Below are 288,358 nucleotides of genomic sequence, written 5' to 3'. Positions count from 1 at the left end.
ACAGCTGCCAGACTGATATTTGGTAAAACACGCTTCGAACGTGCTAAACCCCTCCAAGAAAAGCTGCACTGGCTCCCAATTAAAGAACGGATCATCTTCAAAATCTGCACCTTGGTTCACAAAATCATCTACGGCTTAGGCCCAGGATACACGACAGACCTCATAGATCTACCAACCAGAAACAGAATCGGATCATCACGAGCATACCTAAACTTACATTACCCAAATTGCAAAGGACTCAAATACAAAACAACTTACGCATCCAGCTTTTCCTACATAAGCGCACAACTATGGAATGGGCTCCCAAAAACTGTGAAAATAATCCACGACCACTTGAACTTCAGGAAATCACTAAAAACCAACCTTTTCAAAAAGGCCTACCCCAACGACCCCACGTAACCCTCTTCACCTACCAAAACACAGCATAACCATTGATCGTACTGGACAATACACAATCTTCACTCCCTCCGACCTTCATGGTACCTGATACACAACTACCTCATTCGACCACAACATAACCTTTATTTGTTATCAACCGACTGGTGAACGCCTTTACGGTATTATGTAAGCCACATTGAGCCTGCAAATAGGTGGGAAAATGTGGGGTACAAATGTAACAAATAAAATAAATAATAAATAAAATAATAATTTTCCTGTTGCAGTGATTTTTGTTTCTTTTGCTTAAAGACCGTCTTTTAAGTAAACCTTTTGGCTCAGAATCCTACTTCTGGCCGGGACTGAGTTACTGAGTGCTAATGGAGAATATGGATGTTTTTTGCCAATGACCCCCCCCCCCCCCCCCAGTCATTACTTCTCGCTGGTCTCCCACACAGCCATCTATCTCCTCTTCAATCTGTCCAAAACACTGCTGCGCGTCTTATATTCCGCCAGCGTCGCTATACTCACGTTAGCCCTCTCCTCAAGTCACTTCACTGGCTCCCTATCCACTTCCGCATATGGTTCAAACTTCTCCTTTTGACCTACAAGTGCATCCACTCCGCAGCTCCTCAGTACCTTTCCGCTCTCATCTCTCCCTACACTCCTCCCCGTGAACTCCGTTCACTGGGTACATGTCTCCTGTCATCCCCCTTCTCCCCCACTGCTAACTCCCGGCTCCGTTCCTTCTATCTCGCTGCTCCCTTTGCCTGGAATAGACTCCCTGAGCCAGTACGTCAGGCTCAGTCTCTGGCTGTCTTCAAGTCTAGGCTTAAAGCCCACCTCTTTGCTACTGCTTTCGACTCCTAACCATGACTCTCTTACTCAACACCCTCACTTATCACCCCTACCACTGCAATTTCCCCACCCCTAGCTGTCTGTTCGTCTGTCCAATTTAGATTGTAAGCTCTGTTGAGCAGGGACTGTCTTTTCATGTTAATTTGTACAGCGCTGCGTAAGTCTAGTAGCGCTATAGAAATGTTTAATAGTAGTAGTAGAGTTACTGAGTGCTAATGGAGAATATGGATGTTTTTTTGCCAATGACCCCCCCCCCCCCCCCCAGTCATTACTGGTCCTGACCTGGACCCACCAACAAAAATAAATATATTTTATGGACGTACCCCACCTCAGCCTGATCAGAGCAGGAAAGGGGTTACATATGGAGAATACCCATATATTCTAGGCCTACCAAATACATGTTACCCACCTGCTTTTCTGGTTGTGTAAACTGTGCTACTGTAACTGGCACCACTGGGAAGACTTTATACATCAGAATCTTAACAGCCCTGCGGGGAAAAGCCAGAAACCAACAATTTAAATTCTCAGTAGATAAATCAGTTTTTCAGTGGTGTCTTTTCCCAGGACGAGCAGCCCAGGAACTGGAAATAATGCTTCTGGAGTGCTTTAACCTAACAGTATGACTCCCACTGGGAGAAACTGAAGGACAATAATGGTGCCAGATAAGTACTGTGTGGGTTTTTGGATGCCAGGAACTGGCTGGAAATATGCCAAAAGGGAGACAATCTCCATGCCTGAACAGAATGCTTTTAAAACATTTTACAGTTCAGACTACTTGGGGCAGAAGCCAAATTGTTATGGCCGACCTAACCCGTTATCTTGGTTGCATTTTGGTCTAGTGCTGGTTTTCTCATTCTTAACCTAATGCACTCTGTTTCTTGTCATCCTATTTTAGGAGTATTTTGTAGACTGTATTGTCATAGGAGTAATGAATAAAGATGTGAAAATAAAGGGATCTCTAAAGAGCTGCTCAAGAGAGAATTCTGAGCTATGAGTCAGGAGAAATTCTGGAATATAATTTCCAGACCCCATTTTCCGTGTGGTCTTGAGAAAGCCCTATTAGCTTTATGCATCTTTCACTGGACCAGCAGCGGATTTATACCACCAAGTAACCTTAGACATATGGACAGCCAGCCGGACCTCTCATCCCCACAAGATGGCACAGCACCACAGCTGATAATGCAAAACAAGTGTCTCACACAGCAGGGCAGCTGCTTCACTGGAGCAGATGCCCTTAAGCACTTGTTTACTCTCCTATTGGAAAATCCAGCTGATACAAAAACAGCAGCTTTGCTTCTTTCCCCCCTCTACAGCTTTAATGCAATTGGCTAAGGCTTCCAGAAATGTGCTGCCAAGCCATCTCCCCTACAAGCAACTGCTTAATGCCTCCAGCAGGATGGACTGTGAAATGTACAAAGCTTAAACTAAAAAGAAGGACAGTCTAACTCCAAATGATAACTATGACATAATCCTGCTTTGTAAGAGCACTGCTGTATACAGTAATGAAATTTATAGCAGTCAAATCTTACTAGCAGGGGTTGCCAATACAGCATACCTTGACACCCAATGCTTATTTGCTATTTAAAATTCTGATCATATGATTCATAAGCTATTTTACAGTTAGGTCATCTCTTAAAGAATGCTTAAATATTCATATAAATTTTGTGAAGCTTCAGCTGGTGACTTGTTTCACATGAGGAACACAGCCTTGTGGCTCACCAATATCGTCACTGGCTTTCCCACAACTTAACTTGCGTTTACTTCATTTATTAATAAGCCTTGGGTTCTTTTAAGCCATCCCAGCTGCAAAGGACTAAAATACAAATCAACATATGCTTCCAGCTTCTCCTACATAAGCACGCAGTTATGGAATGCATTTCCACTCGCCGTGAAAAAAATGCATGACCTAACCAACTTTCGGAGATCACTGAAGACCAGCCTGTTCAACAAGGCATACCACACTGATCCATCCTAATCACCAGATAATGAAACTCAACCCTGAACTGGATAAAACCTACTCTCTGCACATGACTACCAAAGTCTACTCAACCACGAAAGATCTATAACGCAATACTACTTTATCTCTTATTCCGAATATGAACTCTTTATACTTGACTGCTTAATCTACCATGTCAATCATGATCTTAATGTAATAACACCTGTATCTCTCACTCCGGAAGTGGCGATCACCATGACGGAACAATGTAAGCCACACTGAGCCTGCAAGTAGGTGGGAAAATGTGGGATACAAATGCAACAAATAAATAAACTTATATAAGTACATAAGTATTGCCACACTGGGACAGACCAAAGGTCCATCAAGCCCAGCATCCTGTTTCCAACAGTGGTCAATTCAGGTCACAAATACCTGGCAAGGTCCCAGAAAACTCAATACATTTTATGTTGCTTATCCCAGAAATAAGTTATCTTTAATCATTTCAATGAAGATATTAATAAATGAAGTAAACAAGTTAAGTTGTGGGGAGGCCAGTGGTGATAATGGTAAGACACGAGGCTGTGTTCCTCGTGTGAAACAAGTCACCAGCTGAGGCTTCACAATATGAATGTGAATGTTTAAGCATTTGTTAAGAGATGACCTGTGACATTCAGCTTATGAATCATATGACAAGAATTTTAAATAGCAAATAAGCATTGGGTATCAAGGTATGTTATACTGTAATGAAAGCAATTACAGGGTAAATTTTCAGTAGAGTGGCTAAGCTCAGTGGTACAGTCACAAAAAGAGGGAATACAGCATACAAAAGCAACCAAACAAACAAAGCAAACACTGGGCCTTCAGGATTGAGAAAAATGTAGTTCTTTATTTATAATGGAGACCCAACACGGTCCGTGTTTCGGCGTACAAACGCCTGCATCAGGGGTCAAGGGACTCCTATAGGTCAGCAAGATAATTAGTTGACAAAGATGTGGAATAAACAATCAGGTTATATTACCTGAATGGCTTCAGCTTTTTGACGTCATGTCGTCTGTTCTCAATCAAACCGTCAAAAAGCTGAAGCCATTCAGGTAATATAACCTGATTGTTTATTCCACATCTTTGTAAACTAATTATCTTGCTGATCTACAGGAGTCCCTTGACCCCTGATGCGGGCGTTTGTACGCCGAAACACGGACCATGTCGGGTCTCCATTATAAATAAAGAACTACATTTTTCTCAATCCTGAAGGCCCAGTGTTTGCTTTGTTTGTTTGTTTGTAAGCTCAGTGGTACCCACATACTTACAAGACCGCACACAACGAGGAGATGTTCTAACATAAAGTACTGGCATGCATTGAGACAAGGCTGGTGCAAGGGTAGTTAGGCTCACTAGTCCTCCTCTTAGATTTTGTAAACTCAACAACTATGTTACCTCAACATCAGCCCTTCCAGAACGATCCTGCAAAAATACATCATTGAACATTGTACTTGGGAATGATAAATGTCCCCCCTGATATTCAGCCACTGCAGCCAGCATTTGGTTTTATTGCCGGTTGCTGCGTATATATTTAGACCCCAGAATATCTGGATATAACCTGGCCACCAGCAGTTATGCATGTATCTGTGATATTCAAACCAAAACCCAATAATTAACCAGATAAAGCTTGGACAGCTCACCTAATTTTATTTGGTGAGTTACCTAGCTAGTGGACTGAATATTGCCACTAACTGGGCAACTAGAAACTTTGCCTGGGCTCTGCTCCCAGACTGCTCAAGCACTACTTATGTATTGTGCTTATCTATTTTGAAACCAACCTTGAGTGAACGACATATGTGAATTCTCCCCTGAGACAGCTTTATGAAACAGAAACTCCCTGTTGGGTGATTTGAAGCAAACATCACATGCTGTTTGAGTACTTACTGCTAAGACGTGCAATTTTGTCAATTTAATTTAATAAATGTGCTGGTTGTGATGTCTAGTGAATTACAATGTGACTATAAATGTTGACTTAAAATTAGAGAATTTCCCTTTTTCCTTCTACCTTTGAATGGACTTTCTTTCTGACCTATGATTGAATACTTTTAATCTTGAAGCATTGTTGCTGTGGTTAAAAGTTTTATACTGAGGTCCTTTTTCTTCACCTTTTCTTTGTAAATTTTGGGAAAAGGGTTTTCCTGAGTAGCCTTTTGTATGATTTTCAGATTTTTTATTCAGTCTTTCACTCTATGTGGTCTATTTTCCCAAAGCTGACATATCTCTATATAATAATTGGTCATTCTGCTTCCCTGGATGGCTGGCTGGCTGGGTTCGTAACAGCATGCAAATGAGCTGACGTCAGCTCGCCTCCAGCATTCCCTTCCCTCTCAGTGTCAAGACGAAATGATGTCAGAGGAGGGTGGGACACTGAGAGGGAAGGCTGGAGGCGACGCAAGCCGAGCCTGCTGCCGCTGCGACCTGAGGTAAGATGAACGACTTAAAGGCAGGGCGGCAGGAAGGACAGAGTCACTGGCCATGGATGGGATGGGAGGAGAGGGGAGAATCGCACGACATGGATGGGAGGGTAGGGCAGAGGAGAATCATTGGACATGGATGGGAGGGGAGGGGAGGGGAGGGGAGGGGAGGGAAGAATCGCTGGACATGGAGGAGAGGGCAGGGGAGAGAGGAGAAATCGCTTAGATGAGAGCCTTCCTAGGGCCTGTTTCATTTTTCACGAAACAGGCTTTGTTGCTTGTTACAAATAACAAATTCAGAATAAAATTATTTTTGTCTGGGCATTATATTTTCCCATTTGCTTAGTCCCACTCTCTTTTTTCTGCTTTCCTCTGTTTTTTTTCCTATCTCTTTCCAGGGTCTACTGTCCATTTACCATTTCTCCTTTCTCCCTGTCTTCTTCCATTCCTCCTCCACATTTGTCTCTGAAGTTGATCTTTCCCTTTTAGCATTTCTTTATTTTCTGCCTCTGTCAACTCAAAATTCACTCCAATCCTCAGTATCTCTTTTACTTATCACCTGGCTATCAACATTCTATCCCCTTCTCTCACCTCTCTTGCAGACCGTCTTCCCAATCTTATCTTTCCCTAGCCCTCCCATTTCCTCTCACTCCTTCATCAGCCACTTATGTTCTTCTGCCTTTCAACCAGTCTCCATTACCATATTTGAAATCTCTTTACTCACCCTCATCCCATCTGTCATCTACAGTCTGGATTTATCTACTGAAAGCCAATGCAACTTAATAAAGATTTCTTAAGAGAAAAGATTAACCAGGCTGCCACATTCTGTACTGTCTGCATTTTCCTCAGCAGCCATTTTGGCAGACCCAAATATACAATATTACAGTAATCTAATTTACTAAGAAACAAAAATTGCACCATTAATTTAAATAGTTCTTCAGGTAAGTATTTCCGTATGCTTCTTAACTTCCTCATTATACAAAAAGATGTTCTAACCAATGAGTTAACTTGAGATTCCATTGATAATTTGCCATCTAATATAACTTCCAAAATCTTAATAGAGCACACTAAATTATAGGCTAATTTATCAAAGTAAACTTTATCTCCTTTGTTTGGTTCTGTGGTGCCCCGAACAGAATACATTTTTTTCTTTATTTAGTTTAAGAAATTACATCCAGTCAGTAAGAATGGAGAAACAATGAGATATGGTATGATATGTATCCTTTAAATCCTCAACATTATATTATCTGCGTATATGTAGACTTCATATCCTTCATTCTCCAAACGTCTACCTAAAGATTACAAGAATACATTGAACAGCACTGGGGATAGGGGAGATCCCTGGGGCACACCTGATGGTACTAGCCATATGTCAGAGAATACTCCTTGCATCTTGACCTGATAAGATCTACTGTACTATGTCAAAATAAACACTGAATCAGAACCAATTATCTGGAAGTAGCCCTTCTGAAATCCTAGATTTCAGAAGGGCTAGCATTAAGACAATGTTTTATTGTGTTAAGGAAGCCTTATCAAGAGTAGAGGATCTAAGAGATACAGAAAACTATGGATGGCAATAAAGAGGAGAATTTGACATGACAACAAATCATTGTATTAGGCTTATTAATTGAGGGCAATAGGAGAGTGATATCCACAGAGAGTTCTACCACTGTACAAGTACCAATTGAGTTGCCACCATGGATCAAGGTTCAAAAAGGCGGTAAATAAATCCTAATAAATAAAGGTTCTGCTTTTCCCTAATAGCTGCATTCCCCTGACACAGCTCCCCAGGGCTGTCCAACCTGCTGCTCTACAGACTCTTTGTTGAAACTTCCTGTTTTGCTATGATCAGCAGTCCTGTCCAACAGTTTGCTGACATGCTTCCGCATTCAGTTTAAACTTCTCGTACTGACCTTTAAATGCATCCACTCTGCAGCTCCCCATTACCTCTCCGCTCTCATCTCTTCCTACATTCCTCCCTGTGAACTCCGCTCGCTTGACAAATCTCTCTTGTCGTCCTCCTCCTCCTCCACTGCTAACTCCAGGCTTCGCTCCTTTTCTTTCGCAGCACCTTATGCTTGGAATAGACTTCCTGGACCTATACGTCTAGCTCCATCTCTACCTGTTTTCAAATCCATGCTGAAAACCCACCTTTTCACTGCTGCTTTTAGCTCCTAGCCACAATTGCCCTCCCCTTGTCCCTTCCTCCCTTCTCACCCATTACTTCCCTCACCCGTAACTGTCTTGTTTGTCTGTATTACTTAGATTGTAAGCTCTTTTGAGCAGGGACTGTCTCTTTGTGTCAGGTGTTCAGCGCTGCGTGTGTCTGGTAGCGCTATACAAATGCTAATAATAATGCACTCGCCTGGTCAACCGGCTTTTCAATTGGTTGGCTCATGCGTCAGAAGCAGCGAGATGATCTCTCACCCAGACTTGGAGTGCACTCCGCTCCATGGATAAATCCTTCTTATCTGTTCCCTTCTCCACTACTGCCGTCTCCAGACTTTGCGCCTTCTGTCTCGCTGCACCCTACGCCTGGAATAAACTTCCTGAGCCCCTACGTCTTGCCCCATCCTTGGCCACCTTTAAATCTAGACTGAAAGCCCACCTCTTTAACATTGCTTTTGACTCGTAACCACTCGCCTCCACCTACCCTCCTCTCTTCCTTCCCGTTCACATTAATTGATTTGATTTGCTTACTTTATTTATTTTTTGTCTATTAGATTGTAAGCTCTTTGAGCAGGGACTGTCTTTCTTCTATGTTTGTGCAGCGCTGCGTATGCCTTGTAGCGCTATAGAAATGCTAAATAGTAGTAGTAGTAGTAGTATTAGCAAGGGGGGGAAATGAACAGACCACCATGGACCAACAAAGCAGTAGGAGAATAAATAATAGCAAATGGGCTAGCTAGGAAATACTGGGATACACAAAGGGAGGAGAACAGGCAAAATTATTAATATAAAATGGGACAGGAAAGACAATGTATCTGTTTAGCAGAGTTTTGAAGAAGAAAACACTGTTAGATTTACAATATATTCACTTTCTAAAAAAAATGTATATTTTCCAGGGGAGATGAAATGTTTCAGTCTATTAATATACTAAAATTATTCCTGTATAGAAATTTATTTTTGGGATGTTGGATTTAGCTCACACTGTTTTCAGTAGTAGCTCAAGGTGAGTTATATTTAAATTCACTGGGTATTTCCCTATCCCTGAAGGGCTCACAATCTAATTTTGCACCTGAGGCAATGGAGGGTTAAGTGTCTTGCCCATGATCACAAGGAGCAGCAATGGGGTTTGAACCAGGCACCTCTGGTCTAGATGTCAAGACTGGTGCTCTAATCACTAGGCTACTCCTCCACTTGTGAAGCATTTTGGAGGCACACTATGGGCAGTATAAAGGTATACATGTGTAGAACTGGTTTCACAAAGCATGCCAACATACAGGGTGGAAAATTTAAACATCAGTATTTACAGCTGCTATAAAGCACATACAAATGCCAACTTTGTCCTTTGGAACTGCTTGCATTGGTGGTAACTGATGGAGATCTGTGAGCTGGCCTGATTATCATCTGTATCCACATAGGTGTGTCTGTGGCTACCCATTTATTCCCTTGCACTACAGTTTATTCCTCTCATTTACCTGTCTATTAGCCCCCTGCAAACCTTCTATCCATATCATTCCATAAGCTCCTCCACACCACCTGTGCTCCCCTCACTGTCCATCTGTGTGCCATCCCTGCCTCAGTTTGCATCTGTCTGGATGTGCCCAGCTGCTTGATAGTCCATACGTCTGTATATTTGTCTGCTTTCCTTGTTCTGTGGCTCAGTGTGTGTGCATGTGCGCTGTTGGAGTGCAGGAGGTGGGTCTCATTGGGCGATGGAGAGAGCCAGGAGTCATGAGTGACTCAACGAATGGGCTGTGCAGGCCATACTGAAAGAGGCACACAGGGAAGAAAGGAAGGAAGGAAGGAAGGCCAAAAGGACACATCCCCATCACAGGACCCATTTCCTAGACCTCACAGATGAACAGTGCTTCACCAGGTTCCACTTCCATAAGAGCCTGTCCTCTGCTCTAACACACAGAGGGAGCAGTCCAACAGAGCCCAAGACTTTTTTTTTTTTTTTTTTTTTTTGCAATTGGCAATTTCCATTCTGTAGCTGCTGTCAGAGGGCCTCAGCCAATCTGCCACCTCACAAAGGCCTTTCTCTCCTACCCCTCTGAGTATTTAGCCTTCCCTCACAGTGTGCAGTACAGGGCGTGAACAATGACTCAGTTTTATGCAATGGCCCATTTCCCATCTGACCTGGTGGGGGGGGGGGGGGGGGGGGGGGCATAGACTGCACACGTGTCCTTCAGGCTACCATGAGAGAGGGAGGAAACTTACCACAACAGAAAGGCCTTTCACTCTCTTAACATATAGGTGGTATATAACACTCAGGGTAAAATAAATATTGTCCCCAGATTCTCTGGAATCTATAAAAAGTTTGAGAGTGTTCAGATCACCGCTGGTTGGTTGCAAGGTAAGCCCTGTACTATCCCATACTCACACCTCTGCATGTACAAGTGATAAAATCCTTGTACCCTCTCAAAGATTCTACCACATTTCCTGAGGCATCCTTACAGTTCCTACTCACCACAAATCACAGCATTTTTCTCACTTTATAAATGCTGTCTGGTTGTTTCCATTCCGCACATGCGATAGAGACTACCCTCAGAGGTGGCTCATGACTTCCATGGATATCGCCCCACACAGATTCACATCAGTAAAATAGCTGCCACCCCAAACCAGGGTCATCATTGAGAAAACCTTTGGCCTGCTGAAAAGGTACTTCTGGTGTTTGGACTGATCTGAGAGAGAACTTCTGTATAGACCAGCCAAAAAATTCACATATTCATGGCATACTCCATAATTTGGCACGACGACACAGACAACCCCTTCCTAAGGGAGCAGAGGTGGAAGAGCTGGACATAGAAGAGCCATCCCATCTCCTTCAGCTGAACAAGAAATGAGCTTATACACAGGCATTTTCTATGAGGTATGCAAATGTACTTCAGGTAATAGTTAGTATTTCTTAATCCCCTTTCTTATCTCCCCTATTGTGATAACAGTGCTCTATATTTCCCCCTTCCCATCTCCCCATATGTGAATTAACTGACTTCCTTTTTTCCCCTTCTCTATCCTCTACCCTTCTTAACATTTATACCCTCCACTTTCTGCAAACCCTGGTTGGTATGACATTCTGGAATGCTGGATGTGGTGCCATGTCTCTCAGAGGAGCTTGGTGAGCCATCATCCAGTAGTCCTGCGCATCATGAAGCCCTATAGGAGTCAGAGAATACCATGGGCCCTGTGGTTTGCCAGCAAATGGTGGCAGTGGCTGTGATACATAAGTACATAAGTAATGCCACACTGGGAAAAGACCAAGGGTCCATGAAGCCCAGCATCCTGTCCCCAACAGCGGCCAATCCAGGCCACGGGCACCTGGCAAGCTTCCCAAATGTACAAACATTCTATACATGTTATTCCTGGAATAGTAGATTTTTCCCAAGTCCATTTAGTAGTGGTTTATGGACTTGTCCTTTAGGAAACCGTCTAACCCCTTTTTAAACTCTGCCAAGCTAACCGCCTTCACCACGTTCTCTGGCAACGAATTTCAGAGTTTAATTATGCGTTGGGTGAAGAAAACTTTTCTCTGTTTTGTTTTAAATTTACTACACTGTAGTTTCATCGCATGCCCCCTAGTCCTAGTATTTTTGGAAAGCGTGAACAGACGCTTCACATCCACCTGTTCCACTCCACTCATTATTTTATATACCTCTATCATGTCTCCCCTCAGCCGTCTCTTCTCCAAGCTGAAAAGCCCTAGCCTCCTTAGTCTTTCTTCATAGGGAAGTCGTCCCATCCCCGCTATCATTTTAGTCGCCCTTCACTGCACCTTTTCCAATTCTACTACATGGTAGAGAGCTCTCACTGGTGGCAATAGGCAAAGGGGGAAAAGAGCCTGAAGAGTGACTTGGAGGCTTGTTTTCTCACAGGTGTGCAGACACAGGTTTTCTTTGTGGCATTATGGCAAGAGAGAGCAAGATGGTAGAGTTGGGGGTTTATTGTCTTAGCTAGTCCCCAAACAGATTTTTCATTTCCTCACACAGCGCTAGGGTTACCATATGGCTTCAGAAAAAGGAGGACAGATTGAGCCAGTCTGAGTTTTACTTCCATTGCAGTCAATGGAAGCAAAACCCAAACTGGATCAATGTGTCCTCCTTTTTCTGGAGCCATATGGTAACCCTACACAGGGCCAGAACCTCATGGGTGAGGGACTGTATCCCACTCACCATCATGTCACTCAGTTCCACCTGTTTGTGTTGCAAGCCAACTTGTCACTGAGAGTGCCAGCATTTACTCCTGGAGCTATAGCTTCCTTTCCCACTAGGTGAGCAGTTGTTGGTTTTGCTCCAGAAAGCATGCTACACAGCTAACCAGTTGACGATCCTTTTTTTCAGCACCTATGACAGTTTTGGCTGGCTGAGTTTGCCCATTCAAGGGGGAAGGGTGGTATAGGCATGTCTGCCTCCTTTTCTGCAAACTCCAAGTCAGCTATCCCAGCAGCAGAAACTCCAGCCTCATCTTCCTGGTGTTCCTCTGGAGGGATGTGATGGACCTTGTTGGTCCTCTGCTAGTGTCCTTGGATGGCTGGCCTCCATCTCAAAAAGGTACAGAGAAGGGCAACCAAAATGATTAAGGGGATGGAAGGACTTGCATATAAGGAAAGACTAAAGAGGTTAGGGCTCTTCAGCTTGGAGAAGAAACATCTGAGACAAGATTTGGTAGAGGTCTATGAAATACTAAATGGAGTGAAATCGGTAAACATGAATCAATTGTCTACTCTCAAAAAGTATAAAACCTAGGGGACACTACATTAAATTACATAGTAGCACATTTAAAACAGAAAAAATATTTTTTCATTCAATGAACAGTTAAGGTCTGAAACTCATTGCCTCAGTATTATGTCTCATTGTTCCCCTGGGAAGTGGAAGCAAGCCCTTGAGTGACTACCCAAAGGGTGGTCTAGTTGACAAGCTTTGGGTTCTTCACCTGGACCGATCGCTTGGGTTCAGCCCTTAGGTGCAGGCAGCCAGCAGGACTTGCAAAGTCTCATTCGAAGGTCAGTATCCAGGCAGAGGTCAGGTCAGGCAGCAAGCAGGAGAGGCATTGGTGTGCTATACAAATGATTTATAGTAGTAGTAGTAGTAGTAGTATTCAGGCAGAGGTCAGGACAGGCAAAAGCAACACTCACAACACAGAGGCAGAACCACAGCAGAAGACCAATACTGAGGCTCTGAGTGAGGCGAGAGGTAGAAAATAAAAAGGGAAGGCGTCTGACATTAGAGCTCCACCCCCAACCGTCAAGACCTCTCCAAAAACACCCAGCTGAGAATCCCAGCCAAAAGTGCACTCCAGAAGTGCTGGGACCACCAAACGGCCCTGGAAAGGACCCAAAAACAGACCACCAGAACCAGCCCGCTGCCAGAACAGCCATGTCCGAATGTACCGGAAGTCAGCAGAGTGGGCAGCCTCCAAGCGTGGCAGGGTCAGCGGTGCATGTTGGAATGCGTCGGGAGTCAGCAGAAGCAGGGCAGGAGTCAGCAGTGTGCAGTGGAGCCTGTATGTGACAATGGACGTTTCCTCCAGGAACTTGTCCAAACCTTTTAAAACCCAGATACGCTAACCGCTGTTACAACATCTTCTGGCAAACAGTTCCAGAGCTTAACTATTTGTTGAGTGAAAAAATATTTCCTCCTATTTGTTTCAAAAGTATTTCCACGAGTGTCCCCTAGTATTTGTACTTTTGGAACAAACAAAAAAAATCGATTTACATCTATTCGTTCTACATCACTCAGGATTTTGTATCCTCAATCATATCTCCCCTCATCTGTCTCTTTTCCAAGCTGAAGAGCCCTAACCTCTTTAGCTTTTCCTTATATGAGAGGAGTTCCATCGCCTTTATCATTTTGGTTGCTCTTCTGTATAGTATTTGATGTGTCTGAATGAATGTATCTGCAGTACTGGATGTCTTCAACATTCTATGAAAGCTATGTCAGCTATGGCCTTATATGCCTTTGCTGACCTAGGTGAGATAATGCATTGGTTGAGGGTTATGAGGGCACTATTTATACCTATATCATGTCAAATTGCCCATTTCACTTGGTCCCCAAATAAACTCAGGATATACCAATAGCTAGAAATGGTGTGTCTGGTGTCAAAATAGCTATATGGCATTGTTGTATATAACAAGATGAATGGGGATAAGTGTCAAATATGTGTAATATAAAATTGTGACATGGGGGCTGAATGTGTGGGCCTGTGCGCCAGACACAATGATCAGCAGACCATGTGACAAATATGCAGCTATATTATAAAATGTCCAGCACTATACAACATTAAGTTAGGGACACCCATAACTGGATGAGATGCATCCTTTTTCACTCTTCTAAATTGGGAGGGGCAAATTTGTTTTTTTTTTTTTTTTTTGGGGGGGGGGGGGGGGGGGGGGGTCCCAGATGACGGATCTGGTTTAGTGTCTTAAGTCCGTGGAGGCTTTTTTGTCTCTCACAGCAATTCCTTCAGCAATGGGGAAAGTGAAAGAAGGGCAGCAGGCTAAGAGTTCTATAGCCCCTGTCAGACCCCCAAATGGATCTATTGATTCCTTTGTGCACAGGAGTGGTGTGCAGAGAACAGGGCAGGAATAGTGTCTGTAGGGACCTGGTGGATATGGAGGAACATTGGAGCAGTACCATGGGCTGGAGATCTCATTGAGCCCAGACCCGAAGTCTCTGCCCCTGCAGCCTCGGGTCTCGAGTTCTCCTTTCCGAGGAGTAAGTATCTCGCTGGTGGAAGGCCAGCGAAACCCCCCTTGGATTCAGTTGAGGAAGGGGGATTTTTTCCCCTGCGTTACCGAAGCAATTGGCAGCACAACAGCAGCAGGAGGATCTGGCACCTTGTTGAGGGTAAGCACCCTGGAGAACCCCGATTTGGAAACAGTAAGCTCGGGAGCGGTAGGCTCAGATTTCATATAATCTATTTCTAATCTTTTAGGGATATTCACCGCCTGACCAGCTGAGGCTTCTCTAGATCAAGGCTACTCAAGGTCCACAGGCAGGCCAGGTTTCAGGATATCCACAATGAATATGCATGAAAGAGATTTGTATACCAAGGAGGCAGTGTATGCAAATCTGTCTCATGCATATTCATTGTGGATGTCCTGAAAACCTGGCCTGCCTGTGAACCTTGAGGACCGGATTTGAGTAGGCCTTTTCTAGATACTATTTGGCTTGCTATTGCTGACTGTCTTAAGGAAGACTCTGCTACCAGTAGTAAATAATCTAAAATTTAAAATTATTGTCCTGAAAATGACAGTTAAAAAACATGAAGATCTGGCTACTATTAAAGCTTCTCTTGGTAATGTTGAAAACGTTGCAAAATCTTTAACGCAAATGCAAAATTTACAGGCTACATTGGCAAAAGATTTCTCAGCAATACATTTTAAAGTGGAGAATCTGGATAATACTTTGAGAAGCATGAATCTTAGGGGCCCGTTTACAAAGCTGCGCTAAAAAGTGGCCTGTGCTATTTTTAGCGCATGGGTTTAATGCGCGCTGAGGCCACTTTTAATGTGGCAGTAAAATGGTCGCAATTTTTTGTTTTCACATTAATGGCCATGCGCTAATTCCCAATTAGCACATGGCCATTACCGCATGAGCCCTTATCGTCACGTGCCACCTATTTTATAGGTCGTAAGGGCTCACACATTAACCCTGCACTAATCAGCAGTGATTTGCACATCCTAACCAATTAGCGCAGGGCACACCTACTGTCTGCCCCCAGACAAGCTCCCCCACGCTAAAAAAATATTTTAGATTTTTAGTGCGGGATTGGTGCATGCTGAGCCTAGAATTACCACAGAATGCCTAAGCACATCCCGCGGTAGTGCCTTTTAGCATGCGGTAAGCACATATTAGTGCAAAAGGGCTCCTTAGACTTTTGAACTTTTTAAAGCAGCCTGGAATATCACCTAAAGAAATGTTTAAGAGCTATTTAATAGAGACTTTAAAACTATCTGAGGATTTATTTCCATTTATTCTAAAAGTGTATTATCTTCCAAACAAGAAATGGACTGCTACTGTAGCGAGGGGAGAAATTAGCAAAACCTCCAAAATTGGACTTGCATGTTTTATCGAAAATGCCCATCCACATGTCTGGCGCAGGAGCCAGAATGTTCTGTCTGAAACTGCAAAGACTTAACATTTTGACAGCATGCTAGGCGTGGGTATGTATCCTGTCTCTGTCTAGTGAGGTGGGATTGGAGAGGCTGCATCCTGCAGTCCTGGTTCCAGTTCTCATCGTAGAGAAGGAAAAAGGAGCTAGGGAAGGAAGCTAAAGCTGTACTTCAAAAGATTTCTATGACTAATAGACTAAGGAGCCCTTTTACTAAACCTATGTGCATCCTACATGCGTCAGTTTTGAATTACCACCTGGCTACCGCATGGCCTGAGTGATAATTTCACTTTTTCCACGCATCCACTAAGTGTGCTGGAAAGAATAGGGGGCCTCAAAACTCACCATGGAGAGCCACAAACCAGATTGGTTTTCAGGATTTCTAAAAGGACTATTGTGACATGCTGGGAAGAATGTCCCAAGTTATACAGCAGTTCACAACCAGAAGAAACCCAAGAGAACATATGAAAAATCTGAAAAAAGGTAACACTGGGAGATATAATCCAGGATAATCCTAAACTGGCAGGAATTAAGCTCATAATACAGAAAGGTAGTGAAGAAGCAGTTGGAACAGATTGGAAAATTTGCTGGAATGAGACAAATGTCAAATGGTATGAGAAGCAAGAGGAGGATATCCAGCAGGATTATCAGGAAGAAGACACAGAGAGGTGAATGCAAATAGGTTTAGTTTTCAGACCTTGAAGCTTAATGGAAAAAATGCTGGTACAGATTCTATTAAGTAAGTAAGGAACTTTCAGTATAAGCAATGTAGTGAATTTTTCTTCTATTAGTATAAAATAACTGAGTAGGGAATATGCTGGCGAAATATAGACAATCTGAGACTAGTTACATCATTGCCATTGCATTAGAAATATACCATGGATTAAAGTTGTGCTCTAGAGCTCTATAGTATGTTAGCTGGGAAATATCCTCTTTATAAATAACATGTAATTAAACTTTAGAATTCGTTGCCAGAGACTGTAGTAAAAGCAGTTAGCTTAGCGGGGTTTAAAAAAAGGTTTGGATTGCTTCCTAAAAGAAAAGTCCATAAGCCATTATTAAAATGGACTTGGGAAAATCCACTGCTTATTTCTAGGATAAGCAGCATAAAATGTATTGTACTGTTTGGGGATCTTGCCAGGTATTTGTGACCTGGATTGGCCATTGTTGGAAACAGGATACTGGGCTTGATGGACCTTCAGTCTGTCCCAGTATGATGTACTTATATACTTAACTATATATATATATGGCAGCTGAATATTGCCACTAAATGATTTTATTTAGGACTGCTTTTCACAAGTCTAAATGAATCTGGTTAGGTATATGGATAGTGGCTAAACATACACATAGTACCACTGAAAATCTGCCTAACCTTTGTGGAGAAATCTAAACACTTCCACAGAAAATACACAGATAGAGGACTTAAATGTTTAGCTCTGGCTTCTAAATGTGCTAAGTCCATTTGAATATTCACTTGAATATTTTTATCATTTTAATTTAAATCTAACCGTCAAATTATTTCTAGCTGGCATTTAATTTCAATAAAATAAAATTACTGGTGTCAAAATCTCAAGCACTTCCATTTTAACAGTTCTCTAGGAAAATAATTAAACTAATTTCTACTCAATTTTAACTTTTTTTTACATCTACTGTAAGTGCATTTTACATTGACATCTAGACCTGCTTATTATTAATAAATGAGTTCCACAATTTAAAATACATGCTGAATGAAATATTTACAAAATTAATTGACATTCTTCCTGAGCCCTACTGAAATGAATGAAACCCTGACAACCCTGTAAAATAATGTGAATCTAAAGCATCTTATAAATCAAATATTAAATTCTATTTTTCAGCTCTTTCCTTTTAACACAGGAGACTTTAAAATGAAAAGAACTTTTAAATAACTAAAATTATTCCAAACTAAAACCTAGTCCAGAATTTTACAGGGGTGAAAAGAATGGCAGGAAGGAAGGGCTTAGAGGCTGGTAGTAGGGGGGATGGTGGGAGGAAAGGGCTTGGAGGACTGTTGAGAGAAGAATGGTGGGAAGGATGAGCTTGACTGGTAAGAGGGGGATGGTAGGTGGGAAAGGCTTAGAGGACTGGTAAAGAGGATTATGGAAGAGAAGGGCTTGGAGGACTGGTGAGAGAAGGATGATGGGAGGAATGGGCTTGGAGGTGTAGCAAGAGGAGGATGGTGGGAGTGAAGGTCTTGGAGAACTGCTGAGAGGGGGGGGGGGATGATGGGAGAGAAGGGCTTGTAGTTCTGGTGAAAAGGAATAACAGAAAAGAAGGGCTTCAAGGGTTTCAGAGTAGGGGCAGCAGACTGGAATGAGCACGGACAGTAACTGGAGTAGCATTAGTCAAAATCTGTTACTGTGGTGGGATGGGGTGGATTGGAGGAGTGGAAAGAGGGTTGGAGAATTTGTGTTGGGTTGGGTATGGGAATTTGCATGCTTGTCTTCACAAACTGGAAGAATTACTACTAATACTACTACTACTTATTTCCAACTGATAATAGGATAGACGTGGAGGAGGATCCACCAGAGCATATACTAAAAGTGCGATGGAAGAGATACGAAGAAAACCAGGAAAGAACAGAGCCCTGAAATCCAAGCAAGGACAGTGTATCAAGAAGTAGATGGTGATCAACAGTGTCAAAAGCAGCAGATAGAATGAGAAGGATGAGACTAGAATAAAGACCTTTGGATCTGTCCAGGAACTGGTCACTGGAGACTTTAGCAAGGGTTGTTTCAGTTGAATGAAGAGGACGAAAGCCAGATGGAAGTGGATGAAGAATGGCTTGAGATAAAAGAAAAAATGGTGGTGAATAGCACGTTCAAGTAGCTTGGATAGGAAAGGGAGGAGGGAGGAGAGAGATGGGGTAATAGTTGGAAGGACAGGTAGGGTCCAATGAAGGTTTTTTGAGGAATGGTGTAATTATGGCATGTTTGAAAGCATCAGGAATATTTGCAGTGGAAAGTAAAAGACTGAGGATATGACAAATAGAAGGGATGACAGTAGGAGAGATAGTGCTGAGCAGATGAGTGGGAATAGGATCAGAGAAAGAGGTAGTCAGTTTGGAGGAGGAAAGAAAATGTGCAGTTTCCTCTTCAGTGATTTCAGAAAAGAAAGAAAAGGAGGCAGGGTTTGAAGGAGGGTTGACAGAATGGACTGGGGGAAGGAGAGGTGGAGGTGACTCGGTTGAGAACTCAAGGTTAATCTTCTGAACCTTACCACGAAAGTAGTCAGTCAGAATCTGGGGAGAAAGTGAAGGGGTTGGAGGTGAATGCACTTTGAGGAGAATGTTCAGTGTGGCAAAGAGATGTTGAGAGTTTGTCAAGTGGATGTAATAGTCCTTTGGCAAGTGAAAGAGCAGACTGGAAGAAGGTCAGCAAGAATTTGAAATGTATGAAGTCAGCATGGGCATGGGATTTAAGCCAAAGTCATTCAGCAGATCGGGCATAGGAACATAGGTAGCGGATTCTAGAGGTTAGCCAAGGCTGGGGTTTGGTACACCTTACAGAACGGGGAATTGGAGGAGTGAGAGTATCCAGAGCAGAGGAGAGAATAGTATTATTATAGGAAGAGACAGCCTCATTGACAGACTTGGATAACATAGTGGTTGAGAAGAGGATTGAAACACTGGTGGAGATAGTGCAAGAGTCAATAGCCTGAAGATTCCTAAATGTATTTGTGGAGATTGGACAGGACTGGGGGGGAGGGTGTTTAAGTGTGAAAGTTACCAGATGAGGCCATGGGTGGACTGGGTTGGACCTGGAAGTCACCCTGGAGAAGGCTCTGAGGATATGCAGATGGGCTGCAAGTCCTCCACAGCACCTAGAAGGCAGCTAGTGGGAGTGCTGGGCATCTGGAGCGGAGGCCCTGAGTGGATTGGGGTGGATCTGGGAATCACCCCGGAGAAGGCTGTGAGGATATGCAGTAGTAGTAGTAGTAGTATAAGTTCATAAAAGGTACTACTGCTGGAAAGGCTTTTCTAACCACCCTTTCAAAGACATCTCAAACTCTGAGATATGACTGCTATTGCTTTTGGTAGCCGTCTAAGGAGTATAAAAATGGCTGGCCCAATGATCAAACTTGCAGGGATAAATCAGCCCATGCAGATGACCCAGCTGCTCCAAAATCAGACTAGCCCTGGGACACTCCTGCATCTTTGTTTCTACAACTAGAGAGAAAGTGGCCCAGTGGATAGAGTGATAGGCTATGAACTAGGAAACCCAGGGTTTATATCCTGTTTTAGCCACTACGAGTGCTATTGACCTTGAGCAAGTCATTATCTTACGATTTTGAGTTCTTTGTAACAGAGACATTCTGTACATCCAGTAGTGCAAGAAAATGATTCAGTATAAGTATAATCTTCTGCCACTAGTGTCTACGAGAGCTTCCCAAAGAAGATCCCTCCACCAGAGCGTTCCCTGCCACTAAGGACAATGAACATTGCTGCTGCTACCAGTTCAACCCTACTCTAGCGTTGCTGGCTCCCCTGGCATTGCATCCCCATGGATAACCCGTGCTGCTGCTCTGAAACTACTACTCGATACTGATACCAGTGCAGCCAGTCGCTGGCCACTCATATAAGCAGAAGCTGAAGATTTTGTAGTCCTTGTCAGGTACTACCCATGTTCTCTTCTTATAGGACAGAAGTCATGGTTTCCAGATGGCTGTGGCCTGATTTGCTGCAACAAAACCTGAACGGTCCTACATTACTGCTGTTGAGCCACTATGTTTGGCAAAAATCTGCAGCCTGATTCTGAGATAGGCTGTATTCACAAAAGTAAGAAATAAAAATGAGGAAAGATTAATTCTGGGAGTCACTGGTTCACACCATCAAATAGTAGTATCATGTTGTAAATACACAGCAGATCGAATCAAAGAAGTTGTATTCTTCAAAATAAATGCTGCCAGGGTTGTCCTATGCAGTGGTAGTGAGAGAATGACACTTTGTATTTTATGGTTTGTGTTATTAGGCTAAATGGTGTGGGTTCCCCCAGAAGAAGCATAGCGAAACAGGCACTGTCGGGGCTTCTACACACGCCAGTCTGAATGATGGAGTTTATATGCTCCTTAAGCTAAGTGTCTTTTGTATACATTTATACATATTTGCACATTTTGGTGTGGCAATATAAGTTATGTTTTGCAATTACAACATTAGGGTGGAGGTGGTTCCAGTCGATGATTAAACCTATGCATGTCGATAGAGTCACCAGGGGAGTGATATGACTATCCGTGCAAAAAGATATGAGACTCCACCTTGTTGTTAACTGCAAATATTCTTAGTGATTTTCTCCTCAACTTATATATTTTAGTAGCCTACATTACAATAGGAGTAAGTCAAGCCATATAGTTTTTTGTTTTTGTTAGGGTTGTCCTATCAGCATTTATTTTGAAGAATAAAACTCTGGTCTTCTGAGTGGCTTCCTCCACTTCTTTGGTTCAATTGCTTGACTGTGTGTAACTCACTACAGTGGCTTGTTTTTGTTAATACACACAGCAGGACAAACTGACTTTAAAAAAATGACCGTAGGATAGAAATGTGAAACATATTTTAAAAGAAGCAATACTTGCTAACTGGAAAAATACATGGTGGGCTTATTAGTTGATGGTAAACTAGAAGTGGGTGTGCAAAGCCAATCAACATCAGCCAAAGCAGCTTGCATTCTGGCATGCAATAAAAAAGGGGATGGGGAGCGTGAAAAGGTAGAAGAAAATAATGGGATCTTATCCCGTCACCGTATGAGCTGTTTCTTTTACTCCATTGTATCTCTCAATACAATCTCAAATGCCTCCAGCTTCTATAGAACAAGAACATAGCAGCAAGACTGTTGCAGAGATGCCAAGTTACCCAGTTCCAGACTGGAGATTTTGGAACAGTCCTGGATTTCTGCGCACCCAATCCAGGTGTATTATGGAACTTGCAGCACTTATTTCAATGGGCAGGATCAAGCACTATAAATCCCACGCTGCTTTGGGGTGTAAGTTCAAAACCAGGGGTGTCCCAAAATCTCCAGCCTGGAGCTGGGTTTGGTATCTCTCCTGTTGGCAGGGACCCTCTATAAAGTCAATTTTGAAAAAGCTGTACTGGCTTCCTGTTAAGAAAAGGATAAAGTTCAAAACACTACACTTTGTCTTTAGATCCTGTATTTCCAGTGCATTTTTTCTAGCAAAAAAGGTGCTGGTACTCAAATGGTACGCCACCCTTCAGGGGTGGGGTGATCACTGAAGGACCCACCCCCACAGTAGCCAGGACCCTGAAACCAGTCACATAATCTATGACAAGGCAGAATTGGTGTGTAGAACCTGAGCTCTTTCATTAAAACTTGGGGTCCATGGGTCAATTTTAGCAGATAATAGAAAAGGTGCCGGTACTCAGAACCCCCAAGTACCCCCTCAAAAAAAGCCCTGTGTATTTCCCAACTGCTGCTCACTTAACACTCCCACATGAGAACTTAGGTCTTTCCAGAAGGCTGCTCTGTCATGCTCACCACTTGCATCGGCAAGTCTAACATGCAGAAGTTGTTCTACATTTAGCTGGTTTGCACCTAGAATATGAAATACCCATAGAACTAGGCATGGAAACTTGTTAACTTTACTTTCAGAAAAATCAAAACCTGGCTTTTAGCCAGGCCTTCTCCTAGACTCTTTGTAAAATGAACTACTTTATAACTTATCAAAATGTATTAATTTCTTATTACTCCATAAAACAATTTTAACATTTTCACATCTCTATCCACTGTATATATATATATATGTATCATAAAACATAAAAATCCATAGTCTGTAGAGCAAATAATTCAATGAGTCCAATAAGGATTTTTCTCCCAACTGCTGAATTAAATACAAAATCTTCTTTTCGAATGTCCATCAACACCAGAGGAAACTCCACCATGAACTATATAAATTCACACAGAGGGGCATTTTTGTTATGAAGTCTAAGTCCGACTTTGGACATTTTGCACAAAACGTCCAATATCCAAACAGGAAAGAAAGTAATTTTCAAAAAAGAAAAACATCTATCTTTTTTTTTTCTCAAAATACTGTTTCAAACAAGGTTTTGTGCTTTGGACGTTTTGTTTTTTGGTCCATTAAAAAAAAAAAAAAAAAAAAAAAAGTGGAAAACGTAGAGAATCAAGCCATTGGGATGTAGGAGCCAGCAATTTTAGCAGACTGGTCCCCCAGACATCTCAGGAGAGCAATGGGGCACCCTAGGGGGCACTTCCGTGCACTTCATAAAAATGCTCCCAGGTACACATCTCACCTTCACTCCCTTATCTTGTCCCCCGAGCCCTCCAAAACCCACTCAAAACCTACTGCCCCCCACTGTGATAGCCCTTATGGGTGAAGGGGACACTTATATGTGAGTACAGTTGGGTTTTGGTGACTTGGGAGGGGTCACAGTTTCAAACCACAAGTGTGACAGGTAGAGGAAATAGGGACCAGAGTCCCCCACTCCATAGTGCACTGAACTGACCACTACACTACTTCAGGGGCCTGCATGCTGCTCTAATAGATCTGGCTATTACAACTGAGGCTGTCATACAGGATGGTAAGTCATATTTTTATTCACTTTTTTTTGGGGGGGGGAGGGGGTCAGTGACCACTGGGGGGTATTGGGGAGTCATCCCTGATTCCCTCCACTGGTCATCTGGTCATTTAGGGCACCTTTTTGTGCCTTATTTGTTAAATGACTTAGTTTTTGTTTTGTTCTATTATGGCTTAAAAATGTCTAAGTGTTAGACGTTTTTCAGCTATATTGTTCTTAAGTGTTAAGAACGCCTAAATCTCGCCCTTAACATGGCCCCGACAGGCCCCCTTGAGATTTGGACGCACTGCAGACAAACAGTGTAGAAAAACATCTGAAAAATAGGTTTTGAAAATACGGATTTCGACGTTTTTCTCTTTCGAAAATGAGCCCCACTCTGAAGTCCATATAGTTCCACTGGAATTACTCCCTCCTGGCAATAAAATGCAGAGATATTTATCTTAAAGCTATTGTTCACTTACAAGTTTACTTCCATGTCTGTTTGCCCAGTCTTCCAGTTTCCTAAGGTCTTCCTGCAGTTTTTCACAGTCTGCATGCATTTTAACAACCTTGAATAGTTTTGTGTCATCTGCAAATGTAATCACCTCACCAATTTCTAGATCATTTATAAAGATGTTAAGACAGTAGTACCGGTCCCAGTACTGATCCCTGCGGCACTCCACTATTCACCCTCCTCCATTGAGAGAAATGAACATTTAACCATACCCTCTGTTTTCTGTCCAATAATCAAGTCCTAATCCACACCAGAACATTGCCTCCTATCCCATGACTCTTTCATTTTCTCAGCTGTCTCTCATGAGGAACTTTGTCAAAAGCTTTCTGAAAATCTAGATACACTGCATCAACCTTTATCCACATGTTTATTCACGCCTTCAAAGAAATGAAGCAAATTGGTGAGGCAAGACTTCCTTTGGCTGAACCCATGCTGATTCTGTCCAATTAAACCATGTTTATTTATGTGTTCTGCAATTTTATTCTTTATAATAGTTTCCACTATTTTCCCTGGCACTGAAGTCAGGCTTACCAGTCTGTAATTTCCCGGATCACCCCTGGAACCCTTTTTAAAAATCCGGTTGGCCCAAGAAATAACTCAGCCAGACAAGGTACATCTACATCTAATAAAGGTTTTATTAACTAACATCTGGGCCTGTTGCTCCGACAGTTTATTGTAAGAAGCTAAGCTCGCTTGCTTTGATTGCAACAGTATTTGCGCCCTGTCTACTACTTTAAACCTCAGCAGGACTGCGATCCTGTGCTCTGTTTTAGAGTTTATTGTTAGACCCCTGATGTAGACGCTTGCGTACATCGAAACACGGCCCGTGTCGGGTCCTCCTTTTTAGCATAATAAAGACTATTGGATTTACATCTCCGGTGGTGATTCGTCCTTCGTCAGCCTCTACTTTTGCCTACCCTGTTGCTCCACAGGCAAGGAAAGTCTCTCATCTTCAAAGGGGAAACAGTCTTAGTATGGGCCTGTGCCCAACAGGGCCCAAAGCACAGTCCGTGGCCTGTGACTGCCACACCCCAAACACAGTTTATAATTTCTCTCTCTCTCTCTCTCTTTAGGATTCCATTTCTGGCTCTAGCCAGACCTCAGGATAAGGCTCACACACATCAAATAAAAGATTGGCTTACCTCAGCCAAGTCAAAGCAACTAGAAACATTCAACAGAGGCATATGCTGGGGCTTTCAGTCTACCTTCCTAAGATCTCTGTATCAGGGCCTCTGTCTACTCTGACCTGCAGGAGGGCTTTTATCTTTTGCTCCCTGTCAAACCCCGCCCTCCTGACCAGCCCAGTCTCTGACATAGCAGGTTTAGCACCCTCTGCCATGAAACAGCTGAACTGCACTCTCATTGAGTGAGGGTTTCTGGGGATACCTAGCCCTATGTCCCTCACTCTCTCCCGTTGGATTCTATCTGAGTAGCTTATAATAGTTAAATACAAGAAATAAGTGAAAGGAACTCCATTTGTATAGGATAGCCATAGGGAGAGTTAGAGAGGTGCATTTGAAGTAGTAGCATAGCCAGAAAGTGGATTTTGGGCGGACCTAGGGGAGAAATGGGTGGGTACCAGATGGCCTCTCCACCCACCACCCCCCTCGAGGCACTCTCCCAAACTCAACTGTTAAAAATAAATTATAAATACCTGAGCTGGAGGGGATCCTTGAACCCATGCCCCAAAACACCCATGCTCAGTTCAGCTGTCAGCAGCTCCTTCCTAAACTGCTGATGCTGGAACCCAGCAAGGAGCTATTGACATTTCTGGGCACATTCAGGGAGATCTTCAGCTGGCAGAGCTTGGGGAATACCTTGAGCTACCGCGGCAGTATGCAAACGTTGGGTGGGCCTGTGCTTCCAAGCTCCTCATCTGCACCAGCAGCCAAGCTCTGGGCATTGAAAGGATTATAGAAATGTATCTTCAAATAGGAAGGTTTTTATATTGGATTTAAATTGGATTCTTGAAGCTTTACATAGTTGAGAAGAGCATTTCATAGCATTCTATCCTCTGCTCCTTTTTCAAATATGTGCCCTAGAATAGTGATTCCCAAACCCGATCCTGGAGGCACCCAGCCAGTCATGTTTTCAGGATATCCACAATGAATATTCATGAGATTTGCATGAGGTGGAGGCACTGCATGCAAATTTCTCTTATGAATATTCATTGTGGATATCCTGAAAACATGACTAGCTGGGGTGTTTCCAGGACCAGGTTTGGGAACCACTGCCCTAGAACCAATACTGCAATCTTCTGTTGGGAGGGGACAGGAAAAAATCCATGGGTGCTCCTGCCCTGCATCTTTGATTTTGAGAACTTCAGCCACTTTGCAGTAGTGTCATGATACTACTGTTAAAGTGCCAGGCTGCTACATAAGGTGAAATCCCTTTTATTTTTAAAGGAAACTTGACACTATAAAGAATGAAGGCACAAAACAAATTGTTGTGCTTATTCTCAGAAGTCTGATTATGCAACGCTGTTGTTGAAGAAATTACATTGGTTGCAAGTCATAGCCAGTACACAATTTAAGATCGGTTGTATGATTATTATTATTATTTGTTGCATTTGCACCCTACATTTCCCCACCTATTTGCAGGCTCAATGTGGCTTACATAGTACCGTCAAAGGCGCTTGCCCAGTCCGTTGATAACAAATACAAGGTTGTATAGTGATCGAATGAGGTATATGTGGAGGATCGGAAGGGATGAAGATTGCGTGATGTCCAGTACGATCATTAGTAATGTTATGTTCCTGGGTGAAGAGGTTTACTTTGGGTCGTTGGGGTAGGCCTTTTTGAAGAGGTTGGCTTTTAGTGATTTCCTGAAGTTCAGGTGATCATGGATTGTTTTCACCGCTTTTGGAAGGCCATTCCATAGTTGTGTGCTTATGTAGGAGACGCCGGATGCGTGAGTTGTTTTGTATTTCAGTCCTTTGCAATTTGGGTAGTGAAGGTCATATGATCTTTAAAATAATATAGTAGAGCTAGAACAGAATAAAATCTTGCACAGCTGGGCACCATTTATATACGTGTCATCTGATTCTAGCTGCAACAGCATCTAGTTTACTACAAGCAAATGAGCAGCAGTTGTTATATTTTCCTAATGTAAAAGGTTTGCATTATAAATTATCAATAGAAATCAAACATTTGCTTATTTCCGATCTGAGGAAGAAGGGCAACCTTCGAAAGCTAATCAAGAAATGTATTAAGTTATGTCCAATAAAAAAGGTATCATCTTATTTTCTTTTCCATGTTTTATTTTGTTTGATTTCTATTGATAACCTTAAGAGTGGACTAACACGGCTACCACACTCCTCTACATTATAAATTACAATTTGTGGCAACCTTCACATATCAGGCAGCTTTAATATGGAATAAGTTACCTTTGAAAGTAAAGAATCCAATCTGATTATGTGTTCTTTCGTCGTATGTTGAAAAACTTATTTCTTCTGACAATATCTTAACATTGTTTAAATATTGATTGTTATGATGTGACATCCTGGCTATTACCAGTCTCCTTTCTTTTGTGATCCAGACTGGACTTGTAAACGTGGAATACAAATAGTAGAGTTATTTTTAGTATTACTGTAGTACTGTATTACTCAAGCCTTGTTCATTGCTTTCCAGTAGGCAAATATGCATAAGACAATTGGCACAGCTATAGCAAAAGTTATTTTCAGTTTTCTTGATGCTATTATATATGTTTTTAATAGTTGCATTTAATATCAACAAAAAACTAGATTGTTTAATTGATGGTGATAGTTACTTAATTCCTTCCCTCCCTCCTTCCCACCCTATTCCTCATCCACTCACCCCAATGGCTGTTTTACTTATGTCAGCTACTGGACAATAGCCTTCCTATCTCAGCATAATCCCTATACTCGGCACTCATTGACTCATTTCATTGCACCAACCTCCACGGGTTGAAGAATATGTCCTGTGGTAGTTTCTCTAGCAGGAGTTCTTATCCCAGGCCTTGAGACACACTACACCAGTCTGATTTCCAAGATATCTACAATGGGTATGTATGAGACCATGCACTGCCTTCACCGTATACAAATCTATCTCTTGTATGTTAATTGTGAGTATTCTGAAAGCCAGATTGACTAGTTGTGTCCTGAGGACTTGGTTGAGAACTCCTGCTCTGCAATAATGGTAACAGTCATTGCCTCCTTTCTGGTTCCAGCTGCATTTCAAGCCTGTAGGTGAGTCATATGACGTCATTATCACCATATTGGGCAGGCACAAGAAGAGAAACAATACTATTTGACATCCAGAATGAAGCTTGAAACTCATTTCAAACCTCATTTATTTATTTATTACATTTGTACCCCACGCTTTCCCACATGTTGCAGGCTCAATGCGGCTTACATAGTAAATACATACAATTACAAAGTCTGGAGAAGAATAATACAATTGTAGTAAACGAGTTAAAGATGGGATAATGAAAGGAAAAGAGATAGGGAAGGAATGGAAAGGAAAGATAGATGTCCAATGGGAAAGGTTGTAACAGTTGACGTCACGCTGATACTAGTCTGCTTGTGCTGCTGTTCTGACATGTAGACAGGCCCAGCCAATGCAGTGTAGCACTACAGCAGCAAGATGAGAGCAAGCACGTGGACCCCTCTTCAGCCTTTTGGGAAGCTAGGGCTACTTTTGGGCTACTCGAGTGCAGGTTGGGCTGGAATTTTTTTTTTCCCATCTGGCAGCAGTTTGCCTTCCATAATTGCAGATGTTTTTGCACTATTTCCTTTATAGATTACACTGCAACCTAACTACTACTGAGTGAAAGTGATGAAGAAAAGAGAGAAAATGCTGGTCTAGCATTCTGACTGTGGGGGTCTTTTACTAAAGCTTAGCTCGAGTTATCTGCAGCAGGGCCCATAGGAATAAAATGGGCTCTGCTGCAGATAACTTAAGCTAAGCTTTAGTAAACAACCCCCTATATATTTCAGGATCTGCATTTTCCTCCTTACTCGTCATCTGTCTTCATTCTTGATCTGTCCTTGGTTTTAATCTGTTGACTGGATTGTAAACTGGGGTGGTAGGAACTAATTCTTAACATGCTAAAATATTGACAGTAAATGACAGTGCAATTTGTGTGCATATTTATGGGATCAAGATTAGCACTGATTATTCAAAGGTGTTTTATAGTTCCTTCTTGGACAGAAAGGATCAATTCAACTTTGATGAGTTTGCCTTGCCCGATAGCCCTTTTTCGAGTATAATTTTTAATTAATTTGATCATTGCTTGTGCTTTTATTTTTTTGGACACATTCTTTATTATTTTTGTAGCTGTTAAATATCCCCTGAAGGAGCTGTTTATAGTGATAAAACACAGATCCTTGTTGGGGTTTTCTTTTGGATGGACACCCTTATATCTCTCACTCAACCAAGGACTAAACCACAATATTGTGTAGAAGTATTACTTAACATGCAAAAAGTGGTTTGCAAATAATGTAGTAATAGTCGTTTATGTGTAATGGAGGAAAAAGCCTCTGTATCTCCGGTCAAACATGTATAATTTAATTATATGACTCACGGGGTGAATTTTCTTTGTTAATAAGTTTTCAATATTACATTCATATACATAAATGCAATGAAATATCAGAAACATGACAAAAAGTAAATACCTTTTTTTAAAAAACCCTTAACCAAGGTATGAAAAATTGCCCTCTACTTAGTCCACAATAATTAGACAAGAAAAAGATTTTAAAAAAGGAAACTTATATATCAAATCCATTACAGCAGAGAGATGCCGACACTCGCAGCCAATTTATCCAGCATATTTTTTTTAACCTGTGGGAGCATTCAGGGAAGTACCTCTTTCGGACGACTAAGATAAGTGCTTTATGCTCTATGCTTCTATATAATAATGATACATGAATGAAGTACCGATTGTATAATCTACAAATCTAAATTGCAAACAAAGGAACTGGGTTTTTTTTTAGCCGATGAAGAATTCACCCCGTGAGTCATATAATTATACATTTTTGACCGGGGGTACAGAGGCTTTTTCCTCCATTACACATAAATAACTATTACCACATTATTTGCAAACTGCCCTTATATCTCACCATTTGGACTGCAACTTTGGTCTTACAAAAAGATAAGTACTTTTGTTTGATATATTGGACCAAGTGCAGTATATATTATATTCCTGTGTGATGATTGAGATAAGGTTGCCTGGATGTGATTTCAAAATTACTTTGTGGAACTGATTTATTTCTGAGCACATATTCACTGTTTATGGGGTTCTTTATATAAGTTTTTTTTAAAAGTTGTTCCTGGATATTTTGTATATGTTTGAGATAGTAGTAATATCCAGGTTTAGGGCCCTGTTTACTAAGCAGCATTATACGTGGAGGGGCATAATCGAACGGAAACGCCTATCTCCATGGGCGTTTATCTCCGAGAACGGGTCCGTGAAGGGGCGGGCCGAACCGTATTTTCGAAAAAATGGACGTTTTTGAGCTGGGCGTTTGTTTTTTTTTAGCGATAATGGAAACTAAAAACGCCAGCTCAAAAACGTCCTAATCCGAGCCATTTGGTCGTGGGAGGGGCCATGATTCGTAGTACACTCGCCCCCCTGATATGCCAGGACACCAACTGGGCACCCTAGGTCAGTGCGGTGGACTTCAGAAAAAGCTCCCACACTTACCAAGGGTGCTGAACACCCAACCCCCCTCCCCCCAAACCCACAAATGTACAACTCTACCAGAGCTCTTAGGGGTGAAGGGGGCACCTACATGTGGGTACAGTGGGTTTTGGAGGTCTCCCATTTACCAGCACAAGTGTTACAGGTGGGGGGGGGGGGATGGGCCTGGGGCCACCTGACTGAAGTGCACTGCGGTACCCACTAAAAGTGCTCCAGGGACCTGCATACATGCAGACCTCTAGGACTGGTTGCTGCTATATAACATTGGCACACCAGTTGACACCTGAAGACTAATCTCTACGAAAACGTCCTTTATTGGAATAACCGCCTTTACTCACAGTTAACTGCAGATCAGAGGTTGTGCCCCACTGGCAACAAGTCTCCCTGGTACTGAGATGAGCAGTAGGTCAGAGCTGGCAGAATGCTGTACAATGCCCTCATTCAGCCACATACAAGGGAAGAACTAAGTTGTCTAACGTGGCTAACACAGGAAAGGGAACTAAAACTGGCTTACAAAAATGGCCACTACCGCATGGACTACAACAGGAAACACAACAGGGCACACTCTGACCTAGTAGGCAGGGGGAAAAGCACCATGGGAGAAGAGCCTACCAACTACCAACATTGTGAGACTGTAACACAAGCTAATGAAATCACGGAGCCCAATATCCTACACCCACCACAATGCAATGCTGATGTGACCCTGTACTGCACCCGAGAGCCACATCTGACCCAGGGAAAGGCTGTGACTGGATCAAACACATTCTGCTGTCATGGAGGTGGGTACGGCATTTGAGGCTGGCATACAGGCTGGGAAAAAAGTTTTTGAAGTGGGTTTTTTTTTGGTGGGAGGGAGTTAGTGACCACTGGGGGAGCCCGGGGAAGTCATCCCCGATTCCCTCCAGTGGTCATCTGGGCAGTTGGGGCACTTTTTTGGGACTTGTTTGTGAAAAAAGGGTCCAAAAAAAGTGACCCAAAATCACGGTAAAAACGCCTTTTTTTTTTTCGATTATCAGCTACAGACGCCCATCTCTCCTCGGCTGATAACCACGCCCCAGTTCCGCCTCCACCACGCCTCCGACACCCCCCCATCAACTTTATTCGTTTCCGCGACGGAGTGCAGTTGGAAACGCCCAAAATCGGCTTTCGATTATACTGATTTGGGCGCCTTTGCGAGACAAACATCTATCTCCCGATTTAGGTCACACTATATGCGTTTTTCTCTTTCGAAAATAAGCTGGATAGTAACATAGTAGATGATGGCAGAAAAAGACCTGCACGGTCCATCCAGTCTGCCCAACAAGATAAACTCATATGTGCCACTTTTTGTGTATACCTTACCTTGATTTGTACCTGTCTTTTTCAGGGCACAGACCGTATAAGTCTGCCCAGCACTATCCCCGCCTCCCAACCACCAGCCCTGCCTCCCACCACCGGCTCTGGCACAGACCGTATAAGTCTGCCCAGCACTATCCATTAGTGCAAGTTGGTGCTTGCATCTACTGAGTGGTAAAACCCATGCTAGCTGCTTAACACCGCTTAATAAAAGGGCCCCAAAGTATCTAGATCCCATAAAGCGGGAAGAAAAGATATATAAGTAAATAAAATATTAAGGAAAATTAAGAAGATAATCCCCCCATAACTTGGCACCTTAACTATCCACCCACATCCCACCTACTACCAATTTAAGTCAAATAATATTACTTACGACAATTTTGTTTCACCTTTGATATGAAACATTTTCAAGATGAGAAGCAGCATTATAGGCGAGTTAATGTTTTTAACGCATGCTAACCATGTACACGCGTTAACCATGTACGTGCCTACAATATCCCTATAGGCACCTACAAGGTTAGTGCGAACGCGAAGTGTAGGCGCGCTAAAAACACTGACACACCTTAGTAAACAGGTATTGGTATTATAGTAGTTTTTCTCCTATATTTGAATTTTTTAATTGTAAGCACCAGTGTGTAGAGGCTGTCTCTTCTATGCGTTCATAAAGCACTGCATATGCCTTGTAGTGCTACATAAATGTTTAGTAGTAGTAATAGATTTCCATGTATTGCCTCTATTGTGTGCAGATCTCTCTCACACATATTCTGTGCAGATATCCTGAAAACCCGACCGGCTAGGTGTATGCCAAGGACCGTGTTGAGAGCAACTGCGTCACGTATTAAAGGTATGTGCCAGTTGGCAGATGATCCATATATCCACTGTTTAGTTCTAAAAGTAATGTTTTGTGAAAACACAATCTAAAACAGACAGATTGGTGTGTTTATAGTATTCTTTCTTTCTACTCTTAAAGATAAAAATTGATTCCAGCTGTGGGGTAGAAACTAATTCTTAACATGCTAAAATATTGACAGTAAATCAGAATGCAATTTGTGTGCATATTTATGGGAACAAGATTAGCACTGATTATTCAAAGGTGTTTTATAGTTCATTCTTGGATGGGAAGGCTCAGTTCAACTTTGATGATTTATTATTTAGCATAAAATTGGATCATGAATCTGGTTTGCTTCACAATCGAGATAAAAGTTGTTTGACAGAAAGAGAGAGAGAGAGAATGAATCATAGCTCTTATCCATGTCTTAATCTGTATATATAGTATACCGCTAGGACTAGGCTATTCTTTAATTCATAATGAAGTCACCAAGTATTATGAATATTTGTATAATAGAATGCTGCAGGCTTCATTCATCCCATAAGACTTAAGGCTTTTATCATTCATTAGAGAAAGTTTCCTGTTTTGTGAGCTCTTGAGTCAATTCAGAGATGATAAACCAGCTTAGAAATTGGTCATGTAATAGGCAACAGACCATCATGATTTAATGGTAAATGGAGTCCATGCTGAGACTAACAGATTTGTCAGTGGAGTTTCTAAGGGATTAATCCTTGGTTCAGCTCTGATCGATATTTTCAAGTATGATATTACAGAGGGGCTAACAGAAAAGTTTTGTTTTCTTGCAGATCATGCTAACTTCTATAACAGGGTGGAATCTTCAAAGTGTCTGTTTATCTTTTGTTTGTACATTAGTTTGGGTTAATGAAGATATGAGCAATACTCTTAAGTTTTAGGACTCATCAAGATTTTGGCAACTAAGATTTAATGCAAAAAACAGAGCAAAGAAATTTAAGAGCAGAATGTAGCCTGAGGGGGCCCTTTGACTAAGCTGTGTAGGTGCCTATTGGCCTTATTTTCAAAAGTGATGGGCGCCCGTATTTCGACCCAAATCGGGAGATGGGCACCCATCTCGCAAAGGCGCCCAAATCGGTATAATCGAAAGCCGATTTTGGGTGTCTTCAACTGCAATCTGTTGCGTGAACGAACAAAGTTGATGGGGGCGTGTCGGAGGCAGGATTGGGGCGTGTTTATCAGCCGAGGAGAGATGAGCACCCTCGGCCGATAATCAAAAAAAAGAAAGGTGTTTTTACCTCGAATTTGGGTCACTTTTTTGGACCCTTTTTTTTCATGAACAAGTCCCAAAAAAAGTGCCCTAAATGACCAGATGATCACCTGAGGGAATCGGGGATCACCACCCCTGACTCCCCCAGTGGTCACTAACCCCCTCCCACCCAAAAAAAAACAACTTTAACAACTTTTTTTCCAGCCTGTATGCCAGCCTCAAATGCCATACCCAGCTCCATCACAGCAGTATGTAGGTCCCTGGAGCAGTTGTTAGTGGGTGCAGTGGACTTCACCCCGGTGGACCCAGGCCCATCCCCCCCTACCTGTTACACTTGTGGTGGTAAATGGGAGCGATCTAAACTGCCCTCAAAACCCACTGTACCCACATCTAGGTGCCCCCCTTCAGCCATAAGTGCTATGGTAATGGTGTAGAGTTGTGGGCAGTGGGTTTTGGGGGGGGGATTTTGGGGGCTCAGCACCCAAGGGAAGGGAACTATGGACTTGGGAGGTATGTAACTTTTTTTTTTTACTTTTTACAAGTGCCCCCTAGGGTGCCCGGTTGGTGTCCTGGCATGTGAGGGGGACCAGTACACTACGAATCCTGGCCCCTCCCATGACCAAATGCCTTGGATTTGTTCGTTTTTGAGCTGGGCGCCTTCGTTTTCTATTATCACTAAAAAAACAAAACCGCCCAGCTCAAATCCGCACAAATCTGATGCATTTGCCTGGCACAAACCGTATTATCGAAAAAAAGGATGGACGCCCATTTTTTTCGAAAATACGGTCTGTCCCGCCCCTTCACATACCCGTTCTCGGAGATAGACGCCCATGGAGATGGGCGTTCGCGTTCGATTATGCCCCTCCACGCGCGCCCAACGCACGCAAAATTGGAGTTACCGCCCGGTTACCGTGTGGCCCTTGTGGTAATTTCAATTTTGACGCACGTCCACTACGCGTCTGAAAAATATTTTTTATTTTCTGATGTGCGGCAGCTACGCACGTCAAGTGGAATTTGACGCACGTAGACCATTACTGCCCAGTTACCATGTGAGATCTTATCGCTAGGTCAATGGCTTGCAGTAAGATCTCAGACCCAAAATGGACGCGCGGCAATTTTCATTTTGCTGCATGTCCATTTTCAGCAAAAATTTTAAAAAGGCATGTTTTTGTATTTGCGCGAAAACATAATTTTGTGCGCACCCAAAACACATACCTACACTACTGCAGGCCATTTTTTAGCGCACCTTAGTAAAACGACCCCTGAGTGAGGTACTAATGTGCACCAAACAAGAAAAGTGTCCCAGGATCATTGTTATGATGACATGCTAGTGATGTACAGCTTGTTTGATAATGATGATTCAGAGGAACTGAAGGAAATCACTATGACAAATTGACAAACTAAAGAGTAGCAAATCACTAGGATCTGTTGGTAGTCATTCTAGAGTTCTGAAAGAATTCAAATATGAAACTGCAGACCTGCTGTTACTCTGCAACCTAACATTAAAATTGTTCACAATGCATGCAGACTGAATGGGCTCCAGGAATGCTCATGGAAACTATAGACTAGTGAGGCTGACATTGGTGCTAGGCAAAATGGTAGAGTTATTCCGAAAAACAGAATTGCTGGACATATGGATAGATATGACTTAATAGGGCGCATCTTAGATTTGGATTTTAGATTTCTCAGCTTTCCAAATCCAAGCTTAAGGCAAGTTATGTAATCTGGTACATGAGTACCTTGCCCTAACTGACTAACAAACTAATTGTACCTGAGTTAGTGGAGGGTGAAGTGAGTTGCCCAAGGTCACAAACAGTGTCAGTGGGAGAACAGATATTTGATCCCTGTTTTCCCATTTTTGCAACCTGCATCTGTATGTTGTTATGTCTGAACTAGGCATGTTGAAAGAGTGTCAGGTTTAAAAGAAGTGAAAAATCCCTAGATACAGATCTAATCTCCTCCATCCCCATCCATACCTGCAGGCGTTGACACCATTATTTACTCGCTTGAAGCCCTCTGTTTCCTCTGTATTCCAGCTGTCTCTCTGGGCATTCCAAGCCTCATTCTGGTGCAGGGCCGGTGCTAAGATCTCTGGCAGCCCCTGCAAACTATCAGTGGCACACCCCTGCAAACTATCAGTCCCCCATGCCCCACCCCCCACCCCAGTCCAGCCCAGCCCAGCATCTCCTTTCTCTGTTCTCCCTCCCCCCTTCTCCCACCCACCCCCTTTTTTTTAGCACTGGACACTGGGGAACATAACTTTGAGGAATTGTGGACCTAAAGACTTCAGAAAAATTTACTCTGGCAAATCTTTTGCTGTGATAAATTAAATTGCAACCTAAGCTTTTTATATTGATTGGAAATTAGTTGTCTGTTGGTCTGTTGCTTCTTGTTCATTAACTACCCTGGACTAAGTCTAGAAAAAGATAATTATTTTCTAGCTTTCCTAAATTTTGAGTGTTTTATGTCAGTAGACCAAGCTAGAAGAATGCACATTATCATAACGGAATAATGCACTGTCTACAAGGGGAAGGATATGTTCAATAGGATATGTTCAGTACTTCTAATATGCTTATTTTATGAAACATTCAATGTTGCAAATCATGACACTATTCAATTTGTTGGTTTCCTCCTGCTCATTTAAACTTCCAGTTCAACTAGAACCAGGGCTGGGATCAGGCATCCAATCACTGCTGTGACAGTTCACAGCTGTGGGCCATGAGCTGCCAGTCAAACCCAGATTCTTTGACACGGCAGTAGCAGCATTGGCTACTGAGCCACCAAGCGGAGTCCCAAGTTTCTGTGTTTTGTATTTTAAGATAGGATAGTCAATTTGATAAGGAAAAGTTCTATTTTGAATTAAGATGATATTTAAAGGTCATTCCTTCATCTGATCCTGATTATTGTTAGATGTAGTTGATGGTCCTGTGATTTGAAGATGTAGTTTATACTATGCTTTCTTTGTTTTGAATTTTATGTGAAATTGTGTGTTTGATCTTTGATCTGTGTTTATTATAATACTGATTTACTACTAATTTGACAGTAAGCCTGGAGTATCTATTGTAAACAAGCTGCTCATTTTACATGGCTCAGTATTATGTGAAGAAAATGTACACTGAATACAGCTGTAGGAGTCTAGTATATTAACTCAAAAAACCCATCTAGGGCACCACTGTACAACAAGCTGGTCAAAAGACAGAGGTTTGAGTAAAGTTCTTCTCCTGAACTATATTAACATGCTTTGGATACTCAAGAAATAAATTATGTCCTAAATAACAAGGTCTTCAGTATATTTTTGTTCTCACATTTTTAGTTTTGATGTAAACCAAATAACTACAGTAGATGAAAATTAAAAAGCATCAGAAGGTCTGGTCTGGTGGTTCAGAGTTGGGCATTGCCACTGCTGAAAAGGGAAACAGGTGAAAGAAGGGGCTAGAGCTGCAATTGGGTCTGAAAAGGGAAGCAGATGGGAGAAGGAGACTGGGGCTGAAAAAAGGGAGCAGTTAGGAGAAGGAGACAGAGGTGGGGGCTGGAGGTTGGAAGAGGGGTAGGTGGGAGAAAAGAGCTGAGGCTGGAAAAGGGGACAAGTGGGAGAATGGAGATGGGCTGGTCGAGCTGGGGGCTGGTAAAGGGGGGCAGGTGGGAGAAGGTGGCTGGGACTTTGAAATGGCCCTAATTTATGGGCTTTGTAAGGTGTCTGGGAATAGCAAAAGGGAGCTGATTCTGACAGATGTGACAGAAATGGTCTGATGCTGGGGGCAAATGCAAGAAGGGGCTGATGCTAGGGCTGGAGCAGAGATAAAGGGGGGGCTCAGAACTAGCAGACTTGAGTTGGGGATGGGGTGAGTGAGAGGATCTAATGCTAGGTATCAGAGATGGGGGTGAGGACTGACAAGAGGCAGAAGGGATATAAGGGTTGGAAGCTGTTGTAGAGGATGGGAGAAAGAAGAAGACGGATACTATATGAGGGAGGAGTACAATTAAGGGCATATGTAGGGGAAGATGAAGATGAAGGGGCAGAGGAATGGGTACTGGGGTTAAGGTGGAGGAAAGATACACTAAATAAATACTGGGGAAGGAGGTAGGTGAATGGATGCTAGAGAAATGGAGAAGGAAGTATGGGAGAAGAAGTAGAAGCAAAGAAAAAAGTAGAAGAGAGGGAGGGTTGTGAAGAGGGTGAGGTACAAAGGAAGGGGATAAGTCTTTGAAGGAGGCGATAAAGGGTGGAAATAGGGAAAGCAAGAGGATTTAGTTTCTCCTGTGGAGAGATCACCTTCTGTAGGTGTTGGCTTCGTTGGAGTTTGTGGTCATTTCAGGCACGTAAGAAAAACACGTCCAAGAAGGACGCTGGTCAGGGACGATTTGGTAGAGTGGGTGGTGCAGGGGCTCTGGGGAGGCTTTAAATGCTTTTGCCTTGGATTTTGTAGGGAGCTCCCTACTGTGACTGCAGAAAAATGCCTGGGGCGAAGGGGTCAGAGCTGTTCTGCTACAAGGAAATCAGCACAGGAAAAGAAAACCAGACAGCAGTTTAGTGCTGAAACAAAACTTAACTTCTTTTTTTGTGAAGGATGTCCAAGTGTTAGGCACTCGAAAAAAAAAAAAAGGGATGTCCCTGACGAGCACTTGGATGTTTTTTCAGCTTTTGTGATGGGCGTCCTCTGCATGAATCCCGCTCAGCAGCCCCAACGAGAGGTGCAGACCTCCCGTTAGGTTTTCCATGGTGCATGGAGTCGGAAAACGGCTGTGCATCAGCTAATTACCTCATTATAATAACCTGTAGACCATTTGCATTCCGTTTTCGTTAGCTGCTACCATGACAGGAAAATGGCTCGGGGAACCCGTTTGTGCATGTCCCAGTTTACTACGTGCACGCTAAACTGGCTAGAACCAGTTTAAAACCCACGTTGCTGGCTCGTTAAGTTTAGTGCATCTAGCCCTTAGTGCATTTACTCAAAGCATCAGATGTGTGGTGACATAGAAAGTAATGCTGTATGTTGTGTAAAGTGTATGTTGTTTTCAGATGATGCATGCTTAATTAGCTCTATTCAGTTCAGTACAGAGGCAAGAAAGCACTCTGAGGAAGTTTATCAAGGCTACAAATTATATTGTCTTAAGGCATTTAATGTGTGAATAACTGAAAATTATAAAGCCTGTAAATTCACAAACAGGGAAATTGTATCTCTTATCTGCTGCTCCAGACTTTTAGGAAAGCAAACACAGCGGGGGTGACGCAAGAGATGATGCAGGAAAAAAACGTCCAATGGACTACAAGAGTTCACATCAGAAGCTTTATTCACATTAAAATGGACTTGACACGAATCGTGTTTCGGCCACAAGGCCTGCCTCAGGAGTCCCTGTGAGTTGTGAGATTACGTCTACACAACTCTCTATTGTTGTGTTGATAAAACCTAGAGGTCTACACATAGTAATGCTGTTAAATCTAGTCGCGGCTTTCAGGAGCCAGTTTCCTGTACACACAGAGCTCAAACCTACATACATAATTAATTAAGAAGGTGCTGTGTACTTGTAGAGGAAGGAGCTAATGTACATCCCCTGTCTTCCTCTAGCAAAAAAGTAACAATTCTGACAGAGAGCCAAAGTCCACAGCCACTGTAGGGTGTTCTAAGAAAGCAAAGAAAGAAAATCAAAGATGAAAAAGGGGTTTATTTTTACCAGTTCAAAGCAATGGCAGATTCTACAGACTTAACAAATGTTCAAGCCAAGCTAGATGATGCTGGGAACATAGATGAGAATGGACAGTCTTCAAGTTTAAAAAGAACACACAAGCATACAGAAAAGACCAGATAAAATTATGAAACAGAAGTGGACAAATACCTCTTTCTTTTGGACAACCTCTGGTTTAAAATGAGAACGATATGTTTAAGAGTTCAAAAAAAGGTAAAGCTGATAGCCTCCATATAAAGCAATTACAGTCAATCTATACTAGAAAATGACACGGGGACAAAGTTTGTCCTCATCCCCACCCCGTCCCCATAAACTCTGTCCTCATCCCCACCCCATCCCCATAAACTCTGTCCCCATCCCCACCCCGTTCCCATGAACTCTGTCCCCATCCCACCCCATCCCCACGAGCTCTGTCAGATCCCATCTGCACAAGCCTCAAACAGATATGATATACAAAGAAACAATATTATGTACAACTGTCTTTTTATAAATCACAAACAATACAGAACAAGGATCAACAAAATCCCTGTCTCCCCTCACAAATATCCCCTCCACTATCAGGAAAACTGAGCAAGCCAAGTTATTACAGAATGCCACATAGCAAATTCATGCTAACAGAATACCTTAGTCACACGCACACAGAACACAAATGCTAAATATATAATAGCTGATCAAAACTAATAAACATATATTGACCTAAAACCACAAGAAACCATACCACAGAAATAGAAAGATATGCATTTCCTCCTATACCATGCAAAATATAAAGATTATACATGCCAGAGATGGTGTTAGGGAGGAGTTCCTCCAAAGGTAGCCTCTTTGGAGGAAGTCCTCAGCTGACAGAGCTTGGGGATCCTCATCAGCTAATGTATTTATATTTCGAGTTGGGAGGTGCTTGGGGAGAAGGACAGAGAGAAAATTTTGTGCCTACCCACTTTGGGCTCAGGCTGTCTGTCTACTCCAGTGCTGCCCTGCATTTAAAAATTGTTTACCTTGATTCTCGGTCAATGACTGAAGCAAGTTGTTTCAGGTCTTCCCTCAGCCGGGCCCGCCCTTATGGAAATGGGAAATTACATCAGAGGAGGGCGGACCTGGCTGAGGGAAGACCTGAGGCAGCCTGCTTCAGTCAGCGAATACTGCCTGAGAGTCAAGGTAAACAATGGCTCCTAGCTAGTTAAATTGCTTCTGCAGGGCTATACGCTGAATATAAGCACTAACTGCCAACCGCAAAATCAGATATTCTGTGGGCAATCTGGGGGAGGAGTCAGTACTTATGTGTCTGATATTCCAAGCTATTTAACTGGCCAGGAATGGCTCCTGGACGGTTAAATAGCATTTAAGCGTCAAACAACAGATATTGGGTTTCTGTCATGTACTTGTAACCTGGATTGGCCACTGCTGGAAACAGGATACTGGGCTAGATGGACCATTGGTCTGACCCAGTATGGCTATTCTTATGTTCTTATTCAGTGGGAGATAATCGGTTATCTCCCGCTGAGTATCCCGGTCAGCAGCTAGCCACTAACCGGCTATATTGTGCAACATAGGCAGTTAGGCACAGATATTCAGTGCTAAATTGGCTATATTGAGCAGTCAAAATAGGCCATTTAAATAGCAGGTCTATCTTCGACAACTAAAATGCTAACCAGTTAGTGCTGAATATTGGCATAGCCGGTTAACTTTGTATTGGCCAAAATAAACCTGGATATTCTATGCCGGTCACCATATGCGGCCCAGAATGGAATATCCGGGTTTAACACCGGCGGCAGACAACAAATGTGCTACCCACCGCCACCTGATTGTCAGGCCCAGTGATATTTAGGACATGGAAAAAAATCTTATGTATGAAAACATAATATGCAGCAAACTGGTAAGTGCCTCTGTGATCTTAGACGGCAGCTCAGCTTTATCCAAATGGCTGTCTTGAGGTAGCCACAAACATTTTTGTTTCAACCCATTGTCTGTTTCTGTGGACTTAGTTGTATCATGAAGTTTCTCCTTTTTTCATCCACGTACTGTTAACTCATTAACTGCTAGGTCTCTAGCCACTTGGATTGGCTGGATTCCAGATTTGATTCTTTTGTGGAGCAATTTTTTCTTCCAAACTATGCTTTTTACATTTGTTTGTGGTTTTAGACATTTCTTTGACCCAAGGAGGACTGCTTGAGGTATGAGAGGTGTGCACTGTTCCGAGTGGTATTTTGTTTGTCCAATTAAGAATGCAATAGTTGTGCTAATTCTTAAGCACAGTTTATATCCTAAATTCATCCACCGTCCTCTTCCATTTCATCTGCTGAACTGTCTCCGCGAGCTTCTGGAATGTATTTCTCAACTGAACTATGGACGTCTTTCACCTATGTTTATTGCACATCACAAAAGCGGTACATGGGGGTGGGGAGGAGGGGACTGGAGGCTGCAGCTGGGGCTCAAACTAACAGCTAAAATAGGGGCTAGGACTGGAACTCTGGGGGTTGAATAGGGGGGACACAGATGGGAGAAGGGGGCTGAGATGGGGAGAATGGGGCTGGAACTGGTGGGGGGGGAGAATGGGGCAATGGCTGGGGCAAGGGCAGGTGGGAGAATGGAGCTGGGGCTGAAAAGGTGAGCTGTAATGCAGGGCAGGTGGATGAAGTGGACTGGAACTGGGGGCTGAAAAGGAGGCGGGGCTGAAATTTGGGACTGGTGGGAAAAAAAGCTGGGACTGAAACTAGGAGCTGAAACTGGGGACTGTTGGGATAATCGGGCTGAAAAGAGGGGGCAAAGAGAGAGATCCTGGATGGAAGGGAGAGAGAGGGAGATTCTGGGATAAGCAGCATAAATGTTTTGTACTTTTTTGGGATCTTGCCAGGTACTTGTGACCTGGATTGGCCACTGTTGGAGACAGGATGCTGGGCTTGATGGACCTTTGGTCTGTCCCAGTGTGGCAATACTTATGTACGGCTTCGGCGTTGTGATGTTACGCCATTTCCTGTTCATCAAATCGGGAGCCACGCTTGCATTGCATTATAAGCGGATGTGCATTATAATGGATTGTGTTATAACGGGGTTGAGCTGTATTTGTTTTTTTTTTTTTTACTATTGTTATGCTTTAAATTTTATGTTAAATTGTACCTGCTATACACTACCTTGGGTGAATCTCTTCATAAAGGCAATTAATAAATCTCAATAAGTAAGTAAATAAAGGATCCACAATCCCACGTCTAATATATACAACTGTAAAGGGTAACTCTTTTTTTTTTTTAGGAAACATGAACCTCTTTCTCAGACAGCAATTTGGAAACAGAAAAATGCTTGTGGAGTTTGTGAAAAATATTTCATAGTTCCTTATGATCAAGTATTCTCTGAAGTGTAAGAGCTATTAGCACTTGACATTTTACATCTCTTTCCTAGAAGATGTAGGACTTGTCGTACCAGATGACCTACAGCTTATTGGAATAAAAGTAGAGTGAAAATGCCATTGCCTACAAGCTCCTGCTGAATAAAAAAAAATGTCATCTCTTAACTTGTGTTGAAGAGGCAAGAACGGGGGGAAAATAAAGATCAAAGATTAATTCTTGACTTTGCCTTCATTCCTTTGTTTTGTCAGCATGAAGGGTCAGATTTACAATCCGGGCAATTTAATTAAAATATTTTAATATAATACAAGATTTTATATCTTGCTTCTTTCAAGTGGGTTACAAGAATTTGCAAAAAGGTCTGCAGACAAGCTTAAAAACATTGGGGATAATATTCAGAGTTTGGCAGTAAGTGGCTTGTAAGCCGCTTCAATCCAGATATTTAATTCCAGGGCATACACAACTTCTGACGTTGAATATCCAGGTATATGCACTGATTCAACAGCTAACTGGGCACTTGGCAATATAAATACCAGTGCCCAGTTAACACGACGCATAAAGTTATGATAGTCTTTTTTCTTTTCTTACTTTGGGCTCATTTTACAAACCCGCACGGCAAATGCAATGAAGCCCATAGGAATTGAATGGGCTTTGTAGCATTTGCTGCACCAGAATCGCAAGCATGGTTTGTAAAAGGAAACCTTTATGCAGTTGCATAGCCAGTTAGCAGACCAACAGGCTTATTTTCGAAAGAGAAGGGTGCCCATCTTTCGACACAAATCGAGAGATGGGCGTCCTTCTCCCAGGGTCGCCCAAATCGGCATAATTGAAAGCCAATTTTGGGCGCCCTCAACTGCTTTTCGTCGTGGGTACGACCAAAGTTCATGGGGGGGTGTCAGAAGCATAGGGAAGGCGGGACTGGAGTGTGCTTAACACATGGGAGTCCTCAGCCGATAATGGAAAAAAGAAGGGCGTCCCTGACGATCACTTGGATGACTTTACTTGGTCTTCTTTTTTTATGACCAAGCCACAAAAATGTGCCCTAAATGACCAGATGACCACCGGAGGGAATCGGGGATGACCTCCCCTTACTCCCCCAGTGGTCACTAACCCCCCCACCCTAAAAAAAAATTACAATATTTTTCCAGCCTCTATGCCAGCCTCAAATATCATACTCAGCTCCGTGACAGCAGTATGCAGGTCCCTGGAGCAGTTTTAGTGGGTACTGTAGTGCACTTCAGGCAGGTAGACCCAGGCCCATCCCCCCACCTGTTAAACTTGTGGTGGTAAATGTGAGCCCTCCAAAACCCACCATAAACCCACTGTACCCACATCTAGGTGCCCCCCTTCATCCCTAAGGGCTATGGTAGTGGTGTACAGTTGTGGGGAGTGGGTTTTTTTTTGGGGGGGGGGGGGTTGGGGGAGCTCAGCACACAAGGTAAGGGAGCTATGCACCTGGGAGCTTTTTCTGAAGTCCATTGCAGTGCCCCCTAGGGTGCCCGGTTGGTGTCCTGGCACATCAGGGGGACCAGTGCACTACGAATGCTGGCTCCTCCCATGACCAAAGGGCTTGGATTTGGTCGTTTCTGAGATGGGCGTCGTTGGTTTCCATTATCGACGAAAACCAGGGACGACCATCTCAAAGGTCGACCTAAATGTTGAGATTTGGGCGTTCACGATTGTATTATCGAAACGAAAGATGGCCGCCCATCTTTTTTTGATAATACGGGTTTCCCCGCCCCTTCGTGGGACGTCCTGCGAGGACACCCTCAGGACAACTTGGGTGTCTCGTTCGATTATGCCCTTCCAAATATCACTGCTAACCAGCTAAGAGCCCTTTTACTAAGCTGCGTAGGTGCCTATGCACACCCAACGCGTGTCAATTTGGAGTTACCACCCAGCTACCGCGTGGCCTGTGTGGTAATTTCATTATTGACACGCGAGAATCGGGCAGTAACTCCGCTAAGTCAATGGCTGGCAGTAAGGTCTCAGACCCAAAATGGACACATACCAATTTTATTTTGCCGCACGTCCATTTTCGGCAAAATTTTTTTAAAAAGGCCTTTTTTACAGGCACGCTGAAAAATGGATCTGTGTGCATCCAAAACATGCGCCTACACTAGCGTGGCTCATTCTTCAGCACATTTTAGTAAAAGGACCCCATGATGCACTGCCAAAGCTCAACCTACAGACCGCCCCTAATCTATCCGGCCAGTTAGCAGTGCCTGTAATCTATCCTACCTAGTTAAGTGCCGCTGAATATTGACAGGCCAGCCAGCTCAGTGAGCTATAACCAGGCAGGAGCTTCTCCTGCCTAGTTAAACCCTTTTGAATATCGACCCTTTAATAGTCAACAAGGTAGGAGTGACTTTCTTCTGGTTAACTCACGCTGACTGGGTCCATCATAAATATTCAGCAGCACTTAACTGGAGAGTGCCATTGAATATCTGCATAGACCAAGGAGATCTGGGGTCAGAGGTATCCAGGCCTCATTTGAGCAGCATAAAATAGCAGTACTAACCAGGACCAACACTGAATATCAGCAGTATCTGGCTAACCTCTGATGGCTGCCAAATTATGACCTGGATATTCAATACAGCTGGATATGGCCAGGTGCTGAATATCTGGGTCTATCCTGACAGAAACCCAATATCTGTGGTTTGACGCTTAAATGCTATTTAACCGTCCAGGAGCCATTCCTGGCCAGTTAAATAGTTTTGAATATGGGGGGAATTGACATTAAAGACTGAACATTTCACATTTTGTCTTACCATCAGGTTTTTCTCATAACATTTCAGGACTGGTGGTAAAATAGGCCAGCTTAATTCTCTCCAGTGAATGAAGGAGGTCAATATTCCATCCTCATTCTTCTTGATCTTTCCGCTGCTTTTGATACTGTCGATCACAGCATACTTCTCGATACCCTGTCCTCACTTGGATTCCAGGGCTCTGTCCTTTCCTGGTTCTCTTCCTACCTCTCCCTCCGCACCTTTAGTGTTCACTCTGGTGGATCCTCTTCTACTTCTATCCCTCTGCCTGTCGGCGTACCTCAGGGTTCTGTTCTTGGTCCCCTCCTCTTTTCTATCTACACTTCTTCCCTTGGTTCATTAATCTCATCCCATGGCTTTTCCTACCATCTCTATGCTGATGACTCCCAAATCTACCTTTCTACCCCTGATATCTCACCTTGCATCCAAACCAAAGTTTCAGCGTGCTTGTCTGACCTTGGGGTCATCTTTGACTCTTCTCTCTCTTTCTGCTCATATCCAGCAGATTTCCAAGACCTGTCGTTTCTTTCTTTACAACATCCGTAAAATCCGCCCCTTTCTTTCCGAGCACTCTACCAAAACCCTCATCCACACCCTTGTCACCTCTCGTTTAGACTACTGCAATCTGCTTCTTGCTGGCCTCCCACTTAGTCACCTCTCCCCTCTCCAGTCGGTTCAAAACTCTGCTGCCCGTCTCGTCTTCCGCCAGGGTCGCTTTACTCATACTACCCCTCTCCTCAAGACCCTTCACTGGCTCCCTATCCGTTTTCACATCCTGTTCAAACTTCTTCTACTAACCTATAAATGTACTCACTCTGCTGCTCCCCAGTATCTCTCCACACTCGTCCTTCCCTACACCCCTTCCCGTGCACTCCGCTCCATGGATAAATCCTTCTTATCTGTTCCCTTCTCCACTACTGCCAACTCCAGACTTCGCGCCTTCTGTCTCGCTGCACCCTACGCCTGGAATAAACTTCCTGAGCCCCTACGTCTTGCCCCATTCTTGGCCACCTTTAAATCTAGACTGAAAGCCCACCTCTTTTGACTCGTAACTACTTGTAACCACTCGCCTCCACCTACCCTCCTCTCTTCCTTCCCGTTCACATTAATTGATTTGATTTGCTTACTTTATTTATTTTTTGTCTATTAGATTGTAAGCTCTTTGAGCAGGGACTGTCTTTCTTCTATGTTTGTGCAGCGCTGCATACGCCTTGTAGCGCTATAGAAATGCTAAATAGTAGTAGTAGTAGTAGTAGGACAAAATCAGCTCATATCTTGTTTTTGTGACATTTTTCTTGAACTAGGATGAGTTTTATTGTATTCACTAACATTTGACTCTAATATTTTTGTACTTCATGTTAGAGAATGACATGGGGACGGGGGCCCACAGTAACCGCGGGGATGGGGACGGGGACAGAGCTTGCAGGGATGGGGTGGGGACAGATCCCATGGGGATGGGGTGGGGATGGGGACACAGTCCACTGGGACGGGGCAGGGATGGGGACAGAGCTCACGGGGGACGGGGAACAAACTTTGTCCCCATGTCATTTTCTGCTTTGAAGCCTGTTAATGAACTGGACTGTTATTTATGTTTGAGTGATGCAGACAACGATATTTTGATTTTTTGGGAAAAACAAGCAAACATGCTGGCCACATCTAGCAAAATTTGCATGGGGGATCCTGTATATCCTGCTACCCACACATCTTCTAAGAAGACATTTTCTATAGCAGGAAGGACTGTGGAAGACAGGAGAGCTAGGCTGAATCCTGAGATTGTTGATGACTTATTCATTCACAGATTTAAAAAAATCATAACAGCGCTTCACAGGGCATATTTCTCTCCTCTAGGGCATACAGAATAGGTTGTATTTTGTACCCCTGGACATTTTAACAGGCTGTGGATTAGGATTTCTTAGAGTAGTAGAAATCAGCTATTTTTGGGTTTGGAAGGGTAGAGGGTGTTGGTGAGGAGGGTTATTGCAGCTGCTCACTGTTATTATTGTTTTCTATTTGTAATTTATACACAATAGTTGCACAGCATATTGCTCCTGTTTATACTTTAATAAAAAGATTTAAATATAAAATCATATTTGTTAGAAGCTTCTGCAAATAAGGACAGAGCCCATGGGGACGGGGACAGGACCTACGGGGACGGGGATAGGCACAGAACCTACGGGGATGGGGTGGGGACGGAGACAGAACCCATGGGGACAGGACAGGGACGGGGAGAAACTGTGTCCCCATGTCATTCTCTACTTCATATCAGATATATTTGTTTCCTTTTGCTAAGAGCAATTAGATCTTATGATAGTCCCAATAAAAAGTTGATAAAATAAAAAGAAAAGAAGAATGGAAAGTCATTTGGGAACTAGAGTGGAAAAGGCACAGCCATAAATACACTTTCATATTGTAACCCCAGTGTTAGAATCTTTGGATAGGCAGCTGCCTAATACTTGACGTATGGAGTGGGAACCGGGTTCACAACCATATTTATTGATTTTGGGACCAAGGCTGGTACTAGATGAACATCTAGGAGGCCAACTAAGCAGTTCAGACTTTTAAAACTCTCCATACAATAACTCAGGTGCAGATGATCAGAAGCCCTGTGTTGTTCCAAACAGCGCTCTAAAATTAGCACCAGGACAGCACAGGACATTAATGCTCCTATGATCAGAGCTAATGTCCCAAGATCAATAAATTTGGTTGTGAACCCGGTTCTCACTCCATACGGCAAGTATTAGGCAGCTGCCTATCCAAAGACTCTTAACACTGGGGTTACAATAAGGCTGCGGTAAAAAGGGCCCTGTGGTAGCAGTGGAGGCTGTTTTTGCTTTGCTTCAGGGCCCTTTTTACCACAGTGGGTAAAAAGCCCCTAAAAAAGACATGGCCATGTGGTAACATTATTTTTATCACGTGGCCATATGGGGGTAGGAGCATTTACCACCACCCATTGAGGTGGTGGTAAGGGCTTTCTGGGTAACCTGGCAGTAACCAGGCAGCACCGATTACCGCCAGGTTAGCACCGTGCTAGAAATTATGGAATTATTTTCCATAGTGCCAGAAATAGCATGCGCCTAAGGCAGAACTACCACCGGCGGCCGCATTGGGCCGGTGGTAGTTCTGGGTTGCCATGCAACAAGCCCGTTGCCATGTGGCAACCCTTTAGTAAAAGGGCCCCTGAGAGTGCAGTGTGTGTGGACTAACTGCCTGCAGCCTCCCAGTTTCGGCTGTTCCCAGTCATGGTTCCAATCAAATACATTCTTTATGTGAAGGGGTCCACCATAGAGTCTCCAGGCATTCACAGGGATGTATATTTTGGTTGTTGTACTGTGATAAGCAGACTATAAATGTTTTAAGTAAATATTTGTGAGTGACTATGCTATTTTTCTTGTGTCTTTCCCTGGGGTACAGTTTGAGAGTTAATGTATTTGGGGGGATTTTTGGAATGGAGACCAGGTACAGAGCTGGAAGTGACTTCACCTTGAGTATTGCGTTCAGTTCTGGTCACCATATCTCAAAACAGATATAGCAGAAGAGTGATCAAAATGATAAAGGGGATGAAAGTCCTCTCTTATGAGGAAAGGCTAAACAGGTTAGGGCTCTTCAGCTTGGAAAAGAGACAGATGAGGGGAGATATGATTGAGGTCTACAAAATCTTGAGAGGTGTAGAAGTAAATCAATTTTTTACTCATTCCAAAAGTACAAAGACTAGGGGACACTCAAGGAAGTTACATGGAAATGCTTTTAAAACTAATAGGAGGAAATATGTTTTCACTCAACGAATAGTTAAGCTCTGGAATTCTTTGCCAGAGGATGTGGTAACAGTGGCAGTGGCGTAGCAAGGGCGGGGCAGTGGGGGCGGTCCGCCCCGGGTGTCCGCGGGTGGGGGTGCTCCGTCGCGTCTCTCTCCTGCCACCACCTGCCTTTTTTTTTTTTTTAAATCCGTGCAGCCACGCAGGCAGCGCTTCGCGTCTGCCCTGTGTGTGCTGCTGTGAAAGAAGTAAATCGTCAGCACTGGCTTCGGGGCTTCCCTCGATGTCCCGCCCTCGAGGAAATAGGAAGTTACCTCACAAGAGGGCGGGACATCGAGGGAAGGCCCGAAGCCAGCACTGACGATTTACTTCTTTCACAGCAGCACACACAGGGCAGACGCGAAGCGCTACCTGCGTGGCTGCACGGATTAAAAAAAAAAAAAAGAAAAAGGCAGGCGGTGGCAGGAGAAGAGGGCTCTGTGGCTTCAATGGAGGGGGGACGGGACTAGGTCGGGGGGAGCTCAGAGGGGAGAAGGGGATTGGAGAGGGAGTGGGGGAGTTCAGAGGGGAGAAGGGGATTGGAGAAGGTGGGGGTGCTCAGAGGGGAGAATGGGGATTGGGGAGGGGTGGGGGAGCTCAGAAGGGTACTCAGAGGTGAGAAGGGGATTGGGGAGGGTGGGGGAATTCAGAGGAGGGATGCTCAGAGGTGAGAAGGGGATTGGGGAGGGTGGGGGTGCTCAGAGGGGAGAATGGGGATTGGGGAGGGGTGGGGGTGCTCAGAGGGGATAAGGGGACTGGGGAGGGAAGTGCTCATGGGAGAAGGGGTCTGAAACTGGAACTGGGGGCTGAAAAGGGGCAGGGGCTGAAACTGTGGGACTGGGGGCTTTAAAGGGGACAGGGAGAAGTGGCTGGGGCTGAAGCTCGGGACTGGTGAGAGAAAAGGGCTGGGGTTGAAACTAGGGGCTGAAAAGGGGACAGGGGGAAGCTTCAGGACTGATGGGAGAAAAGGGCTGGGGACTGGTGGGATAGTGGGGCTGAAAAGGGTGGCAGGTGGGAGATGTGGGCTGGAACTGGAACTAGGTGCAGGTGGAAAGAGGGGGCTGAAAAGAGGGGGCAGAGAGAGGGGACAGACCCTGGATGGAAGGGGGGGAGCGTGAGGGAGGGCAGACCCTGGATGGATGGGAGAGGGAGGGCAGACGGATCGAAGGGGCAAAGAGAAAGGGCAGATGGTGGGTGGAAAGGGGAGAGAGAAAGAGGGCAGATGGTGGATGGAAGGGGTAGAGAGAGAAGGCAGACACTGGATGGAAGGGACATTAGAGAGGGCAGACACTGGATTTCAGAGAAAGAGCGAAGACAGATGCTGGATGGAAGGAAGACAGTGAAAAGAAGATGAGGAAAGCAGAAACCAGAGACAACAAACTGTAAATAAAATATATATTTTTTATTTTTTTTGCTTTAGGGTATAGTATTGTATCTGTGTTTATGTGTTAATAAATGTTTATAAATAGAACATATAAATAAGGTAATCATTTTATTGGACTAATTTTTAATACACTTTGACTTAACTTTCAGAGAACAAAACCCCCTTCCTCAGGTCAGGATAGGATACTAAAACAGCACTATACTGTATTGACCTGAGGAAGGAGGTTTTGGCCTCTGAAAGCTAAATGTATTAGTCCAATAAAATGGTATTTTATTTTCTATATTTGTTTTATTTCTATTTGTTAATTTGTAAAGTGGTGATCGGATTTGTTAGTTTTTTCAAATTTTATATTTTGCACAGTACTAGGGGACATTTTCTGTTTCTGTGTTGTTGCATTGTATGCAGAGTCTAGCATCGGGGGTTCAGTTTAATTTTTGTCTAAATAGAAAGTTTATGATTACTTATTCTATAGTGGATTAGGGTGTATCTGTGTTTGTGAAAAAGACATGGCTTTCGGTTGGCATTGACTGTGCAGGATCGACGATCTGTACTAATCTGTCTGTTTTCGTTTTACAATAGGTGAATTGATGTTCTAGTGCTCACTGTAGCGTTTAAGATGCTTGTGTGACTTGTAGAAATGACTGCTTATGGTATGGTAGAATTGTGCTTCAGGTCCTGAGTGTTTTGTATTCTCGGTATGCCTAGTACTGGATTTGGGGGGGTGTTAAAAAATGACCGGCCCCGGGTGTCAACTACCCTAGCTATACCACTGAACAGCGGTTAGCGCATCTGGGTTTTAAAAATGTTTGGACAAGTTCCTGGAGGAAAAGTCCTTAGTCTGCTATTGAGACAGACATGGGGAAGCAACTGCTTGCCCTGGGATTGGTTGCATGGAATGTTGCTCCTAATTGGGTTTCTGTCAGGTACTTGTGACCTGGCTTGGCCACTGTTTGATAAACAGGATACAGTACTGACCCAGTATGGCTACTCTTAAGTTCTTATGTAAGAAAATTATTGAAATTATTTGTGACAAAATAATTGTTTTTTTGCTAAACTTGTTTTACATGGTTGAGAACAAGCTGGGGAAGTAGACATGCAGGAACATTTCCTCATGGAAAGAGCGCTTCCCAGTGGAAGTAGTAGAGTCAGAAATAGAAGAAGAATTCAAGAAAGAAGAGGCAAATACATATGATCCCCTAGTGGTGGGGAAATGAAGATATGATTATAGATCAAGAAAACTAGGCAGTTTTCAGTATTTATCATCATATTCTATATTTTTATGTAAAAACTTTATACCCACAAAATATTTGGAACATGTTACAAACATTGTTAATACTATGGTATTGTTTGTTATTCTTCTGAGAAGGTAGGGTAGAACTCCATAACTGCAGAATTCTTTCTGCACAATTTCCTTTCGAAGTGCTCTGTGCTATAATCTTTGTTGGCACACATTATAGAAATGATTAAAAACAGTGACACATGAAGCTAATCACACTAACATCCATTTAAAAGGCATGTTTTCTTCTGCGATATGGCAATGAGGTAAAGTAGTCGTAGCATTTCTAAAATAAATTCAGCTCCTTCCAGGCATTAAATAAGGAATAATATATGACCTAATTTGAAAAGGCAAGTTGCCTTGGGTATGTTACTTTTTGGCCTACCTCTCTATAACCCATATCTTCTTTAATAATGTTCAACATGCATCTGACTAAACTGTCAGCAGGTCTGTTTTTAGGTGCAGCAAAGAAAGGTTGTTCGTACTGGCCGTAGAGGGTCAACGTTCCAGACATGATACTCCTTACCTGGATTCATAGGCCTTATACAAGTGCGTGGAGGGGATCTTTCCAGAAGGACCTACATAAGAGGATGCTTAGGGGATTCTACCTGGTGGGGGGAGGCCTCACCCTTTGCCCTTCCATATATATGGCTTAATATCACCTGCTGTGACAGCCTTGGGTCTAGTCTGAAGAGGGCTTAATGAATACAAAAAGAGACATGACTTCTTCTTAGCAAACAACATAACAAATTTTTATTTATGATATGTCAAAAGTGGGGGAGGTTGGGGTGAGGGAAAGAAAGCTCTAGGCCAGGGATTTTCAACCCAGTCCTTGGGGCATACCCAGCCTGTCGGGGTTATCAGGATAGCCAAAAACCCTGACTGGCTGGGTGTTCCCCAAGGACCGGCTTGAAAACCTCTGCTCAGACTGCTCTAGGCCATAGAATATAGGGAATTAAAACAAGGGCGAACACAAAGGACCCTAGGGAGAAGATGAGGAGATGTTCAAGGAGGTAGAAGTGGGATTAAGAGGACTAGGCTATGAAAGTGTTGAGGAGGGCTTGTGCTGCAGAATGAGTACAATTAGAGAAATCAGATCTAGTGTCTGCTGCTGAGCCTGGAGCATCTGCTCCATGGTTACCTCCCACCCACCTACCCTGGTCCAGTGCAAAAACCACTCCACATTCCCTTGTGGATGTAGGAAAAAAGCCATGACTCCTCCCTGAGCCCTAGCAGGACATAGTAAAGTTGCTGCTTCTGGGACAATTAACTGGTAGATGGATAGAGAGTGCCTCTAAATAGAGGGCTGCCTCCTGACCCTTATCGTCATCTCCAAAGAGCAAAATAGGAGAATCTATGGGAAGAAGCACAGACGAAAGGATAGAACAAATGTAGGGCCACTAGTGGAGGACTGGCAGCTGTGGACTGAGCTGCTGGTGGAAGACTGCTTCTGTAAATGCCTCTGCTGCTGATGCTGATGCAGGGGGTGCTAGGATGGGTCTGATGTTTATAAGGAAAGAACATAAAAACATAAGCATTGCCATATTGAACCTGAACTTGTTTGGGCTATTGCGGGGTACAAATGCTATAATTAAATTGTCCACCAGGACAGAATGAACAGACAGATGATGAACAAATGTTTACAGAAATTTGGAAAGCTGGCAAATTGGGCAACATTATAACAATGGGTGATTTCAATTACCCAATATTGACTGGATAAATGCTACGTCAGGGAGCGCTAGGAAGGTAAAATTCTTAGATGTAATAAATGGCTGCTTCCTGGTGCAAAAAAGAAGGCTAAAAGAGAATATGAAGAAAAACTTTCTGTGGAGACAAAATCTCATAGTTACACCTTTTGCAGGTACATCAGAAGCAGAAAACCTGTGAGGGAATCTGTGGGACCATTAGATCATGAAGGAGCAAAAGGGGCACTCAGGAAGGGCAAGGCCATAGCAGAGAGATTAAATGAATTCTTTGCTTCGGTCTATACAGAAGAAGATGTAAGAGATCTACCTGTACTGGAAATAGTTTTCATGGGTGACGATAAGGAGGAACTGAAAGAAAGCTTGGTGAACCTGGAAGATGTACTGAGCCTAATTGACAAGTTAAAGAGTGATAAATCACCTGGACCGGATGGAATAGGTTACTGAAAGAACTCAAACATGAAATTGCTGATCTCTTGTTGGTGATCTGTAACCTGTCGTTAAAATCATCCATAGTACCTGATGATTGGAGGGTGGCTAATGTAACGCTGATTTTTTAAAAGGGTTCAAGGGGTGATCTGGGAAATTACAGACTAGTAAGCCTGATTTCAGTGCCAGGAAAATAGTGGAAACTATTAAAAAGAATAAAATTATGAAACACTTAAAGACAAACATGGTTTAATTGGAAAGAGTCAGCATGGGTTCAGCCAATGGAAGTCTTGCCTCACCAATTTACTTCATTTCTTTGAAGGCATAAATAAACATGTAGATAAAGGTGAGCTGGTTGATGTAGTGTATCTGGATTTTCAGAAATCTTTTGACAAAGTTCCTCATGATGTTAAAATTTGGTATTGAACATGGGCAATGTACTTTACTAAGATGGACATGGGCTTAAGGGTTTCACATGTTTTGACACTTCCTACACTATAGGTGTTTGCTGTGAGGTTTTTGAAGTCCAGGGATGTTAAAGTGTCATGTCGTGACAGTGTTTTTGAGGCTACAAGAGGGCTGACATACACTTGGCCCCTTTTGCGTATTGACCAGGCACTGGTTTTGATTGCTAATCACATTGTCACTGAGAACTTCTTTTCTTTCTACACAAATATATACTTATAAAAAATTTTTTAATGTATGTGTAAAAGATTTTATGACATATATTGTATTTTTGTTGTAAGGTGGTGGATATATTTTGGAAGCTTGAAGAGATTTTGTACAAGTTGTGGATTATCAGCTTCACTTCTACCAGATTCTGAGTCGTGGATAAATTTCATTCAGCATAGCAATTTTGGTACTGTATCTTTCTCAGAAACCAGACTACTTTGGATGTAATACATTTGTATGTTCCAAAAATGTAGCGAACAGAGAACTTTCCCAGTGTTAAAACTGTCATTAACCAAGTCATAAGGGCTCAATTCCAACAGCTAATTGTTTTATCAACTTTCGCACAGGAGCTATAGAGTTCCCCATGGAGCAAATCAGCTCCTGGATTGCCAAACTAGACATAATATTCAAAATAATTTAACCAGGTAGGAGAGGTTCAGTTAAATCATCGTCAACTGGCTATCTGCTGATATTCAGTAGCACGTAACTGGCAAGTGCTGTTAAACGTTGGCTCTGATCACCCCAGTATAATCCGGACAGAGTTGGAGCAGTCCAGGGGTAGAATTGGGGAGGACCCGGAAGTTATGTGGGCACCAGCCATATTTAGGGCTGGGCCCACATAGCTAACTGGGCAAACAGATCTGCTTAAATAGCAGTCCTAACTTTGACCATTTAACTATGCAAGTACAGCACTGAATATCGGCCATACCCATATGACCCAGATATTCATGGTCATTGACAAACTCCTTATAAGATTGTAAGTGCTTCCTGTAAGCTTCTTTAGAGTCATTCTAATGAGATTTCCTCCTATGTGTTTTCCACTTTCACAGCTCTCTTCATGACTACTATCTCTGGGGTACACCTAGTAATCAGGGGGCTAACTACCACTCAGTGAGCTTAGTAAAATGCCTCAGCCTGCCCACTGATAGGGGCTGCTTGCTATTGTATTGAAGTGCCCTGCTTTCCTCCTCTACAGTCCGACATTTCTCTTTCCCTTCCCCTCCCCTCCCTCTCATGCTCCTGGCATCTATCCTTCTCCTCCCCGCTCCATGAGTCTGGCACCCCCCTCCTCCTTGCAGTCCTCCAGACTTGTGGTGGGGGGAGGTCAGCCAACAGTGGCACTAATGATTACAGGCTGCCTCTGGTCTGTCCCAGGACCTTCTCTCTGCTGAGTCCCACCCACAGGAAGGTGCATTAAAGGATGCAGGATGAGGCAAAGGTAAGGCCCCACTGCCAGACAGAGGCAGCTTGACTTCATCACTGCTGCTGTTGGCTGACTCACCACAAATTTGGAGGACCATGAGGGACAGAGACCTGTGAGGGAGGAGGGAAGGGAAAAGGAGAAGGAGAGATGCTTAACCTGTGGGGGGGGGGGGGGTAGAGAGACAAAGATGGAGATGGAGAAATGCCATACCCATGGGGAAGGGGGGGATAGACTAGACCAGGGGCAGGGAGAAGAGAGGGGGAGAGATGTTGGATGCTGAGAGGGAGCAGAGAGAAGAGAGAGAAAGAGACTAGAGACCAGACCTGAGTGGGGGGGCAGAGAGATACTTAATCAATGAAGTGAGAGAGAGAGAGAGAGAGATGCTGGACTGCTGCAGAACCAGTGGTGAGGGGGAGGGGGTGCATGAGAAAGGGAAGAAAAGGGGAGAAGCTGGACAGAGAGAGAGAGAGACAGGAAAACAGAGAAGAGATGCTGGGCAATGCTGGACATGGGGGAGAGATAAAGGCACAAAGTGGAGATGCTGGACACAGAGGGAGGAATAGGGACACTGAGGGGAGATAATGAACAGAGCAAGATAGGCAAAGAGATGAGATACTGAATATGAGGAGAGGACAGGGACACTGAATACATAATAAGTACATAAGTATTGCCATACTGGGACAGACCGAAGGTCCATCAAGCCCAGCATCCTGTTTCTATCAGCGGCCAATCCAGGTTACAAGTACCTGGCAAGATCCCAGAACAGTACAATACATTTTATGCTGCTTATCCTAGAAATGAGCAATGGATTTTTTCCCAAGTCCATTTTAATAATGGCTTATGAACTTTTCCTTTAGGATGCATGCTACCCAAACTTTTTAAAAACCCCGCTAAGCTAACTGCTTTTACTACATTCGCTGGCAATGAATTCCAGAGTTTAATTATATGTTGAGTGAAGAAATATTTTCTCCAATTCATTTTAAATTTACCACTTTCTAGCTTCATTGCATGCCCCCTAGTATTTTTGGATAGAGTAAACAAGTGATTCACGTCTACCCATTCCACCCTACTCATTATTTTATAGACCTCTATCACATCTCCTCTCAACTGTCTTTTCTCCAAGCTGAAGAGCCCTAGATGCTTTATCTTTTCCTCATAGGGAAGTCATCCCATCCCTTTATCATTTTCGTTGCTGTTTTCTGTACCTTTTCTAATTCCACTATATCTTGAGTTGCAGTAGCCAGAATTTCACACAATATTCAAGGTGCAGTTGCTCCATGGAACGATACAAAGGCATTATAACATCCTCATTTTTGTTTTCCATTCCTTTCCTAATAATACCTAACATTCTATTTGCTTTCTTTGCCACCACCTCATACTGATTAGAGAGTTTCAACATATCAACAATGACTCCTAGATCCCTTTCCTGGTCAGTAACTCTTAACATGGAATTTTGCATTACATAGCTATAATTCGGGTTCCTCTTTCCCACATGCATCACTTTGCACTTGTTCACATTAAATGTCATCTGCCATTTAGATTCCTAGTCTCATAAGGTCCTCTTGTAATTTTTCACAATCCTCTTGCAATTTAACAACTTTGAATAACTTTGTGTCGTCAGCAAATTTAATTACCTCACTAGTTATTCCCATCTCTAGATCATTTATAAATTTGTTAAAAGGCAACGGTCCAAGCACAGACCCCTGGGGAACCCTACTATCTACCCTTCTCCATTGAGAATACTGACCATTTAACCCTACTGTCTGTTTTCTATCTTTTAACCAGTTTTTAATCCACAATAGAACACTACCTCCTATCCCATGACTCTAATTTTCTCTGGAGTCCTTCATGAGGTACTTTGTCAAATGCCATTTGAAAATCCAGATACACAATATTGACTGGCTCAACTTTATCCACATGTTTGTTCATCTCTTCAAAAGAAATGTAATAGATTGATGAGGCAAGATTTCCCTTCACTAAATCCATGTTGGCTTTGTCTCATTAATCCATGCTTTTGAATATGCTCTGTAATTTTGTTCTTTATAATTTTGACCGGCAATGACGTTAGGCTCACAACGTCAGGCTCACCGGTCTATAATTTCATGGATCACCTCTGGAACCTTTTTTAAAAATCGGCATTACATTGGCCATCCTCCAATCTTCTGGTACCATGCTTGATTTTAAAGATAAATTACATATAACTAACAATAGTTCTGCAAGTTCATTTTTCAATTCTACCAGTACTCTGGGGTGAATACAATTCGGTCCAGGCGATTTGCTGCTCTTCAATTTGTCAAATTGCACCACTACATCCTCCAGGTTTATAGAGATTTTATTCAGTTTCTCTGACTCATCAGCTTGGAATACCATTTCTGGCACAGGTATCTCTCCCAAATCTTCCTCAGTGAAGACCAAAGCAAAGAATTCATTTAATTTCTCCGCTATGGTTTTGTTTTCCCTGATTGCCCCTTTTACCCCTTGGTCATCTGAGAGGGCAGAAGCTGAAGATGGGGGGAGGGTAGATAAAGGGGCATAGAGGGGAGAGGCTGGATGGGATGGGTAGAGATGCAGAGAGAAGATGGATGATGGACATGGAGAGAGAATAAATGTTAAATGGACAGGGGACCCTGGAAAAAGAAAGGGGGAAAAAAACAGATACAAGCAGAAAAGACACATTGGGAACACAGAGAATGGGAAAAAAATGCTCAGACCACAAATATAAAATAAAGCATTTTATTTTGAATTTATTAATTGGAATATGTGAGCTTTGAGAAATGCTCATCTGTTACTTTTTCTCTAGTTTTGGGGTATTGCAGATTTTTTTTTGAGGCTTCCAGTTCTCTTTTTTGCCTTCATTACTGCTCTGTGATCTCTCTGTTTTGCACATGTGAACAAGGTGCGGTATTTTGCTAGCAGGTAGTTTCTGTGCAGAGATCTTAGCAGGTCCATTTGTTCTGTTTTTTTCACTAGGTGGTATATTGGTATTTTAGGCCCTGGTGTAATATTTACAGTGCTGCCTTTTCATAGATAGAGTTATTGCTCATTGAGTCCTAGGGTTTAGTGCTGTCGTGGAATGGGAAGGTTCTGAATACGTTTTTGTACATCATAATGTTTTGCGGTGGAAGAAGTATGTGTTGGTCTTACTAAGGTAAGCAAGGTGGCAGTGGTGACCCTCAGATGAAGAGATGAGACAGCACAAGAAGTTCCAATCAGTGTGATCCAAAGTTTACTCAAATGAATGCACATAAAAGACCCCTCACGGCCGTTTTGGCTTGTGTCACCTGCGTGAGGGATCTGTAATATTCAGTGAAGGTATTAAAAAAGCATTAGATAGATAGATATTTTTTGAAGCTGGTATTATTTTGCTTTTACAAAATAAATTGCTATGAAAATTGCTTCTCTAAGTTATGGGAGTCACATGCTTCGCTGTGTATCTGAATGGTGATGTCCCTTAGCCTTCTCGCATATTAGGATGGTGCAGAGGTTTGTGCGATTGACCTGCAGGTAGGAGTAAAAGATGAAGGAAGTGGGGAAGTATAGCGGCACAGATTGTAGGATGTTCTAACATAGTTTTTCAGTTCTTCCAGTTCCAGATTCATGTCTGGCTTACACTATGTGGAAATATGTTTTTTATTTCCCCTTGATTGATAGGTCAATCACACACAAGTTGCCAACATATATGTCTTCTTGTCAAACATTTAATGTATCCTGGAGCCTCTACAGAATATAACAACTTAGTTTCTGACAGCATTATTGCAACAGTTATCACCTTTGATTTCAGGGTCATTTTACGGTTGGTTTACATGACACATGGAATCAGAAAGTGAACATAATGTGAATTAAAAAAAACATTCCTCTACTGTTAACGTTCTTGTATAATGGCACAATAATGTATACAGCTCCCTAGAAACTAACTCAAACCAAGTAGCTACAAACTTATGTCTCTGTTTACTAACACATGGAACAATAGCGCATTTGTGCACTGTTTTACTGCAGGATTCATAACCCATGAATGGATCGCACAGTAAATGTTTTTTGCTTTCATGTAGCTGTATCGTGCAATCTCGTATGCATTAGTGAAAAGACAGCATGTCCCACTGATTTGGCAACATCACTTCTAGTGGTGGTGTTAACTGAACTCCTGCCCCCACCAAACCCGCACTAGACCACCATGAATGCCTGGTAGGTGTTCAGGGATAGGAACAGGCAATGGAGGGTCAGGGGTGGAGCTTAAATAAGGAGCCATTTTACTAAAGGGCATTAAGCCCTTAACACACGATTAACGCACGCCAAAAGGATTCCACAGAAATGTGTTAAAATGTTTTGCAGTATTTTGTTATGTGTTACTGATATTTTAGAAATATTTTTTGGAAAAAGCCCTAAAAAAAAAATGCTGTGTGAAATTGGGGCTTAGCGCATGGAAAAGTCCCATATTAAAACACATTAAGCCCAGATTTTTCTGCACTTTAGTAAAAGAGCCCTGTGGAAACGTGAGCAAGGGTGGGCCCGGAGTCCAGGTAAGACAGACTACACAGCAGTTGCAGGTAAAGGCATTTAATATTTATTAAAGGTATTGGGAAAGGGGTCCTGTTCAATTCACTGGAAGGAAGAAGGCAGCCAGACCAAAGTCCTTTGAATGTAACAATGTCATTGGGTGACCTGCACTTCCAGGGCCAAAGCATACAAGAATGTCAGCTCAGCAGCACTCTGACTGGTCTCTGGCCTGGTCCCTGGGTCCAGAGTTACCAGCACAGTCAATAGATGGTACACAAGGCTGGACTGCAGCGGTCTGGTCAAAATATAAACTCTCCAAGGTTCCAAGTTGAACTTGGCCTACCTGGACATAGTGGTTGCAGTCTCTCGGCTTTGGGGTGGAGGCTTCTGCATTGAGGTGTTGCTGTTTCCCTCTGAGCCTCTGGCTCGGCCTTTTATACTTCTTGGATCATGCCCTCCTGGTTCCACCCAGGGGAGTAGCCAGACCTCTGCGGAAGGGGGGGGCCAGAGCCCGAGGTGCGGGGGCACTGTTTAGCCGCCTCCCCCTGCTGCCGACCCCCCCCTGCCGCTGCAACCGCAACCCCCCCCCCCCGCCGCCACTGCCGCCTGCCCCGCTGCCTCATCAGGTACCTTGTTTGCTGGCAGGGGTCCCCAACCCCCGCCAGCTGAAGAGTCTTCTTCAGCGCCAGTCGAATCTGGCACCTTCGCTGTGTGATGATCTGTTTCAAACTCCTGATGTCTTGCACCGTGCATGTCCTGTATGTAGCCCCGTGCAGAACATAAGGCGTCAGAAAACGAAGGCGCTGGAGTCGACCCCTACCAGCAAACAAGGTACCTGATGCGGCGGCAGCGGGGGTCATATGTAGAGGGGGCCAGGGCTTAATCTGTGGGGCCCATGCCCCATGTAGCTATGCCCCTGGTTCCACCCCTGCCGTGTCACGTCCCCCTTGGACAGGACTGGGGTTTTAAGATGGCCTTCTTAAGGGGGAGTGGCAGCATCCTATAGACTCCCTCATAACCCCCTAAATTAACAAAGGAATTGGAGGATTGGAAGTGGGTGTGAATGTATTGTGCTTAATTTTAAAAAGGGATCAGGGGATTGGGAGACAAGCTATTTTTTACATTCTCCATTCCTTTTAAGTTGCTCCAAGAGGAGAGTTAACAGCTCTAGAGGTACTGTTAACTTTCCATGAATAACACACTTTGCAAAGTATAACACAAGCTGTGTTATTTTTTTGTGTGAAAGATGAGCTGCTTTGCATGAATTTGCATGTAAAGCAGCACATTATTTTTAGCTTGCATTGAGAAGAAACATTTTGTGTAACGCTGCATTATTGCCAATTAATATGCATTAATTGGCCAATACTATGTGTTATTGCCTTACCACAGCTTAATAAACAGGGACCTTAGATTGTAAACCCTGAAGGGGACAGTGAAATACCTACTTACATGTAACTTGCCTTGAGCTGCCAAGGAGAATAAGTGAAAAATAATAATAACTTGCAGGCCTAGAACCAGTGGAAGGTTCTGGACTCCAAAAATCTTGCCAGCCCTCCATTCAACCAAAGGAGTGTTGGTATGACAGGGTCATAGTAAAAAAAAAAAAGCCACAGGGTACTTCTCTGTCTCTTTTATGGTCCCCTGGAACATTTGCAAAATCAGCGCCTGATTAGAGAAGTAGGACTGAGAGAGCCTACAGGTACAGCAGAACCTGCTGCTACAGACCTTTTGAGGGACCATGAAAGAAACAGAGGTCAAGGCAGGCTGGCAACAACTCAAAATCATGGGAAAAGGAGTTTTCCTCCTGTGGTAGTTCCATCATCATAGTACCCTAAGTTGAGGCGGCTGGATAGAGAGAAATAGAAGGAAGGAAAAGAAGGAGACAGAGAAGCAGAGGAGGAGTTTTTGGCAGGACAGAGGGAAGAGATAGTCCTTTTAAATACATCTGGGTGGCTTGCACAAATAGCAAGAATAATGTGAAATGTCCGGCTTAGACTTTTAAATTATATGTGGATATTTAGCAGTACTACCTAAATGGATAGCATATGTTAGCTTTACAAGTATGGTACTTGTATAACTTCTGGAACCACCCTGATTCTGCCCCTGAACCATCCCTGAACTAGCCGGTTATGACAGGGCTGGTTAAGTACACAAGAATGTAAGTGTTGCCATGCTGGGACAGACTGAAGGTCCATCAAGCCCAGCATCCTGCTTCCAACAGTGGCCCATCCAGGTCACAAGTACCTGGCAAGATCCTAAAACAGTTCAATACATTTTTTGCTGCTTATCCTAGAAATAGGCAATGGATTTTCCCCTAGTCCATCTTAATAATGGCTTATGGACTTTTCTTTAAGGAAGCTATCCAAACCTTTTTAAAACCCTGCAAAGCTATATTTAAGTGCTGGCTATTGGTATCAGTTGTTCTCTGGATAGTGCCACTTAAATATCAAGGTTTAAAATTCAGCTGTGGTAGCTGGCATTTAAAAACTGTTGATTCTCCTGGCTGAATATTGACCCAAGTGTGTTAAGCTGTAACGCCCCTATTCTATGGAATGCTTTGACTTCCCATGTTTGCAGCTTCTCCATCAACTCTGGTTCCTTATGCAACAGAATGCATGGTTTGCTCAAGCTTTCCCTGATTAAGATTGGGACATAACTTCACCTGAAGTTGAATGGTAATGATGCTGTGCATCGGGGTTAATGTAAGAAGTTTCTAGTGTTATTTTGTTGTTTTTACTTACTGATATATTTTATAATGCTATTATTGTTTTATACACTACTTTGTGCCTTTTATGTGATCTTAGGCAAGTCACTGAGGTGCCCTTTTACTAAGGCACACCTAAAAGTGGCCTGTGCTAGTGTTGTGTTTTGGATGCGTGCAGGTCAATTTTTCAGCACGCCTGGAAAAAAGGTGCTTTTTTTGTGACCAAAAATGGACGTGCGGCAAAATTAAAACCCGCACGCATCCATTTTTGGCCTGAGACCTTACCGCCGCCCATTGACTTGGCGGAAAGGTCTCATGCACTAACCGGGTGGTAAGCAGCCAGTGCGTGTAAACTGCCGAATATCGCTGGGTAACCGCCACACGGTAGAAAATAGAAAATTTCTACCGTGTGTTTTGGGCGCGCAGCAAAAATGGAATTACTGCCCGGAATACACATTAGCCGGGCGGTAGTTCCAATTTCGCGCACATTGGACGCGCATAGGTGCCCATGCAACTTAGTAAAACGGCCCCTGAACCCTCTATTGTTTAAGGTACAAACTTATCCCTGTGTTTATTAAGTCACACGCTAATGCAGACACAGCCCACTCACTTTGAATGGGCTGTGTCAGTATTGCTGCGCAGCAGGTTTTGGCATGGCTTAGTAAACCGGGGGGGGGGGGGGGGGGGGGAGGGGCTAGATTGCAAGCCCTCCGGGGACAAGGAAATACCTATTGTAACTGAATGTAACTCACCTTGAGCTACTGTAAAACTGAAAAAGGTGTAAGTGAAATCCCTTTCCATCTCTTTCCCTCTCTAATGTAAGGCAGTAAGGGACCCTTTTACAAAGGTGCGTTAGGCTCTACGCACATGCAGCACGTGCCAAAATGAGACTACCACCAGGCTACAGCGTCCCCTGTCGGTAATTTCAGATTTGCCGTGTGCCCATACCTGGATGATTTATCTATTTCCTCCCACATTTTATTTTATCTATTTATTTATTTGTTACATTTGTATCCCACATTTTCCCACCTATTTGCAGGCTCAATGTGGCTTACATAGTACCGTAAAGGGTGTTCGCCAATTCCGGTATGAACAAATACAGTAATGTTGTGGTAGAATAAGGTTCGTATGTATAGGCACATTAGGGAATCGTAGAGAGGTAGAGTTATTTTATGTCCATTACGAGCTTTGGTTTCGTTGTGTTGCAGGGTACAGGCATTTAAGTTGGGTCAGTACAGTATGCCTTTTTGAACAGGTTAGTTTTTAATGATTTCCGGAAGTTTAGGTGATCATAAATTGTTTTCACAGCTTTTGGTAATGCGTTCCATAGTTGTGTGCTTATGTAGGAAAAGCTGGATGCACAGGTTGATTGAGTCAGTGCAGTTTTTCTCGGATGGATTTGGCGCTTTCGAATCGCGTTTTTCCAAATATAAGCTTGGCTGCCGTGTTTTGAGTGGTCTGAAGTTTCTTTATAATTTGTTCTTTGCATCCCGCATAAATTCCGTTGCAGTAGTCTACATGGCTTAATACCATTGATTGTATCAAGTTGCAAAATGTTTCCCTTGGAAAGAATAATTTCACGTGTTTGAGTTTCCACATTGAGTGGAACATTTTCTTTGTTGTAGATTTCACTTGGTTCTCTAGTGTGAGGTTACGGTTGATTGTAACACCAAGAATTTTCAGGCTGTCTGAGATAGGGGAGGGTATAATCTGGGGTGTTTATGTTTGTGGGTTTGTTCGTATTGTATTGGAATGAGAGGATGAGACAGTGTGTTTTTTCTGTGTTGAGTTTTAGTTGAAATGTGTTTGCCCATGAGTCCATGATATTCAAGCTGAGCTTGATTTCATTGGTGATTTCTGTCAGATCACGTTTGTAAGGAATGTATATTGTGACATCGTCTGCATAGATGAAAGGGTTAAGGCCTTTCCGGCAGTAATCAGCAGTTGGCACAATCCGACCGGTCACTGCATGTGTAGTGCATGAGCCCTTACCGCTAGATCAATGGGTGGTGTTAATGGCTCAGGCCAGTTTTAGGCACATGCTGGTTTCAGTTTTACCGCATGCCCTTTTCCCGTCCCATTAAAAAAGCCCTTTTTTGCAGACGCAGTAAAAACTGGCCCAGTGCGCACCCACAGCTTAGTAAAAGGGCCCCTAAATCAAGTTTGAAAAATAAATAAAGACTGTGCAGAGAAAGTTAGACATCTTTCTTCTTTATGTGACATATGTATTATCAGTGCAACAAAGAGAAAATGCAAAATGTTGAAGATCCTTTGCAGTAAAAACTTTGTTTTTAAACAATGTATAAAGACTGTTTGTGACATTACAAATCTCATGCTTTGAGCTTTGAAGGTAAATGGGCTCATTTTTGAAAGAGAAGGATGTCCATCTTTCGACATAAATTGGAAGATGGACGTCCTTCTCCCAGGGACGTCCAAATCGGTATAATCGAAGCTCGATTTAGGACAACTTGAACTGCACTCTGTCGCAAGGACGGCCAAAGTTCAAGGGGACATGTCGGAGGAGTAGCGAAGGCTGGACTTGGGCATGCCTAACACTTGGACGTCCTTGACCCATAATCGAAAAAAACAAGGACGTCCCTGACGAGCACTTGGACCTTTTCATCCGGACCTGTTTTTCTTACGACTAAGGCACAAAAAGGTGCCCAAAATGACCAGATGACCCCCAAAGGGAATCGGATATGACCACCCCTTACTCCCCCAGTGGTCACCAACCCCCTCTCACCCTCAAAAAAACATCTTTAAAAATCTTTTGTGCCAGCCTCTATGCCAGCCTCAGATGTCATACTCAGGTCTGTGACAGCAGCATGCATGTCCCTGGAGCAGTTTTAGTGGGTGCAGTGCACTTCAGACAGGCGGACCCAGCCCCATCCCCCCCTACCTATTAACAGCGAGCCCTCCAAAACCCACCACAAACCCACTGTACCCACATCTAGGTGCTCCCCTTCACCCGTAAGGGCTATGGTAGTGGTGTACAGTTGGGGGTAGTGGGTTTTGGGGGGGCTCAGCATGCAAGGTAAGGGAGCTATGTTCCTGGAAGCAATTTATGAAGTCCACTGCAGTGCCCCATAGGGTGCCTGGTTGGTGTCCTGGCATGTCAGGGAGACCAGTGCACTACAAATGCTGGCTCCTCCCATGACCAAATGGCTTGCATTTCGTCGTTTTTGACATGGACATCTTTGGTTTCGAAAATCGCCAAAAATCAGAAATGTCCATGTCTAGGGACGTCCAAATCTAGGGATGGCGAAATTTAAGGATTTGGACGACCCTGACGGTATTTTCGAAACGAAAGATGTCCATCTTGTTTCAAAAATACGGGTTTCCCCACTCCTGGATTTGGACGTTTCGAAAATGCCCCTCCACATCTACCTCCCTCCTCCCCACTGGAGAATCCTGCTGTGATTGGAAGAAGTGGGTCAGATCTCAGTATGCTATGAGCTGGGCTTCTTTTGAGGATATGAACTGTACCTTCTTACAAAGTGTACAGTGTTAATGAACTGATGAATTATAGATCTAACCTTCACAAGACTTCACACTTTCTGATGTCTTTACAGCCACATAACTATTAGATTCTCTTGGCTTTGTTATAGTTGAATGCAGTATATTTGCATTTTAATGGCTATCATTTCAGTTAATATCACCAGGGACGGATTTATTTTAGTCCCAGTAAAAGATGAAATATAATGCTTATTGGTGTCTAAGAAAATTACCAGAAATAAGGTTTCACTTAAATATTCTGATATGTCATCTTATGCTCATACTGTTCCGGTGTGAGGAAGGAGGCTTTTGGAAGTTAATCAAAAAATGAATGAAGTTAGTCCAATTAAAAGGTATCTTCTTTTTTCCCCCACATTTTTTGCTTTTATTTTTATTTATCAACCTTTAAAGTGGACTATCATGGCTACCACATTTCTTTATTCAAAAATAACATTAATGTCCTCTTTCCTGAGATGTATGTGGATGTCTCCTACATTCATATCATACAGAACTAGGTATAAAACATCCCTTTTTCATATGCCCGTACTTTTGCCATCCTGATTTTTCTCTCTTTCAGCTTTACCATTTTTTTCTGTTTTTCTCTTTTTGTAATTCTCTGTACTCTGTGAATGCTATTTTTCACCTTTATATTTTTTATAACTTCCTTGGTGAACTACATCTGTTACTTTTTTGCTTGCTTTTCTTTACTTATATCTCCCTTCATTTTAGCCCACATTCATCCCTTTCCCTTACCTCTTCCCACTCTGCCAAGTACTTCCCCATTTTACTAATGGCGAGTCTGGACTCTCTCTTAGCTTTTACAGCAAATAATACCATGTCATAATAACTGGTACCCAGATTGGCATTCCTGAACATTTGACACACTACCACTGTTTGTATAGCTGTAGGTCAAGCATTACCTCTTTCCTTGTGGATCTGATCACCATTTGTTTAAGCAGAGCTCATTATGGGCATCCATGATCTGTCTACTTCATACCAATTTCATTGATAGGCTATTCCAATACCCATCTGGCAGGTTTAAATCTCACAGTAACACTTCCCCCTTCATTCCCAGCGTTTGAATATCTATGGCCACATCTCTAATAGTCTCCAAATGTTTTTACTTTGGACTCAAAGAGCCACTTGGAAATCCATTTGGGCAGACCCCCAAAATACAATCCATGCTTCATAGGCTTACAGAGCCCTTAAGGATGTAGAAGCAACACCAAAGTTCTTCCATTTTTGAGTCTAGGCCACCTTGGCCTTCAGGACCCTGTTCTTTAAGTCCAGGTACTTCAACCTTAAGCCCTTCCCAGGAAGGTTTTCAGAGAAATTCTTTTCAATAGGCACCTTCTTCATACATCAGGACTTCCGGCCCAAGGACCATATTCCTAAGGAGTCCAGTAGTTATGACCTTGAGCCTTGCACAGCTTAGCAAAGGGATCTGGGTGTCGTCGTCGATAATACACTGAAACCTTCTGCTCAGTGTGCTGCTGCGACTAGGAAAGCAAATAGAATGTTGGGTATTATTAGGAAAGGTATGGAAAACAGGTGTGAGGATGTTATAATGCTGTTGTATCGCTCCATGGTGCGACCGCACCTTGAGTATTGTGTTCAATTCTGGTCGCCGCATCTCAAGAAAGATATAGTGGAATTGGAAAAGGTGCAGCGAAGGGCGAATAAAATGATAGCGGGGATGGGACGACTTCCCTATGAAGAAAGATTAAGGAGGCTAGGGCTATTCAGCTTGGAGAAGAGACGGCTGAGGGGAGACATGATAGAGGTATATAAAATAATGAGTGGAGTGGAACAGGTGGATGTGAAGCGTCTGTTCACGCTTTCCAAAAATACTAGGACTAGGGGGCATGTGATGAAACTACAGTGTAGTAAATTTAAAACAAATCGGAGAAACTTTTTCTTCACCCAACGTATAATTAAACTCTGGAATTCGTTGCTGGAGAACATTGTGAAGGCAGTTAGCTTAGCAGAGTTTAAAAAGGGGTTAGACAGTTTCCTAAAGGACAAGTCCATAAATCACTACTAAATGGACTTGGGAAAAATCCACAATTCCAGGAATAACATATAGAATGTTTGTACGTTTGGGAAGCTGGCCTGGATTGGCCGCTGTCATGGACAGGATGCTGGGCTCGATGGACCCTTGGTCTTTCCCAGTGTGGCATTACTTATGTACTTATGTACAAAACAGTACTAATGTCCCCATACTTTGATACAGTACAGTTCCTCAGTTTCCACATGCCCACTGGCTTGTCCCAGCTTTACAGCATTCACATGACCTCATGGCTTACCCCAGTCACCTAGCATACCTTCTACTCACTCTTATAGTAATTCTCAGCCAGATCACCACAGCTTACAATACAGGTCACACTCTGAGCTCCTGCTCATCCTCCTCTGGGTCTCTGTATCAGGACCTTCCTCCTCGTGAGGCTTCTCTTGCCAATGTCTCTGTATCAGGACCTTGCTGTCTCTCCTTCCGGGGCCTCTCTCTTCTTGCCCTGTTCTAATGCTTTTAACCTCTTGCATTCTGAAACCGCTCCCTCCTGGGCAGACAGCCTTACTTCCCCATAATGACCTGGATCCCACCATAATAATTCTGCAGTTCAGCCAGGGACACAGCAGATTCAACGCCCCCTGCTGCTGGATGCTGAACTGGCACTCCCTGCAGGGAGAAGCACCAGGGACACCTGCATCAAGTCCCTCACTGCCTCATAATAATCTTAGCATCAAATTGTCACTTCCTAATATATAAATACTATTAATATACCAAACCAGTTCTTACAAATCTTTCTAAAAATAATGAAAAAATAAATTGAAAGCAAAATAAATCTACCTAAAAACTTAAACTAACATTCCTCTATTTATCTACTGTAAACGCTCCTGCTCAAGAGCAAGTCTTGCAACTCTTCCTAAATAATAAGTAATCAATCATGGCTTATTTCTTTGACAAAAAAAGTTCCAAAGCATAGGGCAATCATAACAAAAGTCCTCTTTTGGAGAATATATGTATAGTATTTCTTAGGGTTGTGAATCATTAGCATGCATTCAATTCAATTTTTGCAATCATGAATTGCCAATCCCAGAGACAATGTCCAAGTTTTTAACTTCAATACTATTTAATGTATTTTTTTCTTACGTTATACTGTACTTTTGTATTTGTTAGTTTTTATATATTTATTTTAATAGACTCCTGATGCAGGCCCACCCGGCCAAAACACGGCTGTGTCATCTTTGCTGTTTCACCGCATCTTCCTTCTACGCCACCTGGAGAAATTACTATCAAGAACGGATATAACCGTATCATGTTATTTGATTCAATTATGCAGATTTACAGGGGAAGCCTCTGGTAAAATTGTGGATTTGGAGAAAGAGATGAGTGAACATCAGAAGCAGATAATTGAACATGAGAAAATATTGAGAACTTTGGAAGGGATTATGATGCTTAGTGCTAAATCAGAGAAATTGGATAGTGAACAAAGAGCTTATAGTTTACACTTTCTACATTTTCCTTATTGTACAATGACATTGAGCCTACAAAAGTTGGGAAAATGTGGGGTACAAATGTAACAAATAAATAAATAAATAAATATCTGCTGAGGAAATGTTGAAACAATACTTTAATGAGGTTTTACACTGGAATCCTGAAACTCTGCCTGGGTTAGAAAGGGCTTTTTATATATCTGGTTCAATTAAGCATATTTTCTTGGACCTTTCTTCCTATCCAGAGAGAGGGGAACTGACTGAACTATTAGAAACCTCTAATGAGGAAGCCTCTAACTGAGCTGCGGTGGTGGCTACCTTTGTTAAATTATTTGATAGAGATTTTACTTCAAAATTGCTTTTTTAGGGAGAATTTAGCTCTTTTTCATTCACAACAAATCCATGTTTTCCAGTATGTTTCACCTCAGCCATGTCAATTTCTATGGCTATACCAGAGGGCATTGGCAATAGGAATGTCTTTTTTGTTAAAATATCCTAGAAAATATCAGGTTAAGTTTGGAGGTAATGATTAAGTATTCTTAGAACCAAGTCATTTGGAAGATCTGATTAAACAGTATGAATCCGTTCATTAGTATTTTAGACCAGTGTTTCCCAAGTCCAGTCCTGGAATACCAATGGCGTAGCTACAGGGGAGGGGCCACGTGGGCCTGCGCCCCTCCCAATTGGATCTGGGGCCCCTGGTTTGTTTGGCAGGGGTCTCCAACTCCTGCCAGCTGAAGCATTTGTCCCATGCTGGTCTCGCCGCATTGCCTACCCTGCTCTTCTCAGTTGCACAGTGCACGCTCGTTTTAGTGAAACTGAGTTTGTGCGACACTTTGCACATGCTCAGTTCAATTAAAATGAGTGTGCACGGCATGACTGAGAACAGAGTAGGGCAGGCAATGGGAGACCAGTGCGGGACAAATGCTTCAGCAACCCCCGCCAGCCAAGGTACCATCATGCGACAATGGCATGGGAGGGGCAGCGGCAGACAGGCTGGCCAAAATGTGCTCCTCCACTTTGGGCTCTGGCTCCCCCTCCCCGTCAAAGTCTGGCTATGCCCCTGTGGAGTACCCCTTGCCAGTCAGGTTTTCAGGATATCCACAATGAATATGCATGAACTTGATTTGCATATACTTCCTCCATTGGAATCCAGGCAGTAGTTCTGAAGTTGGCATGCACAGTTTCCAGCAGTAGAAAATAATTCTATTTTCTACCGCAGGGAATGTTCCCGGTGGTAATCAGTAATGTGGCCATATTGCCGCATGCTGACTGATTACATCATGAGTAACACATGAGCCCTTACCGCCTTCTAAATAGGTGAGCAGTAAGGGCTCAGGCAGTAAATAGCGGTGTGCTAATTCTAATATTAGTGCACAGCCATTTAATGCCCCATTTTTAAAAAAAGGCCTCTTCCCCACCGCGGTAAAAAGTGGCCCAGCGCACGCCAATTTCACATATGAAAACTAGTGCAGGCCATTTTTTACCGTAGCCTAGTAAATGGTCCCCTAAGTAATTTGTGTCAATGGAAAGTAGTACCAGTTACTTGTATTTCCTTGGAACCCTGTTTACTAAGCCAGACACTAGGCGCACTAGCGTTTTTAGCACACGCTAAAAATTAGCACATGCTAATGCTAGAGACACCCATAGGAATATACGGGTGTCTCAAGCGTTAGCACACGCTAAATTTTAGCGCATGCTAAAAATGCTAACATGCCTTAGTAAACAGGGCCCTTAGTAATTTCCTTTTTAAAAAATTTCTCCTGGAGCTGCCTGCCTTTTTCCCTTTCAGGGGCGTAGCCAGACAGCCAATTTTGGGTGGCCCTGAGTCCAAGATGGGTGGGCACGGAATTCATGCCCTCCCCCCCGTCCCTAGCCCCCCCCCCCCCCCCGGCTCTGCTTTGCTCCGCTCTTCATCCCTCCCTCCACCTGCAAGCCCACAATATTAAATACCTGAGCAGGAGGGGATCTACAAACCCCGCCAGCTGAAGATTTTCTCCTGCTCACGCAGTCAGCGCTCTTCCAAACAGCAGCCAGCAGCACTTTCCTTGAGCTGTGCATGCATGAACTAAGCATGTGCAGAGGGGCTGGTGTTGGTGTCAGCTCAAGGCAAGTTCTACCAGCTGCCATTTGAAAGAGCGCCGGCTGCCTGAGGAGGAGGAAATCTTCAGCTGGAGGGGTTTGAGGATCTCTGCCAGCAATAGCAAGAGTGACACAATTTTGGGTGGGCCTGAGTCTAAATAGGGTGAGCCCAGGCCCACCCATGGCTACGCCACTGCTCCCTTTTTCTTAATTAAAGCTGATTATTATGATATTTCTGTATATCTTCTAGGAAATTGGTTTGATAATCTGCTTGTTTTTCTTTTTGTAATTTTGGTGTTAGACTAACACGATTACCTTTGTAAAGCTCTATTAAAATTTCAAATGAACAAAAAAAAATATATATATAAATAACTTAGGGGTCCTTTTACTAAGGTGCGCTAAAAAAGGAGCTGCGCTAGTGTAGGCGCATGTTTTGGGCGTGCGCAGATCCATTTTTCCAGCACACCTGTAAAAAAGGGCTTTTTAAATTTTTGCCGAAAATGGATGTGTGGCAAAATAAAATTTAGTGCGCATCCATTTTGGGTCTGAGACCTTACTGCCACCAACTGACTTAGCGGTAAGGTCTCACGCAGTAACCGTGTGGTAATCGTCTATGCACGCAGAATGATTACCACCTGGTTTTGCAGCACGCCAGAAAATAAAAATGATTTTCCGCCATGCGTAGTGGACACAAGTAAAAAATAAAATTACCGCCCAGGCCATGTGGTAGCTGGGCAGTAACTCTGAATTGGTGCGCATAGGCGCCTACATGGCTTAGTAAAAGGGCCTCTTAGTTAAAATTTTACAGTTTAAAAAATGGTACTCAGCTGAACCTTTTTTCAAGTATTGCATCAACTTAAACCTGAAGCATTGCATTAACTTAAGCCTACTTTTGCAGATAAAGTGCATGCTGTTTCTTTTAACTTTAAACCAGAAATGTGTATGCAAAGCAGCCTAAATAAACAAGAAGCCTCACTAATAGGATATCAGGTAAGCATCAGTGCTGAAGTCTCTTAGGGCTCCTTTTACAAAGCCAGGTTACTGATTAGTGTGTACTGAATGCAAAGAAGCCCATGGGAATTGAAAGGGCTTCTTCACTTTGAGTGTGCTGCTAATCAGTAGTAAAAGGAGCCCTTAATCACACCACTCTACCACACTGTGAGTTTAGACTATGATTTAAAGAACTGATCCTTTGTGAATAAATCATACCTTTCAGGTACCAAGGATCCAAAGAATAACACTTATTAGGTAAGTACTGTTTCTACAGTATGGCGCTCAATTTCAAAAGAGCAAAACATCTCAAAAGCGGCACAAAGTGGCAGATGGATATTTTTCACATGAAAACATCCAAGTTGCAATTTTCCAAAACTCAGATTTGAAACAGTTTTCCCTGCAGTTCATCGAAATCACAAGGGGATGTGTTTTGGGTGGGATTTGGGCATTTTTTCAGGGATAATGTTTAACACGTCTAAGGCAAAAATTGGGATGTCTTTATCTGCACCTGTTTCAATCACAACTTTCACAAAAAGTTACACTAACTGACCACTGGATGGATTAAGGCATGATCCCCCCCCCCTTAATCCCCCAAAGATGTGATAGTGACAGTACATACCAGGCCCTGTGATAGCTTCAAATACTATAGCCATTCCTATTAGATCAGCAATCTGGTCCCAGATGTAGTGTCAGTGTGGTGGACTGTAGAGAAAGGGACCCAGGTCCATATCCCACTCTAATGAGTCTAATTGTGGTGGAAATTATGAGTCTTCCAAAACCCACAAAATACCAAAAATAGACCTGAGGGCTTTTGTAGTGGTGTGCAGTTAGGTACTGTAGGTTTTTAGATGTTCCTGGAGGGCTCACAATACAAAATAAGGGTGTTAAGGTAGGATTTGTAACTGGGTCCCTTTATGTGAAGTCCACTGCACTGACCACTAGGCTGCCTCTCTGCTCTGCTGGGATGTCTGTGTGAAAAAAAAAAACGAGAAGGAAAACCCCTATGAGCAAACTACAAGAAAAAAATAAAAAAGAATAGGAGAGGACCAATCCAGTTCCAGCAGAAGGGTAAAGTAAATGGTTTTATTGTTCAGACTCCACGCAGATCTGCATTTCGGTTTAGAGGCACCTGCTTCAGGAGTCGACAAATCAGTATGGATGAGTATGAAATGAAGTGTTCATAATTTCATGTACATAAAGTTCAAAGTACATAAAACACTTGTTTCAATAGTAGGGGTCCAGGTAGGGAGAACGTCCCATGCAAGGAGTATCAGAAGCAGCAACAGACATCCAGGACCAAGAATGGTAAATATTGCAGTGTGCCCAGAACATAAATACACCTATTTGGAAAAATTGAGCAATAGGTGTATTGATGTTCTGGGATGTCTGTGTAGCCAGGCTAGTAGGAATGATGCCATACAGCCATTCGTGTGGGTTGTTTTTGTGCGTTTTTTCTCTAGAATGTACACTTTTTTTTTAATGGTACCTAAAGAAATACATACTGAGCACAAAAATGTCTGGGAAATATGATTTTTGAAAGAAAAAATAGACATTTTTCCAGTTCAAAAACTGCTATGTTCATGATAAGAATTTTAGATATTTTCAGCAAAACTTTAGGCAAGGTTTATAGAATAGTGCTACATGCAGTTTCTTTCATCTATGATTTTTTTTGAAGCCATATATAGAATCCAGTCCTAAGTCATCCATATTAATTAGCATAAAATTCCTATTAATCCATACTATGAGAACAGTTCTTCTCGCAGGTTTCCTTTAACTCAATTTCCAGCCAGCCATACAGTGGGAGGAGTGGCCTAGTGGTTAGGGTGGTGGACTTTGGTCCTGAGGAACTGAGTTTAATTCCCACTTCAGGCACAGGCAGCTCCTTGTGACTCTGGGCAAGTCACTTAACCCTACATTGCCCCAGGTACAAATAAGTACCTGTATACAATATGTAAGCCGCATTGAGCCTGCCATGAGTGGGAAAGTGTACAAATGTAATAAAAAAATAAAATAACATGAATTTAATAAAATCCCACTTTTCTAGACCTAAAACACCTCCACATAGCTTTCTATAACTTAACCAATCTCCATATGCCTTTTTAAAAATATTTTTTCCTGCTTTCTATTCTATTTTATTCTATCAGAGTTTTTTATACCCTGTCCTTAGGCCAAACCCAGCCATCCATCCCAGACAGGCACTGTGTCTTTCACCACCTTGTGGACAGGGCACAATAAGCACAGCAGTCATTGGGCCCCATCACACCAATGGCCTTGCAGTATCAGGACTCGGCCATCCATTATCAACTATGGAGCCGTGTACTCAGGCACTTGTCTCGGGGGACAGTCACTTTCCGAAGTGGTGTCTGTCCTTCTCTCTACAGCACTGCCATCATCTCTCTGGGTACTTCACTCCATGAATCAGCAGACTGAACTGTTGCCTCCACCTCTGGGGTATCAGGCCGACCATCTTCTTCAGTCAGGTTACACCCTTCCTGACCTGATACTCCAAGTCTACACATCATCTTTGGCTCTCAGGGTTCCAACCCCCAGCACTCTTGAGGCAGCATGAACTCTAGGCTTGCAATCTGTACTCCTTCCAATTGCCTTTCCTTCCTCTTTCTTCTTGCCTCTCTCAGTCAGTCCTCAAGTGTCTGCTTATACTGCACTAACATAGCCTTTGCTCAAAACTCCTTTTTCAGTTGAGCCCTCAAACTCTCTACCTCTTGTACTCATGGGGTTCCCACTCTCTGAGAACTGCACCGTAATGTTCCTCCAGTGGCTTCCTCATAGGCCTGCAGCAGCTCACTTAGGGCACCTGCATTCATGGTAACTGTTCTCCAGAGCTCAGGGACACTCTCTTTCATATGTACCCCTTCTGGTCTCTGTTGCCCACTCAGCACACTCTTGGTTCACCACTGAACCACTTTGGTGACCGCTCAGACTAGCACCCCCTGGCGTTCACTTCTTGCTTCCAGCGCACTTTGTGCATGAGCCCTCTCATGCTGCCAGCTGGTCATCTGCAAGGCATCCTCCATGCCCTTTGTATTGTCTGACTCTTTGGTCAACTGTCTCCTTGGAGAGTCATCTACCTGGGTTGAGCCAGGACATGTACACTTTGAATCAGCTGCCTCTTGGTCATTCTTCTTTTGACTTCCTTGAGTTGGTTCTCCAACTGAACGCTTATCTGAGCAGTTTCCTTGATCTAGGTATCCATATACCCCAACTTCCTCAAGGTCTCCTCCCTGGAGACTTTCATCTTGGCCAGCTGAGTTTGTCTCCGGGCCTGCTGCCCTTGCTGTGTCTGCAGTCTTTTATTCAACACTATAAGTAGTATAGTATGCATTTCTTTGAACTGGTCTGCTGGGACACTCCTCTCCAACTGTCCTTGTAGTTCCTGCAAGCTACTTTTTCCTTTAAGCTTGCATAATTGGCATTCTCCTCCGCCAGCATGTGACATTCTCTTTTGAGCTAGGCTTTCTTGCAGCACAGCCCTTCCACCTGAAGTTCCAGCTGCCAGCACCGCTCCCTTGACTGGCTAACTCCAGCCAAGGCCTTTCCCCATTGCTCCTCTGCAACCTGGGTGAGTTTCTTTGCCTTCTTCACTTCTGCCTGCTTCTGCAGTGTTTCAGTGGAGGATTTCAAACAGGTTAACTGCTCTTGCAATTGGGTACCCTTCTCTGTCTTCTGCTTCAGACAGTTCCTCGACTCTGTGACGTCCTGCTCTCTGTCCCAGTTTAGAGACAGGACTTCCTGGGTCTTAGCCTTCAATTGGACTCTCAGCCATACATTCTGGCTCTTTGACTGCTCTCTCTTATTCTCCAGCTGTTCCTCTCTGTAGCTTAAGGAGATTTCCAAGGCTTGGAGCTCCTCCATCCATGCTTGCATTCCTGCCTCTGCAGGGTCCCTTCCTCAGGACTTGGAGGGACTTCTTTTCCTACTGTAGTTGACCAGCATACACAGCAGCTGCAGTTCCTCATCCAATATTTTAATATAGTGGTCAGCCTCCTGCAACTCGTCAGCTAGATCCCAAGGTGGGTCCTGACCTCTACCGAGTAATCCTCAAGGGGTTCTGTCTCTTCCCCTGGTTGAGACACCATGGCAGACAACCTGTCCAGCTCTTCAGTCACCTCTACTCTGTAGAAGAAGTTTGATTTTTGTCAGTGATCTTCAGTCACCTGTAGACTACAGAGGTTGTCTTTCTTCTACCTCTTGGGCTGCACATGAGACAGGCACTTAATCTCTACCTGCTGTCCATGACAGGTCCCCTTTTCCTACTTGGGGCTTCTGGGCTTGGGTTGCAACTCATTCCTTTGCCCAGGCACTGCTTTCACTTGCTGCCCAGCCACTTGTCTGCCTCCTGGCTTCCTGTTTTTTGGTCAGTGCACTTAACCTTGTAAGTATATAAGTACATACGTATTGTCATACTGGGAAAAACTGAACGTCCATCAAGCCCAGAATCCTGTTTCCAACAGTGGCCAATCCAGGTCACAAATAAAACAGTACAAAACATTTTATGCTGCTTATCCTAGAAATAAGCAGTGGATTTTCCCTAAGTCTATTTTAATAATGGTCTATGGACTTTTCCTTTTGAAAGTCATTCAAACCTTTTTTCAACCCTGCTAAGCTACCTGCTTTTACTACATTCTCTGGTAATGAATTCCAGAGTTTAATTAAACATTGAGTAAAGAAACACTTTCTCCGATTCGTTTTACATTTACTACTTTCTAGCTTAATTTCATGCCCCCTAGTCCTAGTATTTTTGGAAAGAGTAAACAAGGGATTCACGTCTACCTGTTCCACTCTACTCAATATTTATAGACCTCTATCATATCTCCCGTCAGCCGTATTTTCTCCAAGCTGAAGAGTCCAAACCTTTTCAGCCTTTCATCATAGGGAAGTCGTCCCATCCCCTTTATCATTTTCGTTGCCCTTTTTTGTACTTTTTCTAATTCTACTAAACCTTTTCTGAGATGCAGTGACCAGTATTCAAGGTGTGGTTGCACCATGGAGCGATACAAAGGCATTATAACACCTCACTTTTGTTTTCCATTCCTTGCCTAATAATACCTAACATTCTATTTGCTTTTTTTGCTGCCGCCACACACTGAGCAACGGGTTTCAAAGTATCGTCAACGCACTGGCGTTCCTAGGGGGGGGGCGGTGGGTGCGGTCCACCCCGGGTGCACGCCGCTGGGGGGGTGCTGCGCGCACCTGTCCTTCGTTCGTTCCATGCTCCCTCTGCCCCGGACAGGCGTGCACGGCACCCCCCCAGCGGCGTGCACCCGGGGGGTTCTTTCGTGGGGGGTCCTTTCGCCGGGGGGGGGGGGGGGGTCGCGCTGCATCCGGGGGGGGCGCTGCACCCAGGGGGCGGGGCACATCGGCGATCCGCCCCGGTGTCAGCCCCCCTAGGAAGGCCACTGTGTCAACGATGACTCCTAGATCCTTTTCCTGCTCAGTGACTCCTAACGCGGAACCTTGCATCAAATAGCTATAGTTCAGGTTCCTCTTTCCCACAGGCATCACTTTGCACTTGCTCACATTAAATATCATTGTCATTTGGATGCCCAGTCTCCCAGTCTCGTAAGGTCGTCTTGCAATTTTTCACAATCCTCTTGTGATTTAACAACTTTGAATAACTTTGTGTCGTCGGCAAATTTAATTACTTCATTATTTATTCCCATATGTAGATAATTTATAAATATTAAAAAACAGTGGTCCCAGCACAGACCCCTGGGGAACCACATTATCTACCCTTCTCCAGTGAGAATACTGACCATTCAACCCTACTCGCTGTTTTCTATCTTTTAACCAGTTTTTAATCCATGATAGGACACTACCTCCTATCCCATGACTCTCCAATTTTTTCTGGAGTCTTTCATGAGGTACTTTGTCAAACGCCTTTTGAAAATCCAGATACATAATATCAACCAACTCACTTTTAACCGCGTTTGTTCACCCCTTCAAAGAAATGTAATACATTGGTGAGGCAAGATTTCCCATCACTAAATCCATGTTGGCTTTGACTCATTAATCCATGCTTTTGAAAATGCTCTGTAATTTTTTTTCTTTATAACAGTCTACCATTTTGCCCGGCACAGACATCAGGCTCACGGGTCTATAATTTCCTGGATCCCCTCTGGAACCTTTTTTAAATATTGGTGTTACATTGGCCACCCTCCAATCTTCCGGTACCACACTCGATTTTAAAGATAAATTACATATTACTAACGTCATGTCATGTACTGAGCCCGAAGAACCGGACCCCAAATATGGTGTCTTTGACATCCTTGATTCCAGGAGGGCCTATGGTCTCGAGGACAGCCCGTGGAAGTCAGCTGGCTGTTGTTTTACTCCAGCCCTGTTTCCTATCTCCAGTCTTGTTTACAAGATCCAGTCCTGTCTACCAGCTCCAGCCTTGTCTTCAAACTCCAGTCCTGTGGTCCGCATTCATGCTCAAAAGCTCATCAGCCATTTTCACTGTAGATACCCTTGAACGCCTAGACCTCCTGTGGGGTTTATGGGAGCCTTGAGGAACAGGCACTAACATGGTCATGGCCATGCTGCCACTTTCAACTCAGCTTTCCTTCCAGTGTTAAGGCTCCATGGGTTCTCTGCACTATGTTCCTCCTGCACTGATGACTCGGTGCCTGTTTCCTGTTCTCCAATCCTCATTCCAGAGACTATCCAAGCCTCAGTCTGATTTCCCAGTATTTTAGCCTCGCTCTGGTGCCCTGTTGTGTTCCTCAGTGTGTTCCAAGCCTCATTCCAGAGCACCAGAGGTTGTGACATCATTAGTGACAGCCTTTAGAATGAACCTTGGGACTTTCATACATTGCTTTTGCAACAAGTTCGCCTTGTTCCTGAAAGCCTTGGATCCTGAAAGCTTTGGTTCCTGAAGTTTTTTCTTGAAAACCTTGCTCCTGCAGCGCTATAGAAATGATTTATAGTAGTAGTAGTCCTGCAAGCCTTGTTCCTGAACCCTGCTCCTGGTTCCTGTTCCAGCCAAACTCTGCTTCTGGTTCCTGCTCCACCTATGCCCTGTTTCTGGATTCTGCTCCAACCTAGCCCTGTTCCTGGTTCCTGCTACAGTCAAGCCCTGTTCCTGGTTCCTGCCCCAGACAAGCACTGCTCCTGGTTCCTGTTCCAGCCAAGCTCAATTCCTGGTTCCTGCTCCAGCCAAGCCCTGCTTCTGGTTCCTGCTCCACCCATGCCCTGTTCCTGGATTCTGCTCCAACCTAGCCCTGTTCCTGGTTCCTGCTACAGTCAAGCCCTGTTCCTGGTTCCTGCCACAGACAAGCACTGCTCCTGGTTCCTGTTCCAGCCAAGCTCAGTTCCTGGTTCCTTCTCCAGCCAAGCTCTGCTCCTCATTCTTTCTCCAGCCAAGTTCTATATGTGGTTTCTGCTCCAGCTAAGCTCTGCACCTGGTACCTGCTCCAGCCAAGCTCTGTTCCTGGTTCCTGCCAGTCTTGTTCTTGGTTCCTGCTTAGCTTAGTACTCTTCCTAGTGCTGCACCTAGTCCGAGTGGCTAGCCTGCCACAGCTGGTTTTCAGGCTGCGGTTCAAGGGCTCAACGTCCTTGCATTTGTGACAGACACACTTCATTCCTTTCTAGTTCCTTTGGAATTTTCAAGATACACAGGGACACACTCACTGCTTCATTGTGGAAACATATGTAAATAATAAAGAATTTATCCAGAAATTATATTTTATGAGAGCTGACCTAGTGGAACAGATGGCACATGCTTCATGTTACCTTGCAGAAGGTGCCTGGTTTCTAATGTTATAGTGGGTGATCACCTGGTTTAATATAGGTGTGGAGAGGGTTCATTCAAAAGTGAAGATTCTAGACTTAAAAAAACAAACAAACTAACTTTGCTCAGATTGGGGATTACCTCAAGGAATTGTCTAGATGGAAACATCTGAAAAAAGTGGGAAAGCACTGGGCAAAACTGAAAGGAGATATTGCAAAGGCAACAAACTTTTTTGTAAGGAAAGTAAATAAAAGTAAGAGGAAAAGAAGGGGTTACCAAAGTAGTAGCAAAAAAGGTATGGAAAAGAGGTTAGTCTTCATAAACTACAAGAGATCGCAGACAGAGGAAGACAGATGATGGTATCTGGAAAAGCTAATGAAAGCAAAGATGCAAATGGAAGAAAAAATAGCTAATATGGTAAAATGGGGGGTGGGAGGGTGGAAAACTCTTTTTAGATATTATAGTGCTAGGAGGAAGTTCAAAAGTGGCATTGTGAGAGTCAAAGATGAAGGGGAGAAATATGTACAAACTGATAAATATAAGGCGGAATTGCTTAACAAATATTTCTGTTCTGTGTTCACAGCTGAAAGTCTGGGAACAAGTTCAGGTTCAGGTTTATTTAATTTCATTAACCACTTAAGTGTAGCCATCAAAGCAGAGTACAAAAAGTAATGAAAATCTAACAGGACCACAGAAGAGAAACACAAACAGAAATGGAGGTGAGGTAGTCGAATGATTTTCAGAGGACTATGTTCAAGACGAGTCAACTAAACTAAAGGTGAACAAAGTGACGGGACTGGATGGCATATATCCTATCGTACTGAAGGAAATTAAAGAAATTCTGGCAGCTCCGCTGGCTGACCATTTTAGTCTTCCAATTTCCTAAGGTCTTCCTGCAATATTTCACAGTCCACACTTGTTTTAACAACCTTGAATAGTTTTGTATCATCTGCAAAGTTGATCACACCTCACTCGTCGTTCCGATTTCTATATCATTTATAAATAAGTTAAACAGTACTGGTCCCAGTACAGATCCCTGTGGCACTCCATTGTTCACCCTCCTCCATTGAGAGAAATAACCATTTAACCCTACCCTCTGTTTTCTGTCCAATAACGAATTCCTAATCCACACCAGAACCTTGCCTCCTACCCCATGACTCTTTAATTTTCTCAGGAGTCTCTCATGAGGAACTTTATAAAAAACGTTCTGAAAATATAGATACACTACATCAACCGGCTCACCTTTATCCACATGTTTATTCAAGCCTTCAAGGAAATGAAGCAAACTGGTGAGGCAAAACTTCCCTTGGCTGAATCCATGCAGACTCTGTCCCATTACACCATGTTTGTCTACATGTTCTATAATTTTATTTTTTATAATAGTTTCCACTATTTTGCCTGGCACCAAAGTCAGGCTTACTGGTCTATAATTTCCCGGATCACCCCTAGAACCCTTTTTAAAAATCAGCGTCACATTGGCCACCCTCCAGTCCTCAGGTACTACGGTCTGGTATGGTCATGTACTACGACTGGTCTAGGAAAATGGTACCATAAGCCATATGAGATGACATGTAAATACCAACATTTGTATACCATAGAGGAGAGGAGGAAGGAGAGGCATGAGAGATATCGAGTCACTTCCATGGTATAAATAGTACATAAGAACCAAACCTTTTACAGCAGAAAGAACATTCTAGAACAGGAGATGACAGTATGAAGCTCCAGGTGGATAGACTCAGTAGCAACTTCAGTAAGGTCTGTGGATGCACGGAGATGGTGGAGATAAAAACAGTAATAGAATTCAAGAAAGCATGGACTCTCGAGTTGTAAAAACATGAGGGGAAAGCCAGAGATTAAGGGAAAGGGATAGGATGATGTGGTTACAATCAAAACAGTTTACATATTATATACAGGTACTTATTTTGCACCTGGGGTTAAGTGACTTTCCCAGAGTCACAAGGAACTGCAGTGGGAATTGAACCTAGTTCTCCTGGTTTTCAAGTCACTGCACTAACCATTAGGCTACTCCTCCACTAACTGTATAGCAATGCTTCCCAAGCCTGTCCTGGTGACCCCAGAGCCAGCCAGATTTTCAAGATATCCATAATTAGTATGCATGATATACATTATCCATTCTCATGCATATTAATTATGGCTATCCTGCAAACCCAACTGGGGTCACCAGGGAAGACTTGGTCTATGGCACTGCACTGGGACTGAAGCAGACTAGAATAGATTAATTTTAAATTCTTAGGGTTCTATAGCTGGTGTCATGATCATTGTGGATGTCCAGGTTATGCCATGTCCGGGTATGTGAAATGATAATTGAATCTGCCATCAGAGTCAATGCTCCCTGTCTACATCATTTTCATTCTCTTCCTGTAGTCACAGGCCAGCCTGCTTTCCAACCCTTTATCTACAACCTGGTCGGTCTCTTCACCTCCTTACTCTCCATGCATACAGTCCAGCCCAGTTGTCTTCATTGTAAGGCCTGGGAGACAGTGTGGTTCCCTAACTTTCATCACCTCAGGCATCACCTTCTGTAGACATTTTCTGGTGCTACCTCTAGAAAAGCTGTTTTGTTTTCTCTCTACATTGCAGGGTCTCAGTGAACTTGAAGCATATAATAACCCAATTCCTATACTGTTATTGCCAATGAGAATATTACCAGAATTCAGCCACCACGCAGCTCACTCAAAGATACTTTGTACCATAAGAATATAGAACAGCTGTTGGGGTGGGGGAGGTAGCAGCAAGTCTCCATAGAAGGTAAGGGGGGGCAACAAACTACTGGGAGGACAGCAGGAATAGCCTGTGGGGGTGCAGAAAGATGCAGGGCCATATGCAGAGTCTCATTTCATAAGTCAGTAGAGGTTGAAAAAGAGGGCTAAAAAATGCAGTTGCTTGGTAGGGCTGATCTTGGGGGAGAGTCGGGCTGGATGAGATGGTATTGGAGGCTGATTTGTGGGAGAGGTGGCTGAGATGGGAACAGGGGTAGAGAGTAGAGGAAGGGGGAGTCATATGAGAGAAATGGGCTGGAAATAAGTGACTTTGTGTTGAGGGTGAAACACTTTGGTTCAGTTATCCCAGTCACTGTGAGCATCTTGCTTCTCTTTTTTTACCGACCTCTCCTACACAGTAGTCACTCCTTCCTCCAAGGCTTCCTCGTGGGGTCCTCCAGGGCTCTGTCCTCTCGCTTTTTCTCTTCAATCTATTCCTCAGACCCTTGCCACCCTGATCCAGTCCACTGATGTTTCATTTCATTTCTATGCGGATGATATCCTATTACCCTTTCCGACCAATCTGTTTAATCCTTCCCTCGGTCCACTTCATGACTGTTTGAAATTTACCTCAGATTGGCAGATTGAGAACAAGCTAGTTCTTAACAAATAAAAAAACAATAGGTACTGGTCTATTTCTAGTGGGCATTTCTCCACTATCCATCCCCCTGAATCTCTTCAGTTCCTCTATCCATCCTGTAGACTCATTCCAGTACTTGGGTGTTATCCTTGATAAACACCTCACAGTCATTCCCCAAATTTGAAATGTGTGTAAAAGTGGATTCTTCATTCTCTGCCAGCTCCGTTCGATTTGACATTATTTCAACTCTGACATCTTTTATTCTTTGAGTCTGTCACTACTAACAACTAGACTAGACTATTGTATTGGGCTGTACTCAATCCAATATTAAGAAACTTAAATCTTTGCAAAACATGGCCAGTCTTCTGCTGTGTGACGCCCAGTGCTATGGCCATGCCTCCCTATTGTTACAATATCATTGGCTTCCCATTCAACAACATTTAATCTTCAAATTACTGACACATTTAAAGCCCATAGGATTGGCCACCCTCAATACTTATCCTCTCTTACCACTCCATACTTGCCAGCTTGCCTCCTCTGTTCTATCAATGTTCACCACCTGGTTTTGCTCGGCCCCAAACTTGTTCAACTAGAATCAACCAGGCACTGTGCCTTCTTTTTTGCTGCACCTTCCTCTTGTAATTTGCTTCCCTTTCAATATTCGTGCAGAACTTTCTTTCAAGGAATTCAAATCTGTGTTGAAGGCTTGGCTTTTTACTCAAGCCTTCATCCCATCATCGGCTACTCCTTGTGGGACTGGCCACTGTTGCCCTGCTGATCCCCATTCCCTCCTACCTCACTCCTTTGGCTTCTCTCCTTGCTTCCTCTTTGTCCGCCTTTTTGGCCCACCCCTTGCCCCAACTATATAGAATAGTCTTTGTCTATTTGCTGAAGTTCTTTTCCTCTTTCCCTTTAATTATTGTTAACGGTGGAGGCCTGCCAGTTAGCCTAGGCGGTATAGTAAATCTTTAATAAACTATATTGCAGCCTAGCATCATCTCCATAGGAGGCACGTTATTGGAGAGGGTCCAGCCACCTTCTACTGTGAGGACCATTACCCTGGCTCTCAGGCTGATGATTGGCCAAAGTGGTCCCCGTTTGATATAATAGTGCATAGGAGCCAACTTTTACAAAATGATTGGGGGTGCTAAACCCAATAGAAATTATTTCTCCGTGGACACAAAGAGTTTGCTCAATATCGGGGGTGCTCAAGGCAAGCACCCACAGAGCTGGCTCTTATGAAACAGTGAGCACTGTAGTTCGAGCCTAACCACCATCTATCTCAGTAGGCTCCAACTAGTTTCTCCATATCCTTCCTGTAATACCTGGTGAGTTATTCTATTTTGAGCGCGCGCCGCACACGTAGGCCCCTAGTTCGGAGGCTCCGCCCCTTTCGGGAGGGTAGTACAGCCTGGTCTGTGGATGAGGAGAGCCGCGCCCGCAGGGCAGGGCGGGGCGGAAGGGGCTTCCCGAGCAACGCGTAGAGCCTGAGGAGGGTTGAGGTGGGCAGTCAGCGGTTATACTGTAATGGAACTGTAAGTCCAGGAGACAGGATTGGCGGGGGTTCGGGTACTGCATGCATATGCATGCTACAGTTCACCCGCTCACACTTGATCTCGTTACTATCCCTCAATGTTTGCCTATTAACTAAGAAATCATAAAGTGATCCGAGCGAAAACACAAAAACACGAGCACATCCCTGCCATGCTCTTGGGCATCCTTTCTGTGGCACATGAACTTCTGTACAGTCTTATTATTTCATCCTATGTGCTTCTGTTCAAAGAAGGGCACTCCTGCTGAGTTGCACAACATAGTTCACTTTTCCCATGCCCAACTTTTTGACTTTTTCAATTGAGGATGATGAATAGAAACCTGAGGAGTTAAATGTGGGGCTACATGGACAGTGCAGATTGGCATCTTATTACGTTCCTGCTTGCTGCTTGCTTGCACCTGTCTGGCTGTATGCCACAGGGGGTGTGGAGTGCCTGTATGTGTCACAGAGACAGGCTGTCCCATCCTCCTGCACAGGGAAGTGGCTTCGACCTGCAGCAGTAGACAGCCAAGCTGTGGTCACCACTGCTTTTCCCTGCAGTGCAGGCTCATGGCATCTCCTGCTGTGTCTTCTCACTCCTGTTGGGAACTCTGTGCACACTGATGTCTTCTTCCCTAGGGATATAATTGTACCAGCTCTGCGGATAACTGGCAGCATCAGGGGCAGAAATGGTTTTGCTGCTGGACAATGAGACATACATTGCCACCTCTGGCGTCTGGAAACCCGAGGATAAGGTAAGCAAGCTCTTGGTTTTGATTTAAGTTTGTTCTCAAGGGTAAGAGAGAGAAAGCAGCCCTGTCAGAAGGGCGTTCCACCTGGATGTCTGTGTGCACACTGTACTGCACACACCTTTGTTTACTGAGCTGTAATTATGAGAATGGTAACCAGATCCACATCTACAGTTGCCGGGTACATTCATTGCTGCTTATGAGATGTTTTCAGAATTGTCATTTCCTCACCTCCAGTCTTGTGGCCCACACTGGCATTTAAGACTCTGTAGTAAGGTTATCAGCTTTTTAGTGGGTGCATCTACCAGCCTTGCTACTACAGGGCTTGATTCTGTGGTGAGTGAGCAGTTTTTAGGTGGGCCAGGGAAAGGTATGGCCTGTGAAAATGTTTAGCTGCCCAGTGTCAAAATATATAATTTTTTTGTTACCACAGTTTTGTTGGGACTCTGTCATACCTTCAGCAGATTGGAAGAGCATAAATCTTGAAGGTGCAGAAAAGTAAACACTAGGGACATTATATAAAAATTGTTGAAAAAAACCCCGACATGCAGTCTTTTTCTTTTTTCATTTTCTTTTGCTGTTTCACCCCAGAATTAAGCCTGACTACTACTATTTTGGAGTAATAATTGAGAGCTTCAGTGCTTGTAAATGGGTGACTCAGGGTGTAAAGTTCAGAAATCCTAAAAAATAGTTAAAATATTCACTTCCAGAATTCTGTTGGTGATGGGTATAAATGAGTTTGTATGAAATACTTTATGTGTATGTATGTATAACTGAGTTTGATTTGTCCCTGCCTTTCTCAGGGCATAGACCGTAGAAGTCTGCCCTGCACCGGTTTTATTCTCCAAATACTGGCATCGCCACCCAATGTCCGCTAAGATTCCATAGATCCTTTCCTTCTAAACAGGATTCCTTTGTGTTTATCCCACGCATGTTTGAATTCCATTACCGTTTTCATCTCCACCACCTCCCACGGGAGGGCATTCCATGAATCCACCACCCTCTCCGTGAAAAAATACTTCCTGACATTAATCCTGAGTCTGCCCCCCTGCAACCTCAATTCATATCCTCTAGTTCTACTGCCTTCCGTTCTCCGGAAAAGGTTCGTATGTGGATTCAAACCTTTCAAATATTTGAACGTCTGTATCACGTCACCCCTGTTTCTCCATTCCTCCAAGGTATACATGTTCAGGTCGGCAAGTCTCTCCTAGTACGGTTTGAAAAGCAAATTCCATACTATTTTCGTAGCTTTTCTTTGCACTGCTTCCAGTCTTTCTACATCTTTAGCCAGATACGGCCTCCAAAACTGAACACAACACTCCAAGTGGGGCCTCACCAACGACTTGTAGAGGGGCATCAACACCTCCTTTCTTCTGCTGGTTATATCCCTCTCTATGCAGACTAGCATCCTTCTAGCCATGGCCGTTGCCTTGTCACATTGTTTCTTCACCTTCACATCGTCCGACACCATCACCCCAAGGTCTCTCGCCAGAGTCGAGCTTGCTAATCTCTCCCCTCCTATTCGGTATCTCTCTTTTGGGTTTCTACACCCCAAATGCATCACTCTGCACTTCTTGGCATTAAATTTTAACTAATGTAACAAACCCTAAAGAAATCTTTTTCTTTTTTTTATATAATGCTCCTACAGTGAAACCACCTCTACAGTATGTGTAAACCACATACTACTACATGCCAAATCTATAGTGCTCACTGACACCACAGCACTCCGGCGTGGGATGCCCCCAGCCAGTGGCGTTCCTAGGGAGGGGCAGTGGGTGTGGTCTGCCCTGGGTGCATGCTGCTGGGGGTGTGCCGCGCGCGCCTGTCCTCGTTGTTCCATGCTTCTTCTCTGCCCCGGAAAAGGTTACTTCCTGTTCCGGGGCAGAGAAGAAGCATGGAACAACGGAGGACAGGCGCACGTGGCACCCCCCCCAGCGGCGTGCACCCGGCTGGGGGGGGGGGTCCTTCGCGGGGGTGTCCTTTCGCCGGGGGGGGGGGGTCCGTGCTGCATCGGCGGGGTGCTGCACCCGGGGGGCGGGGCGCATCGGCGATCCGCCCCGGGTGCCAGCCCCCCCAGGTACGCCACTGCCCCCAGCAATAAAACAATAACCCCATTTTCTTACTGTAGTACAGAAGCTCATTTCTGGCAGCATACCTTTTCAGCACCACAACTACCACTGAGTTGCATATTAAAAGTAAAGTAAGAATACTGAAAAGAAAAAATACACATTTAAATGCTCAGTCAACAGAGAGGATTTTCTTTTTAAAAGCAACGTGCCATGCTATAAGGATCATCAGACTCTGAGATCATAAGAACAAAAATGTTGCCATACCGAAGGTCCATCAAGCCCAGCATCCTGTTTCCAACAGTGGCCAATCCAGGTTACAAATACCTGGCAAGATCCCAAAACATTACAATACTTTTCATGCTGTTTATCCTAGAAATAAGCAGTGGATTTTCCCCAAGTCCATTTTAATAATGGCTTATGGATTTTTTTTAGGAAGTTATCCAACCTTTTGTAAACCCCGCTAAGCTAACTGCTTTCACTAAATTCTCTGGCAACGAATTCCAGAGTTTAATTACATATTGAGTGAAGAAATATTTTGTACGGTTTGTTTTAAATTTACTACTTAGTTGCTTCATTGTGTGCCCCCTAGTGCTAGTATTTTTGGAAAGAGTAAACAAACGATTCACGTCTACCAGTTCCACTCAGTATTTTATAGACCGTCCTTTTACTGAAGTGCAATAAGTTTGCACTTGCTGTGTGTTGACAGCCACAATTAACACACAATAAGTGCAAAGGCTGTGAGGTCCCTTTCGGGGCAGGTCCATTATCCCTCCTGCAGTTACTGTGTTATCGATTGCGATTACTGCGGATGCACCTCTCATCTCAGGTGGCGTTAAGTGCGCCATGCAGTAACTGCATATGTGGTAGCTCATGCTACTTACTGGTACTTACCGCAATGTGCAGTCCACATCCAGGACCCCCATCAAGCGCTAAGTAGTTACACCTTAATTCTATATATAGCGCTCAAAATTGCACATTCAAATTTGTGCATGAACAATTTAATTGACAAACGAACCAATAGGCATTGATCATTGGGCACTAATGATCATTATTGGCACTAATTGGCATTAAAGTTTACGCAATGCATCTTTAGGAAGCGGGATCCGCACATAAATTGTACACACAGATCAGAAAAGGGGGCGTGGCCATGGGAGGGGCATGGGCACATCAGGGGCGTTCCTGAAATTTCTGCGCAGTGTTACAGATTACATCTATAAATGGCTGCCAACTGTGATCGCCGTTTATAGACTAGTGCTGATTTTTATCAGCGCCTACATTTGGGTAACAGAATTTAGTCCTTAGCATGGAATTTTTACCACACTGGCTGTTCTAGTGTGTTAGTGTGGTCCTGCAGCAATGGTTAACACAATAGTTCCCAAGCTTTTTCAGTTCATGGCACCCTTCGTGCCCGAGCAATTTTTCGCGGCACCTTCCTCGGCCACACCGATCTTTGCCCCCCTGGTCTCTACCCCCCAGCCACACAGGTCTACACCCCTCCCCCTGGCCACACAGGTCTCCATCTTTTTCTCTGCACAAATATAACAGTGCTAGGGTATCCCTATAACCAGCCCCTCCAAATAACACACTGATTACGATTTATAGCAAATTACTACTCTACCTACGAAACGTTATTCTGTTATTATACTTCCTCTTTGTACATTTGTATGTTGTACAAGCTTCAACTTTTTGACTTCATCCTGTCTCCTGTTTTTATCCAACCTCCTTGGCTGTCGCCTCTGCGAGTCCCGAAGGCCGTCTGCTCCCTGTCCCCAGTAGCTGTGACAAAAAAAAAAAAGCTTGCTTTTTAAAAATGTTGTTTTTCTGCCACTGCTGTCTGCAGTAGCCGTTCGGGCAGGAGGCAGGTTGGGATTTGCTGCTACACCCTAGAGAGTTCTCTGCGGCACACCTGGGTGCTGCGGCGCACAGTTTGGGAAATGCTGGGTTAACAGGTGCTAAAACCCACCCTGGCCACCAGATTTTGTATAAGGCACCTAGATCTGTGTGCCCAAGTTTGTCAGTGCACCCAAGATGCGCTCACAAATTAATTGATTAACGAGCCCCTTTATCAATAATTGGGTGCTGACAACTGATTATTGAAGTGAAGTGGCACTCGTTAAAATTTGCGCATGGAGCTGGCTGTGAGCTGTTCTGTAAGGCATGATGCCTAACCCTATTAGTGTATAACTGAAAAGGGTGCATGGCCACAGGCATGTTAGATCTGAAAAAGTTGCACACATAGTTATAGAATATGGCCTCAGTATGCATTTATGTCAGGTTTCAGCAGGCGTAAGTCTGGCACCTAAATTTAGGCACAGGAATCAGCGCAAAGCATGATTCTGTAAAGAGCAGAATTGCGCTTAGTTTGGGATTCTCTCCTAACTGCTTAGTGCCCTTTTGCACCAGGGGCGTAGCCAGACTTCGGCGGGAGGGGGGTCCAGAGCCCAAGGTGAGGGGGCACATTTAACCCCCCTGGCGTCGCAGACCCCCCCGCCATTGCCAAGCACCCCGGCCACCACCACCAACAACAACAACTTTGACCCCCCCCCCGCCGCTGACCCTCTCGACCCCCCCCCCTGCCGCCAACCTGCCGTCGCCTACCTTTGCTAGTGGGGGACCCCAGCCCCCACCAGTCAAGGTCCTCTTCTTCTGGCACAAGGCTTGATTCTGTTTCTGAGTCTGGCGTCAGACTCAGAAACAGAACGAAGCCTTGCGCCGGAAGAAGAGGACCTCGGCTGGTGGGGGGCTGGGGTCCTCCACCAGCAATGGTTGGCGACGGTGACCCCAGGTTGACGGCGGGAGGGGGGTCGAGAGGATCATCGGCAGGGGGGTCCAGGGCCAAATCTATGGGGGCCCAGGCACCCATGGCCCCCGCATAGCTACGCCACTGATTTGCACAAGGGTTGTTTGTCAGAGCACAGATCCTTCTGGCTTAACATCCTGTCTCCAGCAGTGTCTCCAGCTGTGATGGAGAGGAGTGAGTGAGTTCTTAAATGGAGTGGAGGAGTGGCCTAGTGGTTAGGGTGGTGGACTTTGGTCCTGGGGAACTGAGGAACTGAGTTAGATTCCCACTTCAGGCACAGGCAGCTCCTGGTGACTCTGGCCAAGTCACTTAACCCTCCATTGCCCCATGTAAGCCGCATTGAGCCTGCCATGAATGGGAAAGCGCGGGGTACAAATGTAACAAAAATAAAAATGTGTAGAGGAAACTTGTTTCCCCAGTCTTCCATGTAGAAAACAGTAGAGGAAAATAAACACTTTGGACACCATCTGCGAGAGAGTTTTTTTTCCTCTACTGTTTTTTATGTAGTAGACTTTATCCGTGGAGGTAGTTTCTTCTGTTTTGTGACTATCCCCAGTCTTCCACCCTTAGAAGGAAGGTTTGGATTATTAACTTGGAGTGTGGGAACCGGATTTGTTCTCCTGGCTGCAAATGTCACATATACCCAGGCATAATGTGTGATCTGTTCTGCTGCCTTGTTTCCGTTCTTAAGACTTGTTTTGCCCTTGGCATAGTTGGAGGTGAGAAGTTTAAGAAAAAACGGTATCTACAAGGAGGTTATAATTTAAAGCTAGATTAACACATTGACCCTCATTTTTTTTTAAATACCCTAGTTTTTGACATATCAAAATCTGATTTCAAGTTTTGGCCACTTTGGAGGGGATGCAGAGGGTTCTGCCTCCGTCCTTAAACTAGAAGTTAATTTTTCTTAAACCTTTTTCTTTTAACTTCAGTACTTGGATTATTTGAGTTCAGTTTGCAGTTCACTACGGTGTTTCCCATTCCTTAGCTATGGAAAGGGACTGTGATGAATCAGAGCTTTGGTGTGCTGAGATTCAGCTACCTACCTGATCTAGAAGTGTGTCAGTGTCTATCTGTCCTTAAATTTTAATCCCATTGCAGACAACTTCAAACTATGCTAAAGAAAGGCAAAAATCAGTTATAGAAATGGAAGCAAAGTAGAATAACAGGTCATATGTTACTATATATATATATATATATATATATATATATATATATATATATATATATATATATGAATAGTTCTAAACTTGCTAGGAGTGTGCAAAACAGCTTCAGAAACCCATTTTGTAGAGGAAGTAAAGAATTTTAAAGCATAGCATGCAGGGATCCACAACCTTGACACACTTCCCCCAGCTGCTCAGTGCCAAAGATCATGACCTTAAGAGAATTATGGAGAATGAAGATGTTGTGATCACCTGGGACATCCCCATTCCAACACATAAAAATTTGAGTTCCATTGTGGTGAAAGAGAAAAAACATCAGAATGTCCTTAATTTTAGAGGTGTCAGACCCAAGTGATTACTCAGAGAATCATGTAGAGAGAGAAAAAAAGACAAGAAATGCAGTCTGAGACCAAGAAAATGTGGCAGAATGATATAGAAATATCCCCCACCATTTTGGTTTCCAGAGGCCTGATTTAAAAAGAATTTCCAAGCACACTGGATACATTGCCTAACTCAAGAAGGAAGCCCTCTTTGGCACAATGCAAGTACTAAGGAGACTAGGTATTCAAATGGCAGATGACGTTTAATGTGAGGGAGTGCAAAGTGATGCATGTGGGAAAGAGGAACCCGAATTATAGCTACATAATGTAAGGTTCCACATTAGGAGTCACTGACCAAGAATGGGATCTAGGCGTCATCATTGATGATACGTTGAAACCCTCTGCTCAGTGTGCTGTGGCAGCTAAGAAAGCAAATAGAATGTTAGGTATTATTAGGAAAGGAATGGAAAACAAAAATGAGGACGTTATAATACCTTTGTATCGCTCCATGGTGCGACCTTCACACCTCGAATATTGTGTGCAATTCTGGTCACCACATCTCAAAAAAGATATAGTAGAATTAGAAGAGGAACAGAGAAGAGCGATGAAATTGATAAAGGGGATGGGACCCTTCCCTATGAGGAAAGGCTAAAGTGGCTAGGGCTCTTCAACTTGGAGAAAAGATGGCTGAGGGGAGATATGGTAGAGGTCTATAAAATAATAAGAGGAGTGGTACGGGTAGATGTGAATCGCGTGTTTACTCTTTTCAAAAATACTAGGACTAGGGAGCATGCAGTGAAGCTACTAAGTAGTAAATTTAAAATGAATTGTAGAAAATATTTCTTCACTCAACATGTAATTAAACTCTGGAATTCATTGCCAGAGAATGTAGTAAAAGCAGTTAGCTTAGCAGGATTTAAAAAAAGTTTGGGTAGCATGCATCCTAAAGGAAAAGTTCATAAGCCATTATTAAAATGGACTTGGGGAAAATCCACTGCTTATTTCTAGGATAAGCAGCATAAAATGTATTGTACTGTTTTGGGATCTTGCCAGGTACTTGTAACTTAATTGACTTAACAAGCCAATCAGCGTTTTTATCAGCACTTAACAAGCAATAATGAGCACTAATTGGCAATAATTTGAATTTATTCGCACAACTTGCTAAGCATATTCTGTAATGCATAGCACCTAAAAAATTCTAATGCATGGAGCCAAAAGGGAGCATGGTTATGGGCAGGGAAAATTGGTGTTTCATGCCGTTGTAAAATTTACATGCACTGTTATAGAATATGGCTCTCTGTGTCTAAATCTATGTGCTTTTATTTATGGTACATTTCCCTTGGTGTAAATTGATGTGTGTAGTCTGGGCACTAGGATATCAACTAAGTGTATTCTATGTAACGTGCCTAAATCTAGGTGCCGTTTATAGAATATGCTTAGGCGGAAATTTTTTCTGCTCAGATTTTTTCAGGCGCCATATATAGAATCTATTCCTTAACCCTCCATTGCCTCAGGTATGAACTTAGGGGCCAATGCAGTAAACAGGACTTGTGCACTAACTCCGAATTCTATAAAAGTCACTAAAAATTGCATGGGCAAATTTAATTGAATAATGATCCAATTAGCACTGGTAATTGAGATTTTAACAATTACTGGTGCTAATTGGATTTAATTAAAATTTATGTGCCTAAATGCAGGCGTGGGATCCACACATAATTGTTATGCTTGTGTCCAAAAAGAGAACAAGGCCACAGGAGGGACATGGGCGAATCGGGGGTGTTCCTTTAATTTATGCGTGTTGTTATAGAATAAAGGGGATCAGTTCCTAATTTAGGCCCAGGGATTTACATCAAGGTTTTGTTGGCACAAATGGTCACTCCTAAGTGCTATTTTTTTCGGTACTGATTTTTTATGTGCCATTTATAGAATTAAGTCCTAACTGGGGGAAGCAAACTGTGAGCTAAATCTAAAAATTCTGGTTGTTTTGAGTCCAGCTTATAGAGATAATTGGAAAGATGAAACTATAACAATATTTATTTGATAATACCCAAGAACAACCAATTTATATAGTGTGAGAATGGGAAGGCAATAATCAGAACCCTTATAAACCAATATTTTGTGCAGTTATGGTATATTTTATGTAACTATGGCTACTGTGTAACCTTGTAAGCAGCTTTGAGCTTGAGAATTGTGAATTATAAATACTTAAAGTAATAAAAGATGAAAAGTGAATTTAAAGCTGATCTTATGAGGTCCCTGTCGTTGTAAATTAATTATAACATTTCCTGAATAATAACATGCAATTATTAATTCAGTCTTCAACAGTAATGACATTGTAAAAAGTTTTTTTTTCTCCCTGAAAGTTCGATGGAATGAACTGTTGTTGAACGTCACAGATCCCAGATAGACAGGGCTGAACAAAAGAATAGTAGTTATAAGGTAATTTCTTCTGGTTTGGGACCTTATTAGCTGCTTTTTTTTCTGCTGTGGTAACTGCAAAACTTCTGCATTAACTGTTAGGGGCATTTCCAGCAATTTTGAGAGGGCTACCATTAGATAATGTATGATGCCATTGCCATTAGCTACAGCTCTTGATGTGGTGGTAACTGCTCTGTGTTATAACAGTTAACACACACAGTAATGACTTCATTGTAAACTGTAAGATACAGTCACTACCCCAAAATAGCATTTTCCACATGGGGGGAGTTGTAAACATGGGCTACCGTTAAGACCTGTTATTTTACTGTTAACTACATAGCACAAGCAAGTAGTAAAATAACACGCCTTAATTGTAGTCCAGGTTGATAACTTCCCCCCCCCCCCCCTCTAAATTGATGGAATTGCCATTAAATATTTAATGCAGCTTTTTAAAAAGGCTCCATTGTGTAGAGAAGTATTTTCTGGTAGTTGTTTTAAGCCTGCCATCTGGTAGTTTCATCGGGCACCGCCTAGCACTTTATATTTTGGCATATGGTGAATAATTGTTTATTTTTTTTCTCACCTATCAGGAGTTTTGTGTACTTCTGTCTTATCTCTCCTCTTCTGAATGAGCCAGTTAGCACCTCTGTAAGAAAAATATATTGTCAGTGCTTTCTTTTAAATAAAGAAATATGCTAAAAAGAAATTGGCGATTTCTTTTTTTTTTAAATAAATTAAAGCTTAATAATATATATAATAGTAACTATCTATACAAATATAGAACCCCCCCCCCCATAAAGTATACAAATTAAGAAAACTATGTCATAGCTCTCTCCCTGCTGACCCCTCCAGCTTCCTACATTTTCAGAATCCTAGAAAGAATTGTTCTTGATATATTCACCGTCTTTCTGGATAAATCACTCACTTTTCAGCACCAAATCTCATCTTACAGATGTAGATAATGAAATCAGATCCATCCTCAAGTTTTCTTGGATTTTTCACCTGCCTTTGATCTAGTAGACCACCTTCTCCTCCACTGCCTGTATGACTCGGGCGTTTGGGGGACGTTTCTAAAACTGACAAATTAAAGAGTAGTAAATCACCTGGATCGGATGACATACATCCAAGGATACTCAAAAAACTCAAGCATGAAATTGCTGATCTGCTGTTAGTAATATGTAACTTGTCGTTAAAATCATCTGTACCACCTGAAGATTGGAGGGTGGCCAATGTGACACCAATTTTTAAAAAGGGTTCTAGGGGTGATCCGTGAAATTACAGACTGATAAGCCTGACACTAGTGCCGAGCAAAATAGTAGAAACTACTATAAAGAATAAAATTACAGAACACATAGACAAACATGGTTTAATGAGACAGAGTCAGCATGGATTCAGCCAAGGGAAGTCTTGCTTCACCAATTTGCTTCATTTCTTTGAAGGCATGGATAAACATGTGGATAAAGGTGAGCTGGTTAATGTAGTGTATTTAGATTTTCAGAAAGCTTTTAATAAAGTTCCTCATGAGAGACTTCTGCGAAAATTAAAGAGTCATGGGATAGAAGGCAAGGTTCTGGTGTGGATTAGAAATTGGTTATTGGACAGAAAACAGAGGGTAGGGTTAAATGGTCATTTTTCTCAATGGAGGAGGGTGAACAGTGGAGTACCACAAGGATCTGTATTGGGACCAGTGCTATTTAACATATTTATAAATGATATGGAAATCGGAACGATGAGTGAGGATAAATTAAAGTATTCATTAAAATATGTGTGGGCTGCAAAATATTGCAGGAAGACCTTAGGAAATTGAAAGACTGGGAATCCAAATGGCAGAGGAAATTTAATGTGGACAAATGCAAGGTGATGCACATTGGAAAGAATATTCCAAATCATAGTTACCTGATGCTAGGGTCCACCTTGGGGGTCAGTGCTCAAGAAAAAGATCTGGATGTCATTGTAGATAATATGTTGAAATCTTCTGCTCAGTATGGGGCGACGGCCAAGAAAGCAAACAGGATGCTAGGAATTATTAGGAAAGGGATGATGAATAAGACTGAAAATGCTATAATGCCTCTGTATCGATCCATGGTGCTACCGCACCTTGAGTATTGCGTTCAGTTTTGGTCGCTGTATCTCAGAAAAGATATAGCTAAATTAGAAAAAGTTCAAAGAAGAGTGACCAAAATGATAAAGGGGATGGAACTCCTCTTGTATGAGGAAAGGCTAAAGAGGTTAGGGCTCTTCAGCTTGGAAAAGAGACGGGTGAGGGGAGATATGATTGAGGACTACAAAATCCTGAGTGGTGTAGAACGAGTAGAAGTAAATTAATTTTTTACTCTTTCCAAAAGTACAAAGACTAGGGGGACACTCAAGGAAGTTACATGGAAATACTTTTCAAACAAATAGGAGAAAATATTTTTTCACTCAATGAATAGTTAGCTCTGGAACTCTTTGCCAGAGGATGTGGTAACAGCGGTTAGCGTATCTGGGTTTAAAAAAGGTTTGGACAAGTTCATGGAGGAAAAGTCCATAGTTTGCTATTGAGACAGACATGGAGGGGCATAATTGAATGAAAACGCCTATCTCCATGGGCGTTTATCTCCGAGAACGGGTCCGTGAAGGGGTGGACCGAACCGTATTTTGGGAAAAAATAGACGCCCATGTTTTATTCAACAATGTGTGAGCTGGGCGTTTTTGTTTTTCAGCGATAATGGAAAATGAAAGCGCCCAGCTCAAAAACGAATAAATCCAAGACATTTATTCGTGGGAGGGGCCAGGATTTGTAGTGCACTGGTCCCCCTCACATGCCAGGACATCAACCGGGCACCCTAGGGGGCACTTTTACAAAACCAAAAAAACAGGTAAAAGAGCTCCCAGGTGCATAGCACCCTTCCCTTGTGTGTTGAGCCCCCCCAAATCCCCCTCAAAACCCACTGCCCACAAGTCTACACCATTACTATAGCCCTAAGGGGTGAAGGGGGCACCTACATGTGGGTACAGTGGGTTTGGGGGGGTTGGACGACTAATAAGCATTAAGCAGCACAATTGTAACAGGTAGGGGGGGTGGGCCTGGGTCCACCTGCCTGAAGTCCACTGCACCCCCTAACAACTCCTCCAGTGACCTGCATACTGCTGCCAGGGAGCTGGGTATGACATTTGAGGGTGAAAATAAAAAGTTGTGAAACATCATTTTTTTGTGGTGGGAGGAGGTTAGTGACCACTGGGGGAGTCAGGGGAGGTCATCCCCGATTCCCTCCAGTGGTCATCTGGTCATTTAGGGCACTTTTTGGGGCTTTATTCGTGAAAAAACAGGGTCCAGGAAAAGTGTCCTAAATTCTAGCTAAAAACGCATATTTTTTTTCCATTATCGGTGAAATGCGCCCATCTTTGTTCGGCAGATAACCACGCCCCAGTTCCGCCTTCGCCACACCTCTGACACGCCCCCATCAACTTTGTCCGCATCCGCGATGGAGTGCAGTTGAAAACGTCCAAAATCGGCTTTCGATTATACCGCTTTATTCGTTTTTGTGAGATAAACGTCCATCTCCCGATTTAGGTCGGAACTTGGGCGTTTTTCTCATTCGATTATAAGCAGGATCGGGTAGCAACTGCTTGCCCCAGTATTGATAGCATGGAATGTTGCTAGTAATTGGGTTTCTGCCAGGTACTTGTGACCTGGTTTGGCCACTGTTTGGAATTGGAAACAGGATACTGGGCTAGATGGACCATTGGTCTGACCCAATATGGCTACTCTTATGTTCTTATTCACGTCCTACCTGGATGACTGGTCCTACTAGGTTTACAATGGTTCTTCTGTCTGCATCCTATCCTGGTCCTTGTGGTGCCCTACAGGTCTCCCTTCTGGCTTTACCCTCTGCAGTATTTTTCTCCCCCTCTGCCTCTACTTATTCAGCCTCTTGGCTACAGTCCCTACTGTTATGATGATGACATTCAGATTCGCTTCACTGTCAATTACTTGACCAGTGATATCACCCTTCTCCAAACTTGTCTACAGGCTGTGGTTACTTGGTTGTTTGACAACCATTTTTTTCTGAACTCCTTAAAATGTGAGGCAATCCATTTTACATGTCCACACTCTATGACTTCTTCTGTTCCAGTGGTGTCGGGTTCCACTTTAACTTTTCAGGGGTGTCCTGGGAGTCACCTTGGACTCTAAGCTCGCCGTTGAACCTCAGATCTCAGTTATCTGTTCATACTTTGCTTTACACCAGATCCAAAGACTCAGCCTTAAGATATAAAAGTAACCTATCTTTAATATGGGCCACACCAGCTGCTCGATGTAGATCACAGTTCAAATTCATTTAATTTTCCGGAAAATCATGACAATGAAAATAAAATAGCACAAAAAGAAAATAGGGAAAAGGAATTGAAAGGGAAAGGGTGGTCTAGGTTACAGAGAGGTGTATTTTCAAAGCACTTAGACTTACAAATTCTATGGAACTTTGTAAGTTTAAGTGCTTTGAAAATGAGCCCCAAAGTCAATTATATAAAATCGAGATTGTATTCAAAAATATTGGAAAGATATCTGGTCATTAATGGTAGATGTTTTCCACCTCCCGGGTTCAATAACTTATAAATATGTGATACTTAAAGACCAATGCTTTCAGAATAACCTAAAATCTAGTGAATGTACAATTGTTAACACTATGCTCTCATTGACTTTGAAGGTAATTTTTTTGCATTGGAAATCCTTGGACCAGGTCACCTACCAAGAATGGTGGAATTTATTGTTTCAGACTTATAAATATGAAACATATCTTGCAAAAAATCATTTCAATTTGCTCTGCATGAGGAGAAATGGTTCCCACTTTTATCTTACTTTAAAGATCCCTAGTGTGACATGTTGTGCTAAATACCACTAACTGCTGCTCTTTGGGTTTCTATGGCTTTTGCATGAAATGTACTTTTGCTGTGTATCCTCCTTTTTTTTTCTTTCTCCTCTCCTCCCTTTGATTTTTTACCAGTTTTGTACAATTGTTCATTGTTACATAGTTGTTGCTTCTTGATTTACCTTTGTATCGAAAACCAATAAAAAATACTAACACTTTAAAATCTAGATAATATAAAATCAGTTTAAAAGGCAATCAAATATAACATTCATATAATAATTAACTGTATAATACTAACTATAGCTAAGATACATAAGGAATGGAGGTAGTGAAAAAGAAGACATAACAAGAACAAAACATTATTATAGGCTGAGTTGATGTGAAAGGATACACAAACGGGTAATCAAATCAAAGGCCTGCTCAAATAAATGAGCAATTGATATAATTGCAGTTGGGTCTCCATCTCAGAGGCAAGAGCCTCTACTTGCCCAATCCTAACCTCATGGTCATTCAAACTATTCACTGTTTCCTTGCAGAAAGAAGAAACATTATTCATGAAACCTTGAAATAAGGTATTGGTGCAGGATTCCACCATCCTGTGGAAGTTTGATATTCAGATGTGGAAGACACCAAGCCCATAGGAGGGGGAGGATGTGTTCTTGGCAAGGGGCTTAAAGATGCCCAAGAGAGGCTTCACTTGCTCCAGTAGAGACTAACACGTGGTCTGCAAATGTTTATCTATAGGGTCACTTATAGGCCTAGAAGAAGCCATCTTAGTCTTAATCTTCTGCTTACCCATCTTACCTGGACCTGATTCAAAATAAGCTACACAGAAAGCTCCAAACTCTCTAGGCACCTAGAAGCCCCTTTGGCCATGCTCCTTTGCTGTGTGCCACAGCCACACACTGTAATGCTGACCCAGGTGATTGACATCAACTGGGGGGGGGGGGGGGGGTTGTGGTACCATGTCTAGAAGGCCTGGTCCCACTCAAAATCCTCAACCGTACACCCTCCAGACAGCTCCAGCTGGTCAGGCAGATGATCCACCAATGCCTCTAACCTCTCTGTTAATGGTAGTTATTACTCTCATACTCTCACAAGCACTGCAGGAAGATCTTGATTGCATAGAAGGCCACTATTCCAGATGGATGATGTTGAGGGAGGGGAGAGGGAGGATTTCAATCCTGGAAGGCCTGGTTCCATCCAGCTCATCCACTGTTGACTCTTCAGACCATCCCAGTGGAACAGGCAGATGATCTACCAGTACCACTAAACCTCTCTGTTAATTCCTTACTCTTACACTGTCTGAAATCAGCAGTTTCTAATTTAGGAGAAAGTGGTAATTTGATAATAGATGAACTGCATGGCTTTACTTTCTCTATATTTTTCTCTAATTATCTTGAATTTATATGATTACATTTATCATGGAATATTTGGGATATTATACACTGCTTTGAACAGCTTTTGAGTTTGTATTAGCAGTATATAATATTATTTAAATTAAATTACATTCCTTGTACTTGTTTAAGTAGAGGAGTAGTCTAGTGCCTAGAGCACCAGGCTGACACCAGAGAAGCCCAGTTTGAATTGTGCTGCCAAGAAAACAATTTTATTAATGCAACCAGAAGCTTTAGCTCTCGGCACTCATTTCTTCTTTCAATTTCCTTGTAAATATTTAATTCAGTTAGAAATTAACTGGAAAAGTCTGTTGGCTTACAGGTCATCCATTCCATCTAATAGATACTTTAACACTTTTAGGGGTCCATTTACTAAGCTGAGGTAAAAGTGGGCTTGTACTAGCGTCAGCACGTGTTTTTGACACACACACGCTGATGCTCTTTTTTACTGCAGCAGGTAAAAGGCTGACCATTTTTGGGGAAAAGAAATGGCCGTGCGGTAAGTGAATCACTTACCGCACGGCCATTTTGGCCGGGAGCCCGTTTACTGCCGGTTAAGTTCCAGCACTACAAAGATCCAAAAAATTACTGTAGCAGCGGAAATGGGGTGCGCTGGGGGTGGGAACTACTTCCGGGTTCCTACGGTAGCCCGGACGCCGTTCTGGATTGGTGCGCGGCAAGCTCGTAGCCACACACCAACCCTTTAGTAAAAGGGCCCCATAGGAGCTAATTTTCCGTTAGTGGACTCTTTTCATTACCTGTGGGTGTCATACTTGATTACCAATTATTATTTGCATTGCATGCTGCAACTGTTATGAAAATAGGCTTTTTTGGCTTTGAGACAGCGACGTTCTATCAGATGTTTACTCGATAAAAACATATATAAGCATATATAAGAAAATATATATATAAAAGAAGTATATATAATGCAACAATTGTATGACATTGCATATATACATATATATAAAAGCATAATGTTGCATTATATATACTTCTTTTATACATATATTTTCTTATATATGCTCTTTTATGTACATGTATACTGTATATATATATTATTTATATTGGACAGTGCGTATCGATACGTTTATTCATGTAATTATTCTAGTATACTCTCTATGTATACCTAGTAATATTCCACATTTTATTAATTGTTTTTTGTCACTTTATATATTTGATATATTATGTTCGTATGTGTGTTATATTTTATTTATTATGATCTATGATAATTATTATATATTTGTTCATTGTAGCCCCTGACGCAGCCCTAGGTGGGCAAAACACGGCCTGTGTCGGGCGATTTGTTCATACACGGTATCTTCAATAAAATCTTTTTGTTGTGACATTGATCTGCTGGCTTTCTTTCCCATATTGGATTTTGCAGATCGTTTGCCTTGTTGTTTTTTGGGACACATACATTGATATATGCATTGCTTGTTTCATGGTTAGATTATATTATTTATGTGGGAACAACACAAAACAATTTGAAAAGGATCTTCAAAATACATCAGTTTATCTTTTATGTAATGCTAAAAAATTTGACCATGTAATATACCACTGTTAAAAGCATTGGTTAACTTCTTTTTTTTTCTTTTTTTGAGTGGAGGAGTAGCCTAGTGGTTAGTGCAGCAGAATTTGATACTGGGGAATTTGATACTGCAGCTCCTTGTGACTTGGTGCAAGGTACAGTATACCATCCCCTTTCCCCTTCCCTCCATATTTATCAACATTGACAATTTGTTAATATTCTTTAAGGTCAATTAATGATGATAGAATGATTCTTCCAAGTCCTGCATATGCTAAGCTAGAATCTACCCACCATTCATCCATTTATTTTGTAGCTCCATGAAATAAGCCCTCTCATTTTATTAGAACCGAATTATCTTTTTCTCATTTTAAAACACTTTTGAAGACATTTTTATTTGAAAGGGTGTCCAGGCAGGCTGGTTTGTGATCTGCCAAGAGGGTTGATGATTTTGGATGGTTGGTTTGTTGTTTTCTGTTCTATTTTAAACAGAATTCCTTTCTTAAATGTTCTTAATAGTCTGTGCACTGCTGTGACCTATTTTTATTTATTCAGATACAGTGGTATAGAAAAATTTCATAAACTATAAACTATTGTTCTATAATCCCAAACGGCTTAGATCTTTTCTTAATAATCGGCATTCAGAGCTGCTCTCCACTAGTCAGTGAAGTTGATTGTATAGTATAATTTTGTAAGATGGAAGCTTGGTAGCAAAAGAGAGGGTCCAAAAGTACACAAACAACAAGAAAAGAAGCATAAATGGGCCTCCAAGGCTGGAACAATAGAGAGTCCTGTAATTCAAAAGACCCTACACAGGTCATGTTTCGGCGCAAACTGTGTCTGCCTCAGAGGTCAAACAAAAACAAGTACTCTCAACAAAGGAAAACAACAAGGTCCTTCAAACAGCATTGCTAAAGAGGATGAACCGAACTCTAAAAGCACCCCAGCGTAAATGCTCTGTGTGCGTTCTGTTTCTTCTGCTGCCATCTTTTACGTCTAGATTAATTTTCAGGGTTTGCCCTGCGGCACTTTTAGAGTATTTTCATCCTCAGAGCTGTTTGAAGGAGCTTGTTGGATTTTGTTTGCCTTTGCTGAGAATACGTATTTCTCTTTGACTCCTCAGACAGGCGTAGTTTGCGCCAAAACACGACCTGTGTCGGGTCTATTGAAGTATAGAACTCTCTGTTGTTCCAGTCTTGAAGACACATTTGTGGTTTTTTTTAAGATGGAAGCTTAAAATCTGTCTAGGTCTCCTTTTTTCTTTTCCTTATTTTTGAATTTGTAATAAGAGCATCAGCCTTAAATTGCTTATGGGAGCCATTAATATTATGTTCCTTTTTAAACTTATGATTGTTCCTTTTTTTGCTTTATGCACTTGACTTCGTTCCTCATGCATGTTTATACTTGTTCATTATAAATGCTAATAAATCTAATAAAAAAATTATTCTGCTGACCCTGTGACCTTGGGCAACCCATTTAACTCTCTATTACCTCACGTATAAATTTAGTGGCCTTTTTACTAAAGCTTAGCATATGCTAATGGACATTAGCATGCGTTATGTTCCATGTGGCCCATAGGTATAAAATAGGATGCCCAGCCTTTAGCCTTTAGGGCCTCTTAGATTGTGAGCCCTCTAGGGACAGGGAAATATATACTGTACCTGAATGTAACTCACCTTGAGCTACTGCTAAAAAGGTGTGAGGTGAATCCAAATAAATAAATAACCACATTGACCCGAATACATTACTATAAGAGATTTCTGCTGGGTATTTTTTTATTCCATTGTATTGGATTGATCTGTATATGAAGTAATCCAGAAAAATTTTTAAAGAATAGCATTTTAAATATTTGTGTTCTCTTAGCTGAAGAGCCTTGTAAATTACGGGTGAGAACTCCTTATGTTGTCAAGAAGGAGGTTAATGCTCCATAGCTTTCAGGAACAGCTGCACACAGCACTTCTAAAAGTAATTTCAGTAAAATTAAAGTGCTTGTCTTGCTAGTCCACTTGCAGGCTTATTTTCGAAAGAGAAGGGCACCCATCTTTCGACACAAATCTGAAGATGGGCGTCCTTCTCCCAGGGTCGCCCAAATCAGCATAATCAAAAGCTGATTTTGGGTGTCCTCAACTGCTTTCCGTCGCGAGGACGACCAGAGTTCATGGGGGGTGTGTCAGAATCATAGCGAAGGCGGGACAGGTGCGTGCTTAACACATGAGCGTCCTTGGCCAATAATGGAAAAAAGAAGGGCATCCCTGACGAACACTTGGACGACTTTACTTGGTCCTTTTTTTTTTTACGACCAAGCCACAAAAATGTGCCCTAAATGACCAGATGTCCACCGGAGGGAATAGGGGATGACCTCCCCTTACTCCCCCAGTGGTCACTAACCCCCTCCCACCCTAAAAAAATTTAAATATTTTTTCCAGCCTCTATGCCAGCCTCAAATATCATACCCAGCTCCATGACAGCAGTATGCAGGTCCCTGGAGCAGTTTTAGTGGGTACTGCAGTGCACTTCCGGCAGGCAGACCCAGGCCCATCCCCCCTACCTGTTACACTTGTGGTGGTAAATGTGAGCCCTCCAAAACCCACCGCATACCCACTGTACCCACATCTAGGTGCCCCCTTCATCCCTAAGGGCTATGGTAGTGGTGTACAGTTGTGGGTAGTGGGTTTTGGGGGGGGCTTGGGGGGCTCAGCACACAAGGTAAGGGAGCTTTGCACCTGGGAGCTTTTTCTGAAGTCCACTGCAGTGCCCCCTAGGGTGCCCAGTTGGTGTCCTGGCATGTGAGGGGGACCAGTGCACTACGAATGCTGGCTCCTCCCACGACCAAAGGGCCTGGATTTGGTTGTTTCTGAGATGTTCGTCCTCGGTTTCCATTATTGCCGAAAATTGGGGACGTCCATCTCTAAGGTCGACCTAAATTTCGCGATTTGGATGTCCCCGACCATATTATCGAAACGAAAAATGGATGCCCATCTTGTTTTGATAATATGGGTTTCCCCGCCCCTTCGCGGGGACGTCCTGCAAGGATGTCCTCAGGAAAACTTGGGTGCCCCGTTCGATTATGCCCCTCTTGGTGACGCAGATATAAAAGTCAACAAACAAATCTTTTTATTGGACTAAATTAATACATTTGCGACTAGCTTTCACGAGCGCTTCCTTCAGCAGGCCACTGCAGAACACACCAAATGGTGCACAGCAAAGGAACTCCAAAACTGAGTTATATAGCCATATCTATTCTGGAGAACAAAAGGAGTGAATGCTAAACAAACAGCCTAATAAGAATGTATTTGAACACAGTTTATAGAACTGATAGAAAAATACATGTTAAAAATAATAATGGCCAAGTTTCAACAGAAATATCTGCATCGGGGTAAAAAAATTCATACTTTGAAACAGGCATAGGCAATAGGCACCTCCAGTTCCCATGGACACCACTTTACTTAGGTTTTCAGGATTTTCCTTAACTGGAATGCAGGGCAAGTGCTAAAGGTACTGGAGCCTAGAACAGAAATTTGGAGCCCACTCTCAGCTTCAGCTTCAAACAGGCTTGGCGCCTCCTTTAGCATGTTTGCACTCCCTACCTCCAAAGCCAACTCTGTGAGTATGCGTGAATTAGATTTGCATGCACACAGCTTTGAAACCGCAAATGTCTCTGGAACTCATTGCTGGAGGATGTAACAGCGGTTAGTGTATCTGGGTTTTAAAAGGTTTGGACAAGTTCCTGGAGGAAAAGACTGTGGTCTGCTATTGAGACAGACAAGGGAGAAGCCACTGCTTGCCCTTGGATTGGAATGTTGCTACTATATAGTACTTCAGTATACTAGGCCAGATGGACCATTGGTTTGACCCAGTATGGCTATTCTTATGTTCTTATATCTGTCCTTTTTTTTTTTCCTTGCAGGTATGTTTTTCACAGAAAATAATAGGCTAGATTCTATATGTCAAGCCTACAAAATGTGCAAAAAAAATACACATCCCTAGCAAATACTACTTTACTGAGAGAGTGAGAGACATAGAGGCGTATTTTCAAAGCACTTAGGGCCCTGTTTACTAAGGTGCGCTAACGTTTTTAGAGCGTGCACAAAATTAGCGCACGCTGTGTAGGCATCCATAAGAATATTGTGATCGCCATCCTTGCCCCATCCTTGACCATCTTTAAATCTAGATTGAAAGCCCACCTCTTTAACCTTGCTTTTGACTCGTAACCACTTGTATCCACTCGCCTCCTCCTACCCTCTTCTCCTCTTTCCTCTACACATTAATTGATTTGTTTGCTTTATTTTTTGTCTACTAGAGTGTAAGCTCTTTGAGCAGGGACGGTCTTTCTTCTATGTTTGTACAGTGCTGCGTACGCTTTGTAGCGCTATAGAAATGCTAAATAGTAGTAGTAGTAGTCGCCTACACAGTTAGCGTGTTCTAATGGTTAGCGCTCTAAAAGCATTAATGCGCCTCTAGCACGGCTTAGTAAACGGGGCCCTTAGAATTACAAAGTTCCATAGTAACCTATGGAACTTTGTAAGTCTAAGTACTTTGAAAATGAGCCCCTTAGGGGCCTTTTTACTAAAGGGTGTTAAACCCTTTATGCATGGTTAGCATGCACTGACAGGCTACTGCAGAATGTGGTGAAGCATTTTGCGATAATTTGCCTGTTTGCGTACACGTAGCACGTTATCTATTTTTAGAAAATGTTTTTGGAGGGGGGCATTGAGACGTTGAGTGGGTGTTATCCAGCTAGGGATTAGGAGGCAGTAAGTGTTCCCATGTTAACTGTATGCAGTTGCCTTGCCCTAATGACACCATTAGCACATGACCTGTATTTAAATATTTTTTAACCCCCCCCCCCCCCCCATAAGCATCTCCATGTCACAGCACTTTAGTAAAAGAGACCTTTAGTATATTCCAGTTGATCCTTATAAAGGCAATTTTCAGAGCCATTCACTAGCATAACTTGGCCTGTCTGAAAATTGGCTTGGGGATTTACTGTTCTGACTGATTGCCTTGCATACTTCCCAATTTCAGGCAACATCTATATAATTAATAAGTGTTATTCAGCCTGGAAAACAAATGAATAGTGTACCAGTATTTATTCTCCAGTATACAATGAAACTTCTGTTAAAGTTCACTGCACATAAACCATTTAACAAAGCATTTGTATTAATAATGTTACAAGACAATGCAGAGCAAATACGTCCTTAGACTTGCAGAAAGCAGTACAAGAACGGCTGCAAGATGAATTCGTTCAGTCCAGTATCTGCTTTTTCACTGTTATCCCAACAAGTGAGAAAAGCATATGGAGCAACCCTTCTTTGTATGTGTGTGTGTGCGTGTTTGTATCTGCATTGCCTTTCTGTGAGCATGTGTTTGTATCTGTGTTGCCTGTGAGTGACTGCAGCCTGGAGGAGAGAAGGGAGAGGCAGCAGTACCAGTGGTGTGCTGGTAAATGTTTAACAACAGGCTCTCTCTCCCCTGTCCACCTCTGCGTCCCCCCCCCCCCCATATTGCAGAGCTGGCTATAGCCGGGGAGTGATCCTGTGGGGGGAGGGCAATGCATTACTCCAGGAAAAAAAAATAAGATGATACCTTTTTTATTGGACATAACTTAATACATTTCTTGATTAGCTTTCGAAGGTTGCCCTTCTTCGTCAGATCGGAAATAAGCAAATGTGCTAGCTGACAGTGTATATAAGTGAAAACATTCAAGCAGTACTATGACAGTCTGACAGGGTGGGAGGAGGGGGGTGGGTAGGAAGTATGCATGGGGACATCAAAGCATATCATTGATATTCTAACAGGATGGGTGTGGATAGGTGAGGAATGGGGTGATCAACAGAGACATACAGCTTTATGGTTTATAATGGGCTAGGAACCCCAGATCCTTGTTAAGTCCTTTCTGTTGGGTGTTAAAATATTCAATCATTCTGACTTCAAAGGTCTTACGTTCTTGTATGGTTTTAAAGTTACCTTCGAAAGCTAATCAAGAAATGTATTAAGATGTCCAATAAAAAAGGTATCATCTTATTTTCTTTTCCATGTTTTATTTTGTTTAATTTCTATTGATAACCTTAAGAGTGGACTAACATGGCTACCACACTCCTCTATCCAGGAAAAAAAAATTAAAATGATCCCAGGTTCCAATCTAATTCATTTTTAAAATGGGATAAAATGCCATAAATAAGTAAATAAATATAAACTTTTAATGTTGAGCACCTGATTCTCAAAGTGGACATATTCCAAACACTATAATGAAAATAAAATAATTTTTTTCTACCTTTGTTGTCTGGTGACTTTGTTATTTTGATCATGCTGGCCCAGTAACCGATTCTGCTGCTATCTGTCCTCTTAACTCCGTTTCCAGGGCTTCCTTTCCATTTATTTCTTTACTTTCTGCCTTTCTTCTTCATTTCTTGCCCTACATCCATAAGTAAAAGCTGGGTCCTCCGCAGACTTGACTGTCCAGTGGACCCAGCTTCTGCCTATTTTCTTCATCCATGTGCAGTTTTTCTCCTCTCTTCCTTTTCCCTCATCTCATCTCATTCCTCACTCTTCCCTCCCCTCCATCCATGTCCAGCATTTCTTCTCTCTCCATTCCCTCTCCTCCATCCATGTCCAGCAACCCTCCTCTCCCCCTGCCCTCCACTCCATCCACCCACCCATGTTCAGCAACCCTCCTCTTCCCCCTGCCCTCCCCTCCATCCAAGCATGTCCAGCAACCCTCCTCTCCTCTCCCCTCCATCTACCCGTCCAGCAAACCTCCTCTCCCCTCCATCCACCCATGTCCAGCAACCCTCCTCTCCCCCCTGCCCTCCCCTCCATCCACCCATGCCCAGCAGCTCTCCTTTCCCCTGCCCACCCCTCCATCCACCCATGTCCAGCAACCCTCTTCTCCCCCCTGCCCTCCCCTCCCCTCCATCCACCCATGTTAACCATCTCCTTCCAGCCTCCCCCCGCAGCCCATGTCAACCATCTCCCTTCTAGCCACTTCCCTACTCAACGCCAGACATTTCCTGCCTTCCAGCCCCCCCACCCGATTCCCGCTCCCCAGGTCCATCATCTCATGTCTGCCCTCAGCTCCCCGATAGCCCTCGTTTCCTTCCTGCTGCCACCCTGCCTTTAAATATTGTATTTTTCCTCGAGTCGCAGCACCGGCATTGAAAGCAGCAGGCTCGGCTCGAGCCTTCCCTCACATGGTTCCACCCTCGCGGAAACAGGAAATACATCAGAAGAGGGTGGAACCATGCGAGGGAAGGCTCGAGCTGAGCCTGCTGCTTTCAATGCTGGCACCACGACTCGAGGAAAAATACAATATTTTAAAGGCAGGGCGGCGGCAGAAAGGAAACGAGGGCTATCAGGGAGCTGAGGGCAGACAGGAGATGATGGATGACCTGCAGAGTGGGGGAGCCTGCAGCTCGTGGGGTGGGGGGAGGAGAGGCAAGCAAGCCGGCTCGCACTCGGTGAACAACCATCTCGGAAGATGCCAATAAATTTAACAACCGGCTCTTGCGAGCCGGTGTGAGCCGGCTCCAGCACACCACTGAGCAGTACCCAAACATCCAATTGGTTTGAAAGAATAATAAAGTGAAAGCAAGCATGATAATATATCCAGCTATTAGATGTCAGTCAGGTTTCAGACCGGGTTGGATTTTGTTCCTCCCTGGCTTTGCCGGACTACGAGTTCCCCTGAAGGCTTAGCCTAGAATGGGTGGCAGAGCTGGTGGTTGGGAGGCGGGGCTAGTGCTGGGCAGACTTATACGGTCTGTGCTGGGACTGGTGGTTGGGCGGCGGGGATAGTGCTGGGCAGACTTATACGGTCTGTGCCAGAGCCGGTGGTGGGAGACGAGGATAGTGCTGGGCAGACTTATACAGTCTGTGCCAGAGCTGGTGGTGGGAGGCGGGGTTGGTGGTTGGAAGGCGGGGATAGGGCTGGCCAGACTTATATGGTCTGTGCCCTGAAGAGGACAGTACAAATAAAAAAGTAGCACATATGAATTTATCTTCTTGGGCAGACTGGATGGACCGTGCAGGTCTTTTTCTGCCGTCATCTACTATGTTACTATCCAACTTATAATCAAAAGTGATCGCCGGCCATCTTCCGACACAAATCGGGAGATGGCCAGCGATTTCTTAAATACGGCGAAATCGGTATAATCGAAAGCGGCATTTTAGACAGCATCGCTGCTTTCCCGTTGCTTCGCCGGCGAAAGTTCAAGGGGGGCGTGCTGGTAGATTAGCGAAGGCGGGACATGGGCGGGCATGGGCGTGGCTACCAGATGGCCGGCTTTCACCGATAATGAAAAAAAAAAAAGCGGCGTTAAGCAGTATTTCGCCGGGTTTACTTGGTCCTTTTATTTTCACGACCAAGCCTCAAAAGGTTGCCCCAACTGATCAGATGACCACTGGAGGGAATGGGGGATGACCTCCCCATACTCCCCCAGTGGTCACCAACCCCCTTCCATACTAAAAAAATAAAACTAAAAACCTTTTTTCCCAGCCTGTATGCCAGCCTCAAATGCCGTACCCACCTCCATGACAGCAGAATGTGTTGTATCCTCCGACAGCCTTTCCCTGGTTGCGATGTGGCTCTCGGGTGAGTGTGACACCTTTTCTGTTAGGTGCCCTGCAGAGTCACATTAGCAATGCATTGTGGTGGGTGTAGGGTACTGGGCTCTACTCCCATGGTGCTTTTCCCCCCTGCTAACTGGGTCAGAGTGTGCCCTGTTTTGTTTCCTGTTGTAGTCCATGCGGTAGTGGCCATTTTTGTAAGCCAGTTTTAGTTCCCTTTCCTGTGTTACCCACGTTAGAGAACGTAGTTCTTACCTTGAATGGTGCTGAAAGAGGGCATTGTACACCATTGTGCCAGCTCTGACCTACTGCTAATCTTAGTACCAGGGGACTCTTTGCCAGTGGGGCACAACCTCTGATCTGCAGTTAACTGTGAGTAAACGTGGTTATTTCAAGAAAGGACTTTTTCAGAGAGATTAGTCTTCAGGTGTGAACTGGTGTGCCAAAGTTATACAGCAGCAATAAGTCCTAGAGGCTGTATGCAGGTCCCTGTAGCAATTTTAGTGGGTGCAGTACATTTGTGGGTAGTGGGTTTGGGGGGGGGGGTTGGGGGGCTCAGCTCTCAAAGTAAGGGAGCTATGCACGTGGGAGCTTTTCTGAAGTCCACCGCAGTGACCCCTAGGGTGGCTGGTTGGTGTCCTGACATGTCAGGGGGGCCAGTGCACTAAAAATGCTGGCTCCTCCCACGGCCAAATGCCTTGAATTTGCCCGGGGTTTGAGATGGCCGACATAACTTTCCATTATCGCTGAAAAACAAACCATGTCATCTCAAACCCAGCAAACTCCAAGGCATTTGGCCGGGCTAAACCGTATTATCGAAAAAAAAAGATGGCCGGCCATCTTTTTCGATAATACGGTTCCGGCCAGCTGTAGCGCTGCCGCAACATAGATCGCCGGCGATCTATTTGGCTGGCGACGTTCGATTATGCCCCTCTATGTTACTATATAGGCGAAACATGGTCCATGTAGGGAACTTTTAATATTGGTGTTTGAACAAAGCTTTGGATTAGACATGCACTGACTCTGAATTGAAAAAAGTATTGCATTGACCAAGAACCTTCATCAGCATCTGCACGCCAAGAAGATTGATAGAACATTATACCGTCCATGCTAAGTAGCTGATAAATATTTTTTCTAAAAAGAACTTTCTTTGAAAAATGTGTTCATGTGGTGCTACAATTAGGTTGGAGGCAGGGCGTGCAATGATGTTAGCAAGGTGTTTACATACATCTCCAGCCTTTGAGTCATTGTAAATACAGAAATAAAAACTGAGCACAAAACTTTTATTATATAGATGATTCTTTTTTCATTTTTTTCTTCTTTTCTTTTTTCAGTAGTATATAAATTTTTACTTTGGTTTCTGATAGAGTTAAAATTTAATGCCAAGAAGTTTAGAGTGATGCACTTGGGGTGCGGAAACCAAAAGAGAGATACCGGATAGGAGGGGAGAGATTAGTAAGCTCGACTCAGGAGAGAGACCTTGGGGTGTTGGTGTCAGAGGACCTGAAGGTGAAGAAACAATGCGACAAGGCGACGGCCATGGCCAGAAGGATGCTAGGCTGCATAGAGAGAGGCATAACCAGCAGAAGAAAGGAGGTGTTGATGCCCCTCTACAAGTCTTTGGGGAGGCCCCACTTGGAGTATTGTGTTCAGTTTTGGAGGCCGTATCTTGCTAAAGGTGGAAAAAGACTAGAAGCAGTGCAAAGAAAAGCTACGAAAATGGTATGGGATTTGCGTTGCAAACTGTATGAGGAGAGACTGGTATTAATCCGTGAATGAACCTTTTCTGGAGACGGGAAGGTTGTAGAACTAGAGGACATGAATTGAGGTTGAAGGGAGGCAGACTCGGACTAATGTCAGGAAGTATTTTTTCATGGAGAGGGTGGTGGATATGTGGAATGCCCTCTCACGGGAGGTGATGGAGATGTAAACGGTAATGGAATTCAAACATGTGTGGGATAAACACAAAGGAATCCTGTTTAGAAGGAATGGTTCCGTGGAATCTTAGTGGAGATTGGGTGGCGACGCCGGTAATTGAAAACAAAACGGGAACTGAGCAGACTTCTACGGTCTACACCCTGATCGTGACTGAATAGATAGGGATGGGCTGGAGTGTAAATTTTAAGGGGCTTCGATGTTAGCTTCAGAACTTAATACAAGAACAGTACTTGGCAGATTTCTACGGTCTGTGCCCTGAGAAAGGCAAGGGTCGTCAAGTCGCAGGAGAAGTGTTCATGGTCGTCAAGTTGCAGGAGGAGTGTGAAAGATTACAGGAGGACCTCGTGAGATTGTGGGATTGGGTGTCCAAGTGGCAGATGAAGTTCAATGTTGACAAGTGCAAAGTGATGCATGTGGGTAAGAGGAACCCGAATTACAGCTATGTCATGCAAGGTTCCACGTTAGGAGTCACAGACCTAGAAAGGGATCTGGGAGTCATCGTTGACAAGACATTGAAAACTTCTGCTCAGTGTGCTGCGGCGGCCAAGAAAGCGCACAGAATGTTGAGTATAATTAGGAAAGGGATGGAAAACAAACACGAGGATGTTATAATGCCGTTGTATCGCTCCATGGTGTGACCGCACCTCGAATATTGTGTCCAAGTCTGGTCGCCGCATCTCAAAAAAGATATAAAGGAAGTGGAGAAGGTGCAGAGAAGGGCGACGAAAATGATAAAAGGGATGGAACGACTTCCCTATGAGGAAAGGCTAAGAAGGTTAGGGCTCTTCAGCTTGTAGAAAAGGCGGCTGAGGGGTGATATGATAGAAGTCTACAAAACAATGAGCAGAGTAGAGCGGACAGATGTGAAGCATTTGTTTACACTTTCAAACAATAATAGAACCAGGGGACACAAGATGAAGCTAGAATATGGTAGATTTAAAACAAATAGGAGAAAGTTTTTCTTTACTTAGCGTGTAGTTGGTCTCTGGAACTCGTTGCCGGAGAATGTGGTCGCAGCGGCTGGCCTTACAGAGTTTAAGGGGGGTTTGGACAGATTCCTGAAGGAAAAGTCCATTGAACATTTTTTTTTTTGGGGGGGGGGGGGGTTGCCAGGTTCTTGAAGCCTGGATTGGCCGCTGTCAGAGACAGGATGCTGGGCTTGATGGACCCTTGGTCTTTTCCCAGTATGGCGGGGCTTATGTGCTTATGTGCTAAATCAAATTCGGGTATACATATAAAGTATCACATACCATGTAAAATGAGTTTATCTTGTTGGGCAGACTGGAGAATTCCTTTATTAAATGAAAGCGGAAAATCAAATTTCAATACATTACACTGTGCAGTTATAAAGCCAGCCCCTCTATACTTTTATACAAAAATGCAAATTTTACACAAAAAAACCGTCCCCCCCCACCCCCCCCCCCCAAACATTCAACTCAACTTCAAGCGTACATGCTTCCACCAAACCCCAAAGGTCTTTACCCCCACCTCCACCCGTTCCCATCGGGCCACTTCCTGGACAGCTCGGACAACGTCCCAGGAGACCTGCTCAGCAGACCTGCACTCCTGGCCCAGGGACACCCCGCAGCGAGCCATCCATAGGCAGTATCTGATGATAACTGAGATTAGAAAGGCGGTACCTGGCTCTAGCCGCCCCGTCTCCCCCTGCCTCCCATACACCCAGTCCGCATAGGTGTAGGACGTGAAGCTGGGGATGGCCAGCAAGGCAGCCACTCTCCGGCAAACCGCTATGGAGAATGGACACTCCTTCAGGAAGTGGTCCATGGTCTCCAGCCGGCCAGCACACTCCCCCCTCGGGCAGTCTCGGTCCTGCTGGTTCCTACACCGAAGGTTTGCCCTAACATACAACCTGCCATGTAGGGACAGCCAAGCAATGTCCCTGTACTTGTGTGGGATGCGTTTGGATGAAATAAACCGCAGGCCCTGCCTCAGCACGGGCTCCGGAGCATCCCTAAGAGCCAGGGGAGAGGAGAAGCGTTGGGAGCGAACCCGCTCCACCCAGATCTCCCTCTGTCCTGCCCTAACTTCCTCCCATGTAATGTCCCACAGCCGAACCAGCTTTACCAAAGATTTATAGTAGCCTACCCCCTCCGGGAACCCTTTCCGCAACCGTCCCACCCTACCTCCCCCCAACCAAGGACCCCAAAATCCCTCCCACCACTGGACAACACTGTGTACCCATCCTGGGGCATTCAGACCCCCCGCCCGCCCCAGGTTAAACTGGATGAAGAGGGAGGAGAATAGCAAGACTGGGTTTACCATTCCCACCCCCCCTTCCTCCCGCGACCGGTAAGTGAAATTACGTCGAACTGGGTTCATCCTGTTCCCCCACAGGAGTTGAAAGAACACGCTGTAAATTGCCGTGAAACAGCGTTCCGGCAGGAGACAGATGTAGCTCAGGAACAGGAACATGGGGACCACCTGGCTCTTCAGCAACCGGACCCGGTCCTCCATGGGCATCCGCCACCCCTTCCAGCGGTCCACCTTCTCCCTCGCCTCCGCTATCCTTTGTTCCCAATTTTCCCGCCCGTAATCCCCTCCCCCAAAATACACTCCCAAAACCCTCATTTTCTCTATCCCATCCGGGAACCCTCCACCTAAATTAAACCGCCGTCCCTCTGGCCCCACCCACAAGCTGGTGCTCTTGCCCAGGTTTACCCGAGACCCCGAAGCCTGGGAGTATGCTGCAAGGGTCTCCTGCAGCCTCCTCCCCTCCCTGCGATCCGCCACCCAGACGGTGATATCGTCCGCATAGGCGATGACTCGCAACACATTCCCTTTGCCTACTTCCACTCCTCTGAGCCCGTCCTCCCCCCCCCCTTCCAGCCTCCTCACCAGGGGATCAATGGCGAAAGCGTACAGCAGGGGGCTCAACGGGCACCCCTGCCGCACCCCCGCCGAGATCCCCACCTCCGCCCCCCTCCATCCATTCACCAGGGGAAAGAATCGCGCCCCCGCATACAATAACTGAAGTTGCGCGATCCATTCCCCCGGGAATCCATAGTGGTCTAGGACCTTCCATAAAAAACCCCACTGCACTCGGTCGAAAGCCTTGTCCTGGTCCAAGGCCACGACCAGCCTGCCCTCTCCCACCCGACTACGTTCCAGGCCCTCCCTCACCCAGGCCACTGCCTCTAGCACCCCCCTTCCCGGGACCCCACACCCCTGCGGGGCTGCCAGCACTTCCCCGGAGATCTTCCTCATGCGGGCAAGGAGCATGTGAGCGAAGATCTTCCGGTCGGTGTTCAGAAGTGCAATCGGCCGCCAATTTGCCACATCCTGGGGGTCCTTGCCTTTGCTAAGAAGGACCAAAGCTGATGCCCCCATCGACTCAGGCAAGGATCCCCCTGTTCGTGCCGCCTCCCAGATTGCCAACAAGACTGGCGCCAACTGATCCCTAAACTGCTGGTAGAACTCTGCCGGGAGTCCGTCTGGCCCCGGCGCTGTCCTGCGCCGCAAGGCCCCAATGGCCTCCTGTACCTCCCGCAGCGTCCACGGCCGCAGCAAGGCCTGAAGATGAGGCCCCCCCTTACCCACCCCTGGGGTTTCCTCAATGTACCTCGCCATGGCCTCCTCCCCCAACCGTTGGTCCAAAAAGGCCCGCCCAAAGTGGGTCCCCACCACCTGCAAGATACCTTCCCTAGACTGCTGGAGCGTCCCCCCCTCATCCCTTAACCCCTCTACCACCCTCCTCTCCCTTCTTTCCTTACAGCAGTCATAAGGGTTCGGGCTGAGCAGCTTCCCAAAGTCCCGCTCATAGACGAGGGAAGAGTACCGATTGTATTGTACCCGTTCCACCTCCTGCTGCAAGGCCTCAATGTCCTCCCTCTTCCCTCCCCTGGAAATCAAATTGTCCCTTCGCTTCCTCAGAGCAGTTCCTAGCCGGGTGACCTCCCTCCCCTGCCTCCTCGCCTGACGGAGAAAGAACCCCCTGGTGCGGTGTTTCAAAACTTCCCACCAGTCCCCTAGGGAAGGGAAGACACCCTGAATGGATACCTGGTCTGCCAGAAACTCCAGATACTCCTGGTACAACACCCCCTCCCTCAACCATTTCTGATTTAAACGCCACAATCCTTTCCCCAATCCGTGAATCCCCCCTCCCCCCAGCTCGACCAGCACCATCTTGTGGTCTGAGAAATCAACCTCTACCACCCTTGGTGCCTTCCCACACGCCCCTCCCCGAACTAAAAACCGGTCGATTCTACTTCTACAAGTGCCCCGGGCAAAAGTGAAACCCTGCGTCCCACCACCAAACTCTATGTGCGCGTCCACCAATCCCGCTCCCTTCATGATCCCTGCTAGCCGTACCCCATCGTAACCTACTTGCGCCGCCCTCCTCCCCCTATCCTCCTTCCTCAGGACTGTGTTAAAATCCCCCCCCCCAAACTAGCTGCCGTGAGGTGTAAAGGTACGGCCGAATTTTCCCAAACAGTGCTGCCCTTCCCCGTTTGCTTTGCGGCCCGTAGATGTTAATCACCCGCAAAGCCACCCCCCGCAATCTCACATCTAACACCAGACACCTCCCAATTCCCAGCTCCACCACCCTCTGGATCTCTACTTTAAATGTTTTGAAGAGGATGCCTATCCCCCCATACCGTTCCCCTGCCAGACCCCAAATAGAGGGCCCCCATCTCCAGGCCTGCTTTGCCCGCCGAACCTCCTCCAGCGTTCGCAGCCTGGTCTCCTGCAGAAGAAAACAGTCCACCGCCACGGCAGAGAGGCCATCGAACGCCAAGCATCTCGCCCTCTGGGAGGCGACACTAGCCACATTAAGTGTGGCGAATGTTAACAGCAGTCCAGCCATCATTGTGCCGTTCCATACCCCCCGCCCTCCTGGCTACCTTCCCTCTGCTCCATACTACCTCCAGGGATCCCTTCCCCTTCACCCTCCCCTTCCTCGTCCGCCCAGTCCCGGACCCCTAGCTCAAAAAGCCCCCCCCCTTTCCTTACTTTCTTCCTCCCCTTCTTCCTCTTTTCTTCGCCCACCTCCCTCCCTTCTTGGGAGTCGTCCACTGACCCTCCCCCCCCTGCCTCCTCTCCCGCCCCTTCTGCCCCTTCTTCGACCCCCTCCATCAATCCTGCCTCCAGCCCATCCTCCCTCTCCTCTCTTGCCTTCATCCCTGCCTCCTGTCCTACCCTCCTTTTCTCCCCCACCCTCCCTTCAGCCCCCCCCAATCTGCCCCCCACCTCCCCGACCTCCTCCACTACCATTTCCTCCTCTTCGTCCCTCAAAACCTTCTCCCTCTTCTTCTTCTTCCTTTTACCCGCTGTTCCCTTTCCAGCGTCTGCCATGCTTTCCAACCCATCCTGCCGGCTCATCCCATCCTCTCCTTCCTCTCCTGCCAGTTCGTCACCCCCTCCCTCATCTTCCAATCCCCTAAATCTGTTCTCTACTTCTATCCCCATTCCTGCCTCCCCTCCCCCTTCCTCCCGTACCCCCGTCACCTTCCGTTGTTTTTTTGACACCCGCGTCCAACCCTCATCTGCCCCGTCCTGCCGCTTCCGCCCTTCCCCCAACCCTTCCCCACCTCCCACTCCCTGTCCCTCCGCAGCTCCTTTCCCCCCCACCCCGGGAACCTGATCTCGCCCTACATTCACTCCCCCCCTCTCCCTCTGAACTGGACCGCCCCCTCCCATGTCCTCCTCTCCCCCGTTATGGGAGGCCCAAGGGCAAGCTCTGAATGCATGCCCCAGACCCCCACACAAATTACACCGGATAGATGCACAAGACTCCGTAGGATGCTCCTTAGACCCGCACTTCCCACACTGCCGTACTGGGCACGACATACTAAAATGTCTGAATGACCCGCACTTGTGACATTGCCGCGGCTGCCCCTTGTAAAAGCAGAGGATCCGATCCCTGCCAATGAACGCCGCGGAGGGAATGTGCTGGGTCACGTGTCCTGCCTGCTTCAGCCTAACCTGCGCACACCATCCTCCCGCCCACACCCTACTGGGGTCAGGGAGTTTGGACAAGGGGGTACGCAATTCTGCGTACCGCTGTAGCCAGAAGGCCAGGTCCGCCCCTGAAATGGATTCATTTCGGACCAGCAGGGTTACCTGCACCAGGTCAGGTCTGCTGATCGGTACGGCCCTAAAGTTTCTCCAATCCCCTTTCCCCCTTACCCCCTCGTATTTCTCCCAGAAGACCTCCATGCCTCGCTGGGTCAGAAAACTAACATCATACTCTGGGATATTCACCGGGTGGATACAGGCATAGAGGTCCTCTGGGAGAAATCCTAAACCCAAGACCAACTTCAGGGCCTCATCCCTACTTGGCATCCCCCCCTCCCCCACCCACCTTAACTGAATCACATTCCTCCTTTTGGGAACCTGGCCCCCCCACCCTCCCCCCCCATCCTTCCCCAATGCTTCCTGCCCCCCCATTCCCCCTGCGCCCGCCCCTCCCACCTACTACCGCCGCAAAGGATGGAGCACCCCCCCACCGTCCCCCTCCTCCATCTCCTGCACTGAGCCCCCCCTGCTCCTGCTGCGCCGTACCCCCCCTCTCTCTCTTGCCTCCCCTCTCAGCCTCCCTCCCTTCTCTCCCTTCTGTCAGCAGACTTTGCACATCCCCTGCCTTCACAGTGTGCTTCTGTACCATTTCCCCTGCAGCAAAAAACCTGCCATTGTCCCCTTCAAAACGTTCGCTAGAGACAGTGAGAGCAGGTTCCCCTAAATACTTGTTCCCCTCCCAATGCCCCTGACCCCCTCCCCCGCCCACCGAGCCAACCCTCCCCTCCCGGCCCGAACACTCCCCCCTGGCTCGCACCCCTGCAGCCTGGCCAACTGCAAAGTCAAAGGTACCAGTCAAGTTTCCTTCTGGCGCACACTGCAAGGCAAACACCTCCCGCTCCTCCCCCCCTCCTTCCCCCCCGGAACCTGCTCTCTGTGCTGGGTCCCTCCTTGCAACGTGCTGCTCCAGCTTTCCCTGTGCGGGCCCGCTGTTTTCCTGGGAACTGGTCTCCCCTCTGGCGTCCTGCTTCGTTGGGACTTCCTGCTCTGCCGTTTTGCAAAGTAAGAGTGGCTTCCCGCACTCCAGCACCACTCGCTCTCCCAAACATGGGGAATCCTCCTGCGCTGTAGCATTCTCCTCTGCGGCCATCCCTGCTCCTCCAGCCCGATTGGCTGGCGCCTCCTGCTCCAATGTGCTGGGCGGGCATGGCATCCCGCCACCCGGCAGCGCAGTTCCTTGCCATTCTGAACCTTTATGTGGGGAACACTGTGTGGCCTCCTGTGCTTTCTCTATGGAAAACCACTCCTTGTCTTCACCTGCCTTTCTTCCTGCATTCTCCTTTAAGAGGCAGCTCCCTGCAGGAACATCTCCACTTTCAGTCCTTAGCCCTGCTGCAGGCTGATTGGCTGGAACATCCTGCTCCTCAGAGCTTTGTGGGTGAGGCCTCCCAGGCATTTTTTCCTTGCCGTCTGCTTTTACTACAGGCAATGGGAACAGGACAACCTCCTCTTCTCCAGGTAAGTTCTCTGTTTCAACTTCCACCACCACTTCTGTGGAAAAAGGTTTCTCTCCTGAAATTCCAGCCTCTGTTTCAACAATGTGAAAAGTCTTAGTGTTAAAGTTTTTTTCCTGTTCTGTTCTCCCACACTCAGGTGTTCTCAATGAGGCTTCCACAGCCCCACCTTCAGTCCTGCTTACTCCAGAAGCTGCCTGCAGAGGCCCTGACTGACTAGCAAGGTATTGCATGAATTTCAATGTATTTTGGGTGCTAGTTCCTGGCAGCTCCCCTGATGCTTCAATGTTCTGGGGTCCAAAGCCTGGGCTGATTCCTTCCTGCTCTGTTTGTTGCTTCCACTGTACCGAGGCTGACGGGGCCTGTCCCCCCGAGGCCATCCTGTCTCTGTTGATATAGAGTTCTCTCAGAGGATTTCCAGGGCCTTTCCTCAGGGCCCTCAGCAGCTGTTCTTTTTTCTGGAGAAGCCTAAGCAGCCTGGTTTCCTCTTTCATATAGGTTTTGCGATGCTCTGCTGGGGCCAGCTTGCTCAGGGCTTTTGCCATTTTGACTCGCTTCCCCAGGTCCACCACCTCCTTCTCCGTACTTTTAATTCTCTTCACCACTTTAATTATGCCACTGGCCGGGTCCTCTGGATCCTGGCAGTAATCCACAAGCTCTTCCTCCTCTAGATCGTCACTATCCTCACTGCTTTCCTCCTCCACCTCCGGCAGGGCCTCTTGACAGATCTCCATTACCACTCTTTCCTTCTCAGACCAGCTCTTCTCTAGGGTCTCCGCCAGCTCTCTCTCCCCCTCACCTGCTGGACGTCGTGCGGCCACGAGGGGGGTACCAGTCCGGCTTCCTCCCTTGGAGTCTGGCCCTCTTCTATCCACAGGGCTCCTTTCCCTCCTCCCTGCGGCACTGCAAGGGAGGAGACCGCTTTTCCTGACCCTCTGGTCCCTGAGCCCAAGAGGCCCCATGGCCTGGGCCTGTCCTGGGGAACGCTCCCCAGAGGCCCTCCACATCCTTGGGGAGGGAGTTAGGCCTCACTCTCCTCCCACTGGAAGTCTGCAGAGCTCTCTGAAACACCTCCTTCCACCTCAGCAGACTGGATGGACCGTACAGGTCTTTATCTGCCGTCATTTACTATGTTACTATGTTACCTCTCCCCTTCATCTTCCAGTGGTTACTGACCCCTCCCACCCCCCCCTAAGAAGTGAAAGTGACTGTGGAAACTAGGTTGTATGACAGCTTCAGGTCATTCCTAATAGAGCAGCAAGTGTAAGGAGTAGCCTAGTGGTCAGTGCAGTGGACTATGAACAATGGGATCCAGGTGCAACTCACACTTTAACTCTTTTACTTCTGTACAAGTATGTAAATCCTTGGCCTAGTGGTTAGGGTGGTGGACTTTGGTCCTGGGGAACTGAGGAACTGAGTTCAATTCCCACTTCGGGCACAGGCAGCTCCTTGTGACTCTGGGCAAGTCACTTAACCCTCCATTGCCCCATGTAAAACTGGTTGAAGGATAGGAAACAGAGAGTGGGGTTAAATGGGCAGTATTCACAATGGAGAAGGGTAGTTAGTGGGGTTCCTCAGGGGTCCGTGCTAGGACCCCTGCTTTTTAATATATTTATAAATGATTTAGAGATGGGAGTAACTAGCGAGGTAATTAAATTTGCTGATGACACAAAGTTATTCAAAGTCGTTAAATCGCGACAGGATTGTGAAAAATTACAAGAGGAGCTTACGAGACTGGGAGACTGGGCGGCTAAATGGCAGATGATGTTTAATGTGAGCAAGTGCAAGGTGATGCATGTGGAAAAAAAGAACCCGAATTATAGCTACGTCATGCAAGGTTCCACGTTAGGAGTTACGGACCAAGAAAGGGATCTGGGTGTCGTCGTCGATAACACACTGAAACCTTCTGCTCAGTGTGCTGCTGCGGCTAAGAAAGCAAATAGAATGTTGGGTATTATTAGGAAAGGTATGGAAAACAGGTGAGAGGCTGTTATAATGCCGTTGTATCGCTCCATGGTGCGACCGCACCTTGAGTATTGTGTTCAATTCTGGTAGCCGCATCTCAAGAAAGATATAGTAGAATTGGAAAAGGTGCAGCGAAGGGCGACTAAAATGATAGCGGGGATGGGACGACTTCCCTATGAAGAAAGACTAAGGAGGCTAGGGCTATACAGCTTGGAGAAGAGACGGCTGAGGGGAGACATGATAGAGGTATATAAAATAATGAGTGGAGTGGAACAGGTGGATGTGAAGCGTCTGTTCACGCTTTCCAAAAATACTAGGACTAGGGGGCATGCGATGAAACTACAGTGTAGTAAATTTAAAACAAATCGGAGAAATTTTTCTTCACCCAACGTGTAATTAAACTCTGGAATTCGTTGCCGGAGAAAGTGGTGAAGGCGGTTAGCTTAGCAGAGTTTAAAAAGGGGTTGGACGGTTTCCTAAAGGACAAGTCCATAAACCGCTACTAAACGGACTTGGAAAAATCCAAAATTCCAGGAATAACATGTATAGAATGTTTGTACGTTTGGGAAGCTTGCCAGGTGCCCTTGGCCTGGATTGGCCGCTGTCGTGGACAGGATGCTGGGCTCGATGGACCCTTGGTCTTTTCCCAGTATGGCATTACTTATGTACTTATGTAAGCCGCATTGAGCCTGCCATGAGTGGGAAAGCGTGGGGTACAAATGTAACAAAAAAAAAAAATACCTACTGTACTTAAATTTATAAGACACTTTCAAGAGTGATGGCAATTGTAGTGGTGTACCTTTAGGTACGGTAGGTTTTTATCTGTTCCTGGAGGACTCACAATGATGGAATTAAGGTGGGATTTGTACCTGGATCCTGTTTAAAGTCCACTGCACTGACCACTAGGCTGCCCCTCTGCTCTGCAGGGATGTCTGTGTGGCCATTTTTGTAAAAATGATGCCAGACAGATGTTTTTGTGCCTGCTTTTTTGGCATTCATATTTTGGGCGTTTCATTTTGGAAAATAGCCGTTCATTTTGTATGTTTTCAGCGTAAGAATGTCCTCAGGTTTTTGAACAGGAAATCCTGATATTTTTTTTCTGTTTGAAAATGGGTGTGAGATAGACATTTCTTTTGGACATTATGAGCAGTAAGTCTCAATTCAGACTTTGACATTCTTTCAAAAAAGCCCCACTATGTGTCTTTATAAAATGGAGAGTAAATAGGCACCCACTGCCCTTTTAAATCAGGCTCCCTGTTATAAAATTACCCTCTATGGTCACATGTGCAAATACTGGATAAATTACTATGAATTAGAAATGGAAATGTGCAGACAAAAAGTGAACTCTGCTTGCAGTTCAGTACTGGAGAAAAGGAAACAGATATGCTTTATTGTGTAACAGGGGGCATTGTCAGACACCCAATTTTGGGCAAGACTGAGCCCAAAGTGGGTAGACAGGCATGACAACCCCCCCTCCCACCACCCAGCATCTCTCCCTCCCTCCCTGGGCAGTCGGGGAGGCGGGTGTCACAATTTCACTCTCCTGACACCCCCCCCCCCCCCCTTGGTACCTTTAAATTCTTTAGGTCTTCACTGGCAGTGAGCTTGCCCCGGCTCCAGGCTTTCCCTGTGATGGAACTTATTGTTGTCTTAATCCTCTGGTCTCTCTTTTTTTTTTTTTTTTTTTTGTATGTAAGGGTCTATAAATTAATGCTCAGATTCTCTGTGTTACCCTGTAAGATTTTGTCCGTGGACCTCTGTCCCTTGATTTCTTTTCTTGTGCTAAATGGAAGAAGGAAGGTGATGGGGGCTTTGGGGTCTTTTTACTAAAAGGTGTTAGAATCTGAGCACTTACCCCCCTCTTATTTAGGAGGCACTTACGGCCCCTTTTACTAAAGCTGCAGTAAAAGGTGCCCTGCTCTAGCGGCAGTGTTAGCTTTGGGTGCGTACAGAGTGCCCTCTTTCCACAGTGGGTAAAAAGGTGGAAAAAAGGATTGACCGTGCGGTAAGTTCTCACCTACTCATTTACTGCTACCCATTGGCTTTGGGCCGGCGGTAGTTCCGGGTTGCCGCTGACAACCCTTTAGTAAAAAGGTCCCTAAGTGCTCCCGCATTAACTTGGCGTTACCCAGTTAATGCACACTAATGTGAACACGCTAGCTGGTTAAAGCTTCCACACCATTTCTCTGCCCGTGACATGTCCCCTGTTAAAAATAGTTAATAAATAATACGCATCTAGCATTCGGAAAAGGGGATATTACCGCAAAACACTTTAAAGTGTTTTGCAGTAAGCATTTTGTCACACATTAGGGCTTAAAACCAGAGTGCAGGAGTAGATTAGTGGTTAGTGCAGTGGACTTTGATCCTGGGGAACTGGGTTTGATTCCTACTGTCTGTGACTCTGAGCAAGTCATTTAACCCCTCATTGCCCCAGGTACAAATAAGTACCTGTATATACTATGTAAATCACTTTCAATGTAGTTGCAAAAAAAAAAAAAAAACACAGAAAGGCAGTATATCAAGTCCCTTTCCCTTAAAAAAAAAAAAAGGGCTCATTTGTTTCAGTCCTATTTCAATAGTTTTTTAAATTATTTTCTGCAAGTGTAAGATGGCATGTACACAAAAATTATTCACAGCATAAGCCATAAAATACAGTTGTGGGGTTTAGCCCCAATTTAAATTGAGGTATTTAGATAGCTTTCTCATGACTGTACCCAACTTGAAGCACACCTTAGTTTATGACTCATGCGGAAAGATTATACAGGTTTGACTCTTTCTTTGGCTCAGCTTTATTTCTGTAGCAGGTGATGACAGGGAGTGCATTGCTGAACAAAATACCTGATTTACCTGCAGAGACGCCCAAGGCAGCAAAGAACGTAATCCCACTCAGCATTAGGTCAGAAACATACCTTGCAAACTTCAGAAAACTACTGAAAACTTACTTTGTGAACAGTCTTCCAGAGTTAAGATACAGGCTCAGCCCCCCTCCAGTCTGTGATTTTGCAAGTACTGCTGCAATTCATGCTTTGTATTTTATATTGCATAACCTAAGCTGGGTTTCAAACTGTAACATACACTGTAGTTCAAATTGTAACATGCTCTAAGGGTGCAATTTAACAAGGGTGTTAAATTCTAGTCGCCCAAGCTAGTATTTTAAAACAGAAAATTTGCGCATCTATGCCCAGATTCTTTATATGGCGACTAAAGTTGCGCACACAAATTTGGCAGTGCGGTCAAACTGCACACACACAACTTAATTGCTTAACAAGCCAGTCAGCGCTGATAATTGGTCAATAACAAGCAGTTATCAGCACTAATTCCCAATAATTAGAATTTATGCACGCAACTTTCTACATGTATTCTGTAAAGTGGTGAACATAAATACTAATTGCGGGCCTCGAAAGGGGGTGTGGCCAGGGGCAGGTCATGGGCATTTCTAGAAATTACACGCAGTATTATGGAATACGCCCGATCCGTGCCTAAGTTACGCGCAGGCAATTACACCAGGTTTTAGTTGGCATAAACGATTACACCTAAATTTAGTTGCAGGTCTGGGTGCTATGCGTGTTCTATAAACCATGCCTAATGGTTTCTATATAGTGCACCTATATATATACAGTGGGGGAAATAAGTATTTGATCCCTTGCTGATTTTGTAAGTTTGCCCACTGACAAAGACATGAGCAGCCCATAATTGAAGGGTAGGTTATTGGTAACAGTGAGAGATAGCACATCACAAATTAAATCCGGAAAATCACATTGTGGAAAGTATATGAATTTATTTGCATTCTGCAGAGGGAAATAAGTATTTAATCCCTCTGGCAAACAAGACCTAATACTTGGTGGCAAAACCCTTGTTGGCAAGCACAGCGGTCAGACGTCTTCTGTAGTTGATGATGAGGTTTGCACACATGTCAGGAGGAATTTTGGTCCACTCCTCTTTGCAGATCATCTCTAAATCATTAAGAGTTCTGGGCTGTCGCTTGGCAACTCGCAGCTTCAGCTCCCTCCATAAGTTTTCAATGGGATTAAGGTCTGGTGACTGGCTAGGCCACTCCATGACCCTAATGTGCTTCTTCCTGAGCCACTCCTTTGTTGCCTTGGCTGTATGTTTTGGGTCATTGTCGTGCTGGAAGACCCAGCCACGACCCATTTTTAAGGCCCTGGCGGAGGGAAGGAGGTTGTCACTCAGAATTGTACGGTACATGGCCCCATCCATTCTCCCATTGATGCGGTGAAGTAGTCCTGTGCCCTTAGCAGAGAAACACCCCCAAAACATAACATTTCCACCTCCATGCTTGACAGTGGGGACGGTGTTCTTTGGGTCATAGGCAGCATTTCTCTTCCTCCAAACACGGCGAGTTGAGTTCATGCCAAAGAGCTCAATTTTTGTCTCATCTGACCACAGCACCTTCTCCCAATCACTCTCGGCATCATCCAGGTGTTCACTGGCAAACTTCAGACGGGCCGTCACATGTGCCTTCCGGAGCAGGGGGACCTTGCGGGCACTGCAGGATTGCAATCCGTTATGTCGTAATGTGTTACCAATGGTTTTCGTGGTGACAGTGGTCCCAGCTGCCTTGAGATCATTGACAAGTTCCCCCCTTGTAGTTGTAGGCTGATTTCTAACCTTCCTCATGATCAAGGATACCCCACGAGGTGAGATTTTGCGTGGAGCCCCAGATCTTTGTCGATTGACAGTCATTTTGTACTTCTTCCATTTTCTTACTATGGCACCAACAGTTGTCTCCTTCTCGCCCAGCGTCTTACTGATGGTTTTGTAGCCCATTCCAGCCTTGTGCAGGTGTATGATCTTGTCCCTGACATCCTTAGACAGCTCCTTGCTCTTGGCCATTTTGTAGAGGTTAGAGTCTGACTGATTCACTGAGTCTGTGGACAGGTGTCTTTCATACAGGTGACCATTGCCGACAGCTGTCTGTCATGCAGGTAACGAGTTGATTTGGAGCATCTACCTGGTCTGTAGGGGCCAGATCTCTTACTGGTTGGTGGGGGATCAAATACTTATTTCCCTCTGCAGAATGCAAATAAATTCATATACTTTCCACAATGTGATTTTCCGGATTTAATTTGTGATGTGCTATCTCTCACTGTTACCAATAACCTACCCTTCAATTATGGGCTGCTCATGTCTTTGTCAGTGGGCAAACTTACAAAATCAGCAAGGGATCAAATACTTATTTCCCCCACTGTATATATAATGGATTCTATATAGTGCACCTAGAGATTGGTGCTGAAATTGGCACGGAGTCTATAACAGTGTGCATAATTTAACAAGCTTAGCAAGCTAATGAGCACTGATAACAGCACTTAACAATAATAAGCACTAATTGGCAATTTTTTATTTGTTGCATTTGCAGGCTCAATGTGGCTTACATAGTACCATAAAGGCGTTTGCCCAGTCGGTGTATAGTGATCGTATAGGTATAAGTGGAGGGTCGGAATGGATGAAGATTGTGTGATGTCCTGTCCAATCATAGTCACAATTTATGCTCGGAAATAGCTAAGCATATGCTTTAAAGACCTTCGCCTAAATTGAAAAGTACACAGTTCAAATTAAATTTGTGTAGTATAAAAGGGGCATGTTTATGGGCATTTCTTGGGCGTGCCAAAAATTTCCACGCATAATTACAGAATACGAGTCAGTGCTCCTAAATATGAGTGCATGGATTTACACCAGATTTTTATTGGCATAAATGGGCGTTCATAGATTTAGCCACAACAGTATCAACTAAGCATATTCTATAAACTGCGTCTAAATCTTATAGAATACGCTTAAATGCACATGGATTTTTTAGGCGCAATATATATAGAATCTGGCCCTAAGTGCATTTTTTCAGTGCCATATATAGAATCTGGTCCCTGATTCATTGTAGAATAGTAGCATAACTCAGCAATTAGGCACCAAAACCAAAATTAGGATCATCCTGGCACCTAGCTTTGGGCACCCTTTATTGAATTTACTCTATTGTGTTCTATTCTGAGTCTTGTATACAGACCGTTATTCCAAAAAGGATTCACAGTGGTTCATAAAAGAGAAATTCCTAACAATAAGGAAGAAATTACAAAGCAGTATTTAGTAATACAGGTCCAGATTATTTTTCATAAAGATAGGTCTTTAACATCTTTCTAAACAACATATACAATGATTGCATTCTCATAGTCAAATTAACGCATTCCAGTGGTGTGCCCCATGGAAAGGAAAAAAATCTTTCAATAATAGATTTAAAGCAAGCATTTTTTGTTGTAAGATAACCTAATGTCAAAGTTCAGAAGTAACAAAGATCTCTCCCAAAAGAAGGGTTCGCTAACAGATCCACCAAACCTTCCGCATTTGCCCCAAAAAGTGATTTAAAAATGAAGGGGCCCTTTTACAAAGCAGCGGTAAGCCCAACACAGTAATCGGGCAGTTCCGCTCGCTGCACGGTTACCACCGGGTTAGCGTGGGAGCCCTTACTGCTACTCCTTGAGGTCCCCTTGAAATGGCATTGCGGGAAATGCTTCACTTGCCACACGGCTATTGCCTAAAGAAAAGAAAGACCTATCTTTTACCCGCTGCGGTTCAAGAGGGCTTTGGCGCGCATCAAAAAATACGTGCTGACGCCAGCGCAGGCCCCTTTTGCCACAGCTTGGTAAAAGGGGCCCTAAACATATTATCTTGAATCTAGCACGCTGTTCAATAAGTAGATAAGTGTTGCCATACTGGGACAGACCAAAGGTCCATCAAGCCCAGCATCCTGTTTCCAACAGTGGCCAATGCAGGTCACAAATACCTGGCAAGATCCCAAAAAAGTACAAAACATTTTATACTGCTTATCCCAGAAATAGTGGATTTTTCCCAAGTCCATTTAATAATGGTCTAAGGACTTTTCCTTTAGGAAGCCGGTTAAACCTTTTTTAAACTCTACTAAGCTAACCGCCTTTATCACATTCTCTGGCAACGAATTCCAGAGTTTAATTAATTACCAATGCAACTCCCTTACTCCATTATGTATTTAGCCTAGACTACTTCAGGAAGGAAAGTTAGCTTCTCACAGCATGAATGGTGGCTTAATAGTGAGAATTTCACTGCCTGGAGTTTCATTTTGAGACTGAGGGGGCCTCTGTCTGTTGTGGTGTTTTTTTTTTTAATAGGGGGAGAGGAAGGGGGCGAGGAGTGATTGCAATGGTCCATTGTTCTTCCAAGGAAGCCACAATGGCCTGTATTTGAGTCTGGGGTATCAGCACAAGGAACCCAGTATATAAAGGGTAGCAGGTTTATCTTTGGCATGACAGTGCTGTTGCCTATCAGTTTTCTGCATTAGACCTTATTTGACTTGATTTATTTATTTACCAGCTCATGATATACTGTGCATTGTGCCGCTGGATGGTTCACAAAACTAAATAAATTAAGGGGGAAAAAAAGGAAAGCAAGAGGAGAAAAAAAAAAGAAGAATTTGTAACACAGGGAGGTTAGGACTGTGGGGGGAGGGGGAATAAGACTGGGTGGAGCCATTTGCTGTTTGGAACAGCTAGGTCTTGAACTTCACTTTGTGTTTTGATAAAGATGATTCAGTTCTAATATTTAATGGGAGTTTGTTCCATAAAATAGGACCTAAACATAAAAAATACTCTCTCTGTGTATGCCTTTTTTTTTTTTTGTAAGACTGATATCAGAGAGATATAATAATGATATGAAAATGTATATACAATTTTTTAATAGTTGAATCCTCGTTGTAAAAATTCAAACTGAGATAAAGAGACAGCACTCAGATTACACAACCGTGTGAGACAGTGTTCACTATCATAGCTGCAGCTTCACACCATCATCGGACGCAACTGTGTGCGAAATGAAAGTGCACCAAAAATAAAAGTCTTAGCTCAGTGAAATCTGGAATAAACAAAGGAAAGGAATATACAGAGAGAGTAGTTTTTTGGTATTGAGCAATACTTATTTACTTTCACTGGGGTTTTTTCTATGTTGTTGAATTTTTCAACCATAAAAAAGGACCAACGTAAGAAAAAGCAGAGTGAGAGGTGACATCAAGGCATAAATGTTTATGAGAGAGAAGATGCGGCAAGGCTTGTTGGGAAGAACGAAGAGAGTGGCTAACAAGAATATGCATCAGAAGTCTCGAAAGGTAATCCAGTGTCGAGGGAAGCAGATCTTTGGAAACATGAATTAGACTCTTGAACTTGATCCTGGCTGACAGAGGTAACCACTGCTCAGTGCGGAGAAGAGGGAAAGGGAATAGGACTTACCGCCTTTCTATGGTTTTTTGCAACTACATTCAAAGCAATTTACATAGTATATTCAGGTACTGATTTATACCTGGGGCAATGGAGGGTTAAGCGACTTGCCCAGAGTCACTAGGAGCTGAAGTGGGAATCGAACCCAGTTTCCCAGGATCAAAGTCCACTACACTTACTAACCACTGTGTGGAGTGTTGTGAAGGAGTTTAACTGCTGCTGACTGAACAAGTTGTAGGCATTTAATGGAGGAAAGGGGAAGACCAGCATAGAGGGAATTACACTAATCTATGCAAGAAATTAGAAAAGTATACAGACCCCCTTAATTGGGGGCCCTTTTACTAAGCCGCGTAGGCGCATATGCGTGTCAAACGAGCGCCAAATTGGAATTAATGCCCGGTTACCGCATGGCCCTTGCGGTAATTTCAATTTGGTGCGCATCTACTACGCGCATCTGAAAAATATTTATTTTCTGGCTCGCGTAGCAGACACACGCCAAGTGGTATTTGACACGCGTAGGTCATTACCACTCAGATTCTTTACCGCTCGGTCGATGAGTGACAGTAAGGTCTCAGACCCAAAATGGATGTGCGGCAATTTTGATTTTGCCGCACGTCTATTTTTGGTAAAACAAAAAAAGAAGCCTTTTTTTACATGCGCGCTAAAAAATGGATCGGCGCATGCCCACAGCCTGTGCCTACACTACCACAAACCATTTTTCAGCACGCCTTTCTAGAAGGGCCCCCGGGTTATGTTGTCTATTAATTTTATTTATTTATTTATTCATGAGATTTGTATCCCACATTAGCCCGAAATACACTCAAGTTCAATGTGGCTTACAAACAAACAATAAAGTGAATAAAACATAATAAGGTACAGAATATAACACAAACTACAATAAGTTCAAGAAGCAAATTAATACATGTGTATTAAGTAAGCAGGGATTTAGACTATCTCAAGGACAAACTTTACTTTGTTATTTTCTGCACCTTATCTACCTAAACTCTTGTTACTCTGTTATACTTCCCTATATGTTCTGCCTCCGCTTGTCCCTCTGTTAAGATGTTTTAATGTATATTGTGTTGACATTGTTAAGTAGCATACTATAGTGTAATGTATAGTTAACACTTAACAATTTAATGGAATTTTTACTGTTGATAATAGTTTATTGCCTATGTCCGGATTATATTTGCTGTACACCGGCTTGGGTGAATTTCTTCAAAAAGTCAGTAAATAAATCCTAATAAAAGATACATCAGTGCCACAAGGAAAAGACTGCTTCTGATTATTTTACTGTGGGAAACGTTCTCTGACAGGCATGAAACATTGGTGGAGCTCGTGTCAGAACACATACTGTTAAAGTAACTTCTGTGCCTGCTTCACTCATGTGGTTGTAATTGAGAAGACAAATATTGACCTAGTTCCCACTGTGCTGAAGGTCATTTACTTTGCTCCCTTCCTGTTGAACATACAGGAGAAGGAAGCAGCAGTACTTACCTCTCTAATGTTTGAAACAATATTTTGCTCCTGCTTAGTGCTAATTGAATACATTCTTGATTTCCATGCTAATAAAGATTTGGTTAGGGGTGGGAAGTTGCTATCTGTGTAGGCTCCCACCTGGATAACTCCTACTCACAGGGTCCAACTTGGATATTTAGTGGCACTTACCCAAATAGTGCCACGGTGGTCTGGGTGCCGAGTCAGGGTAGAGCCAAACTTGATCTGGGTACCACTGGTTTTCATTGGCACTGATGGCCACCTGGTTAACTTAGGACAGATGAAAAGGTTGTCCTAAATTAACCAGGTAGATATCCAGGTGCCACTTCTGAATATCACCTGTACCCAGGTGACTCACGGTAGCCAAATAGGAGGAGATTCTATATATGGCACCTAAAAAATTGGCGATGAAATTGATGCCGACTAAGTATATTCTATAATCGGTGCCTAGATTTAGGGCATGTAAATTTATGCGCACTGGGCCGTATGCTATAACTACACGTGTAAATTTCGGAACGCCCACAAAACCATTTCCCCGCCTATAACCACACCATTTTTTTGCCTGCGTGCATTATATGTTCAGCGCACTTTGTTACAGAATACACTTAGCGAGTTGCGCACGTAAATTCTAATCAGTGCCAATTAGTGCTCATTAACGCTTGCTGAGAGCTGTTATCAACGCTGATTAACTTGTTAAGCCAATTAAGTTACGCGCGTTGTTATAGAATCCACATAGATTTCGGTGCTGATCTCTAGGTGTGCTATATAGAATCCAGGGGATAGGGCCTGGCACTGACTAGCTAGGTCTCATTTAGCTGGTTTGTAGCCAGTGTTGATAAACACGCTGACCACCATCTGATATCACCCCCAATACTTTTATCTGTGGAGCAGGGGTGTAGCTACGTGGGGCTACGGGGGCCTGGGCTCCCATAGATTTGGCCCTGGACCCCCCTGCCGACGACCCTCTCGACAACCCCTCCCGCCGCCAACCCGCTGTCAACCCGCCGTCGCTGTCTGCTACCTTTGCTTGTGGGGGACCCCAACCCCCGCCAGCTGAGGTCCTCTTCTTTCTTCGTTCTATTTCTGAGTCTGACGTCCAGCAAAGGAAGGCGACGGCAGGGGAGGGTTGACCGCAGGGGAGGGGTCGAGAGGGTCATCGGCGGGGGGGGGGGGGGGTCAAAATTGTTGGTAGTAGTTTAAAGTTGTTGGTGGTGGCGGCGCCGGGGGGGGGGGGGGTCGGTGGTGCCTGGGGGGGGGCTAAAATATGCCCCCTCACCTCGGGCTCTGGACCCCCCTCCCGCCGAATTCTGGCTACGCCCCTGCTGTGGAGTACAAGCATTCTCTTTGAAGGATGCCTAAATGCTTTTGTGGCATTTTTACACAGTAGGCTGAATGTTTGGTAAATCTAGAGCTGAACTATGCTATTGCACACTCCTTGGGATGTATATACTAAGAGTGTGCTAAGAAATGTTCTTATTTAGAAAAAAACAATGTAGTAATGATACGTGGAGGGGCATAATCGAACGGGGACAACCATCTCTAAGGACATTCTGGGGAAGGGGCGGGGAAACCCATATTATCGAAACAAGATGGATGTCCATCTTCCGTTTCGATAATACGGTCGGGGACGCCCAAATCTCAACATTTAGGTCGACCTTAGAGATGGTCGTCCCCAGTTTTCGGCCATAATGGAAACCGAGGATGCCCATCTCAAAAACGACCAAATCCAAGGCATTTGGTCGTGGGAGGAGCCAGAATTCGTAGTGCACTGCACATGCCAGGACACCAACCGGGCACCGTAGGGGGCACTGCAGTGGACTTCACAAATTGCTCCCAGGTGCATAGCTCCCTTACCTTGGGTGCTGAGCCCCCCACCCCCCCCCTAAAACCCACTCCCCATAAGTGTACACCACTACCATAGCCCTTAGGGATGAAGGGGGGCACCTACATGTGGGTACAGTGGGTTTGTGGTGGGTTTTGGAGGGCTCACATTTACCACCACAAGTGTAACAGGTGGGGGGGGGGGGCCTGGGTCCACCTGCCTGAAGTGTCCTGCACCCACTAAAAACTGCTCCAGGGACCTGCATACTGCTGTGATGGAGCTGGATATGACATTTGAGGCTGGCATAGAGGCTGGAAAAAATGTTTTTTAATTTTTAGGGTGGGAGGGGGTTGGTGACCACTGGGGGAGTGTTAAAGCCAATTTTTGATATTTATCACCAATTAAGCCTATTAGTTTATGCGCATAACTGACCCTATTCTATAACTGAGCGCCTAGTTGCATGCCTGACTTCAGGTGCCACTTTTAGAACTGGGGGGGGGGGGGGGGGGATTGTGGATATGCACTGTGAAATGTGTGCACTTGACAAGTACTCATGAAATCTCAGAACTTAATAATAAACTCATTACAATTGCTGACCGGATAAAATCCCATGAGCTCAAACTCAATTGTGACATAACTAAAGAATTACTCTTTTCCTAACAACCTGAATTCCAACTTGCAGCCCCATTGACACGTACTGAATTATAAAAACTGAAACATTAAGAGGTCCTTGTACTAAACTATGCTAAAATGTGACCTTAGCACATCCTTACATGGGTCTCTCCTGCACACTAAGGCTATCTTTAGCGCAGCTGGAAAAAGGCTGATTTTCCATTTTCCAAATTAATGGCCATGCACTAATGGCAACATTAGCGTCTGGCCATTAACAAATATTAACGCGCGAGCCCTTACTGTCACCTATTTTGTAGGCAGTAAGGGCTCTTGCGCTAATCAGTTAGCACGAAGTAATGCAGACACAATAAGCGGCCCTTTTACTACGCTGCGTAAGCTTCTGCGTGGCCCAACACGTGCCAAAATGGAGTTACCCCCTAACTACCGCATGGCTCTTGCGGTAATTTCATTTTTGGCATGCGTCCAATACGCGCATCTGAAAAATATTTTTTATTTTCAGACGCATGTAATGGACGCGCGCCAACTGGCATATAGCACATGTAAGGTCATTACCGCCCGGTTAGCGTGAGAGTCTTTACTGCTAGGTCATCCATTTTTGCCGCACATCCATTTTCGGCAAAAATATTTTTAAAAAGGCCTTTTTTACAAGAGCGCTAAAAAAATGGATTGGCGTGCACGCAAAATTCACACCTACACTACTGCAAGCCATTTTCAGCGCACCTTTGTAAATGGACCCCTATTTAATTAGCGCAGAAACACCCACTCTTTGCCTCCCGACATGCCCCCTCTGCGAAAAAAAATATATTTTTAGCACACAATTTCTGCACGCAAAATGCACTCTTAGTGCTCACTGCAACTTAATAAAAGCACACCTAAGTATACTAGGAATAGTTCTTCATAACAAATTATCCTTTCAATGTGTATTCTTGCTGAGACAAAAATTATTCTTTAAACCCCATTTTTAGCCTGCCCATGTCTCACCCAAAACCTTACCCCTTTTGAGCTAGATTCTATATATGGCGCCTGAAAAATCTACGTGGAAAAAAATATGCCTAGGCGTATTCTCTAAATTCTCTTAAATTGGAAATTTAAGCTTACATTTTATACAATAGGCTTAAATTTCCACACAGTATTTAGAATACGCCTCTCCACGCAACCAAATTTGGTCGCATCCATTTAGGCCATGTTTTGCTTGGCGTAAATCCTGATGCCTGTATTAGGCGCAGAGCCAGTGTATCAAACATATAAAAGGCGAGTGTCGTACTCACTCGCAAATGCGCAGTAGAGACTTCCCTCTCTGCCCCGCCCCTGCATCAATACGTGATGAGGGGGGCGGGACAGAGCGGGAAGTCTCTACTGCGCATGCCGCAGACGTACTCGCAACCGCTCTGCCCTCCCCCTCCCCCCCCGAGGTCACTGCTACCGCTCCCCCCACCCGGAGTCACCGCCATCGCGGCCCCTCCACCCGGCCCGAGCACTGTCTTTCTTATTGAACTTACATCGCACCACGCAGACGCAGCAGGCACATCAGCAAAGCTGCCGTCGGGACGGGCTTCCTTCTCTGCCTGTGTCCCGCCCTCGCCGCGTTACGTCACACGAGGGCGGGCCGTCGGGATGGGCTTCCTTCTCTGCCTGTGTCCCGCCCTCGCCGCGTTACGTCACACGAAGGCGGGACACAGGCAGAGAAGGAAGCCCGTCCCGATGCCAGCTTTGCTGATGTGCCTGCTGCGTCTGCGTGGTGCGATGTAAGTTCAATAACAGACAGTGCTCGGGCCGGGGGGGCCTCAGAACCCCCCCATTCCAAAACTAGCCCGTTTACACGCGCTCAACGGCTAGTTCTATAATAATGCGCATAGATTTTAGAAACGCCTATCCTATGCCCACAACAACGCCCCCTTTTCTACTGTGCAACTTGGAAGTTACTCGCACCACGTTACAGAATACGCTTTGCAAGTTGTGTGCGTAAATAATAATTAATGCCAATTAGAGCTGATAATTGCTTAACATCCAGTTGACAGAGCTGATTATCTAGTTAATCAATTAAGTTACGCACAATGTTATAGAATATGCTTCAATTTCCGCATGTAAATTAAGGCACGATATATAGAATTTGGGGGCATATGGATCATATTGTAACATTTAGCCAGACATGTGACCTGATATACTTTGAATAAGTTTTGAATACAAAAGGATAACTTGTTTTGAATATCGGCCTGCTAATCACTGAGACGCAAAACGTTTGGTTATTTAATGCTAAACTGAGACATTTACAACTTGCTGTTATATGGTGTTTATATTTTCTACTTATGCAATATTGTAACATTTTCTGCTGTCTTTCTATATTAATTCTTACTTTTTTGGCAGAATAACCTCTTGGGCGTTCTGTTGGCAATCCTAGGAAACTTTCTGATTAGTATCTCTCTGAATTTACAGGTAATCACTATTTTTCCATTTCTGATTATTGAGTGTAATATTGTATATGTGATGCAGTAGAGATAAAGTGATACAATATAATTTGTTTTTGTTTTTTGGTTGGTTATTTTTGCTAGTGCACACTAATCTTTGTATTATGAATTATAGACTGGTTGAACTTATTAATGGGGGACATTATCACACCCTAATTTACTGAGGGAGTCACCAATTAGTGGAAGCTAAGTACCACAGGTCACTGACTCCTGTAGTATATGAATAATACTGCTTGTGAGCAGCCTTGGTTCAGGTTGGCCTGCTCCGCCTCCCAAAAGTGGATTTGTTTCGTTTTAAGTATTTGCTCATAAATTCAGTATTCCTGAAAGGTCCTGTCTTTGTACCATTCTAAGTTGTAGGATTGGTTTGTTTGTTTGTTTTTTTAAAATTCAATATTTGCCCCACAGCTGGGCTAAGTCCGAGCACCAGTATTGAATATATGGGTTTATGGGGCCGACTATCTCTTATGCAGTTAAATGTGATATTCAGCAAAGCAAAAACTGCATAAAGACAGGACTGACTTTTATATGGTTCCATTTGACCGCTCAACGTAGGTGGTTAAGAGGCCCTTTTACAAAGGTGCACCAAAAACTGGCCTGCAGCAGTGTGGGTGTGTGTGTTTTTGGCGCGCGCCGGACCTTTATTATACTGTGTGTGGAAAAAAGAGATTATTTTAATGGGCCAGTAAACGGACGTGCGGCAAAATGAAAATCAGTGTGTGTCCTTTTTCGGCCTGAGACCTTACCGCCACCCATTGACTTAGCGGTAAGGTCTCGCGCGCTACCCGTATGGTAAGCATCCAGTGCGCACCAACTGCCGTTTACCACCGGGTAGGAACCCTGCGGTAGAAAATAGAAAATATTTTCTACCGCGTGTTTTCAGCGCGCGCGCCAAATTCAGAATTACAGCTTGGGGCACACGGTAGCCGGACAGTAATGCCAATTTGGTACACGCTGGCTGCGAGTAGGCCCTTACACACCTTTGTAAAAGGGCTGCTAAGTGCTGAATATTGGCCCCTTAACCCCATAAGTGCCGACTCCTCCCCTGGACCTCCCCAAAATATCCGACTTCATGCTTAGTGGTCCGTGGTGATCTTCAGCAGCACTAACCAGTTGAGTGCCTCTGAATATCAGCAGATAGCCCAGCACAAGTGATTTAACTAGACAGGAGCTGTTTCTGGCTGGTTAAAATCGCATTGAGTATTGACCCCAAAGTTGGCAGAGTCCCCTGATTTAAATACACTTCACTGCACGTATTAATAAAATGTAAGTCTGTCGTTTATGTTCATAATTACATTCTAGAAATATGCTCATCTTCGCCTTGCCTACCGAGCGGATCAAAGGACCTACATCAAAAGCAAGTTGTGGTGGTGTGGAATTCTCTTGATGGGGATTGGTGAGCTGGGGAACTTTGCAGCCTATGGATTTGCACCAGTTATACTCATTGCTCCGTTAGGATGTACGTCTGTCATAGGTGAGACATATTTTAATTTCATCAAATTTTTATTGACGACTTTATGCATAACCAATACAACTGTTTCATGACATAAAATATTTGAACTACCCAAACTAATACAAAGAAAAAAAAGGCCACTAGAGTGGGTCTTCACCAAGTTATTGCTCGTTTAACCCCCTTCTCCTCTATCCCACCCCCCCTATGATGTAATACCATTACAATCTAGCAATGAGTCTAGAGCATAGTATCAACCTCCTCCGCCCCCCCCCCCCCCAAGATCCCCAGGCCCACTTTACCCCCCCCCCCCCCACCTGTTCCCAGATACAAAACAAATCCCCCTTTTCCAGTTCCCACGAGGTCTGGATTCTTATGACCCCACGAGACCACTGGTGCAGGGAAACTAGTGACATCATACTACCTTACTCTCTACCCACCCAGGTACCTTCACAATTAAATGTTCTACTTACATGGAGTCCGAATTCAAGGAGTAAACTAATCGGTCAGACAATACAATCACAATACATTAAGTACCAAACTTCTGCCTCTAGGAGACAGAGAGGACAAATAAGGCTCCCAGAGCGTCAGAAAATGAATTTTACGTTTATAGGAACCATTCACCTCTCTCGCCTCCCAAGTTAACAATTGATGTATCTGATTGCACCAGTGCCAATATACTGGTGAGGCATCTGACACCCAGGTCTGCAAAATGCATTTAGGTGCCAGCAGACAGGCTTTCCGAAGCAACATCGTCGTTTCTGCCATGGCTCCCCTCACTGACCTGACATTTTTTAAATATTTTATCAGAGACCAATGTACAAACTTGTAAATCAATTTTGCAAATGGAGCGTCATGTGAAAAAATATGCAAAATACCCTAAAAATGCTAAAACTTTACAATTTGGGAATTTTTGGTGCATTTTTGCATGGAAATCCTCTGCAAGAACAGTCTCAAGTTTACCATTTGACAACATTAAAATTGTGCAGTCTACACATATACCCTCAGATTCTATACAGCTCGCATAGCATTCTGCACTGAAATCCAAGTGTGTTCTGTAACAATGTGTGTAATTTAATTGGCTTAACAAGCCAATCAGTGTTATTAACAGCACTTAACAAGCAATAATGAGCAATAAAGCGAATGCTACATACCTGTAGAAGGTATTCTCCGAGGACAGCAGGCTGATTGTTCTCACTGATGGGTGACGTCCACGGCAGCCCCTCCAATCGGAAACTTCACTAGCAAAGGCCTTTGCTAGTCCTCGCGCGCTCATGTGCACCGCGCATGCGCGGCCGTCTTCCCGCCCGAACCAGCTCGTGTTCGTCAGTCCCATATGTAGCAAAACAAAGCAAGGGAAGACACAACTCCAAAGGGGAGGTGGGTGGGTTTGTGAGAACAATCAGCCTGCTGTCCTCGGAGAATACCTTCTACAGGTATGTAGCATTCGCTTTCTCCGAGGACAAGCAGGCTGCTTGTTCTCACTGATGGGGTATCCCTAGCCCCCAGGCTCACTCAAAACAACAACCATGGTCAATTGGGCCTCGCAACGGCGAGGACATAACTGAGATTGACCTAAAAAATTTACCAACTAACTGAGAGTGCAGCCTGGAACAGAACAAACAGGGCCCTCGGGGGGTGGAGTTGGATCCTAAAGCCCAAACAGGTTCTGAAGAACTGACTGCCCGAACCGACTGTCGCGTCGGGTATCCTGCTGCAGGCAGTAATGGGATGTGAATGTGTGGACAGATGACCACGTCGCAGCTTTGCAAATTTCTTCAATAGAGGCTGACTTCAAGTGGGCTACCGACGCAGCCATGGCTCTAACATTATGAGCCGTGACATGACCCTCAAGAGCCAGCCCCGCCTGGGCGTAAGTGAAGGAAATGCAATCTGCTAGCCAATTGGATATGGTGCGTTTCCCCACAGCCACTCCCTTCCTATTGGGATCAAAAGAAACAAACAATTGGGCGGACTGTCTGTTGGGCTGTGTCCGCTCCAAATAGAAGGCCAATGCTCTCTTGCAGTCCAATGTGTGCAGCTGACGTTCAGCAGGGCAGGAATGAGGATGGGGAAAGAATGTTGGCAAGACAATTGACTGGTTCAGATGGAACTCCGACACGACCTTTGGCAAGAACTTAGGGTGAGTGCGGAGGACTACTCTGTTATGATGAAATTTGGTGTAAGGGGCCTGGGCTACCAGGGCCTGAAGCTCACTGACTCTACGAGCTGAAGTAACTGCCACCAAGAAAATGACCTTCCAGGTCAAGTACTTCAGATGGCAGGAATTCAGTGGCTCAAAAGGAGGTTTCATCAGCTGGGTGAGAACGACATTGAGATCCCATGACACTGTAGGAGGCTTGACAGGGGGCTTTGACAACAGCAAACCTCTCATGAAGCGAACAACTAAAGGCTGTCCCGAGATCGGCTTACCTTCCACACAGTAATGGTATGCACTGATTGCACTAAGGTGAACCCTTACAGAGTTGGTCTTGAGACCAGACTCAGACAAGTGCAGAAGGTATTCAAGCAGGGTCTGTGTAGGACAAGAGCGAGGATCTAGGGCCTTGCTGTCACACCAGACGGCAAACCTCCTCCATAGAAAGAAGTAACTCCTCTTAGTGGAATCTTTCCTGGAAGCAAGCAAGATGCGGGAGACACCCTCTGACAGACCCAAAGAGGCAAAGTCTACGCTCTCAACATCCAGGCCGTGAGAGCCAGGGACCGGAGGCTGGGATGCAGAAGCGCCCCTTCATCCTGTGTGATGAGGGTCGGAAAACACTCCAATCTCCACGGTTCTTCGGAGGACAACTCCAGAAGAAGGGGGAACCAGATCTGACGCGGCCAAAAAGGAGCAATCAGAATCATGGTGCCTCGATCTTGCTTGAGTTTCAACAAAGTCTTCCCCACCAGAGGTATGGGAGGATAAGCATACAGCAGACCCTCCCCCCAGTCCAGGAGGAAGGCATCCGATGCCAATCTGCCGTGGGCCTGAAGCCTGGAACAGAACTGAGGGACTTTGTGGTTGGCTCGAGATGCGAAGAGGTCTACCAAGGGGGTGCCCCACACCTGGAAGATCTGTCGCACTACACGGGAATTGAGCGACCACTCATGAGGTTGCATAATCCTGCTCAACCTGTCGGCCAGACTGTTGTTTACGCCTGCCAGATATGTGGCTTGGAGCACCATGCCGTGACGGCGAGCCCAGAGCCACATGCTGACGGCTTCCTGACACAGGGGGCGAGATCCGGTGCCCCCCTGCTTGTTGACGTAGTACATGGCAACCTGGTTGTCTGTCTGAATTTGGATAATTTGGTGGGACTGCCGATCTCTGAAAGCCTTCAGAGCGTTCCAGATCGCTCGCAACTCCAGAAGATTGATCTGCATATCACGTTCCTGGAGGGACCAGCTTCCTTGGGTGTGAAGCCCATCGACATGAGCTCCCCACCCCAGGAGAGACGCATCCGTGGTCAGCACTTTTTGAGGCTGAGGAATTTGGAAGGGACGTCCCAGAGTCAGATTGGACCAAATCGTCCACCAATACAGGGATTCGAGAAAACTCGTGGACAGGTGGATTACGTCTTCTAGATCCCCAGCAGCCTGGAACCACTGGGAAGCTAGGGTCCATTGAGCAGATCTCATGTGAAGGCGGGCCATGGGAGTCACATGGACTGTGGAGGCCATGTGGCCTAGCAATCTCAACATCTGCCGAGCTGTGATCTGCTGGGACGCTCGCACCCGCGAGACGAGGGACAACAAGTTGTTGGCTCTCGTCTCTGGGAGATAGGCGCGAGCCGTCCGAGAATCCAGCAGAGCTCCTATGAATTCGAGTCTCTGCACTGGGAGAAGATGGGACTTTGGATAATTTATCACAAACCCCAGTAGCTCCAGGAGGCGAATAGTCATCTGCATGGACTGCAGGGCTCCTGCCTCGGATGTGTTCTTCACCAGCCAATCATCGAGATATGGGAACACGTGCACCCCCAGCCTGCGAAGTGCCGCTGCTACTACAGCCAAGCACTTTGTGAACACCCTGGGCGCAGAGGCGAGCCCAAAGGGTAGCACACAGTACTGGAAGTGACGTGTGCCCAGCTGAAATCGCAGATACTGTCTGTGAGCTGGCAGTATCGGGATGTGCGTGTAGGCATCCTTCAAGTCCAGAGAGCATAGCCAATCGTTTTCCTGAATCATGGGAAGGAGGGTACCCAGGGAAAGCATCCTGAACTTTTCTTTGACCAGATATTTGTTCAGGGCCCTTAGGTCTAGGATGGGACGCATCCCCCCTGTTTTCTTTTCCACAAGGAAGTACCTGGAATAGAATCCCAGCCCTTCTTGCCCGGATGGCACGGGCTCGACCGCATTGGCGCTGAGAAGGGCGGAGAGTTCCTCTGCAAGTACCTGCTTGTGCTGGAAGCTGTAAGACTGAGCTCCCGGTGGACAATTTGGAGGTTTGGAGGCCAAATTGAGGGTGTATCTTTGCCGGACTATTTGGAGAACCCACTGATCGGAGGTTATGAGAGGCCACCTTTGGTGAAAAGCTTTCAACCTCCCTCCGACTGGCAGGTCGCCCGGCACTGACACTTGGATGTCGGCTATGCTCTGCTGGAGCCAGTCAAAAGCTCGCCCCTTGCTTTTGCTGGGGAGCCGAGGGGCCTTGCTGAGGCGCACGCTGCTGACGAGAGCGAGCGCGCTGGGGCTTAGCCTGGGCCGCAGGCTGTCGAGAAGGAGGATTGTACCTACGCTTGCCAGAAGAGTAGGGAACAGTCTTCCTTCCCCCCAAAAATCTTCTACCTGTAGAGGTAGAGGCTGAAGGCTGCCGGCGGGAGAACTTGTCGAATGCGGTGTCCCGCTGGTGGAGCTGCTCTACCACCTGTTCGACTTTCTCTCCAAAAATGTTATCCGCAGGGCAAGGCGAGTCCGCAATCCGCTGCTGGATTCTATTCTCCAGGTCGGAGGCACGCAGCCATGAGAGCCTGCGCATCACCACACCTTGAGCAGCTGCCCCGGACGCAACATCAAAGGTGTCATACACCCCTCTGGCCAGGAATTTTCTGCACGCCTTCAGCTGCCTGACCACCTCCTGAAAAGGCTTGGCTTGCTCAGGGGGGAGCGCATCAACCAAGCCCGCCAACTGCCGCACATTGTTCCGCATGTGTATGCTCGTGTAGAGCTGGTAGGACTGAATTTTGGCCACGAGCATAGAGGAACGGTAGGCCTTCCTCCCAAAGGAGTCTAAGGTTCTAGAGTCTTTGCCCGGGGGCACCGAAGCATGCTCCCTAGAACTCTTAGCCTTCTTTAGGGCCAGATCCACAACTCCAGAATCATGAGGCAACTGAGTGCGCATCAGATCTGGGTCCCCATGGATCCGGTACTGGGACTCGATCTTCTTGGGGATGTGGGGATTAGTTAAAGGCTTGGTCCAGTTCGCCAGCAATGTCTTTTTTAGGACATGGTGCATGGGTACAGTGGACGCTTCCTTAGGTGGAGAAGGATAGTCCAGGAGCTCAAACATTTCAGCCCTGGGCTCGTCCTCCACAACCACCGGGAAGGGGATGGCCGTAGACATCTCCCAGACAAAGGAAGCAAAAGACAGACTCTCGGGAGGAGAAAGCTGTCTCTCAGGAGAGGGAGTAGGATCGGAAGGAAGACCCTCAGACTCCTCGTCCGAGAAATATCTGGGGTCTTCTTCCTCTTCCCACGAGGCCTCACCCTAGGTGTCAGACACAAGTTCACGGACCTGTGTCTGCAACTGTGCCCGACTCGACTCTGTGGAGCCACGTCCACGATGGGGGCGTCGAGAGGTAGACTCCCTCGCCCGCATCGGCAAAGCTCCCTCCGCCGACGTAGTCGGGGAGCATTCCTGGGAGGCGACGGCAGCCGGTACCGCACGCGGCACCGACGCCGGAGACCTCACCTTGGGCGATGGGCCAGCCGGCGCCATGCTCGACGGTACCGGTGGCGCAAGCACCGCCGGTACCGGAGGGGTAGGGCGCAACAGCTCTCCCAGAATCTCTGGGAGAACGGCCCGGAGGCTCTCGTTCAGAGCGGCTGCAGAGAAAGGCATGGAGGTCGATGCAGGCGTCGACGTCAGAACCTGTTCCGGGCGTGGAGGCTGTTCCGGGCTGTCCAAAGTGGAGCGCATCGACACCTCCTGAACAGAGGGTGAGCGGTCCTCTCGGTGCCGATGCCTGGTGGGTGCCGACTCCCTCGGTGACCCAGAGCTCTCGGTGCCGACTCGGGAAGGAGACCGATGACGATGCTTCTTCGATTTCTTGGAACGAAGCATGTCACCGGAGCTTCCCGGCACCGACGAGGAGGACGTAGAATCCAGTCGTCGCTTCCTCGGGGCCGAGGCCGAAGGAGGTCGGTCTCGGGGGGGCTGTACCGCAGGAGCCCTCAGGGTAGGGGGAGACCCACCCGAAGGCTCACCGCCACCAGCAGGGGAATGGACAGCCCTCACCTGCACTCCAGACGAAGCACCACCGTCCGACGACATCAGCAGACGAGGTTCCGGTACCACCGACGTCGATGCAGCTATCCGATGTCTCGGCGCCGATGCAGAGGGCTGATGCCTCGATGCACTCGCGGCCGAGGATGAAGCTCTGGACGCTGAAGACGTCGATGCACTCGATACCCCCGGTGCCGATGCCGACGAAGAGCCCGAGAAAAAACGTTCCACTGGGCCAATCTCGCTACCTGAGTCCGCTTTTGCAAAAGGGAACACAGACTACAGGCCTGCGGGCGGTGCCCAGCCCCCAAGCACTGAAGACACGACGCGTGCCTGTCAGTGAGCGAGATGACCCGGGCGCACTGGGTGCACTTCTTGAAGCCGCTGGTAGACTTCGATGTCATGGGCGGAAAAATCACGCCGGCGAGATCAAAAGTCGAAATGGCGGAAAAGGCACCGAAAAAACAAGGGGAAGAAAACTTCGACCCGAGGCCTAAAAGCGGCCTACCCCAACGACGAAAGAAAACTTACCGGGGCAAAAGCTGAAAATAGCGGGGGAAGAAAAGACCAAGAGTCTTTTCCCACACAGAATGGATTATAATTTTTCTCTTCGAAAACACACGACGAACGCGCGAGGTCAACTTTGCGGGGCCCGACACGGCGAAAACACGACCGTACCGAGCGCGGACAAAAGAAGACTGACGAACACGAGCCGGTTCGGGTGGGAAGACGGCCGCGCATGCGCGGTGCGCATGAGCGCGCGAGGACTAGCAAAGGCCTTTGCTAGTGAAGTTTCCGATTGGAGGGGCTGCCGTGGACATCACCCATCAGTGAGAACAAGCAGCCTGCTTGTCCTCGGAGAATTAGAATTTACACACACAACTCCCTAAGCATATTCTGTAATGCATGCTGTGTGCCTAAATTTTAATGCATGCAGGCAAAAAGGGGGTGGTTATGGGCGGGGAAATGGGCATTCCAAAATGTATGCGTGTATTTATAGAATATGGCCCTCTGCATCTAAATCTACGTGCCAGGATTTACGCCACGTTTTCGTTGGTGTAAATGGATGCATGTAGTTTTAGGTATTAGGGGATATCAACTAAGCATATTCTATATACCGTGCATAAACCTAGGCACCGCGTATAGAATATACTTACGCCATATATAGAATCCGGTCCATAGGGGCCCTTTTACCAAGCTGCGGTAAAAGGTGGACTCAGTGCACGCTTAGGCAAGTCTTTCCCACGCACTAAGGCCATTATTATCGCAGCAGTAAAATGGCCGAAAATACTATTTTCTGTATTAATGGCCACATACCAATTATAGCAAAAGAATTATTGTGACCAATACCAAAATCAAGCTGAAAGTTTTATAATTATATCTGGCAGCAAAATAGTCAAACGATTAAAAATATAAATAAGGAAGAAAAAGACCTGAAAAGTCTGCCGTGACACCTTATTCATACCATTGTGTCAGCATTAACTTGACTCCATTTCTATCATTAGTCATAAAATAACCTCCTTAATATTTTTAATAATCAACATGCACCAAAAAACATATTTCAAACCATCATCTTATTTTCATGTTAGCATATACAAAAAAGCAAGCACTTAGCTTGAGTATAAAGGTCCCGACAGGGATCTCCGTTTCACTTATATCAAGCTTCTCCAGAGGAACTAAATGCAATGCCCATAAAAAAGACTGTATATATGTTAAATCTTGGCATTTTTCCTGCTTTAAGATGGCATCTTTCCATTAGCACGTGAGCCCCTACTGCCACCTATTGTGTAGGCGGTAAGGGCTCACACGCTAACCCCACGCTAATCAGTTAGTGCATGGCAACAGGGGCATAGCCAGACTTCGGCGGGAGGGGGCTCCAGAGCCCGAAGTGAAGGGGCACATTTTAGCCCCCCCTCGGATCAGCCGACCGCCCCCCCCATCATTACCGCCCCCCCCCCCCCCACTGCTGTCGCCTACCTTTGCTGGCGGGGGACCCCAATCCCCGCCAGGCGAGGTCATCTTCTTCCCGTGCAAGGCTTCGTTCTGTTTCTGATGGAAAGTGCAGGATGTCAGACTCACAGAAACAGAACGAAGCCTGGCTGATCTGCAAGGCTTTGTTCTGTTTCTGTGAGTCTGACGTCCTGCACATACAACTTGCAGGACATCAGAAACAGATCGAAGCCTTGCGCGGGAAGAAGAGGACCTCGGCTGGCAGGGATTGGGGTCCCCTGCCAGCCAAGGTAGCCCGGGGCGACGGCGTCGGCAGGGGAGGGTTGTCGGCGGGAGGGGGGGTCGAGAGGGTCGTCGGCAGGGGGGTCCAGGGCCAAATCTACGGGGGCCTAGGCACCTGTGGCCCCACGTAGCTATGCCACTGCATGGCAATGTAGCTGCATTAACCGGTTAGCACAGAACATGCCTACTCTCTGCTGCTGGACCCACCCCAGCGCTAAAAATTTAAGTTTATTTATTAGTGAGCAGGAAGTGCGTGCAGAGTGCAAAATTACCACAGGGTGCCTGAGCATGTCCCTAGGTAAGCACATTTTTAATGGGCATGTTAGTGCTTACTGCAGCTTAGTAAAGGGCCCCTTTTAAATTCAAATTTAAGTGTCATTTATCAACATGGGCCACCATTAAAACGGGTTATTTTACCTACAGGTCGTGCTGTTTTACACAGGGGCCCACTTTATGCAATGAGACCCTGTGCTAAAATAGCACAGTATGTGCTGCAATATAATATCATGCAAAGCCAATCATTAATTCTAAATTATGAAAACTAATGCATGAAAATGGTTTTGCAGAGCAGTTTTCTGCCAGGCCCCAAAACTTTGCTAGGAAACCCATTTGCTTGGTTAGAAAGCTTTTGTATGAAAAAAAAAAAAAGAGACCAAAAACAGGCATAAAGGGGTGAATTCGATATATGGTGCCAAAACAATTGGTGCCGAAAAAACTGCTATTCTATAAACCGTGCTTAAAGTTAGACGCAGTTTCTAGAATCCAGTGCTTATGCCCGAGAATCGTGCATAACTTTGGGCATTGCCATTTGACATCAACTGAAACATGGTGCAAATGTACGCGCCTAAATTAGGCGCATATCTCCCTTATTCTATAACAACGCGGGTAAATGCTAGGAACACCCCTAAATTAGGCGCATATCCCCCTTTTTCTATAACAACGCGGGTAAATGCTAGGCACACCCCTGTTCTGCCCATGATCCTCCCATTTCCACGCCCCCTTTTTTTTTAATCACAGGTGAAAATTAGGTGTGGATCCCGCACTGCTCCTGGCTGGTTAAATAGTTTTGAATGTCGGCCAGTGTAATCCTGTATTAACTGATAGATTACAAGCGCTGATGATATTCTTAACTACCACTAGCTTCAAGTCCAGAAAGTGCAAATGAGCTCTGAGTGGCTTAAAATCTAAAATAGGGTAAGAAAATAGGAAAAAGGGTTTAAAGCAAGCAGGAAAAAAGAAATACAATGTTTATAGGAAAGCCGGGAGGGGGAACATATAGGAAGCAAATATTGTAGTCCAGTCTCACGTCCAGCATAGTCCACTGCTAGAAATCAACTGTAGGCGTCGGCAAAGAGAAAAGTTTTTCAACCTATTTTAAATTGCTGTAATTTATAATATGGGAGCTTGTTCCACAACTCAGGACCTTCAACAGAGAAAATTGCAGGATGGGTGGTCTCATTTCACAGGAGGGGACATCCAGATGGTTTTGTTGTGAGGATCGTAGTGTTCTGGTTGGGCGGTAGGGGTTCAGGAGTGGTGAAAGAAATAGCGGTTCACTGGAGCTGTGGATCTGATGGACAAGTAGTAAAATCTTTTTATGTGATGCAATGGGAAAGTGGCAGCCAGTGGACCAGTTTGACAGGGGGTGTGATCTGATCATATTTCGTATATCCGATAATGTTTGATGGGTACTATCTGGGCGGCATACATTGTAACCTTACCTGATTGTCAACTGTAAGCCACATTGAACCGAAACTTTGCTTTGCATAATTGTGGGATACAAGAATGAATGAACGAACGAATAAATAAATAAATAAATAAGGGAAGACGAACTATTGTACTAAACATACGATACGTAAGGAGGGAGAACTACAATCATTGATAGCGCAGAGGAGGGAGGGCGAGATAAACAAAATATCTGTGCTTTTATTCACCAAATTATATATGGTTCTGCTTTATCATATATGAACAATCTCATTGAATTACCCCCCACGTAAAGCCGTATCATCATCCAAAGAATATCTCATTCTGCATTTCCCTATTTGTAGGAATGTAATCTATGGAACAATTCATGATTCCAGTTTCTCATATCAAGGTACTAAAATTTGGAATTCTCTACCAAAAACTATTAAATGCACAGATGATTACCTGTCCTTCAGAAACCTACTTGAAAACTAATTTTTTTTCAATTTAGCCTTTCAGAAAACAAAGAATTCTATTTGAACATTATCCATTCATACAATTAATTTCAGTGTGTTGCTGTGGCTCGGAAAGCGAATAGAAGGTTGGGTATTATTAGGAAAGGTATGGAAAACAGGTGCGACCGCACCTTGAGTATTGTGTTCAATTCTGGTCACTGCATCTCAAGAAAGATATAGTGGAATTGGAAAAGGTGCAGCGAAGGGCGACTAAAATGATAGCAGGGATGGGATGAGACTACAGGTACATTATATAAGATTGTTTACAAGGCATAACTATCCTTCCAAAGAGCCAAAGGATAAATTCTAAAATAGATAAGTCCGACACAGCTATAAAGGAAAAAGAACAAAAGATTTTACAAATGACTTTGAGCATCAAATGAGCTTAGATTTGCTGCAAAGAATATTATGGGCCTAGCTTTTGTATTTGAAAGATAATCCACATCCACAAAATGAGAAAAGAGCCGGATTGTATCAACTCCTGAGCAGCTCAATAGAAACAGAAGAAATCTAAGACACTGGAAGTGGCTGATCTAGAAGTAAGATCAAAGTGTGCATTTTTACCAGCGGAACAAACCCATATTAAGAAAAGGCATGAAAATGTTTTTTGCTTCAGACCTTACAGCCATTTCTTAGCTCATCTCTCAGAGAAATTGACACAAAGACAGCTCCTCCTGGGCCCCTCTTTGCATCCGCTTTCTCCTCCCATGCCAACCTGTCTTGATGCATTTTAGATTTTGGCTTTATCCAAAGCAAAGGTCAGTAGATGTATAATTCAGTAAGAGCTGCACTGTATTCTGTCTTCAGCATGGCACACATTGTCTTACCACTTGGATGCACAAATCAACTTCCTGTCAAAAATGTTCATAGAAGGGAAATGGTTGACTGGATTCTGAAAGAAAGACAATGTGCCAGTGTTTGAGGAAAGGGGAAAAGAAAGATACTATTCAGTAAAAATGTCATCCTATAGTCCTGGAGATAATTTTTAAAATCTCCACATTGGGACAGGGACCATGTGAGCTTTCTACTCACACCAGTTCTTAAAGTGAAAGGCCACATGTATTTTGGCTTGAACCTTGCTGCAGGTCAGAAGTAGGTGCAGTCACTTCTCCCTGCTTTTTCTGCAGAAAATACTTGCACAGAAGTGAAGACATAGTCTATGAGAGGCATGTTCAAGTTCAGTCTTTGAGGGCTGCAAACTGGCCAGGTTGTCAAGATATCCCTAATGAATATGCATATACTAATCCTCAAAATGAGTTCCCCTTACTTCACTCTAGTTACAAATCTGAATTATACCCCCATTAAGTAATTACAATTTATTTACTGTAAATTCTTTGTTCATATCTTATTTATTTATTTTATTTATTTATTTGTAGCATTTGTATCCCACATTTTCCCACCAATTTGCAGGCTCATTGTGGCTTACATTTGCCGTAATGGCGGTTGTCATTTCTGGGTAACAGAATTACAAATGGTATTGAGTTAAGGTGCACACATACATGGTAACATACATGGAAGGTAACATACATGGAATAGATCATGGTATATATATATATACCATGTGCATATATATATGGTAAAAAAGAATGCATTATGGTATTGCATGATCTTATGTATAAAATCAACTACTGAGTTTTACTAGGTCCTTCTAATTCTCATACATTCCATCCATACACACTCAATCAATCATATCCTTCCTCATTTATACTGTTGCTTACTCACAAACACTTTTCCCTTTAAGGAGGTTTAACACTAATACTTCAATGTAACATTTCTTATCACTGCACAAATATGTGACACGTGGAGGGGCATAATCGAATGGGGTGCCCAAGTTTTCCTGAGGGCGTCCTTGCAGGATGTCCCTGCGAAGGGGCGGGGAAACCCGTATTATCGAAACAAGATGGGTGGCCATCTTTCGTTTCGATAATACGGTCGGGGATGCCCAAATCTCCACATTTAGGTCGACTTTAGAGATGGTCATCCACGATTTTCAGCGATAATGGAAACCGAGGAATCCCATCTCAGAAGCGACCAAATCCAAGCCCTTTGGTCGTGGCAGGAGCCAGCATTCATAGTGCACTTGTCCCCCTGACATGCCAGGACACCAACCGGGCACCCTAGGGGGCACTGCAGTGGACTTCAGAAAAAGCTCCCAGGTGCATAGCTCCCTTACCTTGTGTGCTGAGCCCCCCAACCCCCCCCCCCCAAAACCCACTCCCCACAATTGTACACCAGTACCATAGCCCTTACGGATGAAGGGGGGCACCTAGATGTGGGTACAGTGGGTTTGTGGTGGGTTTTGAAGGGTTCACATTTACCACCACAAGTTTAACAGGTAGGGGGGGATGGGCCTGGATCCGCCTGCCTGAAGTGCACTGCAGTACCCACTAAAACTGCTCCAGGGACATGCATACTGCTGCCATAGACATGGGTATGATCTTTGAGGCTGGCATAGAGGCTGGAAAAATATTTTAAAAGTTTTTTTTTAGGGTGGGAGGGGGTTAGTGACCACTGGGGGAATAGGGGGAGGTCATCCCCGATTCCCTCTGGTGGTCATCTGGTCAATTAGAGCACATTTTTGTGGCTTGGTCGTAAAAAAAAAAGGACCAAGTAAAGTCTAGCCCATAACTAAGAGCCAGTAGGGAGAGTTCACAAGGAGTCAATCACAAGATGCTGTAAACTATAAGGAAAGCAGCCCTAATACCCAGTGTTATCTATTACACAGACAAAGCAATTGAATTCAGATAATACTCATACTAAGGCCCAGATGCAGAAAACTTACTGTGCTGACAACGAGCGTTTTCAACCTTTTCCAGCCAGTTTAGCAATCACGGTATCGAGCGACAAATTCGCAAAAGCCTACAGCGACCTGTTTACCACACTCGTAAGCACAAAATGAAAACGCAATGCAAATGTATTGTAATTAGCTGATTCTCATTCAAATAAAGGCAACACACGATGCACAACCATTTACGGGCGATGCACACAAAGAACCACACACCTTTAACATGATAGATTTTATGGGTGCTCAGGGGCTGCCGATAACTTCAGGCGCTGTCATCTGCCAACAATATAAGCACGTCCATAAAGTGCGTGCATAAGCGCTGTCATTGACATGTTATTTGTGCATGCATATGTTTACATCCATGTTGGAGAAGGCATGGCTGCGCAGGGTTCCCATGGCCGAAAGCCCAACTTCTTCGACATGGATGTGCTCTGGCTGGCACAACTTATAAAATATTTATTTATTTATTAGGATTTATTTATCTCCTTTTTGAAGGACAAGGTGGTAAATATATACATAATAAATGCACCCTGCTACCATGAATATGGGGCAGAACAATCAGATTATTCAGAACTTTGAAAACTAGTTCCCACCCCTAGTGCACTGTCATATCCGGCACTACAAAAATTATTTTAATTTTTTTAGTGCTGGAGTGTACCCGGTGGTAATCGGGCAGTGCTGCGCACTGCCCAGTTACCACCGGGTTAGCATGGGAGCCCTTACCACTACCTCAATGGGTGGCAGTAAGGGCTGCCTCCTTGGCTGTACGGTAAGTGCTTCACATGCCGCATGACCATTTCCTGAAAAAAAGAAAGACCAACCTTTTACCCACTGCGGTAAAAGGGGGCCTCCCCACGTGTCAAAAACATGTGCCGGCACAGGCCCCTTTTGCCGCAGCTTGGTAAAAGGGGACCTTAACCCTGCATTTCCCCAGGTACAAATCTTAGATTTTGAGTCCATTATGGACAGAGAAGGTGCATATATATAATATTTATGTTTATTAAAACCTTGATATACCGCCTGGACTGATGTGCAGATCACAGTGGTGAACAAAATACACTAAATTATATTAAAAGTGGACAGAACTCCAATGCATGACAGGAAAGCAACACTCATACCATACAACAAACATACAAAGATTAACATAAATCCCCACACCCAGCAGCACAACATAATCAAAGATCGTACTGGACAATTTACTTCCTCTTCCCCCTCGACCCCATGACGCCTGATAGACTTCTACCTCATATGACCACAACACAATGTTGTATTTGTTATCAACCGTGATGGCAAACGCCTTTACGATACTTTGTAAGCCACATTGAGCCTGCAAATAGGTGGGAAAATGTGGGGTATAAATGTAATAAATAAATAAATATATTAGAGCAGGTGCTTGGAACATCACCATGTAACACAACAGAAGTCCTTCATATGTCTTGGAAAAAGAAATGAGTTTTCAACAAAGATTTACATTTAGAAAAAGACAGTTCACTGTGCAGGTATGGAGGGAGGTCATTCCAAAGACGAGGGTAGTTTCATAGTGCATCTATTTTGGGTTTGGCAGCACTAGCCAGTGTGAGTCAATTGATCTTATGGTCCCCGTAGGAGTATATGGGATAGTGAGAGATGCAAGGTAAGATGGTATGCCACAATAATAAGCCTTATAGGTCAGGCATAAGATTTTAAATAAAGGGGTCATGGACTTGATTTACTGTCTGTCTGTAATACATCCAAAGTGGTTTACATATTCTATTCAGGTACTTTTTTTGTTCCTACTGGGCTCACAATCTGTTTTTGTACTTGGGGCAGTGGAGGGTTAAGTGAATTGCCCAGGGTCAAACAGAATGCAGTAGGAATTGAACCCAGATCCTGAATGAGACAGGAAGCCAGTGCAGTTGGGCTAAAAGTGGTCTAACACGATCATATCTACTGGCTTTAAGAAGTAGTTAAGCTGCAGTGTTTTGTAGCGTCTGCAGCCTTTTAAGTTGCGATAGAGATAGTCCTGTGTAGATGGGGTTATGGTAATCAAATCTAGAAACAAGCAAAGCGTGAGTCTCAGTATGTATTGAGGAAAAATCCAGAGTGCTACGCTTTGGTTGTACCACAGAAAGCTGGTATATCAAATGCATGACTGACCCTGAGCTCTTCTGTCACACATTTTTCCATTTCCTTTGGTTTTACCAATTATATCTGTGCATCAATATGTTCACAACAGACCTTGTAGTATCAATTGAATCTCATATTAGTGAGCCATCAGCTTATTAGACAGGAGCGTATGTTATGTTGCTATGGCAACTAATCGTTGGAGTCCAGTAAAATCCAATAGAGCTAGAACTGCAGATGCAAAGGGTAGTAATTCAAATAGCCTGTTTTACTTCATATTTTCAATTTGATTGTTTTGGGGGTGCAGGGAAAGCTGCTGAGTGCTAATGAACAAAGTGTTGCTTGGAGACAAAATTTGTAGTCTGGAGAGAGGCTGTCTGATTGTATGGTTTTATAGTTCTGACAGTACATAAATACTGTGAATCACTTATGATGTGCCTTGAATACTTGTTTTCTTTTTACTCCAACAAATCTAGCCCTAGTTGTTTATGCTGCAGTGACCAGTAGACTAGATCTCTGCAGTTCGTTGTACAATGTTTTTTGAAGCAGGGGCGTATCTGCGTGGGGCCACAGGGGCCTGGGCCCCCGCAGATTTCGCCCTGGACCCCCCTACCACAGACCCTCTCCACCTCCCCCGCCCGCCACCAACCCGTCGCCGATCTTTGCTGGCGGGGGACCCCAAGCCCCCGCCAGCCGAAGTCCTCTCTTCCGTGCAGGATGCAAGTTTCAACGCTTCCTGTTCTTCTGAGTCTGACGTCCTGCACGTACAACGTGCAGAACGTCAGACTCAGAATTTGGAATTCAGTCTGACGTCCTGCGCGTTGTACGTGCAGGACGTCAGACTCAGAAGAACAGGAAGCGTTGAAACTTGCAGCGGCGCAGCCTGCATGGAAGAGAGGACCTCGGCTGGCGGGGGGTTGGGGTCCCCCGCCAGCAAAGGTAAGTGACAGCAGCGGGGGAGGGTGTCATTGGTGGCGAGGGGGGGGGTCCGGAAATGGCGGGGGGGGGGGGGGAATCGGGGGCGCCGGGGGGGGCTAAAATGTGCCCCCTCCCTCTGGCTCTGGCCCCCCCCTACCGCCCGAGTCCAGATACGCCCCTGTTTTGAAGTCTAGTCTACAATTAGAATTTAAAAAATAAAGTTATGCGGGCAGTCCGATATTCAGTGCCAGGACCCACATAGCTAGGCCGGCCAAAGGTAGGACAGCTTTAGAGCTGTCCTAAATGTGGCCACTTAGCTATGTGGGTCCCGGCACTGAATACTACCAGCACCCACATAACCCTGGGCTCCTTCCTAATTCCACCCCCTGTACTGCTCTGACCTGTCCCTTTTTTTGGCGGGGGTCAGAGGCAGGGCCGTGCCTAGGGTCTCTGGTGCCCCCCTGCAGACTATCGGTTGGCGCCCCCCCCTCCCCGTCCAGCAGAGCAGAAACAGAAGGGAGCAGGCAAGTAAGCCGGACCTCAGGAAAAAATACTGTAGCACTGTATGTATCCCTCATTGATAAGTCTCTGACTCTAAAGTTTAGCAATTTCATTAAAGTAAAATGTATTTTCACATATCACATCCTATCCAAGGAGAATGTTTTATATATGTCACCCGTCTGTGGTAAAACTTCACACAGTATCAAAATTCCTCTAATATGTAGTCGTGACAGCTGAGGAAACTAACTGTGCTCAGCTCACAAGAGACAGAGTGAACATAAAATAAAACTTCATCCTTAAAAGATAATATCGGATGAATGCATGAAGGTGAATATGAATTCCTGTGAATGGAATCAATTTGATTTACAATAAATCCAGATACTACTCCCTCATATATATAACAAAAAATTATTTAAGTGGAATGGAATTATTTGACTGTACTGGTAAACAGAAAGAAATACTCTATTGCATTCTAATCTCCTTTGCACCAAAGGATATAATTCAGATCAAACATTTATCTCTGATCAACTATCTCAGATCAAATATTTATTTCAGATCAAATATTAAGGTTTCCTTGCTTACAGTCACTTAAATCTACCTAGCCTTTATATAGTTTATAGGATTTAAACACTCTTAAACTGAAATTCACCCTTTTCTATTCTTCATAAACTTCAAGTAATCCTGAAATATTCAGATCCTTTTCTCACTAGAAAAACTTCAATCGCCACCAATCTCTTTTCACTTATATTTTCTCATTTACCACAATCAGGCACTCTTTTATAACTTCAGTCAACAAACACAGGAAGTCACAGCTGGATGTCTCTCTTGGCAAAGGACAGCTCTCACTCTGTTCACTTCCCGGGCAGATTTCTTAACAGAAGCTGATCATCCAATCAGAGAGCTCTATTTGAATGCAGATTAACATACAGACACTCATGGGAATGTTTAGTGAAAAACACTGGACTAATTTGCATATGATTTAAACAAATCTGAGCATATGACAACCAAGTACAGACTCCCAGCACCTGAATTCTGCAATTAGATTTAAGGCAAATACTTTTAAAACTTATTTTTAGCACTTTTAAAATTTCAGGTTCTCTTTAATTTGAATGCTGTTTCAAGCTCTGAAACTCACCCTGACTGAGGAGCTAGCCCCAAACCGAAGCATAAATAGCAATCTGGTTGTATTCTCACGTAACTTGAAGAGTGTGCCTACCTCAATTAATACTGCTCCTTTGCATGAAAAGGGGTGGGTAGTGGAGATAGGAGAATTACAAGTTCAGGTGAAAGATTTTGCAAGTGAGCAGACAGACGGCAGGGCACCCCCCTGCGCTTACCGCATTAGCACGGCCCTGGTCAGAGGCAGTATTCTTCTTTAGTGCTTCTGAATATCGGGGGAGTAGGTGACGACAAGTGAGTTAAGCTGGCAGGAGCTGCTTCTACCCGCTTAAATCTCTTTGAATATTGGGGTTTTGTTCCTTGGTGTAATTATTCTCTGCAGATATTAAAACAGAATTACCATCATGCTAAGCAAACACAGTGAAGATCCTCAGGATAGAGTATATTGGAAGCTTTACTTAAAAACATATAAATTGCAGATTTCCAAAATTACTGTTCAGTCAAATTATATTTTTTCCTCTTCATTGTCCTTGGTTAATGTTAACTTGCAACCATTAGCAGAAGATTTAACCTGACTTTATGGAAAAAGTTGAAAAAATTCAACAGGAAATAACTATGGTTTGTACTAGCGTTCAATCTGGGAATTTAGTATTAGATAATTTACATATGGGAATAAACGCCGAAAAGGTTTGTAAACAGCTTAATATTGGTATTGATTCATGGTATATCAAGTAAATAAATCAAATTTATTTATTTGTTGCATTTGTACCCCACATTTTCCCACCTATTTGTAGGCTCAATGTGGATTACATAGCACCATGAGGCATAAGCCGCCTCCGGTGATGAAACAAATACAGACTGATGTGGTAGAGAATGAGATGTATGTGTTACAAACACATAATAGAATTGAGAGAAGAAGAGTTATATAATGTTTGTTGCAGGTTATGGTTTCGTTGTGTTGCTGAATATCTTTTATGAAATCTTTATGTCCTTATGTTTTGCCCCATAAACCTTTGTTGCAGGTTATGGGGGTAATTTTACAAAGATTTTTCTGCATATAGAACTTGTCTTATACGTAGAAAATGGCTCAGGGTATGCATGTGTGAAAAGTAGGGGCATCACAACATTGCCTGTATGCAGATCATGTAAAAGTAGACACATTCTCGGGAGGCACGTGGGCAAGGCTGGGGTGGAGACCCCACATTCTGTGTAGTGTGACTTGGAGTTGCACACGCAATTCAGGTGATAGTCTGTCTTGCGCACACAACTTGATTATCGTACCAAACCAAACAGCACTGATAATTGCCAATTAACAGGCAATTATTGACACAACTGTCTAAGCATATTCTCTAATGTGATGCGCATACATTCTAATATGTGCTGCCGAAAAGGGAGCACGGTCATGGGCGTGGGATGGGTGGATCGTGGGAATTATTAAAAATTATGGGACCCTTTTACAAAGCCGTGGTAGAGCTACTGCAGCATTGATGTACACCAATCCAGCACTACCACTGGCCCACGGCGGGACCTGGCAGTAGTGTGGTCCTCCCCCCCTCCCCGTGCACCATATCTAGCGTGTCCGGAACTATTTTTTATTTTTACCGACATGTTAGCTTGGGAGCCCTTACTGCCTCCTAAATAGGAGCAGTAAGGGCTCCCTCAGGAAATGGCCGTGCAGCACGTTCGTACATACCACACAGCCATTTCTTTTTTTTTTTTAAACCACTGCGGTAAAAGGGTCCTCAGCATTTGGCAAATCCATGCACAACCAGCACTGCAGAGCCCCTTTTACCCCCCCTATATGCACTGTTATAGAATACATCCGCTCCACACCTAACTTAGTTGCCGACATTTACACCAAGCTTTACTTGGTATAAATTCCCAAGACTAGACTCAGTCGTGTGGACCAGTGGCGTAACTACGTGGGGCCACGGGTGCCGGGGCCCCCGTAGATTTGGCCCTGGACACCCCTGCCGATGACCCTCTTGACCCCCCTCCCGCTGCCAACCTCCCCTGCCACCGTTGCCATGGGCTACCTTTGCTAGCGGGGGACCCCAATCCCCGCCAGCCGAGGTCTTCTTCTTCCCGCGCAAGGCTTCATTCTGTTTCTGACGTCCTGCATGTTGTATGGCAACAGGGGCGTAGCCAGACTTCGGTGGGAGGGGGGTCCAGAGCCCGAGGTGAGGGGCACATTTTAGTCCCCCCCCTGGCGCCGTAGAGCCCCCCTCCCCCGCCATTGCTGGCTGATCTGCAAGGTTTCATTCTGTTTCTGTGAGTCTGACGTCCTGCACGTTCCGTCAGAAACAGAATGAAGCCTTGCACGGGAAGAAGAGGACCTCGACTGGCGGGGATTGGGGTCCCCCGCCAGCAAAGGTAGGCGGCGGTGGTGGGGGAGCGTTGGCGGTGGAAGGGGGGGTCTAGAGGGTCGTCGGCAGGGGGGGGTCAAAGTTGGTGGTGGTGGTGGGGGTTTGGCAATGGCAGGGGGGGCGGCGGCACCAGGGGGGGGGCTAAAATGTGCCCCCTCACCTCAGACTCTGGACCCCTCTCCCGCCGAAGTCTGGCTATGCCCCTGGTGTGGACAGGCCCTAGGCATATTTTTTGATGCTGATTTTTACAGCACCATATATAGAATCTAGCCCATAGAGGGTAAAACCTGTAACAGTGCATCTACTTTTAGGAATCAAGAAGACACATAAATGAACAGCGTAAATGCCATGTACATGTATATGTGTGCACATATTTATGTAAACACTAAAGTCCCAGGCTATGCACTATTCTATAAACTGGCATGTACATGTGGTAGCACGTAATGTGAAGGTGGAGGTACACATGGACAGAGAATAAATGGGGGTGATGATGATGTGTACTTATATCCCGCTTCTCTCCCCAAATTGAGGTTCAGAGCAGGTTAACAATTACCATATTAAAAAAAAAGCACAATCTATATCGAATGATAATAATTAATAATAACATAAACAGAAATGTGACAATGATCTCACTTCTACCGTTTTGCCCATAAATTAAAGAATACTGTAATTTACATGCACTTTTTTAGGAATATAGGCACTAGCATTTGATATGTCTAACATATTGTTTATGTTTATTAAAATTTGCTATACTGCCATTTCTGAATACACAGGTCAGGGTGGTTCACAATAAACTAAGGTGCCCTTTTACGAAGCGATGGTAAGCCCAACACAGGCTTACAGCTCGGTAAAAGGGAAGTACCACTGGGCTGCTGCAGTAGCCCAGCGGTAGTTCTTTCCCCCAGTGTGCCCCATTTATGGCGCTGCAAAAATATTTCAATTTTTGTAGTGCTGGTGTGTACCTGGCAGTAATCATGCAGTGCCGCGCGCTGCCAGGTTACGCCGGGTTAATGCAGGAGCCCTTACTGCCACCTCAGTAGGTGGCGGTAAGTGCTCCCTCCCCAAAACGGCCATTTCTTGAAAAATGCAAAGACCTGCCTTTACCCACTGCAGTAAAAGGGGACCTTGGCGTGCATCAAAAACACGTGTCGATGCCAGTGCAGGCCCCTTTTTGCCACAGCTTCGTAAAAGGACCCCTAAATAACATAAAATCAGGAAACAGAAAAGAATTCCATTGCAAACAGAAAAGAAGCAAACGAGCCATAAAATTGGTAAGCAGCGAACAAAGAAATCGCCACTACTGAGTCCCGAAAGCCTGGGAAAAATAAAAAGTTTTAAGCAGGAGTTTAAATGTCTTAATAGAAGATTAGTTTGAAGGGATGGCGGAAGAACATTCCAGAGTTTGGGTTCCAGAAATGTAGTGTGCCTAGTGAATTCTAGTTAAGCCTGTTTAGGAAGGGGGAGAACCAAGTGGTGGGAGTCTAGGGAACGAAGGTGCCTAGAGGGGGTGTAAGGGATAGTCAGTGAAGAGAGAAAGGCAGGGAAACCAGTGTAATAAGCTCTGTGGACTAAGCAAAGAATCTTAAAATCCTATAAGGGAAGGGCAGCCAGTGGAGACAAAAGAAATAAGGGAGTGATGTGATCTGACTGTTTTGCTGAACATAAGAAACTTGTGGCATAGTTATGTAAAGTGTGAAGGCACTCTAACTGAGAATTTGGCAAGCCGGCAAAGGTGGAGTTACAGTAATCTAGTTTAGAAATAACAATGGCATGAAAAAATGAGTGCAGAGAGGCAAAGTCAAATTAAGAACAAATAGACCGAAGTTTCCGAAGCAAGCAGTAACCAGATTTATATTAGCACATATTTGACCCACTACACTAGAATTCTGTAAAGAAAAAAAGGTACACACTTTCTTTATAAACTAGGTGCACTGGTATAGAATTACCCTCATAGAGTAACACACACATTTCCACCATCTTTGGAGAGAATTTGTGTGCCATTGGGGATGGTTCTGATAGCCTGTTTCATAAAGGCACATAGGCACTTATGTTACCTTTATGAAGCAGTCACCGATTTGGACATTCCACGCAGGTGGCCATTATGAAATTACCCACAACAGCAACCAGTAGCTGTAAATAAAAGCAACTTTTCAGAAAGCCACCTTTGTGCAATGGTGTAGATCAGGTATGTCAAACTAATGATGGGCTGCACTAAAATATTCATCCTCCCTATTCTCCCCATTCCAGTTACTGAGGAGACAAATTTGCATGATGTAATTAACCAGATGTTACATTTCAAATGTGCATTAGATACTACATCGCAGGTGCATATTTAGATCACAGTGTCCATTTACTCAGATGTTAGGACATACTCCCGACATGTTTCGACAGATATAGGGGTAGATTCAATAAATGAGGCACCAAAATGATGGGCACGAAGCACAAATTGTATAACGGCAGAGCCACATGGAACTGTTGTTGTAGAATATTAGCTTAAGTCCGCATTTTTGCATCTAACCTTAGGCGCGAGCATTTATGCCAAAGAAAGGCTGGTGTAAGTGTTTGCACCTAAGTACTGGCATTTAAGCGCATAAAAGACAGTATTTTGGAACACTGCGCCTAATTGCTTGAGACACCCCTGATCTGCCCATTCCCTTCCTATGCCCACTTTGGAGATGCACACCTTAGAAATTAGGCGCAGTACTTATAGAATGAGGGCATAAAACAGTTATACGCATATATATTGTGGTGGTTAAACTATTAAACTATTGTGGTAGTTAAGTGACCGTGCTGCTCCAGAAGTGGTTTTCTTTTCATTTAGTTTTGGTATGGAGCTTCAGGAGGGTTTAGAGCTCCGAGTGGGGGTGGGGGGGGGTGGGGTTGGAACCTGGCATGGAATCCAGTCAAGCGGGAGGACGTTGCCTTACCCAGAAGCTATACCTGGGAGCCCTAGAGGCTGCTGGGAGGGTTTTGGCAGGGGTGAAGCATGGGATCTTTTGGAAACTGGGAGACTACCTGAGGGGGAGGAGTTTCCAAGCTCCCTGGGTTCCTACTTCCTAGCTGTCCATCAAAAAAAGGGATGGCCTGGAAGGGAGAGGCTGGAGGACCTGGCCTGGAAGCAAGGGGTTGGAGGACCCAGCAGCCAGAGAGGGGGAAAGAAAGGATGGGGACAACGGGCAAAAGGAAAGCCCCAGCCCAGCGAAGAGGAGAGCCTCGAGAGAGGAGGGGGAGAGAATCCCCCTTTACAGAGAACAAAGCCAGCTAGGAGCAAATGGGCTACCCAACCCGGGGCAAGAAAGGACCCCAAAGTAAAAGGCTGAGCCAGGAAGCTCTGGAATGGCTAAGAAGCGATTTGAAGATAATGGACCTAAGGGAATCTGAGGTGCAAAGGGCCACCCCTGAAGCTGACATAGCAGTAAAGCCAAGTTACTAGTGTTACAAGCTGTGTTTTGGAAAGCTGAATTCTTTATTGGTCTTGGTAAACCTGAGGCTGCGCACAATGGTCAGTGTGAGTGGTGGAGGCTGCTGTCGCCTTGGGATAGGAATTACATAAGCCCCAATGCTGGAGGGTTGTTCTTTTGTTTGTGGAAACCCTGTGTTAAAAGACTGAGAACTTGTCTGCTGAACTGTAGAAGAACGGGGACAAGTCGACTCCCAGGAAGCTTGCTAAGAAGAAAGGATTCCAGGAAAAAGGCTAAGAAGACAGGATTCCAGTAAAAAGGATTTTTCCTTTTATGTTTTGATGGTACTTTTATGAACTGTGGGAGCTACCTAGAATGCTGCTCTTCTTTCCCAGCATAAGGAGGCTAGAAGCGTCCACTAGGGGCGGCAGAGTGCTTGTTCTGGTCCTAAAGATAAAGTGGTGACTACAGTACTGCATTGGGAATGCATCTAGGGAAGTTCGGGCTGTGTTGTACAGTGGGATGAAGCTATAAATTCTCTGATTAAGCCTGAAAGGAGCACTGTTGTGTGTCTGTGTGGGGGAACAAAGCTAGAGATAGCACCAATACTGGCTTCCCCCGACAATATCAATTAACACTTGTTAAGGCCAATTATTTCTACTTAAGTGCCAATTATCCAATTAATTTAGGAACACTTTTACCAAGCTACGGGAAAAATGGCCCTTAGCTGGCGGCGGGGGCCCTTTTTCCCCATACACCAGGGCCCTTTTTACTGCAGTGGGTAAAAAAGCTCCCAGCACACATGGCCATGCGGAAAGAGAACTCTTACTGCATGGCCATGTTATGGGGAGCCCTTACCGCCACCCATTGAGGTGGCGATAAGGGCTCCCACGCTAGCCCAACGGTAACTGGGCAGTGTGCAGCAATGCCTGATTACTGCCGGGTTACCGTCGCGCAAGCCATTTCTGGGGGGTTTCTTTTGCCCCTGGAAATGGCACACACTTGAGGCGGGACTATTGCCGGCGGCTGCGTTGGGCCGGCGGCAGTCCCGAAAGAAACGAGTGGTAAGCCCACGTTGGGCTTACTGCCGCTCTATAAAAGGACCCCTTAGGCACATAACTGATCCTATTCTATAATCGTGTGCCCAAGTGTGTGACTAACCTTGGGCACCATTTCCAGAATTAGTGGGCTAATGCCTGCATCACAGGCAAATTAACAGTTCTTCTAGGGCATGGATCACAAGTTAATATAAGCCACTAAGGGGCCCTTTTACTAAGGCGCACCTAAAAGTGGCCTGCGGTAGTGTAGGCGTGTGTTTTGGATGCGTGCAGGTCAATTTTTCAGCGTGCTGGGAAAAAGGCTTTTATTTTTGTGGCCAAAAATGGACATGCGGCAAAATTACAACCAGCGCGTGTCCATTTTCGGCCAGAAACCTTACCGCCACCCATTGAGCGGTAAGGTCTCATGTGCTAACTGGATGGTAAGCGGCCAGCATGCATAAACTGCCTATTACCACCGGGTAAACGACCGGGGCGGTAAGTGGCCAATGCGCGTAAACTGCCGTTTACCGCCGGGTAAGCACCACGCAGTAAAAAATATTTTCTACCGCGTGTTTTGGGCACGCATCAAAAATGAAATTACCGCCTGGGGAACGCGTTGGCTGGCCAGTAGTTCCAGTTTGCTGTATGTTGGACGCGAGTAGGAGCCTACGCACCTTAGTAAAAGGGCTAAATGTTCAACTACTTTTTATGTATAAAAGAAGATAATATTTGAGAATAAAGGAATATTTGGAATTTTATTACATGGTGTTGATTATTTAAAGATGTACACTGGACTCTTCACTTGTTGATGCTTTTATTTATGGCCGCTGGTTGTTATTCTGCTTCTCTTGTTTGCAATTAACTTCTGTTTCAGCTACTCTTTGCCTCTTTTTCTTGTACCTGAAATTACTCACCACATTTGAGTGCTGCCCCTTCTGTGTCTATATTTCTGTGGGGTCTGCAACTCCCTGAATCAAACTTGCTACAATACAGGAAGTTTTTAATTCAACTCGTACGCACAGATCCTGTGATTGGTATTTGAGCAGCAGGATCCTAAGGGTCTTATTCATTTGTGATTTTGTCCTATTCTGTGTATATTGAAAAAGTTCTTGATGAATCCGGCCCTAAGTTGGGAAATAACCTGAACCAGGTTTTTTTTGCTTAGTATCACAGAGTAGTAGCGATGGGGTTGAATAAATAACCCTTTGTCTAAATATTCTAGCAGTCATTTGTACAAGACAACAAACTTAGGGGCTGTGGTCTAGATTCAGTAAATGGCACCAAATTTGGGCACTGAAAAAAAAATGCACATTCTGCTGTATTCTACAAACAGTGGTTGGTGTTGGGCGCCATTTCTAGAATAACACATAGCTCCGGGATCCACACCCAGCTATGGGTGTGAGGATTTACACTAACTGAAACCTGGTGTAAATCCTTGTGCATAAATTAGGTGCAGATCCCCCAAATTCTATAATTCTATGTGCATCTTCAGTGAATGCTTTTGACCCGCCCATGGCCACACCCCTTTTCAGTTGTGTGCTAAAAGATTTGTATACGCATCTTTATAGAATAGCGCATAGCAAGATGCACATGCAAATCCAAATTGTTGCTAATTAACACCAACAATTGTTAGCATCCAGTTATTGGTGCTAAGTGGCTCGTTGCTCATTTAAATTGTGTGTGCGAAGTGGGTGCACGCCCAAATTTCCATACGCAGTTTTGAATGCCATATATAGAATCTGGGGGGGGGGGGGGTGTATATGTGGTAATGCCGTTAATGTGCATTATTAGCACCATTGCAAATTAAAATACATTTACCACCTTTGTAAAGAAGTTCACCTAAGGTGGGGTCCAGCTAGTTTGACTGGACGTAGGCAATGTACAATTATAGTGAAAGTGGGACTAATTTTAGAACCTATATGAAATGATCAAAAAGGTGCCGGTTTGATAAAGGTACCCAAGATTGTGGTTGTAAAATAATACTACATGTGAAAGAGACCTGTCCAAACAAATAGTCATTCACCCAAACTCTTAGGCCAGATCATCAGAAGGTGAGTTAGGTGTTTAAATCTCCCACTTATAACTATGTGCCTGTATAAAAATCCAGCCCCAATAGTGCACAAATGCCCATTCACTAAATCACATTTGAAGAAGATGCAAATATGTTCATGTACTTTACACATATACCCTTGTATTTTATAAATATGCATGTACGTTATAACTCTGACTCTGTTTCACCTGAACGGTGCACCCAAGGAAGTTCCACACACAGTCTGATATAAGTAAGCGTAATCTTTTCACCACACTTATACATGTGTGTTCAGCCTTGATATTTTATAAAAGCCCTTTTTTGCACATAAAACAGGGTTTAGGTGTGGAAAATATGCTATAAAATTACCTTCTCAATTAACAGTACACAATAAAACACTCATATAATTACAGGCATAATACTCACAATGTCAACACAATGCAGAAGAAACATATTAATAGACAGAGGAAGAGCCATGCAGAGAAGGAATATAGACAAGATAGGGTAAAACAGAGGAAATGGTGAAGGGAAAACTGCATGAGAGCTGAAATAAATAATGTGCATAACTCCTTGACATGGAAAATAGGTAAAAAAAAACCTTGGCAGACTGATATTTTGCTAAAATACAGAATTCAGTATCGAGTGTTATAAAACCTATGCAACTGAACTCAGAACAAAGTGGTGATGCAGTAGAGTGTTTTTCCTTATTGAAGGAATTATGTTCCATTTTCATGTAAATGTTTTCTTTTTCTCTTAAGATGTATTTATGTTTTCTGCATAAATGATAAATGAATAAAATATAAATTAAAAAAAAAGAATTCTATCAGTGGTGCCTAAACTTAAGCGCTAATTCCATTCCCAACATTTGGTGCAAAAACACATTCTAATGGACACAAGGCACTAAAATACACTTACACACTGAGTTATAGGATTGTACCTAAGTGTATCCACATGCAACTACAAAAGGGGCATTTCCTTGGGAGGGGCATGAGCAGGCCAGTAGCATTCCAGAAAATTGTGAACAGTATTGTGGAGTACCAGAGATTCACATCCAACTCGTGTGCCAGGATTTACACCTGGTTTCAGTTGGTGTAAGTCTTTGTGCCAAAAGCTGGGCATGGAATTCAGAGCCCAGCACTATTCTATAAAGAGCGCTCAGCCCAGAGCGCCCTTTATAGACTAGCACTGGGTGCTGATTTTCTTTGGACCCTTATGCATCATTTACTGAACCCAGCCCATATTGTTTAGACTGGTCCAAAAGTAGGTCAATACATTTATAAAATGCATATTTTTAGTGCTGTATAAAGTTTGTACTGACTTTTGACTTTTTTGTTTGTTTGTTTTTTTGCAGGTAGTTCGGTTATTTCTCTTTTGTTTCTTCAGGAAACTTTACGGGCTTCTGATCTCATAGGTAAGTAGCTGTTTAACGACGTTGAGCAGGTAATTAACAAGGGATATTTTATAAATGTTTTTTTCTGCAGGTAAACCTTATTTTACCCACAGAGAAGAGTTGTTGTAAAGTACACTCGGGGTTATGCGCATTCTATAGAATAATACACTGTATAAATAGGATGAAAAGTATTCAGCTATATAATAACCAATATAGCAAGACCAGAACGGAAGACTTAAAACAGAACTCTTAAAGAAGAAAGGGAGGAAAATACCTCAGCTGTCTACAGCAAGCAAATGAAAACATTAATTGCTGCCTTTTGGACACCATTATCATTCATTGGTCTGAAAAACCTCCCATATTTTACTGTCAATATATATTGTATTACTTTGCTACTTTTAAAATATTTTTACTTTTTTGCGATTTTATAAATGTCATCGGTGAGCACTTATCTGTATCTGAAAACAGCATCCCGATGGGGGGGGGGGGGGGGGGGGGGGGCACCATTTCACCCTTCGGCTTCCTCAAGGGATTAGAAATTGTGCTCCATTCTTGCAAATCTTTGCATTGTAGCTTATCATCCAGCTTCATATCTTTAAGCCAAAATGCTAAGATTTGCTTAAATGGAGCACAGTTTCTAATCCCATGAGGAAGCCGAAGGGTGAAACAGTGGCTCCCACCAGGATGTTGTTTTGAGATACAGATAAGTGCTCACCGATGACATTTATAAAATTGCAAAAAAGTAAAAATATTAAAAATCAGCAAAGTAGTGAAATTATGTATTAACAGTAAAATATGGATGGTTTTAGATTGTAAGCTCCTTTGAGCAGGGACTGTCCTTCTTTGTTTATTTTGTACAGCTCCCCTTACGTTCCCACCCGTAACCTCCGTTCACAGGATAAATCCCTCCTCTCAGTACCCTTCTCCACCACCGCCAACTCCAGGCTCCGCTCATTCTGCCTCGCCTCACCCTATGCTTGGAACAACCTTCCTGAACCCTTACGCCAAGCCCCCTCCCTGCCCATCTTCAAGTCTTTGCTTAAAGCCCACCTCTTCAATGCTGCGTTCGGCACCTAACCCTTACCGTTCAGTGAATCCAGACTGCCCCAATTTGACTGCCCCGATCGGACCGACCGTTCACTTGTCTATTAGATTGTAAGCTCTTTGAGCAGGGACTGTCTCTCTTTGTTAAATTGTACAGCGCTGCGTAACCCTAGTAGCGCTCTAGAAATGTTAAGTAGTAGTAGTAGTAGTAGTAGTAGTAGTAGTAGTTTTTCAAAATGATGAATGATATTGGTGTCTAAAAGGCAGCACTTTATGTTTTTGTTTGCTTGCCATGGACAGCTGAGGTTTTTTCCTCCCTTTCTTCATTAAAGGGGTCTTTTACTAAGATGTGCTAACAGATTTACCCCCCTGTTTGCTAAGCCACACGGCAATGCCGACACAGTCCATTCAAAGTGAATGGGCTGTGTCGGCATTAGCACACAGCAGCGGTTAGCGCGGCTTAGTAAACAGGGGATTTAGCACTCACTAAACACGTGCTAATCATTAGCATATGCTAAATCCACTAATGCACCTTAGGAAAAGCCCCCTAAGAATTCAGTTTTAGTCTTCTGTCTTGTTTTTGCCGCACTGTATAGAATACACACATCTGCCCCCATTCCTGCCACCGTATAGCAGCATAGTTACTTCCGCCTCAGATCAGCTGTAACTTTTTCAGGACCTTTAAGGGAAGCAATTTGATAAAGGCCCATAGGCTCAGATGTTGCCTTTGTAGCAACTTATGTGCCTATGGTGTTCATTATCAAAGCAGACGGACGTCTTAAAATGCCTTAAAAAAAAAAGGTCCTTCTGCTAAAAAAGTCCAAATCCTGATTTTAGAAAGTCTGAATTTGGACTTTTCACACTGCAGTTCATCCAAATAGTAAGGGAGCGTGTTGTGGCCATGTTTTGGATGGGACTAAAGAGGGCCCAATAGTAGGACGTCCAACGGGGATTTTCGAATAAGAAACATCCATGTCTAAAAAGAAGGATGTTTTTATCTAGACCTGTTTCAGTCACATCCAAGTTACAAAAAGTTACTATAATTGAGCAGTTGACCACTGGAGGGATTAAGGCATGACCCCACCTTAATACTCCCAGAAGTTGCTGTCCTCCTCCCTCTTCCCTGAAAGTGAAACTGGAAAGGAAAACTAGTCTCTGTGTCAACTGCAGGTACTATAGCTATTCTGATCAAAGCAGTAAACAGGTTGGAGGAGTAGCCTAGTGGTTAGTGCAGTGGGTTGAGGCTATTGAAGTGATGTACACTCAGGTACAACAGCTATTTTTCAGGTCCTGGAGGAATTACATTTACGAAAAATGTGGTTTGAACTTGTGTCTCCCTTGGTTTACAGTCCACTTCACTAACCACTTGGCTATTCCTCTGTTCTGTGGGGGGACACCTGTGTGTCTATATTTTTGAAAAGGATGCCAGACAGACATTCATATCCCTGTTTTTTTGTCATTCAAAAGTTGGTCATTTCACTTTGGAAAATGGCTATTCATTTTGGACATTTTCAGTGCAAAAATGTCCATCTCATGGTAATAATTGAGCAGGAAATCTAGATGTTTTTTTCCTGTTCGATTATGGTGGTGAGATTGACAGGGTTTTTTTTGGACTTAGACCTTTTTTGAAAATGCCCCTCCATGTGCCTTCACTGCTTAGGTGCCCTATTACAAAATTATCCTCTTTGTGTTGTGAGAAATGCTGCATCAAGGATTGTGTTTGCTGCACAGTTGACGTTTTTATCGGATTCAAATATAATTAAACTTATTGGTGTGACAATTCATGGGTTGTCAAATAGTTCATTGTGAGCCTGAATTTGTGTAGGTATCTAGGTCATAAAATGGACATATAGAGGGGCATAATCGAACGGCGCCGGCCAAATCGATGGGAGACCATCTTCGGGGCTGGCTCCGCGAAGGGGCGGAGCCAAGTGTATTTTCGAAAACCGCCAAATCGCTTGCCGGGTGTAGATGAGATGGCTGGCTCCGATTTTCAGCCATAATGGAAACTGGGCCCGGCCATCTCAAACCCGGCGAAATGCAAGGCATTTGGTTGTGGGAGGAGCCAGCATTTGTAGTGCACTGGCCCCCCTGACATGCCATGACACCAACCGAGCACTAGCTTCCAGGTGCATAGCAGCCTTCCTTTGTGTGCTGAGCCCCCCAAATCCCCCCAAAACCCACTGGCCACAACTCTACAGCATTACCATAGCTCTAAGGGCTGAAGGGGGGCACCTACATGTGGGTACAGTGGGTTTTGGGGGGTTTTGGAGGGCTCACATTTACTACCACAAGTGTAACAGAGGGGGGGGGGAAGGGCCTGGGTCCACCTGCCTGAAGTGCACTGCACCCACTACAAACTGCTCCAGGGACCTGCATACTGCTGTCAGGGAGCTGGGTATGACATTTGAGGCTGGCAAAAAATGCTTTAATTTTTTTTGTGTGTATGGGAGGGGGTTAGTGACCACTGGGGGAGTCAGGGGAGGTGATCCCCGATTCCCTCCGGTGGTCATCTGGTCAGTTCGGGCAGTTTTTGGGACTTGGACCTGAAAAAAAGGGGTCCAAATAAAGCTGACCAAATTCTCGTGAAGGCCGGCTTTCTTTTCCATTATCGGGCGTGGACGCCCATCTCTTAACCATGCCCCCGTCCCGCCTTCGCTACCATGCCGACACGGCCCCTTGAACTTTTGACGGCCCTTCGACGGAATGCAGTTGAAGCCACCCATAATCGGCTTTCGATTATGCCGATTTGGCTGGATTCAGGAGATCGCCGGCGATCTCCTGATTTGTGTCGGAAGATGGGCGGCGATCTCTTTCGAAAATCAGCTGGATAGGGACACAGAAAAAATGCATGTATGTGATGTGATGCACATAAGAAGAAGCCATTTTTACAAAAGACAGTACATCAAAGAAGAACACCATTACTCCATGTCTTGTACAGTAAGAAGCATCACACACATATCTAAACGGTTGTTTTTCTTTTAACACGTGCAAGCAGTGGATTTTTCAAAATTGCACATGCAAGGAGAGCCAATGAAGGAACCAAGCCCTGAAACTCGAAATGTTTGCATTTGAGTATGGGTTAGAATCCCAGAGAAATAAGCATAATTTTCCCCTTATGCTCCCCTGTTCAGAGCTCAGGTCCCAATGAGAAGTGGGCTGATAATTATGTGTGACTCAAAACAGGTATGAATGCTGAAGTGGAAATGTTTCCCAAGTCTATGTGTATTGCGATTGTGGCCAAAAAACAAAGAATTTTGGGAATTATTAAGAAAGGAATAGAGAACAGAACAAAGAATATCACAATGCCTCTGTTTCATTTCATGGTGTGTCCATATCTCGAGCATTGTGTGTAGTTCTGGTTGCTGCATCTCAAAAAATTATGTAGTGGAATTAGAAAAGGTACAGAGAATGGTGACCAAAATGACTATGTGACTTTTACGTTTTTGGCTCTTTAACGTTTTGTTGATGCATCTGGCCCTAAGGGACTGGAATGTTGCTCATATGAGGAAAGGGTAGAGAGGTTAAAGCTCTTCAAATACATTTCCAACAATCCCAAAGTGGCCAAGGAGTCTTAGTTGTATATTGTGGTTTACCATGTCAAATGCGCTCGACATGTTGAATTGGAGGAGAAGTATACTTTTACCTGTGGTTATTTCTTACTTGAATTTGGCCAGGAACTTAACTAGGACAGTTTCAGTACTATGGTGGGGGCGGAATCCTGACTGTGAGTGGTGTAGTATTGAGAACGTGTCCTTGTATTCCGTAAGTTGTTTGGTCACCAAACTCTCCATCAGTTTGACTACTAGTGGGAGAGACACAACTGGGCGGTAATTGGTAAGATCGTTTGTGTTTTTCTTGGCGTCTTTTGGTATTGGGGTGAATAGGATGTTGCCATATTCCTCTGGGAAGAGACCTTGTTGTAGCATGAAGTTTAGGTGGGATGTGAAGTCTGCTATGAAGCAGTCAGGGGCAGATTTGAGTAGATGACTGGGACATATGTCCAGTTTGCAGTGGGTGTTGGCAAACCTATGAGTCGTTTTTGTAACTGACTCAGTGGTGAGGAGAGTGAATGTTGACCAGATACGGTCAGCTGGGCATCCACCAGGGATTAGGTCCAGGTCGTTGAAGAAGTTTTTGATGTCATTGTTGTGCTGAGGAAGTGTGCTGCGTAGTTTTATTATTTTTTCGTTAGCAAGTTTGTCTGCGGGTGGGATGTTTGTGTTGGTTGTGGTGATAGGGGTGGTGTCTAATAACATATTTACGAGTTCAAATAGTTTCTTCATATCTTTGTAATCCGGTCCTATTTTAGTTTTGTAATAGGACCTTTTGGTTTGTCTTATTGCATATTTGTATTTTCTGTGTATTTGTTTCCATGCATTGAATGTATGTTCATCTTTTGTTTTTTTCCATGCTCGTTTAAGTTTCCTGGATTGTGTTTTGAGTTTTTTTAATTCGTCATTGAATCATGGAATCGAGTTTTGTCTTCTTGATATTCTTGTCTTTAAGGGCGCTATTTCGTTTAGTACACTTCTGCATTTGTCCTCCCAATGGTTGAGGTAGTGTATGGAGTCCATATGTGTTTTCCATTCGTTGTCATATATCAGTTGCCAGAATACTTGTGAATCTATTTGCCCTCTCGTGGTGTAGGTTGTGTGTGCTGGTGTATGGTTTAATCCCTTCTTCTGCCAGTCTAGGGATAGGTTCAGTTTGTAGTGGTCGGTCCAATGTGTTTCTGTCCGTTTGATGTCTGTTATTAATAGGTTATGATCTGGGGACAGTTTGTGTGATAGGAGGTCTAGTGTGTGTCCCTTGATGTGGGTAGCTTGCATGTGAGGCCATTTGAGATCCCAGGACTGTAGGAAGTCTTTGCATTCATGTGCGTTGGTGGAGTTGGGGTCTTCTAGGTGAAGGTTTATGTCGCCTAGTATTAATGTATTGGAGCTGTTTACACAAGTGTTTGAGATGAAATCCGTGAAAGTAGGCTGGCTTTCGTTCCAGTTACCGGGCGGTCTATAAAACAGGACGCAGTTCAGATGATCGAACAGGGATTTGTTATGGATTCTGAATGATGCAATTTCTAGTTGGGGTGTTATGGATTCGGCGATGGTTTCGGTAGTGAATTGGGTTCGGTAGCTTAATGCTATGCCTCCTCCTCTCTTTTCCATTCTGGTTCAGTGAGTGATTTTGTAACCTGGATGGCATAGTTCAAGGATTATGGGGTCCTTTTGATCATGGATCCATGTTCTGTTGATGAAGATAAGATCGAGGTTTTCTGAGCTGATCTAGTCTGATATTGTTGTTGTTTTGTTAACTACGGGCCCAGCATTAATGTAGCCTACTTGGATATTTTGGTATGAAGTTGCTAGGTTTGATGATGTGTGGATTTTTATTAGTTGTTGTTCATTGGGTGCTCTGTGTTTATTGTGATCTTTCCTTCCGTTTTGTTGGTATTGTCCTTATTTAGATAGTCTTCCTTTAATTTGATGGTTGTCAGTTTGGTGAAGTGAAGAGTGTTTGATCAGCCTTTGGTGATTTTGTAGGATGGGTATGATATTGTTTTCTGTAAGTGGGATGGATATTGTTAGGTGGATCAGTGAGAGGGAGTAGATTGTTAGGAATATTTTTATTGTATTCATTTTGGTGTCAGTTTGGGATGGTAGGTTACTCACAGTTAGATGCTTGGGGGTGATGTCCTGGGCGCAGAGCTCTGTTGCTCCGGGCGCTGTTCAGTGGTTGGAGGTAGAGCAGTTCCGTTAGCAAGGGCGTCTTTGTATTGACGGCCGCTGCTACTTACAGTACACTGCAGCGATCACCAGTCATAACCCAGCGCTGCGATTCACTATTCCCCTCTTTCCGTGGTGAGGAAGAGTGTTGCAAGTTAAATGTTCATCAGAATAATTGGGGTTCCAGGGTCAATCGGATCCGTGGAAAGCACTGAGCCTGTGCTTTAGTCCCGTTGCAGATCCTTTCCATGTGCTCCCAGGTGCAAAGGCTTGTATCGCTCCCCGAATGGGCACGAAGCTGCCCCTTCTGCAGCGGCCAGCATATGTGGCTCTGGACACCGGGTCTTGGTCACTTTCTTCCCACGTGTCACTACTGTGGTTGCTCCCGTTGCACAGCCACCCCTGCATGCACTGCGCTCCAAGCTTGGCGCATCCTCTCACCTCCGCTCTGTCCGGTCGCGTTTCCAGTGGTGGAGGCGGCGCCAAGGTCCGGTAATCATGCTGTGTTTTCTGGCAGTGGGAACCGGGAAGATCTGCGATCGGCAAGTGGAGGCTTTCTGCGGTCCGTCCTTGGAGGAGGTCGGCGGGTCGGCTCATCCTGCAGCGTCTCCGTCTGACCTCTGGCACAGCAGTCAGATCGGCACAGCAGCCAGGGCGCCCGTGTTCTCCCGATGAACTCCTAGGCAATGCGTCGCTAGTCCTCCCGGGTGGGGAAGGAGTCACTGCCTACTGGTGCAGCAATGCGTCGCCAGACCACCCGGACATAGATGGAGTTGCGGCCTACCCCTAGCAACTTTCCACGACCCGGCCTCAGTGCGATCTGCGTCCCCGATCTGGATTAGTGTTCGCATTGTTAAATAATTTCTGGTTTTAAAAGAGAAAAAAATGAAATCAGGTGTATTATTTCTACTAATATTGGACAATAAGTATGTTTCCAACGAAATAAATTGAATGTACCCCGTTTTGGGTTTGAAGAAGCCAACCAGACATAAGTACATAAGTACATAAGTACATAAGTAGTGCCATACTGGGAAAGACCAAAGGTCCATCTAGCCCAGCATCCTGTCACCGACAGTGGCCAATCCAGGTCAAGGGCACCTGGCACGCTCCCCAAACGTAAAAACATTCCAGACAAGTTATACCTAAAAATGCGGAATTTTTCCAAGTCCATTTAATAGCGGTCTATGGACTTGTCCTTTAGGAATCTATCTAACCCCTTTTTAAACTCCGTCAAGCTAACCGCCCGTACCACGTTCTCCGGTAATGAATTCCAGAGTCTAATTACACGTTGGGTGAAGAAAAATTTTCTCCGATTCGTTTTAAATTTACCACACTGTAGCTTCAACTCATGCCCTCTAGTCCTAGTATTTTTGGATAGCGTGAACAGTCGCTTCACATCCACCCGATCCATTCCACTCATTATTTTATACACTTCTATCATATCTCCCCTCAGCCGTCTCTTCTCCAAGCTGAAAAGCCCTAGCCTTCTCAGCCTCTCTTCATAGGAAAGTCGTCCCATCCCCACTATCATTTTCGTCGCCCTTCGCTGTACCTTTTCCAATTCTACTATATCTTTTTTGAGATACGGAGACCAGTACTGAACACAATACTCCAGGTGCGGTCGCACCATGGAGCGATACAACGGCATTATAACATCCGCACACCTGGACTCCATACCCTTCCTAATAACACCCAACATTCTATTCACTTTCCTAGCCGCAGCAGCACACTGAGCAGAAGGTTTCAGCGTATCATCGACGACGACACCCAGATCCCTTTCTTGATCCGTAACTCCTAATCAATGTGGAATAATGATTCAGATAAATAATAACTGGGGATAATCAGGTTAATACCACTTTTTTTCTGTTTACTATTGTTTAATTGATCTCCTTTTCTTGTTTCACGCTCCCTATTTTGTGGTCTAAGGAAATTACTTTCTCTGTATTTCTGGAAAGTTATTTAATTGGTTGTAAATTTAAATTCTTATAAATAAAATAAAAAAAATACTTAATAGTAACTGGTGCATACAAGTACAGGGTACAAAGAGGACAATATAGGGCAAATCCCAGGCTCTGGTTTGTTTCCATATTGTCCTTAATCAGGTCACATTTGTTTGGTGTCAGGATACCACACATTTTGTCCCTATAGCTGCTGTTTCCCCGGTTTCCCCTAGAGTTTTCCTGCTCATTCTTTTCTGGTAAGTCTTTGATTTTTCCTGTCAGCTTTGGGAAATGTGCATCTCTTCTATCTTTGTCTTTTGCTCGGTGCAAGAGGAAATCATTTCTGTTTCTATTTCTGTCCTTCGCCCCTTTTAGGTTTCATGTTCCCTTCCATGTTCACATGCTGGAGGGGATCCCTGGAGATTCGCCTCTGCTAATGTTCCAGTGGAATGCACATATGAAGAATGTACACGCTCTGGATTTTGTTTTCTTTCCATTGCCACAGCATAAATAGCTCTCTACTTGGAAGTCTTTCAAGTCCTCATAATCTGACATCTAAAAAAAATAATTAAAAATATCACACAGCAGGTTTCCATAAATATTTTCAGACACACTACTGACATGTTTAAAAACAAATCATTTAAATAGTGTATGAGAAGTAGAAAAGAACAAGAGGTTAGCTGGATATAATAAACCAATGATTATAGCTGTGGATACACAGCAAATTTTTAGAATTTAGATCAGTTGTTTCCCAGCTCTCACTTCAGGGATGGTCAGCAGGTCAGGACTCAGTATATGCTTGATCAAAGCTATCACTGGGAAACATGGAGCCCACAGCAGTGGTTGCAGCTGGCATGTGTCCTTACCCCTGCACCATTCCTTCTTCCTGGTTGGCTGTGCGGCTTCCACGACTCACCTGCACACTAGGGAAGGTCAGGGCCGCCGAGAGGAGGGGCAGAGTGGGCAAAATTCCCCTGGTTTCAGTATCCAAGGGGGACCCACCCAACGCTAGCATTACTCTCCTGTTCCTGTGCGTGGCAGCACCGCAGAGCAGAGTACTTCCTTCCTGCTGTGTCCAAACGGCTTCTTTGGATGCGGCAGGAAGGAAAGAAGGACTCTGCTCTGTGACGCTGCCATGCACAGGAACAGGAGAGCCATGCTAGCGCTGGGCCCTGGAGAATTTTGCAGTGCACAGTGACAGGAGCAGGACAAGTAAGGCTGCTGCCCCCCCCCCCCCCCAAACTCAGGCTGCCGCCACCACCCCCTTACCTTTCTGCATCTGCTCCTCCTTTTAGTGTGTCGCTCTCCTGCTCCTGTGTTCCGGGACATGAGTTATTGTGTTAGATTGTAAGCTCCTATGAGCAGGGACTGTCCTTCTTTGTTGGACTGTACAGCGCTGCGTAACCCTAGTAGCGCTCTAGAAATGTTAAGTAGTAGTAGTAGTAGTAAGCAGAGCAGGCCCAGAGGGGCGCTTGCACTGGGTCCGACTTTGTCTTTTGGTGGCCCTGGGGAAGGTTGGGTAGCTATTGGCCAGCTTGAGGAACATACCAATACCTTCATGGTGGGGGAAGGAAGGATACCAAATGGGGCAGGTAGTGCATGTCATTGTAACATAAAACAACAAGGCAACCGATCTGCAAAATCCAACGTGGAAAACAAACTAGCAGATCAGTATAATATCCAACAAAAACTTTATTGAAGATACCGTGTATGAAACGAATGCCCGACACAGGCCGTGTTTCGCCCAACAATAGGGCTGCATCAGGGGCTAGTCTGTATATTTTTAAATAAGAGCGGTATCAAATTATCTATCAGGACAAGGATATGAGAAATATTCTTCATAAAAAACCAGCATGAGCAGCTCAAGATAGCATATCTCTGGATATGCGTGACGCCAGATAATCGATGAATAGTCTGCTTTCAATAGCCCCTGACGCAGCCCTATTGTTGGGCGAAACACAGCCTGTGTCGGGCATTCGTTTCATACATGGTATCTTCAATAAAGTTTTTGTTGGCTATTATACTGATCTGTCATTGTAACATATACAATATAGTAACATAGTAGATGACTGTAAATAAAGACCTGTATGGTCCATCCAGTCTGCCCAAAAAGGTAAACTCATAGCATAAGGTGTGATGCTATACTATATATGCATACTTGATTTGTCCCTGCCATTATCAGGGCACAGACTGTAGAAGTCTGCCCGGCCCTGGCCTTGTTCTCCAATTACTGAAACAGTCATCGAGTCTCTGTAAGCTCTTTCGAGAAGGTGCTGTGTGTTACATGTTCAGTGTACAGCACTTGTAGCACTATAGAAATGATAAGTAGTAGTAGTAGCCCCACTCCAGCCCATCCAAATGTGTCCAGCTACGATCAAGGCACAGACCGTAGAAGTCTGCCCGGTACTGGCTTTGCTTCCCAATTACTGGAGTTGCCATCTAATCACCACTTGGTTTGTTTGGATTTATTCTTTCCATACAGGATTTCCTTTGTGTTTATCCCTTGCATTTTTGAATTCCATTACCTTTTGCACCTCCATCACTTCCAGCAGAAGGGCATTCCAGGTATCTACCACCATCTCCTTGAAAAAGTACTTCCTGGCATTATTCCTGAGTCAGCCTCCCTGCAACCTAAATTCATGTCTTCTAGTTCTGCCATCTTCCTGTCTCTGGAAAAGGTTAAGTACATAAGTAATGCCACACTGGGAAAAGACCAAGGGTCCATCGAGCCCAGCATCTGTAATGTTTTAATATTACTTTAGTTAAAGACAACTAGATCTGTTCTGTCTCCTGATCATTTTCGAATGATTGTGCAAGCAGTCATTTTGTTCCAGTTAGATTATTGTAATGCTTTGTATATTGGTTTACATTCTAACTTAGGGCCCCTTTTACCAAGTGGCAGTAAAAACTTAAAAGAACAAAACCAAATGTGATACGAGGGAAAAACTAGGGAAAGACAAGTGGAGGGGCATTTTCGATATGATGTCTACGTCAAACTTTGGAAGTTTTGCACTATTTAAGCGTCCCAAATCAGAATAGAAAATATAGCCATTTTTGAAACAGCAAAACATCTATCTTTTGTTTTTTTTAATGGACACATGCAAGATGGTTTTGTTCTCAGTGCATTTATCTTTTTGGTCCTTTTTCAACAGAAAAAAGTCAAAGTGCAAAACGCACAAAATCAAGCCATTGGGATGTAGGTGGAGCCAGCAATCTAAGTAAATTGGCCACACAGACATCCCAGGAGAGCAGTGGGGCACCCTAGGGGGCACTGCTGTGGACTCATATAAAGGCTCCCAGGTACCCTTCTCACCATTACCCTGTATCTTGTCTGCTGAGCCCTCCAAAACCCACCCAAAACCCACTGCCCCCAACTGAACACCACTACAGTAGCCTTTATGAGTGAAGGGGTCACCTATATGTGGGTACAGTATGTTTAGGGTGAGTTTTGGAGGGCTCACAGTTTCCACCACAAGTGTGACAGGTAGAGTGAGATATGGGCCTGGGACCCCTTCTGTACAGTGCACTGCACCGACCACTACTGTACTCCATAGACCTGCTTGGTACTTTAATAGAACTGGCTTTAACCTCTGAAGCTGTCATGGAGGCTGGTAAGTACTGTTTTTATTCACATGTTTGGGGGGTGGGAGGGGGGTCAGTGACAACTGGAGGAGTAAAGGGGGGGGGGGTCATTCCTGATTCCCTCCAGTGATCATCTGGTCATTTAGGGTTCTTTTGTGCCTCATTTGTTCTAAGAACATGTGTAGATCAAAACATTAAAGTTTTAGCCCTAGACCTTTTCATTTTGTTCCATTATGGCTATAAAGTGTCCAAGTGTTAGGAATGCCGTAAGCCCACCCTATTCGCACCCCTGAAACGCCCCCGACACACATGCTCCTTTGTGATTTGGATGCACTGCAGATGAATTACATAGATAAACTCTGCAAAATAGGTTTTGAAAATACCGATTTGGATATTTTGAGAAGAAATTCATCCAAATGCTGCTTTATAACACTTTTTGGATGTTCGAAAATGAGCCCCATTGGGTTTGAAAATAGGCCAGATAGCACTAGGGGGAGGGGGGTCTAGAGAAATAAAATCCCCTCCTTAAAAATGGCTCAATGCATTTTTGTGGGAGAGGCAGTTTCAGCGGCTCAGGCCAGTCAGTTACCCAGGTGACTCAGGCCAACCAATTAGTAGGCCTAAAACAACTTTGTCCAGTTAACTTCAAACTGGATATTTAGCCCAAATAGATGGGCTGAATATCTGTATAAAGTTAACCAAAGATGTCTTGTGTATTTCACCTGGGTACAGCTGGCTGAATATTCACCTATAGTTTTAAGCAGCTTAAAGAGCACAGATTTACTAAAGTGATATGTTTTTTTGTTCAACTAAAAGGTGGGACTGTCGCAGTTACAGGAACATATCTTCTGGTGACTTTTTCTACAAATGCAACTGAAGAACTCACAGGAGTGAAAATACAGCAGTATGTGGTCCGTTGGGAATTTTTGCTGTACCTGGTAAGTTTGCTGTCCAGGTTCCTATCTAGTCCTTATTTTAATTAGACATCCATCAAATGCCCTTTTTATTGGTTATATACTTCTAGTATTATCCCAAACACTGTCTAATAAGTTCATAGGTAGTACGCTATCACAGTGTAACCACCATCTTCATTCATAAACTAACATTGTTTATTAAACAGGGATCTTCAGAGTTTTTAACAACATACACCATCTGGGATCATTGATAAATCCATATTGTTTCCTCACGAAATTAGTAATTAAATCTTTGATATCTAACTGGGCATATATATCATTCTCAATAGCAATCATGGCAAGGCTTACAAGCCTTTCTTGCGAAATACTTGATCGCAAATAATCCTATATAATAATTCTCACCTCCAACAGGACGTGCCTGGGACCGTGACCCAGTCGACCCCCCTTCTTGGCGAAAACCATCCCCCGCCGCCGTCCAGTACCTGTGCTGACAGGGGACCCCAACCCCCGTCAGCTGAAGTCCTGTGCTGGCCTTCGTGCTGTTGCTTCTTCAATGATCTTCAGTTCAAGTTCTTCTGCGTGCGTCTGATGTCAGATGCACGCAGAGCAACTTGGACACAAAATCATTGAAGAAGCAACACCTCGAAAGCCAGCACAGGACTTCGGCTGATGGGGGTTGGGGTCCCCCATCAGCACAGGTACTGGACGGCGGCGGGGGATGGTTTTCGCCAAGAAGGGGGGTCGACTGGGTCACGGAAGGGGGGGTGCAGTGGGCTGTAACACAGGGGGAGGAGTAGGGAAACACACTCCGCGTGTTTCCCTACTCCTCCCCTTGCTTTGGTATCAGCTGTCACTGACGTCACTGACGTCAGTGCGTGCCTGCCTAGCAGACCACGTCCGAGGGAGGCACAGTCCCAGGCACATCCTGTTGAAGATGAGAATTAGGATTATTTGCGATCAAGTATTTCGCAAGAAAGGCTTGTAAGCCTTGCCATGATTGCTATTGAGAATGATATATTTGCCCAGTTAGATATCAAAGATTTAATTACTAATTTCATGAACATGAAAGCACAAAAAGCTAAGTGGTTGTAAACCCTCTATTTGTTCAGCAATCCCACAAAGATGCACTCCATCTTTCAGCTCCTATTTCCTTTGCATCTTGTGCCACATGGGGGGGGGGGCACCAACTGATAGTCTGCAGGGGGGCACCAGAGACCATAGGCACGGCCCTGGTAGAACTGGCCAGTCCGCAGCTCTGACCGCTCTCCTCAGTCAGCCACAGGGCAATACCAGCAGCTCCTGACCACCCGTTAACTTTTCCACAGTAAATATGGGATTGCTTCTGTGCATCGGATCGGAAAATGGCTGTGCATCGTTTTGCATGCACATTTGTATAGTATTTAGCTCATTATAATAGCTTTGCATTCCATTTTCGTTAGCTGCTACCATGATAGCAAAAGAGTACGGAGAACCCTCTTGTGCATGTGTCACTGTACTCCTTGCTCAATAAACCGGCTAGAACCAGTGTAAAAACCACGTTGCTGGCTCGTTAGGTTTTGTGCATCTGGGTCTGGATAAAAATCACATAGCATTGAAATCCATAAAAACTTCCTACTAATGCCAGCTGATAAACATATCAGGACCTGGTTTTCTATCCATAAGCGTATTTAATAATCCAAGCTTTTAAAAGATGCTTAAAAGCACAAATAATTAGCTTCTATTTTTATGTCTTCTGGAATAGTATCCCAACGTTTCTTGTGTGTTCTAACTTAATTTTACTACCTCCATGGGATGAGTGGAAAATAAATCTGTACATCATCAGCATGCAGACAGTAATGAGCAAACTTTTTAATATCTCCTAAGGGCTATATATGAAGTATTTTGTATTCCATAGATTATGTCTGTGGACTTTGCTGCTATGCGGGCTGTCTGAAAACTGCTCCCCAAGTGGGCAACAAAATTTATTACATGTAGGGTGTGGAACCTGTTTTGAAGTGGTTTGTGCTTCACTGTTTACCATGTCACTTAAACCCTGTGGCCAACTTTCAACTGTATTACCATTCAGATTTCCAGTTCTCTTCCTCTAATGGGATATCTTTGTTTTACAAGGAACATATGTTTTAAAAATACTCTTTATGCTAATAAGACACTGAGATTAAAAAAAAATAAGAGCAAGAAATCATAAAACCAAGATAACTAAATTAGAGCATTCCTTCAGGGGAGGAAAGATTTATGAGAACAATTATTTGGTTATCCAGTTTCCTGATAATATGCTGCACTATGAGCAGAGTGTACATAATAAAATAATTCTCTTTAGAACTGTCTGTTATGTGGTGAGTATATTAAAACAGAAATGATAGCAAAGACATTTTTAAAGGTTCAGAATAAAACATTTATTTTACTTTATAAAGGGAGTAAAAGAGCAGTCTACTTGTTAGAGCAGTGGTCTGAGAACCAGGATAGCCAAGGTTCAAAATCTCACTGATACCCCTTGAGGGGCATAATCGAATGGGGCGCCCAAGTTTTCCTGAGGAAGTCCTCGCAGGACGTCCCCGCGAAGGGGTGGGGAAACCCGTATTATCGAAACAAGATGGGCGTCCATCTTTCTTTTCAATAATTTGGTCGGGGACGCCCAAATCTCAACATTTAAGTCGACCTTAGAGATGGTCGCCCTTAGAGATGGTCATCCCCGGTTTTCAGCGATAATGGAAACCGAAGACACCCATCTCAGAAACAACCAAATCCAAGCCCTTTGGTCATGGGAGGAGCCAGCATTCGTAGTGCACTGGTCCCCCTCACATGCCAGGACACCAACCAGACACCCTAGGGGGCACTACAGTGGACTTCAGAAAAAGCTCCCAGGTGCATAGCTCCCTTACCTTGTGTGCTGTGCCTCCCATTCCCCCCCCCCCCAAAAAAAAAACCCCCACTCCCCACAACTGTACACCACTACCATAGCCCTTAGGGATGATGGGGGGCACCTAGATTTGGGTACAGTGGGTATGTGGTGGGTTTTGGAGGGCTCACATTTACCACCACAAGTGTAACAGGTAGGAGGGGATGGGCCTGGGTCTGCCTGCCTGAAGTGCACTGCGGTACTCCCTAAAACTGCTCCTGGGACCTGCATACTGCTGTCAAGGAGCTGGGTATGATATTTGAGGCTGGCATAGAGGCTGGAAAAAATATTTAAACATTGTTTTAGGGTGGGAGAGGTTAGTGACCACTGGGGGAGTAAGGGGAGGTCATCCCTGATTCCCTCCAGTGGTCATCTGGTCAGTTTGGCACCTTTTTGAGGCTTGGTCATAAGAAAAAATGGACCAAGTAAAGTCACCCAAGTGCTCGTCAGGGACGCCCGTCTTTTTTCCATTATTGGTCGAGGATGCCAATGTGTTAGACACGCCCCAGTCCCGCCTTTGCTACGCTTATGACACACCCCCATGAACTTTGGTTGTCCCCGCAACAGAAAGCAGTTGAGGACGCCCAAAATCGGCTTTCGATTATGCCGATTTGGGTGACCCTGGGAGAAGGACGCCCATCTCCCGATTTGCGTCGAAAAATGGGCACCCTTCTCTTTCGAAAATAAGCCTGCTTGTGATCTTGAGCAAATCACACAACTTTCCATTAGCTCAGATACAAATTTATGGGCAATGTTGTATAGTAACTAAGTAAATGCAACTACAAGGAAAATACATAGCCTACAAACTACTTCAACAAATCACACAATTACCACAGCTCACCTCTAACTTACCTAACACTTCCCGTCTATCCTCCCCTACCCAATCTTTAAACAGCAAGAATTGTACTTGTCATCATGAAACAACTATGCTTATCTTCTCTTACCAACATTCAAACTATAAGAAATGTACTTGTTAACACGAAATGATTATGTCATAACCACACTCTGTAAGCCACGTTGAGCCTACAAATAGGTGGGAAAAGGTGGGATACAAATACAATAAATAAAATAAAGAAGTACAGAATAAAATGTGTTACTTTTACTGAAGTAAAATAATTTCACTCATTTTTACTACTTTTACTCAGTTACATCCGATGCTTGCAGTGAAAAGTACAAGTGCAAGAGAGATGTAAATGATGATTCCTCAGTAAACCAAGTGAAACAGCAAGGGCACTCACATGAATGACAGTCATTTTCAAAAATTTAGTTTTACTAAAAGCAAAGTGGATTGAATTGTAGAGCAATAAAGTTGTTGGGGTAAAAACATTAACAATATTTATATTTATTGTAGTTGTGGTACTTACTTTTTACTCAAAAAGTATTATATTAGGCAATAACTTTTTTACTTTCACTTTAGTAAAATTTTTAATGCGTTCTTCGCTTTTTACGTATGTATTAAAATATACATTTATTTTTACTTTTATTTAAGTACTTTGACCTAGTACTTTGAACTACATTGCTTATAGGGTAGGTGCCGCTTAGGCGCCTCAGTGGCACCATTAATTGACAGTTAGGGGCCTATATACACCAGGTGCTATTCTATAAGGTAGTGCCTAAATGCCATTCCAGCCGATAGCCCGCAGAAGGCAGGCTGGCTGGTGAACAGAATGGAATATCTGGGGGGGGGGGGGGGGGGGGGTTGGCCAGCTTAAACTTGACCGGCCAAGTCAATATTCAGCGCTAGCTGGTTAAGTTTATAGCGGCCAAAGATAGGCCTTCAATTTAGGCGGCTTGATTTGGCCGCTAAACTTAGCTGGCCAAGCGCTGAATACTCATGGCTTGCTGATTATCCACTATGCGGTAAGTGTTAATATTCAGAGGAGGAAACTGGCTATTTCTCGTTGAATATTAGTGCTTAGCTGACGAAATGCTATTTAACTGGCCATGGGTGTATCTCTCAATTTCACACATAGGGCCCTGTTTACCAAGGTGCTCTAGCATTTTTAGCATGCACTAAATGCTAGAGTCACCCATATGTTTCTATGGGTAACTTAGCATTTAGCGCTTGCTAATTATTAGCGTGCAATAAAAATGCTAGCATGCCCTTAGCGCAGCTTAGTAAACAGGGCCTATAATTTCTAAAATACTATAAATTACGTGCATCACTTGGCACACCAACTTATGCCTGCCTGTGACATAGCATAAGAGGGTGCGCAAGTGCTAGTATTCAGTAATGGAATCTTGGCGCCAAGATGATGTTATAGAATTGGCGCTAAGTTTAGGAGTGTGTAAACTGAGAAACCAATTTATAGAACTGGCCTGTTGAATTATAAGCTCTCTGAGAACAGGGACATATTTACTGTACCCGAATGTAACTCACCTTGAATTACTACTGAAGAGGTGTGGGCTAAATCTAAACAAACCTTATAGAATTAACTTTGTTTTCTCTTTTTATTCTCAGATCTTAGAAATAATCATCTTCTGCGTTCTATTGTACTTCTATAAAATAAAAGATAAGAAGCATATTGTGATAGTACTTATGCTGGTAGCATTACTTGGTAAGAAATCTTCTTTGTTTCCTTTGTGTCTCTTTTCTATGATTGTTTGTCCTCTACGTTAAAACAGAATATCCCCCTGGTCTGGGGTTCCTCGATGAGCACTTACATAATATATAAGCATATCCATATTGGGACAGACCACAGGTCCATCAGGCCCAGCATCCTGTTCCCAACAGTAGCCAATCCAAGTCACAAGTACCTGGAGCTCCCAAGAGAGGAAAATAGATAAGCAGTGAATTATAAGTAACATAGTAAATGACGACAGATAAAGACCTGTACGGTCCATCCAGTTTGCACAACAAGATAAACTCATTTTACATGGTATGTGATAATTTATATGTATATCCAAGTTTGATTTGTCCTTGCCTTTCTTAGGACAGAGACCGTAAAAGTCTGCCCAGCACTTCTTGAACTTTCCTTATCTATTCAGTTACGATCAGGGCGTAGACCATAGAAGTCTGCCCAGCATCATAAGTATTAGCATACTGGGACAGACTGAAGGTCCATCAAGTCCAGCATCCTGTTTCCAAAAGTGGCCAATCCAGGTCACAAATACCTGGCAAGATCCCAAAACAGTACAATACATTTTAGGCTGCTTATCCTAGAAATAAGCAGTGGATTTTCCCCAAGACCATTTTAATAATGGCTTATGGACTTTTCTTTTAGGAAGTTATCCAAACCTTTTTTAAATTCCACTAAGCTAACTGCTTTTACTAAATTCTCTGGCAACAAATTCCAGAGTTTAGTTACACGTTGAGTGAAGAAATATTTTCTCCAATTCATTTAAATTTACTACTTTGTAGCTTAATTGCGTGCCCCCTAGTCCTAGTATTTTTGGAAAGAGTAAACAATCGATTCACATCTACCTGTTCCATTCCACTCATTATTTTATAGACCTCTATCAGCTGTCTTTTCTTCAAGCTGAAGAGCCCTAGCTGCTTTAGCCTTTCCTCATAGGGAAGTCATCCCATCCCATTTATCATTTTCGTTGCCCTTCTCTGTACCTTTTCTTATTCCACCATATCTTTTTTGAGATGCGGTGACCAGAATTGCACACAATAATTCAAGGTGCAGTTGTACCATGGAGCGATACAAAGGCATTATAATGTCCTCATTTTTGCTGTCCATTCCTTTCCAAATAATACCTAATATTCTATTTGCTTTCTTAGCTGCCATTGCACACTAATCAGAGAGTTTCGATGTATCCTCAACGATGATACCTAGATCCCTTTCCTAGTAAGTGACTCCTAATGTGGTACCTTGCATTAACATAGCTACAGTTCGGGTTCCTCTTTCCCCAGTGCATCACTTTGCACTTGCTCACATTAAACGTCATCTGTCATTTGGATGCCCAGTCTCCCAGTCTCGTAAGGTCCTTTTGTAATTTTTCACAATCCTCTTGCAATTTAACAACTTTGAATAACTTTGTGTCGTCAGCAAATTTAATTACCTCAATTAGTTACTCCCATCTCTAGATCATTTATAAATATGTTTAAAAGGTAAGAACTGTGCTTCCCCCATCTGTTGAATGTGTATCCAAGACTGCAATCAGCAGCTCTTAAAAGACATAAAAACAGTTAAAGGCAGGGCAACAGGTTCTCCTCTCTCTCTCTCCCACAATGATTGCAGTCTTGGATGCACATTCAGCAGCTGGGGGAAGCATAGTTCTTACCCCTGGTTAGTGTTATGTCAAACCCCTGATGCAGCCATTTTGGCAAAACCTAGTCACGTCAGGTCTTTTTTGATAAAGAATTTCCTGGACTCCTGGTCTGCTTTGTGTTCTACTTCTTGCTATTTGCTGCGGACCTGTAAACCCTCCTTTTTGGTCTGTGCTTTTATAAAATAGGTACATACATAGTACTTCACCTCTGCGCTGCCCATTCAGATGGTGTCATAGTAGGCACACACCTCCAGTGTGTGCTCTTTTTATGTGTGTGTAATTCTACAATATTTTTTAGCCTTTTCTGCACATCAAACAAGCTTTACAATTGAAAAAATAAAATTACTCCCTTTGTTATGTTGTGAGTCATATCTATATTCCCATATGAGTTCAAAGCAGATTGCAATTAAAATGAGCCAGCTATATCTAAGATCTAACATGTTCTAGGAATAAAAGCTAAAACCTCATTTTAACAGGTTGTCCCTGAATATTTTACAAAATGATTGGCTTTTCAGAATTTTCAACATTTGTAAGAATTTGGCAAAGATCTCAGTACTACTGGCAAGCGATTCCATTCTGTCACAGTTATATAGGGAAAGGATCCTTCAAACATTTCTTTTAAATCTAACTTCTTTACTAGGAGGGAAATGTAGCGACAGATTAACCTGAGAGCACAATATTCTACTATGAGGCGAAAAGTCAAACAAATTGCACATATATTCTGGTGCAAGTCCATTTAGCATTTTAAAAACAAGACGGAGAATTTTAACCAGATCAGCACTCGTGTTGGGAGCCAACGCAGTATTTGTAAAATTAGAGAAACTCCATCATATATCTTTATCTTAACTATTGGATTTCACTTAGGTATTTTAAAAAACCTGCAGTCTGTTCATCAGCAGTCTGTTCATCAGTGAAGTATTTATTCCAATGTAAAGAGAATTACAATAATTAATACATGTCAGGCTCAGACTCTGACCCAATAATCTAAACATTTCTTCACGAAAATGAGATTGTATAATTCTTAGTTGTCTAAGAGGCCCTTTTACTAAAGCGTAGCTTGCACGAAATGCTGTGCATCCTATGTTATTATAACTATGGACCATGTGGCACTCAGCGTATGCTAATATCCATTAGCACACACCAGGGACCCTGTTTACTAAGCAGCGTTATAGGCGTGTTAACATTTTTAACATGTGTTAACCACGTATGTGCCTACAATATCCCTATAGGCGCCTACATGGTTCGCGTAGTTAGTGTAGGCGCTGTAAAAACAATAACACCTTAGTAAACAGGACCCTAAGCTTTAGTAAAAGGGACCCTATGTTTTCAAAAAACCTGTCTAATTCATATATATATTTGTTGATCCATAGGACAGAATCTGATACTGTCTCTAAAATTTGTAATTTTGCAAGTACATAAGTACATTAGTACATAAGTAATGCCATACTGGGAAAAGACCAAGGGTCCATCGAGCCCAGTATCCTGTCCACGACAGCGGCCAATCCAGGCCAAGGGCACCTGGCAAGCTTCCCAAACGTACAAACATTCTATACATGTTATTCCTGGAATTGTGGATTTTTCCCAAGTCCATTTAGTAGCGGTTTATGGACTTGTCCTTTAGGAAACCGTCCAACCTCTTTTTAAACTCTGCTAAGCTAACCGCCTTCACCACTTTCTCTGGCAACGAATTCCAGAGTTTAATTATACGTTGGGTGAAGAAAAGGTTTCTCCGATTTGTTTTAAATTTACTACACTGTAGTTTCATCGCATGCCCCCTAGTCCTAGTATTTTTGGAAAGCGTGAACAGATGCTTCACATCCACCTGTTCCACTCCATTCATTATTTTATGTACTCTATCATGCAGGGGCGTATCTGACCTGCGGCGGTAGGGGGGGCCAGGGCCAGAGTGAGGGGGCACATTATAGCCCCCCCCCCCGCCGCCGCCGCCGCCGCCGCCGCCGCCGCCATTGCCGATCCCCCTACCCCCAGCCGCTGCCATTGCCAACCCTCCCCCTCCGTTGCTCGCCTACCTTCGCTGGCGGGGGACCCCAACCCCCGCCAGCCGAGGTCCGCGTCCTCCTGCCGCTGCCGGCTGCCTTTGGTCCTTTCATTTTTCCATTGAAGCTGGCGCCGCCGCCGACGAAAAAGTTTCTTTTGAATCTGACGTCGCTGCACGTTGCACGTTGTACGTGCAGGACGTCAGACTCAGAAACAATCTCTGAGTCTGACGTCCTGCACGTACAACGTGCAGCGACGTCAGATTCAAAAGAAACTTTCGTCGGCGCCAGCTTCAATGGAAAAATGAAGGACCAAAGGCAGCCGGCAGCGGCAGGAGGACGCGGACCTCGGCTGGCGGGGGTTGGGGTCCCCCGCCAGCGAAGGTAGGCGAGCAACGGAGGGGGAGGGTTGGCAGCGGTAGGGGGGGCCAGGGCGAAATCTGCGGGGGCCCAGGCCCCTGAGGCCCCACGCAGATACGCCCCTGCTATCATGTCTCCCCTCAGCCGTCTCTTCTCCAAGCTGAATTGTGTTCCTGTTATTAAGGTAGGCCTAAGGAAAGCCACTGCTTATATCTGAGGTGAAGCAGCATGGGATCTTGTTACTTGTTGGGATTCTATTCAATACTCTTTCACTTTTTTAATAAAGCTTGCAAACTTATAAGCATCAATACACTCGTTGAAGTACAAAAAAACTTGAGGGGAAAAAGCCTCAGAACCATTCCTGCACTGCTGTGAAACAGAAGAAACTGTGGTAGGACTTTCAGAGCAAAATTACTTCACAGGCACTTGTTGGGATTTTGTCAGGTACTTGTGACCTGGATTGGCTACTGTTAGAAACAGGATAGTGGACTAGATGGTTCTAGGTCAGTTCCCACCTAGGACAATTCCCACTGAACCAATTCCCACCACAACATGGAGGACAATTCCCACCCATAACCCAAAAAATACAAAACAAACTAGGACAAGTAATCTCCCTCCCTTTTCTCTTCCAGATCGTTGGGAGGGGGCCAGTACCCCCTCACCCCCCCCCCCCCAACAGCATTATCTTTTACACATCCCTTTTCCTTTTCCAGACATGCAGTTCATGTGGAGGGGGCAATGTCCCCCACCCCCTCCCAAACTAGGTTTCAACCTAATTCCTGTTTAATCTGGGAATTTAAATGTCATAGATAAATAAATAAATACAAACTGCAGTTCATGTGGGGGGCAATGTTTCCCCCACACACCCCCAAACAAGGTTTCAACCTAATTCAGCCCCTCAAAGTAACACACTGATTATGATTTATAACAAATTACTACTCTACCTATGCCCCCCCACACCCCCAAACAAATAAATAGATAAATCCAAACTGCAGTTCATGTGGGGAGGGGCGCAATACCCCCCACACCACTACAAACTAGGTTTCAACCTAATTCAGCCCCTCAAAATGACACACTGATTACAATTTATAACACATTACTGCTCTACCTATGAAAACTTATTCTGTTATTATACATCCTCTTTGTACATCTGTATGCTGCTCTAACCGCCTTGTTCCAGATGCCGTAAAAAACAAAACAAAAAACCACTACCGACAGGAATTATGGGTCCCGAAGAAAGAAGCTACAGTTGGCTAAAAAAAAAAAAAGTCTAGGGAGGGAGGGAAATGACTGGGGGGGGGGGGGGGGGGGAGTCCTCAGTGGGAATTGTTCTAGGGGAGAATTGGTGGGTGGAACTGTCCAGTGGAAACTCGCCTGATACTGGCTAGATGGACCCTTGGTCTAACCCTGTATGGTAAATCTTCCGTTCATGTATCATTTCACATCATCAGATTCATTTTTATATGAGGAACAATTTCAGATATTGATTCAAGCATTAATTCTCTCTCATAAAGGGGCCCTTTTACAACACTGTGGTAGAGCTATCACAGTGTTGTCATGCGCCAAATCGGGATTGCCACCGGGCCACCATAGGAGCCCGGCAGTAATTCCCATCCCCAGCATGCACCATTTCTGGTGTGACAAAAATATTTTTTTATATGTGTAGCACCGGGGCTTATCTAGTGGTAATTGGGCAGTTACCGTAAATAGGTGGCAGTAAGGGCTTCCCCTGTGATTAGTGCAGGGCCATTTTTTTTGGCTGAAAACAACCTTTTACCTGCTGCAGTAAAAGGGGGCCCTGGCGTGCTGTAAATCCACACACCGCTGCCACTGTAGGCCCCTCTTTTAATGCAGCTTGGTAAAAGGGGCCCTTAGACTATGTATTATACAGGGATTTCATCTGCTTGTAGAGTTAAGTTACAGTTAATGCAAAACATTTAAAGCTGAGCTTTAGGTCTCATAAATATGACTAACACCCTTACTGCTGCAATTACATTGGTTACTGAGACAGGCATGAATCAGATTTAAAGTTGGGGTTTCTGATATCTAACATTATTTTGGGTTCTGGGCCAGAGTAGTTTACTCATTTATTATTATATTCTCCATCTAGAAGAAGTTGTCAACAATCTACTTCACTTTCCCATGGAAAAGGCTTTACATTATAAAAGAGTAATGGATTCTGTTTTTACCTTTCAAGCTGCTTAGTTCTAGAATAGCTTGCCTATTCTAGATGCCTTCAAACATGTTTGATGCCTTCAAACATGCCATAGTCACACCACTCCTTAAAAAACCTTCATTGGACCCTACCTGTCCTTCCAACTATCGCCCCATCTCCCTCCTCCCTTTCCTATCCAAGATACTTGAACGTGCTGTTCACTGCCGTTGCCTTGACTTTCTTTCATCTCAAGCTATTCTTGATCCACTTCAATCTGGCTTTCGCCCCCTTCATTCAACTGAAACAATGATCTGTTCCTGGCCAGATCCAAAGGTCTCTATTCTATCCTCATCCTTCTCGATCTGTCTGCTGCTTTTGACACTGTTGATCACAGCCTACTCCTTGATACGCTGTCCTCACTTGGATTTCAGGGCTCTGTTCTTTCCTGGTTTTCTTCTTATCTCTCCCAGCATACTTTTAGTATATACTCTAGTGGATCCTCTTCTACTTCTATCCCACTGTCAGTTAGTGTACCTCAGGGATCTGTCCTGGGACCTCTTTTTTCTCCATCTATACTTCTTCCCTTGGCACTCTGATCTCATCCCATGGTTTTCAGTATCATCTTTACGCTGATGACTCCCAGATCTACCTCTCCACACCAGAAATCTCAGCTGAAATCCAGGCCAAAGTATCAGCCTGCCTGTCTGACATTGCTGCCTGGATGTCTCAGCGCCATCTGAAACTAAACATGACCAAGACTGAGCTTCTTATCTTTCCCCCTAAACCAACCTCTCCTCCTTCCCCATTCTCTATTTCTGTGGATAACACTCCCATCCTTCCTGTCTCATCAGCTCGTAACCTTGGGGTCATCATTCGACTCCTCCCTCTCCTTCTCTGCACATATTCAACAGACTGCTAAAACCTGTCGTCTCTTTCTCTATAATATCACCAAAATTCGCCCTTTCCTTTCTGAACACACTACCAGAACCCTCATCCACACTTTTATCACCTCTCACTTAGACTATTGCAACTTGCTTCTCACAGGTCTCCCACTTAGCCATCTCTCTCCTCTTCAATCTGTTCAAAATTCTGCTGCACGACTAATATTCTGCCAGTGTCGTTATGCTCATATTAGCCCTCTCCTCAAGTCACTTCACTGGCTTCCTATCCATTTCCGCATATTCAAACTCCTCTTATTGACCTATAAGTGCATTCACTCTGCAGCTCCTCAGTACCTCTCCACTCTCATCTCTCCCTACATTCCTCCCCGGGAACTCCGTTCACTGGGTAAATCTCTCTTATCTGCACCCTTCTCCTCCACTGCTAACTCCAGACTCTGTTCCTTTTATCTTGCTGCACCTTATGCCTGGAATAGACTTCCTGAGCCGGTCCGTCAAGCTCCATCTCTGGCTGTCTTCAAATCTAAGCTAAAAGCCCTCCTTTTTGATGCTGCTTTTAACTCCTAACTCTTGTTCACTTGTTCAGAACCCTTATTTTATCATCCTGACTTTAATATTCCCTTATCTCTTGTTTGTCCTGTTTGTCTGTCCTAATTAGATTGTAAGCTGTGTCGAGCAGGGACTGTCTCTTCATGTTCAAGTGTACAGCGCTGCGTACGTCTAGTAGCACTATAGAAATGATAAGTAGTAGTAGTAGTACTATTGATCTTAGATTTTATCGATTTCATATGTTGTTTTATCATAGAAAACTAAAAACGTTTCTTTTAAACAAATTCTTAGCATGATTTTATTTACAATTTTATTATTTTACTGGAGTAGTTAGGCCAGATTTAATATTAATCTTTAGCTCATTGGATTCAATTTTGTTATTTCTCTTATATAACGTATTTACAGTTGATATTATTTTTATGTTTAGACATATACAGTACTTTTGTAATCTGCTTTCGGCTTTATCAAAGGGAGCTGGCGGAGTATAAATTTGCATACATATGAGGTGAGCCTGCCAGACAACCCGCCCCCCCCCCCCCCACACACCTATTATTATCATCTATATCCTATAAAAATTGTAGTTCTACCTTCTTTTTCCTCATAGCCATGTCTCGTCACCCCCTTCTTCTCCTAAATTTTAGATTGTAAACCACCTAGATATTTCATATAATGGGTGGGATAGCAAATCTCAAATAAACTTGAAACTCGAAGATGAACCAAAAATGCAAACAACCTAGAACATAAGAATAGCCATACTGGGTCAGACCAGTGGTCTATCCAGCCCAGTACTCTCTTTCCAACAGTGGCCAAGCCAGATCACAGGTACCTGGCAGAAACCCAAACAGTAGCAACATTCCATGCTTCCAACCCCAGGATAAGCAGTGGCTCCCCCATGTCTGTCTCAGTAGCAGACAATGGACTTTTCCTCCAGGAATTTGTCCAAACCTTTTTAAAACCCAGATACGCTAACCACAATTAGCACATCCTCCGGCAATGAGTTCCAGAGCTTAACTATTCGCTGAATGAAAAAATGTTTCTTCTTATTTGTTTTAAAAGTATTTCCATGTAACTTCCTTGAGTGTCCCCTAGTCTTTGTACTTTTTGAAAAGAGTAAAAAATCAATTCACTTCCACTTGTTCTACTCCACCTCAATCATATCGCCCCTCTGCCATCTCTTTTTCAAGCTGAAGAGCCCTAACCTCTTCAGCTTTTCCTCATACAAGAGGAGTTCCATCCCCTTTATCATTTTGGTCGCTCTTCTCTGAACCTTTTCTAATTCCGCTATATCTTTTTTTTGAGATACACCAACCAGAACTGAATGCAGTACTCAAGGTGAGGTCGCACTATGAAGCAATACAGAGGCATTATAGTATTCTTGGGCTTATTTACTATCCCTTTCCTTTGTGTGGTGTTCTAGTCTATTGAGCTTGCTGATGAGTGCTTGCATTTTGAAACAAATTCTGTTGTGTTCTCTCTGCTGATTAAGTGAATCTCTTTTTTTTCAGCTTCAGCCACTGTAATTTCAGTAAAGGCTGTATCGAGCCTGCTGGTGGTCACTGTGAAAGGGAAAATGCAGCTGACTTATCCTATTTTCTACGCCATGCTTGTCGTAATGATATCGTCCTGTATCTTCCAGGTCAAGTATGTTAGCATTTTCGTATTAATTTATTCACATCTCTATCCATTTTGAGATATTGTAACTAGAGGACAGAGTTTGGATTAGGAGTTTGCTTCTCATTAGTTCTTCCCGTTCTTGACATTAGCAGGCTTATTTTCGAAAGAGGATGCCCATCTTTCGACACAAATCGGAAGATGTGCATCCTTCTCCCAGGGTCGCCCAAATCGGCATAATCTAAAGCTAATTTTGGGCGGCCCCAACTGCTTTCCATCGCGGGGATGACCAAAGTTCCCAGGGGTGTGTCGGAAGCTTAGCGAAGGCGGGACTGGGGCGTGCTTAACACATGGGCGTCCTCGGACGATAATGGAAAAAAGAAGGGCGTCCCTGACGAACACTTGGCCAACTTTACTTGGTCCATTTTTTCTTGCGACCAAGCCTCAAAAAGGTGCCCGAACTGACCAGGTGACCACCAGAGGGAATTGGGGATGAACTCCCCTTACTCCCCCAGTGGTCACTGATCCCCTCCCACCCTAAAAAAACATTAAAAATACTTTTTGCCAGCCTCAAATGTCATACCCAGCTCCATGACAGCAGTATGCAGGCCCCTGGAGCAGTTTTAGTAGGTACTGTAGTGCACGTCTTCAGGCAGGTGGACCCAGGCCCAACCATAAGCAGGTAAGGAACAAATATATTTTTATTCCTTTAATTTTTGTTTGGACAGCCTGGAACTGAAACAATTGGGTCTGTGGGATGGAGTTGGATTCTAGACCCCAAATAAATTCTGAAGGACTGTCTGACCAAATTGGGCATTGCATCAGGAGGCTTGTTCTAGATAGCAGTGAGAGGTGAATGTATGAGCTGAGGTCTACATTGCAGTCCTACACATTACCCTCTCAATGGAGGCTGATCTCAGATGAGCTACCGAGACAGCCATAGCATGACCCTTTAGTCATCCCAGCCTGGGCATAATTAAGGAGATGCACTCTTTCCAATTGGCTCACAGAATGTATTTACCGCATCCCCCATCCTGTTGCCATCAAAAGAAACAAAAAGTTGAGTAGACATTCTATATGCTTTAGTCCGCTCTATATAGAAGGCTAAGACTCTTTTGCAGTCCTGAGTGCACAGCATGCTTTCATTTTGATGGGCATATGGCATTGGGAAAAATGTTGTCAGAAGAATTGGCTGGTTAAGATGGAATTCCGACACTACCTTAGGAAGGAACTTAGGATGCATGCATAAAATCACTCTTGTTGTTGTAAAAACCTTGTATAAGGTGGATCAGCCATTAAGACCTAGAGATCACTGACCCACTAAAAACATAACCTTTTCAGGTGAAAGGTATCAAGTGGCTCAAAAGGAGCTTTCATCATCTGAGTAAAGACAGTGTTGAGATTCCAAGATACTTGTGGGGGCTTGATGGGAGGTTTTAGTAAAAGCAAGCCCCTCATTAAGCAAACAACTAAAGGCTGAACAGACATGGGTTTACTCTCTACACGGTGATAAGCTAAAGTTGCACAGAAGAGGACTCTTACAGAGTTGCTCTTGAGACCTGATTTAACAGGCATAGAAAAGGTATTCAAATAGTTTTTGTGTAGAACAGGAAAATGGCTCTAGGGCCTTGCCTTCACAGTTCACACCAGACAGCAAACCTCTTCCACTTGAAACAGTATGACCTCCTAGTTTAATTTCTCCTGGAAGCAAACAGAACCTGAGAGACTCTGGGGAATATTTTAAAAATAGTTCCCCCACTACCTGATCCACTGAAAAAAAAAAAAGATACCCCACCCACTGATCCCCAATCCAGAACCTCCATCCTGATTCACACCCACTAAGATATTCCTGGTGGGTAGTAGGGGCAGAAGCAATCCCTAGTCACTCATGCCCTGGCAGCTCCCTCTTCACAAATGGTGCCTACAGAGGTTCTACCACTAGTGGTCAGTCTGCCAGATAAGAGAATGATCCTACCCCCTACACCAGGGATACCCCTTTAGGTCAGGGATGGAGGATGTTGGAGGGGCAGATCCCATGGGGAGGTTGTCAGACTTAAACATGGTTCAAAGATCAAAGGTGGTAGGATCTGCAGGGCACTTGCACTTTTAAAAAAGTATCAGGGATGGGTAATTGTTCCATGGGTGGGTGCCCGTTTTTTAATGGATTGGGGTAGGAGGCTATTTTTAAACATTCATTGCCCCCCCTTTCTAAAACCTTCAGATGCACCTGCTCATGTGTCAATGGGTCGGTTCTCTTGGGGGGGGGGGGGTAAGGGGCAAGTTAATATCTCCTGAATTGTGATATTAATTTTACATATTAATAAGCTGCTTTGCATATATTTGCAAACTCCATATCATATTATTTAATGCATATTAGGGTGAAGATGGGTATGCTAAGCTACTCAGTTTGAGGCTTCTCTTCTCTCGCTCCTATAAAGAATCTTTCCCAGTATGATGAGCTCTGGAAATGCGATCAGCTTCTCCCATCCAACCTTTCCTTTTTTCCCACTTTTCCCCTTCCCATTGTTCTACTAATCTGATTTTTGTATGGTCCCTTTTTTCTTATATTTTGTAAATTGTAAACCGCTTTGCTTTATCCTTGGCAAAGGCTGAAAGGTGGTATGTCAAATGATGAACTAAACTAAATTATTGACTAATAATGGATGTTATTTTGCCATAATTCAGCTTAGATAATACTATCCTTGTATCATAAGTTTAGACAGGGAAATATGTACTTCACCTATATATAACTCAACTTGAGCTCAGATTTGAAAAGGTGAGTAATCAAATGCAAAGCAATACCCAATAGCTGTGACCTATTAGAGGAATTTAATGCAATGACGATGTCACATGCCGTTTCTGCACTAACCAGTGTTAACACTAATTTGCCTTGCATGATCTGCAAAGCTTGATTATACATTTTTGGTAATATAGTTTGATGTCTAATGATTTTTAAGATTTGGTTTGATTGTATTGACTCTTTAAAATATTATATATTATATTGTATAATGGTTCTATATATATATATAAACCAGTGATGTCTTCATGTTTTCAACCACAAGGAATAGTGCAAGCAGTTACGTGTTAGTGGCTGATTGAATTAAGATGGTGAAAATTACAAAAAATTTCAGAAGATATATGGTTTTGGAGTAAAATATTTTAAGGACAATTTTGCTTATTAAGTGAAGTAACAGTGGACTTTTTTTGCACAATGAAAAGTCATCTACATCGGAATAAGGTTTTGGATAACTTCAAAGTGATTGAGTTTTCGGAAGAACTTGAAAAACTTTTAAGCACTAGATTTGTGAATCATTACATTGAGTGCATTATCAGTTGGTAAGGTTTACCACTGTCGGACTTAATTGGCAAGTTTGAGAAAATATATATGTGTATTAGAGTATTTGAATAGGTTTAAAAATGTGATGATATATGTATAAGTTATGTATGTATGAATGAAGAATGAATGGTTATTTGTGAGTTTTAATAAGTAATGAACAATAATAAGAATATGTAACAATATGTAATAATGAAATAAAGATTTATAAATAGTAATAGTTGTATTAGAATTTGCTTATATATATATATATATATAAATGTCCCACCAGGGCGTGGCATGGTCTGTATCACCAGGTCTGTTCCCTCTTACACTTTCCTTGGAAGAGGTCAGGAAAAATCCCCCTGATCGAGATCCCGTCCAGGATTTCCAACTCTCCAGCTCAAACACTCACACAGCAACTAGGTTCCAAAACAAAGAATTTTTATTCAGCACAAAGAATTAGATTCCATTAGCAAAGTTCAATCTCCAGAACACATCATAAGTCCCACCGACATGTGCTTCAGGATTCAAAGGAAAAATCAACCCAAAAGAATTCATGCAAAAACTGTAAGGAAGGGTTTCTCTTTTCTTCCCTAACTCGGCTTGCATTTTAAGTCCATAGCAGTTCATATGTTTCTCATAAGTTTGAACCAGCTTTTCCAGGACACATCCTAGAGTTGTGCCCCTTAATGAACTTCTCTCTAGCCAGGTTAATTCCCCACCTGATCCCAGATATAGGCTCGGCTGCTCAATAACAGTCCCTGCACCCATCACATTGCTGACCCTGTCCCCCTCTCTCTCTCTTCAGGCTGCTCAGTAACATTTCCCCCCGGTGAGGAGGTGAGGACCGGACACCAGTTCTTTCTCCCAGCCACTGGCTAGGACTGCTCAGAAAAAGTCTATGCACCCTTCACATGGCTGACCCTGACCCCCTCTCTTTCTTCAGGCAGATCAGTACCTGTCTCACAACAGCATTTTCCCCAGTGAGGACTGGAAACCACTTCTTTCCCCTTCTCTCACTAACCAAGCACTGAATTGCTTTAGGATCCTCTTGCCCTGGGTTAGGTAGCCCGTTTACTCCTTGCAGCCGGTTCTCTATGAGGAAGGTTGCTCTCCTTCTCACACCTCCCCTTTTTCTCCAGATCACAGCAGGCTTTTTACCTCAGTTTTTCCCCAAGAGAAAGGGCCCAAAATCTGTTTCCAAGCCTCACTTTGGCTCCCAGGGTATACTGCTTACTAAGTCAGGAGAAAGGCTAGATCTAAGTCCTGGCATGTCTGTAAGGACTGACTCCTTTCCCTCCAGTAAAACACTATAGGTGTGGAGCACCTCCCTTTCTGAGACCATGCCAGGTTTTCTCCTTTCCAGGGTTCTGTGTCTGGAGAAAGACATCACTAAGCACTACTGGGAAGGGTTTAGAACCTGAGGAATCTGACTTCTCTGTAATCATTCTCACCCCTCTCCTACTGCAAGCCTTCCAGGGATTCACAGCCAACTATCCAGGTAAAATTCCTCTCCCTTCTTGTAGTATTTGCAGGGCAATAAGACATGAAGAGACAACAGGGGACCAATAGATAGATAGAGATATAGGTAACCGTAGATATAGTAATGGCCAAGCGCTAATGGGGAAATTAGCATGTGGCCATTAAAAAAAAAAGACAAATACAGCCATTTTACAGGTGCACTAAAGGTTACCGCAAAGCGTGAGAAGCCCACGGGCCACCTTTTAGCGCACCTTAGTAGAAGCAGCCTCAAAACATCAAGATCATTTTTTAAAAAAGGAAAAATGATGAAACGTCAGAAATAAGTAGTAAATTGTAGAAAATACAAAGTCAAATGTCCAGATTCTTTTCTTCAAAAATGATAAACAGTAGTCTAGGAGAACTTCATATCTGTATCACAGTGGCAGAATAGAAACAAGGGCAGAGTCTTTCACTGTGCTGTAAAGCAAACAGCAGACTCTCCTGTTTCTAGCTTAGAAAAAAATCAACAATGAGCCTTCTCACCAAACAGATCTGGGGATATAAGAGAGTCCAAACAGTTCTCTCTTTAAAGATAAACTTTGGTAGGAAACAGCATTAAAAGCCATCTGGTGGATCAGCCCAAAATGATGTTTTTCACATTGCACTGCAGTTCTGTTTCCTGAAGGCACAGTTGCCAGATGCGAATACGCAAACAAGGAAGGTTCTTTTCCTCCCAGAGCATATTATAATGTCTGTCATGTTAAAGTCAATGATTCTGTTTACTGCATAATGTTTTAAACGAAGAACAACTTTGTCTTTTTTTTTTCTTTTAACTATGAGGGAACTTTTGCTTGTTTTTTTTTTAACTTTTGCAAAATCTTTATTAACGTAATGCAAATAGAAAATACATAGCATAGAGCAGCATTATAAACACAGAACTCCAATCTCTCCCTCCCCTATAACTTCCCCCCCCCCCCCCCCCCCTTGACAACAGTGGTGTATACATAGCATGTTTAATTCTTATTTTAGACTTTTGTAGTGGACCTTTTGCTAAAAGGAGTGAGGATGTCCCAAGAGGCACTGCATAAAATAAGAAATGGGACACTGATACTAATGAAAATGGGGAAAAAAAACCCAAAATGAGCAGTGCCAACAAACAAATGGGTTTTGGTCAATCAGGGGAAGTGGAACCTCAAAGCCTATGCTGAAGTAAATAGAAATACAGAGCTTTCAGAAAGGACATTTGGACTCCAAAGGTCATATTAAAGTAAGCAGTGAATGATTCTGTATATAAAACGTGCCTAAATCAATTGGGTATTTTGGTGCTTGCATGCATGGATGCCACTTGTCCCAGCACCAGACAAAAGTCATAACAGAATGGACATTTTCTAGCTGGTTTCCTTTTATGGAAGGCCAAGAGAAGAGCTAAAAGATTTACAGAGTGTTTTTGAAGGGAAAGTGTTCTCTGTGTTCCCTCTTTCAGTCAAGCTGAGACCTAGGAGACCAAGTCTACGTTTTGGTGGGGGTTAGCTGCAATAGTGAAACAGCACCCCCCACTGGAAGGACTGTAGGTGGAGGACTCCTGCTCAGCTTAGAGAGAACAGTGAATAAGTACTTCACACCATCTACCAGATACACTACCCAGAGAGGGTTTTCCTATAAATAGTATCAAAGCTGAACCTGTTGTTCCCACTCACCTTACTAAGGAAAAACACCACTCCTAGGTAGCTCTCTTCACTCCAGACCCCATGGGCTTCCTCCATGTCTCCTCTTTCCAATCTCCTTTCTATCAGCCTCAGCTGTGGCTAAGACTAGCCAGCTTAGGAATTACAGAACTCCCTCTGGTTGTATATGATTCAGCCAGCCATCAGCAAGGTTATCTTCCAGGATACTCTTGAGCCCTCATGGGTTCCTGTAGCCTCTGTCCCTTCAGGAGACTCCTGTGGAGGAAACAAAAAGATGCCTGACCCAAGGGCCTTTTATGGTTCTTGTCAGAAGCAAAGGAGGATGCATTCCCTGGCAGAATAAGATTAGGAGCACGGACTCCAGAAAGTTGCCCTGTCTGAACATAGAGGGCACATTTTAGTGTCATGCTAAACTTTTTGTTTTTTGATTATCTTGATGTTTTGGTGTCATCTATAGTGCTGCGGATGCTTGGGGGGGGGGGGGGGGGGGGGGGGTTGTGCATTGGACTAAGCAGCTAAGTAGTCCTAAGTTTTCCTTAGCTGTGTTTTTTAAAAATTTTCAAATAAATTCCCATAGCTTTTTAAAAATACTTTCTGGGTAGTTTGTTTTCCTTGTTTTGTGTTCATGTATTTTCTGTGCTTTTTAATGGACCCTAATTCTTGTTAGTTATGAAGTTTGCTTTTTTTACATTTTTCTTTATGCAATTTTAACAATTATTTAGAAGAGTGATCGAATGTTTGGCAGACTTCCATGGTCTGTGTCCCACAAATAGTAAAAGCCAGGTGAAGCTTAGCCAAGTCCAGGGTTGTAGATCATTTTATTGTCACGTGCTGCTAGTGAGGGTGCTGTGCAATTCAGGAGGGGAGGGGAAGACATCTTGTCTGGTAAGTTAAATACTGTCAGCAACGTTTACTGTGTTACAAGAATATTCTAGAACAGAAAAGTGAGATTAAAAGGAAAATACTAAACATAAACAAGCAATTAAAGGAAGCAAGATTCTCACATATCAAAATCCACCATGGGGGGAGGGGGGTTAAACATTGATCCCATTTTTCACACCACTTTTGGGATGTGGTCAGTCCATTGTTGTTTTCTGCCAATCATGCCATGAAGTCCCCTTTTGAGGCCTCCAGCAATTTGAGTTCAGGTCTCATTGCCCTTGGTCTCATTCAAAAACAATGTTGAATCTCCTTGAAGCCTCCCAGAGGCTCTTACTCAGTAAAGTCCTTTCTTGGTAAAAGAGGAGTCCATATATGCTCTCAACTGTCAACGTTACTCCAACCAGGCTTAGCTCAATTCCAAAAAAAAGAAAGAAGAAGTCAGAATTTTCTTAAGCCTGCCTGCCAACTCCCTCTTAGCTATGGGGCTCTCTCTTCCTTCCCAGTGCTACATCCTCTCAGTGGCAGGTAAATCAGCAAGAGCTTCTTCCATAGTTCTCAGATAAAAAGTTCAAAAACAATTCCAAGTGTTAAGACCACAGATTTGTAACTTTGTAGCTTGGCCTGCGCCATCCAGGCTAGAGCTCCTCTGTTTTCAGTCTCCCTACAGAGTGAGCTCTGTTCCATTCTCTTCTTTTTATATGGCTTTTGGTTCCTCTTTCTCTGGTTACACTCTCGTTGATTACACAGGTACTCCACCCCATTTTCCTCTCCTGAACTCTGAAGAAAATAAGAATTGTGATACTGGGTCAGCCAAAGGACGATCTAGCCCAGTATCCTGTTTCCAACAGTGCCCAATCCAGATCAAAGGTACCTGGCAGAATTCCAAAAAGTAGTAAGATTCCCTGCTACTTACCACAGTAATAAACAGTGGCTTTCCCCAGGTTTACCTTAATAACAGTTTATGGATTTCACTTCCAAGATTTTCATGGACGCCAAGGGTGGCCCATCCCAAAGCTGGAGCTATACCACTGCTATGCTTGTGATTGAAAGCCAGTGATTGAGATTTTTCTCTTGGGCCCTAGCAATATCTAAAATTAGTTCTGGTAGAAGCACATCTCAAAAACTGACATACTCTAATCAATAAATAGAAAATAAAGTTATTTTTTCTAACTTTGTTGCCTGGTCATTATTTTTTTTGAAGGTGTTGGACCCAGTCTCTGGTTTCTGATTTCCTCTGTCTTCTCTTAACTATCTTGCCAGAGTCTCCTTGCTCATTTGGCACTTCTTTTCTGCCTATGTCCACTATTCATCTACTCTCTGTTTCCCTATCTATCCTACCCAGTATCACCCCTGTGTCCTTGCCCCTATCTTCCTGTCATAATGAGCATCTCTCATCTCTGTGTCCCTATTCTTGCCTTATCCAACATAACTCATCTGTGCTCCTATGCCCCCCCCCCCCCCCCCATGTGCAGGCATCTCTCTCTCTCTCTCTCTCTCTCTCTCTCTCTCTCTCTCTCTCTCTCTCTCTCTCTCTCTCTCTTCTCCCTCCCAAGCCAGCATCTGTCCTTCTCTCTTTCCTCCTTCTACCCCCCACCCCTTTCCAGGTGTCCATCAAGTGCTCCTCTCTCTTTCCTTGCTCCTGTTCTGTCTCCACTGTGCAGGTCCAGCACCTTTCCTTCCTTCTTTCCCTGTAGATTCTGGCATCTCTTCCTCTCCCCCCACCCCCCCACCACCTTGGCATCTCTTCTTCTGTCCTCTCTACCCCCACTATCTTGGCATCTCTTCTTCTCTCCCCCTTTCCTTTCTCCTCCCACAACTCACTCTCCATTTTCTTCCACCCACATGCAACATACCCCCCCCCCCCCCATGCAAGCCCTACAATCTAACAAGTTCACTGGCACTGCTTATATCAAGCTCTCTCTGGCTATTCCGAGGCTTCTTTTCCTCTGCCACATCCTGCCTACGTGGCAACAGGAAGTTGCGACAAAGGGAAGAACCCCGGGGCTAGCCAGAAGAGGGCTTGATGTAAGAGTGCTGGCAAATAGGCAAGCCTGTGGTGGGTGGAGGGGGAGGACAGAGGAAAGGGAAGGGGAGATACCAGACCTGACAGAGGGAATGGGGGAGGGGAAAGAGAGGTGAGGCAATACCAGACTCGTGCGGAAGACCACCAGGAAGTAGGAAGGAAGCCAATGCGTGAGATCAAGCCCCTTAAGCTTGTGAGCTGGAGACGAGGCCTGATTGCATGTGTTACACACCAAATGTGTGTAACTTGGCATGGCTGGAATTTGTGCCAAACTTTTTTAAAATCTGCAAGGTTCCAAGTGGAGCTTGGCCTACCCTACTGTAACAGTTGAAGTTCATAAACCAGCTTAGTGGTAATTGCAAAACACCAGTAATTGAGAAGCAAAGCCAGTGTGGGCAGACTTCTACAGTCTGTGCTCTGATTATGACTGGACCAGTGGCGTAGCTACGTGGGGCCAGGGGGGGTCTGGACCCCCATAGATTTGACCCTGGACCCACTGCCGACGCCCCGCCCAACCCCCTCCCCCCACCAACCCGCCGTCGCTTGCCTTTGCTGGCGGGGGACCCCAACCTCCGCCAGCCAAGGTCCTCTTCTTCTCGCAAAAGGCTTCCTTCTGTTTCTGACGTCCTGCACATCAGAAACAGAAGGAAGCCTTTTGCGAGAAGAAGAGGACCTCGGCTGGCGGGGGTTGGGGTCCCCCGCCAGCAAAGGTAGGCGACGGCGGGTTGGTGGCAGGAAGGGGGGTCGAGAGGGTCGGCGGCAGGGGGAGACAAAGTCTGCAATGGCGGGGGGGGGGGGGCTAAAATGTGCCCCCTCACCTCAGGCTCTGGACCCCCCTTCCGCTGAAGTCTGGCTATGTCCCTGGACTGGGCAGATTGAGCTTCAGTATCTGGAGAACAAGGACAGTGCCGGGCAGACTTCTGCGGTCTGTGCCCTAAAAATGGAAAGGACAAATCAAGATCAAGTATACTTATGTAGTATCACATCATACCTTATACTATGAATTTAACTTGTTGGGCAGACTGGATGGACCGTGCAGGTCTTTATCTGCCGTCATCTACTATGTTAGTATGTAAATGGTGGAGGCACATACTATAGGGAATCACTGTTTCCCTCTGGGCCCCCTTAACCTAGCTATGGCCTTAGCTTTTATACTTCCTAGACCATGCCTTTCTGGCTCCGCCCTTTCTGTGTCACTTCCCCCCATGGGTGGGACTGTAAATTTTAAGGTGGCTCTGACACTGTGAGGAAGTGCTATCAAGAAAGAGGGACAGCATCCTGTAGACCCCCTCACTGCTACATTAAATGCTTTTACCACATTCCAGGCAACAAGTTCCTGAGTTTGATTGTACTTTGAGTGAAAATATATTCTTTTCTATTTGTTTTAAATGTATTATGTAAAATCATGGAGTATCCTTTAGCCTTTGGCATATTTGAAAGAGTAAACAAAGATTTGTGTTTACCTATTTGAGACCCTTCATGTCTCCCCTCATTCTTCTTCAAGCTGAAGAGCCCTATCCTCTTTAGCCTTTCCTCATATGAAAGTAGTTCCATCTTGTCCTTCTCTGTACCTTTTCTAATTCTGCTATACAGGAACCAGAATTGTACACAATACTCAGGGTTGGTTAGTTTCCACTTTCCTTCTTAGTCTGAATTGATTCTGTGGTTCTGGTTTCACTACTATCTAGTCCTTTTTCCTTGTCCTGACTCTGGGGTAATGGAATGTGCTTTCCATCACATGGTTGCAAGTCTTTTGTTTGGAGCCTTTTGAAAATATCAGTAGATTGTGTCCTAGGGGAAGGAATGCTTTTCTGTCAATTTTACTTGTCTGATGGTGATTTTTGGCCTTTTCTACCCTCATGTACTGTAACGTCTCTGGGGATGTGGTCTAGAATCTCTATTCATGTAATGTATGCTGAACTTTAAGTTATACTGATTAAGGGGAAAAAATAATGAGTCTCACCCAATTCTTGCTTGCTGTTCAAGTATACATATGGTTTTTGTTTAGCATACCCTGGCCACCTCTCAGTAGTTACTGAGAATCATACAGTTTATTTGTATTATGATCTGAAGGACAGAATTGAGGTTGGGTAATTTGTATATATTCTTGTGGTTCCCAAACCTGGTCCTGGGGGCATCCCGACCAGTCAGGTTTTCAAGATATCCACAATGAATATTCATGAGAAAGATTTGCATGCACTGCCTCCACTGCTGAGACGGCTGAGGGGAGATATGATAGAAGTGTATAAAATAATGAGTGGAATGGATCGGGTGGATGTGAAGCGACTGTTCACGCTATCCAAAAATACTAGGACTAGAGGGCATGAGTTGAAGCTACAGTGTGGTAAATTTAAAACGAATCGGAGAAAATTTTTCTTCACCCAACGTGTAATTAGACTCTGGAATTCGTTGCCGGAGAACGTGGTACGGGCGGTTAGCTTGACGGAGTTTAAAAAGGGGTTAGATAGATTCCTAAAGGACAAGTCCATAGACCGCTATTAAATGGACTTGGAAAAATTCCACATTTTTAGGTATAACTTGTCTGGAATGTTTTTACGTTTGGGGAGCGTGCCAGGTGCCCTTGACCTGGATTGGCCACTGTCGGTGACAGGATGCTGGGCTAGATGGACCTTTGGTCTTTCCCAGTATGGCACTACTTATGTACTTATGCATGCAAATCTCTCTCATGAATATTCATTATGGATATCCTGAAAATCTGACTGGCTGGGGTGCCTCCAGGACCAGGTTTGGGAACCACTGTATTCATTTCTGCTAATCAGCTAATGGGACACACTTTTGCATCTCAGCTGTCATTGGATTTTACTCAACTGCAGCAGGACCTATGTGGCTTTCACCCTGTCCAGCACCAATGTCTCTAGAAGTCCAGCAACTGAGGGAAAATAGTCAGTTACTTGGATAGGATGGACCTAAGGCAGAACCTTATTCATGAATTAGTTACACAGGATCTCTTAAATATTTTTCCTGTGCCCATCTGTAGAGATTTCCTTAGCTAATGAAAGCAAGGAACCTGTTCTGAAGTTGCCTACAGTGCTGCTCTAATGCTGGCAAGAAGATGGGTCAGCTACAGGAATACTTGATTATAACCCTGACGGAAGCTTTGAACCATGATTATAACCCTCATGGATGCTTTGAACTATTTTTCCTTAGGATATCCAGTCCAGAGTAAATCAAGCTGCTTGGTAATGAATGGCATACACGGGTTTATTAATGGTGTGCAAGCCAAAAATCATTGTTTTGTTTAACGTTCCATGCTGTTTAGGGGATTTTTAATTTAGGGGGTTTTTAATTATATTATATTCATTTTATTATTATTATTATTTTGTTTCAGGACCAAAGTTGTCATAGTGTGCAGTATTTCTCAGTAGGACACACTGTTATGTAATAATGCTCACTATATTTCAACAGAGAGGGTATAAATATTGATAAATAGAGCCCACTATTGATATCACAGGAAATGGTATGAAATCCCTAAGGCTTATCACTTGACAGCACATACGAGTAGCCATGATGCATAGAAAGCCCTTTGTTCAATTTTACCACATTTTGTATTCTGTCTAGCAGTATCCAAACTATTACATAAATGATGATTTGATATAGACATTAATGCATAGACATCTACACAGCCCATATCAATCTCATACTGATTTTCTTATGCTGCTTACCTTAAAAAAAAAACAACTGATTTGCATTTTCAGAGCTCTGTGGTGGCAAGAAACAAAAATTGGCACTTATATTGTGTGGTTTGCTCATTGGAAAGAAATTGCACCCCTGACATGGTTCTGGGTTATTTGTTACAAAAGCCAGTGTTGACAATCATCTTCAGCCCCACAGGGCAGCCATTATCCACATAAACCTGGAATTGGACAGTCTAATGGACTGAGATTGTGTAGTCATAATAACCCCCTTGGTGCTGCTGAAGGTTAGTGTTAGATCAAGCTCATAATTTGCTGCTCGTTTTGCATAGAAATAGGACTAATTGGATTTCTTTCTCTCTCTAAAGGTTCTTGAGCCAAGCCAGACAGCTCTACAGTTCGACTGAAGTGCTGCCAATTAACTTTGTGTTCTTCACAACCAGTGCCATCATTGCAGGTGTGTGTTCCGTTTCCAGTAAAATAAATTACTGCTCACAAACATAAGGGCGCATTCCTCCTTTCTCAATTGAAAACACAAGCTAGAAAGTAGATGTTTGGAGGGAACATGTTACAGAAAATTTGCAGTTTGTGAGCACTCAAGGGGGAGAGAGAGGTGCCGTGCTGTAAAGCAGTGAATGATTTCAGCTGTGGTCAGAAGTCAGACCCAGCTGGAGAAACAGGTAGTGACTTGAACTGTGTTCAGGAACCTGGCCATGCTGGGGAAGCAGTGAGTGATTTGAACTATGTCCAGAAGTCATGCCATGCTGGGGAGGCAGTGAGTGATTTGAACTGTGTCCAGAAGTCATGCCAAGCTGGGGAAGCAGTGAGTGATTTGAACTGTGTCCAGAAGTGGTGCCATGCTGGGGAAGCAGTGAGTGATTTAAACTGTGTCCAGAAGTGGTGCTATGCTGAGGAAGCAGTGAGTGATTTAAACTGTGTCCAGAAGTGGTACCATGTTGGGGAAGCAGTGAGTGATTTAAACTGTGTCCAGAAGTGGTGCCATGCTGGGGAAGCAGTGAGTGACTTGAACTGTGTTCAGAACACTGCCATGCTGGTGAAACAGTGAGTGATTTAAACTGTATCCAGAAACTTTGGCCGGCGGGGGGAAGGAACAAGTATGGCTACTCTTATGTTCTTATGATTTCAAGTCTTTACTGTCGCTCTGTATTTTTTCCTTTTATACTCTTACTTCTGAGTCTGCTTTTTCTTCTCTGTATATTCCTCAGGATGTACCCATTTCAAAACATCTAAGGCCTGGCATTTTGCTGTGAAGGTCATTGCTTATTTTATACATCAGCTCCCATGTTCAAGTTATACCAGGATATTCAGAGCCAATATCCAGGTATACATAGGAACATAAGAATAGCCATAGTGGGTCAAATCAGTGCTTCAACTAGCCCAGTATCTTAGTTCCAACAGTGGCCAATCCAAGTCACAAGTACCTGGCAGAAACTCAATTAGCATGGACTTTTTTTGTTGTTACATTGTACCCCGCGCTTTCCCACTCATGGCAGGCTCAATGCGGCTTACATGGGCAATGGAGGGTTAAGTGACTTGCCCAGAGTCACAAGGAGCTGCCTGAAGTGGGAATCAAACTCAGTTCCTCAGTTCCCCAGGACCAAGTCCACCACCCTAACCAGTAGGCCACTCCTTTTTCTCCAGGAACTTGTCCAAACCTATTTTAAATCCAGATATGCTAACCAAGTTCCATTGACATTGAATGCCCAGGTACAAAGGCAGCTGTCCCTGTGTTATCAGGATAGTTATGTGAGTAACAGCACTGAATTATCACCAGTCTCCAGGTAACTTCCATTATTCTTATAGCACTTGGGCGGTCTGTTGGGATTGTCAGTGGATTATCCGGATAATGCCACTGAAATTCCAGATATAACCCTGGAAAGGCACTATGTATCCAGGTAGGAGCATTTGCTATATTACCTGGATATCATAGCTTCGAATATCGGACTGCCAGTCTTTATCTTTTTCTGTTGAAACATGACATGGCCAGTGAGCCTAATATTGGTGCTTGAAAGATTACAAAGCATATATATAAACAAGGATTAATGAGACAAAGCCAACATGGATCTAGTCAAGGGAAATCTTGCCTCACCAATCTACTACATTTCTTTGAAGGGGTGAATAAGCATGTTGATAAAGATGAACCAGTCAGTATTGTGTATCTGGATTTTCAAAAGGCATTTGACAAAGTACCTCATGAAAGACTCCTGAGGAAATTAGAAACTCATGGGATAGGAGGTAATGTCCTAGTGTGGATTAAAAACTGGTTAAAAGATAGAAAACAGAGAGTAGGGTTAAATGGTCAGTATTCTCAATGGACAAGGGTAGATAGTGAGGTTCCTAACTTATATAGCACCCGAGATGGGGCAGAGCACACCCCCCTGGGTGGAGCACACAACCCTTCCCCCCTTGGGCAGTGCACATCATCTCCAGTGATGAATGAGAATTGGATGAAAAAGAAAGACTATATGAAAGCCCAGCATGATTATCAAAGGTCAACAAAAAATGTATTAAAAATGCTTATCTGAGTGCTATAGATTGCTTAACTGGGTGTTGCAAGAGATATGTCCTGTACATTGTGTCCCAAGCTTAAAGAAAAATGAGGAACTATACTTATTTCTGTTCTTGAACCTTGAACTGCAAGAAACAGCTGAATTAGGTAATTAATGCATATCTTCTATTATTAACTAGAACCAAGTTGAATTGCAAATTGAGGTATCAGATATGAAAGGGATCCCCCCCCCCCCCCCTCCAACCTCTGCTTTTTGTATTCAGAGCACGCTTACTGTAAGTGCAGCCCTAGCAAATTGGGGTATCGTTTTCCTTCTGCACTGTTCAGCAAGTTACACTGTTATTTCTTGGTTCTTTGTGTTACTTTTCTATTATACATTGTAGTTCTTTACTTTTTTTAAATTAATTGTTTTGTTAACCACTTTGCTCTGTTCATTAATTAAGGTGATATATCAAGTCATGAAGAAATAAAGAAATAAAGAAATTGTGAGGATTTCACATTCTGTAGAGTACTCTACAATCTAGGGACTGTTAACATGCCCTGTTTGCAAATGCATCTAAGTATATTACTAACGTAACCTATCCTGGTCTCCTGTGCAATACAACTTCTTAGTGTTTTTTGTTTATTCTCCTCTGTATTTACCCACTAGCTGGTTCCTTTTGTGTGGAAGAATGGCTTTCATGTACACTCCTTCTAATTTCTTAGGAGGTCCTTGCACCATTGGAAGACTTACCACAGGAGCCTTTTTGTGGTGGCCTTCTTCTGGTCATGCTCATAACTGCCCCCCCCCCCCCACCCCAGATCACTCACCTCCCAGTTTTCCTCCAACTGTCACTCTGAAGTACATTTGTTTTCTGAAGCTGAAGCTCTTGCCTTGACCACCTCCTTGGTCAGCGTGCCTGGGTTGGCACTTCATGTACATATTGAATTAATCTCGTTTGTGCCTTAGCTAAGACTATTGACTTTACTTCTTCTTTCATTACAGCCTTGGCCCAGAAACCTATAGTTTGAGGAAAACGGTTATCCAAAACCACATCCGGGGAGGGGGTGGGTTATTAAGCAACTTAACCTTCAAACAAAAGTGAAACTATGCATGTGAAATAAAACGTGAGGGCAAAATTGGATGAGAAGGCAAGAAGAGGGAGAAGAAATTAAGAGAAGGAGGGTGAGAAAGAAGTGGGAGTGATCTGGGAGAAGGTAATGTGTTTGGTGTGCATAGGCTAAGTAGGGGGAGGGGCAATTAGGAACTGGCTGGGAGAGGGAGAACTTGAGTGGTATGGGTAGGCCAGGCTTGACTGGAAGAGGTAAAGTGGGTGGAGTGTAGATGGGCTGTAGGGGGTGGGAAGGGGTGGAAGAGTGAGGTGGGGTAAACTGGTGGGCTTGAGTTCTTTGGGAAGGAAGAGAAACTGGTGGGACTTCAGTGCTACCCTAGTTCTTCTTTTGGCTACAAGTCCTCTGTATGTGTATACTATCTGCTTTGGTCTACGTGTAAGTACAGCCTGACTAATTGTGCCCATGACTCACCATGCTTTGTTTTTCTTTTTATGCATATGGTAATGTATTCTGAGTTTTCTTTTTGAAAAGTTGACTTCTATGTTTGCAGGCCCACCCAGGTCCAGCTCTGATCTTTGATGTCTGTTCTTTGGCTGTGGGTGGGAATAACTTGTGTTGCTGCTTCAGCTTACACCTTTTTCCAGTGTGCATGTACTTTGAGGAGGTAGAGATATGCCTGTTTTATAAACTGAAGGCCCCCACCTCACAGAGTGCTAAATTTAAAACTCTGTGACTGATCTTGAAGGCTCTTACAGGAAATGAGCCAGAGTACTTGAACAGGATCTCCCACTACACATCTTCAAAGTTGCTAAGGTCCTCCCAAGGAGCATCCTTAACCAAACCTCCGAAGCAAATCACTTGATGTGAAGCCTACCAATGAGCCTTCTCCAGAGCAGCCCCCACATTCTGGAATGCACTCCCTGAAAAGCTTTGCTTACCACAAAACTATCTTTACTTCAGGAAGCAGGTGAAAGCTTCGCTCTTCTAATAATCCTTTAATGGAAGAAGCACTAACTAGCTAGTTACACACAAGTATTAACATCAGTTGTACATACTGGAGCAGAACCTTCTTATCCACTCTAACTGAGATCATTTTCTAACTCCATGTGCAATTTTGCTTATCTTCTATTTAACTTCTATTATTCTTATCTTATCTACCTATATGTTTCACCTCCACATTCATCCTGTGCTTTCTATTGAGATGTTTTAATGTGTCATTATTGGGCTCATTTTCAAAAGAGAAGGATGCCCTTCTTTCGACACAAATTGGAAGATGGAAGTCCTTCTCATAGAAACATCCAAATCGGTATAATCGAAAGCCAATTTTGGACGTCCCCAATTGCACTCCGTTGCAGGGACGGCCAAAGTTCAAGGGGGCATATCGGAGGCATAGCGAAGGCGGGACTTGGGCATGCCTAACACTTGGACATCCTTGACCCATAATGGAAAAAAAGAAGGACGTCCTTGACGAGCACTTGGATGTTTTCATCTGGACCTGTTTTTCTTATGACTAAGGCACAAAAAGGTGCCTGAAATGACCAGATGACCACCAGAGAGAATCGGGGCTGACCTCCTGTTACTCCCCCAGTGGTCACTAACCCCCTCCCACCCTCAAAAAACATCAGATGTCATACTCAGGTCCGTGACAGCAGTATGCAGGTCCCTGGAGCACTTTTAGTGGGTGCAGTGCACTTCAGTTAGGCGGACCCAGCCCCATCCCTCCCCTACCTGTTACATTTGTAGAGGAAACAGCGAGCCCTCCAACACCCACCAGAAACCAACTGTACCCACATCTAGGTGCCCCCCCTTCACCCATAAGGGCTATGGTAGTGGTGTACAGTTGTGGGTAGTGGGTTTTGGGGGGGTTGGGGGGCTCAGCACACAAGGTAAGGAAGCTATGTTCCTGGGAGCAATTTCTGAAGTCCACTGCAGTGACCGATTGGTGTCCTGGCATGTGAGGGGGACCAGTGCACTACAAATGCTGGCTCCTCCCACGACCAAATGGCTTGCATTTGGTCGTTTCTGAGATGGACATCCTTGGTTTTGAAAATCGCTGGAAATCAGAAACATCCATGTCTAGGGACAACCAAAATTAAGGATTTGGACGTCCCTGATGGTATTTTCGAAACGAAAGATGGACGTCCATCTTGTTTTGAAAATATGGGTTTCCCGCCCCTGGATCGGGACATTTTGCGAGGACGTCCAAATCAAAGCTTGGACAAGCTTTGATTTGGATGTCCTCGCAAAACGTCCTGTGGTGTCCTGCCCCTCCTCCTCCTCCAGCATGGACTTCTTATCACCATGGAAATTTGTGTGTGGGGTAGAGCATTACAGGGTCTGTCACTGCATGAGTCATTTACTTTGGAGAAACCATTGGCTCAGCTGTGCTAGGCCCAGATCAAAGCATGGCAATGGCAACAGCACTCTAGCACCTATCAAAATTTGGCACTAGAGGAAATTGCCTCTGCTGTCTACTACTAAATTTAGGCCTGAGGCCGACAGCAGAACAGTATGACTGAGTAGAACAGAATCTGATTATAATGAGATATTGGGTTGAAGCTGTAGCTTGTTACCTGTGTCCTTATGAGTCAGCTTGGCTATCTATATTTTTTTTTGGGGGGGGCGGGGGGAGGAATTAAATATTTCTCCTAACCTTTGATGGACTGCTGTAGTTGTTTTTGTATATATAGTTTGGATTAACTCTAGTGTTCTTACAATTATCATAAAATGTATGATAACTTAATAATTATTATGTCAAAATGGTAGAGCTTATTATTAAGGTATTCTGTAGCTGTGTATGACTGGTTGGGATTATTGACCAAATGACTAAAATGTGCTTACAATTCTGAAGTAATCTTTGTGTGTTTCATGTACTAGGGATTGCATTTTACGACGAGTTCCATGGTTTATCTTTTCTGAATGTGCTCATGTTTCTTTTTGGGTAAGTATGTCAACCAAAGCAGTAAAACTTGTACATGAAAGAGGAAAACCAGTCTTGTAAAGCCTCGGTGGCTTGACAACATTTTGGAGAGGTAGGACTCAGGGGCTGATGCACAAAAGTCCTCGGAAAGAACTGCTTGCTATTTCCACCTCGGTAAAAATTGCTGAGGTGGAAATAGTGAGCGATGCTAAAAACAATTTGCATGCAAATGAGCTGCTCGCAAAAACAGCAAGTAGCTCAGTAAGGAACAAGCCAGCGTATGCGCAGGACAGCCAATCACTAAGCATGGCTGCCCTGCGCATGCCCAGAGCAGAACAGAAGTGGTTATGTCATCAAGAAGCCCAAAGGGGTGGGGCATTGATAGACACATGTTAGGATGGTAAGGAAGTGGTAAATTCTACAGTGTACCAGAGCAGGACAGCAAAGCCACTGCCACACATGACTTTCATACATGGGTTTATTGTTCATGTATGAAAGCTGTGTGTAGCTTTTTTCTAAACAACAGGACATGGTCGGCAGCAGGATTGAGGACAAAGCAGGGCTGCAGATCTTGTAGTTTGTGCTAGGGCTATCCCGGATCATTCTGCCTTCAATGGACAGCAAGCTAGGGTTGAAGGTGGTGGGTGGGAGAAAACAGACAACAGGGCGTCCAACACTGCCAGCCTGCACAACTACTCCGAGTTCCTGCCAGAGATCTCACAGATTGCTCTGCTGGCTGTGGAAGGTTTCCCCTGCAGAATCAGGAGTCTTTGTTGATGCCTGTGGGGGTGCTCCAAGTTCCTGCGTGGGTCATAAGCAGGCCCGATCTTCCGCCCTACCCCATTCCCCAGCCCCTCACACAGCTCTCGCAGTCAATGGCTCCAGGGACAACTTTAGAGATCCAATCCACTACCGACAGCTCTTGACCTCCTGTTAAAATTCCCTCGGGCAAGGTAAGCAGTCCTTTCTCTGCATTGGTTGGAAACAGCTGTGCATCAGTCAGAATAGACATTTGAATAGTAATAAGTTCATTTTCATAGTTTTACATAAAAAATCATACATTGATTCTCGTTGGCTACTACTGCAAACGAGAGAGCTCGCAGAACCCCTATGTGCATGTCTTGCAGAATACCGTCCTCAATAAACTGGCTTGAACCTGTCTAAATCACATGTTGCTGCCCTGCTAAATTTTGTGCATCAGGGCCTGAGTCATCCTGACAGGGTCCTGGGAGTGGAAAAGTTTTCTAAGCTCTGTGAGAGAGCAGGGAACTTCACTGCTCAACTCGGGGAATTTGACACTCTTCTCCAGAAGGGAAAACTTAAATTTGAAGGCATGCAACACTATTAGGAATCCTAAGGTTAGTATTCATTGTAATTCAGAAATAATAATGGTACAATCTGTTTTTAAGGTGTGTTCAACTGTCTTGTATAGTAACTAAGTAAGGGGTATGTTTGCTAAGGTGTGTTAGCATTTAAATTTAAGGCAGGTTAAACGCTAATGTGCTTATACATTTCTATGGGCGTGTTAGCGTTTAACGTGCGTACGCCATTTACGCATATTAAAAACACTAACGTGCCCATAGCACCGCTTAGTAAACCTAGCCCTAAATATAAATAGTTACTCTACTTAAGTAAATGTTTTGTCACTTTTACTTGTAAAGAAGAACAGGATAACATTTGCTACTTTTACTGAAGTAATAATTTTGCCAATTTTTACTACTTTTACTCAGTTACATCTGATGCTTGCAGTAAAAATGGAAGGGAGATGTAAATGACAGTTCCTCAGTAAACCAAATGAAACAGCAAAACTGGAAACAGGATTTTCCTATTCCAAACCTTGTCACGCAAGCAGTGGATCGTCTCATATTAAATTTTGCTGTTCTGAGAATATAACTTATAGAAACAGTGGAGTTTGAACTGGTTAATGGCCTCCAGCCAAACAGGGTCACTTTAAAGTGGAGATATAGCTGAAGCTGGTAGCAATTCTTGGTGAACAGACATATGTCTCTACTAACAGACTGCTAGTCATCCCATGGGAAATTTTACATTGGGGTAACTGTCCACTGGATTGATACGAGTCTTTAGGGAGGAAGTCTGCTTCTCTGTCCTTAGGACTGAAGGGTTCCCACATATTTGATGTTCTTGCATCAGTTCCCGAAGATATTCAAACAGAGCTTGCCATTAGATGAAAAATTTTTAGAAGAAGAAGAGACAATGATTCCAAATTTGTGAAAGCCTTCTTTGTAATTGGACAGTAAGATGACTGTAATGAAGATAAAGATGAAAATGCAAGTGATGAATTAGACAGATGATAATGACAGTAATGATGATAAAGTACTCATTGCTATATAGAAGTCAAGTGTTCCAGAGATTCCCTTGATCATAGCTTGCAGATCCAGTCAGAAGACATCAGTAATATTGTAATCTGGCCTGATTTGAAGGAACTTTTTATCAGACTGAACAATCCACTTTCTGCTTTTTAGATGTTCTGTACTACATTAATGACTATACACTCAGTGAATCTCACATGCACACTCGCAACCACTGCGTGTCAGTGCTTATACTTTTAATGAGAGGAAAAACCTCATACTACTGCGGCCCCAACTTGGTTACCTATAACCGAAAAAACACAGTTGGCTCACAGTGAAAAAACCTCTCATTTATTTTATCAATCGATGTGGTATAATTATCCAAAACCACTTATCTTTAATGTTGTGTCTGTGCTTCGTTGCTCCGTGAATACTCTGCAAGAGTGAGGTCCCGACGGACCCGTTTCGCTACTGCTTTCTCAAGAGTCCTCACCATCTGACTTTGAGAGCTGAAACAACAAAAAACACAATTAGCACTCTGAAACTCGAACACATTGGTCCGGTGCAAAAAGAATCCTCCTGTACCCAGGGAGCGCAGATATAACTTAACACGAAGCCGGTGGGCAAAATGGCGCCTCTGCTTTTAAACGCCCTAACATTCATGAAGGAGCGGAGCGTGGCATCATGACGTCATACGACATAAAACATCCAAGCTTTCATTGTCAAAACTCAAACTCAGGATCAAAGTAAAAAACAAAGAAAACTCAAAGAAAATCCAAATCAATCCAAATGCAAACGATCTCAATCCGGGTGTGCTTCAAACTATGCTGGCAGTCAATAGAGTTTAATCCTGGGACCGTATATCGATCCAGTCCCGTCTCACCACTATGGTCACTTTCTAAAGAATATGATGGCTTTCAAAACACTGGTCACTTTCAAAAAAACTCTGTGACCACTCCCAAAAAACACTGTGGCCACTTTCAAAAATACTGTGATCACATGTCATCCTTTATGTGAAAAAAGCAGTCCAATGAATCCGGGAATTTAGTCCTCTGGGTTCCATGGAGGGGCATTTTCGACCGGGGGCGCCCATCTCTAAGGGTGCCCATCTCCGAGGACGGCGCCGTGAAGGGGCATGGCCGACCATATTATCAAACGAGATGGGCATCCATCTTTCATTTCGATAATACGGTTGGGGCCGGCCAAATGTCAGAGATGGCCAAGTTTGAGATGGCCGGCATCAGTTTTCGCTGATAATGGAAACCGAGGCCATCTCAAACCTGGCCAAATCCAAGGCATTTGGTCGTGGGAGGGGCTAGCATTTGTAGTGCACTGGTCCCCCTGATGTGCCAGGACACCAACTGGGCACCCTAGAGGGCACTTCTAAAAATTTTAAAAAAAAAAAAGCTCCCAGGTGCATAGCTCCCTTACCTTGGGTGCTGAGCCCTACAAAACCCACTCCCCACAACTCTACACCATTACCATAGCCCTTATGGGTGAAAGGGTGCACCTGCATGTGGGTACAGTGGGGGGATGGGCCTGGGTCTGCCTGCCTGAAGTCCACTGCACCCACTAAAACTGCTCCAGGGATCTGTATACTGCTGCGATGGACCTGAGTATGACATTTGAGGCTGGAAAAAAAAGTTTTTAAAGTTGTTTTTTTGAGGGTGGGAGGGGGTTAGTGACCACTGGGGGAGTCAGGGGAGGTGATCCCCTATTCCCTCCGATGGTCATCTGGTCAGTTTGGGCACTTTTTTGGGACTTGGACCTAAAAAAAAGGGACCAAATAAAGTGGACCAAATTCTCGCCAGGGACGCCCTTCTTTTTTCCATTATCGGCCGAGGGCGCCCATCTCTTAAGCACGCCCCTGTCCCGCCTTCGCTACCCTTCGGACATGCCCCCGGGAACTTTGGTCATCCCAGTGACGGAAAGCAGTTGCGGACGCCCAAAATCGACTTTCGATTATGCCGATTTGGGCGCCCCTGAGAGAAGGACGCCCGTCTCCCTGTTTGTGTCGAAAGATGGGTGCCCTTCTTTTTCGAAAATGAGCTGAAAAGTGTCCAATCTATGAATCCAGCGCTGCTCACACTGCAGTAGAACTTTGTTACGTTCCCCCGCCCCCCCCCCCCCCCCGCTTAGCTGCAGAGACACTATCAATTATCCACCCTTTGAAAGACTCAAAAGAATGGTTGAACTCTGTGCAGTGGGCTACCAGTGGCGCTCCTAGCTTATTACGTAGTACATAGTAGATGACGGCAGAAAAAGGCCTGCATGGTCCATCCAGTCTTCCCAACAAGATAAACTCTTATGTACTACTTTTTGTGTATACCTTACCTTGATTTGTTTCTGTCATTTTCAGGGCACAGACCGTATAAGTCTGCCCAGCACTATCCCTGCCTCCCAACCACCGGCTCTGGGACAGAGGTCTGCCCAGCAATATCCTCGCCTCCCAACCACCAGCCCCGCCTCCCACCACCGGCTCTGCCACCTAATCTCAGCTAAGCTTCTGAGGATCCATTCCCTCGGAACAGGATTCCTTTATGTTTATCCCACGCATGTTTTAATTCCATTACCGTTTTCCTCTCCACCACCTCCCGTGGGAGAGCATTCTAAGCATCCACCAGTCTCTCTGTGAAAAAATACTTTCTGACATTTTTCTTGAGTCTGCCCCCCTTCAATCTCGTATCATGCCCCTTATTATTGATTATGCATGATTTATGCTCACCCAATCTTTTGAAGCACTTCAGATTTAGCATTTCTCCCTCTCGTGCAGTTCCATTCATGACGCAACATATGTGCCTGTACACCTTGATAGCCTAGGAGCACCAGTGCAGATATCATGTTGCTTTTGACCACCAGCAACCCTCCAAACATACCTCCAGTTTTTACAACCCTACCCCTATCCCAGGAAGACCTCCAATTTCATATCTTCCTTCCCTCACCCAGTGAGCATCCAAAATAGTTTGATTCTACCCTTTAGGCAGGGCACCAATTCTTTTCCTACCCCAGCTTCAGAGCTCTGGCAGTATGCAGAAGGACAGAATCATCCCATGGTCCTGTACACATGTATGCTGCAGCATGTACATAGTTTGGCTAGGGACCTCTAGGTTTCTGTGCAGGAGGCAGAACTTGTGAATGTATGCATACAGGCTGATTCAGTTCCTTTGTATTCTACCTTGGGGTAATAGTGCCTCTGGAGCTCTAAGTTTCAGGGTGGGAGGAAAAAGAATCAGATTAGAGTGGATGAGTAGCCTAGTGCTTGGAGCCTTGGATCAGCACGTTAAGAACCAGAAGAACCTGGTTCAAATCCCACTGTAGCTCCTTGTGATCTTGGGCATGTCACTTTAACCCTTCATTGCCTCGGGGACAGAAAAATCTGAATTGCACTGCTTCAGTAGCTTTCAGGCTTGCTGGCTGGCTGCATATAAGAAAAATGAGACTGGCACAGCTTGCATGGCCATGACACAAAAAAACGCTTCATGAAATATCAGTATTATATCATGTTTAATACCAGACTTGATATACTGCCTCTTATGAACAAGCACATCAGAGCAGTGTGCAATCTACTCAAAAAGAAAGAAACTCCATCAATTATAAGAAAGAGAACCAAGGCACACAAGTAAAGAAAGTGCCCAAAATGATTGAGTGGAGGAGTAGCCTAATGGTTCGTGCAGTGGGCTGAGAACCAGAGGAACTGGATTTGATTATTACTATAGCTCCTTGTGACGCTGGGCAAATCACATAACCCATCAGTTGCCCCAGGCACAATACTTAGATTATGAGCCCACTAGGGACAGAGAAAGTACCTGTATATAATATATGTAAACCAGTTTGGTTGTAACACAGAAAGACAGTATATCATATGTATTACCCTTACCTTTCTCTATTGGGAAAACTATTTATTCCTACTCTCTGTTTTCTGTCTTTTAGCCAGTTACCAAAGCTGCATGATAAACAGAGGAGTGTTCAGTTCTATTTAAGGCATCAGTTAATGATTTGGAAAGGGGAGCAGTGAGTGATTGAATTTCCATTAACACTTATTAAACTTTTCATATCATAGTACATTATAAACATGATTAAAAATTTGCAGATGGCACAAAGTTATTGAAAGTAGTTTTAACATGACCAAATTACACAAGAAGAGCTTTCAAGACCGAGAGACAGGTTATCTAAATAAAACTGATAAAATTTAATTTAGACAAGTTCAAAGTGCTACATGTAGGGAAAAGCTCCTGATGATACTGTAGGTGCACAGTGCTGAGTTTCATATTAGAAGTTTCCAGCAAAAGGATCTTGAGTCCTTGACGAAAACATATTGAAATCATCAACTCAGTGTGTGAGAATGAACCAAAAAAAGCAAACAGAATGTTAGGAATTATTCAGAAAGGAATATAATGATGCCTCTATATTAAGTACTGTATGCAGTTCTGGTCTGTAGCAGCAGAGCCGCTTTTACCTAGGGACAAAGGGGGAACTGCTCCATTCCCAGCTTAACAGGGGGCCCATAAGCAAAAGCATCCTTGAGCACAGGGCCCTCTCCAGTTCAGCATTTTCCTTCCCTCCCTTCCCCTCCTCTAGTGCAGTTGCATCCCAGGGATAAAAATTGACATAAAAATGCAGAAACCTCCAACGAGCGGAACAAGACAAGTGAAAAGGAGGACCATACCTCACATGAATGTGAGCAACAAAACAGGGAGGTAGAGCCAAGGAGGATATCAAAACGTCTTTATTGGAAAACAGCCACTGTCAATCTGCAGAGCTGTTGGTTCTGCCTTTTCTGACATCACTTCCTTTTTCCGATGGGTATGGACTAATAGTTTGTGCCTTTTTTGTCATGTTTCATTCCTAAGAAGTAAGCTAATCTGTGCTGCTGGACTCGGGTGATGGGGGGGTGATCTTAGACTGGGAATTGCCCATCCAAACATTTGCCAGGGCCCCATGGACAGTTAATGTGGCTGTGTGTAGCTGTATTAGAAAAAGTGCAGAGAAGGGCAACAAAAATGACAATGAAGAAGGGATGGCTTTCATTTGCGACATGGAAAAGAGGCAACAGAGGGGATATGACAGAGATACAATATCCTGAGTAGTGTAGAACATGTTACTAGAGAATGGTTATTCACGCTAGGAACAATACGTACCAGGCCTAGTGGTTAGTCCATGAAGTGAACTAGTAGCAGATTTAAATACACCCGAAATGCGGGGTCACGTGATGCAGTGAGCGGCAGAAGACGTGCTCTACTCTAGCTGCTCAAAGCCTCGTTCAAAAAGCAACTTAACTGGCGATCCCCGCCCTTGAAAATCTCCCCAACTGCGCAAAACAGCTTTCTTAATATATGGACAAGTATATTACGAGATCTCTGATGGCTCAAACGGCGAAAAGTGGAAAGAAAAAGGAAGACAAAACAAAAGTTGTCGAATCCAACATGGCGCCGGTTTCGCCGGCACATTTTCCTTCCAGCCAGAATGGTGAGACGCTCATACCGGAGCTTACGGAGGCAGTTGTGCGGGCATTAGCCCCACAATTTGATCAGTTATCGACACAAATAGCAGGCATAACGACGGTGACCTCGGAACTCTCGCGGCGCACGGGCGAGCTGGAAGCCCGGGTGGCAGAGGTGGAGGAGGGGCACCAAGAAAGTTCGGGTGAACTAGAACGATTGTCCCGCCTGATACAAGATTATACAGAGAGAATCGAGGACTTGGAGAATAGATCAAGACGAGACAACCTCCGCTTTGTGGGCTTTGCGGAATCCTTATCAGAAGCCAATTTGAAAACTACTCTTGAAACTTGGTTGCAAGCGAACTTTCCCGAAGCAGGAGAGGGGAGGCAAATACGTCTTGAGCGGGCCCACCGTGTGGGACCTAGACCAGCAAGAGAACAGCGCCCGAGGGTGATCATAGCAAAGTTTCACGACTATTCACAAAAAGCAGCCGTTTTGCGGGCATATAAAGGATGCAGAGACTCCACTAAGTATGATGGCGCAGTCATCCGTGTTTTCCAGGATTACTCCGCGGCCTTGTCAATGCAGCGGCGGGCGTTTTCGACAGTTTGCACGAGTCTGGTGGAGAAGAAACACAGATTTATGTTACAATACCCAGCGACTTTAAAAATCATGGATAATGGAGTCTGGAAAGCCTTTAATAAACCAGAAGTAGCCGTGGAATGGCTGAATAAGCAGGTAGCAGGGCCAGCAGACTGATTAAAACAGCTTTACTGAGAGATCATCATGAAAGGCTGGAGGTGATTAAAACACCTGTTGGATTACAATTATCGAGATTGCCAGGTTGGCTGTTTGGAATTTTGTTGATCACTTGGTTTGTGGGTTCGAGTGGCCCAGTTGTGCAGAAGAATGGATGCAAGATGTAAAACTGGCGGCACCCAGATGCTGGAGAGCCAATTCTAAGACTGGAACGATGATAAGTGAACTAGAGTCATTTGGCTCGCAAGTGCTCTAAGCTTTATGAGAGATGTATAACCCGGTTGTTTGGGGGTTTGGAGAGGGTGGAGGGAAGTTCAGAAATTTGTTGATATTTAAAAATGATGGAGAACGAGGCTTTGTTGGCACCTATTGACCCCTCACCGGACGCGGCTAATTTGGGTTGCGTCTGGTGACGTAGGCCCAGGTGCGACTAAATGGGGAATAGAGTAGGGAAGAGGGTAGGTCTAAGGGGGGAGGGTAGGGAAGTCATGGGAGAGCAGGGTAGAATTGAGATTAGATTTGCATGGTGGGGGGGGGGAGGGGGGAAGGGAGAAGCACAAAACTAGACACTGTTTATGTTGGATTATGGAGTCCTGTCGATTGGAGCAAATGTTATCTTTACAGCAAGGACCTGGAAAAGTGCAAAGCTTGGGTGAAACCTGCTGCAATGCTGAGGCGGATAGGAATGGGAAGTTACTGGGAAAAGACTGTAGGCCACCTCTGTTACACAAACTAGGCTGCTGGGTGGGGGCTGGGCACCCGGGAGCTCTAAGAATATGGAAGTTGTCTAATTTATGTTACCAAGTTATTTAAAGGATGGCTAGGCCACCAACCCCCCGATTGATTTCATGGAATGTATCGGGTATCTCCTCCCCAATAAAACGCACAAAGATTTTGACAGCGTTGCAGCGCCACAAAGCTGGAATAGCATGCCTTCAGGAAACTAAATTAACGGACGTTGAGCACCAAAAGCTTAGACAACGTTGGGTGGGAGAATGTTATTTTGCATCTTCGGGCAGCAAAAAAGGAGGGGTGGCAATTTTAATTCATAAAAATATGCAATGCACATCAAAGTTAATTTGTAAAGATAGGGAGGGCAGATATATACTTTTACAGCTAAACATAATGGGACAAGAAGTTTTCCTACTTAATGTTTATGGCCCAAATGTATATGACCATTCCTTTTTCCAACACCTGGTTCGGCTAGGAATCCAATATGGTCATAGCCCATGGATAGTGGCAGGAGACTTTAATCAAGTCATGGATGGGCTCCAAGACCGCTCTGGACCGCAAACAAGCCCAATGTTTGGGAGGGGTAAAGGATTGGGGTATTTGAGTACCGCTTTAGATCTTATAGACCCATGGAGGTTAACCCACCCTACATCTAAAGACTATACGCATTTATCCAGAGCACATAGCTCATGGTCGAGAATAGACTATATATTAATATCCTCAGTCTTGTTTCCTCAAGTACCACGTGCAGAGATAGGAGTAATGGAAATCTCAGATCATGCAATGATTTGGATTGAACTGGAAGTGGGAGCAACTAGTTTACGTCACCAAGTTTGGAGGTTTCCTGGATATCTGGCAGAGGACGCAGACTTCCAGGATTACTTGAAACAAAGATGGTCTTATTTCCTTGACACGAATGGGGGCCATGCGGGGGAAGCTAGATTGTTCTGGGAGACCTCCAAAGCAGTGATTCGTGGGGATATAATCGCTTATATGTGTGCTCGTTCAAAGAGATTGGCAAAGGGAGTGAAACAATTGGAAGTAGCGTATCAAGCAGCGAAACGGGCACACATAGCACGCCCCACGAAAGAGTCCAGGGAGGTTATGCTGGCCTCTCTGGCAGCCCTTAATACAATGATCCATGAGAGAACAAAGAAACAATTTTTTTATAGATCTTTCTCTTTCCACAAACATGGTAATAAATCTGGGAAATTGTTGGCCCGCCTGAATAAGACCTGGGGGGGAAATAGGTTTATACCAACACTTCGAGATGCAGAGGGTAGACAAATAAACAACTCAGAGGAAGTAGTCAGATTATTGGAACAATATTATGCAAACCTATACAAAGCCCCGGAGGCGCCACTCGGTCCGTCCATAACAGATTACTTGGCAGACTCTGGAATGCCACGTCTGAACCCTGAAGTGCTAGAACAATTAAATATGCCTATCAGGGCCAAGGAGCTGCAAAGAGTAGTGAAATCATTAAAACGTGGGTCAGCTCCGGGTCCGGATGGATTTGGTGCTGAGTACTATCAATTGCTTTTTCCACAAGTGGGTGGCCCGCTTCTTGATTTTTTTGAGGAATCCATTGAATGTGGGGGATTTAGGCGAGAGTCTAATGAAGCCTTGATAACTCTAATTCCAAAAGAGGGCAAACCACCAGAAAATCCAGGTTCATATAGACCTATATCTCTTATAAATGTTGATTTAAAGATTTTAGCGAAGATCATCTCGGAACGCTTATCCCCTCTAATACCAAAATTAGTGGGAGAGGGTCAAGTGGGGTTTGTGCGGGGTAGACACCCTTGTCACAATGTCAGGAAGGCCTGTTTAGCCATTGCACAGAGCCTTACCAAGAACGAACCGTTGCTGCTAGTTAGCTTAGATGCCGGAAAGGCTTTTGACAAGGTGAGATGGGATTACCTTTTTTCTGTCCTTGATTATATTGGTATCCGAGGGTGGATATTTAATGCTATTGTAACGCTATACACTAATCCAAAAGCGTCATTATTGATTAATGGTATGAAATCAAACCCCTTTACAATAGCATGTGGCACGAGACAGGGTTGCCCCCTCTCACCACTCTTATTTTTGTTATACCTTGAACCATTGTTATGCACTATCCAAAGGGACCCAGATGTGCGGGGGATTAAATTACACTCGCGAGAGCTCAAAACTTTAGCTTTTGCAGATGATATATTAGTAACTATAACAAAACCCCAATCCTCTCTCCTGTATTTATTTGGTATTCTGGAGGAGTTTGGCTTCTACTCGGGCCTTGCCCTGAATAGGAGTAAGTCTATGGCTCTGCCAGTCCAGACACGGATACGTTCGACCTGGGAGGGGGCATTTCCATTAACATGGGCAGAGGATAAATTGAAATATCTTGGCATATGGCTGACAGCCGATCTGACCACCCTTTATAGCCAAAACATAGAACCCCTTAAACTGAAAACTAGACAGACTTTGCAAGCATGGACGACTTTACCCCTATCCTTGATGGGGCGGATAGCCCTCTATAACATGATTCTGGTCCCAAAATGGGTTTATGTATTGCAAGTGCTTCCTTTGTTCCTTAAACATAAGGATGATCAGACGTTGACGAGGGTAATGACCAAATATTTATGGCAGGGGAAGAGACCAAGGTTACCAGTTGCTAAATTATATCTCTCTAGACCTAAGGGGGGATTGGGACTCTTAAATCTAAAGTTATTCTCTGTGGCAAGTAATATGCGCCACCTCTCTGATTGGTTTCGTGGCACTAGTTTCTTTTCGTGTACTAGTATAGAGACCATGGTGTTCTCCCCCCGACATTTTAGTGCATGGCTACATGCTACGCCAGGGGCAGTAAACACACCCCGGTATTTCACATCAGTGGTGTCTCCATTAAGACAAACCTGGCGTTGGCTGGGCCGTAAATTTGTTTTTTCTACAACTTGCACTCCACTATTGCCGATAAGAGGCAACAACCACTTCCCCCCGGGGAGCTCGACTAAACTTTTCCTAGAGTGGGAAACACGGGGGATTAGCTATATACATCACTTATACTCAGAAGAGGGTATTTTAAAAACTACTGAAGAATTAGACAGAGAATTTGGTGTACTTAGAAAAGATTTTTTTGCCTCCTTCCAACTAAGACATTATTTACGATCTATTCCACCTGCACATTTGAGTCCCCAAATATGGAGCCGACTGATGTCTCTTTTAGCTTTGGATGCTCAAGGGTCAGTCCCTTTAAAATATTACCATTCGGAACTACGTGAGCAATTAGGTGAGATTGATTACGAACAATTGGCAATGCAATGGAATAAAGAACTACCAGTGAACGTTAAATCTGATCACTTGAAGGCATGCTTTTTGGATTTACCCAAAATCTCTGAAAGCGTGGCGCTGCAAGAAACGGCCTATAAATTCCTGTCTCGAATGTTTTTTTCTCCACATAGAGCATGGAGGGCGCATGTAGGTCAGGAAGATAGATGTAAGAAGTGTGGTCACTCTCCAGCGGGGCTGGGTCACATGTTCTGGGCTTGTCCCCGAATAGCCAGATTTTGGACGCAAGTGTGTTGTCATGTGTCGGAAATGTGGAGGGTTACATGGCGGAAAAAGCCTCAGCTACTATTCCATAAATTTCACTTGGTACAAAGACCACCTATAGGGTTGCGCCCGTTTCTTAAAAAAACGGTTTTACTGGGTAAGAAGGTTATCTTGCAATTATGGATAACGCCAGACTCACCAACCCTGTCTCAATGGCGAGCGAGAATGATTTTTTTGTGCTCTTTGGAACGAAGAGCGGTGGGCGACCTGGCCTCACCCAGAGGAGAGTCTTTCTGCCAAACATGGGCCCCTTTTTGGGACTCATTAACAGAGGTGGCTAGAAGTAGGATTTTGAATTCTTAAAGGTTGAATGGAGGTGTTTTCCATGGCGTGGTAACAGAGGGAAATGATGTAAGAGAAAAAATACAAATTAATGAGGTACTTGTCTAGAATCCTCGAAGCCCTAGAGATTAAGAATTTTAAAAGGAAATGACCTCTGGAAGCTAACCGACATGGCCTGATTTGGCAGCACTGGCAGGTTTTGTAAATCAAACATAAGTTTTGTGTGTGATAGCTCCATAAGAGGCTAAGCTAGATAGTGATTCTTTGCCTCCGTATCCATAATTGCTCTTTAGAGACGGGAGGGACGGGAGGGAGGGGGGGAGGGAAGATGGGGGGAAAGGGGAGATTCAAAGTAAAGAGAAAACTGGCGAAACTGTTGGAGGCTATTAATTGTATGTTTTGTAGTTAATATTCTTGAAATGTACTTTGACTATAGCCCTACAAACTGTACTATTTTGTCTTTTAATAAACACATTTAAACATAAATACACCCGAAATACAGCAGCCAGGCTGATATTCAGCACAACACGCTTCGAATGTGCCAAACCCCTCCGAGAAAAGTTGCATTGGCTCCCAATCAAAGAACAGATCATCTCCAAAATCTGCACCTTAGTCCACAAAATCATATATGGCATAGTCCCAGAATACATGACAGACCTCATAGACTTACCAATAAGAAACAAAGTCAGATCATCAAGATCCTACCTAAACCTACACTACCCAAATTGCAAAGGACTGAAATACAAAACAACTTACGCAGCCGGCTTCTCCTACATAAGCGCACAACTATGGAATGGGCTCCCAAAAGCTGTGAAAACAATCCACGACCACTTGAACTTCAGGAAATCACTAAAAACCAACCTCTTCAAAAAGACCTACCCCAACGACCCCACGTAACCCTCTTCACCTACCAACACAGCATGACTATGATCGAACAGGACAACACGCAATCTTCATCCTTTCCGACCCTCCACTTATACCTCATACGATCACTATACAACTTTGTATTTGTTATCCATCGACTGGGCAAACGCCTCTGACGGTACTATGTAAGCCACATTGAGCCTGCAAATAGGTGGGGAAATGTGGGGTACAAATGCAACAAATAAATAAATAAAATGTTTAAACTATTTTTTCAGTCAATGAACAATTAAACTATGGAATTTGTTGCCAGAGGATGTGGTTAAAACGTAGTAGTATAGCTGAGGGTTTGGCCAAATTTCTGGAGGACAGGTCCATAAACAGTTATGACTATCTTGTCTCCATTTCGTACTTCTGGGAGCGAGAGATATGGGGTATGGGATCAGTGGTGTGCTGGTAAATTTTTAACAACAGGCTCTCTCCCCGGTCCACCTCTGCGCCCCCCCCCCAAATTGCACAGCTGGCTATACCCAGGGAGAGAGCTGGGTGGAGGGGTCATGCGTTACTCTCTCTGGGAATTTTTTTTAATTTTTAAATGCTTCCAGGTTCCAATCTAATTCAAATTTAATGTGGGATAAAATGCCATAAATAAGTAAATAAATAGAAACTCTGAACATTGAGAACCTGATTCCTTTAACATGATGTCTGTTTTAGAAGCCCATTACCAGGAGAAAAAAAATCTCTGCAGGGTTAAATGTCATAAATAAATAAATAAATAAATAGATAGATAGATAGATAGATAGATAGATAGATAGATAGATAGATAGATAGATAGATAGATAGATAGATAGATAGATAGATAGATAGAAACTCTGAATGCTGAGCACCTGATCCTTATAATGACATCTGTTTTAATGGCCCTTTACCAGGAGAAAAAAGATCTCTGCACAAATATAATACATGCTAGGGTGTCCCTATAACCAGCCCCTCTAAATGACACACTGAATATGATTGATAACAAATTACTACTCTATCTATGAAAAGTTATTCCATTACTATACTTCCTCTGACCTCTGTGTACATCTGTATGCTGCCAAAGCTGGCATGTTTGAAAATATAAGAGAGATTGAATTAAAATGCTACCAACAATAAAGAATGACAACCTAGATGCAGCAGCTCATAAGTTTGCTTGAGAAGGGGAAACAGACTAACTTAAATAGCTTCAACTTTTTTTTTCAACTTCATGCTGTCCTCATTCAAACCCAGCATCATCTCCCTCCTGCTGCTCCTCTGCCTACCTCTCTCTCAGCTTCCATTCCCTCTGGCCATTGTTCAAACATTACTTGTTCCAGCAGCTGTAACACCAGACGCTACCTGATCCACCCCCAGCCTGTCTCTGCCAAGTGAATGTACAGCCCCGCTGATGCAACTTGCTGTGGGTGGGATCTAGCAGAGAAAAGGCTCCGGGTTGGTCAGGCAGTGGTGAGGGGGGGATGATGATCCTAAGGGATGACATGACCAGGTATACTGGGAGCCTATGGGAGGATGGGGGCTTGGGGAGGAGGGAGAGAGGAGGAGAAAAAAAAAACAGATGCTTGTGTGCTTGCTGCCTGACTCTAACAACCGGCTCGCAAAAATCATTAAAATTTATCAAGGGGCTCGTGCGAGCCGGCTCCAGCACACCACTGTATGGAATGGACTTTCCTATTAGGATCTGCTATGTTCTTCCAAGTGACCAAGACTGGGCAACTTTTAGAGACTGGATGGTGGGCTAGGTGAACCATTGGCCTGTCTCACATGTTCTTAGGTTTCAAAACACGGGGAACCTCCACATTCTGACTAGTCAAATTACAGCAATCTCCAAGAAATGGCCTTCTTTAGTAAGGGGGCACAGTTCAATATATCACACTCCAGAACCCTAGAGAACCAATTACCTTCACTAATAGTAGCAGATTGATTATTGTCCTCGTTTTTCCTGAGATCTTATAGGGATGTGCATTTATTAATATGTATTTGGTTCATTAGTGCACCTTTAAAAAATGTAGTACATGATACATTGATTTAATATGCACTTACCTAAGACCTAATGCACGTGAAGTCAATTAACATGTTAAAATGCTATATAGTGCACATTTAAACATTTCTATTGAAATGAATATGTGAATTGAACCAAAAAAATCTGAAAAATTTGAAAAAAACTAAAATGAACCAATTTTTTTGGCTGTGCACATCCTTGAGATCTAACAATCATGATCTGAAAATTTCAACTCAAGTTAACAATATTTGCAGGGAGGAAGAAGGGTCTTGTCTTATTGTAACAGAATGAAGTAATTCACTCTTACGAAGCAGGAGATAATTTATTGCTGGCTCTACAGAATCCCATACATTCCTTCTCTAGCCACAGGACTTCCTATTCACTGGAAAATTGAAATTTGCATATGAGTAGGAGACTAAAGGGGTAGGAATAATATACATTGCTCTCATTTGTTTTATTAAAAATGTACCAGCAGAATTAGGAAAGGAGTTCTGAGAAAATGCTGAGCACAGAGCCAGCCTGGGATTGGTTGTGTGGCTGATCCTAAGGGGTTGATATTCGTGGAGGGGCATTTTCAATATGACATCTAAGTCCAAGTTTGGACATTTTGCTCAAAATATCCAGAATCTGAAAAGCAAATATAGCCATTTTTGAAACAGGGGGAGCCATCATTCTTATATATTGGCCACACAGACATCCCAGCAGAGCAGTGGGTCACCCTAGGGGGGCACTGCAGTGGTCTTCACCTAAAAGCTCCCAAGTACACATCTCACTGCTGCTCTGGAGTAGCCTAGTGGTCAGTGCAGTGCACTGTGGAGAAGGGGACCCAGGTCCGTAATTCACTCTAACAGTTACACGTGTGGTGGAAAGTGTGAGCCCTCCAAAACCTACCAAAATCCTACTGTACACACATATAAGTGACACTTTGGGTCTTATTTTCAAAAGAGAAAAAGGTCTAAAAAGTGTCATAGAGCAGCATTGGTCTAATAGAACTGGCTATAACATTTGAGGCTGTCATAGAGGCTGCTATGTACAGTTTATTTGGGAGGGGGGTGGAAGGGGGTCAGTGACCACTGGGGGAGTAAGGGGGGTCATTCCTTTATTTCTCCAGTGGTCATCTGGTCATTTAGGGCACTTTTTTGTGGCTTTGTAGTTATTAAAACAGGTCTAGTTCAAAACATCTTAATTTTAATCCTGGATGTTTTCATTTTGTTTCATTATGGCTGAAAAATGTCCAGGTCTTAGGAACACTTAAATCCCGCCCTTTACATGCACCCTTGAGATTTAGATGCACTGCAGATGAACTGCATTTAAAAAAAATCTGGAAAATGGGTTTTGAAAATACAGATTAAGACTTTTTAGTGAGGAAAAACGGCCAAATGTTGCTTTATGCCACTTTTTAGTCGTTTTTCTCTTTCGAAAATAAAAGTGATTTAACCGGCCAGAAACGACTCCTGTTCAGAGCTACCTGGTCTTTTTCAGTGGCACTTAACCGGTTAGCATTACTGAAAAGGACTGGTTAACGCTTAAAGCAAAGCCAGTATTTTGGGGGTGTTCTAGGGCAGAGTCAGCACTTGGCCTTTTTAAGTGCCGATGTTCTGCATTTAACCAGCCAAGCTCACTGCATAAATAGAGGCCGCATAATAGTCAGTCCTATCTTTATGTGTTTCCCCATAGCTGGTTATGTGCTGAATATTGCACTTAGGGGTCCTTTTACTATGGTGCACTACAAAGTGGCTGGCGCTGCAGTTAGTACGTGAGTTTCTCTTGCACTCTTGCCACTTTCTAGCACGGCAGAAGAATGGCTGTGGTTGGTTTTTTTTTTAATGGCCATTCACTTATTTCTGCATTAGCACGTGGCCATTACTGCTTGGAGGGTCCAAGAAAACAAGAAGGCAGATGATCCGCAAAATTCAACGTGGAAGCAAACAAAAGAGCAGATCACTAGGTGGTATTAATAAGACTTTATTGGAGAAATAATCGCCCGACATAGACTGTGTTTCGCCCACAAGGGCTGCGTCAGGGGCTTTCAGTTGCTGTAATATTAAATAAAGCAAAAGCATATAAACAGCAGGTCAGCTTCTTCCCAAGCAATATTGCGCTCAAAATCAGGACATCATATGATCAAAAAGATCTTCTATAGTAAAAAACCGGAAGTGAGCAATTACTTCCTTTATATTAGTACAGATGTCAAAGGCAAGTCACTTAACCCTCCATTGCCCCATGTAAGCCGCATTGAACCTGCCATGAGTGGGAAAGCGCAGGGTACAAATGTAACGGGGAAAAAAAGGTCAGACTTTCAATGCTTTTTGATCATATGAGCGCAATATTGCTTGGGAAGAAGCTGACCTGTTTATATGCTTTTGCTTTATTTGATATTACTGCAACTGAAAGCCCCTGACGCAGCCCTTGTGGGCGAAACACAGTCTGTGTCGGGCGATTATTTCTCCAATAAAGTCTTATTAATACCACCTAGTGATCTGCTCTTTTGTTTGCTTCCATATTACTGCTTGGAGCCCTTACCGCCACCTATTTAGAAGGCGGTAAGGGCTCTTGCGCTACTCCTGTGCTAATTGGGTAGCACGTGGCAATGTGCCCACGCTACCCGATTAACACAGGCACGCCTACTCTCCACCCGCAAACACGCCTCCCGTGGCAAAAAATTTAAAATACTTTTTTACCACAGGAATAGCACGCGCTTCTGCCCAAACTGCCGCGGGACGCCTCATTGTGTCCCATGGTAGTGCTCTTTTACTATGCAGTAGGCCTGCGATAGGCCTACTGTGGCTTAGTAAAAGGGCCCCTTAACCACCTTTATGTAGCTGACTCTGTAAACCCAGAAATTGAGTGCCGAAGCCTGGACATAGTCCGGCATTGAATTTCCAGCCATAACGCCGGTCGTGGTCAGGAAACCGTTGAGCACCATCAGCTGAATATTGACCCCTAAATGTATTTGTCCCTTTTCTCCTCCATTGCAGACCCCCTAACCCCCTACCCCTTCAGGGCTCAGCTGGTAGTAAATCTGTGTTTATTCTGCTTTTGCTTGTTTGTGACAGGATATTTTATTTTTCTGCGAGATTTTTTTTTCTATGAGGTATTTCTAACCATGCAATAAAAATGTATTTCTACAGATCTCTTTTGTCATTCCTTGGAGTGTTTTTAATAACAAGAAACCGTGAACAGCAAGATTTACAACTGTCCTACATTAACTTTGGCCAAGTTCCTGGTGCGTATGTGCTGTAAAGTGATGGAGTTTTGATGGATGCCTCCCAGTTGTTCACTATAGACTGGATATGTGATGTAACAGAAGGGAGAAGGAATGACTGGAGCTAGCAATGTGTATAGGATAAACATTTTCAGTTTGCTTTCAATTTATTTCAGTTTTTTCTCTGTTTCTTGACTTTTTCAGTTCATTTCACACACTCATTTTGATAAAATATTTTTAGCACAGAATTTTTTTTAACATGCGCTATTTAACTTAGGGCCCTGTTTACTAAAGTGTGCTAGCATTTTTAGCACGCGCTAAACATTAGAATCATCTATGGGTGACTTTAGCATTTAGCGCATGCTAATCAGCGCACGCTAAAAACACTAATGTGCCCTTAGCACTGCTTAGTAAACTGGGCCCTTAATTCATAGGTTAATGTGTGTTAAATTTATTTAGTGCACACTAAGGAGACAGTTCTCTAAGTTGGTACCTCAAGTTAGGCATCTTAGGGTCGATGTTCAGGCCACGGGAAGTAGCTGGGCTGCCTTCCATGGTCACCACTGAGACCGGATATTCAGTGCCGGGCCGTTTCCAGTGACCAGCATGGAATATCCAGTTTATTTTTGGCCGATTCAAATTTATCCAGCCAAGCAGATATTCAAATACATTCCAGCTATTGACGCAGCCAAATTTGGCCGCCAAACTTAGCTGGCAATGCGCTGAAAATCGGTGGATAGTCAGTTATATCATGCGATATAGCCAGCTATCCACTAAGCAATATTCAGTGAGAGACAGTCGGGTGTCTCTCTCTCTCTGAATACCGTTGGATAGCTGTCTAAATACCATTTTACTGGCCAGGTGCTGGCATGGTTTTGATTATCGGGCGGCTTGATGCCATGTGCAGAATGACAATTCTATAAAGCAGGGGTGTAGCCAGACTTCGGCGGGAGGGAGGCACCAGAGCCCGAGGTGAGGGGGCACATTTTAGCCCCCTGCCGCTGACACCACCAGCTTTGACTCCTCCTCCCGCCGCCGACCCTCTCGACCTCCCCTCCCGCCGACGACCCTACCGCCGCCAACCCTCCCCCGCTGCCGCTGTCACCTACTTTTGCTGGCAGGGGACCCCAACCCCCACCAGCCGAGGTCCTCTTCTTCCGGCACAAGGCTTCATTCTGTTTGAGTCTGACATAAGGACGTCATACTCACAGAAACAGAACTAAGCCTTGCAGATCAGCCAGCAATGCAAGGCTTTGTTCTGTTTCTGTGAGTCTGACGTCGAGGTAGGACTCACAGAAACAGAACGAAGCCTTGTGCCAGAAGAAGAGGACCTCGGCTGGCGGGGGTTGGGGTCCCCCGCCAGCAAAGGTAAGTGACAGCAGTGGCGGGGGAGGGCTGGTGGCGGGAGGGGGGTTGAGAGGGGCGTCGGCAGGGGCGTCCAGGGCCAAATCTACTGGGGCCCAGGCCCCATTGGCCCCACGTAGCTACGCCACTGCTATAAAGGCATTGTGGCACTAGATTCTATTACAGAATATTAGCGTAAATCAGCATTGATGTGCCTACATTTAGACATGCCCACTAATGTCAGGTCTATGGCTGTTGTAACTTCTTGTGCCTAAGGGTGTCATGCAGTGTGCACAACTTATGCTACAAGGTGCGTGTGTAAGTAAGTAAGAGACATGCCCATGTCCCACACATGCATGTACCCTTGCAGTTATGCACTATAGAACCCCCAGTGGTGCTTAGCACACTTGCGTGCATAGGGCCAGATTCTATTTATGACGCCAAAAAAAATCTGCACAGTACACATTTCTGCCTAAACATATTCTATAAGCCACACCTAGATTGCCAATTAGTGCTTATTATTGCTTGTTAAGTGCTGTCAAATACGCTGATTGGCTAGTTAAGCCAATTTAGTTATGCGCGTTGTTATTAGAATACACCTGGATTTCGGTGTGGATCTCTTGGTGTGCTATATAGAATCCAGTTGATGGTGCCAATTAAGATGCTACTTGTGTGTGCAACTGCACACGCACTGTTATAGAATTGCCCTTCACATCTTGACAAAGTGAATATGATATTAATGAATTCACATCTCTGAAACAGAAGCAGCTGTTTCTCATGCCTAATAAAACGCTTTTTATTAAGACCGATTTATAATTGCTTTTCAAACGGTTTGCAAAAAAAATGTGAGTTGTTTCTAGGTAACCTCAAATGATGTGTGCTCACCTCTCCTTTCCGCTGGTGTTGGTATACAGTTGTAAGCAAAGGTTTAGATACCCTGTTCAGTAGATGAACTGAAGTTCACACAACCTTTATGTAGTACAAAGTTAAACAGAATGGGCCAAATGTTCAAAGGATTTATGCTCCTAACTTTGATAGTTATGCTCATATGAATTGGCCTGTTCCATGTAGCCCGGTATCCTGCTTTCCAGTGGCCAAGCCAGGTCACAAGTACCTGGCAGAAACCCAATTAGCAGCAACATTCCATGCTACCAATCCCGGGTATAGCAGTTGCTTCCCCATGTCTGGCTCAATAGCAGATTATGGACTTTTCCTCCAGGAATTTGTCCAAACCTTTTTTTAAAATGCAGATAAGCTAACTACTGTTACCACATCCTCCGGCAGAGTTCCAGAGCTTAACTATTCGTTGAGTGAAAAAATATTTCCTCCTATTTGTTTTAAAAGTATGTCCCTGTAACTTCCTCGAGTGTCCCCTAGTTTTTGTACCACATCATATGAGGGAGCATAATTAGGATACTCCTTGGGAGGACCTTAGTGACCTTGGAAATGTGTAGAGGGAGATCCTGTTCTTGAAATACTCTGGTCCATTTCCTTTAATGACCTTGAAGATCAAAGACAGAGTTTTTAAATTTAGCTCTGTATTGTACTAGTATCAAGTGAAGGTTTTGCAAAAATGGTGTGATGTGAACTTCATTTACTACATCCTTCTACGGGTCATGCATTTTGAATCAACTGGGGCTGGTACAAACCCTCTATATTCACACCAATGAAGAGTGCATTACAGTAATGTTTGTCATGGTGTGAATCACTGTGACAAGACTAGCCTTCTCAAACTATATGTACATCCCGATGCTCAGACCTGCTGTGGTAAGCCAACAGCACAGAAAAAAATACCACCAGAACAGCACAGAAAATTAGCTCACTAGTGCTGAAAGGAAATGGTGTGCAAATTATATGCACACTGTTAAAGCAAAAACAAAACCCCGAATGTGAAGCACACATTAGTGTCTGTTTTCTGCGCCTTCGAATATAAGCTTTTCCAATTTTTTTTTTAATTGGAAGACTTATGTTTAAATGCAGAAAACGGGTGCCAATCTGTGTTTTCACTTTAAGGTTTGCTCAGACTCGTTCACATTTGTTTCTTACTACTGGTGCTTAGGAGCTTACGCAGGCTTGCTTCAGCATCCAAACTGTATAAAAACTGGCAGATTTTAGAGAAATCCTCTCTTCATACACCCTAACATCTGCTCTGAGCTGGCTTTATTTTTACAGTGGTAAGGCAGCTTTGTTTTATGTGCTGTTCTCTGAGCATTGTGAGGGAATAGGAAATGACCTCATTAACATGTGTTTGACTACATTAGCATGATATTTGGGCTAACCTCTTGCACGCTCATTGTTTCCCACGCCAGAGCGTCTGAGCATTCTGCGCTCATTAATGTGGGTGCTATTTCGGCGTTAATGGCCTCTAGCGCCTGCATTTACTTCTGAGCATTGGGGCAGTAGAGACAGAGTAGTTGTTGCAGGTAATAGCGCCAGATCCTGAAGGTTGCTTGGATTTGGGGGATCAGTGTAAGTGCTGAGTCCAGCTGTACCCCAGGGTTCCTGACCTGTAATTTAAGGGAGAATTCATAGCTCCTAAAAGGGCTTTTGAGGTCATGAATGTGACAGCTTGTGTTCCGGACGGGCAGGAGGAGTGTCATAGTTTGTTGTTTTTAGCTTATTCTTAAACTGCTGTTATGCATGCAGGCAGTCTGTTCAGGACACACAGATGTATGCAAAGGTTTAGTCAATCCTGTTCAAATTATGTCTGTATAGCAGATATTTTCAACCTTTTTCATCTCATGGCACACTGACGGCGCTAAAATTGTCAAGACGCACCATGAGGTTTTTTTTAAGTATATATGTCCTCTCCACCCCTTTCTCACCCTGCCTTGTCTCCTTGAGTTGCTCCCTCCACACACACACAACTTAACTTTTTTTTTTAAACCCACTAATCTATAATATTATTTGATAAAGGCAAAACAAAAATGTAAGAGTTCCTAAGAAATGAGAAAAAAAAAACAGGAAGAAAAATCCAGCAGATAACTGCAGGAGAAAGAGACTTCAACAACGGCTTTGATTGACACTTCAGTTACCTTGACCCCCAAGAGGAAAAACAATTTTTGGATGTCCCTGACGCTGGTACTCTGTGCAAATGCGAAAACTGAGCATGCGCAGAGTACCCGCTTCAGTGGCTTAGGAAGCAGCTGCTGACTGTGGAGCTGTGCTTAGGAGGTCCTGGGCACCTTCAGGGACGTCTTCAGCTGGCCGGGCTTGCGGATCCCTGCCAACCACCACAGCCTCTGAGAGTCACGCGGCACACCTGCAGACCATCCACAGCACACTGGTTGAAAATTGCTGCTATATAGATAGATTCACGCTCTCTCTTTCTATACACACATATATGCAACTTAGAATTCTCTTAGCCTTTGCAAGACTTAATATTTTTTTTTCTTTCTGCAGGGAAAAAATTGACAAGTACAATACAACCAAACAGCTTTTCATATGGGACTTTGCAAACCGAAGATAATTCTGTTAACAGCCAGTGCAAAGAGAGGAAAACAGTTTAACCTGCAGCTGACCAGAAGGACACTTTATTTATTGGTGTGATCCATGTTTTGTCTCCATCTGTCTCAGTGTCATGTTCTTTTACATTGGCATATCTTTGTGTTAGTTGATATAAAGTATCCTCTGAAGACCTGGATTACAAAAGCTCTTTAGTGACAAATGAAAATCAGTGTAGCATAACAAGGAAAAGTAACTAGTTACTATAAGTAAAAGCTTTGTTGCAATTACTTGTAATGAAGTAAAAGAAACATTTGTTACTTTTACCAAAGAAATAACTTTACCAGTTTTTACTACTTTTATGTAGTTACATCTGATGTTTACAGTGAGAGATAAATGACAATTCCTTGGTAAACTAAGTGAAGCAGCAAAAACGGGAACAGGATTTAGCTAATGCAAACGTTGTCATGCAAATAAGAATGAATCATCTCCTCTTAAATGTTGCTGTTTAGAGAATACAGCCCATGAGAACAGTGGAGTTGCCTGTGTTTGTTGAACAGGTTACTGGTCTCCAGCCAAACAGATGAGTTGGATTAAGCTGAAGTAGTTTGCAGTTCTTGATGAACAGACATATGCATGTCTCTACCACAACAGACTACCGGTCACCCAATGGAACATTTTACATTGGGGTGACTGTCAACTGGGATGACAGAGGGCCCAATATTCAATGGTATTTAACCATCCAGGAACAGCTCCTGGCCGGTTAAATAGCACTTGGCTGGCTAAGCGCTAATAGTCAGTGCGAGATAGCTGGTTATTGCACTTGACGCATAGCGGCTAACCGGCTATATCACACAATATAGCTGGCTATCCGTGAATATTCAAGCGCTGGCTGGCTAAGTTTAGTGGGCAAATCAGACCACCTGAATAGCAGTCCTATCTTTACAACTTATTAACTTAACCGGCCAGCGCTGAATCTTCACATAGCTAGTTAAAGCTGGCTAAAAAAAACCCCAGATATTAAATGCCAGTCACTGGAAATAGCCTGACATTGAATATCTGGGGTCAGCACCGCCGCCAACAGCTAACCACGTTGCATACCGCCAGCTGAATATCAAGGAGGAGAGTCTTTAGAGAAGACATCTCCTTGTCTAGCCATAAGATTGAAGGGTTCACACACAGTTGCTGTTCTTGCATCCATTCTCGAAGATATTCATATGGAGTTTGCCATCAGACAAAAAATTGTTGCATAAGTACATAAGTATTGCCATACTGGGAAAGACCAAAGGTCCATCAAGCCCAGCATCCTGTTTCCAACAGTGGCCAATCCAGGTCACAAATACCTGACAAGATCCCAAACAAAGTACAAAACATTTTATACTGCTTATCCCAGAAATAGTGGATTTTCCCCAAGTCCATTTAATAATGGTCTATGGACTTTTCCTTTAGGAAGCCGTCCAAACCTATTTTAAACTCCGCTAAGCTAACCGCCTTTACCACATTCTCTGACAATGAATTCCAGAGTTTAATTACACATTGAGTGAAGAACAATTTTCTCCAATTCATTTTAAATTTACTACATTGTAGCTTCATTGCATGCCCCCTAGTCCTAGTATTTTTGGAAAGCGTAAACAGACGCTTCACATCTACCCGTTCAACTCCACTCATTATTTTATAGACCTCTATCATATCTCCCCTCAGCCACCTTTTCTCCAAGCTGAAGAGCCTTAGCCACTTTAGCCTTTCCTCATAGGGAAGTCGTCCCATCCCCTTTATCATTTTCGTCGCCCTTCTCTGCACCTTTTCTAATTCTACTATATCTTTTTTGAGATGCGGCGACCAGAACTGAACACAATATTCGAGGTGTGGTCGCACCATGGAGCGATACAAAAGCATTATAACATCCTCATTTTTATTTTCCATTCCTTTCCTAATAATACCTAACATTCTATTTGTTTTCTTAGCCGCAGCAGCACATTGAGCAGAAGGTTTCAACGTGTCATCAACAACGACACCTAGATCCCTTTCTTGGTCCATGACTCCTAACATGGAACCTTGCATGATGTAGCTATAATTTGGGTTCCTTTTTCCCACATGCATCACTTTGCACTTGTTCACATTAAACGTCATCTGCCATTTAGACGCCCAGTCTCCCAGTCTCATAAGGTCCTCTTGTAATTTTTCACAATCCTCCCGCGATTTAACGACTTTGAATGACTTTGTTTCATCAGCAATAGACAGTAATTCCAACTTTGTGAAAGCCTTGTTTGTAATTGGACATCATGAAGATGAAGATGCAAGTGATGGATTAGACAGAACTACTTCTAATACAGATTACAATGACAGTTATGATGATGATAAAGCATTCTTTGGCTAAGGAAAGTGTTTCAGACAGAGAGATTCCCTGGATCAATATTTGCAGACCCAGTCAGAAGACATCAGTAATATCGCTGCCTGGTCTGTTGTCAAGAAACTTTTTATCAGACTGAATACTCCACTTCCTTCCAGTTCAGTTGAATGTCTTTTTAATTTGTTGGTTTAATAATGACTCACAAGAACAGCCATGTGAGTGACAGTCATTTTCAAAATTTAATTTTACCAAAAGCAAAGTGGATTGCATTGTAAAGCAATAAAGTTGTTGGGATAAAAACATTAACAGTGGTTACATTCATTGTGGTTATGGTACTTTTTCTCAAAATATTATGGGGCCCTTTTACTATGCTGCGGTAAAAAGTGGCCTTAGTGTGTGCTTACGTGTCATTTCCACAAGCTAAGGCCATTTTTACTGCGTGGGTAAAATGGGCAATTTTTTTTAATTTCTAGCATTAATGGCCATGCACTAATTTTCCCATTAATGTGTGGCCATTAGCATATGAGCACTTAACTACACCTATAGTGTAGGTGGTAAGGGCTTACGCGCTAGCCATGCGCTAATCAGCATGCAGCAATGTAGCTGTGATAACTGATTAGTTCATAAGATGCCTACTCTTCAACCTCTGCCTCTCCCCAGCACTAAAAAAAATTAGGGTACCCTTTTACCAAGCTGCGGCAAAAGGGGGCTGGTGCTGCCGTCGGCGCGTGTTTTACAAGCGCACCGAGGCCCTCTTTTACCACAGCTGGTAAAAGGGAAGTCTTGCTTTCCTACAGAAAATGGCCGGGCAGCAAATAAAGCACTTGCTGTGTGGCCATTTCAGGAGGGTGGAGCCCTTACTTGTACCCATTGAAGTGGTGGTAAGGGCTCACACATTAACCTGGCGGTAACCGGGCAATATATGGCACTGCCTGATTACCACTGGGTACACTCCGGCGCTATAAAAATAAATTGTAGTGCCGGAAATGACAGTGCATATGGGGTTGGAAGTACCGCTGGGCTACTGCGGTAGCTTGGTGGTACTTCCTGTATAGCGAGCAGTACGCCCGTGTTGGGCTTACCGCCACTTAATAAAAGGAGCCCAAAGTTTCTTTTTAGCATGTGGGAAACATGAGCACATGCAAAAATTACCACGAGATGTCTGATCACGCCCCACGGTAAGCATTCTTTTGCTGCAGCTTAGTAAAAGGGTCCCTTTGTTAGGCAAAAACCTTTTTACTTTCACTTGTCATTTTTTTTATATGTTCTTCACTGTACTTTTACTTAAGTATTAAAATATGCATTTATTTTTTAGTTTTATTTAAGTATTTTGACCTAGTGCTTTGAACAACAGTGATGAAAACAGCATTTTTTTTTTTTATAGGTGAGTACTATGAGACTGGCCTGGAAATGTAGAAGTGGCTTAAAAGTCAGGCAGTTGCAAGAAAGAAGGGAATTGTTTTCAAAACTTTTCTGGTAGGGATGTCTGGTTAGAGGTAAAGGTGAGGGTTTGATATTACAAAATTTCCTATTTTTCACAAAGCCAGAAAAGTGACATATTTAAGGATCTTTTTACTAATCTTCTCTACAAATTGGCTTTAGCAGGCCCTTACATGGGTCTTTCCTGCATGCTAAGGCCATGTTTAGTGCAGCCAGAAAATGGCTGATTTTCCATTTTCTGAATTAATGATAATGCACTAATGTTGGCAGCAAACAGATAGTAAAAAGGAGCCACTTTTATTTATCACACATGAGCTTAAACATTGTGACGTTCACCCCTTTCAACAGGAAGTGACATTTTGAGTTCCTCTTGCCAGTGTGATGGAAACTCCAATAGGCTCTACTTCTAGCTCCAGCTCCTCCTCCTCTTTAACTGAAAGTAACCATGTAGCTAGCATACCTTCTTTCTCAACAGGAAGGGCTAGGGAGCCTCAACTTCTCGGCAAGAAAAGAATTCATAGGAAATTTCTCTTTCAAATGCATTATTTCCCTTTCAAAGTCAATCTGCAAGGCTCCCCTTTACTCAGGGTGAATAATCATAAATTGTGTTATTTTGTCCAATATCCCCCCCGCTGAAGCCTTCCCCGGTAACTGATCACAGCTCTGACACCCTCCTTGCGCCACCTGTTGCTCCGTCTGGGAATACCACTTGACAAACAGGTTTCACAGTATATGCAAATTAACCAATCAGAAGGCAAATCTTCTCTCACGGGTTATTCTTTAATTACTCTGAAGGATATTCTTCTTGCAACAAACACTTTAGAAAGCAATCTTGAACTGAGTCCTCCACTGGGAAACATGTGGGTCAGTTATTCAATGCTTGGTTAGCTGTCTTCCCAGGATATGCAAATTAACCATTCTAAATGCAAATCTACTCCAATTAGCTTCTGCTAACCACTCTGTAGGAGTTACTCTTCTTTCAACAATTCATTACACACTCATCAACTGAGTCCCCCACTGGGAAATGAGGGTCTCAGATAAAAACAGCCACCACCCCTTGGACAGGATTTCTTCAACCTGAACTTTACAATTCTGTCCTCCTACCTCTCCCCGCCCCCCCCCCCCCCCCCCCCGGCCATTGATATTAAGTCTTATTTGAAGGCTGACAGTGTTCCCTCCACACTGTGATCAAATCAAAGTTCTTTATCCTTCTCATTATTCTGGACTTCAGGTAAGTACCTTGTTTGTCTTTAGGGATCCTCCTTGGGGGTCCAGGCCCTGGGGTTTCCAGCCCATCTTTACGGATCCTTTCCTTTGGTGTCCAGTCAACAATTGCTTGGCATTCTTCTTGGAGGCAGGAGTGTAGCTATGTGGGGCCACAGGGGCATGGGCCCCCCCAGATTTGGCCCTGGCCCCCCGACGCCGACCCTTTTGACCCCCCTTCCCACTGCCGTCAGGTACCTGTGCTGGCGGGGGTCCCCAACCCCTGCCAGCCGAAGTCCGCGTTTCTGCAGCTGATCTGGATGGAAGGATTCTGTTTCTGTGTGAGTCATCCTGACATTCTGCACGTTCCCATGTGCATGTAGGGACGTCAGGACGACTCACACAGAAACAGAATCCTTCCATCCAGATCAGCTGCAGCAACGCGCTGGCCCAGAGACCGGCGCTGAAGAGGACTTCAGCTGGCGGGGGTTGGGGACCCCCGCCAGTACAGGTACCTGATGGCGGCGAGGGAGGGTTGGCGGCGGCAGGAAGGGGGTGGTCGAAAGGGAAGGGGCACCGGGGGGCTCAAAAGTGGCGGGGGGTCAGCGGCACCGGGGGGGGGGGGGGGCTAAAATGTGCCCCCTCACCTTAGGCTCTGGACCCCCCTCCCGCCGAAGTCTGGCTACTCTGGCTACGCCCCTGCTTGGAGGGTTCCTTCTCATCTCTTTTTTGGAAAAGGCGCTTTTAAAGGGCTGCCTCCTACCAACCCTTTCTGGGCTCCTCCTATATTCTAGAAAAGGTACAGAACCTTATCCAATGGGCTTGCCTTCTGACGGGAACTATTCCTACCTTCGAACATGGGCACTCCCTTTTCAGCTTTGCACAAGGGTACCCTCCCCCTTCCCAGCTTTCTGTGTCTGGGCCAGTGTTGAGGTAGGGCTCCCTTTAGTGGCCTCTACAAAATAACACAAGGGCCTGCACCATTAGAATGCTCTCTAGTGGTTGCTACCTATCTAAGCATGCTTCTTCTACTCCTGAGTGCCCTTTAGTGGCTCCCTTTAGGTCATTACAGCAGTCTCCCACCCTAAGAGCTCCCTTTGAGGCCCTTTTACTAAGCCACGTAGGGGCCTATGCACACCCAACGTAAGCCAAATTGGCGATACCGCCCGGTTACCACATAGCCCTTGCGGTAATTTCAATTTTGGTGCGCATCCGCTACACGCGTCTGAAAAATATTTTGTTATTTTCTGGCATGTGGCAGCTACGCACGTCAAGTGGCATTTGGCGCACGTAGACCTTTACCGCCCAGTTACTGATTGAGACCTTGCCACTAGATCAATGGCTTGCAGTAAGGTCTCAGACCCAAAATGGATGCGCAACAATTTTTATTTTGCCACGCATTCGTTTTCAGCAAAAAGAAGCCATTTTTTGTAGGTGCACTAAAAATTAATTCTGCGTGTGCCCAAAACACGCATCTACACTACCACAGGCCATTTTTCAGTACACCTTAGTAAAAGGACCCCTTTGGTGGCTAGGTCCTGTTGAGACGTGTCCCATGTTATGACAATACTAGGAAAAAAGGCCCGTTTCTCACTGAAATGAAACGGGCACTAGCAAGGTTTTCCTGTAATGTGTTTAGTTGTTTAACGAACGGTGATGATACATCTGATGTCTTGATAATTAGTAATTTTGAAGGGTGTATATTGAGCATGATGGGCCAGGAGATTGATACAGAGAGTGTGTATATGTGTGTCACAGAGACAGATGGTGTGTGTGTCTGAAAATGAGAGAGGGTGCATTGAACTCAGAGGGGGGGGCAGTGTGTGTTTGATGTTTGAGGGGGGGGGTGTCTGGTGAGGTGGGAGAGTGTGAACTTACTTTGCTTTATTATAATTGTACTTGGAATAATTTATTTAATTGACCTTCCAATGCATACAGATTGTTAAAGACAGCAGGCTCCACAGAATGTTTATAGACTAATACAGCTCATTTAACTTCTTTCTCTAGCTGACTTATCTTGACCTCTCATTTGTTGTTCATATATACAGCATGAGCAACCTAACAGCCCTTTGTGATGCCTTTGCCAGCTTCTCACAACGATTTTTATACCTATGTTGAGCAAACTGGTAAGGGGGCAATAATTAAAACTTTTTAGACAGGGACATAAATCTGGAATTTTAATATTGTCTCCTCCCCCTCCCCCCTGAGGTCGACGCTCCTCCTCCCCCAAAGGTCGATGCACCTACACCCCCCCCCCCCCCGAGGTTGACGCTCCTTCTCCCCCCAAAGGTCGATGCACCTACCCCCCCCCCCCCCCGAGGTTGACGCTCCTTCTCCCCCCAAAGGTCGATGCACCTACCCCCCCCCCCCCCCGAGGTCAACGCAGGCATCACTTTCAACTAATTCACCTGACTGAAGTCCTCCTGATTGTAAAAGAAGCACAGAAGAGCAGAGGGCAGGCTCGCCTTCAGCCTTAACCCTGCTGTCTCAGCGCCCCGCCCTCATTTCTTGTTGGCCAGGGTGCAGAGAGAGCAGGGGAAGGCTGAAGGTGAGCCTGCCCTCTGCTCTTCTGTGCTTCTTTTACAATCAGGAGGACTTCAGTCAGGTGAATTAGTTGAAAGTGATGCCTGCGTCGATCTCGGGGGGTGGGGGGAGGAGTTGCGTCGGCCTCGGGGGGGGGGGGAGGAGGAGCGTCAACCTGGGGGGGGGGTGCGGTGGTAAGTGTGAGCTGTGCATCCGCTCCTCCTGTCGCAGCGGTGGGGCACTTCCTTTTCAACACAGCTGATGTCGGATGGAGGGAGGCGGGAGGGGCGGCGATATGTGAGCTGTGCATCCGCTGCTGCTGTCGGTGCGGTGGCCAGCTTCCTTTTTAACACAGTTGACGACGGAGGGAGGGGGGGGGTGTGGCGGCGATGTGTGAGGTGGGCATCGCTGTTGCTGTTGCTGCGGTGGGCCGGTTTGTTGTGAAGACAGCTGACGTCGGACGGAGGGAGGGGGGAGCGATTTGCAGTGTCATAGCCCCGCCCTTGACATCATCACGTTGTGACGCGAGGGCGGGGCTGACACTCATGGAGAAAAAGACACATTCCGATCTACACCACCATGCAAGAGGAAGTTGCAGCTTCATTTAGAACATTGGGGTTGCGAATTATGTCCGGAAGGGGCGTGGCTGAGGGCGGGTCTATGAGTGAGAGTGAGTGGTGCATGAGTGAAAGTGAGTGGTTCTGACAGCCTAGCCTACCAACAGTGCAGGGCTTCAGTGTTTCCCTGCCACAGAGTGAGCTTCAGAATGTTTGAGGTGAGAATTATTTATATAGATATAAAAACTTAAACACCAGACACGGCCATGTTTTACCCCCTCAACAGCTGCGTCAGGGGCTGTCTCAGAACCAAAAGGTGTGATCCATTTGTATCACCTATTGATTAAAATCTCTCTCCTATGGGTCTGCAGCTGATGGATCCTTTTTACTATCAATCTAGTTTGCTACCTGTATTGCATCTTGGAGATTGTCTGTCCATTTGCTTTCTTGGACATGTACTAATGTTGCAATTAGCATGTGGCCATTAACAAATATTAGCAAGTGAGCCCTTACTGCCACCTGTTTTGTACCATGCCCAGTGCATTTGTTTCTAGCAAAAAAGGTGTCGGTACTCAAATACTAGTCCATCCTTCAGGGGTGGGGTGATCGCTGATGGACCCACCCCACAATAGCCAGGTCCCCTGCAACCATTCACAGAATCTACGACAAGACAAAATTGGTGTGTAGAGCCTGAGCTCTTTCATTTAAAACTTGGGGTCCATGGGTCAATTTTAGCAGACAATGGAAAAGGTGCCGGTACCCAGTACCCCCTCAAAAAAAGCCCTGACCGTGCCCCATGGTAAGCCCTGTCAAGCTGCGATGAGCACGCGCTAGTGATTACCGGAGCATAGTAAAAGGACCCCTTAGTGTGGACTTTCAGGGGCGAAAAAAAAGCCAGCTCTCAATCTTAGTAAGCAGATCTTTGGTTAGAGCGGAGGGTGTTAAAAACATCAGTGGTGGCCTTTCCTTCCATTCTCCCAAATATCTCTTCATGTTCTTCCAAACATCTTAATATCTTCCAGATAACTGCTCTTCATGTTTTCTCTGATATTTGCTCTTCAAGGGCCAGAAAGAATGTGGGTGCACTGAGCCTTAAAGAGCAACAGGCATAATCTCTTTATTGTCAAGTTAATAGCTATACAGCACTATGAGAAAATAAAGTGTTCATTGCTAATGTTTGGATTTAAGGTGGTGGTGGAGATATGTGACATTTTCTCTGTTATTTTCTACTGGGCTGCTTACTGCTGATAATGCAGGTATAATTCTATAATGAGCTCTTCCCTCTTACCCAGCTTTCTAAAAGCAGCCTCTTGTTTTTCTCACTTTTTGCTCTACTGCGCACGATCTCTGAGGCACAGCATAAATCTGATTTCATGACTGTGGGCCATGACCTTTTCTCTATCTCTCCCTGACTGATTTCAGTCTGGTATACTCATCTAATACTTCTCCCCCTCTCTTATCATAAAAGCCTATCTGATCCTCCGTCCCCTCTGCCTGGGAGATAATAAAATGATATGTTTGGGGGGGGGGGGGGGGGGGTTGTTTGTTTTTTTCTGTAGGCCTATTGTGTGTTCTTTGACAGTCAATTATTTGCATTTACTTCAACGTTTTCCTCAGTTTTTGTCTTTGAATCTGGAAGTGTTTTCCTCCTGTTTTACATACAGTATATCCATGTAAGGGGTGATTTTTAAAATAACACAAGGGCATCTGTGCTGTGTTTATTTTATAAAGGCTACATGGACATTTATGTCCCTTCGCAAGAAATATTCTTGTCTCTCTGGCACACAAATTCTCACTTGCTCAAATGAAAGTTTTATTTATTAATTTGATATACTGCCTCTTTTAAGCATGAATCAAGGCAGTTTACATACAATTGTACAGGTACTTGCACTGTCCCTAATGGCCTCACAGTTTAAGTAGTATATTATACCTGGGGCAATGGAGGGCTAAGTGACTTACCCAGGGTCACATGGAGCTGCAAAGGGAATTAAACCCAGTTTCCCAGGATCATAACCCACTGCTGACTGCTATGCAACAGTGGCAATTGAATCTGGATCCCCAGATCCCCAACCTACTGCACTAACCATTAGGCCATAGGTATGTACTCTATGCGTGCACTTGATAAACAATGAAGGAACCCTACGGAGACAGTACTGTCCAACAAGTGCTTTCAGAGCCACACTTTGGTGTCTTGCGTGGCAGTTTGGATCAACTACTGTAACTGTTGGTGCTTACAATTATTTATTACTATAGAAAGACATTGAAACAACTTAGCAGATACTTAAGACTCCTGAAGCAGGCATATTGTTGCCAAAACACGGGACCCTGTTGAGTCCATTCTATCAGCTTTCTTAAAATAAAGACATTTATTTATTCTACCTGTGGAGTCCTACGTGTATTTGGTTGGCCTACATCCCTTCCCTACTTTGTTGGACTGTGCTCTATGTATGTATGTACGTGAGTAATACACACATACATCCCAACTCTGCCCCTGCTCCAATTAAACTGTGCCCCCAAGGATTACCGAGGCTTGGTGCATGCGTAAGCACATGCAGTCTTGTGTGTACTTATATGCATTATGGAAGGAATTGCATAAATTCGGCACTGAAAAATGTGACTGCTAAGCACTATTCTATAAAAGAAGCATTCCCTTTATAGAATAGAGTTTGGCGCGGATCCGGCACCTAAGTTTTGGGTGCCATACTTATGCCTGTTGAAAACAGGTGTTAAATGCCGGCACCCAACTTAGGCAAATTCTGTAAATCTGTGCACAACTTTTTGGAACGCCCCCAACATGTTTCTGGCCGCTCCTACTTTTCAGATACACGTGATCGAAGTTAGGCGTTGTGCTTTATAGAATAACCGAGCAGCAAGATGCACACGCAGATATTTAAGACTGCCTTTTAATGTCAAGAATTGGTTGTTAGCACTTCATCATCAATGTTTCCAATCTCATTAGTTCATTTCATTGCATGTGCATCTCCGATGCAGATAGAGTGCAGCATGGAAATCTGGGCACAATATATAGAATCTAGGGGTATATGACTGTGCCATTTTCCATGTGGAAAGCAGGCTTTTCAGGTAGAAGAAGTGTTACAAAATTAACTCCTTGTTATTTTTGTTTCTACACTCTGAATTTTTTTTAATACCTCCCATTCCTGTTTCTTCTTTTATGTTTTTGCAGTTGAGTACATTGAACAGCATCAGTGTAAACAGCTGTTTGCTAGACGAGATTTTATATTTAAATCATCTTTATTAGAAAAAGGTAAAAGGTATAAGAGCAATATAAGACTACAAAAAACAAGAATTCTCTTAACCAAAGTCACAGTCAAACAAACCCAAACCTCAGAATCATATCGAGTTTTTATTATTTTGTTGTCTTACATATTGTAGATTAACGTGTTCTGGAAAATCCGTTTGTCACGTATAGTGTTTTCTCTCACAAGCATTGCTGAGTTTATTCCCATACGTTGGACCGCCTAAATAGCAATCCTGTTTAGCAGTCCATGTTTTGCCCATGTTTACATGCTCTCCTTATGGTTTCATATATCTCTTTTCATCACTAGCACAAGCTGTCATGAGATTTGGGTCCATTGGAATCAAGTAACACTCATTCTGCTTATTATGGCCAACTTGTTTTTCACACGAATCTCTACATCATTCTGAAACCTCTTTCTGTCCCTCCACCCTTCCAGCTATTTAAACACACTCCTCCCCCCTCCATGATAACTTGCTTTTTGGGCAAGTAACAGCACCTTCGTCAGAAAGTAAGTGCAGCAAGGCATTTTAGGAAACGTAATAGTCAAGGAAAGTCAGAGCAAAGCTAATTTCACCTTGGATTTCCATTTCTCTTTGGATAAGTATAAGAACTTAAAATAGGATTATTGCTGATATGATCCAATGTATGCTACAGGGCCAGAGTGAATGTGGATTGATGCTATTATATTTGTGTGTAAGGGACAGGTTGACCTCTGAGGTACTGATGAATGCAAAACAGGGCATGTCTCCTCCCAAAGATGAAGGATTTAGGATGTAGGACCCATCTGAGGAAATGGTTAATGCGAGGGGGGGGGGGGTGCTGAATATGAGGAACAGGGAATGGGGATGGCTCCTTTTCCCTTCTCAAGATGTGATACTCCGTCTATAAAGATGAGCCACTATTTAAAGGACACCATCTGTGTCTGGATGGTACACAACATTCAACCTCTGTGACAGAATCTCTCCCCCTTCTTACAGCAGTTTGAGTATGTCACCGGTCTCCAAGTGACTATCTTTGGAATGGGATGGACTTGACACTCATGCTTTTCCCTGCAGGAAGGTAGCCAATTTTCTACTAAATGGATATTTGAAATTGCCCTTCTTCAGAGTAGTTCTATAACAGAGTAACTAAAATTAGGCACTTAGAAGAGCACTTGGTAATAGCCTGTTCTCTAAGAGGCCCGTTTACTAAAGGGTTGGCATGGCAACAGGCTTGCCGCACACCAATCTGGAACCTGGTGGTATTGTAGTGCTGCAGCTTAACTGGCGGTAATCAGCACTGCCCGGTTACCGCTGGGTTAGCGCAGGAGCCCTTACCGCTATCTCAGTGGGTGGTGTTAAGGGCTCCCCACCAAAATGACCGTGCAGTAAGTGGTTCACTTACTGTATGGCCATTTCTTTTCCCCCAAAATGGCCAGCCTTTTACCCGCTGCAGTAAAAGGGAGTCTCAGTGTGTGTCAAAAACATATAGAAACATGATTGCAGATAAGGGCCAAATGACCCATCCAGTCTGCCCTTCCTCAGTAACCCTAACTCCTTTTCCTAAGGGATCCCACGTGCCTGTCCCACACTTTCTTAAATTCTGACGCAGTCTGCGTCTCCATGACCTCCACCGGGAGACCATTCCATGCATCCACCACCTTTTCTGTGAAGGAGCATTTTCTTAAATTCCTCTTCAGTGCATTTCCTCTTAATTTCTTTCTGTGCCCTCTCATTCCAGAGTTTTCCTTTATTTGAAATAGTCTCACTTCCTGTACATTGACACCACTGAGGTATTTAAACATCTCTATCATATCCACTCTCTCCCACCTAGTGTATACATGTTGAGGTTCATAAGCCTGTCCATATATGTTTTATGACAGAGACTGCCTACCAATTTAGTAGCCACCCTCTGAACCAACTCCATCCTGTTTATATCTTTCTGTAGGTGTGGTCTCCAGAATTACGCACAGTACTCTAAGTGGGGCCTCACCAGAGACTTATACAAGGGCACTATCACCTTTTTTTTCCTGATGGTCATCCCTCTCCTTATGCACCCAAGCATCTATCTGGCTTTGACCATCACCTTTTCTACCTGCTTGGCCACCTTAAGGTCTTCGGACACAATCACTCCCAAGCCCTGCTCTTCTTCTGTACACAGAAGCACTTCACCCCCGATATTGTACTGTGCCCTTGGATTTTTGTGACCCAAGTGCATGACCCTGCATTTCTTAGCTTTAAATCTTAGCTACCAATTATCAAACCATTCTTCAAGCTTTGCTAGATCTTTCCTCCTATCATTCACACCCTCCGGGATGTCTACTCTGTTACAGAGTTTCGTATCATCCGCAAAGAGACAAACCTTACCAGACAGCCCTTCTGCAATATCACTCACAAAGATGTTAAAAAGAGCCAGCCCGAGAACCGACCCCTGCGGTACACCACTGATAACATCCCTTTCCTCAGAGCAAGCTCCATTTATCACTGTCCTCTGTCTCCTACCACTTAACCAGTTTTTAACCCAGTCAGTCACTTTAGGTCCCATACCAAGGGCACTCAATTTATTAATAAATTGCCTGTGCAGAACTGTGTCAAAGGCTTTGCTAAAATCTAAGTACATTGCATCTAGTGCCCCTCCCACATCCAACTGTTTGGTCACCCAGTCAAAGAAATTAATCAGATTCACTTGACACAGCCTGCCTCTAGTGAAGCCATGTTGCCTCTGGTCCTGCAGGCCATTTGATTCAAGAAACCTCACAATCCTCTGCTTTAGAAGCATTTCCATTAGTTTACTCACCACCGATGTCAGACTGACAGGTCTGCCAACCTCCTCCTTCCGCTCTTATGCAGAGGGACCACATCTGCTCTTCTCCAGTCCTCTGGGACCACTCCAGACTCTAAGGAAGCATTGAAAAGGTCAGACAGTGGAACCGCCATGACATCTCCAAGTTCCTTGAGAACTCTTGGATGTATCCCATCAGGCCCCATCACTTTCTACTTTTAGTTTAGCTAGCTCCTCATGAATACAGTCTTGTGAGAATCGGTCTTGGTCTACCAGCCATCCATCGCTATTAGCATTTGTTTTCTATGGTGTTACCCCCAGCCTTTCATCCATGAACACAGAACAAAAGTAATTGTTAAGCTGTTCAGCTTTATCCTTGTCGGATTCTACATATTTCTCCTCCTCAGCTTTGAGCCTCACAATGCTATTATGGCACTTCCTCCTGTCACTTACATATCTGAAAAATGTCTTGTCCCCCAATTTTACCATATCGACTTTCTTTTCCTCCATTTGCCTCTTCACTTCCCTGACAGCTTTTTCAGCTGCTCTTAGCTTTTCCAGATATTTTTGCCTGTCTTCCTCTTTCTGAGTCATCTTCTAACCTATGAAGGCTAACCTTTTTCCCCTTATCTTTTCAGCAACTGCATTTGAGAACCAGAGCAGTCTTCTTTTTCTCACACTTTTATGCACTTTTCTAACATAAAGATTTGTCGCTTTTATAATGGCTCCTTTCAGTTTTGCCTACTGCTGATCTGCTTCCTTCAGCTGTTCCCATTCAACTAACTTCCATCAGAAATTCCCCCATCTTGGCAAAGTTTTTTGAAATCTAGGACCTTCAGTCTTGAAAAAGCCCTCTCCTCCTTTGGCTTAATATTGAACCACACTATTTGGTGATCACTAGATGCCAAATGATCTTCCACCGTAACATCAGAAGCAATGTCCCCATTCATAGAATAGCTCCATCCCTCATCAGTTCTGTTACCCACTGCTGAAATATTTCTTCCTGTAGAGAATCCAATATCCTTTTGCTTCTAGATGACCCTGCAGCCGGGACGCTCCAATTGGTGTCTGTCATATTAAAATCACCCATCAGTAGTACCTCCCCTTTCCTAGCTATCTTGTGGATGTCTTCAATTAAGTCTCCATCCAATTCTTCTGTCTGTGAAGGTGACCTGTATATTACACCAATGTAAATATATTTTCCCTTTCCTTGTGCCAGTTTAACCCACAGTGTTTCTTCCTTACCCTATATGTCCTGCAGTTCTGTTACTTTAATATTATTCTTTATAATGCCACTCCTCCACCCTTTTTTCCTACCCTGTCCTTCGTGCCAGGTATAACTACATCCCAGTCATGGTTCTCCATGAACCACATCTCCATGATTGCCACTAAATCCAAGTCGGCTTCTATCATTGCAGCCTCTAGATCTGGATATTTGTTTCCCATACTACGGGCATTGGCATACAAGGCTCTCCAGACGTTACTCTTTTTTCCCCTTTCTATAAGGATATTTGATGGCTCACCTTCCTGAGGATTATTAATGTCTATGAGGCTTTTCTCACCCATCCCCAGCAAATTCAGTTTAAAGCCCTCTTTAGTGCATTAGCCAGTCTGGTACTGAAAGATGGACACCATCACCGCTCCGTAGCTCTTGGAAAATCAACCCACGGTCCACGAATCCAAAGCGCCATCGACAAAACCACACATTTAGCTGTAGGATGCAAGCTTCCCTCCTTCAGTCTTTACCTTCAATAGGAAGGATCGATGAGAACACTGCCTGAGCACCTAGGTGCTTCACCTTCTGGCCCAGAGCCACGAATTCAGGTTTGATATGTTCAGTAGGATACCTAGCAGTATCATTTGTGCCAACATAGATGAGCAGCATAGGATAGTGGTCAGTAGGCTTGATGAGTCTGACTATAGTACAACTTAGTAAAAGGATCCGTAAAGGAACGTAGGTGCCTACTTTCTGCTATAGAATTCTAGCCTAACTAGGTATATACATGCTTAACATTTAGGTGTGAGCACTTATGCCTGCTAGAGAGCTCTTTGTTTTAGCACCTAAACGCCAGAGAGACATGTAATTTATGGTATACAGCTTATGTGTTTGTGAGCCCTACCTGTGCTCTGCCTAAGTGTGCACCCCAGTGGCGTTCCTAGGGGGGCGGACACCCTGGGCAGCGCCCCCCGATGCAGCGAGGACCCCCCCGGGCGAAAGACACCCCCCCGGGTGCGTGCCACTGGGGGGGGGGGTGCCGCAGCGCGCGCCTGCTGCGAGTTTACTAACTTTGCTCGTTCGCTGCAGCTCCCTCTGCCCTGGAACAGGAAGTAACCTGTTCCAGGGCAGAGGGAGCTGCAGCGAACGAGAGAAGTTAACAAACTTGCGCAGCAGGCGCTCGCTGTGGCACCCCCCAGCGGCGTGCACCCGGGGCGGACTGCCCCCACTGCCCCCCCCCTTGGTACGCCACTGGTGCACCCCCTTGCAAATACATATAATGGATAGCACTCTTAGCAGTTACGTGCATATGTGTGTGCATATATGCGTATAAATGCCATTATTCTAAGCATTTACGTGCATAATCATTAGTGCCTATGCTATAGAATCTTCCCTTTATGTTTATTTCTATGGCAGCAGCTTTACTGTTTAGAAAGAGGAAGGGATTTTGCTCACACCCTTTTTCAGTTGTAGCTCAAGGCAAGTTCCATTCAAGTAAAGTAGGTATTGTCCTGTCCCTAGAGAGCTTATAGTCTATGGAGGCTTTTACTAAGGTGCGCTAACGGATTTAGTGCACACTAATGATTAGCGAACACTAAATGCCATGCAGCCCAGTGGTATACAATGGGCTGTGCAGCATTTAGCACACCTTAGTAAAAGAACCCCTAAGTTTGTACCTGAGGCAGTGGAGGATTAAGTGATACCCAAACTCATGAAGAGCCACGGTGAGATTTGAACTAGACTTCCCTGGTTTTCAGCCTGCTTCTCTAGCCATTTGACTATTCCTGCACACTAACCAGCTCATTTTTGAAAGTGATCGCCGCCCATCTTCCGACAGAAACTGGGAGATGAACGGCGATCGCCCAAATCGGCATAATCGAAAGCCGATTTTGGGCGGCTTCAACTGCGTTCCGTTGCGGGGCTGGCGAAAGTTGAAAGGGGGTGTGTCAGCATGGTAGCGAAGGCGGGATGGGGGCATGCGTTGAGATGGGCGGCTTCGCCAAATAATGGAAAAAAGAAAGCCGTCTGTCACCAGAATTTGGTACGTTTTATTTGGACCCTTTTTTTTTAAGCCAAGTCCCAAAAAAGTGCCACAACTGACCAGATGACCACCGGAGGGAAGCAGGGATCACCTCCCCTTATGCCCCCAGTGGTCACTAACCCCCTCCCACACACACAAAAAAAAATCAGACATTTTTTGCCAGCCTGTATGCCAGCCTCAAATGTCATACCCAACTCCCTGACAGCAATATGCAGGTCCCTGGAGCAGTTTGTAGTGGGTGCAGTGCCCTTGAGGCAGGTGGACCCAGGCCCCCCCCATCTGTTACACTTGTGCTGGTAAACGGGAGCCCCCCCAAACCCACTGTAGCCACATGTAGGTGCCCCCCTTCACCCCTTTGGGCTATGGTAATAATGTAGAGTTGTGGGCAGTGGGTTTTGGGGGGATTTGGGGGACTCAGCACACAAGGGAAGGGAGCTATGCACCTAGGAGCTATTTTTATTTATTTATTTATTTTTAGAAGTGCCCCCTAGGGTGCCCGGTTGGTGTCCTGGCATGTGAGGGGGGCCAGTGCACTACAAATGCTGGCTCCTCCCATGACCAAATGCCTTGGATTTGGCCGGGTTTGAGATGGCCGGTTTCAGTTTCCATTATCGCTGCAAATCGATCCCGGCCATCTCAAACCCGGCCAGCTCTGGCATTTGGCCGGGGCCAACCATATTATCGAAGGAAAAGATGGCTGGCCATCTTTTTCGAAAATACGGTTGGCTCCGCCCGCTTGCAGCGCTGGCCCCGGAGATGGCCGGCCATAGAGATGGCTGGCGCCTTTCGATTATGCCCCTCCACGTATCATACCCAGGTACACATTTTTAAGGGATTGTTCTAGGAGATGTGGTTTTGGGGTGATTATAATTGAAGAGTTTAATTGTCAAAATCTTGGATGGGAAGAACGGCCAATGGGGTGAAGGGCAAAAGGCTGAAAGTTTACCTTGAATGACTTGTACTCTTACACCAGCCCTGTGTTACTGCCTAGTGGAAAGTCTGGAGCCATGTGTTCCAAGGCTGGAGGAGCTTATAGGGGGTATGATGTAATAAGATGAAGGGTTGTGTGAATGAGGATGGTGTGGATATAGGGAATATGTGTGGAGGGATGGGGTGAGGATATGTATAGTTGGTCAGGTAGAGTGGGGGTGGGTAGACATGCGGGAGGTGGATTGTGGGTTTTGTGTTTGTGTCTGGGTGGGGTGCACGAAAGGTGTAGGGGCACACTCTTTCTCCCATTCTATCTTCTCTCTTCCTCTCCTTCTCCTACATACTCGGTCCTTCTGCCCCTTGCAGTCTCCCCCTCTCTCTCTGCATCCTTCTATCCAGCGGCTCCTCTTTCTCTCCCTAACTTTTCATCCAGCACCTTCCCTCTTTTCTACCCTTCCATCCAGTGTCATCCCTCTTTCTCTCTCCATCCTTCCACCCATTACCCTCTCCCAATCCTTCCGTCCATTGTCTCCCTCTCCTTCTATCCATTGTCTCCCTCTATCTCCTTCTAGACAGTTCTCTCTCTCGACCCTTTTCCATTCAGCATGTCCTCTCTCTCCCCATTTTCCAGTGTCTTTCCTCTTTCCCTCCCTACCCTTCCATCCAGCATCTTCCCTCTTTCTGCCCCCTCCTTCCAGCATTTTCCCTCATTCTTCCTCCTTTCATCCAGCATTTCTTCATCTGACAGCTAGGGTCTCCCCCAGTTTCTCCCCAGCAGCTTCTCTCTCCTGCCCATGTCTCCTCTTTCTCTCCCCAACTTTCCACTCATCTCTCTCTCTGTACCCCTCTTCCATCCAGCATCTTTTCTCTTTCTTCCCCCTCCTAGCATTTTTCCTCTTTCTCTTCCCCCTTCTCATCCAGCATTTCTCCTCTTTATCTCTCCATCTGACCAGCCAGGATCTCCCCCTTGCTCCCCTTCCTCCCCAGCAGCCTGTCTCTCCCCTGCTCTTTTCCATGTCCCCTCTTTCTCCCCATCTTTCCCTGGCTCTCTCTCTCTCTCTCTCTTTCTCTCTCTGTACCCTTCAGGATCCTCACGCTTCTTTCCTTCTCTCACCTCTGCTTTCTCTGGACACCTTATTCTGGACACCCTTTCTCCCTTCACCTACCCTTTCCAACTATGTTCCCTCTCTCCCTCCAGCCCTCTTTGCAGCAGCGGCAGCAGCGCCAACACAAGAACAAAAACAAGCGCGGGGCCACAGCAGCCTTCAGGCATGCGCTGTAGGCTCTGTTGGTCCTCTGCCCCCGGAACAGGAAATTGATGTCAGTGGGGGCAGAGGACGGCAGAGCCGACAGCGCATGCCTGAAGGCTGCTGCACGTGCGGCCCCGCGCTTGTTTTTGTTCTTATGCCGGCTGTGGAGAGAATTCTCAACCAAGTCACCTCCACCTCTCCTTCAATCAGTCCATTCTAGCAACCCTCCTTCAACTCCTGCCTCCTTTTCTTCCTTTTCTGACATCACCGAAGAGGAAACTGTACATTTTCTTTCTTTCTCCAAACTGACTACCTTTTCCTCTGAACCTATTATCCCCCCCCCCCCCCCCCCATCTACTTAGAACTATCTCTCCTACTGCCATCCCTTCTATCTGTCATATCCTCAATCTTTCACTTTCCACTGCAACTGTTCCTGATGCCTTCAAACATGCCATAGTTACACCTCTCCTCAAAAAACCTTCATTGGATCCTACCTGTCCTTCCAACTATCGCCCCATCTCCCTCCTCCCTTTCCTTGAACGTGCTGTTCACTGCCATTGTCTTGATTTTCTTTCATCTCAAGGTATTCTTGATCCACTTCAATCTTGCTTTCGCCTTCTTCATTCAACTGAAACAGCCCATGCTAAATTCTCTAGTGGTTAGTGCAGTGGACTTTGATCCTGGGGATCTGGGCTCGATTCCCACTGCAGCTCCTTGTGACTCTGGGTAAGTCACTTAACACTCCATTGCCCCAGGAACAAATAAGTACCTGTATCTACTATGTAAACCGCTGTGAATGTAGTTGCAAAAACCACAGAAAGGTGGCATATCAAGTCCCATTCCCTTTCCAATGACCTGTTCCTGGTCAAATCCAAAGGTCTCTATTCTATCTTGATCCTTGTAATTTCTTTTTGCCCTCCCCAAGTAATAAACTACTAATTACCCATTGCCTAGAGTGTCCACCACTCCAGGCAATAATGTACTTATCACCCACTAAGTGAGAAGACAAAAAGATTCAGAAGGCTACGGATATATGAGAATAATTATTTATTTCCACCTACCAAGCAAGGATACAGGATATAATCAGATAGGCTGAGTAATACAATCAATTCTCATATGAGAGATTAACCATGACACAAACGTGACCACAGATATTAGTTCTCTGGCTACTTTGGGCCATGACTCTAACTTTTATAACTTCATGTCCCATATACTTATCATTGGAAATGCAAAATCATCATGTCATAGCCTATTTCATTGGGGTTACAGGCTGATCAAATTATTATTGCAGATTCATCATATTATGGCATTTTTACTTTACATCAGCAAAGTCATTCTGGTTTGCGAAGTCATCTTCCCAGTAACCATATTTCTGTTTCTCCACCCACCTGCTTCCGTGGTTAACAGAGGTTAACAGAAAATTCCCCTTAGATTAGTAAAGTTATAAACCATATTCTCTTGCAAAGCATATTTCTATTATTTCTCCATGTCAGCTTATTTTGCTCTTTCATAAGCAGAAAAGGACATGACATTCTGTGTCACCCTTGTTAACTAGCTTCTCAGTGACTTGCCCTCTTGACCTGTACTGCGAGGCCTAGCTTTACTCATAACTGTCAGGCTGCCATAGCAGTCCTGTCGTTTGCGGTACATGTCCAGCATGTCCCATATCTACATCCTTCTCGATCTATTTGCTGCTTTTGACACTGTTGTCACCGCCTACTCCTTGATATGGTGTCCTCACTTGGATTTCAGGACTCCGTTCTTATCTCTCCCATTGCACTTTTGGTTTATATTCTGGTGGATCCTCCTACACTTCTATCCCACTATCAGTTGGTGTACCTCATAGCTCTGTTTTCGGACCTCTTCTTTTCTCCATCAATACTTCTTCCTTTGGTGCTCTGATCTCATCCCATGGTTTTCAGTGTCACTTTTATGCTGATGACTCCTAGATCTACCTCTCCACACCAGAAATTTCAGCAGGAACCCAGGCCCAAGTATCAGCCTGCTTGTCTGACACTGTTGCCTGGATGTTTCACCACCATCTGAAACTAAACATGACCAAGACTGAGCTTCTTATCTTTTCCCCTAAACCCAATTCCCTTCTTCCTCCATTCTCTATGTGGATAACACTCTCATCCTTCCTGTCTCATCAACTCATAGCCTTGGGGTTATGTTTAACTCCTCTTTCTTTTTCTCTGCACATATCCAACAGACTGCTAAAACCTGTTGTTTCTTTCTCTATAATATCAACAAAATTTGTCCTTTCCTTTCTGAACACACTACCAAAACCGTTGAGCACACTCTTATCACCTCTCACTTAGACTATTGCAATTTGCTTCTCACAGGTCTCCCACTAAGCCATCTCTCTCCTCTTCAATCTGTTCAAAATTCTGCTGCATGACTTATATTCTGCAAGTGTCGCTATGCTCATATTAGCCCTCTCCTCAAGCCACTTCATTGGCTCCCTATCTGTTTCTGCATACAGTTCAAACTCCTCTTATTGACTTATAAGTGCATTCACTCTACAGCTCCTCAGTATCTTTCCACTCTTATTTCTCCCTACACTCCTCCCTGGGAACTCCGTTCATTGGGTAAATCTCTCTTATCTGTACCCTTCTACTCCACTGCCAACTCCAGACTCCGTTCCTTTTATCTTGCTGCACCATATGCCTGGAATAGACTTCCTGAGCCCATACGTCAAGCTCCATCTCTGGCCGTCTTCAAATCTAAGCTAAAAGCCCACCTTTTTGATGCTGCTTGTAACTCCTAACCCCTATTCACTTGTACTGTACCCATATCTGTTTTATCATTCCCACCTTAGTAATTCCCTTATCTCTTATTTGTCCTGTTTATCCTGATTAGATTGTATACTCTGTCGAGCAGGGACTGTCTCTTCATGTTCAAGTGTACAGTGCTGCATACATCTAGTAGCACTATAGAAATGAAAAGTAGTAGTAGTATGAATCACATCTAATTGGACAATCAGGATGTAGAGTACATGTCACTTATAGTATAATAGTGTCTGGAAATTTCATACAAGAATTTAAGATTGCACCAATCTGTGCAGAATGCCAGATTCAACTCTGGCCACCTTATTGGGCAGATTGGATGGACTGTGCAGGTCTTTTTCTGCAAACATTTACTATGGCGCTCATTTTCAATGCACATGGATGTCATACAAGGGCCAGATAGGCATTTTTCTGCTAAATCTGCCCAAATCGCCATAATCAAATACATGCTCAGAAAACATCCAAGCGGGCAAGCCATACAGAAAAAGATGCTTTGAGAAGGGGCATTTGGTGGGGGGGGGGGGGGGGGGGGGGGGTAGCAGCATTACGGGATGGACATTTTGTAGCTATAATAGATAGCAGGGTGATGTCCTAGTGTGGAAATGAAAACATCCCAATTTAGACCTGCTATAAAAGCGAGTAAATGAAGTCACAACTTGTCTTTGGACCTATTTGCTGAGTTGGAGAGTGGAGAAGTGGGTTTGGTTGTGGTGTGAAGCAGAGTAGAGTTGGAGAGTGGTTTGTTTGCTGTCTTTGCCCCAGTCTTATACCTTTATCCCTTGCATTTCCTACCTTTTCTGTTTCTATCTCACCTCCTGAACCCCTTCACCACACCTGCCACCCCCCACCCACACCCATCCCTTGCTGTCTCTCAGGCCCCTTTCCCCCTTTGCTCAGTCTCATGCACAAACCCCCACACCTCCCATTCTTTGTACCCCCTTACCTGCATCTGTTGTTTCTCTCCTCATATCTCTGTTCTGTGCCTCTGTGTTTGTCCACTCCCAGTTTGTCAGTGTGCTGGATGCTATTGCTGAGTGAGTGAGTGCTCTGTGCTTGTGGTGGGTGAGTGAATGCTGTATGCTGGTGTGGATGGTGGGTCAGTATCTCACTAGGCCAGTGATGGGCAACCTTTTGAGCTTGGTGTGTCAAAATTCGCCAAAAAACCGAGCATAACTCGGGTGGTGTGTCACTTCGAGAAAAAAAAAAACATAATTTCGCGATATTTATAGTTTAAATAACAAAAATGTATAATTGTAATATATAACTGTATTTAATAAACCAAAACCTAATTATTTAACTTACCTGCTTAGTGACTTCTTTGTTCATCTGTCAGTCGGTTTCTTTTGTTGGTCTTGATATTATTTAACTTGTGTGGGGTGCCGTGAACTAAGATAAGTGAGGGGGAGGGGGAATTCTTTAACTAATCTGCCTATTAGTGACTTTTTTGTTGCTGAATTTCATTGGCTAAATCTTCAATTGAAGGTTGGTATTTTGTATACTTCAAGCCCAAGCAAGCGCTACTAACTTCATCTTTCAATCTGTTTCTTTTGTTGGTTTTGATATTATTTAACGCTGAGAATAAGGTTTCACAAAAGTACGTAGAGGAAAAAATTGTGAGTAAAGCCATTGCTATATTTTTCAGGGTGCTAAAAGTGTCTGGTAATCGGATTCAGGCACTCCAAATTTCCTGGTAACTCAGATATTCTCTTAATAATTGCATCTTTATTCTGCATATCGTGAAATAGAACTGGTGCACATCTTAGGAGAGTTTCTTTAATAAATCCTCCCTCACTGAGTGCTTTTCCATGCTGAGCTATGGAGTGAGCAATGCTCAAACTTGCAGATGTTAAATTTGTAGAACCTTTTACAAATTTAAGGATGGAATTAGATTGGCTCTTATAAAAGTGTAGCTGCCTGGAAATGTATTCCTTCCTTTCATCCTCACATTTTTTCAAGAGCTGGGAATGATTAGTTTCAAAATGTCTATTTATATTCCACGTTCTGCTTACTACCATTTCAGTACATAGAACGCAAAATGATCTGCCATTTTTTTCTATAATGCCATACATCTCGGTCCATGTCTCTTGAAAGGGTCGGCTACTGCTACTACCACTTCCTTTACTTAACCTTGGTTTTTTATTTTTTGGGTTCTCCATCAGGGGGGCAGTGACAGAAGATAGAATTATAGATAGCCTGTTAGCCCTGCAGGCAATTAGGGGTTAACTAGCCTAACTGACCACCTTATATAAATTAAGATGGCTGCCGCTATTTCTAATGGCGGGAAATGGCACCCATAGCACATGCCCTCGCCTCTCCCAGCCTCCCCCTCACCTATCTCAGTAATGATGGTCAATTAGAAATCCACGACACCCCAGAACAGTAGATTGGATGATGGTTGCTGTGGTTATGTGGTTGCTGGTAATGGCGATCACAGGGCCCTCAGAGATGCATCCCCCACGGCATTCCGCTGCTCTCTGCTCCGCCGGCCGGAAGTGAGGTCAAACGGCCGTGCAGGAGCCGGGGCAGAGGGAGCAGCAGGGAGGGAACGAGCGGAGGACTTGGAGGGAGCCAATAGGAGCGCACACGGGTAAACCTGCACCGGGGGGGGGGGGGGGTTGTGATTTCGCATGGGGGGGGGGAGGTCGCGCTGCACCTTGGGGGGGGGGGCGCATCGGCGATCCGCCCGGGTGTCAGCAAGGAACACCGCTGCTTCTCTGTATGCGGCCACATGCGGCCGCGTGTCATCGAAAATGGCTACGCGTGTCAGTACTGACACGCGTGTCATAGGTTCGCCATCAGGGCACTAGGCGGTGCTAAGCTGTTCAGTAGCTTGGGGTGTGCACAGTGGTGGGAGTGGGGTTAGGAGGTTGCACCTGTGGCGGTGGGACGCCTGTACACATCATTTCAAATGGATGCACATTCCTAGAGGCCAGCAACTGCAAACACTCTTCTTGTCTCAACTAAAAATGAAGTGCACAATGCAACACCCTTGGATTACTTTCCGTTAATTTTGGGCTTTTTTTATCAGTTTATTTCACACATCTATTTTAATAAACATTTTTTTAATGCATGCAGATTAACTGAACACTTTAATTTATAAGCTGTGTGTTCAATAGAAATAAAACATGGAAAAGAAAATAAGATGATACCTTTTTTATTGGACATAACTTAATACATTTCTTGATTAGCTTTCGAAGGTTGCCCTTCTTTGTCAGATCGGAAATAAGCAAATGTTGGTAGATGACAGGATATATAAGTGAAACATCAAAGCATTTCAGTGACAGTCTAACAGGATGAGGGTGGGTTAGGTGAGAGACAGGAAGAGTCGGGTGGATGAGGGACAGGGAGATATGCATGGTGATAGGAGGGTGACAAAGCAGTACAATTTTATGGTTTATAATGGGCTAGAAAACCCAGATCTTTGTTAAGTCCTGTCTGGTGGGTGTCAAAATATTTAATCATTCTGACTTCAAAGGTCTTACGTTCCTGTATTGTTTTAAAGTTACCTTTCACGATTCTTACTGTGAAATCACTAGTACAGTGTTCTGTTTTTGTAATGTTTTGCCCCACAGGCGTGGCATCCTGGCTGGCAATGGCATTTTTCATGTGATGTCTATGTAAGTTAAATCTTTTTTTTAGCATCTGGCTTGTTTCTCCAATATAGCATCCTTGGTCACATTTTTTACACTGGATGATGTATAACACATTGGAAGATGAGCATGTGAAGAATTCCTTTATGTTGAATGTTTTTCCTTTGTGAATGACTGTGGGGTTGATGTTTTGGCATAGTTTGCAGCTGGATATATTGCAAGGATGTGTGCCATTCTCTTCTTTTTGAGTCTGTGTTGGAAGCTTACTTCTAACTAGCTTGTGTTTTAAGTTGAGTGGCTGTCGGAAGACCAGCACTGGTGGGGATGGGAATATCTCTTTCCGTAATTCATCCTCCTGGAGTAGAGGCTGCAGATCTTTTATGATTTTTCTTAATTTTTCCAGCTCTGGGTTGTATGTCACTATAAGGGGGATTCTGTCTGTGGCTTTTTTTTTCTTTGTACTGTAGCAGATTTTCCCTGGGTGTTTTGAGAGAGGAGGCAATATTCTTAGAGATTATTTTGGGGTTGTAGCCTTTCTGTTCGAAGGATGCAGTCAGGGTTTCAAGGTGTCTGTCTCTGTCCCCTGGGTCAGAGCAGATACAGTGGTATCTTGTGGCTTGGCTGTAAATAATGGATCTTTTTGTATGTGAAGGGTGGAAGCTGGAGTTGTGGAGGTAGCTGCATTTGTCTGTGGGTTTCTTGTATATGAATGTTTGTATATAGCCATCGCTGGTTGAGACTGTGGTGTCCAAAAAAATTGACTTTTTCTGGGGAATAGTCAATTTTGAATCTGATTGTAGGACAGTATGTATTGAAGGAATTGTAAAATTGTTTCAGGGTTTCTTCCCTCTCAGTCTGTGTGTTAAATCTAGAGAATCAATACAAATCCCTAGAGTGTGCATTTCTTTGAAGATGCCCTTTCTTCTTGTGTTCTTTCCTTTACCCTTTACTAAAGAAACTGCTTGTCCTGTTTCTTACTCAATAGATTTCAAATCTCCTGATAACACAGACTCTGTGTCAGAAGATGTTACCATGCTCGTTTTCTGTATTCCCTTTTGAGATTTGCGTTGGCGTTCTTTTATCCAGAATACAGAATCTATTGAATCCATTTTAGTCCTGAGGAACACATCTGAGTTTGCATATCTTTCTCCAATTTAAGGAAATCGTTCTTTTATACCTGAATTACATGGTCAGTATACCTATTTTTATTGTGTTTAAATTTCTAATTGCACCTGAAAGATATTTATTTATTGACAAAGATTTATAGTCCACCAACCTAAGAGAGATCTCCTTCTCTTGGAGGATTACAGCTATCATAGAGAAATTCCTTCTTTTGAAACACATATTTTGGTTAATCATCTTCCACTATGGCATATCTACATATTCTGGTGGCCTATATGTTGATCGCCTGTTTATTGGCACTTTCTGCAGTGTGCTCCTTAGGCTACCCAGATTCACCACCTTCTTACCCGATCCCAGTTCTCTGTGGACTCTGTCCTCCTCCCACATTTTGTGCAAAATGAAGCTTTGTTTATCAGGCATTTTCTGTTTCTATTTTACATGTATCTTCTTTCTGTCCTTTAAATGTGATATCTATAGTTTTATTGAATTGTAGATCTCTTAAAGCAAAATTGTCCCTTTTTAAAGACTTTCTTGTGTCTTCATGATGCCAACTCCTATACATAAGAACATAAGAATAGCTATACTAGGTCAGATCAATAGTCCATCTAGCCTAGTATCCAGTTTCCAAAAGCAGTTAGCATATCTGGTTTTAAAAAATGTTTGGACCAGTTCCTGGAGGAAAAGTCCATAGTCTGCTATTGAGATAGACACGGGGAAGCCATTGCTTGCCCCAGAATTGGTAGCATGAGATGTTGTTACTATTTAGGTTTCTGCCAAGTACTTGTGACCTGGATTGGCCACTGTTGGAAGCAGGATACTGGGCTAGATGTACCTTCGGTCTATCCCAGTATGGCGCTTCTGTTCTTATGTGGACTAGGTTGAGAACCCCTGCTCTAGACAGGCCCTATGAATCTTGCTACTGTTTGGGATTCAGTCAGGTACTTGTGACTTGAATTTGCCACTGCTGGAAGCAGCATACTGTTCTGATCCAATGGTCCATTTAGCCCAGTATTCCATTTCGAAACAGTGGCCAAGCCAGGTCACGACTACCTGGCAGAAACCCAATTATTAGCAACATTCTATGCTACCAATCCTGGGACATGCAGCTGCCTCCACAAGTCTTTCTCAATAGCAAACTATGGACTTTTCCTCCAGGAACTTGTCCAAACCTTTTGTAAACCCACATACAGTAACCAATGTTACCAAATCCTCCGGCAAAGAGTTCCATTATCATTGAGTGATAAAAGTTTTCCTCTTATTTGCCTTAAAAGTATTTCCATGTAACTTCCTTGATTGTACCCTAGTCTTTGTACTTTTGGAATGAGTAAAAAATCGATTTACTTCTACTCGTTCTACACCACTCAGGATTTTATAGATCTCAATCATATCTCCCCTCAACCATCTCTTTTCCAAGCTGAAGAGCCCTAACCTCTTTAGCCTTTCCTCATATGAGAGGAGTTCTATCCCGGAGGGAGTGGAAAACATGAAAAAGGATCTGCAGAAGCTAGAAGAATGGTCTAATGTTTGGCAATTAAAATTCAATCACTTTTTTAATGTACTCCAGACAAATGATGTGAATATCCAATTTCTATTTATTATAGCAAAACATAAACCAACATACATCCATTCCCTTTTGTCTGAGCAAAGCTCAATCCTGCTTACATACTTTATGTACCAATTTACTCACATTGTAAAACTTCATCAACTCATGATAATATTTTAGGCCAAATTGTCCACACATATCATACGGATCTTCATAAATTACTAAATATCAGGTCCTCATGATATTTAAATACAGCTGTCCATGAATAAAAGAGAAAGGTGATGTTTCCTCTTCTATATACGTTCATTTGATCCTGATTGCATGCAGGTCAAAATCTCCTTTTATAACCCAGTTCCACAATTTCATATAGCAGAGAAAAACGCTGTTCCAAACTTCAAATCCTCCATGAGGTGGCACAATTTACTCCCAAAAGACAGTTGTAGACAATCTTTAATCCTCAATGAAATGGCACAGTTTGCTCCTTTTGTGGCAATCACTCAGTCCATCTAAAATTAAACATAACCCCAAACATTCCTCTGTTACCATGTGTGTCTGGGGGCTTTTTTTTTTACCTGCTGCAGTAAAAAGGGCTCTGGGGCATGGGAAAAACAGCCCCCACTGCTGTCACAGGGCCCTTTCTCCTGCAGTTTGGTAAAAGACCCCAAAGTTAGGTCTACCATTCATTTGCCTACATTTATGAACCTAGTGCTGAAAATCATTGCTGAACTCCTAGCATTGTTCCCCTACCCTAAATTCACCCCTCTTTTCACCCACTTTTTATGCTTTTAAATTTAGGAAGTTTAGTGAATATTTTAGTATAAAGTTATGCACTGAACCCTAGTAAATCTTCAAAGAGGCCAATTTATGAGTATAACTCAAAGCCAGGTGTATAAATTCTTTAAATATCAGGCATTGTATTTTAATTTTAGTGCCCTGCTCTGTTGTTTTGGCTGTGCTTCTCCCTTTTAATGTAACAGGCACCATTTTGCAAGTTCTTCTATAGGGCATGCAGGGCAACCCCCATCCTAACCACAACAGGACTGGCTACATCTGCTAAACAGCTGAACACTTGGAGAAATCATACAAAGTGAATTTAGAAACATAAAACTGGATTTAGTCCCACTAGGCATTTTTTTCTGCTTACGTTTCTGGATGTATTAAGTCTATTATTAGTGATATTGGGATACCAATATGGTGTCCAGGTTATGAAGAAGGTTCTTAATACTTATGATAATGTGAAAAACTTCTGTAAGGCAATCATGGTAATGGTTTCTGCCAAGGGCAGAAATAATTGTTAACGGTAGCAGTTTCTATCTTTGACAGAGGATGAGAACAAGTAGACCATTGTTTCCATTTCTATGTGCTATGACAATTAAGCTACTTGTGGCTTGGATTAGATCCTCCATTGATGTCAAGAGGAGGAAAGTTAGGAAAACTGAGCAGACAATGGCTTTACTTTTTTTTTTTTTTTTTTAAGTTCAAATGGTCTTTATTGTACAATTTTTAGCATAATACAAAATAACAGTGTATTTGTCCCTGGAAGGCTTACAATCTGGAGGGTTCTTTTCCTAAGGCACGCTAGCACACAATAATGATTAGTGTTCAGTTATTGCCATGCAGCCCATAGAAATACAATGGCCTGTGCAGCCATTAGTACACGTTAATCATTAGTGTGCAGTAAATCTGTTAGGGAGCCTTAGTAAAAGGACCCCTAAGTTTGAACCTGAGGCAATGGAAGGTTTAGGGGTCCTTTTACTAAGGTGCATTGTTGTAGACGCATGTATTAAATGTGCGCAGGTCCATTTTTCAGCACACCTGCGAAAAAGGCCTTTTGGGGGGGGGGCGGCGAAAACGGGCTTGCGATGACATAAAAAATCAGTGTGCGCCTATTTTGGGCCTGAGACCTTACCGCCATCCACTGACTTAACGGTAAGGTCTCACATGTTAACCGAACAGTAATTGTCTGCGTGCGTACAATTCCGATTACTGCCCAGTTAGCTCCATGCGCCGGAAAATTTTCCAGCATGCGTAGTGGAAGCATGTAAAAAATGAAACTACCGCCCAGGACACCTGGTAGCCGGGCAGTAGTTCCGAATTGGCGCGTGTTGGGCATGCATAGGTGCCTACGCAGCTTAGTAAAAGGGCCTCTAAGTAACTTGCCCAAGATCACAACGTGCTGTGGTGGGATTCGAACCAGACTCCCCTGATTTTCAGGTTGCTGCTCTAAGCATTAGGCTACTCCTCCATTGCATTGTCTTCTACATATCAATCTTGACTCTTCAATCCCTGTTTCATTGAGCAAACTAGAAGCATATGGTGTATGTGTAACTATAAGGTTAACCTCAGCAAGTTTACAATTTTCTTAATATCAAACAAAATTGGAGTAATGGGTGCCATCCTACAGTGTATTAAAAATACCCCCAACTCTAATTGCGCACCAAAATAGAGTATTATTAAAGGACATCAGTACCCTAAATCTTAATCCCAAAAGATGTTTAGTTCTTCGCTTAAGTATCAGGCGGTTCTAGTCTGGAACTCTTTACCTGCTCAGATCCAGTTATGCTCAGATTAGTATTTACAAAAACTTTTAAAACTTTTCTCTTTCAAAAATATGTAGTATTGTGAAAGTAAATTATATGATTGTGTAATTTTATTTATTTATTTATTAGCTTTTATTTACTACCTTTTTTGAAATAATTCACTCAAGGCGGTGTACAGTAAAAATAAATCAAACATAAGCAATAGGCAATTACAGCAATAAAAATATTCAAATAACAATACAAAGTATGGTACATAGTACTACTTACAATGTCCACACAATATACAATAAAACATTTTAATAGACAGCGTGGGGTATAAGGCAAAGCTGGAACATATAGACAGGTAAGACAGTAAGAGGAATTAGAAAATAAGGTGACTAATTTAAGGAAAATGGCACATGAGGTCAGAGATGATTAAATGTTATCTCAGCTAGGGTAAGAGTGGATAAACATGTCCTGCTGCAGTATGTGCATCCCATGTCACTCCTTGTGTGTGTGAGTAAGACTAACAAGTTAGTTACTTCTTCCATTAAAAGCCTGGTTGAAGAGCCAAGCTTTCACCTTCTTCCTGAAGTAGAGATAGTCTTGTGTTAAGCAAAGCCTTTCAGGGAGTGCATTCCAGAGTGAGGGGGCTACTCTGAAGGAGGCTCCCTTGCAGGTATCACATCATATAATGGCTTTTGGAGAGGGTGTGGTTAGGGATACCCCTTGGGAGAACCTTAGCGTCCTTCCAGGTGTGTAGAGGATCATCCTATGCTTCAAGTACTCGGGCCATTTCCTTAAAGGAACTTGAAGATCAGATATAGAGTTTTAAATTTAGCCCTGTATTGTAATTCCTGGAATGTTCGTTATCCAGTCTTCTTGATTTTGTGTAATCCACTTAGAACTATGGAGGTATTTGCAGAATAGAAGTTTGGTGTAACATAGCATAACATAATATTAGTCCTAAAGAAGATTTTTAAAATATCTGTTTATTATAGATGTAACAAAACTGCATGCAGCTGCACTTACAGCAGGGGTTAGAGCCAGCACCCTGAACAGCCAGGCTGCTGGAGGACTATCTGTCTATAGCTGCAATTTAGCTCCTGTGAGCTTCATGCATAGCACAATAGCGCTGATATCGTAAATTATACACAAGTTTTTAATATCAAACAGGTTAAGATGTCTGGCCTAGAAACCTCACACACTACATCTTTATTGTTGATGCAATAAAACGAGTCCTGTCCCTAGAAGATTACTTTTTCCTCCAAGCCCAGTATAGCTATTAGATTTCTACAGTACCAGGCAGTTAGGAAAAGGGGCAGAGCTACGGCCTCAGTGTAGGCCGGTCAGACCAGTTTTTAGGCAGCGCTCTGCTGTTCTAGCTAATGTCACAGGGTTATAACATACCCTGCTGGCTTCGGAAGAATTCATTTGTAAACACTGCAGGGACAGCAGTGTGTACATTACATCGCTGGCAGATGGTTGGTGTGTGAATTTAATCTCTTTATTCCAATATAAATCCGGTCTGACCTTTCTGCGTCTTTCCTCTGCGAATCTGTGGACATGGTCATAATGTTTTAGAACTTTACATTTACAGAAAAAAGTGATTTGAGTATTAATCAAAAACAGGTTTAACATATGTTTACTGGACTAAACGCCTATAAAGCAGCTTTCACGCATATGGAAAACTTGTTTAAAAATCACTTAAGCATAGAAGAAACAAACTGTTGAAATTTATGGGTGAGAGCAATGAAAGCTGATAGCTTTGGCCACTGACAAGAGGAAATAACATCTCTTTAATCAGTAATAATCGCCAGATTCTTCAATCTTAATTCACCAGGGTCAGTATTCAAATACACTTATCCAGGCAGGAGCAGCCCCTACTCAGATGACTGCCAATTAGAGAATGACACGGGGATGAAATTTGTACCCGTCCCTGCCCTGTCCCCACGAACTTTGTTCCTGTCCCCACAAACTCTGTCAGATCCCATCTGCACAATTCTCGAACAGTTATTTTACATTTAAATCATTTTATTAAAGTATAAAAGGAAACAATATTCTGTACAACTGTTGTTTTATAAAATCACAAACAATACAGAACAAGGATCAACAAAACCCTTGTCTCCCCTTTCCCCTTACAAATATCCCCTCCACTATTGGGAAAACTGAACAAGCCAAATTACCACAGAATGCTACATAGAAAATTCATGCTAACAGAATACCTTGCTCACACACACATACAGAACACAAATGCCAAATACATCATAGCTGACTAAAAATGATAAACATATATTAAACCAAATCTTGAAGAAGCCACACCAAAGAAATAGGAAGAGATGCATTTCCTCCTATACCATGCAAAATATAAAGATCACACATGACAGGGATGGTGTTAGGAGAATGCAACTAGGACAACTTCTCCCTGGCCAGAGAGAGCCCTAAGCCTGCTGGAAGCTGAAGAAGGCATGGGCTGGCAGTGTACTTTGGTATCCCTGCCCAAATTTTGTCCTGGGCCCTAGCCACATCTAACACCAGCTCTGGCAGGATACACATTTTAAATCTTACATATTCTAATCACAAAATAGAAAATAAAAAATTTATCTACCTTTTGTTGTCTGGTCATTTTATTTTTCAAATCATATTGGTCCCAGGCTCTGGTTTCTGTTTCCCACTGCCTTCTCAACTCACTCACCAGGGTCTCTTGCCCATTTGACATTTCTTCTTTCTCCATGCTCACAATCCGTCTTCCATCTCTGTGTACCTATCTTTCCCCATGTTCAGCATCTTCCTTCTCTGTGTCCCCTATACTTCCCTGTCCAGCATCTTCCCTGTGTCCATCTCTCCACATTCATCATCACCACTCTATATCCCTGTCCCTTCCCCCTGTGTTCAGCATCACTCCTCTGTGTCCCTATGCTCCCCAAGTCCTCCCTTCTGTGTTCCTATTCTCCCCCCTGTCTAACATCATCCCTCTGTGTCCATATACCCCTCCCATGTCTGGCATTGCCCCCTCTGTATCCATATACTATCCATATGCAGCATCTCACCTTTGTGTCCCTGTCCCTATGATCCCCTCCATGCTCACCATGTTCCCTCTTGTTTCTGTATACTCTCCCGGTGCCCAGCTTCTCTCCTCTCTTCCTCCCCTTCACCAATATGTCTCTTTCTCTCCCTCCCTCCGCTGCACTTTGGAGGGGTTCTTCACCCATTCTCTCTCCCTCATGTGCCCCCTAGGCCTTCATCTTTTCTTCTGGCACCCCCTTCTGAAAACAGGATGTTGCATCAGAAGGGGGTGGGATGGGTCAGAAGGAAAGGCTGAGGCAGTGTTTCTATATGCTGCTTCTGCAGGGCAAAGATTTATTGCAAATAAGGTAAACTGGAAGAGGAGGGGAGAGCCACTGATAGGAGGAAAATATGCCAGACCAGGTGTGTGGATGAGGGAGGGAGGTTAAAAAAAATGTGATTAATGATTAATACATTAATCGCAATTAACGTGCAGCTGTACTTTATTTGGCAGACCGGCCAGGCAGGTGTGTGTGTGTGTGTGTGTCTGTTTGTCTGGAGGTGTCCTGTAGGGTTTCAGGGGATGGCCATGGGGAAAGGGGTTCTCCACTAGGCTACCATCAGTTTTTATTTTGGGTGGAAAGGGGAGGGGCATCGGGGGGTCTGAAAGGGATTAGGGGGTGGGGATAGGAGAAGATCCACTACACCACTAGAGATTTTTGTTTTGAGTGTCAGAAGGTGGAGGATCAAGAAGTCATCCCTGGAATTGGGGGAGGGGGAGTCCAGGGAGGGGTCTTTGCTGGGGATCAGTGCTGCATTCCACCTCAGATCACTCTATGCCCCAAAGCAAATTTTTTTTCTGATTTGATGTTAAAGCTGTAGCATTGTGCTCAGTCTTCCACTCTTCAATACATTTCTCTGCATTAGTGCATTAGCCTTATTATTAGTTCTCTTCTCTCCCATCATACCTGCTCCATCCATTCATTTCTCCATCCTGCTCTTCTCTCTCTCTCTTTTCACTCCTTTCCTCAGGCTCTAGACTAGAAGTTTTTCTCTCCCTCTTTTGCTCCCTTGGTCCTCTTTCTTGCACCCCCCAACCCTATTCATTAGAGACTTCCCCTGGATGTTTGTGAGCTGATTCTTCATCATGGCCTTATCTTGCAGCCTCAACCCCCTCCCCCCTTCAGTAGCAAGAGAAGCATTAATAAGATACCACTGCAGGGACAGTATTGGGTTATGAGCTGTGAGATTTTGCAGCTTTTATTGTGAACCTGATCCTGTGGCAGCAGGAGATGACTCTTATTAATGCTTCATCTGCTACTGGTGGGGAAGGGGTGGGATGGGGGAAAAGGTCTGCCTCATTTCATTGCACTGCATGGCAAGAAAGAAAGTAGTAATAACCAGACTGGCCTTATTTAGTGGATGTCTCAGCTTCTTCTACAGGAGATGACCTTATGAATGTGGGAGACCCAAACTCCACCAATGTACGAGAATGCAAGGAATTCCTCCATTCATGGGATCTCACATGGCCACAAATGCAACCAACCCGTGTTAAAGGGCATACACTGGACCTAATCTCACACAAACTGCCAACAGATCAGAACCTAACAATAACAGACATCAAATGGACAGCGCCCCCACGAACAAGAACCTGACGCAGGCACAACTCTATACCATCGTTTAATGATGAATTGAAAAAACTAAAAACACAATCCAGGAAACTCAAACGAGCATGGAAAAAAATAAAAGATGAATACACACTCAATGCATGGAAACAGATACAAAGAAAATACAAATACGCTATAAGACAAAAGGTCATACTATAAAACCAATATAGGGCCTGACTACAAAGACACGAAGAAACTATACCAACTTGTGAACAAACTACTTGACTGACACCACATCGGTCACCGCAACCAATACAGACATCCCATCAGCCGACAAACTCGCTAAGTACTTCAATGAAAAAATTACAAATCTACGCAAAACACTACCTCAGAACAATACTGAGACCGAAAATTTCATCAACAGTCTGATTCCAAACCCTGGAAAATACCCAGCCGACCGAACCTGGTCAAACTTCACGCCCCTCACCATCAAAACAGTCACCCAGGCAATCAAAAGGTTCTCCAGCACCCACTGCAAACTGGATACCTGCCCCAGCTACCTACTAAAATCCGCCCCTGACTGCTTCATAATAGACCTCACATCCCACCTAAAATACATGTTTCAACAAGGTCTTTTCCCTGAGGAATAAGGCAACATCCTGCTTACCCCAATCCCAAAAGATACCAAGAAAAAAATATCCGAACTCTCCAACTACCGCCCAGTTGTATCTATCCTACTAGCAGTTAAACTGATGGAGAGCATGGTGACTAAACAAATTACCGACTACATGGATAAGTTCCCAATATTACATGAATCACAATCGGGATTCCACCCTCTCCACAGTACTGAAACAGTGCTAGTAACTCTCATGGCCAAATTCAAGCAGGAAATAGCTAAAGGTAAAAAAATACTTTTCCAATTTGATATGTCGAGCGCATTCGACATGGTAAACCACAATATACTACTAAGACTTTTAGACTACTTCGGAATTGGTGGAAACATACTTAGCTGGATCAAAGGTTTTCTAACCACCAGAACATACCAAGTGAAATCAAACTTAAACATATCATCACCTTGGAAAGCAGATTGTGGAGTACCTCAAGGATCACCATTATCACCTACACTTTTCAACATAATGATGATCCCACTGGCCAATTCCTTATCAAAGCAAGGCCTCAACCCATTCATCTACACAGACGATGTCACAAATACATACCCTTCAGACATGATCGAACAGAAATCAACAACGAATTAAACTCGGCTTGAACACTATGGACTCATGGGCAAACTCTTATCAACTAAAATTGAACACTAAAAAAACACACTGCCTCATTCTCTCATCTCAACACAATATATACAAACCCACAACCTTAATCACCCCAGAACACACCCTCCCTATCTCAGACAGCCTGAAAATACTCGGCGTTATAATTGACCGCAACCTCATACTTGAGAGCCAAGTGAACTCCACAACAAAGAAAATGTTCCATGCAATGTGGACACTTATACGTGTAAAACCTTTCTTCCCGAGGGAAATATTTCGTAACCTAATACAATCAATGGTACTAAGCCATGCAGACTACTGCAACGGAATCTACGCAGGATGCAAAGAACAACTCACTAAGAAACTCCAGACCGCTCAAAATACAGCAGCCAGACTGATATTTGGCAAATCGCGATTTGAAAGCGCCAAAACCCCTCCGAGAAAAACTGCACTGGCTTCCAATCAAAGAACGTATTACCTTCAAAATCTGCACCCTAGTCCATAAAATTATCCACGGCCAAGTCCCAGGATACATGACAGACCTCATAGACCTACCAATCAGAAACATAACCAGATCATCTCAAACATACCTAAACCTTCACTACCCAAACTGCAAAGGACTTAAATACAAAGCAGCCTATGCATCCAGCTTCTCCTATATAAGCACAAAACTATGGAACACATTGGCAAAAGCTGTGACAACAATCTACGACCACATAGGAGCCAACATTTCAAAATTATTGGGGGTGCTAAGCCCAATGGAAATAACCCCTCCCTGGATACATACAAGGAATTTTCTCAATATTGGGGGTGCTCAAGCACCCACAGCACCCACAGAGTCGGCTCCAATGCGACCACCTTAACTTCAGGAAATCACTAAAAACCAACTTGTTCAAAAAGGCATACCCCACCGACCCAACATAAATACCTACACTTAGCAACACAGCAAAACCAAAGCTCGTAATGGATACTATAACCTTTCCTCTTCTCGATCCCCACTATACCTGAAACACAGGTACCTTTATTCGACTACAATATCACCTTGTATTTGTTTCTTTACCAGACTTGGCGCCATTACGGTATTATGTAAGCCACATTGAGCCTGCAAGTAGGTGGGAAAATGTGGGATACAAATGTAACAAATAAATAAATAAAAATAATGTCCTAAGAGAAATACACCCACATAGAAAACAATGTTCAAAACTATATATCGAGGTAAATTCCATGGAACCTGGGTAAATTAGCTATCTTTTGCTCTCTGGCAATCCAGCTGTAAGGGAAGGCTGAGGAAAGGCATTCTCATGGGTATGTTTTAGGCAAGACAGTATTTTCAAATCTATGCAAAAGTTTGGAAAATCCACTTCATGACGTTTGATGCACTTCCCAGCAAATGAGAGGAAAATCTGAGACATCTGACACTTCAAAACAGGTGAACATAAGAACAAAAGGATAGCCACCCTGGGTCAGACCAATAGTCCATCTAGCCCAGTATCCTCCTTCCAACAGTGGCCAATCCAGGTCACAAGTACCTGGCAGAAACCCAAATAGTAACAACATCTCATGCTGCAAATCCTGGGGCAAGCAGTGGCTTCCCCCATGTCTATCTCAATAGCATACTATAGACTTTTTCTCCAGGAATTTATCCAAAACTTTTTAAAACCAGATATGCCAACTGCTGTTACCACATCCTCCGGCAACAAGTTCCAGAACTTAACTATTCTTTGTGTGAAAAAATATTTCCTCATTTGTTTTAGAAGTATTTCTATGTAATTTCATTGAGTGTCCCCTGGTCTTTGTACTTTTTGAAAGGGTAAAAAAATGATTCACTTTTACCCACTACACCACTCAGGATTTTGTAGACCAAATCATATCCCCCCCCCCCAGCTATCTCTTTTCCAAGCTGAAGAGCCCTAAACTGATGCATTTGAGTTTGATTTCAAATCAGACACAGAGTTGGGCGTTAGCGATGAAGGTAACTGGCGCCAGCCCAAGATAGGTGCTGGAGCATTGTCGTCGCTGCAATATTTCAATCTGAACCAGTTGCAGAGCAGCAGCAGCGCAGACATTTCAAACATTCACGGGCCGATGCTCAAAACCTAAGACCAGCGCTAGAGATGATTAGCACCGGACTAACACCAGTGTTAAAGTGCACAGCATGCTCAAATGCTCTAGTACAGGAAATGTGTGCACTGAAGATTAGCACAAATTGAATTTAAATGTAGGCAAACGGATGTAAATGAGGCCATTCGCTATTCCCTCACAATTCTCAGAGAAACAGTGCTAAAAAAAACCCTGTACTAACGCTGGAACCTTACCGCCAGCTCTGAGGTCACATTGAGGAGTTAGAAAAGAGGATTTCTCATGACTTCTTTTTTTTAAACTGCTGTTTTTTTAATTGTATTTGAAAGAGGAAAGAAGCCCATGGAAACCTCTGAGCGCCAGTGGTGAGGAACAAATGTATGGGAGTCCAAGCAAAACCGAAAGTGGAAGTACACATTGGTACCTTTTTTCTGCACTTAAATATAATCTTTTTAAGTTAAAAAATTTTTTTTTTTAAAACTTATATTTAAGGAGCAGAAGAACAGCATTGATGTGTGCCTGCACTTCAGGGTTTGAATAGGTATGAGCACAAGAGCTTTGCTTACCACAAAACTCTTCTGTGCATGTGCTAAGCACGTTCGTCCCCCTTGCAGAGCATGTGTATAATTTGCATGCTGTTAATGTTGAGCATTGGGAAGTTATTTTTCTGCTCTGTTCCCTATAGCACCAGAGTTCTGAGCATCGACCTCTATCAGTGCGGGGGCCTGTGATCCCTTGCACTACTGACAGGCTCTACAGACAGTGCTCCGCTTCCTCTTCTCACATGTGTGGGAGGAGAGGGAAGAGTACCATAGGGTCGGTCTAGAGCAGGTGTTCTCAACCCAGTTCTCATAAGAACAAAAGTGTTGCCATATTGAGACAGACCAAAGGTCCATCAAGCCCAATATTCTGTTTTCAACAGTAGCCAATCCTGGTCACAAGCACCTGGCAAGGTCTCAGAACAGTAAAACAGACTTTATGCTGCTTGTCCTAGATATATGCAGTGGATTTTCCCCATGTCCATCTTAATAATGACTTATGGACTTTTCTTTTAGGAAAGTATTCAAACCTTTTTTAAACCCTGCTAAACTAACTGTTTTTACCACATCTGGCAACGAATTCCAGAGTAATTACACATTGAGTGAAGAATTATTTTCTCCAGTTTGCTTTAAATTTACTACTTGGTAGCTTCTTTGCATTCCTCCTGGTCCTAGTAGTTTTGGAAAGAGTAAACAAGCAATTCACATCTACCTGTTCCATTCCACTCTGGGCCTGATGCATAAAGCTTACCATGCAGGGAACATTTGCTTTAGACTGGTTGTATCCAGTCCAATGCAAACGTTATTTAGTGAGTAATGCAAAAAAGGGATTTCCTTGGCTCTAACGTGTGCTGTTAGCAGCCACCGAGACCCTCATGCAAATGTATTACAATGAGCTCATTAGTATTCTAATGAGCATTCCAGGCAATGCACAGCTCCAGTGTGCCTAGGTTTAACAAGCTAATTTTATGGCTGCTCTGGAGCTGTCAGAGAGGAGGGACACACAAACAGGCAGCTGCAAAGGCTGCCTGCTTGTGCATCCTACCTGTCCCCTCCCGACCACCCCACTGTAATCCACACCAGTACCTCCATGGGGCCCCCCCACCCACACAACCCCCAGAGAATTTTAAAGATTCCCTGGTGGTCTAGTGCACCCTGACCACCCCTTGCAGCCCGAAGCAACAATTCCTTGGTGGTCCGGCGGACCCTGCACTCCCTCCCGGCCCCCCCCAAGCTAAGTCACCCTGGTGGTCCAAGGAACTTGACCCCCCTCCCAGCAAAGATCTACTTGATGGTATAGTGACCCTCTCCCTTCCTTGTACCTTAAAAAGTTGGAGGCAAGAGATGCTGTTCTGGGCTCACCTGGAATAAAATAGCGATGCCCAGCCCCTGCCCAGTGCATTCTGGGATGCACTGGGCATGGCTAAGCACCATATAAGGAGTTTTGTCCTTATATGTTACTTAGCGCCATCCAGTGCATCTCAGAATGCGCTGGGCACCGCTATTTTATTCCAGGTGAGCCCAGAAGCAGGAGGGTGGAGATGTTGCTTCTGCCCTCCTAACCTCCAACTTTTTAAGGTACGTGGAGGGCAGGGGAGGGTGGTCACTAGACCACCAGGTAGATCTTTGGTGGAGGGTCCTGGAGGGGGTGCAGGGGTGGGTCAGGTCCACTGGACCACCATGGTGATTTTATTTGGGAGGGATAGGAGTGTGGGGTCCACCAGACCACTAGAGCTTTTATGCTTAGAGACTAGGAGAGGGGCCACGGATTTTTGCTCTGGGGAGAACGGGGAGGGGGGGGGGTCAGGAGGTGGGCCACTGGACCACCCAGGATTTTTTGTTCATGGGGTTTGGGAAGCGATCCACTGGACCACCAGGGATTTTTGGCAAGCTGTCAAATGCATTTGACAGCTTCAAATTGCAAACAGTGACCAAAATGCACGAAAGGGGATGATTCCCCCTTTGTGCATTGGTCACTGTTTGCAACTCGGTCATTTTTACTGTGGCACCCATATCCCTCAGTATTTTATAGACCTCGGGATACACCAAGCCAGGCAGTGCATGTAAATGTATCTCACATACATTCATTGAAGAGATCCTGACAACAATACAGGCTTGGTATGTCCTGAGGACTGGGTTGAGAACCCCTGGTCTAGAGGATCACTGACCCCTGTGCTGTATGTTTGAAATATCTTTGCTGCTGCTGCTGCTCCAGGGTTTCTTTGAAGGGATTGGTAAGACAGGATGCAGGACACCTCTTTCCCCTCCTCCTCCCCTCCCAATTGCCTATGGGTGCTCAGGAAGAATTTTGTCCTGCTGCAAATTTTTCAAACATCTCTTTAATGACCAGTTTCTTAACTATGAAAAAAATAATGCCACTTAATCTAGCCCAGTCTGTAGCCTAAAAGACCATCATATGTTCAGCATAGTTTATCTAAGGAACAAGGACCTTAATAACAGCCTGCACACTTTTCACAAACTTCCAATGATCCATCTCATACAGTGCTTGTTCTGAACTGATTAAAAATAAAAAATCTATATATTTTTTTTAATGCCCAACTGTATAATATGTTTTCAGAATGAAGACCTTGAAAAGTTTTATTTCTTTGCATTTTCAAGGTGACTTACAATCAGGTATAGTAGATATTTTCCTATCCCCAGCGGACTCGCAATCTAAGTTTGTACCTGATTAAATGGAGGGTTAAGTGATTTCCTTAAGGTCACAAAGAGCATCTGTGGGATTTAAACACTAGCTTCCCTATTTCTCAGTTCTCTCTAACCACCAGGCTACTCCTTTTAGTCAAAGTGTAACTGTAGCTTACAAACCCTATCAGGCTTCTCCAGAAAACAAATTCTCACTTGAAGCCCATTTTGCTTTCCTTAAGGCTTGTTTTAAAATATGTCTTCCTTTTGGAGCACTTTGGCTGTAACTCATACCTGATTTAATTTAAACCAGATTTGTGATATCATTTACAAACCCTCGCTATGCTGGCCAGCTATGCTGCCAGAATTATTGCACAGTTGGAAAACCTGGATGCAATTGTTTTGCTGACAAAATTTCTTGGAGACAAAATTCATCTTTCAAGATGGTTTATCTTTTGGAATATTCTCCGTTACCAAGGTAACATATCCTAAACATTTGTACCAAGTTTTATTCAAAGGTAATATGTTAAAATAAGATCTCTGTTTTAAACCTGTTTATAAAACTTACATTAAAAAGGAGCACGTGTGTGTGTGTATATATAAATATATATATTTAGAGAGCCTATAGTACCAATTTTATTCATGTTAGTTAAACGTACATTGTGCACAAATCTGCTAAATCACCTAATCCAGCTGTAACTGCATGATATCCAGAGACCAGTGGTTCTGAACAAAGGCTATAAATAGGCCTGGTTCTCAAGACATTCAAATGAAGTCATCTAAGCCATGAGCAAATCTAATTTGAAAATCAGAGCTGTTTGCGGTCTTTCAGGCCTAGGCCTAAAGCTGAGAACGCCTGCCATCTGTGACCATCTCTGGAAAAAAAAAAGTGACCAAAGTAGCAGATCCAAAATGTCGAGAATGGACAATGTTTCCCATCATGGGTCCAAAAGCAGCCTGAAAAAGTTACGTTTGAACTTCTGTAACTTTATATTTTTTCACATAAAAGGAGGGGTTTGGAGTGTTGTAGTACACATTGTTTGTTCTGACAGAATTCATTAAAACCTCATTTTTTTGTTTCTGCTTTGGTCACCTTTTCCCAGAGCTGGTCACATATCATTTGGATTAACAAAGTGAAGAACAGAGAGAAAAGCCAGGAACCAGACCAAACGGATTGAAAGTTAGTCATGTAGCAGCTCACAACCTGGCTCCTGAGAACCATCCACCAGTTTGCTTTTCAGGATAGCCAAAATAAATATGAATGTGATATAGTTGCATATAATAGACACAGTACATACAAATGTAACTTGTGCATATTCATTATAGACTTCCTGACAGCTTGACTGGCTGGATGGTTCTCAAGGATCTGTTTCAGTGCAAGTGACCAATGAATATGCACTTTCTGTTCACCGGCAGAGTTAGAGATTTAAGGCCCAAGAGACACAACAAGGTCTTGTTTCTAAAGTAAACTAAAAAAAAAAAAAAGGGGGGGGGGGGGGGAGACTTAAAAAATACAGCAAAATTGAAACATACAAATTATAACCTTTCAAGCCCACCCATACATCTCCTGCTCTGAAGATGATTGTACCTTAAACCATGTCTCCCAAACTCCTTATACTCATACCCCAATCTTCTCCATCTCCCTACACCATACCCCTCCCAATCTCTTTCCTTTTGCCCATCATACCTTGTTTACCGTTCCATGTTCAATTCACATATTCTTAAAACCTTACTATTACTATATTTATTACAATTTATAATATTCTCCTTACAATACTTTGCAATTCTATTTACTATGTAAGCCGCATTGAACCTGCTCTGTGTGGGAAAGCGCGGGGTACAAATGTAATAAATAAATAAATAAAACAATTCTAGAACTGGGAATGTAAGCGCATAGAAAAGTCCAACTTCTGCACATATGTGCAACCATGCGCTATTCTATAAGATAGTGTTTCCCAAGTCTGGTCCAGCAATAAGTACATAAGTGCATTAGTATTGCCATACTGGGACAGACTGAACGTCTATCAAGAACAGCATCCTGTTTCCAACAGTGGTCAATCCAGGTCACAAGTACCTGGCAAGATCCCACAACAGTACAATACATTTTATCCCGCTTATCCTAGAAATAAGCAGTGGATTTTCCCTAAGTCATTTTAATAATGGCTTACGGACTTTTCTTTTAGGAAGCCATCTGAACCTTTTTAAACCCCACTAAGCTAACTGCTTTTATTACATTCTCTGACAATGAATTCCAGAGTTTAATTACACGTTGAGTGAATAAATATTTTCTCAGATTCGTTTTAAATTTACTACATTGTAGCTTAATTGCGTGCTCCCCACTCCTAGTATTTTTGGAAAGAGTAAACAAGCGATTCACATCTACCCGTTTCATTCCACTCATTATTTTATAGACCGCTTTCATATCTCCCTTCAGCCGTCTCTTCTCCAAGCTAAAGAGCCCTAGTCGCTTTAGCCTTTCCTCATAGGGAAGTCATCCCATCCCCTTTATCATTTTCATCGCCCTTCTCTCTCTGTACCTTTTCAAATTCCACTATATCTTTTTTGAGAGGTGAAGACCAGAATTGCACACAATATTTGAGGTGCCATCCAGTCCAGGCGATTTGCTACAATTTATCAAATTTCGCCATTATATCTTCCAGGTTTATAGAGATTTCATTCAGTTTCTCTGACTCATCAGCTTTGAATATCTTTTCTGGACTGGTATCTCTCCCAAATCTTACTTGGTGAAGACCAAAGCAAAGAATTCATTTCATCTCTCCTCTATGGCTTTGTCTTCTCTGAGTGCCCCTTTTACCCCTCGGTCATCTAGCAGTCCAACTGATTCTTTTGCCAGCTTCTTGCTTTTAATACACCTAAAAAACTTTTACTAGTCAACTTATAGAATACAATAGTAGTGTATACATCTTGTATATTTCAAGGACTGCAATTGGCCAACCCTGGGCTACTAGAACTGTGGTGCTGTAATGAATACATATGACATATATTTGTGTTTGTTGGGTTTATAAGCCAAACTGATTTGTGCAAATGCATGTTGTTAAAAAGCTCACCTGCTAGGAGAGTAGTTCTCAACCCAGTCCTAGGGGGGCACACCCAGATATCTGGATTTTCAGGATAACCACAATGAATATGCATGAGTTAGATCTGTATTCAGAAGAGGAATATGGGTATATATGAATTGCTTGTTTACCGTTTCCAAAAACACGAGGGCTAGGGAGCACACAATGAAGCTATTAAGTAGTAAATTTAAAACAAACCAGAGAAAATATTTCTTTACTCACTGTATAATTAAGCCTCTGGAATTTGTTGCTAGAGAATGTGGTAAAATCAGTTAGCTTAGCAGGGTTTAAAAAAGGTTTGGACAATTTCCTACAAGAAAAGTCCATAAGCCATTATTAAGATGGACTTGGGGAAATCCACTGCTTATTTCAAGGATAAGCAACATAACATCTTTTTTACTCTTTTGGGATCTTGCCAGCTACTTGTGATCTGGATTGGCCACTGTTGGAAACAGGATACTGGGCTTGAAGGACCTTCAGTCTGTCCCAGTATGACAACGCTTATGTTTTTATGTATCCTGAAAACCTGACTGGCTAGGTGTGCCCTGAGGGCTGGGTTGAGATATCCCCTATGTGCTAGTGTGATGAAGTAAGCAGAAAATCCCTGAAGTGCAGATCCAAATCATTAGGACCACTTGAAGCCCATTCACATGTTTGGAATTTCTTGCTTTGTCAATACAATTTCTTAGAGGGTGTTAAAAGTGCTTAGTGTCGCATTTTCCTTATATTCATTTGTAGCTCTCCAGGGATATTTTTTTCCCCATTTGTATCCCCTCTCAGTTAAATGAACTGTCATCATAGCAACCATCTTAAGATGAAAGTCAGGTGCCAGAGTTCCTTCTGAAACCTTGCAATCATTGGCCTACATCTGCCCCTGGACAGTGCATGATGACTGGGGGATCCCTTATCCCCTCACACTGTACAAGTATCCTATGTAGCATCCTCAGCTCTGGCCAACCCAGGCAGCACAAGTGAACATAAATCTTCTGCATGGTAGTACTGCCACTGAACCAGCCCTAACCATGGTAAAGTTATGTGGCAGCTCAAAATATGCCATATTCTGGACCTAATTACTATTTATGGTGACTTACAAAATCGGCACTGATCAAAAACATGCTTAGGTGTATTCTATAAGCCGTGCTTAAAGTTAGGCATGGTTTACAGAAAACGCCTAAGCCCTTCCACATGACTAGAATTTAGGAGCAGCAAATTACACCAACGAAAACCTGATGTTAATGCCCACCCCTAACTTTAGGCACAGAATGGGTTATTCTATAACACTGTGCCTCTCCTCTTCCCCACAAGCATCTTTGCCACTCACTCCTTCTCACACTTGACAACCTTTCTCCTCCTACACCCCATCATCACTGTTCCAAATCAGAGCTGCCAGTGCTGACTATCCCACCTCTGTGGACCGATCTTGCTTCTTCCATGCCACTACCATCACCTCCATCCAGGGGATTAGCCAGACTTCGCGGTGGGAGGGGGCCAGAGTCTGAGGTGGGGGGCACATTTTGTTCTGCCACTCCCCACCCACTACCACAGCAAATACCTTGGGTGGCGGGGGTCCCCCACCAGCTGAAGCATTGTCTAGCACTGGTCTCCGCCGCCGCCGGGTTCCCTGCCGTTTCCCCCTCACGTCCTGCACACTCCTTTTAGTAAAATTCACTAAAAGGAGTGTGCAGGACGTGAGGGGAAGACAAAGCAGGGCAGGCAACATGACGGTGCTGGAGACTGGCACTGGACAACACTTCAGCTGGCGAGGGTTGGGGACCCCCGCCAACAAAACCAGGGGCCCAGGCCCCCATAGCTACGCCACTGCCTCCATCCCACACAGTCTTAGACTGGAGCCAATGTCTCACATCTATCTCCTTCCATCTCACTACATTATGGCACTGCTACAGCACTGCAATCAGTCAAGTTCTTTCCAGAAATTTCTGGCTTTGCAGGTACACAGAACTCCACCAGGATACTGATCTAGAACTTCCTTTCCATTGAAAAGTTTTAGTTGCTGTAAATTATTAATACATTTGAGGTACTTTACGATATAGCCCCTTCTTTTTCTCTTCTAGATCAATAGTTTGTGCTTCATGTGTTTCCATCTGTATTTATCCACATTTATTTTGAACATAAATTTCTATATTTCCACCTTTCTTTGGCTTTAGGATTGTTGATATTTACAGAATCAAAACATCTAATGTAAGAAAATATTTAACTTCACACACTCACCCCCCCCCCCCCCCTTAACCTTTCTTTTTTAGCTTTTGAACATACACGCTTCTTTTTGCTAACAAGTAGATGAAGTTCCTAGTTCAATTCTGTCTTTAAATATTAGTCCCTCCCCCTAAAACGTAACTTAGGAACATAAAAAACATGAAGACAGTTAAGGACCAAATGGCCTATCCAGTCTGCTCATCTAGGCCTTCTACTATCCCTTCCTCTTCCTTAGAGATCCTTTGTACTTTTCCCAAGCTTTCTTGAATTCAGATACAGTTTTCATCTCCACCACCTCCATTGGGAGGCTGTTCCATGAGTTCACCACCTTTTCCATGAAGAAATATTTCCTCAGGTTACTGCCGAGTCTGTCCCCTTTCACTTTGATTCTATGCCCCCTCATTCCAGAGCTTCCTTACAATTGCAAGACTCGACGCCTGTGCATTTATGCCACAGAGATATTTAAGTGTCTCTGTCATATCTCCCCAGTACCACCTTTCTTCCAAAGAATACATATCGTTAAGTCTGTCCCGATACATTTTATGCCAGTTAATTAGCTGCCCTCTGGTCCGACTCCATCCTGTTTATGTCATTTTGAAGGTGCGGTCTCCAGAACCTATGAGCCCTAACCCAGATACATAAATATATGTACACAAAACAAGTACAGCTAAAGAAGATAGTGAAATGAAAAAAATCCTAACATGTTAGATAAAACCTAAGGGAGAAAGAGGTGAAGAAAATAAAAACTCGAGACAATTAGCTGTCAAATTGTATTTGCTAAAGATAGTAATGGAATGCTTTTGAAGTTTCCATTAAATAGTCACATTTGCACTGATTGAACTGTTTTAGACAGCAAACATTCAACATCAGTAACATCTTTCAAGTTCCAGAAATGTTTTTTTTTCCCCCTAATTTGCACAGAGTCGCTGAGTGCCAGGTTTTCTGAAGGCTTGCTTATGGTGCCATCTAGTGTCTAGTGTACAGCTTTCAGTTAAGACCAAGACAAACAGATATGCAAAGTTTTTACACATGCAGAGGTTCTCGGATTTGATTTTTCCATTCAGAGAGGCTGGTAGGGAAGGTAAATAAAATGTGGTCCTTCAAGGGCCAGCCAAATCCAGTTCTTTAGGTAGCCATAAAATGCAAACCAACCCAATGCTTGGGCCAAATATATAAAAATATAAGTGTTGAATATTCATTGTGGACAGTCTGAAAACCAGGACCATTCCTTCAAGGACAAGGGCTGAGAAACCCCTGAGCTAATAGATTCTCAATTCTGGCCCTTGTGCTCACAAAACAGGTCTGGAACCAAATGTATCTCTTGCATATTCCTTGTTGTTATCCCAGTAACT

The 288,358-nt window shown here is 44.0% G+C and overlaps 1 protein-coding gene across 2 annotated transcripts; it reads left to right on the top strand.

The window, feature by feature from the left end:
- Window positions 1-86,633: 86,633 nt before the first annotated feature.
- NIPAL2 (NIPA like domain containing 2) lies at window positions 86,634-240,389 on the top strand. Of its 2 annotated transcripts, XM_030217154.1 has the most exons (12): window positions 86,875-86,927; window positions 131,426-131,558; window positions 137,984-138,052; window positions 139,387-139,558; window positions 168,026-168,085; window positions 181,173-181,294; window positions 186,628-186,724; window positions 195,850-195,985; window positions 209,344-209,432; window positions 215,436-215,499; window positions 234,623-234,717; window positions 239,443-240,389. In XM_030217154.1, the coding sequence occupies exons 2-12, from the start codon at window positions 131,472-131,474 to the stop codon at window positions 239,547-239,549; spliced, it is 1,098 nt and encodes a 365-aa protein (XP_030073014.1). In that variant the 5' UTR covers window positions 86,875-86,927; window positions 131,426-131,471; the 3' UTR covers window positions 239,550-240,389. The 2 variants fall into 2 exon arrangements, with proteins under 2 accessions (XP_030073022.1, XP_030073014.1); XM_030217162.1 differs by lacking the exon at window positions 131,426-131,558 and having other exon boundaries at window positions 86,634-86,927.
- The last annotated feature ends 47,969 nt before the right edge of the window (window positions 240,390-288,358 follow it).

Source organism: Microcaecilia unicolor, chromosome 1 (assembly GCF_901765095.1).
Source record: "Microcaecilia unicolor chromosome 1, aMicUni1.1, whole genome shotgun sequence".
In the NCBI taxonomy this organism is placed as follows: domain Eukaryota; kingdom Metazoa; phylum Chordata; class Amphibia; order Gymnophiona; family Siphonopidae; genus Microcaecilia; species Microcaecilia unicolor.
Note: the sequence above shows the minus strand (reverse complement) of the source record. Positions and strands in the feature narration are given on the sequence as shown.

Bases quoted from the DNA above. Each gene is read 5' to 3' on its own strand.
- NIPAL2 (XM_030217154.1), top strand. From the start codon at position 131,472: ATGTTTATGAGAGAGAAGATGCGGCAAGGCTTGTTGGGAAGAACGAAG. The intron at 168,086-181,172 runs GTAAGTAGCTGT...TTCAACTAAAAG, and splicing joins ACGGGCTTCTGATCTCATAG to GTGGGACTGTCGCAGTTACA. The intron at 186,725-195,849 runs GTAAGAAATCTT...CTTTTTTTTCAG, and splicing joins TATGCTGGTAGCATTACTTG to CTTCAGCCACTGTAATTTCA.